This window comes from Hyperoodon ampullatus (assembly GCF_949752795.1).
Source record: "Hyperoodon ampullatus genome assembly, chromosome: 14".
In the NCBI taxonomy this organism is placed as follows: domain Eukaryota; kingdom Metazoa; phylum Chordata; class Mammalia; order Artiodactyla; family Ziphiidae; genus Hyperoodon; species Hyperoodon ampullatus.
The window spans coordinates 36,221,961-36,484,664 of record NC_136927.1 but is presented as its reverse complement, the minus strand read 5'-3'; the positions used below and the strand labels follow the sequence as shown (position 1 = coordinate 36,484,664).

General features: G+C 41.7%; 5 protein-coding genes across 6 annotated transcripts; 4 read left to right on the top strand and 1 right to left on the bottom strand.

Annotated features, from left to right (window-relative positions):
• Nucleotides 1-7,469: 7,469 nt before the first annotated feature.
• On the top strand, nucleotides 7,470-30,528 carry CLEC19A (C-type lectin domain containing 19A; the record flags this gene model as incomplete). Its single annotated transcript, XM_079719345.1, has 5 exons — nucleotides 7,470-7,557; nucleotides 19,499-19,664; nucleotides 25,467-25,560; nucleotides 28,749-28,881; nucleotides 30,368-30,528. 5 exons carry the CDS (start codon nucleotides 7,470-7,472, stop codon nucleotides 30,445-30,447), a joined length of 561 nt encoding a protein of 186 aa, XP_079575471.1. The 3' UTR covers nucleotides 30,448-30,528.
• Nucleotides 30,529-108,990: 78,462 nt separating this feature from the next.
• SMG1 (SMG1 nonsense mediated mRNA decay associated PI3K related kinase) lies at nucleotides 108,991-199,972 on the top strand (the record flags this gene model as incomplete). The annotated part of the gene is made up of 63 exons (XM_079719900.1): nucleotides 108,991-109,076; nucleotides 131,478-131,641; nucleotides 132,163-132,318; nucleotides 134,640-134,776; nucleotides 136,267-136,325; nucleotides 137,336-137,549; nucleotides 140,106-140,231; nucleotides 140,633-140,705; nucleotides 141,799-141,896; nucleotides 143,156-143,329; nucleotides 145,409-145,633; nucleotides 147,189-147,290; nucleotides 147,909-148,178; nucleotides 149,697-149,827; nucleotides 150,350-150,511; nucleotides 150,949-151,067; nucleotides 151,755-151,842; nucleotides 151,933-152,034; nucleotides 152,427-152,567; nucleotides 153,154-153,353; nucleotides 153,747-153,943; nucleotides 154,112-154,273; nucleotides 155,733-155,887; nucleotides 157,612-157,754; nucleotides 157,903-158,104; nucleotides 160,920-161,029; nucleotides 161,931-162,078; nucleotides 162,464-162,623; nucleotides 163,359-163,479; nucleotides 166,660-166,908; nucleotides 167,238-167,522; nucleotides 168,669-168,813; nucleotides 169,272-169,410; nucleotides 170,325-170,555; nucleotides 170,666-170,843; nucleotides 171,516-171,677; nucleotides 172,459-172,676; nucleotides 172,986-173,140; nucleotides 174,782-175,004; nucleotides 177,546-177,792; nucleotides 178,249-178,478; nucleotides 179,369-179,617; nucleotides 180,110-180,248; nucleotides 180,331-180,440; nucleotides 180,569-180,787; nucleotides 182,289-182,479; nucleotides 183,211-183,383; nucleotides 183,533-183,812; nucleotides 184,254-184,526; nucleotides 184,755-184,989; nucleotides 185,151-185,377; nucleotides 187,631-187,781; nucleotides 187,884-188,073; nucleotides 188,269-188,738; nucleotides 190,393-190,530; nucleotides 191,871-192,023; nucleotides 193,235-193,414; nucleotides 194,391-194,618; nucleotides 195,388-195,599; nucleotides 195,762-195,868; nucleotides 197,212-197,391; nucleotides 197,470-197,576; nucleotides 199,895-199,972. The coding sequence occupies 63 exons, from the start codon at nucleotides 108,991-108,993 to the stop codon at nucleotides 199,970-199,972; spliced, it is 10,977 nt and encodes a 3,658-aa protein (XP_079576026.1).
• Nucleotides 199,973-207,216: 7,244 nt separating this feature from the next.
• On the top strand, nucleotides 207,217-214,109 carry ARL6IP1 (ARL6 interacting reticulophagy regulator 1). The gene is made up of 6 exons (XM_079720256.1): nucleotides 207,217-207,322; nucleotides 209,523-209,656; nucleotides 210,090-210,209; nucleotides 212,603-212,720; nucleotides 213,315-213,399; nucleotides 213,841-214,109. Exons 1-6 carry the CDS (start codon nucleotides 207,287-207,289, stop codon nucleotides 213,957-213,959), a joined length of 612 nt encoding a protein of 203 aa, XP_079576382.1. The 5' UTR covers nucleotides 207,217-207,286; the 3' UTR covers nucleotides 213,960-214,109.
• A 4,581-nt stretch (nucleotides 214,110-218,690) lies between these two features.
• On the top strand, nucleotides 218,691-224,794 carry RPS15A (ribosomal protein S15a). Of its 2 annotated transcripts, none has more exons than XM_079720023.1 (5): nucleotides 218,691-218,710; nucleotides 220,032-220,169; nucleotides 220,647-220,726; nucleotides 223,402-223,487; nucleotides 224,649-224,794. In XM_079720023.1, the coding sequence occupies exons 2-5, from the start codon at nucleotides 220,037-220,039 to the stop codon at nucleotides 224,740-224,742; spliced, it is 393 nt and encodes a 130-aa protein (XP_079576149.1). In that variant the 5' UTR covers nucleotides 218,691-218,710; nucleotides 220,032-220,036; the 3' UTR covers nucleotides 224,743-224,794. The 2 variants fall into 2 exon arrangements, with proteins under 2 accessions (XP_079576149.1, XP_079576150.1); XM_079720024.1 differs by lacking the exon at nucleotides 218,691-218,710 and adding an exon at nucleotides 218,905-219,055.
• A 9,242-nt stretch (nucleotides 224,795-234,036) lies between these two features.
• LOC307063185 (ATP synthase subunit g, mitochondrial) lies at nucleotides 234,037-234,447 on the bottom strand. The gene has a single exon (XM_079719168.1). The coding sequence runs from the start codon at nucleotides 234,433-234,435 to the stop codon at nucleotides 234,124-234,126; it is 312 nt and encodes a 103-aa protein (XP_079575294.1). The 5' UTR covers nucleotides 234,436-234,447; the 3' UTR covers nucleotides 234,037-234,123.
• Nucleotides 234,448-262,704: the final 28,257 nt, after the last annotated feature.

The following is a 262,704-nucleotide window of genomic DNA, read 5'->3' as shown; positions in this document are numbered from 1 at the left end:
CCCCTGCCCCAAAATGCACTTTCAACCTCAGGCCAGAGAAAGGGCCTCCCCAAAGGTGCCAACCTCCATTGAGACAAAATTTTCCAAGAGTTTGGCCAGTGTTGGGAGGCCTGACCCCCATGCCCAAAATGCACACCCACTGGGTGACTTCTGAATGGGCTGCTGTCCCTAGGGGTTCTTCAAACCTGGTACCTTTCCCCAAAAGTGTAAGTACTCTGTCTTCTCTTTAGTGGATGTGATAAATAGATTAGACTATTTGGAGAAACCAAACGGCAACAAAAAATATTCCAGTGTAAGAAGGCTCTCCTGGATTAATTGAACTCGTCCTTGTGTTAGCTTTTTTTCTGGGGACTCCCTGTGGGTATGTATGTGGATGTTCTGGTGTGTGTGCCCTCAGGTGAGCACGTGTGTGTGCCTGTGTGTCCCCTTAGTGAGCAAGGCGCTGGGCCGGGACCTCAGTCCTGAGTACTCCCTTCTGTCTGCCTCGCCCGTCAGTGAAGTTTCACCCAGCGTCCTCCCGTCTGTGAAGACCCCACCTTCAGTAACAGTAGCATGTGTGTAAGTCAAGTAAACAAAATATGATAGAGCAGAAGTAACATTTTTTGACCGAATCATGGCGACTCTGACTCACAGAAGACCGGCAAAGGACAGTTACAGGGAATAAAATGGCCACCACGGCTGCTGCACCCCCCATCCAAGACGATACCCCTTCTTGTCACACCCTGAGGATCACTCTGTGTTTGTGTGTGAACCAATGTCATTTCTTCGTGCTAAGAAATTAGTGTAGTTAGAATAGATCTCTCTCTCTGTTGGATGCTTCTGTATCTTTTCCCACAGCATATTGTCTGGTATGATGGGGAGCTGTTTATTGACATTAAAGATTATCTATTTGTGCCATGCATTTGAGTTATCTTTTTCTTCGTGAACATGGGCATGGAGGGTAGGAGGGTATTTCAGTTCCTACCACTGTGTAACAAATCATCCCAACGACTCAAAGCACTGTTGTTTATTATGCTCACAGATTTTGTGGCTCCAGAATTCAGACCAGACACAGGGATGGCTTGTCTCTGTCCCATGATACCTACGGCCTCAGCTGGAAGACTCGAGGGCCCCAGTGGGTATAACCAGACAACCGGTCATGCTGGACATTGTTGTTAAGATTAGTGTGTGGTCTGGGAAGGAAGAACAGTCGAAACGTTAAGATATACTCATCTGACGACTGACAGGAGAACCCGTGCAAAAAGAAGACGAGGATTTATTTTAGGTCCCTCCCATTGCAAGCAACAGGAAATTAACACAAAATCGTTTAAACAACGAAGGAAGTCCTGGCTTCAGGCATAGCTGGATCCAGGGGCTCAAAGGAAGCAATCAGGGCTTTGTTGATCATGCTATCTCCTGGACAGGCTCTCCCCACTCAGTGAGCTTCATGGTTACCCGCAGCTTAATAGTTCCAACTCATACTTATCATAAAGACCCAGCTTAAACTACCACTTCCTGATTTTCCAAGACAGAAATGACAGCTTCTTCCTGTCCTCCCCACAAGAAGCTTATATTTCTGTTTAACTCTTGGGGCCTTATTGTGTGCTAAGCCCAATACCTGCACAGTCTTGTTTAGTTCTCACAACAACCTTTTGACGAAGAAGCTATTATTATCCCCATTTTCCAGGTGAGGAAAGTAACACTTTTTTCTATAAAACTATGTGCTTGTTCAGGGCAAGAGCCATGGCTACTTAGCTTTCTATTGGCCATGCCCAATAAAAGGGGCTTGACCTAGGTAACCCCCTGTGGGCTGAGATGGCTTCACCCCTTCTGGCCACATTGGGCATTGCAGGGTCCCCTCGTGGGTCCCTCTGGTGTCTCTCACTCTGGAGTGGAGATGGCATGAAGGTCAAGGGGGAAAGGCAGGGAGGTTGAGTTAGGTTATGTTTGTAAGGAGACAAAAGGAGAAACGTTCCCCTCTCTATAAAATGGCTTCCTTCCCGTGGTTGTACAGAAGAAGATAAAAATATGAGAGAACAAACAGAATGAGGAAAGACAGAAACAGGACAGGCATCAGGACCAGAGATGAGGTTATACGGTGATTGGGCCTGTGGGCTTCGGAGCCAGAGAAGCCATGGTTCAAACCCCAGGCCCAGCACACCCTACCTGTGCCCTCACACAAGCCACGGAGCTGCTCTGGGCCTCAGTTCCCTCATTATCTTACACTGGGCACTTCAGAAGCTGACGTTGAGGCAAGGACTTGGGTGCCAATGGTTTATCTGGGAGGTGAGCCCAGGAAGCATACATGGAAATATAGGTCAGGGGAAGGAGAAACGCAAAGGCTGCTTTAACTGGCATTGTGGGCAGCTGGGGCTCAGTCGTGCTGGGGGCCCACGTAGAATACGCTTGAGAATGATCGCTCTGGGGAAGCTGGACTATTTAACTACTGCCCCTCGTCTCTCAGGGCCTGAGGGTAAAGCCCTGGAGGCGCTCAATGATTGGCAATTTAGGACTGTCCTGTGTGGGCTGAGCTAGCTGGGGTAGCACCGAGAACTCCCCCCGGGCAGAGAATGAGGGGCATGTGCCTGAGCAAGTGAGCTGTCCCTCTGCATGGCCCAGCCCACCTCAGCATCGGGGGAGCTTAGGTGGCCGAGGGCTGGGAGTGGGGCATCCCCAGCGTCTGCTCCCCTGATTTACGATAACCACAGGGCTGACTAAGCACCATGCCAAGTGCTAAGCATCTCATTTAGTCCTCATGCAGCAACCCACGTGAGAGGTGTTATTATTCCTCTTTCATAAACGAGGAAGCCGAGGTTTCATGGGATTAAGTGGCAAGCGAGCATTAGAGCTAGAATGCCGGCCCAGGCCCAGCTGACTCTAGAGCCTGGTATGGGCTAAACTGTATCTGCCCCCAAACTCACATACTTCATGAAGCCTTAACCCCCAGTACCTCAGCGTGTGACTGTATTGGGAGGTAGGGTCCTTAAAGGTAATTAAGATTAAGTGAGGTCATCAGGGTGGCCCCTGATTCAATACGACTGGTGTCCTTATATTAAGGGGAAATTAGGACACAGAGACAGACACACAGAGGGAAGATGGCATCTACAAGCAAGGAGCGAGGCCTGGAGACCCAGGCCAAGGAGAGCTCCTTCCTTCCCAGCCTCAGAAGGAAGCAACTCTGCCAACTCCTGGACTTCAGACTTCCGGCCTCCAGAACTATGAGGCTATGAAGCTCTGTTATTTTAGCCACCCAGTTTGTGGTCCTTTGTTATGGCAGCCCTGACAAACTTATACAGAGCTGGTGTGGCTGACCGCTCTGCTGGGCTGTTTCATCTGAAAATAGGATGACAGTTTTTACCCCATAGGGTTGTATGTGATGTGAGGGTTAGCCGGGATAATGCCCGCAAAGGCTTAACACACAGCACTTGATGGCCATTCCTACTGGGCACACATCAGGCGATGTTTGCTGAGTGACTGGAGAGAACAGCACAAGCACAGATGTCAGAGCCATCCATGTCTCCAAGGATAGTTTGTCAGGAGATGAGGGAAATGTGTTGAAAGGTGAAGAAATGACTTGGTTTCTATAGAGACCTGGACCCCAGGTGCCCTATTGTGGGCCACCTACCCAGTTTAATTGGCATCCTCCTTCTCCTCGGCCAGGAGGTGAGAAAGGAGATGCATGGGCCACCTACACACCGTCTTTGGGGTGCAGGGACCTGAGTTCAAAGGAAGGAGAGTAGAAGCGGTGGTGTGAAGTTTTAAATCTGCATCTATTTTCCCAGGGCCCATCTTGAGCTGTCTCATCTCTGGGGACTCCAGAACCCTTCAGGACTCCAGTCTACCCCCTGGGACTTGACAGAAGCTATGACCTCTGCCCAGCTCTGCCCAGATGTGATGGTTCCCAGGGCACCAGGAACAGCTATTTTGGGTACTGATATTTTACTCCCAGAAAGCTGGGAATCACTGAAGGGAAAGAGGAAGAATTCCTTTCCTTTCTGGGTGGCCTGTCTTCCACCACCCGTGGGATACTTTTTCTTTTTTCATGTTCAAGAATACCATTTAAACTAATTCAGGAATGAGCACCACTAAGTAAAAATTTAAAACTTAATGTCTAGAAAAGAGACTGGAAGACATTGCCCTGAAGGTGGCAGGGGTTAACTTTTGGGAAGTTGTTTTGCTTCTCAATTTCATACCTTCCTATTCAGTATTTTTGAAGGTTCCATAGTGATGTAATGGTAGTTAACATATATTGAGCATTTATGTGTCAGGCATTGTTCTAAGCACTTGTATGAGGAAAAGTATTGATTTGTCCCCATTTTTCGGATGAGGAAACTGAAGCTAAGACGGATTAAATAATCAGTGTGTGGTCACACAGAAGCAGGTCTGGAATTTGAACACAGATAGAGATGTGCCTGGATTGAAAGGCATGAAATAAACTAGCCTCTACTGTCCCTTTTATAATGGTGGTGAGGGGAAGGGAACTTTGTTTTACTTACTGGTAAATAAATGACAATTTTAAAAAGCTAAGAAACTAAAGGAGATAGATAGATAGATAGGCAGACAGATGATAGGAAGAAAGAAATAGATCTTCACCCAACCCCCAGGCCACCATGAGCACAGTGTGTGTATGCGTGTGTGTATGCGTGGGCCCGGGGCGGGGGGGAAGAGTAATGTCTTTAAGAACCCAGAAAATATATACTGTGTTACAGAGAGACCTCTACAACCTCCAAATGGCAGCAAAGATCCTATTTGTTAAGTGAATAAACTGTCTATTTCCTAGCCAGTAAACTTGAGGTCTAGAGCAAGGGGTGGCAAGCTATGGCCCGTGGGCCAAATCTAGCCCACTGCTCGTTTTTGTAAATAAAGTTTTATTGGAACCTGGCCAGACCCATTCCCAAAGTCTTTCACAGAGTTGTGACAGAGACCATGTGGCCTGCAAAGCCACTACTCTCTGGCTCTTTACAGAAAAAAATTTAAAGTTGCTGCTATGTAGGATGAATAAGTCTAGAGATGTAAGGTACAGCATAATGATTATAGTTCATCACACTGTACCGAACACTGGAAATTTCCTAAGGAGTAGATTTCAGGTGCACTCACCACACACAAAAGGTAACCCTGTGAGGAGATAATATGTTAATTAGTTTGACTGTGGTATCATTTCACTATATATATGTATATCACATCATCATGTTGTACGCCTTAAATACAAACAATTTTTTTTAAAAAATAGAATTTTTTAGAAAGTTTGCCTACCCCCATCTAGAACAATGCTTCATAACATTAATGTACGTATGACTCCCTGGGGATCTAGTCAAAATGCAGATTCCGATTCAGCAGGCCTGGGGTGGAGCCTGAGGTTCTGCATTTTTAACGAGCTCCGAGGAGATGCCGATGCTGCGGGTCCGTGGACCACACTTGGGAGTGAGCATGTCACAAATACTTTACATGTTTCCATCCAGAGAGGGGGCGTGAACCAACTTACCAAAACCTCCAGCCATCACATATTGTATTATCAACACAGATCATTTAGGAGGTTTATTTGCCAAATCAAAGCCTCCTCCACTTTTCATGGGCTTCCCTGGTGGCGCAGTGGTTGAGAGTCCGCCTGCCGATGCAGGGGACACAGGTTCGTGACCCGGTCCGGGAGGATCCCACATGCCGTGGAGTGGCTGGGCCCGTGAGCCATGGCCGCTGAGCCTGCGCGTCCGGAGCCTGTGCTCCGCAACGGGAGAGGCCACAACAGTGAGAGGTCCACGTAATGCAAAAAAAAAAATGCCGCCTCCACTTTTCAAAAGTATTTCCAGCGGCCTGTGTCTGACGACCCTCCTTTTCCCCCTGGTTCATTCACACAGAGGGTGTTTGATTTCCATGACAGCAGGGGGCCTCTAAAGTACAGTCAGCACACCAGATGATGGGGAGTGGGGAGAAAGCCTTCCAACTTTCTTCCATTTTTATAGTTTGTATCAACTTTTTAAAAAAGTCAGTTTGGGGGAGGGCTGTTTTATAACAGACATGATGCACATCAATTATATAATAAACATATGTCATTTATAAATAAATGTGCATGCTCTGGGGTGCATCAGCACAAAGCTTTGAGACAACTGGTAGACATGAGTTATGCCATGGCTGAAACTGGGCCTGGGCTGTGCTCGTAGCCTGAGTCAGGCCTTGGCAGGCTTTCAGCCCCGTGTGGGCCGGCAAAACACGCTGTGTGGGCACGAGTTTTATTCCTCACATGCACAGCGGCAGGTGTTCCAGAGAGAAAGTGAGCGGCTGGGACATGCTGGAGCCCTTGTGAATGCCAGCCACATGAAGTGTCAGGGCACCTGGCTGAGCATTTCGGGAGAGAAAGGAGGGAGTGTGCAGGGAAAGCCAGGAAAAGACCTGCACTGGATCAATGACAATCATAGCAAAATTTGCTATCAGTTCTTCAACACCTACCACTAGCCAGCTTCTATGCTAAGTATTACAAATTATTACATTTAATCTTTGTGAGGTAGGTACTGTTATTATCCCCTATTTTATAAAGGAGGAAAGTGAGGCTCAGAGAGGCAGAGGATACACAAAGGTTTTTAGAGGTATCAATTCATAAATGCAGTGAGATTCCAATGAAACACCAGCGGGTCTATTTTAAGTTTGAACACGCTAGAACTGTACACTAATGACAACGTTTGCTTCTTTTTGGTGAACACTTCCTCTGTGTCGAGAACCTTCTACCGGCACATCCTTTAACCTCCAAGAGACCCTGCAGGATCGGACGCGCCTGCCCTTCCTCCTCGCTCTGGGGAATCCAATGCCCCCGAGCTGGGCCGACACGTTGGAGCCCCGCTGAGCCGAAGCGCTGAGGCCCCGCCTGCAGGGGGAGCCCTTTCTCAGCTCCGCGTAATTGTTTCCAGGTGCAAAGGAGGCCTAAGTCTTGTCAGATCTTCAGATTCTCAGCAGAGGCAGAAATCTCGACTTATAGTTAAAATCTCCTGATCTTACACCCTGACAACGAATTTTTAGAAATTTTAAAGCACAGCATGGACCCAACACATCACATCCACAGGTGAGCTCGCTTTGGTCCAGGAGACCTCTGCCCTAGATGCTGACTTGTATTTTTACCTTTTGGTACTACTTCCTCCTAGGGCTCCGAGATGGATGCTTTATCTGCTGTGCCAGGCAGGGACGCGCGCGCTGCTATTGTCCCATCTTACAGAGTCTCAAGGGAGGCAAGCACGTGCCCAAGGCCACTCGGTGGCTCGGAAGCAGGGCTGCGCTTCCTCTGAGTTCCCCGAAGGGGGCCGGCCAGGGGCGGCTTTCAGGCTGTCACTCTGAGCTGGCCGCGGCCGTGCAGGGAGGAAACAAGAGTCAGGGGAGGGACGGGGGAGGAGACTGGGGTCTACCCAGTCCTCCTGAGCTCTGGGCAGGAGAGCCGTCGGGACCCGAGCTCCCACGGCAGGGCCTCTCTCCTCTGCTCAGGCCGTGAGGTGGCTTTCTCGGGGCCCAGGATGCAGAGGTGGGGACTGTGGGCCGCGGCCGTCCTGACCCTCCTCTCCGCACAGGCCTTTCCGCAAACGGACATCAATATCAGCCCAGGTGAGCATGGGGCCAGGGCCGGGAAGAGAGGAGGACATCCCGCAAATGCTTGAGCTGTCAGTGAGGCCTTGCTGCCTGGGCTGCAGGCCTGCCTGACCCAAGGAATGCTGGGGGGCCAAGCTGAGCCTCCTGACAGCCCCGCCAGCTGCTCTCCCTCCAGCTCATGCGCATTGTGCTAGGGCCAGACGCAAAGAGACCTGGTGATAAATCCCAGCTTTGCATCTTCAAAGCTGTATGACCTGGCACAAGTTTCTTAACCTCTCTGAGCCTCAGTTTCCTTCAGAAAACGGTGGTCACAATGGCACCCTCTGGGGCTACTGTGCAAGGGAGATGAGATAATCTGGGGAAAGTGCCTGGCACCACAGGAAGATCTGGAGATGGTATTTTTGTTAGGGATTTGGCATCTAGGCTCCACAGTCCCACCTTGGCTGTGACAGCTGTTTCCAGGGAGCTGGGCACTCAGGAGGACATAGTTGTCCCTCTAGTGACCTCCCTGGCGGCCTGGCCCTGTGACACCCAGCTCTGCGGATATTCAGTGTCCCCAGGGATTGGGATCCATCAGCCTCGGGATGTGGCCTCCCAGTGTCCCACTTGGAGGACGCGGGGCTTCAAATGAGCTCAATTTCTTCACCCTTGCAAGAGGGAGGCTAGGGTGCTGACTCTGGGGTAGGAAGAGTCCTGAGTCCTACAGTCCCTTCAAGGTGGAAGATCTTGCCTGTCACCTCTACCAGGAGGGTTCTTTCCAAACATGGTTTAAAAACTATAATAATAATAATACCAATAACAACAATATAGCCCTCACTATATGCCAGGCACTGTTTTAAGCACTTTTTACATATGGATTTATTTAATCCTCACAATAACTCTGTGGCAGAGATACTATTTCTGTCCCCATTAAAATAAAACTAACACTGTAATAAAACATCTGTAAGATCCCCATAAAGCCATGTTATTGGGCAGTTACAGTGTTGAGGGGAATTTAAATAGTGGGGTGATAAGACTGCAAGATAAAATACCTGATGTCCAGGTAAATTTGAATTTCAGATAAACAATAAATCATTTTTTACTGTAAGTGTCTCAAATATTGCATGGGACATAGCTTATGCTAAAAATTATTCCTTGTTTATTTGAAATTCAAATTTAACTGGGAATTCTTTTTTTTTTTTTAATCTGGTAACCCTAGTGATGGGAGATAAAGGGTGGTCAGTTCATTTGGGCAAGCATCAGGGGCTCTGGTCTGCCATAAACTCTCTGAGTGTCTGTATTAGCCAGCTCGGGCTGCCATAACAAAATACCACAGACTGGGTGGCTTCAACAACCGGAAGAGTTCTGGAGGCTACAAGTCCAAGATAAAGATGCCACCTGATCTGTTACCTGGTGAGGGCCCTCTTCCCGGCTTGCAAGTAGCCACATGGTGGAGAGAGAGAGTGCTCTTGTCTCTCTTCCTCTTCTTATAAGGGCACTGATCCCATCATGGGGGCTCCATGACTCCATCTAACCCTAATCACCTCCCAAAGACCCCATGAAAACACCATCACATTGTGTGTTGGGGCTTCAACATGGGAATCTGGGCGGCACACAAACATTCAGTCCATAACAGTGTCTTTGCCTGCTTGCTCTTGTGCCTCAATATCCTCATCCATGCAATGGGTGAGTAGGAGAGAAGTTGGACAAAATATCCTTGAAAGATATTTGTGTGTTCCAAGATCTTGCCTTTCTGCCCAGCATAAGAGGAAAGTCCTGAGGCTGAGTTTGAGAGTGGGAGCGATAGGGGGTCCTCTCTCTCTCACTAGCTTGAGGACATGGGACCTTTCTCCGAGCTTCAAGTTTTCCTCCTGTGGAAAGTGAGGATGATAATGGTGTCCATCAAACGTTTTGGGGAATCTTCAATGAGATGATGCAAGTGAAGCACTTAGCACATAGAAAGCACTTGAAAAATGGCTTATTACCTTACTACTTCTGCCACTGTGGTTGTTGATGTTATGATAGAATTGACCAGGAGACACAGTTTTCTGCTGTGACAAAATGCCTTCAAAAAAGAACTTCCAGACATCTAGCCCCATGCCTCAGTCCCACTCTACAGATGAGGAGACTGAGATCCCTTCTAACCCAGCAACTTTGGACACCTCAGAGTTGGAGTTGGAAGGAAGGGTCCCAGAAATCCACTTGGCCCCATCCTTCCACAATACAGCTATGGAAACTGAGGCCTACAGAGGCCAAATAATCTGGCCAAGGTCATCATCCGTCCAGTCCAGCAGAAAGCCCAGTTCAAGCCTGAGTGGATAAATCTGCTAGAGGAAAGTGATTTCAGTGCAGTAGAGAACGTGTGAGTTAAGTGTGTGTGCGTGTGTCAAGTGGGTGTGTGTGTGCGTGTGAGTGTGCGTATTGATGTGTGACTAGGGAAGCCTTATCTGGGGTCTTGGTGAGCACTTGCAGACCATGAAGGTGGGCGCACAACCATAGCCCTCCTTACTGAAAGTGGGCCTGGTTCTTCCTCCTCTCCTGCATCCTGAGCCTTTAGGTACAAAACAGAACAGGGTCATTCCATCCTTCATCCCACTGCTCTGGACCTTTCATGAACATGCAAATATACACAAATAGTGCAACCCAGCCATACCCTTAGATCTGCTTTTAGACCTTTAGACACTTCTGAAAGACTGGGAAGGATTTCGCCAGACTAGATCCTTTTCCTAAAACCCTTCTCTGAACCTGGCTTTGATCACTTTGGTTACGTGGATTAACAAATATTAAGTGCTTAAAAGAGGGCCTGGCACCTGGTAAAAGCTACATAAATATTTGCTGTTATGATTCTTCAACCATAACCATAAAAAAGTTTCCTTTCCCTGGCTCCTGAGCCCAAGAACTTTCTACAGCAAAGGAAATTCTAGCAAAGCATTTTGATGCTCAGGGCCTGCTTCTGCAGGCCTTCAGGGGTGAGAAGGGAGAATCGGTCAAGTTCCATAGCCTCTTCCTCTCCCCTCCAAGAAACTGGTATTGTGCACTCAGCACCAGGATTATTCCAGGGCCCAGGCTGTTTCTGTTGTAATATCTCATGTTTACTAGAACACCTACTATAAGCGAGGCACTGGCTTCCCTGTGAAGTAGGCACTATCATCATGCCCATTTTACCGATGAGGAAACTGAGGCACAAAGAGGTGAGTTTCTAACTGGAGTCATCTAACTCCAGAGTCTAAGTTCTGAGGCTGGAGCACAGAGGCTTGGGCAACTGGGTGTCCCTACTTCCTAGAGTATACCCTTCCCCACCCTCCAGTCTGTGTCATAGAGTCAGATCCTAGAGTAACCCTGCCTGGACACTCTAACCCATTCCCTACCCCTCCTCTATAGTCACAGAGCCCTCTGCATATTTCTAGAATGTCCCTTAGTGTATGAGGACTCATTGCCATGTGTGCTATGCATTCCTCCCTCCAGACTGTGAGCAACTTGAGGGCACAGACCTCAAGCCAAATAAGCACCCAGGAAACATTGAATTATTACTTAATTATGTTGATCTTAGTTAGCTCAGGCTGCTATCACAAAATACCATAGACTGGGAGGCTTAAACCACAGGAATTTATTTCCCACAGTTCTAAAGCCTGGGAACTCCAAAATTAAGGTGTTGACCAATTCAGTTCCTGGTGAGAGCTCTTTTCCTGGCTTGCACATGGCCACAGAAAGGAGAGCTCTGGTCTCTCCTCTTCTCCTAATGGCACTAACCCCATCATGGGGGTCCACCCTTATGACATCATATAACCCTAATTTCCTGAAGGCCCCAGCTCCAAATACCATCACACTGGGGGTAGGGCTTCAACATATGAACTGGAGGGGGACACACAAACATTCAGTCCATAATGCTGTTAAATTGGGTGTTTAATATATTTGTCTTGCCAAATGAGAAAACCAAGACCAGAAAAAGATGTTTTCTGGAGGCACTGTAGTGCTTAGGAATTTTCAAGTCCATCAGACCTTAATCTCATCCTGACACTGCCACTTGCTAGCTGTGGGAGCGAGTGACTTAACATCTTTGAGCCTCGGTTTCTGCACCTATAAAATGGGGATGATACAGATACCCCTCCCAGTTTGGTCTCAACGGTTATATTAACCACGCAATGAATGGCCACTGTTATGAGCAATATAAAAAATCACCCAGTGCTGGCTCCTCTGTATCATGTGACCACAAAAGCAGCCTGGAAGGAGGGAGAACAAAGCTGAGGCATGAGAGGCCTGGGACCAGCAGTTCTGCACCCCAGAGCCAGGGCTCACTGGGAAGGGCCCACTGAGGGTGGGATCTGTGGACCAGGGAGACAGCAGGCAATGAAGGTGACTGAGCCCTCCCAGTGGCCACCTTCCCAGACACTGGGAGACACTTCCGACCCCCTGGGACATCTGGGGCCCAGTAGTGACGGGTGGGTGGTGGCGGGGAGGCCGCCAATGTGGCCCCCAGAGCCTCCCCCTCCACTCCCAGCTGGCTCTCAAGGCTGATCTGGGCAGGAGGAGGCAGGGTAGTGTATTTGTGGGCAGCTGGACTGGGGCCAGGGGAGCGAGCAGCCAGATCGTGTGGGAAGGTGACAATTTATTCTTTTAAAAAGAGAGAGATTAAAAAAACAAGTCCTGAACTCCGGTGGCATGTCCTCTTTCCTTAACAAGCTCAGAGCTTCCAAAGGCTTTGACTCCCACCCCAGCTGGGAGACCCTGGGGGCCTTTGGTGCTGCTAATTGAAGTAAAATACCATGTAGTTTGGCCTCTTGGTTTCCAGAGCAACAAGCTTCTTTGTGCATCCACCCCCCCCCGCCCCCCACCTCCACTTCCACCCCTCCCCTCCGTCACCTCCAGCCTCATCCCTCTCTCAGATTCCCAGCCAGGCTGAACCTTTTACAATTCTCCAAATGTTCCCTTCTCTCTCATACCTCTGGGCCTTTGCACATGCTGTGCCCTCCACTTGGAACACTCTTCCTCTGACTCTTCCTCATCCTTCAGGTCTCAGTAGGCAGTCTCACATCACCCCTTCCAGGAAGCCTCCTGGATCTCCAAATCTGGGTTATGTGCCACTTTTAGGTGCTCCTGTGGCAACACCTTTATTTTCCCCATCCGGAAGGGGACTCACTCTGGTGTCCTGTCATAATCACCAGTGGACACCCTGAAGGCAGGGTTGGGGTGGCCACCAGTTCAACTAGGGAGAGAAAAGAGGCAAAGAAATGACCAGTTTCTAAAATAATTTGAGCGCTGCTCCCTCAAGTTTTTGCCTGCATGACACAAACCCATATTAATTGCATATTAATGACATTTTATTTCTGTGCTTATTTTTCTTAATGTCAGCCTCCAGAGAGTGTAAGATCCATGAGGTCAGAGGTCACCTCTGTGTAGTGTGCCACAGTATCTCCAGCACATAGCCAACTACCTGAGACCAAGTAGGTGCTCACATAAGACTTGTTGAATGAATAAGGGGATGAATGAAGAGCCAGACCATCAAGATTGAGACAAAAGGAAATGGGCTTAAATGCAGCAGGAATCTCTAAATTAGGTCTGGAGCCACACAGCCTGGCTTCAAAACCCAGCTCTGCCACTTAAGAGCTGTGTGACCTCAGGCAAGTTACTCAACCTTTCTGTGCTTTGGTTTCTTCATCTATAAAGGGGGATGATCGTGGTACCTACCTTGTAGGATGTATGAAGACCAAATGAATTGATATGTACAAAGCACCTGACACAATGCCTGGCTCAGACGGAAGCTCAGTAGGGTTGGCCCTGGTTATAATGTCACCATCACTACCTGAGTGTCAAGCTATAAAGCTATAGAGATCTCTTCACCAGAGAGACACAGATTAGCAAAGGCTACTCTGGGTTCCAGGTTGATGAAAGTCCTTTAAGGGACTTCCCTGGTGGTCCAGTGATTAAGACTCCACGCTCCCAATGCAGGGGGCCTGGGTTCGATCTCTGGTTAGGGAACCTAGATCCTGTGTGCTGCAACTAAGAGCCTGCATGCTGCAACTAAGACCTAGCACAGACAAATAAATAAATATTTTTTTAAAAAAAGAAAGGAAAAAGAAAAAAGTCCTAAATCTATTCCTCGTTTCTAAAATCCCAGAGGTAGGGTGTTGCCAGGCAGGGTGGAGTTCATTATCATCCCAGTGCAAGCGAGTGGCTCCTTTTTGCCTCCCAGGTCCTCCCAATTAAAGGCCTTTGCCTGCCCAGGTGGAAAGGGGAGTAATTGAGCAGTGACCTGTCACAGCCCCATTTTCTGGTATGTTTCACCCCAGGCATCCATAACCACCGCTTGCTCAGTGGAGAAAATCAAAGGGACCAGGAGTGGGGAGAAGGGCAGGAAGGTGGGGGCTGAGATTCTCCATTGCTAATGAGCTCCCTGGTGAGGCTGATACTGCTCCAAACAGCAGTCATGGCGCTAAGTAATCTGGAAAACCAGGATCAGTCAACTGCCTTCAGTGCTGAGTTAGAAAAGTCCAGGCACGCCATCCTAGAGTCAAGGTACACCAGGTTGGAGGCATCAGGGCACATGGGCGGTGTCCACACCCTTCTCACCACTGTCCCCCAAAAGGGGCAGTTGACCCAAAGAAGCAGCATTTGATTTCCTAGCATGCATTTAGTCATTCAAAACTAGTTATTGCACACCTACTATGTGCCAGGCACTGGGGAGAGGGATGATCACAGCAGACCTTGTGCAGGGGGAGGCCAGACTGAACAAGAATTCACGGGGATGCGTGAAAGGAGGGATGAGGGGCTCTAGGAGCTCTTAGAGAGGCTCCTACCTCATCTTCTCTAAAGAAGCCACCATGTGGCTGAGACTCAAAGAAGAAACTCGAATTGGCCGAAGACAGGCCAAGGGAAGTATCTGCAAAGATGTGGACACACTTTGAGAAATGGCAAGAGCTGAAGCAAACCTGGAGCATGTTGTGAGCGACAGGGGATAAGCTGCAGGGGCAGGTGGGAGCCCTGCTCCTGAGGGTGATGGGCACTCCTGGAGGGCTTCGGTGAGATGAGATCAGGGTGTTGGAACGATCCCTCTGGATTTGGAAGGTGAGCTAAGGCAGGAAGAACAGCCAAGCGGCAATTGAGGAGGTCTCTGTGAGAGATGACAGGGGGAGGAAGAATGTGGAAGGGAAAGAGAAAGAGACAGAGACAGAAGTGGGGGAGGGAGAGGGAGGGAGGGAGGAAGACGGGAAGGAAAGAAAGGAAGGAAGGGAGGAGGGAAGAAAAGAAAGAAAGAAAGGAAGTGGAGAGGTGCTGGGAGATGGAATAAACGACTTAAAAATTGATTGGATGTGCGTAGAGGGAAAGAGAGGAGGTAAAGATGATTTGGGGCAAATATCCAACAATGCTAGACAATTCTGGTCAGTTCCAGCCAATTCTTGTCAGTTTTGTCTAATCAAAACTGTGTGTGTATGGGACTTCCCGGGTGGTCCAGTGGTTAAGACTCCACGTGTCCACTGCAGGGGGCACGGGTTCGATCCCTGGTCTGGAACTAAGATCCCGCATGCCGTGTGTGTGTGTGTGTGTGTGTGTGTGTGTGTGTGTGTGTGTGTACACTGTGCATTTTTCTGGGGAAAGAAAGGAACAGTAGCTTTAATCAAGACAGCTATACTATAATATTTGATATCAAATAAATCACAAAGGTAGAGCAAATGTAATGGGGTATCCTAGGTTGGATCTTGGGAACAGAAAAAGAAAAAACTGGTGAAATCTGAATAACGCCTGTAGTTTACTGAAGAGTATGTACCCATATTAATTTCTTAGTTATGACAGATGTACTGTGGGAATGTAGGATGTTAACATCAGGGGAAACTGGATGAAGGTTATTCAGGGACTCTGTATAATATCTTTGCAACGTTTCTGTAAATCTAAATTTATTCGAAAATAAAAAGTTTAATTTTTTTTAAGTGAAGGAAAAGAAAAAGAGATAGAGGACAAAGAGGGCGGAAACTTCCAGATCAGACCTTATGGTAAATTAGAGAACAGAAAACGTCTCCACTATAGACATCCAGAAATACAGATAAACTTTACAAACATCCTTTGAAAATTAAACTGGGCTTCCAAGAAAGTGAGGAGGGCAACCAGGGGCAGGAAACAAAGTTAGAGATGGAAACCAAAGCAGTGGGCACATGCACGGCAGAGCACTGGGTGTGGTGTCAGCCTCCCTAATACAGAAGCTCGGGCTTCACATCCACACCAGGGAGGGAGTGATGAGACTCGGAGCCTCTCACAGAGAGGAGACCCGTGAAGAGTCCCACCTTACAGGAAAGGATACGCCGAGTGGGGAGGGGGCAATCCTCCCTCTGTCAGAGAGATGATGAAATTTGTCAGCTTCCTCCCAAACTCAGGGAGGAAATGCAAGACTTCCCCTCTGCAGCTCCTTTGGTGAAGTCTGTACCATTAAATTTAGACACAGTGTTCTAGCAATGCCCCGGGGCTTTTAAGCCATGGGTTTATAATAGTTATATATTTTAACTCCAAAATTAGAAAAATAACACAAACTCTACTTCTAATCGGTTGTGTGGCTTAATTTTTGTTAAAGAAACTACAGATACGCTGAGAAATGTGGACATTTGCTGTGATGTTTTGTGTTGCTGCCCTGTGCAGTTATTTTACATTTTGGAGTTCTGCCTTCCATCTAGGGCGAGGATTCTATTGACATTTGGGGTCAGAAAACCCTTTGCTGTGGGGCTGTCCTGGTCATTGTAGGATGTTTAGCAGCATTTCTGGCTTCTACCCATTGGATGCTAATAGCACCACTACTTCTATTTTCGACAACCAAGAATGTATCTAGGCATTGTTTAATGTCCCCTGAGAATCAAAATCACCCCTGGTTGAGAATCAGTGCTCCAGGGTGATCGACTAAGGGGGGTCTGGGATGTGGCACTTTCAGATTTAGAACTGGAACAGTCCTGGGCAAACTGGGGTGGTTACATCCCCTACTTCCATCTCTAATATGAATAGTTAGGGTGCAAAATAATTATAGGACGGGTGAGAGTGGGGAAAGTGGTTTAGCACCAGCAAGTATCATACTCTTGGGCTAACTATTCCAGCCAACACCTGGACAGACGTGGCCACGTTTTCACCAATGAGTGTCCTCGGTTACAAGTGATGGGTGGAAAGCAGATGGAAATGATTTGCTGCTTCTCATCCATGCAAAGGGGGAACTGCTCCAAAAGCAGACCCCTGGGAATGATTCAGCCGAATCTCTCTGTGTGGAAGGAATGGGCAAAGTCCCCACAGGGAGCTCAGCAACGCCCAGCATCACAAGGGGTCCTTCAGCCCTCTCAGCATCGAGGCAACGTCCTCCTAGACCAATGCTCTCAACTGAGAAAGGAGGAGACCGAAGTCCAGGGAGAGGCAGGGAAGGGCCGAGGTCCTGAGCCCCCTAACTCCATAAGCAAGAGTTCTCTCCCTTTGCCATGTAAGGGAGGGTTAAGAGAGCAAATTCTGAATCAGCTGGCTCCAGTTTGGATACTGGCACACACTGAAAGACAGTTGGCCGGGACTGGTGGGGAGAGGTGAGACAAGGCAGGACTGACCAGCGCAGCTGCCTAGGATGGGGGAAGGGCTGGTTCTGATCAAACAGGAAAGCCCAATGGCTCTCATCAGGGACAGGTAGCCCAGATGGAAGCTGCCTGCTTAGCATAGCTCTATTTTTTTTTAAGCTTTATTTATTTTTTAAAAGTAAATTCTATCTATTTATTTATTTGGCTGCGTCAGGTCTTAGTTGCGGTATGCGGGATCTTTCATTGTGGCACGCGGGCTTAGTTGCCCCGCGGCACGTGGGATCTTAGTTCCCCGACCAGGGATCGAACCCTCATCCCCTGCATTGGAAGGCGGATTCTCAACCACTGGACCACCAGGGAAGTCCCAGCATAGCTCTATTGACTAAAGCAACTGTCCCGTTCCTTCCCCAGAAAAATTCATATAGATGCGTATGTGTGCACATACATGCATACAGACTTTTGATTTTGCATTTAATTTCGAGGGATTCACTGGACCCCTGAAGCCCATTAACCTCAGTGATAAAACGCTGAGCTAATCGTTAATAATCATACTATTATGGAGCATCCATACATGCCAAGCACTCGGTGACTTTATTTGACCCAACGAGTTGACCTAGCAACCTGATGAAGTAGGGGCTGACACATGATTAACCATCCTCAGCCTTATTGGTTTCCCATGATGAAGTATCATGTGGATTTTTTTTTTATGTTACAAGGAATACATTTTTTTTAAATTACTTTATTTATTTATTTATTTATTTATTTTTGGCTGTGTTAGGTCTTCGTTGCTGCGCCCGGGCTTTCTTTAGTTGCGGTGAGCGGGGGCTACTCTTCGTTGCGGTGCGCAGGCTTCTCATTGTCATGGCTTCTCTTGTTGTGGAGCACGGGCTCTAGGCATGCAGGCTTCAGTAGTTGTGGCACACGGGCTCAGTAGTTGTGGCTTGCGGACTCTAGAGCTCAGGCTCAGTAGTTGTGGCGCATGGGCTTAGTTGCTCCGCAGCATGTGGGATCTTCCTGGGCTCGGGCTCGAACCCGTGCCCCCTGCATTGGCAGGCGGATTCTTAACCACTGCGCCACCAGGGAAGCCCATCATGTGGATTTTAAAATCAAAGACTTTGGTGTCAGGAGGCCTGGGTTCAAATCCCTACTCTGCCTACTACCAGCAGGATGATCTCGGGCAAGTCACTTAACCTGTCTAAGTCTCAGTTTCCCTCTACGTGCTTGACGCATCATAAATGCTCAGTAAAGGTGGTCCACTACTTCCTTATTCATGAGCCCAGCCAGCTATTACAGTGGCTTTGAAGGCAAGATTTCACACCCCTGGGCATCACAAAAGGGACCCCAAAGATCTTCCAGTCGGACAGCTGAGAAGGGAAGGAATGTGCCAGCATCACATGGCATGTCAGGCACAGAGCTGGAGCTGGCACCCGGGCTTCTGGATCCCAGTCTAACAATGTCACCACTGCCCGGTGCCTGCACTCACAGATGAGCCACCCAACTGAGTTCCAGGCAGGTTCTCAGCATGCCTTTCTCCCCCAGTCAGTCATCTTCAGTCGTGGTTTCCAAAAAAAGTATATGCTAAGAGGCCTCCAGAGGGGCTGAGACTTTGGAGAACTTTAGTGTCTCAAACATGGGGTTTTTATTTGTCCCTTTTCAGAATTAAGAACACATCCTGAGCCCCAGTAGTTCCACGGGCTAAAGATATAAATAGTCTTGACTACAGTAGGGAAATATACACCTTGGCCAGAGAGCCCAGAAGTGCAGATTGAAATAAGATACCATTTTTTTGCTTATAAAATTTGCAAAGATTGCCATTAAAGTGGTAACACTCAGTGCAGGCAAGGCCGCTGTGTGGTGGGCACTCTCAGACATCACCGTGGGAGTATAAATTGCTTTCAGGAGGCGACTTAGCAAATTGTATCAAAGCCTAAAAAATCTATCCCCAGAAAATCATCAGAAATGCTGCAAAAACTTTATGCGCAAGGCTTTTCATCTCAGGATTATTTCTAATTGTTTTTTAAAAAGAGAAAACAATCTAATTATCCCAAAATTGGGGAATGATTAAATAAACTCTAGGGGTCCACTAGGGAATATTAAAGAGCTATTTGAAACAATGTTTACAAAAATTTATAATGACATGAGGGGAAATGCTTATACTCTTAATTTTTAGAAATCAGAATACTGACAGGGGTGTATGGTCAATATAATCACAATTGCATTTTTAAAAAAATCTTTGCATTCAACATGACAAGAAGAAAAACACTCTAATGTAGTAACGTTTTCCAAGGATTCTATAATGAGCACATATTACTTTTATTATTTTGTAAACTTTAGGTATGCGTTAATCATAAGGCGACACTTTTTACTTTCATTCTTAAAGAGATGTCATAAGCTGTAGCATCAACGTTTGCACGGCCAATCTTCTTCCCAATCCGTATTCTCTCTGCCCCCAGCCATGCCAGAGCTGCCCCAGGCTTCCCTGTGCCCACTGTTTTGGATGGAGTTCAAAGGCCACTGCTATAGATTTTTCCCTCTCAATAAGACCTGGGCTGAGGCTGACTTCTACTGCTCTGAGTTCTCCATCGGCAGGAAGTCCGCCAAACTGGCCTCCATCCACAGGTGAGTGGACTCCTCTGTCCTCTGTAGCCCAACCAAACACCCCCTTTGGAAAGGGGTGTGGAGAATGGTGTGTCCCACTGGCGTTTCCCTTTGGTAATTGCAGCTTTTATTCAGCCCAATTTCTCATTGAAACTGGCCTTGGCAGTAGAGGACAAAGCATTTAGCAAGGGTAGCAAACAGCAGGCTGGAAGGTCCATTTTTATAAGTGCCGATCTTGTGCTGTGCCCTGTTCTGTATCACAGGGGGTTTGACCCTATGATATAACTCACATAATATGTATGTAAAGAACATAACATAAGACATAATAACTGACATTTATTTGCTAAGAGTTTATAAGCATCAAGTTCCCGCAAACCATATTAGGTAAGTATCCTCATTTCACAGATACGGAACCTGAGGCTCCAAGAAGGTAACTTGCTATAAAGTGGTGGAGCTGGGATTTGAACCTGAGCAGTTGGGTTCCATAGCCCACCCACCAAGGCCTCCTTCAGTGTTCCTGCATGCCTCCTAAGCCCCAGCCATGCTCACCATCTTGAAGCTCTCCAAAGTGGTCCAGCCCACTCACACCTGCATACTTTGCACATTCTGTTCCCTCTGCTGGGAATTCCCGTCCCTATCTTCTCCTCCAGGGAGACACTTCCTTAACCTTCCAGACTCAGTTCTGCCATCTTTCCACCGAAATCACCCCTGACTCGATGGCACCTGACTGCACTCACCACCCACCTCTCCAGGAGCACTTTCTTCGTCACTTTAGTGACTTCTTTTCACATCTGTCTTCCCTGCTGATTTGTGGGTTCTTTGAAGCCAGGTGTGATGTGTTCCATTGCCACTAAACTACAAATTTACAATCTTACCTACTTTTTCAAGAATCTCAGAGACTTGAAGTTACAATGACGGTTGGTTCTTTATGCTTTAGAGTCCCTGAGTTTTGTTAAGAGTGGGGAAGGGGTCCTCAATCTTAGTTTCCAAAGAAGTCTTGAATCCTTGCATCAACTCATCCAGCAGATTTATTGAGCACCCACTGCATCCTTGGTGGTGCTGAAGAATATAGTGAGGTAGTCAGGGTCTGACCAGGAAAACAGGAACCACTACAAACATTTAACACAGAGAGAATTTCATACATACACAAGTGATGGACTCTGAGAACTTAAAGAAGCAGTAGTGTATCTAGAGATTCACACCAGCAGGAAGCCAACTCCAACCCTAACTGGAGGGCGGGCCAGTCCTCTGGGAGCTAGAGCCACAGAAGGCAGGCAGCCCCTGCCAGTACCTCCCCAGGCAGAGAGGGAAAGAAATACCCTGGCTTCTCTCTCCCTCCCATCCTTCCCATCAGTGCCTCCCATTACGTGGAGGGCAGCTGACATGGAAGCCTGGGAAAGGCGATCTTCGGGGGTCAAATCCCCTATGATACAGAGCACAGCACGTGACTGGCATTTATAAAGATGGATAAAATAATTTCTCAAAAATAACCAACCTACAGAGGAAAATGAAATATATGTAATAAACAGTAAATTTAAAAGTGATTCCAAATGAAGTTTTCCCTTTGGCCAGTCCACAGGAAGGACGGCTCAGCCTGTCTCACAGTGCATGTAATCTATCCCTTGGTTTAATAGGCATTAGAAAGGATTCCAGCCAAATTCAGGGGTTTCCCAAGAGCCCCTGACCCAGATCCTGTTCCTTTCTGCTTAAACTTACCTCCTTCTTCTCTTCTCAAGTCCTGACATCCCTCTTTTTCTCTCTTATACTAACGTTTCCCAAATGTTATACCAGCATTTCCTATCTTATACAGGTAGTTTTCCACTTTGGTATATAATACTTTCCCAAAAACATGTAGAAAAGTTGAATTTGCACAACGCATTCATCTGTTATAAGTTCAGTTCCCATAAAGCTAGACAATATTATAAAATCTCTAATTTCATCTTGTCTTTGAGACACAATCCAATTTTCTAATTCTGGCATTTTTTCATGCTTTGTAATTTTGTTCTTTTCCTTCATAATTAAGCACGCTATCAACTTATGTTCATGGAGCATCTGATTAAAGTTTAAGGTTTTCATACTTTCAGCTTACCTAATAATTTCCATCTTTGCTTCAAGTGACAGTTGAATTAAGTTCATTTGATCTCTGCTTACTACTTGCAGTAGCACCTTGGGCCTTTCTATCTCCCAGTTATTTTGACCAGATATGGGGAAAATGCAATAAAATATTGAAATAGTTTCCTGAGCAGGTGCCACCGAACAAAGATGGCACTAGTGCTAAAATGGCTGGGCAGCCACTCCCCCAGATGACCGCTCACCATGCATGTTCAGCAGTTGATGTAGGATACCGTGAATTGTGCATGAGAGGGGCACTTGGGGGTGCCAGTGCCTAGCTGGGTAGGACCAATGGCAAAGACCCATTGGACTGGAGTGCACTTTGTCCCCAGAAATCTACCATTCTGATATTAGACAGAACACACTATCTTGGAACATCGGCATTGAATAGAGCCTGGTGATGGTGTGAGATAAGATGTCAAATAGAAAAAAGGCATCGTGTGGGTCCGTGTTGGTCTCTCTCTTTGGGGAGGCCAGCCCATCAGAAATAGAAAACTAAACCAACCAGCCTGCCCTGGGGAGCATGGAAACTTTGTGCTACAGGTGGGCAAGAATTGGATAGAGGGTGCTCATGGAGGCTTTCCTGGAAGAACTAGGCCTGGATCAGGATCTTGAAGGCTTGGGAAGCTTAGGGAATGGGCGCAGCGGATGTTCAAAAGGAAGAAACCTGTGCAATGTTATGTGCATTGATTGAGGGCATTAGAGTCAGTCAGCCCTAGGCTGGTCCCCACTCCACCACTTCCTACCTGGGCGACCTCGCCCAAGTCCCACAAACTCTCTGAGCCAGAGTCCTCAGCTGGGAAATAGAAGTAGTCACACTGACTTTAAGGTTGAGGGGCTTTAGAGGAGATAAAAATGCATCTGAAGTTCTTACACAAGTGCTTGGGTAACTCAATGCTCCATGGTGGGAGCTGTTATTATTTTTATTAATTATAATTATGGGCGTCTCAAGAGGTCAGTGCTTACTTAGCGTGCGCACGTCAGATCATCTTTCCGAGGGCAAGTAAGCCTTGACTCACCCACCCTCTTTCCTTTCCATTGCCTCTAATAATATCTGTCTTAGTCCTTTTAGGCTGCTATAACAAAAATATCACAGACTGGGTGGCTGATAGACAATAGAAATCTATTTCTCACTGTTCTAGAGGCTGGAGTCCAAGATCAGGGCTCCATCATGGTCAGGTTCTGGTGAGGGCTCACTCCCTTATTTGCAGATGGTCATCTTCATGCTGTGTCCTCACATGGCAGAAGGGGCAAGGGATCTCTCTGGGGCCTCTTTTATAAGGACACTAATCCCATTCACAGGGCTCCACCTTCATGAACTAATCACCCCCAAGGGCCCCACCTCCTAACACCATCACATTAGGGGTTAGGATTTCAACATATGAATTGTGGGGCAAGGGACTAACATTCAGTTCATAACAATATTTGTTTAGCAATGCCCAGCATGTGACTGCCTAGAGCACTGTGTTGAGAAGGATTCTGAGAGCCAGAATTCTGAGTGCTTCTGGGATGGATTAAGAATGTCTTCCACAAACACAAAATTAAGGAGAGTAGATATGTGTGCTTTGACTTGCCACCAACGCCTCAAGCAAAAGGAAATCTAGTGGTGGGTGTTCTAGACAAGGTGGCAGCCTGTAGAGAGTGGTCATTTAGAACAGCAGTCTCCAACCTGTTTGGCACCAGGGACCAGTTTCGTGGAAGACAATTTTTCCACGGACCAGGGCGGGGGTTGCAGGGGTGATGGTTCGGGCGGTAATGCGGATCATGGGGAGCGACAGATGAAGCTTTGCTCACTGGCCTGCTGCTCACCTCCTGCTGTGCGGTCCGGTTCCTAACAGGCAGCAGACTGCTACTGGTCCAGGGCCCGGGGGTTGGAGACCCTTGATTTAGAAGACGCCAATGGGAGCAGATATACACCGTTGTAATGTAAAGGGTATCTCAACATAGTCTTGTTTTGAAGTGAGTTATTGGTTAGGTGTTTGTTAGGTCTGGGGCTGATTATTATTACTTTGTAATGACTTCTTCAACACACCAATGTTCACCTTTTAGTGTCATGTGGAAGCCAAAAATGTGGAATCCCTTGTCCAGTGGGATCTGTCCCTCTGGGTCTGTGAACTGCTTGAGTGAACTGTGCCTGTTATTTGTTCGTTTTCTGTCACATCCCTTGCCCACCCTTCTCATCTCTGCAAATGACATTTCCCAGGCTCATGGATATTGAGGCACTAGGTGAGCAGTTGCCTTGGCCCCCCTCCAGGGCCTCCAATGCAGCAGCTCCAAGTATCATGTCCACACACAGCTACAACCCCAGGAAGGAAGGCAGTGGTGGAAACTGGGGCCTTTTCCACACACCACTCTCCATTTATAGGGGAGGAGAATGTTTCCAAGACGTCCTCTACCAATTCCCCCATACATCTAATTGGCTGAACTTGGTCAGATGGCTAGTGTTAGCTGCAAAGGAGGCTGAGAAAGTGAAATCTGACCTTCCTAAATTTGGTTGTAGGCAACGGGCAAAAGGATTAGGAATGACTGTGAGGTAGGTAACCTGTAGCATCTGCCGCTGTGCCTGTTTGATGTGAGGATGAAATGAGTTCATGTATATAAAACATTCGGCATAGTACCTGGCATGAAATCAGTGCTCAAGAAACATTTTAATGACCTGAAGAAAAAAATCTCTGTGTTCCTATCTATCTATCTGTCTATCTATCCATTCATCCATCCCTATTTCTCTGTTGTTTTTGGCAGCAGACTGCCTCCAGGGTCCTCCATCAATTTCTTTTGTTGGGTGAATTACTTTATAAGCTCTTTGAAATAGGAAGTGAGAATCCCCCAAGAAGACACCAGTGCCTTCTGCTATGGTTTGAATGTTTGTGTACCCTCAAGATGCATATGTTGAAATCCTAATGCCCAATGTGATGGTATTAGGAGATGGGGCCTTGGGGAAATGCTTAAGTTCTGAGGGTGAAGCCCTGATGAATAAGGTTAGTGCCCTTATAAAAGAGGCCCCCCTTCTGCCATATGGGGGCACAGCAAGAAGTCTGCACCCAGAAGGGGCCCTCACCTGACCATGCTGGCACCCTGATTTTTCATTTCCCAGCCTCCAGAACTGTGAGAAATAAATTCCTGTAGTTCATAAGCCACCCAGTATGTGGTATTTTGTTGTAGCAGCCTGAATGGCCTAAGATACCTGCTGAAGAGGGTGGACTGATAATTGCAGGATTTGGTTTTGCTGAGTCGTCTATGCAGGTTCAGGCCTCGAGCTGAATTTTCCAGCAAAACAAAAGATCTTGAAGATGTTCTGTGAGAAAGGATTAGGAGAGAGGAGGCTATGTAAGGACTGGCGCCATAAGGAGGGCTTTTGAGAAAGAGCAAAAACATCCAGTGGAGATTTTCGTTATTTGATGTGTACAATGCAAAGTCAGCTCCTTTCTTTGTCTCTTCAATATAATCCACCTTGTTTGCTAGTGTTTTTACATTTCTAGGATGAGTAACAGTGTGTGCTGAGTCCTGCTTTGGACCAAATCCAGAGATGCCCCTGAGAGGACAGCCCATATGGGTGCCTTAGTTTAAAAAGGAAAAAGAGAAAGCAGGACTACATCACATCCTCTATTTACTTTGGTCTGGGAGGGCTAACAAAGACTTCTGTCCATTTTCAACTCAATCCTATGGCAAGAGGCAATGAGTAACATGCTACCGGGTTTCTTACCTTCGCAGCTGGGAGGAGAATGTCTTTGTGTATGACCTCGTGAACAGCTGTGTTCCTGGGATCCCAGCTGACATCTGGACAGGGCTTCACGATCACAGGCAGGTGAGGAAGTGCCGACCATCAAGCCCTTTTGGAAGTTCCAGCCAAGATTCCATTTTGATTTAACCAGCCTTTCACATGGAACCTGTGTGCCAGGTCACTGCTATGTGCCCAGCACACAGAGAGATCAGACACGATGATACCCAGTTAGAATATGATAATCATTGTGAAAGAGGGTATTATGGGAACATATTGGATGGCCAGGGATGGCCTCTGTTTAGGTTTGGGTTCTCCAAAAAGCAGCCACAAAAACGTGATTGGATGGGTAAGAGGCTTTTGAGGGAAAACATTGGCGAAGGAAAAAAGACGGGAGGGTTGAAGAGGCAGGGAAGACCTTCAGGCCATGATGTGGGTCTGAGCCCTGTGAAAGAAGAGGGGGAGGGAACAGCTGAGTGGGGAGAGCCTTAGATCACAGCTCACCCTGGAAAGTCTTACCTAAGCCAGTGGGGTGTCCCCAGGCAAAGGATGCCCATTCCAGGAGTCCCACATTGGGCAGGAGCAAGCCAGCACTAATACCCCTGACATGCTAAGTCACTAACTGGGAACAGCATGGAGGAAGCACAGTCTCACTGTGAATACAGTGCTGGGTCCAAGGGGCTTTCAGTCAGCCATGCTTCCTCAGCTGGTCCTCCTGAAGGAGCTCTGAGCAGTGCACATCTACAGCTGCCACAGCCTCCCTGGGTAAGAGATATTTAGGCTAACATCTAGTGGATAAATAGGAATCAGCCGGAGGAAGAGCATTCCAGGTAGAGGGCACAGCATGGGCAAAGGTCCTAAGGTGGGAGAGATCACGGCACACTCAAGGACATTAAAGACTAGTGTGTCTGGGATGCAGAGTGGCGCAGTGGTGAGTGGAATAATGGTGGAGAATAAGGCCAAAGAGGCTGGCTTGGGCCAGAGCACATACCTGGCAATATCACGGCACACTCCACCTGGAGATTTGGTCTCCACACTTTCCATGGAGAAGTTGTATCCTGAGCATCTCTCCTGCATGTATGCCTCCAGCCCTGCCTCAGATAGGGTTCCAGTTCCAGCTCCTGTTCTGTCACTTACTGGATGGTAGGTGACTGGGACTTTTTTTTTTTTTTTTTTTTTTTTTGCGTCTCTGAGCTTCAGTTTCCTCAGCTGTAAAATGAGATGACAATAATAGTGCCTGGTTGTAAAAAGTAAATGGGCCAAGGTATGTAAAGGACTTAGCCTGTGCTCGGCACACTGTGAGAGCTCATTAAGGGTGGTTGAAGTTGCTGTCAAAGTAGCAGAAGTGGGACTACCCTGGTGGTCCAGTGGCTAAGACTCCGTGCTCCCAATGCACGGGGCCTGGGTTTCGATCCCTGGTCAGAGAACTAGATCCCACATGTATGCTGCAACTAAAAGCCTGCATGCCATAGCTAAAAGATTCTGCATGGGGCTTCCCTGGTGGCACAGTGGTTGAGAGTCTGCCTGCCGATGCAGGGGACACAGGTTCGTGCCCCGGTCCGGGAAGATCCCACATGCCGCAGAGCGGCTGGGCCCGTGAGCCATGGCCGCTGAGCCTGCGCATCCGGAGCCTGTGCTCCGCAACGGGAGAGGCCACAACAGTGAGAGGCCCGCGTACAGCAAAAAAAAAAAAAAAAAAAAAAAGCTTCTGCATGCCACAACTAAAGATCCTGCATGCCGCAATGAAGATCCCGCGTGCCACAACTAAGACCTGGTGCAGCCAAATAAACAAATATTTAAAAAAAAAAAAAGTAGCAGAAGTATCAATAGTGGCCAGACTCAGTATAGATATTTTAAAAAATCAATAGAATTCATCTGGCAAAAACTTGTGTAGAAGTTGTAACATTAAAAAACCAAAATGTTCCATTATAATAGTAACTTTAAAATTGGCTTATGAATATACTTAGAGTTAAGGAACTTGTATAACAAGACCTAAGAATAATAATAACAAATGATACAGTAAAAGGACTTGTTTTTATAGTTTTCTTTTCAAGCCTACGCACCACATGCCAGGCACTAGCTAAGTCTCTTAATGCTTTTAATTCATTCATTTCTCTCAATAATTCTCTGAGGGAAATATTAGCTCTATTTTATAGTTGTGGAAACTGAGGCTCAGAGCCCTCAACAAATGGCAGCTAGTAATGTTACCAGCCAGAGCCAGAACCAAACTCAAGTTTGGCTGCTCATTGCTCAAAAGACAATGTTCGAGAGACAGGGTTGGTAGAACAAGAAAGATGCTTTATTCCAGAAGCCGGCAACCTGGGGAGATGATGGACTAGCATCCCCAAAACCATCTCCCAGTTGCTGGTTAGGAGACAAAGGCTTTAAAGGGGAGTTTCAGGGGTGCACAGGCAGGGGGGCTATGAGCAGAACAGCACAGCCAGCTCCGACAATCACCTTGAAACTGGTCATGCGGTGGTTGGATCAGCATCATTTTGATTGTTTTAAGCATAATCTTCAACTCCAGGGTCAGTTTGTTCTCACTTCCTTGAGGCCAGTTCTTGGCACTGAGCTAGCCATAGATTCAGTACTGCTCAAGATGGAGCAGCTTATGTCATGGCTGCAGTCTGGTCATCATGCAGTTAGCTTTTTCCCTCTGATGGCAGTCATAATATCTGCAAAACAACTCAGGAATGTGCATAGGACACTGTGATCTATATCTTTCAGGAAGGAACTAAAGATTCTGTGACTCTATTGTCCTAATCATTAACTGTTTGAGCCTGCTTTTTTGTGACTCAGGGAAGGTCTGGGAGACTATAACTTTTCTGAAAACAAGAGGCAGGGGACATGGAGCGGCTTTTGTACCTGGGAGGGCCCTGTAGGGTCCTGCTCAGTTTCAGTAATGGTGGTTAATAATAGTATATCAGGGCTTCCCTGGTGGCGCAGTGGTTGAGATGCAGGGGATATGGGTTCGTGCCCCAGTCCGGGAAGATCCCACATGCCGCAGAGCGGCTAGGCCTGTGAGCCATGGCCGCTGAGCCTGTGCGTCCGGAGCCTGTGCTCCACAACGGGAGAGGCCACAACAGTGAGAGGCCCACGTACCACAAAAAAATAATAATAATAATAATAATGATAATAGTATATCAGATAAAAGTGAGGGCTTCTGCACTGTTAGATATGGTGGTATTGGAATGTTACCCCAAGCTGGAGCTGGCTCAAATGCCTGATCTTTCTCTCCTTGGCTTGCTTCCTTTCCTCTGGGTGCAACCCCCCAGGAAGGGCAGTTTGAATGGACAGACGGCTCATCCTATGACTATAGCTACTGGGATGGGAGCCAGCCGGACGATGGCATCCATGCGGACCCAGAAGAGGAGGACTGCGTGCAAATATGGTACCGACCCACCAGCGGTGGGTGCCCTCGAGACCAGGGCTCTTGCAGGGGTGCTGGGGAGGTGCCAGGGATAGCCAGGAAACTGTGAATTATTCAACACCTTGGAGAGTGACCAGAGGTCACGGGGGGGGGGGTGTGTGAGGGGGTGTTAGGGGCGTGGCAGTTCCCTATGGTGGATGCATTTTAAACAATGTTTAATGGTGCGTTGTTGACATGCAAACTGTGATTTGGATGGAAAGACATTAGAGATAGAAGCATGAAAAAAAGAAAGAAACTTGTACAGAGACCAGAGGATGGTGCTTTTATGTCATCTCACCAACGCACCAGAGGTGGCTCGTGCTCCTGGACATTAGAACAAAGGGATGCCTGGAGGAGCGCCCAGGTGTAGTAGTGAAAAGAGTACCCAGATGGGTACAAGTACTGGCCCTGTTGCTTTCTAGTTCTGTGTCCTTGCAGGCAATTACTTATTCTCTCTGAGATTCCCTTTTCTCTTCTGTAAATGGATTTAAAAATCGTTGCGGGCTTCCCTGGTGGCACAGTGGTTGAGAGTCCGCCTGCCCATGCAGGGGACACGGGTTAGTGCCCCGGTCCAGGAGGATCCCACATGCCGCGGAGCGGCTAGGCCCATGAGCCATGGCCACTGAGCCTGCGCGTCCGGAGCCTGTGCTTCACAACAGGAGAGGCCACTACAGTGAGAGGCCCGTGTACCGCAAAAAAAATCGTTGCTACCCACAGGGCTGTTCTGAGCATTGAAGGAGATACAGTTGATACAGCACAGTGGTAAGAGCATGGACTCTGGAGTTGAATGTCCTTGTCTGAACCCCAGCTCAACCACTTATGAACTGTGTAGCCCAAAGTAAGTGCCTTAACCTCTTGGTGCCTCAGATTCTCCATCTGCAAAATGGGGCTAATGACACAACTCACAGGGTTTATGTGAAGGAAAAAGAAGATAAGAGACATAAAGTGACTGCAATGGTTTGCATGTGGTATCAGCAATCACCACCATCATCGTGAACAACAACATCACTGCTCACACCAATCTTAAGAAGTAAAAACTATTAATATTTCCATTTTGCAGATGAAGAAATCAAGACTCGGAGAAGTTAAGTGATTTATTCAAGTTTGTCCAGCAAGCAGATATGGAGCTGGGTTTCAAACCTATATCTACTCCAGATGCAAGTGCTGAACTGCTGCCATTCCTACTCTGCTCCGTTTTCTTTTTCTGATTAGGGGAGGGAGGCATGGGACAGCGACTTGCTATCCTGGGAGCCAGAGCTGGGCCACTCTGGGTGAGGCTTGTCCTGTTCCTCCACAGTGGCAAGTCAACACTAGCCTTATGAGAGAGTAAGGCTGGACAGCAGCCTCATTAAGCATCTGCAGAAAGGAATGCCAGTGTAGACACCAGGCCTATGGGAGAGGACTTTTACTCTGGTGGGATGGCAGGGTTACTTTTACTGTGGTGGATGGACCTTCACTCAGAGTCTCTGCTTTTTCCCATCACAGCTCTGAGGTCATGGAATGATAACACCTGCAGCCGAAAGTTCCCCTTTGTCTGCAAGATCGCAGCTCTGACCATTCACTGATCCAGTCTCGCCCTCTCGGAGCAAGCCCAACTCCAGCATCGACTTGTAGATGTACCTAATGTAAAGTCGACACTCAATAAATGTAAAACACACAGAGGAGACAAATCTCTCAGACAGAGATTTTATACAAGCAAATCTTAAGATACAGAGTGATCACTTGGTGACGAGTGACAGGAAAACCAACTCAGCTGGCTTGATAAATGAAGGATGGTGGATTTATTGGTCCAAGTAATAAAAGTCCAGGGGTTGTTCTAGATTCAGAGTTGAATCTCACTGGCCTGGCTCAGGGCACATGCCCATTCTTGAAGCAATCTCTTTGGCATATGCTGGTCGGCTAGACCCTGCTTAGATGCACATGGCTGGGCAGGAGGGGTGGGGTCAACATCACCTGAACCACATGGGCCCAAGGAGGAAGGTGGTTCCCCAAGGAAAAGGAAAATATCACCAAACTCATACATTGCTGGTGGGAATGTAAAATGGTGAAGCCATTCTGGAAAACAGTTTGGCACTTGCTCAAAAAGTTAAACACAGAAATACCATGTGGTCCCAGCAATTCCAATTCTGGGTATATACCCAAGAGAACTGAAAACAGGTATTCAAATATGAATGGTCATAGTAGCATTACTCATAATGGCCCCCAAAGTGGGAACATCTTTGGGGGCACCACTCAGATGACCCCATCCCATTGTCAGGATCCCAACCAGGGCCTTGATGGTAGCATAACACGCTGCCTTGGTTGAGAGCTCAACTCCCTTTGAAGTTCGGACACTCTTGAGTCCCAGGCTTGATCTGCCTCCTGCCACAAGAGATGAGAACTTCTTTGTCTGCAACCAAAGAGACTCTTTGGCTTTCACTCTTGGAGCAAGAACCTGTTACTTGTCCTCTGCTGTTTATTTTATTATTATTATTATTATATATATATATTTTTTGGGGGCGGTGGGGGGCTGCGGTGGGTCTTCGTTGCTGCCCACGGGCTTTCTTTAGCTGCAGTGAGCGGGGACTACCCTTCGTTGCGGTGTGCGGGCTTCTCATTGCAGTGGCTTCTCTTGTTGTGGAGCACGGGCTCTAGGCGCACAGGCTTCAGTAGTTGTGGCTCACGGGCTCAGTAGCTGTGGCTCGCGGGCTCTAGAGCACAGGCTCAGTAGTTGTGGCGCACGGACTTTAGTTGCTCCACGGCACGTGGGATCTTCCTGGACCAGGGACTGAACCCATGTCCCCTGCATTAGCAGGCGGATTCTTAACCACTGCACCACCAGGGAAGCCCCTCAGCTGTTTATTATCTTTCTGTAGAATATCAAAGTCTTAGCAATAGCCACAGTCTAGTTATGCTTATAGGTACTCTTCTCTGCTCGTCAACTACCTGCTACCTCGCTCCTACAAGCGCATCCCCTTCCCGTACACCTTCCCAGTTCACTCCATGGAAGTTTGAACAGTTGAACACCACCTCGTGCCAGGGGCTGTCTGTTCCACACACCACCACTGATCGCCAGCTTGGAGGTGAGCGATCCAGCTTCTAAGCCCCATCTTGTCACTTGCTTCCTTGACTGCTCCTGACTGGGTTCTCTGGAAGCAGTTGCTGAGACAGGGTTTGTAAAAGATGTTTATTAGGGATAAGTACCTGTGCAGGGAAGGCGGAGGAAGAAGCGGAATTGAGATGCAGCCTGACAAATTATCGGCCCACCTGGCAGGGAGATCTGGGGCAAATAGAGGCGATCAGAGTGGACCTCATAGGACTGAAATGGCCAGGCCTTTAGCCGCATACTCCACTCAGTCACTGATGTGGGCTCCCCTGGAAAGGGGTTGACTTTTCTTTCTTTCTTTTTTTTTTTTTTTTTGGCTGTGTTGTGTCTTCATTGCTGCATGGGCTTTCTCTAGTTGTGGCGAGCAGGGTCTATTTGTTGCCATGCACGGGCTTCTCATTGCAGCGGCTTCTCTTGTTTCAGAGCACGGGCTCTAGGCGCGCGGGCTTCAGTAGTTGCAGCTCACGGGCTCAGTAGTTGTGGTTCACGGGCTCTAGAATGCAGGCTCAGTAGTTGTGGCTCGCGGGCTTAGTTGCTTTGCAGCATGTGGGAATCTTCCCAGACCGGCGCTCGAACCCGTGTCCCCTGCATTGGCAGGCAGATTCTTAACCACTGCGCCACCAGGGAAGTCCCAAGGAGTTGACTTTGATTAAGGCAGCTCTCTGCAGCTGAGGCTGACCCTGTAGGAGCTGACAGCTGGAAGCCACTCTGCCTCCTTCCTTGAAGGTGGGGATCTGGATGGTACATCTCAGTGTTACCACATCTGGAATCAGAAAGACATGGGGTTCAGGCTTCCAGGGCTTACAGAGCCCACATGCTCTAAAGCCTGTGCACCACAACTAGAGAAGAGAAAAACCCACAGGCCACAACTAGAGAGCAGCCCACGGGCCACAACGAAAGATCCCACATGCCTCAATGAAGATCCTGGGTGCACAACTAAGACCCGACACAGCCAAAAATAAATTAAATAAATAATAAATAAATCTTAAAAAAAAAAAAGACATTGGTTCAAATCTCACCATTGCCACTTACCATGTGATCTCATGGAAGTGGTTTAACCTCTCTTGAGTTTCAGTTTTCTCCTTTGTAACATGGAGACACAGTCCCTTCCAGCTCTAACTGATTTATCAGGCAGCTTTGAGAAATGAAGAGCTCTGCATAGGTGACATTTCCAGAAAACTAAAATTCATTCCTCAAGCATCACAACTATCTCTACTTTTTCCACTTTGGATAGAAATCTTTCTAAACTATGTTATACATTTTCCTGCTTCCTTAAACAGAAGATACTCAAGGGGATTAGTCTTTTCTTGATGACTCAGGGTCATGTGGGCTGCATCAACTTCAGGTATTTTTGTCTCCTCTTATCATATCTGGGTGTCACTGTGCCAGTCTCTGACAGCCCACAGAATCCCCCGTCTTTTCTAGGTTGTTGCTGCTGAGATGCTGTGGGCTGGGAAGCCAGGCAACCAAGCCTGAGAATAATTTGAGGGAGAAGAGAGAGAGAGAGAACTCGCCTTAGACTGCAGGACAGTCTAGGACGCCTCCACGTTCTCTCCTTCACTGGGAGTCAGACTTGCATCCAAGTCTGATGACTTTACCAGCCTTCCCTGGCTCCCTTCCTGTTTTCTTTCACACAGGCATTTCCTCTAATAAAATCTCTGCATATACTTAATTTATCTTGGCACCTGCTTCTCAAAGGACCCAGATTAATACATACAGTGTATTCAGACGGCCCTCCCAAAAGTCTGCCCTGATTTACACTCCACCTACAGTGTAGGAGAGCCCCTCTTCACCTGCACTTTTGCCAACACATTGGTCCCACCTTCAAACTGAACCTCCAATGAGCAGGTGGACACTCCTTCCACTCCCTTGGCAACCCTCAGGGGCATTCTGTCGGCAAATGCATCATTGAGACTGATTTAATTGCTGGTGACAGAAAACCCAACCCAAACTGCCTTAAACACAAAAGGGCTTTTATTTATTCATAGACTTGAGAAGTCCAGAGGTATCTACCTTCAGGCTCAGCTTGATCCAGGAGTTTAAGTGATATCACCAAAGGCATTGTGTCCATGCTCTGCCTCCATGCTGTTGGCTTGATCCTGAAGTTCCAGTCTCTCCCCTTAGGGAAGCAAAAATGGCCAGGGTAATTCTAAATCTTACACCCTTCAAGAGAATGAGGGGCCTTTCTTTCCCAGAAGCCCTTGCAGTCACCTCCTCTTGCCTCACTGGCTGTACCAGGTTAGTTGGCCAACTTTTAACCAATCACTCTGGCCAGAAGACGAGCCTGATTGCTTTAGCCAATCAGGCTCTGTGCAATCAAGGCTGAGAGCTGGGGAGAGATGGCTTCCCAAAAGGAATTGGAGGTGCTATTTTATCAAAAGAGAGCTAATGTTGAAAGCCATGTTGAAAACAAAACAAAACATCTCTGTTACAAGAAGGCAAGGAGGAGCCAACTTTAAATTTCAAACTGTGGGGGAGGGTTGAAAACATGGAAGAGTAACTGCAGCCTCAGGAGAGTCTTCTTAGAGAAGGGCAGGACTGCATCTTGCCCCCATCAAGAGTCCTTGGGAGCTTCCCTGGTGGCGCAGTGGTTGAGAGTCCGCCTGTCAATGCAGGGGACATGGGTTCGTGCCCCAGTCTGGGAAGATCCCACATGCCACAGAGCGGCTAGGCCCATGAGCCATGGCTGCTGAGCCTGCATGTCTGGAGCCTGTGCTCCGCAACGGGAGAGGCCACAACAGTGAGAGGCCCATGTACCTCAAAAAAAATAATAATAATTATTATTATTATTTATTTATTTATTTTTTGGCTGTGTTGGGTCTTCATTGCTGCGCGCGGGCTTTCTCTAGCTGCGGTGAGCAGGGGCTACTCTTCGTTGCGGTGCATGGGCTTCTCATTGTGGTGGCTTCTCTTGTTGCGGAGCACAGGCTCTAGGCGTGTGGGCTTCAGCAGTTGTGGCACGTGGGCTCAGTAGTTGTGGCTTGCGGGCTCTAGAGCGCAGGCTCAGTAGTTGTGGCGCACGGGCTTAGTTGCTCCGCGGCATGTGAGATCTTCCCGGACTAGGGCTTGAACCCATGTCCCCTGCATTGGCAGGCAGATTCTTAACCACTGCTCCACCAGAGAAGTCCTGAAAAGGTTTTAAAATGTCACTAACTCCGCCCCCTGTCTCATGATTACCATCCAGTGCAGGGAGCAAACTATGAGCCACAGGCCAAATCTGGCCTAGCACCTGTTTTTGTAAATAAAGTTTTATTGGCACATGGCCATGCCCATTTGTTTACATGTTGTGTTCCCACTACTCAACTACATCAGAGTTGAGTAATTGTGGCAGAGACCACCCGCCCCACAAAGCCTAAAATAGCGTCTTATCTGGATTTTGACAGAGAAAGTTGGCTGACTCCTGCTCTAGTGTAACCGCCCAAAAACTTATTGCTCCCTGTAAATCTCAAGAGAAGCCTGCTCAGACTTCCAGTGTGGTGGAATTCACACAGGCAGCTAGTTTAATGCTTTGTGCCTCAGGATCCCCATCTGAAAAATGGGTGTAAGTGTCTTTCTATAAAAGCCTGCCCTGGAGCTTCAAGATTATACTCTTGCACGTAAAGCACCTAAGGAAGGAGCTGGCACTCAGCAGAGACCTGCTGGTTGGGAAAGCAGAGCCTGAGGCTGTGCTGATTTGAACGGGATTCAGCCCCAGTTTGTTTCTCTGGATTCTCATGGCCTCTCAGTTTGTGTAGAAGCCACCCTGGGGTCTGACCTTGGGGAAGTAAATTCCTGTTTCTTAACCAAGCTATTCCCAAATTGCCCTGGATTGGGTCTGAGGGGCTCACACACCATGTCTAGTCTCCTAGATGGGTGGCCAGATGCTGCCCCCGCTGCTGCACCCCTCCCAGGGGCCTCCTCCCTCTGAGTGAGACAGCCCTTAGCCCATTCACACGCAGACTTCCTTCAGTGATCCTCTCAGCCACCACATCTAAGGCCAGCTGAACTGACCTAGAAGGTTCTGAGGTCATAAGACTCCAGGCCTCACCTCAGACTTACAACGTGTACACATGGAAATCTTGGCAAATGGAGATGGATTAGGGTTTGGAGATAGAGTTTGGGGCCAACAATCGCTACCTTAAACAAAGAAGCAAAAATTTATGGAAAGTATACAGACTATCTCACAGGAAGGAATGAAAAATGGGAGAGCCAAGACTTGAAAAGGACAGGCACAGTCTCAGTGTGGTAGATAGAATTCTAAGAATGACCCCCAATGATCCTCATCCTTGTATAATCTCCTCCCCTTGAATGTGGGTGGAATCTGTGAATTTGCTAAGATAACACATTGATGATTATGTTATATAGCAAAATTGATTTTGCAGATGTAATTAAGGTTTCTAATAAGTTGACTGGGTTCCTAAAAAGGGAGCTTATCCAGGTGGGGCTGATCTAATCACATGAGCTCTTTAAAAGCAGAGTTTTCTCTGGCTCATAGCAGAAGAGGAAGTCAGAGAGACTCCCAGTGTAAGAAATATTTGATGCACTATTGCTGGTTTTGGAGAAGGAGGGGATGCTCAGAGGTGAGAGTGGCCCCGGCTCATGGCCAGCAGGAGGCTGGGATCAGTCCTATAACCACAGGGAACTGAATTACCCAACCCAGGCTTCACCAGGGCCTCCAGAAAAAAACTCAGCCCAGCCGGCATCTTGATTTCAACCTTGTGAGACTCTAAGCAGTGAATCCAGCCAAGCCTGCCTGACTTCTCTAAACTGCAGAAACGTGAGATAATAAATGGTTCTTGTTTTGGTTTTTGTTTTAGTTCATAGATAATGAGTTTCATGCTATCTTTGTTACAATTTAAATTTTATATTATTATTACATATTTATTACAGTATTTTAAAGCACAATTTGAAAAAACCGAGTAACAATTTTCTATGCTACATGACAAATTACCACAAATATAGGGGCTTAAGCCAAAACAAATTTGTTATCTCACAGCTTCTGTGGTTCAAAAGTCCACATGTGGCTCTGGGTCTCACCTGGCTGAAATCAAGGTGTCAGCTGGGCTGTGGTCTCATTTGAGGCTCGGGTCCTCTTCCCACATTTACTGGTTGTTGACAGAGCTCCTTGTAGCTGTAGGTGTGAGGCCCTCAGCTCCTGGAGTCTGCCCACTGCTCTCTGCCACATGGCCCTCTCCACACATGGCAGTTGGCTTCTTCAAGGTCAACTGGAGAACATCAGCGAGGCTTGAATTTCTTGACTTCCTCTGACTCTGACCTCTAGAACCAGATTCTAAGGGTTCCTGTGGTTAATTCAGACCCACTCCGGATAATCTCCCTTTTGATTAACTGAAAGTCAACAGATTTAGGTACCCCAATTACATTTACGAAATCCTTTCACCTTTGCCGTATAATGTAACTTAATCGGTGAGATCCCAAGTGTTCACAGGACCCACCCACACTCAAGGAGGAGGGGACTGTACCGGGAGTGTACACCAGGGGGCGCCCGTCTTGGGAGCCATCTTAGAATTCCGCCTGCCAAATTTATTGAGCATTTACCAGTCTCTCTACCAACTGCTTTATTGTACTCATTTAACCTACACATCAATCCCATGAAGGAGGAACTATTGCTTTCCCCATTGCACACGTGAGCAAGGCAAGGCACCAAGAGGTTAAGAGACTGGTCACGCAGTGAGTGAGTGGCGGAGCCAGGGTTCAGGCCCTGTTGTCTGCCTCTCCTATTTCTCTCTCTCTGTCTCTGTGTTTGTACCTCTCTATGCTCATGTGCATGTCTCTGTGTGTGCATGTCTGTCTGTCCCTCTCCTTTTTTCTTTGTGTGTGTCTCCTCCCCCTCTCTGTCTGTCTCTCTTTCTTACACTTACACACACACGCATACACACACACACTCACAACACCTCCCCTCAATCCTTTCCTTCCCCCACCTTTTGGTGAATGTTTGCTTTCAGAGAGTTGTTTGGAAGGGCTTGAAGGGATGAGGATGTTTAACAAAAGGAAGGGTTAGGGAGCTCGTAAGTCTGATCTTATTGATTGCTCACAATTACTGAGCACTTACTGTGTTCCAGGTGCTGTGCTAAGCTAAGCACGTTACATCCATCAGCTCACTCATCCTCACAACAACCCCAGTTGCTATGATATCCATTTGACTGACAAGGAAATGGGGGCTCAGAGAAGTTAAGCTACTTGCCCAAGGTCACACAGTAAGTGACCAGGTCAGGATGCCCACCTCACATTAGTCCAACCAGCTGCTGGCTTTCCCCTACTCCCTACCGCCTCTCCATCACGGTGAGCAGCTGAGGCGGTCCTGCTGCCTGAAACCTCAGCTCACGTGGAAGGGGAGCAAGAGACAAACAGAAGGCCCTGCCTCTCCCTCCCTCTCCCCGCCTCCCAACCCCACAGTTCTCTCGCCCTGCTTTGCATTCACGACAACATCAATCTTGTTCCAACCCCAGAGCTTGGGAGCCCCGCTGGGCAGGCAGTCTCTGAGTCACTGCACACTGGCAGACGACGCTAAACTAATTTCCCAGCATCTTTGGGAAGGATTTGGTTTCTGTCTCCCAAGCTAAGAGCCACGCAGACGGTGGCGGCAGGCTGGCAGGACCCAGGGGCTCCCTGCCTGGTCTGGGAGAGCCCAGTCTGAGATGTGATAAGATCCTGATTAGCAAAGTGGCTGGGCTTGGAAAGGATCCAGGCTGCAGCCTGAACTGGATTAAGGGATGGGACATTTGGTGCCAAACCACGGGAATGGTGCTAAAACATCCCTAGAAATCTAACCAGATAGAGAAAATTGTCATTATTTTTTACAGTGACTTACAGGACGCTTACTACATGGAGAGATGATTTAATCTTCATTACAACTCCACAAGGTAGGCATCATTTATTATTGCCTTTTTACACATGAGGAAAGTGAGGCACGGTGTTCCAGTCACTTGCTCAAAGCCACAAACCCAGTAGGTGATGGAGCCAGAGTTTTAATCCTGACCACCTGACTCAATAGGACACCAAATCATTAGCCTGACCAGGTGTCCACACATCTTGATCCAACCCTGATGATAGCACCCATAGAAGGAAAAACAGTAAGTCGGGGGAAAAAATCCATCCTGATATTTCCCAAAGTCTTTAAGAGACTTCCTATTTCAGACTGTGACTAGGGTTAAAGAGTTTCAGAATCATAGCACAGTTTCCTAAATAGAGATGACAGCTAAAATGTTTCTCTTTGGTGAGTCAAGAGGAACTGAGCAGCGGCCTGAAGAACAAATCCATTCTTGGCAGCTCTTTTCTTCCCCATTTGCTTTCATTCTCTCTGCATCACAAATTGGATACAGCTTTCAGGGGCAAGTTCTCTAGGATTAAATGATTAAAATGGAAAGGTTTCCCAAAAAAGAAATCCCTGTATTAAAGATCACTTTTTCCTAAGAAAAATAAATGAATAAATCACTCCAAAAAGCAAAACAAAACAAAAAACAGTAAGTTGGTCAACATCTTTCTCTCTCTGGAATTGGTTTTGAATTGGTCCCCAAGTGAGTAGTGATGCTGGGTTTCAAACCAGGCCTAGCCATCTTCCTGGTGTGCATCTTCCTGCTTCTCCTGCAGGGCTCAGGGTGCTACTTTCCATTAGTTAATTCCATCAACAGAGGCAGTGTGGGCTGAGGAGCCAGAGCAGAGCAGCCAAGTTCAAGTTCCAGCTTTGCTGCTGCCTATGGCCTTGAGCACTTAACTCCCTGAACTTCAGTTTCCTTGCCTGAAAAGAAGGCAGTGATGATGGCTACCTTGCTGACTGTTCAGAACTGGCCTAGAGAGGTGTATATACATGTTCCCTCATGTAGATAAAGGCATATGGTCAGCCCTCAATCAATGACAGTGACAGAAGTGACACAGCAGTAATTGTTGCAGTAATCCTATTGGTTAAGTACACAGACTTTAGAGCCCATTTGGGTTCAAAGCTATATAGTCCTCTATACAGTCATCTGTAAAGTGGGGATACTATTAATACCCACACTTTATTTTTTTTAAGATTTATTATTATTTAATTTATTATTTTTGGCTGTGTCGGGTCTTCGTTGAGGCATGCGGGGTCTTTTCGTTGTGGCGCACGGACTCTTCATTGTGGCGCTCGGGCTTCTCTCTAGTTGCGGCACACAGGCTCTCTCATTGAGGCTCGCAAGCTCAGTACTTGTGGTGTGCGGGCTTAATTGCCCCGCGTCATGTGGGTTCTTAGTTCCCTGACCAGGGATTGAACCCATGTCCCCTGCATTGTAAGGAGGATTCTTTACCACTGGACTACCAGGGAAGTCCAGCCCACACTTTAATTAGTTAAAATATATAAAGATTTAGGACACCACTGCAAACTAAATACTCATAACATTACTTAAAATCATGATAACAAAAAAAAATCATGATAGTAGAAAGACTACATGTCCATTTCAACCTTGACATTGGCTTTGGCAGATGGCTATTAAGATTCTGCCAAATGGACTCATTTTAACCAAAGTCTTATTACAGCAAAGCAATCAGTAATAGAGTGGATATTGTGTACAATTCAGTGGTATTTAGTATAAAATGGTAAATTTTATGTTATATGATTTTTACCACAATTTTTAAAAGTATTCTACCCATTCATTTGTTCATCCTAGCAATGTCACAAAGTCTGGACTATTTCGGACAGATGTTGAATGATCTTTGGGTTATAGTATTATTTTATTCAAAGGATATTGCTGGCCATACAGTGATATTTGAACAAGTGGAACTGTTCCCTCCGCTATGAGAGAAGTTTTCCCAGCCTGTGGTCTTGTGAATGTGCCTTACTGACAACTGACAGTGGGATCGTTAAGTAAACGCAGCCCAGGAGAGCTCGGCTCTGTTCGGATCCAGGGCCAGCCGCAAAAGGCGTAACTGTTCACAGCCCCCTCCAAGCAACATTGCAAGCGTGTTTCACGGCCATGGGAATAGCCCTTTAGAAGTCACCTGAATCCGTTTTCTTAATGATTTCTCTGTGGTTCACAATGCACCATAAATTTATGAAGTTAAACACGCCTCTGCCAGAACATCAGGCTGGAAGGGATATGACAGGCAACAGTTGAAACCCAGTTTATTTAAAACCCAGTTATCCAGGGCTTCCCTGGTGGCGTAGTGGTTGAGAGTCCGCCTGCCGATGCAGGGGACACGGGTTTGTGCCCCGGTCCAGGAAGATCCCACATGCCGCGGAGCGGCTGGTCCCGTGAGCCATGGCCGCTGAGCCTGTGCGTCCTGAGCTTGTGCTCCGCAATGGGAGAGGCCACGGCAGTGAGAGGCCCGCATACCGCAAAAAAAACCACAACAACCCCAGTTATCCAAAACAACTGAAACAACAACTTTGGAAGAATGCAACTTATCTCATGGGCCTTCTGTCCTGGTTAAGAGCTGACCCATGGCTTTTGGAACTGAGGACCCCAAACCTCAGGTGTCTGAAAGTTGGCCATTACAGGCAAAATGCCCTCTGTTCATCTTACTTGGCATCATTACATTTTGGCAAGGTTTCTTCTCAGAGAAACACTAGTGGTCCACGAGCCTGGAGCACTCATGTGGTAGCAGGTAGGGATCGAACATGCCCAGCAGCACCACCTGACATTCCCAAAGCCCCACTGGAGCACATATGGGTAGCAGGTGCTTTGAATGTGATGGTGGGTTTCAGTGTGAAAGCTGGACTCTGAGGTCCACACAGGAAAATCTTAGCACTGTTTAAATTTTTTTAAAAAGCTTATAGATAGCAAAGAACTGTGTCTGTGATTGCCTGAGATTTTGTTTAGTTTTTATTTTCAGAGCTAATCACAGGTTTTATTCCTTCCACTTGGAGAAGGCAAATCCCAGCTGAGTCCTATTGATCCTTTTCTTGCTTCTGGACCACATCCTCTTTGGATAATTGGCATCAGTGAGCTCAACAAATTCCAGCCTTTTTCCTGAGAGACTGGGGAACCTGTCTGAGTAATACATGGCAGTAAAAACACTTTCTTGATTCTGTAGGGGATGTAGCCAGGCTCCTGGTTCTCCAGGAGATATAAATCTTAGGCCTCATCAGGCCACCTCCCTTCAATCTCTAGTTCTCAGTATCTCTGGGAACATCAGGGGCCTCCCAGGAGCAAAGAAGCTGTAATTCTCACATGAAACCCAACATATCTGCAACTAGAAGTAACTTGAGATGTTAATATTTTAACTGTATCACTGATAGCTCTAACCTGTATATAACCAAGTCTTCTTGGATCAATCTTTTCTTTAATAATAGTGTCAGCTACAGTGCTTTCATCTGGAAGCATTAAAGCTTGAAGAAAACCCATTTCAACTGACTTAAAACAATGATAAACATATAATTTCATATAACAATATGAAATCATGGGACTTCCCTGGTGGCACAATGGTTAAGACTCCATGCCCCAATGCAGGAGGCCTGGGTTCGATCCCTGGTCAGGGAACTAGATCCCACATGCATGCCACAACTAAGAGTTCGCATGCCACAACTAAGGAGCCTGCCTGCCGCAACTAAGACCCGACACAACCAAATAAATAAATAAATAAATATAAACAATACGAAATCATAAACAAGGCAAGGATGCTTATTCTCACTACTTCTATTCAACATTGTACTGGCAGTTCTAGCCATTGCACCAACACAAGGAAAAGAAATAAAAGCATAAAAATTATAAACAAAGAAGTAAAACTGTCTCTATTTGCAGATGACATGATTATTTACATAGAAAAGCCTAAAGAATCTACACAACAACTGCTAGAACTAATAAGTGAGTTTAACAAGGTTGCAGAATCCAAGGTCAATATACAAAATAACGTAACAAGATGCCTCACGAGGGGAGGGGTCCCAGTGGCTCAACAATATCATCAAAGACCTAAGTTCCTTCTAGCTTTCCACATTGCCAAATATAACATTGATCTTCATGGTTGTGAGACAACTGACACAGCTCCAAACATCACATTCCCACAAAGCAATATCCAAAGGCCAGGGCGAGAAAAAAGAACATAGTTCCTTGTGTACATTTATGAGATGAGAAAATTTTCACAGAGCCCCACCCTCCAGACTTTCCTTCATTAGCCAGAATGATGTCACATGCCCATTTACGAACCAGCTGCTGGCAAAGGTAGCAGAATTACCATGACTGTCTCGAAATATTCAGTATTCACCCTCCCTATTCAGTGGGGCTGGGGAGAGGCACTGTATTTCTTAAAGCTCATGGCCACAGGATATCTGACAAAACCAGAATTTGACTGATGAATAAAAAAGTAAAAATAGTTACCAGGTAAGGAACCAACAGTATCTGCCATAATATCCCACACAATTTCCAGAAATGAAGCCACTGGGTGGCTCCAAGCTGGTCATTTATGAGATTTTATCTTCTGTGGGCACTGGTGTCTACTTCCTGGGGGTAGCATACAGACCCCTTCTGAGTTTCATCTCAACCAGAAAAACCCTTCAGCTATTTATATATTCCTGAATGATAAAAAAAAATTCTTCCATTCATAAGTATGTTTTTATGAATTGGGGCTCAGGGGTCTACCTGAACTTAGGTCTTTGATGATATTGTTGAGCCACTGGGACCCCTCCCCTCGTGAGGCATCTTGTTATGTTATTTTGTATATTGACCTTGGATTCTGCAACCTTGTTAAACTCACTTATTAGTTCTAGCAGTTGTTGTGTAGATTCTTTAGGCTTTTCTATGTAAATAATCATGTCATCTGCAAATAGAGACAGTTTTACTTCTTTGTTTATAATTTTTATGCTTTTATTTTATACCTGAGTCCCCAATCCCATCTTCTTTAACCTCTAAATTAGATTTCTTTTTTCTTTTTTTTAATCATCTGGTCCCAAATGCCTATGCTCAGCTTGACTTTTTTAGAGATTAACTCATCCAATAATCCCCTTGAAGTTTCTGCCCATGTCATCACAAATAAGAATAGTCTTGGAAGGTAGAAACAATGGAATGGGGAGGAGGGAGGCTTTCCTTCATTTCTTTAATCTGCCAAGCCCTCTTCTCCAGCTCCCACCCCACCCAACCATCACCCCACAACCTGCAACTCATCCACAGGCCTCCAGCAACCACACATCCTACGAGATCTTGGTCCTGTACTATTTGCCTCAACTTGCCTTTCACTCACAGAGGATAAATTCTGTACCTTCCTGACTTCCAACTCTGAGACTGCCAATTTTTCTTCTTTCCAGCTGCATGTCACTCTTTGATCCCAATTCTTTTTTTTTTTTTTGAAGTATAGTTGATTTAAAATGTTGTGTTAATTTCTGCTGTACAGCAAAGTGATTCAGTTATACATTCTTTTTTTTTTTTTTTTTTTTTTGCGGTACGCGGGCCTCTCACTGTTGTGGCCTCTCCCGTGGCGGAGCACAGGCTCTGGACGCGCAGGCTCAGCGGCCATGGCTCACGGGCCCAGGCGCTCCGCGGCATGTGGGATCCTCCTGGACCGGGGCACGAACCCGCGTCCCCTGCATCGGCAGGCGGACTCTCAACCACTGCGCCACCAGGGAAGCCCCTATTCTTTTTTTTAATATTCTTTTCCATTATGGTTTATCATAGGATATTGAATATAGTTCCCTGTGCTATACAGTAGGTCCTTGTTGTTTATCTGTTTCATACATAGTAATTTGTATCTGCTAATCCCAAACTCCTAGTTTATCCCTTTTCCGACCTTTCCCCTTTGGTAGCCATAAGTTTGTTTCTATGTCTATGAGTCTGTTTCTGTTTTGTAAATAAGTTCATTTGAGTCATATTTTAGATTCCACATATAAGTGATATCATATGGTATTTGTCCTTCTCTTTCTGACTTACTTCACTTAGTATGATAACCTCTGGGTCCATCCATGTTGCTACAAATGGCATTATTTCGTTGTCTTTTATGGCTGAGTAGTATTCCATTGTATATATGTACCACATCTTTATCCATTCATCTATCGATGGACATTTAGGTTTCCTCCATGTCTTGGCTATTATGAATAGTGCTGCTATGAGCATAAGGGTGCATGTATCTTTTCGAATTAGACTTTTGTCTAAAAATATGCCCAGGGGAGGGATTGCTGGATCATATGGCAATTCTACTTTTAGTTTTCTGAGGACACTCCATACTGTTTTCCATCGTGGCTGCACCAACTTACATTCCCATCAACAGTGTAGGAGGGTTCCCTTTTCTCCACACCTTCTCCAGCATTGGTTATTTGTAGACTTTTTAATGATGGCCATTCTGACCAGTGTGAGGTAGTACCTCGTTGTACTTTTGATTTTCATTTCTCTAATATTTAGTGATGTTGAGCATCTTTTCATGTGCCTATTGGCCATCTGTATTTCTTCTTTGGAGAAATATCTATGTAGGTCCTCTGCCTACTTTTCGATTGGGTTGTTTGTTTTTTGTTGTTGAGTTGTATGAGCTGTTTGTATATTTTGGGAATTAATCCCTTGTCGTGCACCCAGTTCTTGATGCACGTTTTCTGCTCAGTGCTCTGGGAACCTGGTTGTGGTACCTACCCCTCTGTAGGCAAAAAGGCTGCTCAGGTCTGCCAGACCTCTGAGACCGCACTTCTGATAAGATCTCCTCCCTGTCAGAGTGGGGGAACCAGCTGTATTCTATCCCATTCTTTCATATTCCATGCTTAAATATTTAGCTCAGAAGCTCTCACAGATGTGTGAAAGCAATGGCAGGAGACGGAGCAGTTTTAGGTGAGCAAAGGGCTGCAATGGTCAAAATATCTCTTCTCCCCATTTGGAAACTCACTGCCAGCCCCCTCACTCCTTCCTAACTGCTCGCCCGTCCCTGACTCTCCCGTTAGCCAGTCACACATAGCTTTTCCCACACCCCCAAACAGACCAGAGGCCAGGCCTCTGTTGCACCCACTTTTTAAAGAACACTTTCCATCTTCAATTTCATTAAAAAGGATAATATAAAAATATTACTCCACGTGTCCTGCCTCCTATCTCTCCAGCACAATTTGAATTTAATTTTGCTGGGAGAAAAGGAAGAACTCTCAATATCCCTCTTTTATCCTCTGATTTCATTATAAATTGTGAGAATTAAAGCAGTATAATTGTATCATTCAGGGATGTTTTCAGGAAATTGACATAAAAGGGAATTAAAGAAAAAAAAACTGTCCATTTTTTTTATCTAGTTAGTGCAAATTTGGAGAGAATAATATTCTTTAACCAGACTTGCCTGTTATCTCCGACAGATTCCTTCCAACACCATTTAGAGAGTAAATGACATCAACACGAAAAGTGGAAATGTATACTGTACAAATATTCTCACTATTCTAATCAAAAGGAAGATAGTTCAGCAAGAAGTTTAAAGCAGTTAAGGCAATTTGGTGCCTTTCAGGCTGGATTTGGTTCATAGACACAGTTTGTTTGTTTTGTATAGTGGGAACTTTTTTTTTTGGCTGCCCTGCACAGTTTGTGGGATCTTAGTTCGCCCCACTAGGGACCAAACCCGGGGCCACGGCAGTGAAATCGCCGAGTCCTAACCACTGGACCGCCAAGGAATTCCACTGGAAACTTTTTAAATAATTAGTTGCTATGGTTTGTTACCCTGATGGCTATTCCCAACTCCCTTCTCTCTGCCCATATCCACTACAGAGATTGAAAAAAGCCAGATACTTGTATTTATGTATCATTTCCTGATTTTGATTATTCTACTGTGGTTTTATATAAGAATAAACTTGCACTTGGGAAACACACTGTGAAATATGTAGAGGTAAAGAGTACTCTGTTTGCAACTTATTTTTAAATAATTCAAAAAAATAGAGAATAGTAAAGCAAATGTGGCAAAAAGTTAATTGGAGAATGTGGGTGAAGGATATATGGTTGTTCTTTATATTATTCTTGCAACTTTTCTGTGTTTGAAATTATTTCAAAATAAAGTTACCAAAAGTAAGAAAAAAAAATTTTAAGAAAAAGAAAAGGAAAAAAGTGAGATGCTCACTGTCCTAGCCCACCTTGAAGCTAAATGTGGTCATGTGACCAAAGTTTGGCCCATGAACTATAAGTCAAGACCTGCTGGGCTTTTGTTGACCCTCATGAGGAACACTTAAGGATGCTATCCCATCTTCTTCTGCATTCCACAACTGGAATGCAGATGTGATGTTTGAGCTCTGATAACCATATTATGATCATGAGACAACAAGACTAAGTGCAAAAAAAGCCAGTATTTGAAGGATGTGTGTATAAAGAGAAAGAGCCTGGTCCTTGATTACACTGAGGAATTACTGAGTCAGCTCTGTGACTCCCAGTCTCTGGTTTTTTGTGTCCTTGTGTTATAAGCTGTTCATAGTAACTTGCAGCCAAAAGCATTCCTAATGCAGTTGCTGTGCTCAACTCTTTTAATTTAAACTCCACAAATAAATCCTTACCCCTTTTCAAAGAATTAGAAAGGGCAGATATTCCCTCTCTCAGTTCCCTGAAATCCAGGGAGCTGGGACATGCAAACCAGGTGCTGCCAGCTGAAGATTACACCCAGTATTCTGAACGTGGGGGGCAGTTGGAAGATGCCAAAGGCAATGGGATTGATGGTCTAGAGGGGCGTTGCTCAATGTCCCATGGCAGTGGTGCCAATGTTAGCTTTCTCCCAGCCTGCTCCCCTGACGTGACCTGGCTGAGTTCCCAGCTGCTGGGCCTCTCGTGGATGTTGCCCATTTCCTGAGTCCAGTTCCCCACCTCGCACTTAATTTTCTGAGCCACCTAATATACCTTTCCCATAAACCCTTTTTCTGCTAAGCCATCTTGAGAAGATTCTGTTAGCAGTTGGTAACCCTGATGGTATAATTGCACACATCTAAAAATCAGAAAATTCACATTTCTGACTTGTCTTGAAAAATGAGAAGATTATGCAATAGTGGGGCTGAATAGCAGCAACAACCTCCCTTTAAGTGGTGTATTGTAGTTACCTAAGCGACACTTGGGCTTGTGTCTTCCAGTCCTAGCTGTCCGTATTAAATGTTTCCATTAAAACTTTTCTTCATTTATATCTTATCAGAAATACTCAGCACTTTAACATCCAGTTAACCCATTTTAACTCTGTCAAAAATTTTTTGAGATAAGTCAGATTCGGTAACTGCATGTAGTAGATACCAATAAAAATATACAAAGTGGATGAATAAATGAATATAAAGAATGATTGTAGCATCTGGAAGTGTTTCACCTGGAGAAAAGAACATGAAGTCTGTAAATAACCAAAGAGATATTAGATGAAAGAAGAATATGTGTGCTTTGGATTGACCCAAAAGTCAGAACTAGAGCTGTAGTGTGGAATTTATACAAAAGCAAGTTTCCCTTTAGACTAAGAAAAACTGCAAATAATTTGAGCTGCTCATCATGGAAGGGGCTGGCTGCTGAAGCACAGAATAAGACCCTGTGACTGAAGGTATTCACACCAAGACTAGATGGGTATTGGGCAGGGATGCAGGAATTTCTGCGCTCTGTGAATGTTGTGGAGGAATCACTTGGGAATCTTGTTACTGTATAGACTGATTCAGTTAGTTTGGGGTGGGGCCTGAGGTTCTGCACTTTTTTTTTTTTTTTTAATTTTTTGCTGCATTGGGTCTTTGTTGCTGTGCGTGGGCTTTCTCTAGTTGTGGCAAGCGGGGGCTGCTCTTCATTGCAGTGCACGGGCTTCTCATTGCAGTGGCTTCTCTTGTTGCAGAGCACAGGCTCTAGGCACGTGGGCTTCAGTAGTTGTGGCACATGGGCTCAGTAGTTGTGGCTCGTGGGCTCTAGAGCGCAGGCTCAGTAGTTGTGGCACACGGGCTTAGTTGCTCTGCGGCATGTGGGATCTTCCTGGACCAGGGCTCGAACCTGTGTCCCCTGCATTGGCAGGCTGATTGTAAACCACTGCGCCACCAGGGAATTCCCGAGGTTCTGCATTTTTAACAGGTTCTCAGGGGGAGGCTGATGATCCTGGTGCACAGACCACACTTCAAGTATCTAGAAATTAGATTAGCTCAGAGCCCCCTTAGGACTCTGACATTCTATGAATCTACTGTGGATGTCTCTAAGCTCTAAACCTATAGGATCCATATCTGCCCTATCTTTTGTTTTGTCCCAAATACCTAGCTCAGTGCCTGGTACATAGTAGGGTGCTCAAAATACAGTGTTATCGAAGAACACTATTCGGTAATAAAAAACTGAGCGACAGAGGCCAGTCTCCAAAGATCATCTATAGAAGATGATATCTGTATGACATTCTTGAGAAGATAAATCTGTAGTGACACAGAACATATCAGTGCTTGCCAGGAGTTAGGGCTGGGGGAGAATGTAATTACAAAAGAAAAGCACAACAGGGTTTCTGGGGGTGATGAAATGGTTCTGTGTTCTGTTTGTGATGGTGGTTATAGAAATCTATACATGTGTTAAAATTCATAGATCTGTACACCAAAAAGTCAATTTTAATGTATGATAATTTTTTAATAAAATAAGTATTTAAAAAATAATTATTATTATTGAAAACATATATTTTCTGAATCACATTAATTGAATACCTACCCTGGGCCAACCTGGAGCCAGGTACTGAGGAGTTAAAGACAAATGAGACAAACCCCTCACTCCCAACCTGTTTCCTCCATGTTGTTAAAACTGCTCTGTGAAAATAATTATCCAAGAGTCATAAGGGACAAATGGTGGTGCAGAAACCATCTAAGTATTCATCAGTTTGTAATCACCGTTGTTTACACTGGGAATTAAGATGAGCACTAATTACATTCTGTGTTTTTGATGGGCTTGGAAAAAGTTCCAGGAATGCTGCTCAAATTGCCTTATTTATTAACCTGTCCCCACTTAACAAGTCCACGTGTTTGCCTCCAGACTTAACCTTGGAGATTGTCAAATCCATCCAAGAGGAAAGCCAGTTTGCATAATCCAGTCTAGCTGCCAAATGACAGATGAAACAGATCCAGCCCAGAGCAGAGGGAATCTTGACTCAGAACTTGTAAAAATTCAAACAATACAGAAATCTAAAATATATGGATAGCTGCTGCTGACAGTTTGGTATATATTCCTCCAGTGGTTTCTTCCTATGCACATACTAACATATGTCTATAAATTATTATTATTTTTTTCTGTACACGGGCCTCTCACTGTTGTGGCCTCTTCTGCTGCGGAGCACAGGCTCCGGACACGCAGGCTCAGCGGCCATGGCTCACAGGCCTAGCCGCCCCGCGGCATGTGGGATCCTCCCAGACCAGGGCACGAACCTGTGTCCCCTGCATCGGCAGGTGGACTCCCAACCACTGCGCCACCAGGGAAGCCCCTATAAATTATTTGTTTTACAACAATGTGATCATACTGAATAAACCGCTCCACAACATTTTTTTTTCACTTAACAATATGGACTTTTTCCATCTCAGTAATAAAGACAGAACTTTTTTTTTTTTTGGCAAGGGCTGCACTAATAGACTATTGTTGAAAAACACCATAATTTATTAACTTAGTCTCCTATTGATAGATATTTGCATTACTTCCAGTTTTCAGTGTTACAAACTCAGTCAGGATGGGCTAGGTTAGGCTGCTATAATGAATATTTCAAGTCTTAGTATCTGAGAAAGGTTTATTTCCTGCTCATGACACATTTCCATTCTTGGTCAGCTGGGACTCTGCCCTATGTCATCCTCGCTCCAGGAACCAGGCTGATGGAGATGCCATTATCTGAAATTAGCAGGACAGTGTGTCATAAGGAAAGAGAGTGTGACGACGCACAAAGGCTTAAAGCTTCTGCCAGAAAGTGACACATGTGACCTGTTCACATTTTGTTTTGGCCCAAACAAGTCACCTGGTCTTGCCTGAGTTCAAATGACAAAGAATAATCCTCCCATGGAAAGGGGAGCCAAATTTTGGCAGAGAGTCAGTCTACCAAGGAACTTCCTCTCACATGCATCTTTATATTCTTGGGGGAATTTCTCAATAGGCTAAATTCCTACGAGTAGAATCACTGGTCAAAACAAAGGCACACACTGCTACGTGTTTACTTGAATTGAACAACTAAGTAGATGGATGGCAATGGTGAAAACCAAAGCTCTCATTGTTGGAGTGGGAGAGTATAGATCAGCAAGTAGAGAGGGCTGGAATGATCCATGTGGTGATGCATTAAAGTTGGAGACCTCAGTATGCACTCATATTTAGCTTAACATACATTCAGATGGTTCCATACAGAAACATTTATTGTTATGTGTATACATACAGATTAGTATACAGATACTTTTCTTTGCACTGTCTGCTGAGAAGGCTGAGAAGCAAGGACACCTCCATAGCAATAAGCACTTTGAGCTCTCAGATCTTGGTGTTTAATACCATTCTCCAATACAAGGAAATAGGGCTCCTTGGAGAGATGGCTGATTCTAGGACAGGGACAAGAAATATACAAGATGAGCCTAGAGCATCTTGTAATGAAGAAAGTAAGGAAGTACTCAAACGAAAAACCACAATGAAGGGGGATGTCAAAGGGACACGGGAGCCCAGTGGCCAAAGCTGGAATGATTTGAACACCAAAATAAATAAAGTAGTATTGGATTATAACCCAAAGTAAAAAAAAAAAACAAAAACTCATGAGTCCATACTGATATAAATAAATGATTAAATAAATAGCATAGACAAAAGATTCTCTTAGGCAAGAGAATTCTGAATAATTTACACAGATACTCTGCCCTCGAGGAGACAGAGTGTTAAGGCTGCACTTTTCAAGTGTGAGCTGCACATAGTGACTTCCAAAGAGCACAGTACGGAAAGGGGGTGGGAAAGCGAGCACCCTTACAGTGGAGAAACCTAACACATACTGCCCAGCCAGGTGATGAAGGCCAGCATCACAGTGAGAATCATGATGATATTACATACACACGGTGTGATGTGATGACAACGACACCACCTGCGTGGTCTTCCTCCCAAAACCCATGACCACAGTATAATTATAAGAAAGACATAAGACAAACTCAAATTCAGTGACCTTCTACAAAACACCTGTCCAGGGCTTCCCTGGTGGTGCAGTGGTTGAGAGTCCGCCTGCCGATGCAGGGGACAAGGGTTCGAGCCCTGGTCCAGGATGATCCCACATGCCACGGAGCAACTAAGCCCATGAGCCTGCGCTCCAGAGCCACAACTACTGAGCCTGCGCTCTAGAGCCCACATGCCACAACTACTGAGCCTGTGCGCCACAACTACTGAAGCCTGCGCACCTAGAGCCCGTGCTCGGCAACAAGAGAAGCCACTGCAATGAGAAGCCCGCGCACTGCAAGGAAGAGTAGCCCCTTCCCGTCGCAACTACAGAAAGCCCGCGTGCAGCAACGAAGACCCAACACAGCCAATAATTAATTAATTAATTAATTTTAAAAAAGAAAAACAAAGTCATCGAGTCCTTCCGTCTTCCGGCTCTGCCATCCCCATGTCCCCTCCTCTGGTTGACCTCAGTTTCAAGTCTCGTGGGCAGGCAGGACAATGCCCAGAGCAGGAGGAATAGGACCTTTTCTTCTTACACATCTCTTTTGAAGAAGAGCAAAGAACCTTTCCCAGGAGCCCCCAGCAGACTCTCCTCATGTCCCATTTGCCAGGTCAGGACCAAATGCCCATTGCTAAAGCCCAGGCCATCATTGTGGGCTTAGACCAATTAGGATTTACTCTGGAGTCACATGGGGAGGGCTGGACACAGGGTAAAAACCAGGACTCAGGCTGCAGGGGGGCAAATGTTATCTTCTGAACACAAGCGAGAATTGAAAGAATGCTTCCTTTCACGTGTAATTAGAAAACCACGTTAATAATTATGCTCCCATCACCACACATACACCCCCAAAGCTGGATTTTCTCTGTAAGCTGCTGTATAAGGTCCTACCCAAATGAAAAAGGTTACCAGTTCAAGACCCTTCTGGTCCAAAGAGACTGATTCTAAAACCTCATCTGGCTGTGTGACCTTGCACAAGTAACTGCCTTCCCTCTTAATTCCAATGTCTTTGATTATAAAATAAATTTGTTACCATGCCTAATTCCCCATTTTCTTGAACTCACAGCTTACTCATATATCTTTTAAGTGTACAAGTGTAATCATCTTTTAATTAATATTTTGCCATCAACATTATTGTGTTTATTAAAGAGGCAGTAAAGCCAATTGATTAAGCATGCAGACTGTATGAAAGTAAATCCCAAATTTATAGCAAATCCATTATTAGTGGCATCATGACATTAAACAGGTTAATTAACTGCTCTAAGCTTCTGTTTCCTTAGCTGTAAAATAATGACATTTACCGCCAAGAAGAATTATATGAGACCTCTGTCTGATGTTCTTCAAATGTGTCTGGCATATAATAAAGCCTCAATAAAGGTGAACCCTTATATTCATATGAAGAGCAATATTGGCATCCATTCTCATATGATTATCTTCTCTCCTGCCATCACGTGCAGGTAAATTAGAATGATCAGGTGAGGGCTGGAAGGGGCCTGTGGTGGGAAGAATAATGGCCACCCCAAAGACGTCCATGTCCTAATTCTCCAGAAATTGTGAATATGTTACCTTACATGGCAAAAGGGACTTTGCAGGTTTAAGTTATGGATCTTGAAATTGGGGAGATTACCCAGATGGGCCCAATCTAATCACATGAGTCCTTAAAAATGCAAGAGGGAGGTAGAAGAGTGGGTCAGAGAGATGCCCATGAGAAAGACTCAGCTAACCATTGCTGGCTTTGAAGATGGAGAAAGGGAAGCAAGGAATGTGACAGGAGCCGAGAGTAACCCTCAGCTGACTGCCAGCAAGAAAACTGGGACTCCAGCCCTATAACTGCAAGGAACCAAATTCTGCCAATTCACATGAGCAGAACACTGACTCTCCCCTAGAACCTCCAGGAAGGGATGCAGCCCTGCAGACACCTTGATTTTAGTCCAGGAAGACCCATTTCAGACTTCTGACCTACTGACCCATAAGATAGTAAATCTGTGTGGTTATTATTATCATCATTATTGCAGTAAAGAACACGCTACACAAAATATACCATCTTAATCATTTTTAGGTAAACAGTGAAACTGTGTTAACCCTATGCACTCTGTTTTCATAGAGTGATCTGAAACTTTATACCCGTGGAACAACAACTCTCCATCCCCCTCCCCTCAGCCCCTGTCAGTCACCATTCTGCTTTCTGTTTCTAAACATTGGACTCCTTTCAATGCTTCGTATAAGTGGAAGCATGCACTATTTGCCCTTCTGCAATGGGCTCATTTCACTAAGCATGATGTCCCCAGGGATCATCCATGTTGTAGCATATGACAGGATTTCCTCCCTTTTTAAGGCTGAATAATATTCCATTGTGTTGAGACCACATTTTGTTTATCCATTTATCAGTTTATGCACATTCAAGTTGCTTCCACCTCTTGGCTGTTGTGAATAATGCTGCAATTAATATGGGTGTGCAAATACCTCTTCAAGATCCTGTTTTAAATTATTTTAAATATATACCCAGAAATGGGATTGCTGGATCATATGGTAATTCTATATATAGTTTTTTAAGGAACCTACATACTGTTTTCCATAGCTACTGCACCATAAATTTGTGTTGCGTTTAATTTGTTAAGGCAGTGATAGGAAACTCATAGAGGACCTTTATTGGTTTTGCTTTTTTTTTTTTTTTAACTTTTTTGAAGTATAACATAAAAGTACACCTATTTTGACTCACAGACGTAGAAAACAAACTTATGGTTACCAAAGGGGAGAAGGAGGGGGAGGGATAAATTAGGAATTTGGGATTAACAGATACACGCTTCTATATATAAACTAGATAAACAACAAGGACCTACTGTATAGCACAGGGTACTACATTCAATATCTTGCAATAACCTATAATGAAAAAGAATACGAAAAAGAATAGATATATTATAAAAGTGCACACATTATAAGCGTACATCTTTATACACTTTCATAATTTGAGCACATCTGTATAACCAGCCCCCAGTCCAAGAAACAAATTTTTAAGCGCCCCCAGCCCACCCAAGATCCCCACATACGCCTAGAAAGGGACTTTGGAAACCATCTTTTCTCCTCCATTTTACAGAGGGAAGGACAGAGACCTAGGAAAGTGCAGGCAGTACCACCATATTTTTATTTTTTAAATATACCAAGTACTTTTCGAAAATACTTAGAGGGGATTGTCGGGACAGAAATTCATTCCTCTTCTAGGGATATTCATTTAACATTTCCATTTTTAAATGAATTTTAAAAGGATCCCCGAGAAGATTTTAATGTGCTGTGAACAGAAATTATTTCATAAATTTGTGGAATTGTTCATAAAAACAATTTTTTAAAATGGAAACCCACCCGCGACCTAAATGAATGGGAACACGGGTTTGTAGTTCTCAACCGTGGCCTAGCCTCTTGCGCCACCTGCTGGTTGACTGAGAGAACCTCATCGCCGCACCCTGTTCAGGAGGCCAGTTCATTTTTTCCACAAACACACAGTATTAAACATGCAGTGTGTGCTGGACACAGTCTTATGTCCATAATGCTCAAGATCTTGCAGAGGAGACAGACATTCATCCACATATAATTCATGTAAAATTACAAATGTAATAAATTCAGTAGTGACAACCTAGCTATTCATTAAATCCTCTGTGAAAATCTTGTTAGAATGACCTTTACAAAAACTCACTCCCAGAGATCTGAGTCCATAGGCCTCGGGTGGGACCCAGAGAACATCTGTATTTTCTACTAACATCCAACAAGATTTTTAACGCACAGATAAATATGGACACCTTAGATTACTTTTGGAAGGGTTAGGTGTAAAGGGAACTTTGAAAACTGAATTTGATTTTAAACGCGCCAAGAGTAAAAATCTGAGTTAAGCAAAGATGTCTGGTGGAAATCATCAGGGTAGGAGGGCAGTTATAATTAGAGAAAGTTGTAGAGTATTTTGAAGAGACCAAAGATAGAGTCAGAGAAGTAAAACAGAGCACAAAGTACAAATCAGAGAATGGAGTTTTATGTGCAGGGAGAGGAGGGAGAGAAAAAGCAAGAGAAAAATTAGATCTTCGAAAACACAGTCCCTCACTATTTGAAAATGACATCAGGTTACTCAACCCCTACTACCGTAAATCACCGTATCGTGTATATATCGTAAGGGCCCAAAGGATCAAAACAGTAACCATAACTTTGGCACCCGCTGGTACATAGGGGCGTTAACAGGAAGTGAGCGCCAGGATACATATTTTGGCAATTTCTCTACTCTATTATGCCAAAGGCTAGCAAGTTCCCCAAGACCACACTAGACTGTAAACTCCCGCAGGGCAGGGACCCACCAGCCACTTTCTATAGTACGCCACACAAGGGTGCTCATAGAAAAGAGCCACTGCGTGTCCAGGTTGTACTACCACCCTCCCTGCTGCAGGCGCAGGTGCGTGAGCAAGTCTGAGCCAATCCAGCAGCACTCTGACTTTCTGACATACTGATTGGTCCAAGGTGTTGTCATGTGGTTCAAAAATGGGCCAATCACTGTCCTTCCTTAGCCTTGTGGAAACTGAGGCTGGGATACTTTCGCTGAGCACCTACTTTGAGAGGCTTGCCCCTCAATGTTTCCTCACAGCTCCACACACAATCCATGAAACTATAAAAATAAATCCCTTTTGAATTTCCCCACTTGAGAACAATTACTTGCTAAGCACTTATTACACTCTGAGAAGTTATGCTATATGTCTCTCAACAACCGTACAAGATAAGTAATTCTTTTGTCTCCATTTTTCAAATGAAAAAAGCCAAGATTTACCAAAAATTAAGCAATTTGCCCAGGGTCAAATAGCCAGTAAATGCCCAAGTTTGGAATCAAGCTTAGCTTTCTTTGACTCCAGAGTTCAAGCTCTTAATGAATGGCTAACCTGATTCTCATCTGCATGACTATGCTTTAAACACAGCCCCAGTACAATATGATTTCTTTGAAGACACCATTTTTAATGGCTACATCATTTTCATCTTATGGATGTAGTATAATTTAAATAATTCCCAACTGTTGAATATTTAGAATATTCTCAATATATGCCATTATAAATAACATTTTTTTCTAAATCTAAATCAACAAACTCTGGCCTGATGAGCCAAATCCAGCCCTCGGCCTCTGTTTGTAAATAAAATTTTATTGGCACACAACCACACCCATTCATTTCCATATTGTCTACTGATGCTATCACAGCAGAGTTGAGTACTTGCAACAGAGACTATATGTCCCACAAAGCATCAAATATTCATGATCTGGGTCTTTACAGAAAAGATTTGTCAATCTCTGTTCTAAACATTTGTCTACATTGTTGATGGTAACCTTAGGATAAACACATAAAGAGTCAAGCCAAATCGTTTTCTAGAAAATTGGTTTTGAATAACATTGCCACCAGGAGTTTGCTTGAAGGGTCCATTTCTCCTACCTTCCACTTTTGCTGGCAATGGCCATTATGCAAATAGCTGTCAAGATTTTCCACTGTTCTAGGCACCAGAGAGACAGCAGTGACAAGCAGGCACAAGCTGCTGCCCTCAAGGAGCTTGTAACCTAGTAAAGGGGTGAGGAAATATAATAAACTGCTTGACAGGTATATATACCGTTTGTCAGATGGTGACAGGTGCTCTGATGAGCACTAGAGTGGTAAAGGGTGTTGACTCTGAGCACGATGGAGTGGGTGCTGGTTTACACAGCGTGGTCACCACCTGTCACTGATAAGGTGACATTTGAGCAGAGACCTTAAAGGAAGAGTATCCCAGCTGGAGGAAAAAGCAAATATAATGAAGATGGTATTTTCAGAATTCAGCAGGAAAATGGTTATTTTTATCTCCATAGTAGAGCTGTGCTATGGTGTAGATAACTTCATAGAGCCTGTAAGTCAGAAGTTTTTTCTATTTGACTCTGAAGTCCCTTGTACTTATTCAATGGCAGCAGCTGATTTGCTTCGAGGTTAGGTTGTGCTAAAGCTAACACTAAAATTAGTTTTCATTGCCTAAGTAAACAGCAGCTGGCAGTACATTTGGGGGTGGAGAGCATCCCGAGTGAGCTGGAAGAAGAGAAGACTCATCAGAAGGCTCACATTTTCTAAGGAAGGAGAAGTACGTATCAGTGGCTGAGGGGGAGTGCATGTTCCAAACCCCCAGGCAAGGCGTCTGCTTAAATGATAACAAGGAACCTCACTGTCATCTGAGGTGCTTCCCTTTCCCTCATCCCCCTCATTCATTCAATCACTGAATTCTGTTATATTTCCCTCAGAAAGAGCACTTGATTCTGGCGCCTTGTCTCCCTCACCATTGTCACTCCTGGATAGAGAGGGCTAGTCGTCCTGCATGACTAATCTCACCTTCTTCCTCCCTAAACACATGGCCAACCAAAATAAAGACTGCACTTCCCAGCCTCCTTTGCTGCTGGTTTGCTCATGTGACTCTGACCACACTATAGAACTTCTAGAATTATAAGTTCTGACCTATGAAGTGTAGAGCAGAGGTGATGCATGCAGTTTCTGGGTTGTGCTTCTAAAGGCTAGGAGCTTGTCCTCCACTGTCACCTTTCCGTCTTCTCTCTGGCTGGAATGTAGGCATGCTGGCAGGATCTTAGATCATAAGGTGGAAGCAGGTGTTGAGAATGCAAAACAAGAAGATGGAAGAAGCGTCAGTCCCCAACCCTTTCATGCCGCAATTCCAGCCCTAGATCTCCAACATGGACTGTTACGTGTGAGAGAAAAAAAACATCGTATTCTAAGGTTTCTTTGTTACAGCAGCCTACCTGTCTCTTAATCATTTACTCTCTCTCCATTTACACTATTACAATAGCTCCCAAATGGATCTGCTGCCTCTAATCCCTCACCTCTCTCTCCATGTTCAGGAGATATTACCAGCAGCAACAGCATCCTAAATGCAAACTGATCATGTCACATCCCTGTGATAATTACGTTTGTTGGTTCCCAGGTAAAACTGTTAGACTTGGCTTTGATAGGCCTCAGAACCCTAGCCCCAAGCTGCTTTTCCATCCACAATTCCTGCTACATCTGCCCCAGATGTGCTATGCTTCTACCAGACTCAGCTTCTCCCCTAGAATGTGACTGTGGTGGCCAGCCTCCAAGACGGCCCCAGTGAGTGTCATCTCCTGGTGCTCATATTGAGCAGGGCTGTGGAACCAGTAGGATGGTGGGGAAATGGCAGCATGTGACTTCCTAGTGTAGGTGCCCTCCTCCTTGCTCTGTCTTGAGTCTTGCTGGAGGAAAGCCAGCCCTCTTGTTGTGAGGACACTCAAAGAGCCCTGTGGAAATGTCCCTGTGGTGAGAAACCGAGGCCTCCAACCCAGAGCCAGATGAGTGAGCCTCTCTGGGAGGCTGATTCCCCTCAGCCACATGACAACTTCTGATAAGTCTGCTGAAGCACGAAGCTGTTTACCAACGTCTGTGTTTGGGACATATTTGTTCACTTGCATCCTAGGCCCCTAGAATTCAGCAGTGGGGTGGGAATCTCCAATCATGTCAAATTATTCAGGGTTCCAGTTGATGCAACTGTCATCAGCAAGGACTTTCTTAAATGAAAATACCCTAAGCTCGAGTTGACCTGGAGTTTCTGCCATGCCTGCCGTTCTGATTGTAAAATGCAAACCTAATCAGTCAAATAATCAGAATTATTCCCATGTAACTTGAGATCATCTGCTACAAAGAACTATTCTATGGTTCCATAGTTTGGCATCTTCTGATGAGAAAAGAAGATTCTTGAATGGCAGTGAGTGCTTGGTGCTTTCCCTTGAAAGTGGACCTCTCACCTGGAATTTCCATTACTGCTCCAGAGCTATGCACTTGAGGCAGTGCACCCAGTGGTTGAGGGCACAGCTCCTGGAGCTGAAGTCCTAGTAGAGGTTAACAGGCCAAATATGGCCTGTTACCTGTTTTTGTAAATAAAATTTTATTGGGACATAGCCATGTCCATTCATTTACATATTACCTATGACCGTATTCCTACAAAAGACAGAGTTGGGTAATCAGACAGATGTTTGACCCAGAAAGCTTAAATTATTTACCATCTGGCCCTTTACAAAAAAGATGTGATTGATCCCTGAATTAGAGCATTTACTAATTAAATAGCTTTCTTGTCCCTCATCAGATGCTTTGGAAAATATAGCTTTTTCTGTCACAAGATTTTGATGAACAATGCACAATTGATCAAACGCAGTCCCTTTACTCTCCTATAAGAGTATGCTCAGCTATAATTTTATAACCCAGTAACAAAGTCAACCCCAAACATGATTTTTCGTTTTTGCCTTTTAGAAAACTAGCCTTTCTTTTATCTAACTTAGCAATCTTATTTCTTGCATTTTTTTTCCCCTGACTGATATGTAAATTTTGTCCCTCAAATACTCTTCAAATCAGCTTTTTTGGCTTCTGGCTGGTAGTGACTTAAATAAACATTGACACCTGCTAATGAACAATTGTGTATTTATGACTGCCAACAGCAAGGTTCTCAGGTTTTAGTAAATCTAAAAATGGCCCAGAGAGTTGATTTAAAAAACATAGATTCCAAAGATCTGTCTCCAGAGAGCATGCATCAGCAGATCTAGGTGGGTCCTGGGAATCTCCATTTTTAAATAAAGACATCCTCCTCCCATGGAGGATTCTGAAATTGGTGGTCTCCAGAGCCCACTCCGAGAAACCTTGTCCTACAAGATGAGACCCAGGCTCCCTGGAGTGATTGACAAAGCCCCTGATTACCTGGCCCCGCCCCTTTCCTGACTAGCTCCTCCCATCGCTCAGCCATATTGATGTAGGACTCCAGGGGCTTCTCACCTCTGCGCATGCGCAAAGAATTTTTTTCCTTCTTTCTCTCTTCTCCAACCCGTATCGCCCCTCCGCGCCCCATCCTAGAAAGTTCTTATGACACCTAAGTGTTATCGCCTCTTCTAGGATGCCTTCCTGACTTCTCCCAAGCTTGATCACAGCCTTTTTTTGTGTCCACAGTACATTCCATTCTACCTCTTATGTAGACCGTGGACTGTATTACACAGGTGCTTATTATATTACAGATGTTTGTTTACTGACTGATCCATCTGCCCAAATACACTGTGGACAGCTTAGGGAGGGGCATGGCTTTCGGATCTATGTATCCTCAGCTCCCAGTCCAGCAATCAGGAGGTGCTCAGTGAATGCTTGTGAAAGGAAGGGGATTGGGGCGGGAGCGAGTGGGGAGAGGTAACAACAAGGTCCTCAACAGCCATTTTAGCTTTATCATTTCAACAGTAATGTGCCCACTGCCAGGAATATGTGCACAGATATGCAAAAATACAAAGATATCCAGTGCTGCTCTGTTGTAATTAAAGAGAAGCAGCTGCAACAATCTATGTGTTCATCATTAGGGGACTGGTTAAAAAAGTATGGTACATCCATGACATGTAAGATGATACAGCCTTTAGAAAATATAAACTGGATCAGTATGTGCTCACATGAGACTCTCTCCAACGTACACTGTTAAGAGGAGGGCTTGAAGAAGAAGCAAAGTGCCAAACAGTGAGTGTGTATAATGTGATCCCATTTATGGGGGGAAGGGAAGATGGGGACACACTTGACACGCCTGTATATGCAGAGGAAAATTCTGGCAGTTTCTGAAATAACATGTGATACTAGTTGGGATGTGAGAAAGTTGGTCGGGGAAACTGGCCTTTTACATTATGATCTTCGAAACTATTTGAAATTATAACCATAATCATAATTAACTTTATAATTACAATTTTTTGAAGTCAGTTGACCTCGACAGCCCTTCCTACAGCCCTTCCTACCCCCCAAGTGGCACATGCTGAGACGGACTTTCCGGTTTAAGTGTGACAATTTAAGTGTGGCTGAAATTGGCCCCTTGCTCTTGCACACTACGCTGGAGAACGGAGGGCAATTGCCGAACCTTCCACACATGGCCACGAGAGGGCGCGCCGAAGTAGCCAAACTCGCTAAGGAACCGGGCGGGCCCCTGGGAACCATCACGAACAAAAAGCCATGTTATTTTCAAAAGGCTGATAGGGGTCCCCACCTGGTGTTCACAGTCGGTCTCCTCCTAAGCAAACGAACATAATTGCAATTTAATTTCTTCTAAATTGCATCAACAATTAAAGAGAAATTACTCCCCTCGTCCTTTCTTTTTTTTTTTTTTTTTTTTTGCAATAGGCTCCTGGTAATTTCAGCAATTTAATGAAGTCCTTTGTGGACAGACAATTGGATTTCAATGACTTTCTCCCTAGAGCTGGCCTGGTAGGTAGAATCTGCCTTCTCGTTGACTTACTGTGAATCTGCCAACATCTTAATGCATCATTTTGCTTTTGCTGTCTGATGATAAATAACCTCCTTCCTCAGAACTGGGCTTATAAAGATGTCTCTCTGTGGCCATCATGATTCACTTTTTCAGGTTCAAAAGGTAGAAAATAGAAAGCTCTTCTCCAGTTGGGCCCCTCCCTCCCTCCCTCACAGTGGCTTCCACTGTTACTGCCTCCCTGGTCATTTATTCTTTTGAGCTCAGATCTACAAGCCTTCTAGTAACGCCCATTAGCTACTGGGGAGAATAGAATGAAAAACACCTGGCCCACCCTTTATTCCTCAGTTCTAGGCATTGGGGGAAAGGAGTGGACAAAAATAATAATAATAAATAACCCTACCTGTTCACAATCACCAAAAACTGTTAACAAATGAATGGATAAACAAAATGCAGCCTATCCATACAATGGAATATTATTCAGCCATAAAAAGAAATGAAGTACTGATACATGCTACGTTGTGGATAAATCTTGAAAACATCATACTAAGTGAAAGAGGCCAGACACGTATTGTATGACTTCATTTATATGAAATGTCTACAACAGGCAAATCCTTAGAGACAGAAAGTAGATTAGTGGTTGCCAGGGGCTGGCTAGAGGGATGGATAGGGAGGGACTGCTTAATGGGTACAGGGTCTCCTTTAAGATGATTACAATGTTTTGGAACTGGAGAGAGGTGATGGTTGCACAACATTGTGAATGTACTTAATGCCACTGAATTGTATACACTTTATAAAGGTTAACTTTATATTATGTGAATTTCATGTCATTTGAAAAGAAAAAAACCCAGCCCTTAAAGCGTTTGCATCCTAATGGGAGTTGATTGAAAATAAACCAACAGGTAAATAGATAATATGTCACATGATCTTGGAGTCATGTGGGAGAGACACACAACAAATCCTTTCATTCTAGTGTGAGCAATGCCCTGGCAGACACACGCTAAGGGAAGGAAGAAATTGCAAGTGACTGTTCTGCAGAAGTTTCCAGCGGCCTCAGCTGACACCCTGGGGTTGAGTCCCAGCCCTGGCCAACTGGCTGTATGACCTTGGGCAGGTCATGTGTCTTTATTAATTTATTCACTCACATGAGATACATTGAATCTACAGAGATGCTGGAAGCTCCCAAGTCATTCTGTCCTTTCTGGATGCATCCATCTTCTCTGTCCATTTCCAAAGTCTTAAGTCCTGTTTTAACCAGTCACAATCTGATACCTCTGTTGAGTGATGTTACGCGGGGAGTCAGAGGGCACTGGGGTTGGTGAGAAGCAGTAGAGCTCATTTATCTGCAGGATGCAGAGAGAGAAAACAGAAAGGGAACTCATTTGGATGGATCCTGAGAATTCTCACCTTCCTGGTCTCTGCTTCTTTACGGAACTTGGAGGCATTGGTTTGAGTGACTTGACTGAATCTCAAGCCACAGCTGATGCTCAGAGGCCAATGAAGAACCCTGGGCAGGACCCGCTGGAGAGCAACCTGCTAGTCGGTAGTGACACAGAAGATGTGCAAGTCCAATCCTGCTGCAACCTTCACCCTGGTTTATTCTAGGGCACGGGGTGACAATAAACAGTGGCTGCTCCTGCTTGCTGAAACTCTGTGGCTGTTGTGGCATAGGGGTAGGTTATATGTGTGTATAAATATATGTTATATATAAGCTGAATTAGGGCTCACCCTCATGACCTCATTTTACCATAATTACCTCTTTTTTAAAAAAATATTTATTTATTTATTTATTTATTTATTTTGGCTGCTTTGGGTCTTCGTTGCTGTGCGCGAGCTTTCTCTAGTTGTGAAGATTGGTGGCTTCTCTTGTTGTGGAGCATAGGCTTTAGGCACACGGGCTTGAGTAGTTGTGGCGCACGGGTTTAGTTGCTCCGCAGCACGTGGGATCTTCGTGGACCAGGGCTCGAACCCGTGTCCCCTGCACTGGCAGGCAGATTCTCAACTGCTGTGCCACCAGGGAAGTCCCATAATTACCTCTTTAAAGGTCCTATCTCCAAATAATGTCACACTCTGAGTGAGATACTAAGAGTTAGGACTTCAGCATATGAATTTTGGAGAGACACAATTCTGCCCATAACCCTCCCTACCATCCATAAGCATCTGGTAGAATTAAGTCCTAAAAAACCAACTCAGAAAGATTTCTGACTCTCCCTCTCTCACCTCCTCCTGGTCCAAGCACCTTAGTTAGGCAGACTGGCCACTGAACACTGATGTCCCTGGAGAGGGATCATCTCCTCTTGGCCACTCCTTGAGTAATGTTCAACGTGAAAGGGGTAGGGGTGATTTGTTTTAAAAATCAGAATCTCATCTTAACCATTTCTGGGCTAATTGCAACCCAGGTTATCTTCTCCTGGAATATATTAGTGAGGCTTCTCCAGAGAAACAGCAGGAAATACATACATGCAAACGTAGATAGATAGATAGATAGAGATATATAGATACAGATGATATATGATATATACAAGAGAGATCGCTGTAAGGAAATGGATCACATTGCTATGGGGGCTGAGGTCCAAGATCTGCAGTCATGAAGCTGGAGACCCAGGAGAGCCGCTGGTGGTGGTGGTGTTTCTAGTCTGAGTCTGAAGGCCTGAGAACCAGGAGGGCCAGCAATGTGAGTTCCAGTCCGGGTCCAAGTCCAAAGACAGAAGACTGATGTCCCAGATGGAAGACAGTCAGGCAGTCTCATCCAGAGACACCAGCACAGACACACCAGAATAATGTTTGGCCAATTGTCTGGGTACTCCAGTGGCCCAGTCAAGCTGACATATAAAATTAATCATTACAAGATAGAAATCTGGCTAAAGGGGGCCTAGGAGATTCAAACTTAATTCTGCTTCAGCCACCTGGACTCTCTTGTTGGATTAATATGGTCCTAGATCATAAGGTTAATGAATGCTTCATTGAGTATCCTGCTCACTGAGTCCCCCCCTAGTAGCCCCCTAAAGCGAGGGCCATGATGGTTCTCTATAAGTTTTATAAAACCATCCTTGTCCTTGCACCAGTTTTTCAGACAGAGGTCTGGGTGTGAGCAGGGGGTGACTGGAAAAGGTGAGGTTATAGCTCCTGGAAGGCGCACAGTGATTTGTGGCAGTGGAGGAAGAACGTCAGCCCAGGCACCAGGGAGGGAACACCTGGGTCTCCAGAAATTATGGAGAAGGAAAGGATGTTAGCAATCTCTTGTCTTTCAGAGCCACCTCTAGAGCTTTCCTTACAAAGGAAAGTGCCCTGATCTCAAACTGCTGCAAATGCCTTAAATCTAACTGTCAGCTGGTCTGCCATCCCCCACTAGCTGGCTCTAACCGTGATTTGATCACTGGTCTCCTTAACCTTATAGAGAAGTCTATTGGGAACAGCAGGTGTTGGCCCCAGCTCCTGTACCTCCCAGGGTCAACCTCTTGTCTATCTCCATTCCCATAGTCATTGCTCAGTAATTTGGGTGAATGCCCCAGTTGGTGGCATGAATGGACAAGACAGGTTGCCCTCAGGCAGTTCCTTAATTACTCAAACTGAACTGGCAACTTTAGGCCTACCAGTTTGTCACCTGCCCCCTCTGACTGATGTACGTCCCACTTGGGAGGCCCCAACAATTGTAAACAACACTCTCTTTCCAGGAGCACCATGGGCAACCCTGGAACTGTACTTCTTGTGTGTAAGTCAGGCATTGACTTGTCTCCCTCCTGAAAGCACCATGACTTGCACCATAGGGGTGGTCATAAAAGATCTTCAAGTATTTAAGAAAATACTGGCACAACTGCAGGGGATCTCTCCAAAATGAGGCTATTTCCAGAATGATACCTGGCTCATTGTTTTTCACACTTATTATTTTTCCCCAAGAAGGAAGTCATCCAATTGGAATTGATGGTATGAACCCAGTCCCTGACTTTAGTTAAACTGATCGGTGATACCTCCTCATCCCTGGAAGACGTTCAGGTCAGCCTCATCTCACTGGCCAGGGTTGTTATGGATGATGTGATTGCCGTAGGCTTCTTCTCTGCAGGTCACAGTGGAATCTGTGCAACCTCTAGTACCTCCTGCTGTATCTGAACCAATTCCTTGGGCCAAGAGGAAAGGTCAGCACAACAATTTAAGGAGAAAGCCACCTGGCTTTCTAAGGGTGACCCAGATGGTTTATGGGATTTGTTCAGTCGACTGAGTCCAGGACCATGGGTGGAAGAATTGCCAAGAACAATACTATTGGTTGGAGTCCTATTGAGAGTAGCCTTAATAAGTGTTGTATGAGACAAAGTGAATGGATTTGGTTCTAGCCTTTGTCAGTTAGATGAACTGACGTAGCCAGTGGAGTGGCATACTCACGGGAGAATTTGCCAAAAGCCAAGACAGTATAGAAATGAAGGATGGATGTTGCTGGGAGACAGTTCTCCATGAGTCTCGTGTTTCTGCATGTTTTATGAACAAAACTTTTCAGGACTGTCTTTTTAAGAATGTTTGTATAACAAACAGCCTTGGAAGATTGAGATAGTATCTCTCTCTGGAGCAAAGGGCAAATTAGTTTACTGTCCAGTATAAGAAGGTAATGTCTCAAAAAAGAAGAAGAAAGAGAAGGAGGAGGAGAAGGAGAAAAAAGGAGAAGAAAAAGAAAGTAATGTCTCCCTCTGGGCAAAGTTCAGGCAGGCTTGTTGCCCATTATAAAAGGTAAGCAGTCTCTAAGCTCGAGCTTCCTTACCTGCAATACATCCTATTGTGTGTGCCGGTATCGCCTCTCCCTTTTGCATCACCCTTGGGGAACTGGCACAAATGCTGTACACCAACCACTGCTATTGCAGTGAGTGGTAAGGTCCTTTGTCTCTGAGCTGGGAGTCCTGTTTGCTCTGCCAGCATCCATGAAGCTGTGGCAGGCCACCTTGTTCACTTGCAAGTAGAATAAGGTCTCAGGCCCTTCAAAGTCCTTTACAAATCCATCTAGCAGATTTTTTATTGAGAACCTACTATTTTCTAAGTACTATTGTAAATATTGGGTCTACAGAAATGACCAAAGTGTCTATCTTCCTGAAGCTTCTATTCCAATGGGATGGAATGTGGGAGAGTAAACTGGGCATCCTTTATGCAGAGCAGTTTGGCAGAACATATTTAAAAACTTAAAAATGTGCCCACCTCTTGAGCAATTGTAAGAATTCATCCTAAGGAAAGCATCAGACAAGTACACACAGAGATATGTACCCAGGGATATTTATCATAGCACTGCTTGCGGCAGAGTTTTCTAAACTTGTCTCATTCAAGCACTGTGCTCGTGGTCTGTGTTATATCCACGTACCATACCATCCTACTCTTTTTTTTTTTTTTTTTTTTTTGTGGTACGCGGGCCTCTCACTGTTGTGGCCTCTCCCGTTGCGGAGCACAGGCTCTGGACGCGCAGGCCCAGCCGCCATGGCTCACGGGCCCAGCCGCTCCGCGGCATGTGGGATCTTCCCGGACTGGGGCACGAACCCGTGTCCCCTGCATCGACAGGCGGACTCTCAACCACTGTGCCACCAGGGAAGCCTCAAAGGTGGAATTTCTGAGAGAACCAACTATTTTACTGGAGAGGGCAGGGCCAGGCCATCAAGGCAGAGAAGCTTCTGGTATCAAACCAAACCAGCTTGCCTCGTAGTTCTCCCGAAGGTGAGCTGTTGGGTAGATCCTACTCTTTTCTTATTCTTCTAACTGACCCAGGACATTTAGTTAAATTAATTTTATTTTAAAATTAAACATTATATGACTACCAAAAGGCTAGTTACACACTTTCTAATAAATATATAATATATAAGCAAATATATATAATATGTATATAAATAAATTTAAGTGTTTAAGAATTCATCAATGTACTATCCAAAATCACATTGCATTATTCCAGTTACTTGTATCACATAATGGGAAATTACTGCTTTTTAACATCAAAAAATTGGAAACAACAGCAACAGTTAAGCAAATTTTAGTATATTTGTATAACTCAAAGGAATGTTAGCAGGCATTGCAAGTGATGGTATAATGTATATTTATTGTCGTGGAAAAATCCTTATGATAAGATATAAATTGAAAGCAAAGCAGATCCAAAATAATGTTATCCCATTTGCATATATAGATATATATTATACATATTTCATGTATTTATTTTTATACATGTGTAGAAAATATTCTAGAAGCATTTATTATCTTTGAGTGATTGGAACCATGGGTAAATTTTAATTTCTTTTGGTTTAGCTAAAAAGAACCTTAGTTTTGGGGTTTTTTTTTTTAAGACTAGAGAGAAGTAATTCACTAGGTTTATATGCTCTGGGGGAACATATGATGTCTGTATTGATCTAAACACCAATTTTTCTATAGTATTAGTTTCAATAGATTGCCAAGTAATTGAATAGAGTTGGAAGATACACTCTTGAAAGTTAATAAACATGAAATATGAAATTAACAAACCTGGTGGATCCACTTACTCTTCAACCTCAAATGTATAATAAATGACTGAAAACACTGCAGGAAGGAAGGGTGTATATCTTCATAGTTTATATTAGAAGTAGCACATAAATTCACAGAATATTCAAGCTTGAAAAAGAACTCATAAAGTTATTCTACTGCCACCTGGACATTGGAAAAATGCAGAAATTGAGACTCACTCATATTGATTGATACATCCAAAGTCACACATTTGCATTAGTGGCAGAGAGAACCCAGGTGTCTTGGGCCCCAGCTTAGTGGGAAGGAGTGAGTTGTTGTGAAATGAATGTATTATGTCCAAATCTCAATCCTGTGATAGCCTTATATCCTGGCTGAGGCAACTTGGATGAGTTAATTTAACTTTTTGGAGCCAGGATTTCCTCATTTTTGAAATGGGAATATTGCTTATCACAGAGAATTTTTGTGAGATTTCGACAGCATGGCCGACACTGCAGGCTGCCTACCCAATGTCCATTACCTCTCCTTCCTGAAAGGACCCCAATTTTGTTTGGGGCAGCAGTGGGCCTTTGTAAGCATGCTCATCTCCATGATGGAAGTGACACAGTTTCTGTCAATGACTAATAAGCTGAGGGTTTCTGGGAAAGCTTTTGCCTTATGAAATCAGGCTCTGTCCATTCCTGCTTCCTGCTTGTTCCTGCAGACGATGCAGTTGTAGGGCTGGAAGTGAGCAGCCATGTCCCAGTCAGAGAAACTTATGCACGCAGGCAGACTCCAACATGCTGAAGATGGCGAAGAGGAATGAGAAAAGGCCTGGGATGGCACTGTCATTGAACAGCCTCACCAGCCATGGGCTGCCTACTTCTAGACTTCCTATGGGAGAAAAAAAAAAAAAAATCCCCATTTAGCTAAGCTATAGAGGTATATTGGCAGGTTGGTCCCAATTATTTCCTGTTCTGTGGTGAAATTAACCATCTACACTCTTGGCCTCATGAAGGGCAGGGTATCCTTCCCCATGTCTTAACTTTGGGCTTGGTCAGGTGACTTGAATAGGCTATTGAGATATTGACCAATGAAATGCATGCTTGTGTAGCTGGGCTTGCCCTCTTAAGCCTCTGACATCTCCATAGAAGAATGTGCCTCAAGAAACCTGCTGGTTTCAGAAGAGACGTGGGAAGCAGGATTTAACCAAACTCATGAACTGGTGCTAAGCCCAACTTAGAACAGTCAACTCCAGCCAATCCACAGATGTATGAGCAAGAAAAAAAAAATGTTTACTATCATAGGCCACAGAGATTCTGGGATTGTTATCCAGCAATAACTGATGAATACATCCCAGTCAAGTATTCTCTTACTCATACCCAAAAGCATTCTTAACAAATATAAACAAGGCAATACATGAAGAATGCCTGGTACCTATTGGATGTTTAATAAAGATCAGTTGTTTTCCTTTTACTTTCCACACAGTATCATTTCTGGAAAAGGAAGAAATTTCTTTGAGTGTTAGTTGGCCTTTAGTTTTGGTCTGTGGCTGTTTCAGTGGGTTTTCACCTCAGATTCAACTATTTCTATTGTGTTTATTTTTCCAATATAACATTATTCCAGACTTCAAAAAATAAATTAAAACAAACCCTCAGCAACATGGGCCATGGACTTAAAATTCAAAGAACCAAGATTTCTGGGATGGGATTAATAACTACAGCCAGAAGATTTATAGAAAGCATCAAAATGCTGACTTTTTTTCAGTCATGAGAAGCAATAACTTAAATCAGCCTGTGAACTTTCTCATTTATTTTATTTTATTTGTAACTTTTATGTGTGTACTGAGACCATAATACAAGGTGACTGCTATGTAATGGTCTCTTGCTGCTTGTGAATGCCCAGGCCAAGCCACAGAGATTATTCTCATAGCAGGAGACATTGATCTCTTGACACTGTCCAGTTACAGTGACTGTGCCTATTATACTAGGTGACTGAGGGGGCTGAAGTACACTTGACTTCAGGGTCCTGTTCCTGGGCAGCTGCCCTTTCAGGAGCTCCAGAGATAGAGCTATTGTGTTTGTGTAAGCTGAACTGCTAAGTCAAAAGCAGGCTAGAGGGCTTCCCTGGTGGCGCAGTGGTTGAGAGTCTGCCTGCCAATGCAGGGGACACGGGTTCGTGCCCCGGTCCAGGAAGATCCCACATGCCGCAGAGCGGCTGGGCCCCTGAGCCATGGCCGCTGAGCCTGTGCGTCCGGAGCCTGTGCTCCGCAAGGGGAGAGGCCACAGCAGTGAGAGGCCGCAGCAGTGAGAGGCCCGCGTACCGGAAAAAAGAAAAAAAATTAAACAAGCAGGCTAGAGCCTCAACTTGCTACTTAGTATGGTCCAAGGACCAGCAGCATCTGCATGACCTGGGAACAGGTTAGAAATGCAGAATCACAGGAGCAGACCCAGCCCTACTGACTCAGAATCTGCATTTTAACAAGATCTCCAAGTGAGTCTTTTTTTTTTTTAATTTTAAAAATCGAGATATAATTCACGTAAGTTCACACTTTTAAAATGTACAATTCTGTGGTTTTTAGTATATTCAAAAAGATGTGCATCCATCCCCACTATCTAATTCCAGAATGTTTTCATTGCCCCCAAACAAACATCATTCCCATTAGCAGTCATTCCCCACTGCCCCCTCCCCAAGTCCCTGTCAACTACTCTATGGATTTGCCTACTCTGGACATGTCACAAACATGGAGTCAAACATTCTGTGGCTTTTTTTGTCTGGCTTCTAACCCTTGGAAGGGTTAGATGAAGGGTTAGAAGGGTTAGATGAATCTTTTCAAGGTTCTTCCATGTTGTAGCATAGATCAATACTTAATTTTTTTTAATGGATAAATGATATTCCATTGTATGTATCACATTTTTTCATCCATTCATCAGTTGATGGACATTGGGGTTGTTTCCACATCTTGGCTATTATGAATAACGTTGTGTATAAGTTTTTATGTAGACATATGTTTCCACTTCTTCGGAGCATATATCTAGGAGTGGATTTTCTGGATCACATGGTGACTGTATATTTAAACTTTTGTACAATTGCCAGACTGTTCCCAAACTAGCTGCACCATTTTACAATCCCACAGCAGTGTTTGAGGGTTTCTCCACATCCTTACCAACACTTGTTATTGTCTTTTTTTTAAATTGTGGGTAAATATATATATAACATAAAATTTACCATTTTAACTCCTTTTCAGTGTACAGTTCAGTGGTATTAAGTACATTTATATTGTTATGCAACCATCACCACCATCCATCTCCGGATGTTTTCATCTTGCAAAACTGAAATTCCATGCCCATTAATCAATAACTCCCCATTTCCCTCTGCCCAACCCCTGGCAACCACCAATCTACATTTTGTCTCTATGATTTTGACTACTCTAGGTACCTCATATTAGTGGAATCATATAGTATTTGTTTTTGTGTGTGTGTGTCTGACATTTCATTTAGCATACTGAATTCAAGTTTCAACCATGTTGTAGTATGTGTCAGAATCTCCTTCCTTTTTAAGGCTGAATAATATTCCATTGTGTGCATATACCACATTGTGTTTATCCATTCATCCATGGACAGCCACTTGGGCTGTGTCCACATTGTAGCTATTGTGATAGCTGAACATGGGTGTACAAATGTCTCTTAGAGACCTTGCTTTCCCACTCTTTGAAAGAATTGAAATTCAGAATTTCAAAAGTGGAATTTCTGGCTCTTTTGGTAATTTTATGTTTAATTTTTTTAAGGAACCACCATACTGTTTTCCATAATCGCTGCACCATTTTGCATTCCCACCATCAATGCACAAACGTAACAATTTCTCTACATCCCCACCAGCCCTTGTTTTTTGTTTGTTTTCCAGTAATAGCAATTGTAATGAGGTGGTATCTCACTGAGGTTTGATTTGCATTTCCCTAATGATTAGTGATGTTGAGCAACTTTTCATGTGCTTATTGGCGATGTGTATGTCTTCTTTAGAGAAATGTCTATTCAAGTGCTTTGTCCATTTTTGAATTGGTTTGTTTTGTTATTATTGAGTTGTAGGAGTTCTCTACATATTCTGGATATGAATCCCTTATCGAGTATATATTTGCAAATATTTTCTCCCATTCTGTGAATTATCTTTTCACTCTGTTAATAGTGCCTTTTGATACACAAAAATTTTAAATTTTCATTAAGTCCAATTTGTCTGTTTTCTTTTTTTGCCTGTGCTTTCTTGGTGTCAGATCCAAGGAATCAATCTGATGTCATGAAGCTTTTGTCCTATGTTTTCTTCTAAGAGTTTTATAATTTTAGTTCTTATATTAAGATCTTTAATGCATCTTGTGTTAATCTTTTTATGATATTAAATAAGGATTCAACCTCATTCTTCTGCAAGTGAAATTCTGTTTTCAGAGTCAGTATAGTATAAAGTGTTCTGTCCTTACCCTTACCCCCACTCTCCACACTCAGTACCTTCCTCTGCACTCCAACACTCTTTTTATATCTCCTTCATACTGTTGCAGGAAAATGGGGTGCAAGAGGATGGTCATGCCCCAGGTCTGGGGTGAGTCCCTGAGGTGGGCCCCCAAGTGAGGTTCCTTGGCTTCGTACAGGAAAGAATTCAAGAGTGAGCCATGGTAAAGTGAAAGCAGGTTTATTTAGAGAAATACACATTCATAGGCAGAATGCAGTCAATCTCAGAAGGCAAGAGCAGCCCTGGGGTGCTGGGGTGATTAGTTTTTATGGGCTGGGTAATTTCATAGTGGGAGGATTATTCCAACTATTTTGGGGAAAGGGTGGGCATTTTCAGAAACTGAGCCACAGCCCACTTTTTGGCCTTTTATGGTCAGCCTCGGAACTGTCATGGCACCTGTGTATTACATGTTAACGTAGTACAATGAGAGTATAATGAACCTCAAGGTCTACTGCAAGTCAAATCTTCTACCATCTTGGGCCTAGTAGGTTCTAACCAATTTTTGTTGTATCTTCAATGACTGTATCTTTCTTTTTTTTTTTTTTTTTTTTGCGGTATGTGGGCCTCTCACTGTTGTGGCCTCTCCCGTTGCGGAGCACAGGCTCCGGACGCGCAGGCTCAACGGCCATGGCTCACGGGCCCAGCCGCTCCGCGGCATGTGGGATCTTCACAGACCGGGGCACGAACCCGTGTCCCCTGCATCGGCAGGCGGACTCTCAACCACTGCGCCACCAGGGAAGCCCGTATCTTTCTTTTAATGGTTGTGCCTCGCCCCCTTTCCTCCTGTCTCAATACCACTTATAAACTTGAATTGTAATTGCCTGTTTAGTTATCTGTCTCCCCAACTAAATTTCAAGCTCAGTGAAGGCGGGAACCATGCACTTCTTGTCCCGCCCTCCCCTCCCACCCCACCCTCCAGTGTCCACTGCACTCCCAGCCCTTGACCCAGTCACTAGCATAGAGTAGACAATCAGAAAATATGTACTAGTGTGACATAATAATAAGAAATATATTGGATCTCGTCCTGGATTACTAAAATCCTTGGAATCTCCTGAGTGATAGGAGTCTTTTGCTATTCGTTAACAAGCCCATTTCCTCACATCTGAGTGTATGCTAATGAGATGATTTAGGATGGGGTCTTTAGATAGCCTCAGGGTGGGGCTCGTTACCCAAAAGACCAAACACAGTCATCCCATGGTATCCACGAGGGATTGGTTTGAGGACCCCTTCAGATACCAAAATCCACAGATGCTCAAGCCCCTTATATAAAATGGTGTAGTATTTGCATATAGCCTATGCACATCCTCCCATATGCTTTAAATCATCTCTCGATTACTTATAATACCTAATACAATGCAAATGCTATATAAATAGTTGTAAATGCAATGTAAATGATATGTAAATAGTTGCCAGAACACAGCAAATTCAAGTTTTGCTTCTTGGAAACTTCTAGATTTTTTTTAAAAATATTTTTGATCCTCAGTTGGTTGAATCCAGGCATTCTGAACCCAAGGATGAGGGCTGACTATCTGTGATTAGAGGGTGAGAACTTTCAGCCCCACCTACTGACCTCCAGGGAGGGCAGGAGGAGCTGGAGATGAGCTGTATAAAGACTTTTACAATACGATTGAGATTCCATGAGTTTCTGGGTTGGTAAACACACCGAGCTGCTGAGGGGGTGATTCGCCCAGAAAGGGCATGGAAGCTCTGTGCTGCCCTCCCCTCAAACCTTGCCTATGCTTCTCTTCCATGTGTCTGTTCCTGAGTTTTATCTTTTACAATAAATTGGTAAATATAATGAAGTGTATTCCTGAGTTTGAAGCAGGAGGGAAGGGGGCAGGGCACAACCTTTAAAAGAATGACATATGTATAGGACATGACAAGAACTGGTAAGAACTAACTAGATTCAAGATGGCAGAAGATTTGACTTCCAGTGGACCTTGAGCCTCTTTATACACTCATTGTAATACATTAGCATAAGCTAAGTGACACACCCACCAGTGCCATGACAGTTCTGAGGCTGACCATCAAAGATCAAAAAGTGGGCAGTGGCCCAATTCCTGGAAATCTCTACCCCTTCCACAAAATAGTTGGAATAATCTTCCCCCTCATTAGCCTATGAAATTACCCACTGCTCTGAAAGCTGACAACTCCTGGTGCTTCTCTCACCTCCTGAGATGGCCCATGTTCTGTCTGTGGAGTGTGTTTCTCTTTAAATAAATCCACTTCTTACCTATCATTTTGTCGCTCACTGAATTCTTTCTGCGATGAGGCATCAAGAACCTGAGCTTCATTAAGTCCTGAGACCAGGGTGTGATCTCAGTTAAAAGACCATGGGTTCAAGTCCCAGTCTGGGTTTTGGCTGGGTTTGAGTCCTGGTGTGTGGGTTCAAGTCCAATCTGAGTTACAAGGTTTCAAGTTCTGTGAGCCAACCTAGCAAATTATTGAACTTGAGGAGGGAGTTGTGAGAACCCCCAAATTTGTAGCCGTTGGTCAGAAGTATGGGTGGCCCAGGCCTTGTGGCTGCCATCTGAAGTGTGGGCAGTCTTGTGGGACTGAGCCCTTTAAGTTGTGGGATCTGATGCAGGTAGTGTTCAAAGGGAACTGAATTGTTGGAAACCCAGTTCATGTCAGAGAATCAAAAAACATGTTGGAAATAACACCAGGCAGCCAGGCATATGACAGGTGTTCGGTAAATAGTAGCTATTTTTATAATCATCATTACCAGTCCCCTACTCCAACCTTTGCAGACTCCTTCAGAAGTATCTGAGCGTTTTCCATTTGTCTTTCCTTCTGCAATTTTAAGTCAATTTATACATCTATATTTCTGATTAATGAACCAGAGATAATGATTGAAACTGGAGCCAGATCTTAAAATGGCTCTTTGAACTTTTCTGAAATTGCCTACTTCAACACCTTTGGAAGGAAAATGCACCAAAATGATAAAATCAAAGCAAAGAAATTCATATCCATTTATTGATTTAAAAAAAAGTAGAGGATAAAAATGCATCTTGAGATTAAAGCAGTCTTCTGAATATGGAAGAGGAGAGTGGGGTGGGGGAGAACATTTGCAGCTAATTTACTTGAATATTTTCTTCCCATCGTTGGCTGCTAAAGGTTAAAGTTGTTTTTTAAAGGCAGGACACAGTGGCTGGGAGAAAATTCAGCATGAGGTTTGCTGGAGACAGCTATAGAGAGTGTAGGGACATCAACTTGAAGACACTTATGTGAGACCAGAGGAGCAGAGATTTCATTCAACTCAAGGCTGGATTAAGCCTTTCCTATACTGCAGCATGCAATGCTGTGTGTCCTCCTGAGGTGATGCACTCTGATGGGCATACCAACTCTGAAGTGTTCTTGCCCCAAAACAATTAGCCTGAATCCAATCAAGCCTCTAGAACTAACTTGCAGTTTGTCAGAAAGACAGGGGAGGAAGTTACCATCAGGAAGAAGCAAGAAAATTCAGAAGGTGGGACATATTTGAAGACAACTGGCCTGAGGCTTTTAAAAGTCAATGTCACTGGGACTTCCCTGGTGGTCCAGTGGGTAAGACTCGGAGCTCCCAATGCAGGGGGCCTGGGTTCAATCCCTGATCGGGGAACTGGATCCCACATGCATGCCGCAACTAAGAGTTTGCATCTGCAACTAAAGATCCCACATGCTGCAACTAAGAAGTCCACATGCTACAACGAAGATCCTGCATGCCTCAACTAAGACCCGGCACAGCCTAAATAAATAAACAAACAAACAAATAAATGAATAAATATAAAAAATGTTAATGTCATTCAGTTCAGAAAGTTCATTGTTAGTGTAAAGAAGCCCTACTGGTCTTTTATGTTCTATCCTGCAGCTTTACTGAATTTGCCTATTAATTTGAATAGTTTTTTGGTGAAGTGTTTAGGGTTTTCTTCATATAGGATCAAGAACAGTACAGTTAAAAATGGTTAAGGGACTTCCCTGGTGGTCCAGTGGTTAAGACTCGGCGCTTCTACTGCAGGGGGCATGTGTTCGACCCCTGGTCAGGGAACTAAGGTCCTGCATGCTGCAAGGCGTGGCCAAAAAAAAAAAAAAAAAAAAAGGTTAAGATGGAAAATTTTATGCTATGTATATTCTACACAAATTTTTTTTTTTTTTGTATCTATATAAGGTGGTGGATGGTCACTAAATTTACTGTGGTAATCATTTCATGATGTATGTAACTCAAATCATTATTACACAAATTTTTTAAAATGGATGTCAATTAAAAAAAAGATGGGAAGAGATGAATGGACAGTTCTGAATAAAAAGGGACTAAAAAGACAATACAGGCCAAACATGAATTTTAATGGCATCCTGGTTTGAGAAAACAAAACAGTCATAAAAGGCATTCTGAAGACACCTGGGCAAATTTGAATGTGGACTGAATATTAGACGACAGTATAGAATTACAGTTAATTTCCTTGGCTATGATAATGGCATCGACATTGTATAGGCGAATGTCTTTATTCTTACAAATGTATGCTGAAATATTTAGAGATCAACTGTCCACGGTGTCTGCAACTTACTTGCAAATGGTTCAGAAAAATATGTAAAATAAAGGAAAATAAATAAATAATAGAGAATAAAAACGACAAAATGTTAATGATTGTTGAATCCAGGTGGAAGGTATACTGGTGATCATTCATTGCACCTTTAGGGGTGTTTGAAAGTTTCCATAATAAGATGATAGGATCAAATGATTGTGATTCCTCTCTGTCCTTTTTCTTATGTAATTCAAAATAAAAACAAAACTAACAGCAAAGTGTGGAGGTGGGGATGGGGGTCAGCGGGAAGCACCAGGGATTTTTAGGGCAGTGAAACTCTTCTGTGTGATACTGAAATGATGGATACATGATGTTATACATTTGTCAAAACCGATAGAACTGTACACCTCAAAGAGTGAACCGTAAAATGAGTTATGAACTTTAGTTAATAATAACGTACCGATATGGGGTCATCAGCTGTATCAAATGTATTACACCAATGCCAGGTTTTTTTTTGAAAAAATTAAAATTTTTATTGAATTAAATTTTATTAAAAAGATAGAATTATGGGGTCAATAAGTTCTGGTCTTAAAATTTGCTTGCTGGTTAATACTTAACAACGAATAAAAATACAAAAAGAGCTTTCTATCTTCTCCAGCTAATTTAGTTGTGTAAGGCCCAGAGTCAGTTTTAATATCTTCAGCAAAAATGCTTCCAACAAAAATGCTTGAAACTCATTTCTCTTAAAAATATGGAAAGTTTCATGAATTTGTGTGTCATCCTTGCACAGGGGCCATGCTAATCTTCTCTGTATCGTTCCAATTTTAGTATATGTGCTGCTGAAGCGAGCACCCAATGCCAGTTTTTAATAACTGGGGAAACTTAAGGAAGAGAGAATATATGGAAACTCTCTGTGCTTTCTGCTCAATTTTTCTATAAACTTGCTGTTTCTGTAAAACTGCTATAAAAAATAAAGTCTGTTAACTAAAAAAGCAACAACAGCCATGGTACAGTTAAGCTTGAAAAGTAAAGTAATGAAAAAGAAAAATGAAGGTTAAATAATAATCTGAGAAGTTAGTAGTCAGAAAAGTATTGCATAATTATAAAATATGGGCCACAAATTCAGTGCAGACCTTCATGGAAGCTAGGCAAAGAGGGAGACAAAATTTAAAAATATACATCTCCTCAGTAGAGGTTAAGATTGTATTTGGAAGGAAGAGAGGAACTATGAAAGAAATCTTTCCTGCAGATCCTAATTTTTTAAAAGTTAATAATGAGGGCTTCCCTGGTAGTGCAGTGGTTAAGAATCCGCCTGCCAATGCAGGGGACATAGGTTCAAGCCCTGGTTCGGGAAGATCCCACATGCCGCAAAGCAACTAAGCCCGTGTGCCACAACTACTGAGCCTGCGCTTTAGAGCCCACGAACCACAACTACTGAAGCACGTGAGCCTAGAGCCCGTGCTCCACAATAAGAGAAGCCACCTTAATGAGAAGCCCACACACCGCAAAGAAGAGTAGCCCCCGCTCGCCGCAACGAGAGAAAGCCTGAGCGCAGCAACAGAGACCCAACGCAGCCAAAAATAAATAAATAAAATAAATACAACATTAAAGAAATAAAAAATGTTTTTAAAAAATTCTTCTAAAAGAAAATAAATAAATATAAAATAAAATAGGAAATAAAAAACCTAGACAGCAAGAGGAACGTAAGGAAGTCCAACAAAATCTTCATTTCCTCTATTTTCTCAGAATGATGACCTCATTGCTTTTATTCAACTATCACATATCAAAATGTTTCCAAATAATTTGGGGGGAGTTCCCCTCTTTCACTACCAGCCCTAAGGTCTGTTGGGTAATCCAGCCCCGATAGGGTTCTTTTCTTGCGCAAACATTTATTTGCTCAACAAGTATTGACATTTTGATATCTGCCAAGTGCCGGGCGTTGTATTTGGTTCTGAGATGGCAAATGTTAAAAACTAAAATTTCTGCCCTCAAGGAATTTACACAGTGGGTTGGGAGATGGGGAACTGACCAGCAAATCTCACCCTAGTGTAAGGAGCCCAGAAAAATTGATCGGGTAACAGGAGGGGATCATGGCAGTCAGGACGAGGCTTCCCCACCGAGGCAGTGACTCACTGAGGCTTGAAGAAGAGGAGCTACCTGCCAAGTTAAGCGAGGGGAGGGAGGGAGGGCAGAGAGTGCCGTTGCCTGGCGTGTTCATGGTTAGAGTATAGGCTGGACCAGATTTAAAGCTGGGAAGGTGGGCAGGGACCAGGTCTGGGAGGCTCCAGAAAAACTCTTCTCTTAGGTTTATTATTTATTTATTTTGGCCGTGTGATGTGGTGAATGGGATCTTAGTTCCCCAACCGGGGATGGAACCCTGTGCCCCCTGCATTGGGAGCGCAGAATCTTAACCCCTGGATAGCCAGGGAATTCCCTTCTCTTAGGTTTAGACTCTAATCTGAGGGTGGCTGGAAGGTCACTCTGCAGGAGCATCTCCTGGTCAGAAATGGATTGTTCAGGGGAGTGTCCCCTGGCTGTTTTGGAGGAGACCAGACTGAAGGCAGCTAGACCAGTTCTGGGCTTTTGCTGCAACGAGGGCCTGTCCCAGGAATGGAGCCAGAAGAAGGGGTGGATTCACCAGGCATTCTGGAGTAGAACCAACGGAACTTACTGACAGATTATTGGTTGGGGAGAATGAGAAGGAGGTACGCTGACTCCCACGTTCCAGGCTGGGCACTGGGGGGACCCTGGGCGATGAAACCAGGTGAAGAGCTGTAGAAGGAAGGGGGGGAGGTGGCCAGTAGATGTGGGACACATTGAGTCCCAGGGGTCTGTGGATGTCCAGGCAGAGATGGCATGTCAGCTGCTGTGTGAGCAGGTCTGGAGTTCTAAAGAGAGAGTGGGGCTGGGATAAGACCAGGGAGTGTGCTGTGGGCTTGAGTGTCCAGGCAGGGGACTGTGATAGGACAACACAGGCCCTTCCTCAGCGATGTGTGTTCACACCATCAACAGTGTGCCCTCTGTGTGCCAGGCCCTGTCCAGGAGATGGAGGTTGTGGAAATAGACAAAGACCATCCAAAGGAGAACATAATGAAGCTATGTATTCAGAGCTTGCTAGAGCAAGAGAGTCAGCCCTCATCATTTGCCTTTTGGCAGAGACTCAGAGGCAGGCAGAGGAGTGGGAAAGCTTTATAGTTAAAGAAAGGGGGATGAGAGAAGGAGCCAGGTGTGTCCGACTGGAGGCTGTTGGCCCAGGGAAGTTGGAGGTAGGCTAACTAGAAGCAGGGCATCCTGTGTGACTGGTTAAGCATGAACGTTTGGCTTTCTCTGGTTGGTCCCTCTAGTTAGAAGAGGGGACAAAAATTAGGGAAGCTGTCAGTTATGAATCAAGTCCTGGTCATTTGGGGCTGATTGTACAGGGGTTATTATTTGGCTTCTGGGCTGGCTGCTAAAGACAGTGGTCCTCCAAGTGTGACTTAGAGAGAGCAGGCTGGCTTCCTAGGCTGGTTACTTGTGATAATGGGTTGGTTCCCTGGGCTGGTTGCTGCAGATTGTGAGTCAGAGTTCTATTTTTATATGTGGTCTGGGCATTGTCTGTTTGTATATTCAATCTCTCAAGGTACAGCAGTGAACATACCTACAGTCCCGGCCCTCATGGCCCTTGCATTCAAGGAGGTAAGACAGGTATTATGCAAGCAAACAAATGCATTATCAAGACCTTTTTCATCCAGGTCTCAGTCCTTTTACTGTCCATCCAGCTCATTTTTTTTCAGACGCTTAGCACTGTCTGAAAGCGTCTTGATACTAGAACTCCTGACAGATTTTCAAACAGAAACATGTACATGAATGTTCATCACTGCACTATTCACACTAGCCCTAAAATGGAAACAACCCAAATGTCTATCGGTGGATGAATGAATAAACAAAACATGGGATAGCCATACAATGAAATATTATTCAGCCACAAAAAAAAATGAAGTACTGATACGTGCTACAGTACAACACAGATGAACCTTGAAAACACTATGCTAAGTGAAAGAAGCCAGGTACACGAGGCCACATACTATATGATGTCACTTGAATGAAATATCCAGAATAGGCAGATTCATGGAGAGAAATGGTTGCTAGGGAATGGGGTGAGAGGGAGAATTGGAAATGAGTGCTTAGTGGGTACCAGGTTTCTTTTGGGGATGATGGAAAAGTTCTGGAATTAGATACTGGTTATGGCTGTACAACATTGTGAATGGTACTTGATGCCACACAACTGTACACTTTAAAATGGTTAAAATGGTAAATGTTAAGTTATGTGTATTTTAAGTGTATGATCAATTCTGATTATTTAATTAGATTATAAATACGTACAGCCAAGTCTTTTATTTGGTCAACTTTGATCAAACAGAAAAAAATTCATTTTGGGGGGAAATTGACAATATCAGCTTCTAGATAATTAATAAACTTCCAATGTAAAATATAAAGTGATATCATAGAAAAGACAGTTTTCATTCTGTATGGACAGTTCACTTTCTAAACAAACTAAATTATTATTAATGCTAAATGGGTAATTATTTCCAAGGCTTTTATATGATAACAAAGCCAATAATTAATAGTGTCGAGTAAAAAGGTGATTTTGTATTTGATAAATATTGCAGTTTTTACACTTAAAAGATATCTAATGTAGAACAATAACTCCATTTGAATTGCTGCAAAGTGATTTTAATAACATAGTAATGTAACCTCTTTAGGAGAAGAGCAATGAACTTTTTTTTTTTTTTTTTTTCCGGTACGAGGGCCTCTCACTGCTGTGGCCTCTCCCGTTGCGGAGCACAGGCTCCGGACGCGCAGGCTCAGCGGCCATGGCTCACGGGCCCAGCCGCTCCGCGGCATGTGGGATCTTCCCGGACCGGGCACGAACCCGCGTCCCCTGCATCGGTAGGCGGACTCTCAACCACTGCGCCACCATGGAAGCCCTGAACTTTTTTTTTATAGTTAAGGACCCCTGGCTCTTTTTCTGTTATTCATTGAAAAACACTATCAATCTCAAAGAGGGTGATTTTCAGTCTCCCTCTTCTGTTGGGTACAATGTATTGTGCACTTTCTCAGCACTAGGCTGTAGGCTAAACACAGTCACCTAGTAGACATCATCACAGTCCCCTGCAGGGTAAGATTTCTTTTCTGCATTTTACAGAGAGGTGATGGAATGTGCCCAAATTCTCTCTGATAGCTAATAATAGATACAGGGTTCAAACCTAGCTTTCTTTGATTCTAAATATTATTCTCTTAATCAACAAACTTGTAACAAGTGACAGGTAGTAAATATCTGAGGCTTTGTGACCACACAGTCTGCTGTTGTGGCACAAACGTAGCCACATACAGCACATAAGCAAATAAGCATGGCCATGAGCCATGTTCCAATATGGCACTGAAATTTGAATTTTATTTAATTTTTCATGTGTCATGAAATATTCTTCTTTCACTTTTTCCCTGCCAGTTTCAAAATGTAAAAACCATTCTTAGCTTACAGGCCATACAAATACAGGCAGCAAGCCAGATTTGGCCCAAGAGCTGTAGTTCACTGACACCTGCTCTTAATCCCTGCAAGGTCCCCAAATCCAATGTCTGCAGTGAACAGGGAGATAATAAAGTGAGTGAAAAAGGCTGGGCAAGACATTAGGGGTTAGAGGGGACTGTGGCCCAGTATTGCTATTGCTTCCGAGTTTTCAAAGGAAAGAAGCTGGAAATTTAGGTTTGTATCTGCAATGTCCCTGTTTCAATATTAGCAGTAATTTCAAATTTCTGAAAGAAAATACTGTCTTCAATCAGATATGGCCCACAGGACTTGGTGGTCCAGTGGGTAAGATCTCTGGTGGTTCAGTGGGTAAGACTCCACACTCCCGATGCAGGCAGCCCGGTTCAGTCCCTGGTCAGGGCACTAGATCCCACATTCAAGTCGCAACTAAGGGTCCACATGTTGCAACTAAGAAAAAAAAAGATCCTGCAGGCCACAACTAAAGGTTCCGTGTGCCACAACTAAGACCCAGTGCAGCCAAAACAAACAAACAAACAAACAAATCAATAAAGATATGGCCCACAGGTCCCCTTAATTGCAACCTCTTCACTGTGATTGAATGGATTCTCCACACTGGCTACTCTTGGGAATCACTTTGGAGTAAAAAAAAAACCACCACCAAGATGTCTGGGCCTCACCCCCAGAAACTGGATTTAAATGGCCTGCAGTGGGGCAACTGGATATTTTTAAAGCACCCCAGCTGATTCTGAAATGTAGCCACTAATGCCTCCTCAGCCAATTACACGTTCTCCTCCCCAGAGCACTGTACATACATCCTGGAGGAAGGCAGATTTACAGCTGCTCTTGGTGAAAAGTCACCCCATTTAACCTACTCCTGTGGTTGCCCCAAAGCTGCTGCATATAAACACCACTGCCATAAAGGACTGGAGTTCTTTTCCCTTGCATGTTAATCCTTCTACTTGTTAGATACAAAAACCAACTCTTCTTGTCAGGACTGAGGGGTCAAGTGATAGTGACCCCCGGCCAGTGAAGCAGGAAGGCACAGGGCACCAGGCGTGGGGCTGACTTGGGAAATAGTCTGATGGCAATTTTTTCTGCACAGTGCCCTTCTCCGTTTAGAAGCCCAGGGGCCTTGAACCCTGGCTACAGTCACAGGAGCCCCACTCACAGATGTAGGCCACTGCCTGTCTCAGAGGCCTTTGATAGCTTCCTTTGTTTTTCACCTTGGCCCAGGTGGCCTGGTCCACTGTATCAGTCAGGGTTCAACACAGAAACACAATGGGTCATGGGATAGGAGATTCATCCTAGGGATTAGACCTTACAGAGCTATAGGAGGAGCAGGGAGGGGACAGTCCAGGAGGGAAAATGCAGGATCAAAGGAGGCACTAGCCAGTCCCTCTGGGAAGCCAAGCACATTCAGTCACCAAAGTAGTACAGCCAAGGGAAGGCCCTCTGGCAAGTTATGCCTCTGTCAGTGCCACCACCAAGCACCTGCTGGTACAGAGCAGGAGGCAGAGCAGAGGAGAGCAAGCTCAGATGGAACCTCTGGGCATCTCTGCATCTTATCAGCCACTGCATCTGACCATAGTGACTTTCAGTGATGGTGATTGCTGCATTTGCACTTGCCTCTTTTGCCAAGTCTTTTTTTTTCCAGTACACAGGCCTCTAACTGTTGTGGCCTCTCCCGTTGTGGAGCACAGGCTCCGGATGCGCAGGCTCAGCGGCCATGGCTCACGGGCCCAGCCGCTCCGCAGTATGTGGCATCCTCCCGGACCGGGGCACGAACCTGTGTCCCCTGCATCAGCAGGCGGACTCCCAACCACTGCGCCACCAGGGAAGCCCCTCTGCCACGTCTTAAAGGGAAGAGGAGTCTAGGAAACATTTCCAGCTGAGTCAAGTTGACACAATACAAACCACACATCCCCGCCCACCTCTCTTGCCTCTTCTTGCCATCATCCTCGGCGATGGTTCATTTTTTTTTTTTTTTTTCAGTACGCAGGCCTCTCACTGTTGTGGCCTCTCCCGTTGCGGAGTACAGGCTCCGGATGCGCAGGCTCAGCGGCCATGGCTCACGGGCCCAGCCGCTCCGGGGCATGTGGGATCTTCCCGGACCGGGGCATGAATCCGTGTCCCCTGCATCGGCAGGCCGACTCTCAACCACTGAGCCACCAGGGAAACCCTGATGGTTCATTTTAAGTGTTGACTGGGCCACAAGATGCCCAGATACCTAGTTAGACATTATTTTGGCTATATCTGTAAGGGTGTTTCTGGGAGAGATTAGCATTTGAATGGGTAGACTGAATAAAGCATATTGCCCTCCCCAATATGGGTGGGCCTCATCTAATCAGTTGAGGGCGTGAATAGAACAAAAGATGGAAGAAGGGAGAATTCCTTTTTTTTTTTAAATAATCCTTTATTTTTTTTAAATATTTATTTATTTGGCTGCACCAGGTCTTAGTTGTAGCATGTGTGATCTTCGATCTTCATTGCAGCATGCAGGATCTTTAGTTGTGGCATGTGGGATCTTTTACTTACAGCCTGAGAACTCTTAGTTGAGGCATGTGGGATCTAGTTCCTTTTTTTTTTTTTTTTTTGCGGTACGCGGGCCTCTCACTGTTGTGGCCTCTCCCGTTGCGGAGCACAGGCTCTGGATGCGCAGGCTCAGCGGCCATGGCTCACGGGCCCAGCCGCTCTGCGGCATATGGGATCCTCCCAGACCGGGGCACGAACCCGTATCCCCTGCATCAGCAGGCGGACTCTCAACCACTGCGCCACCAGGGAGGCCCGGATCTAGTTCCTTGACCAGGGATCGAACCTGGGCCGCCTGCATTGGGAGCATGGAGTCTTACCCACTGGACCACCAAGGAAGCCCTGGAAGAAGGGAGAATTCTTGATCCCTACCCGGCTGCTTAATCTGAGGCATCAATCTTCTCCTGCCCTTCACCTGGGACTTACACCATTGACTCTACTGGTTCTCAGGCCTTCCGGATGGACTCTACTGGTTCTCAGGCCTTCAGCCCAGCTTTCATGGGCTTCCAGCAGATTGTGGGACTTCTCAGCCTCCATAATTGCATGAGCCAATTCCTTATAATAAATCTCTCTTTCTATCTCTCTCTCTTCATATATATATATTATTTGTTCTCTTTCTCTGGAGGACCCTAATACATCCTCTTTTCTATATCACTCTTCTTTAAGTTCCCAGAAGTCTCCAAGTTCTTTCCCACCTCAAGGACCTTTTACTTCCAGCTGAAATACTATTCCTCTCACCACCTCTGGGCCTAGCTCCTTTTTCCTCATCCTTTAGAGTCAAGCTAAAGTCATTTTCCCTGGACTTCCAATATAACTTATCTTCCCGTTATTTTTCTCTTATATACAACTTGAGGATGTATATATACAACAAAGAGACAAGTCTCAACACACAGCTTGGGGTGTATATTTACTTGTAACATCTCTTTCTTGTGCCAGCTCTGAAGCTCTGAGGACAGGGATCGCGTCTATTTTGTTCTTCACTGTAAAACCAGTGCCTGGTGTGTGGTAGCTCCCCAAACATATCTACTAAATGAAAGAACAGAGTCATTTTCAAGGCCAATGTTTGATATAGTATTTTGGAGAAAAAAAAAAGGTCCCTTGCCTAATACATGGCTTCATTTTGCTATACAATTTATGGTCAACACAGAGCAACAAAAAATACAATACTTAAAGTTTCTGCCAGGAGGCAAAAGTTAGCCATACCACCCACTAACTCTGGGGGACCCCACAGACGTGGAAAAACCACTGGAAGCAACTGCTAAAACTTTGTTTCTGATGTGATTAAATAACTAGCTCTCAGAAGGAATTTTTTTTTTACATCTTTATTGGAGTATAATTGCTTACAATGGTGTGTTAGTTTCTGCTTTATAACAAAGTGAATCAGTTATACATATACATATGTTCCCATATCTCTTGCTCACCGTACGAGGTCCAGAAAGTTTCTGTGGCATAATGGCCCACATACATTCAGAGCTCTACGTGCTTCTTTAATGTCTACATCATTTTCTCTGTGAAAATTTATCTTCAGTTTGCTTAAAATTTTTTTTCCAAAAGTTCCAGACAATCATAATCCCAGTGATAGCAGAGCTTTCTACTATAATACATGAGCTAACGAACACAAAGAGGTTTGTGGAATCCCTGAGACATAGTGCATGCTTAATAAATGATACTTTCGTTCCCACATCCCTAGGGATATTTTCTTCTACGGATTAAACAAACTTGCAATAAGTAGTAAATAAATCCTAGAGATCTAATGCATAGTATAGTTAATGTAGACAACAACATTGTATTATGATCACCAAACTGGCTAAGAGACTAGATCTTAATTGTTCCAACCACTAAAAGGAAATGATTACTATGTGATGTGCTAATTACTGCTACAATAGCAATCATATCTCAATACATAAATGTATCAAATCAACATGTACACCTTAAATGTACATAATGTTATATATCATATATATCTTAATTTTTTTTTAAGTGCTGCTTAACTCAGACTACTGATTATGAAAATGTCCCTGAAAGAAAATAGATAGGTAAGTAAAGGAATTTTCTTTGGGAAAGATAAAAGTGAATATTTAAAAAGAGCTGCTGGGCCTTACCTCTGCTCTATCTTGAAGCTTAGCTATAAATCTATAGCATGCTTCTTTCTTTCTTCCTTTTTTAATTTAAAAAGCTGGAGAAAACATTAAATTTGGAAAATAACTCTTTGGAGTAAGGAGCTCAGTGTTTTCGGGGACAGTCCTGGACGTTGAACATTCTTCCATCTGGTCCCCATAGGAGAATTCTCTCTTCTTCCGCCACATCTCAGCATCCCTGTGGTTATAACTGAGCTCTTCCACTCTTTGCATAAGAACCAGGCTAGCTAAACCATCTCCGTGGAATGGGATCATGGGCTTTTCCTGAGGCAAAGGTAGATGTTCTACCACTGTCTGGACTTGGTGGGCGATCTGCAGCTTGCACAGGTGCAGCATTCATCCTCCACATCAGCATCACCTCTCTGAGGATGACGCCACCACCCTCTATTCTAGAGGGTTACAACTGGCCTGAACTATGGCAAAGGGGGTCATCCACATGGAGTGGACAGATTGGAGAGCTGGCAAGTCTTGTGCCATGAAGCAGGGGCCATAGGCTGGCTGTAATAGGTGGACAGTCCTCTCCAGGTGGCAAGAGAAGGACAGTCAATGCAGCTTCCAAGCACTGGTAATTTATGCTTCCTTAAGTGCTTAGTTAAGTGAAGATTAATGCCTCCCCTTAGTGGCACAGCTCTGTGTTCCTTCTCTTCCTTAGCCCACAGACAGTGGCTCTCAAAGTGTAATCCCCAGACCAACAGCATCGATAGCACTCTGTTAGAAAAGCAGATTCTCCGTCAGGCCCCACCCAGACCAACTGAAACCCTTCAGGGTGGGGTCCAGCGACCTGAATGTCTTTTTTTTTTTTTTTTTACATCTTTATTGGAGTATAATTGCTTTACAATGGTGTGTTAGTCTCTGCTTTATAACAAAGTGAATCAGTTATACATATACATATGTTCCCATATCTCTTCCCTCTTGCATCTCCCTCCCTCCCACCCTCCCTATCCCACCCCTCCAGGCGGTCACAAAGCACCGAGCTGATCTCCCTGTGCTATGCGGCTGCTTCCCACTATCTATCTACCTTACGTTTGGTAGTGTATTTATGTCCATGCCGCTCTCTTGCTTTGTCACAGCTTACCCTTCCCGCTCCCCATATCCTCAAGTCCATTCTCTAGTAGGTCTGTGTCTTTATTCCTGTCTTACCCCTAGGTTCTTCATGACATTTTTTTTTCTTAAATTCCATATATATATGTGTTAGCATACGTGAATGTCTTAACAAACCCTCCAGGTGACCCTGATGTGCACTAAAGTTTGAGAACTACGGCTCTAGTCTAGGGCAGTGCTTCCCCAGCTGTGCTTCGTACTACACTCTCTTGGGAAGCTTTGAAAATCCTAATGCCCAGGCTTCACCCACACTAATTCAGTCAGAATCTGGCAATGAGACTTGGGCATCAGGAGTTCTTAAATATCCCCCAGGATAATTCAAAATGGGCAAGCGAGTTTGAAAACCACTGCTCTATCTAGGGACTCAGTGCTCAATAGTGGGGTCTCCGGACCTGCAGCATCCATTGGCATCACCTGGGGGCTTGTTAGAAATGTCAGATCTTAGGCCCCAGCCCAGACATGCTGAATCAGTTCTGCACTTTAACAAGATCCCAAGTGACTCATAAGCACATTAAAATGTGACAAGCACTGGCCTGGTGTACAAAAAACGCAATCTGAAGTGCGTGTCTCAAACTTTCTGACTTATAGATCAATGATTTACTGAACTGGGTCCAGAGGTTGCTGATTTTGTTTTTCTGGTTCTCTGGTGACACTCCCCCTCCCCCTTCAATGGGGGAGGGGGAGAGCACCTGGGGGAAAGGAAATAAATTCAAAGAGCACCTCAAGGGGGCCCTACAGAGTGAGTAAGGGAGGAAGAAACACTTTAGTTACCATTTGGGTGTATTCTGGCCATATTCTGTTCACCATATTATTAATCACCACTTTGTCCAATAGCAACTCCCAGGAGGCCTCCCCATAAACCAGCTGTTTCTTTCTCTCTCTCTCCACCCCACCCTCCACTTTCTTATTTCATTATTTCTCAACATCTTACCAGACCACTACTGAATGATTTAGAAAGTGAAACCAAGGCTGATTCAGAATTGGAATAAATATTAACCATGACTTATTATTTCCTTAAAGAAGTGGAAGGAGGTCCAGATTAAAATAGGCCGACGCTGTGACCAAAGGCAGTAGAAATTTTATTGGCTTGCAATTTTTTTAACCTATAAGATCTTTTTTATTAACCCTATCCACATATTCAGTTTTGTTCCTCATCTCTGTATATGTGTGTTTGTGTGTAGTCATGACAAATATGAATTTTCAGGATGCCTGTGTATCCTGGGCAGCAGGGTATAGAAAGAGCCTTTGGCTGGGAGTAAGTGTCCTTCACAGCAAGTCACTTTGCTGTGCTGGGCCTCAGTTTTCTTACTTCTACAGTAAGGGAGTTTACAGTTGTGGTTGCAGATTCAGATACCTCCAGGGGCCTAGGTAGAAACTTAATGGGGCAAGGGCAGCCCCTCTCTCTCCTTATTAACCTGGGAAAATGTGGGTCCAAGGCTGCCAGATTTCAAAGGAAGCAAGAAAAAAAAATCTGGACTTTTTTGTTTGCAATTTCTCAGTTTTTGAACATTGGTAACAAATAGAACTTTTCCCCCAGAATTTGGAAGCCACACCAAACACTTCTGAGGCCATAGTCCACCGGGGCTAGCTAAGTAATGTCCTCCAGACTCAGTGATATATCAGCACTCTTTAAGAATTCCAATTCTACCCCTTTAATGAATTTGTTGTTTTTTGTGTAGTCATATTTTTGTCTCTAGTTTATTCTTTCAATAAATATTTGATTACCCATTATAAGTCAGAAACCATAGTTGATTGGAAAAAAAAAAAAGGATGAGATGGGGCTCCTACTTTTAGGTGAGCAAATGGGAAAGCTAAGTGAGATACTCCAATAAATAATAAGGCTCAGTGAATAATTAGGCTTTTTGAAAAGTGTAAGGAAAGGCAGATCTGGTTCTTTAGTCAGACACACAATCTTTTTGAGGCTTGGTATTTTCATCTGTAAAATGGGGGAGAATAATACCTCCCCAGCAAGGCTGCGTGAAGATTAGAATTCTGTCTGTAACATACTTGGCATATAGGTGATGCTCAATAAATAATGCTATCTAGCGCTACTACTTTTATTGTTACATTATAAACTCCTAGGTGTTAGGCATTGGGTCTGATGAAAATCATGTGATGGCAGTTCTTAACTTGGAAGCAGCTGGTTGTGTTCCCAAATGTATACCTTCAAGTTTGTTTTCCTGTAGAGATGGCATCAGTTGGTTACTTCCCCAAGCAAACCCCAAAAAGCCTATTTAAACTATAGGATGGGGACTTCCCTGGTGGTCCAGAGGTTAAGATTCTGCGTTCCCAACGCAGGGGGCCCAGGTCCAATCCCTGGTCAGGCAACCAGATCCCGTATGCCACAAGATCCTGCGCACCTCAACGGAGATCCCGCAAGCAGCAATGAAGATCCCACATGCTGCAACTAAGACCCAGCACAGCCAAATAAATAAATATCTAAAAATTAAAAAAATAATAAACTATAGGATGGCCTAAGTATTGCACAACTGCAATTTTGTTAAAAATCAGAAAACCCCATTGATGTGATGCAAATACAACAGAAGAAGCCCTTTCGGGTTCTTTTTAACAATGTTAAAGGCTTTTGGCTTATTGTGAGTTGTGCTTCTAGTTAAACATGCTAAACCAGGTTTAACTAGAAGACCAAGAGCAAAGAGTTGCATACTTGGTGATTCCGAAGTGGGCTTGTAGGGAGGGCCTTTAAGATGGATGATTCTAGGTTTTTTAATTTGTTTGATTGCACTTAAAAACATATAACTTTCCTTTTGTTTGAGCCAATTATCTCTAACATTATATTCACACTTACCCTTAAAGCACCATCTTTAGGCTGATGACTCTCAAATTTGCATCTCCAGCTCTTGGCTTGGCATCTCTAGTTGGAGATCTCATACGTATCTTAGATTTGACTTGGTCAAAACAGATCGCTTGACCCAAATTTGCCTCCTCCCAAGCCTTTCCTATATCAATAAATGACAATGCCATATGTCAAATCCTGGAAAACATTCTAATTTTTTCTTATTCCTATCACACCCCATATCCAATCCCTCAGGTAGCCCTGTTCACTTTGACTCCGATATTCCATGGCATTATATGAAAAATAGGATCACTCCTCACCTTGTGCACTGTATAGGTCAATTCAAGCCACCATTTTCTCTACTCCAACAGCCTGCTAACCCATCTCTCTGCCTCTCCAACTTCTGACCTAACACAGCAGCCAGGGTGATCTTCTGAAACCATAAATAACATCTCTTTTTGGCTCAAAACCCTCCAAAGGCTTTTCATTGCAAGTGGAATAAAAATCCAGACCTGTTACCATGCCCCAGAAGTCTTATGTGATCTAGCCTCTACCTGTTTTCCCCCAGACTGGCCTTACTGGCAACTGAGGGCACTTGCACATCTGCATCTCCTGCCAGTAAGTTCTTTCCTGACAGCCTTCCTTCTCATCGTCTCTTCCTTAGAAAGGCCTTCCCTGACCATCTCTTTCACAGACTTCTAGCCGTCCCCCAATATCTACTCTTCCCCTTTTCCAAAGAAATGGAACCTCCTATTTTTAGCTGAGTCCATAATTGGCCAGTCTCCCTTAAACTGGTTATGGCTACATGACCAAGTTCTGTCCAATGCAATAGAAACAGAAATATCATATGGCAGTATCCAAGAACCAACCTTAAAAGATCATTGGTACATGCCTTTAGCTTCTTCTCCCCATTTATTCATTCCGCTGGCTGGAACGTGAACTGATGGCTGGAGCTGGAGCAGCCACCTCAGACCATGAGGTAACTTTGGAAATGGAAGCCAAGCACGGCAGAGCAACAGAATGGAAGGAGCCGGATCACTGAGGACTTTATGGAGCAGAACTACCATAACAGCCCTGGATTACTTGCTTTTGGACTTCTACTTGAGAGAGAAACAAACTTTTATTTTGTTGAAGTCACAGTTATTTTGGATCCTGTTAACAACTTAATTCCAACTGATAGACTACTCTGTCTAAGGCAGCCCTCTTTCATATTTATCTGCATTTTTTCTTCAAAGCCCTTAGTGCCTAAAATGACCCTCTATATTTATTTATACTTTTATTTATATTTTTAATATCTTGCCTCCTCTGGAATATAAACTCCTTGAAGCCAGGGATTACCTGATGTTCAGTGCTGTATCCCTATCTCCTGCAAGAGTGCCTAGGACATAATAGGTGCTTAACAAATATTTGTGGAATGAATTGATGAGTGAACACCTACTATGTGCCAGGGAGAGAGGTACAAAGATGATTAACATATGTTTCCTGAGTCCCTTATCTGAGAAGCTCACTGTCTGTTGGAAGTGGCGGTCATCCTCCTTGGGTTCATCTAACCATGGTTCTCGGCCAGGGGCGGTTTTGCTCCCCAAGGGGCATTTGTTGATGTCTGGACCTATATTTGATTGTTACAAGTTAGGGGATGCCACTGGCGTCCGGTGAGTAGAGGCCAGGGAAGCTGCTAAACGTCCTGCAAAGGACAGCCCCCCACAGCAGGTAATTATCTGGCCCCAAATGCCAACAATGCTAAGGTTGAGAAACCCTGAGCTAGTCAAGGTCAGTGCCGATTAGATTTGCCAGGGGGAAAATTGTTTGGGCTGCACAGAGTAGAAGCCATGAAATGTGTGGGATGGCTGAGTTGTTGAGGTCAGCTGAGTTGTCAAATTCTGCAAAGCTCTCTGCTGAGAGGCCAGTTCCAACCATTAACCATTACTTGTCACTGGGCCCACGTTTGGAGGACACTGTGCATTCAGAACAGTAAAGTTATGTCCAGAACTCTAGAAACCAAGCCAGAGAATCTCTTTGAATGGTATCGTCATGAGTAGAAAGAACTCTAACATGAATACTCACTTTGCCCACTTTCCCCAGCGTGGCTGACAGAGCTCTGAGTCTCCCACTTTCTGCTGTAATAAATCTCTTCTTTATTTCTGTTGGGTGAAAGGAGTGTGTCCACATTCACGGGCCTCCCACAAAATGTAATTTTCTCTTGCAGGTAAACCAAGTAAACAAATAAAAGTTGAGGGTAGTCTAAGGGACAGGAGATTATGGAGGTGATAGTTCTGGGCCACTTCATATTTTAACTCCCCCCCCCCCTTTTTTTTTTAGCTTTCTAATTTGTTAGACACTGATACGCTTCGTGACTTTGGCTAGGGCACTTAATCTCCCTGAGCCTCAGTTTCCTCATAAGCAAACTCAAGGGGGTGGATCAGGCCATGGCTTATTTGTCTTCCACTCTAAATAACCATAATGATTCATCTATCACCGGTTAACCATCAATTAAATGGTGGCAACAAATGTCCGGGTTCGAAGAAATAAATTTGAAAATAAAGGAAAGACTACAGTGATTCCTAGCATCAGTGTTCCTCCCTTCCACCCTCTCCTGAGCCATTTCAAAAACAAAGCATCAGTGCTAATCTTTGGAACAGTATTTCCTAAAATATGTTTCTTAGAACGTAGCTCCTCAAGATGTGAAAATGGGACTCTACATCAGAAAAATTGGGGAGCATACTAGATCCTCTTTTTGGAGAGTAACAATAAATCATTTTATCGTTTTATAAACCCAATGCTTCTCACTTATTTGACTAGAGAATTCATTCTTCAATGAATATTTATTAGCATCCTACAGAATTACAGAACTAGTGTTCTGTGAAACTCACTTTTGGAGACCCTGACTTGGTATATAATGCCAATACCTTTTGTTCAGTACCTATTTGGAGAGGGAATGATGGACCTGCTAAAAAGAATCCCAAAAAAGTCAGACAACATGTTTTACAACTTCCCCGGTCTTCAGTAGACACATGGGCATTACCCGTATACCTGGTGTCAGGCAACAATAGCATGCTAAAGACACACTATTAATAAAATCCACTTATTGGTCTCATTTTTTTGTTATATAGCCTATGATGCAAAGAGAGAAAACTTTAAGCATATGCTTCTTTGCTGAATTTACTCTGCCAATCCTATTCACTAAGACTCTATTACAGGGTTGACAAATAGGTTTTTTCTCTCATGACAATTTTGATCAATGGGTAGTGGCTGCCTAGAGCTCTGTATTAAAAACAATAATAAGACCTTGAATGGGCTTGGAGGGAAAATATGCTGTGATTGATTCTTTTTGTAATGTGTTTACTTTTGGCTGCATTGGGTTTTCATTGCTGCGCAAGGGCTTTCTCTAGTTGCGGCACATGGGCTTCTCATTGCGGTGGCTTCTCTTGTGGCAGAGCAAGGGCTCTAGGTGCAAGGGCTTCAGTAGTTGCAGCACGCAGGCCCTAGAGCATATGAGCTTCAGTAATTGTGGCACGAGGGCTCAGTAGTTGTGGTGCACGGGCTTAGTTGCTCCGCAGCATGTGGAATCTTCCTGGACCAGGGATTGAACCTGTGTCCCCTGCAGTGGCTGGTGGATTCTTAACTACTGCACCACCAGGGAAGTCCATGTGATTGATTCTTAATGTCTCTTGTGGGTATAGTGCTGTGATTGATTGTTGATGTCTGTTGTGTGTATAGACTAGTAGAAGACATAGGATGCTTGTGTGTTTCCTCACCAAAAATCTTACAAACTACCCACATTGGCTTGATAGGGGAGTTAAGACAATACACTTAGGTGTCAAAAGGAGTGGTTAAGATAATTCTATAGGGTCAGGTCTTAAGGTAAAGATAAATTGAATGCAAGATCTCATTTGGGCCTTGAAAGTTAAAAAGGTTGGGTCTTGTGAGGAGACCCTGGGAGGTAATTCTCAGCAGAGATTGCAGATGACCTGCCAAGTCCCCAGGGATAGCTTGTATCTCTAGAGCTGCCCAGATACAGTGTCAGCATCCCTTAGACAGTGCTTAATAAAGGTTCATTCTTATCCTTTATCTAGCACAGCTCTGTCCAATAGAAATATAATTTGAGCCACATATATAATTTGAAACTTTTAAAAAGTAAAGAGAAAATAACCACATTTAAAAAGTAGAGAGAGGGCTTCCCTGGTGGCGCAGTGGTTGGGAGTCCACCTGCCGATGCAGGGGACACGGGTTCGTGCCCCGGTCCGGGAAGATCCCACATGCCACGGAGCGGCTGGGCCCGTGAGCCATGGCCGCTGAGCCTGCGCTTCCAGAGTCTGTGCTCCTCAACGGGAGGGGCCACGACAGTGAGAGGCCCCTGTACTGAAAAAAAAAAAAAAAAAAAGTAGAGAGAATTCCCTGGCAGTCCAGTGGATAGGAATCCATGCTTTCACTGCCCAGGGCCTGGGTTCAGTCTCTGGTCGGGGAACTAAGATCCCACAAGCTACGCAGTGTGGCCAAAAAAACCAAAAAACAACAATAAAGAAAAAGTAAACAGAAAGAGGTGAAATTAATTTTAACAATATCGTTTATTTAACCCAATATATCCAAAATGTTATCACTTCATACAATCAATGTAAAAATTATTAATGAGATAGTTTACACTCTATTTTTGGTAATAAGTCTTTGAAAGCTGGTGTATATTTTACTTACATCATATCTCAATGGGAACCAGCCACATTTCAAGCGCTCAGTAGCCCCAAGTGGCTAGTGGCTACCATGTTGGACAATGTCAGGATAAACTACCACTCTTATTCATATGTTCTGTCTTCCAGAAAGTTTAAATACAGTTAATTTGGTTCCAGCAGTTTTCCCAAATTCTATTCTGATGCTGGTGTTAGCAATATTTTTTAATCTAAAAAGTATTTCTATAAATAGCAAATAAAAATCCATTATTCATTACTTTAAAAATAATTTAAATTATTATTTTTTTAAAGTTAGAGATTGTTATTTTTGCTTCATGTTAACATTAGGAAGGCAGAGTTATTAGGTAGAGAACAGTAATAGTTCCTATGGCTTGTTCTTTCTCTACTTTTTTTTTTTTACCATTTTAAAATTGATGTAAAATATACATAACATAAAATTTACCATTTATGTGTATAGTTCAGTGGCATTAAGTACATTCACACTGTTGTTCTACCATCACCACCATCCGTCTCCAGAAACTCGTCATCCTCCCAAACTGAAACTCTACACCTATATTTTTTTTCCTACACTTATTAAACAGTAACTCCCCATTCTCCCCTCCTCCTAGGCCCTGGCAACCACCATTCTACTTTCTGTCCCTATGAATTTGATTACTCTGAGTTCCTCCTATAAGTAGAATCATACAGTATTTGTTTTTTGTGTATAGTTTCTTTCACTTAGTATAACGTCTGCAAAGTTCATCTATATTGTAGCCTATGTCAGAATTTCCTTTCTTTTTAAGGGTGAATAATATGCCGTTGTATGGATTTACCACATTTTATTTATCCATTCATCCATCAGCGGACACTTGGATTGCTTCTATCTTTGGCTATGTGAGTAATGCTACTATGAACATGGGTGTGCAAATACCTGTTTGAGTTCCTGCTTTCAATTCTTTTGGGCATATACCCAGAAGTGGAATGGCTGAATCATATGGTAATTCTATTTTTTAATTTTTTGAGGACCCTCCATACTGTTTTTCACAGTGTCTGCACTATTTTACATGCCCACCAGCAACGTACAAGGGTTCTATTTTCTCCACCTCCTCACCAACACTTGTTAGTTTCTGTTTGTTTGTTTATAACAGCTGTCCTAATTGGTGTAAAGTGGTATCTTATTGTGATTTTGTTTTGAACTTTCTTAATGATTAGTGATGTTGAGCATCTTTTCATGTGCTTATTGGCCATTTGTGTATCTTCTTTGGAGAAGTGTCTCTTCAAGTCCTTTGCCCATTTTTTCAATTGACTTGTTTGTTTTGCTGTTGCCAGTGTTGAGTTGTAGGAGGTCTTTATGTGTTCTGGATATTAACTCCTTTTCAGGTATATGATTTGCAGATATTTTCTCCCTTTCACTCTGTTGATAGTGTCCTTAGAGGCACATCATTTTGGTACTTTATGGACTGATCAGAAAAAATATTCCTCCATTACATGCCCCTCAAGTGGTTTTCAGGTTTTCTTTGACATCAGATAGCCCAGGGTTCAAAACCAGGTTCTGCTACTTACCAGCTGGGTGGCCTGGGGCAAGTTACTCACTAAACTTTCTGTGTAGTTTCCTCCTATGTAAAAATCAGGATTTGATAATATTTACCTCCTAGCGTTTGAGGAATGGTGGCAGTTAGAAATAAATATAATTAACATTCACAGTAAGTAGTCACTATTATTTTAACAAAATGGTGAAAAAGGTGGTTTCCGAGTTTAAATTGGGGAGCTCAAGGTCAGGCTTTGTCTTTTATTAGCTCTCTTCCATCCCTGGTATTTGCTAGGAATAAACACTTCCCAAACACTAGCCAGTGATTTGGAGATTAGGCTATTATTTTCCTACAATCCTATTATTTTCATATTTTTGTTTCCCTTACCCCAGGTGATGTCATACTCGGCCATCTGCTTCCCCTGCATCCAAAAGCCACCTCAAGTCATGCTTTTACTGAGAAGCTTCTTCCGGGGCCCAGCAGGAGGGTCCCCTGAGAGGTGGTATGCCTGGGGGATGTTCCAAACACCCAGGCCAAAGAGAGTGACCTTCAAATCATTGTAGCACAGAAGACCTTCCAGAATAAGCCTGCGTTTGCCTCCTTGGCATGGGATGAAGGGATCGTTTCAGTTTCAGTAACGCATATAGCAGTGCACTAAAGAGGTCAAAGAGTTCTATTTCAGCAAGAAGCTCTGCAGGGAAATATTTATCCCTCCCTTATTTGGTAGGCTCTTTAACTCTTTAACTACAGTGCATTAAATCTGCAACACCTGTTTGCTTTTTTAAAAATGGCTACTCCTACAAATTGATGCATTAAGTTGATTGTTGGGTAAAGTAAATTATCGGGGCAACATGGGGACAGGCATGTGAATTTAAGCTTCAGCTCTACTGTATGCTACCTGTGTGACCTTGGGCAAGTTGTGTCCACTATAAGCCTCTGCATCATCTGTAAAAGGGGAATAAGAAGAGCAATCAATCTTATGTGATCATATTGAGGGTTCCATGAATGGTGAGCTAGTTATTGTAGAGCCTTTGTACCATGACTGGGGAGGAACAAGAGACCAATAAATGTCAACTATTGTTATTACCAACTGTATCATCATCATCCTATCAGACTTGGGTGACTTCCAGGCAGTGACAACAAATACTAAAGGCACCACTCTTCTTTGCCCTGGGTTAAAGTCCATCTGTACACCTCCTCTTCCCGCCCCCAACAAATGAATATCCTTTCTCTTCAACCCAATCCTGGTGGGCCCTGACTTCAGGCAAAATGTTTCAGAAGGCTGAAGGTGGATAAGAGACCAGGAAACGACACTAGAAGTCACAGATTAAAAAATGAGGAAAAACCAAAGTCTACACTGGTAGGAGCTTCTACTAAAGGCCTGCGAGAAAGGAAGATAAATATCTATCTTTGGCCGGACAATACTTAACAATTAGCATTTGAAAAAACAGTTTTGCTCCCCTACAATCCAGTTCTTCAGAAAGACATATACTAGGTACAAGAAGGAGATATACACAGGACATCTTTTTATTTATTTTAAAATTTTATTTATTTATATTTATTTTTGGCTGCACTGGGTCTCGGTTGCTGCGCACGGGCTTTCTCTAGTTGCGGCGAGCGAGGTCTACTCTTTGTTGCGGTGCGCAGGCTTCTCATTGCAGTGGCTTCTCTTGTTGCGGAGCACGGGCCCTAGGCTCGCGGGCTCTAGAACACAGGCTTGGTAGTTGTGGTGTGTGGGCTTAGTTGCTCTACGGCATGTGGGATCTTCCCTGACCAGGGCTTGAACCCGTGTCCCCTGCATTGGCAGGCTGATTCTTAACCACTGCACTACCAGGGAAGTCCAACACAGGACATCTTTTTAAAATGTTAAAAGATGACTGTACAAACAATAGATGGCAATGACTTGCTGGGGAAGTTTTATTTACATAATCTGCATTTTATTTACATATGTGCCTGATATTGCTTATATCTTAAAAAGCAAAGGAGCTGGCTCCTTTAGAATCATCATATAAATTCCTGGGCACCTCAGAGCCAAACATGGGGGAATCTCACCCTCATGTTTCCTGCGCTTTATAAGTCACAAACAGCTCTGGATGGGCATCACTGTCCTCCTATTTTATTGTCTGCAGTGTGCACGAGTCACTGGGCAGCACATCTTGTGCCCTGATTCACAGAAGCTTGGCCTTGCCTCAAGCTGAGGCAGCCTGAGTGGAGATTTCAAATGTGTCAAGAGGTTTCCCAGCCAAATTCCTTCGGCACCAACTTGAAAACTGGCTATAAAAATAGCCCTTACTGAGGGAGCCTGACCTGTGACAAAGCTTTCCTAGCTGGGAGCAGGAATATGAGGGCTGCTGTTTTTCTTTTCAAAAAGTCTGCTTTAATGTCTCTATGATGTGGATTTACTTTTTAAAAATCGCTCTTGTACTCCAGTCTCCTGTTTGAGAATGACGTCCCTTGATTTTTGGAGACGAATTGGGGTTAATCTTGCACCAGATCTGGGGATTATAGATCCCCAGATTTGTTTACTCAGGTTATACATTTGAGTGTCTGTCTAGGAAATTTGGAAGGTCTATCTAGGAAAATCCTGGTGCCTGTGTTCAAATCCTGATGCCAGGGTCTTTCAGAAGTTAAAGGCTCAGGTTGACTTATAGTTTTGGAGTTTCTGAGTGTATTAAAAAATTAAGAAATAGCGAACAGGGCACAACATTTATGGTATATTTTAAGAGTTTTCTTTTTACAACTGACCACTTTTAACACAAGAGGGAAGAAACTACAATGCAAAAGGATTACCTATTCAACAGGTGAATAATGTAATACAATTATGAAGGGTAAATGCACAGCCCCTCCAGGTGTGTGGGCTGGTAAGGGGACACAACTTTTAAAATCCAGGCTACTTCCTTGTCAGTGTGTTTTTGGGACTTTGTGTATAACCTCATTAGGCAATAATGTCAAAGGTCTAAATCTGAAACCTTGACGAATGTGAAGTCAGGCGCGGGACCAAATGTCCCTTCTGTTCCTGCCTATGACAGTCCCCTGCCTGCTACCAGCTGGGTGATTTTGGACAGGCTGCTCAGTTACTCTTGGCATCAGAGATACCTACCGCATAGCGTGGTTTTGGAGAATTCCATGAAGTAAATTAGTAAAATAGGCATTAGTAAATGCTCAATAAATATTAGCTAGAGTTGGTCACCATTATTAGAGCTAAGACTCTACGCCTTGGCCAAAGTTTATTTAATTGTTCTATGTCGGTCACTGCCACATAAGAGTATTGTTTCTCTGTTTGTTCATTCAACACACATTTATCAAATGCTTTAGCTTTTTTAAAATTGTGTTTTTCTTTTTAATTAATTAATTTATTTTTGTCTGCATTGGGTCTTCGTTGCTGCGCGAGGGCTTTCTCTAGTTGCGGCGAGCGGGGGCTACTCTTCCTTGCAGTGCGCAAGCTTCTCATTGCGGTGGCTTTTCTTGTTGCAGAGCACGGGCTCTAGGTGCGCGGGCTTCAGTAGTTGCAGCTCGCAGGCTCAGTAGTTGTGGCATGCAGGCTCAGTAGTTGTGGCTCTGGAGCGCAGGCTCGGAAGTTGTGGTGCAAGGGCTTTGTTGCTCCGTGGCATGTGGGATCTTCCTGGACCAGGGCTCGAACCTGTGTCCCCTGCATTGGCAGGCGGATTCTTAACCACTGTGCCACCAGGGAAGTCCCTTAAAATTGTGTTTTCAAATACTACTTCTATATTTTAATTAGAAAACGAGCAATAAGCAGGGGGAAAAAATCACCCGTGATCCCACTTATCACAGGATATCAATATTAGGTAAATTTAATACTTTTTTTTCTAATCTTTTTTCTATAAAACCTTCCCCTCCCTTTATTAACTGAGATGAGGTCATAGCACATGTTCACATTTGGATCTCGTATTCTTTTCAATTTATTTTTTACTTTTTAATTTAATTTGTATTTTACATTAGAGTATAGTTGATTTACAATATTGTGGTAGTTTCAGGTGTACAGCAAAGTGGTTCAGTAACACATATATATGTATCCATTATTTTTCAGATTCTTTTCCCATATAGGTTATTACAGAATATTGAATAGAGTTCCCTGTGCTATACAGTAGGCCCTTGTTGATTGTCTATTTTATATATAATACTGTGTATCTGTTAATCCCAAACTCCTAACTTATCCCTCCCCCCCACCTTTCCCCTTTGGTAACCATGAGTCTGTTTTCGAAACTGTGAGTCTGTTTCTGTTTTCTAAATAAGTTCATTAGTATCATTGTTTTTAGATTCCACATATAAATGATATCATATGATATTTGTCTTTCTCTGTCTGACTTACTTCACTTAGTATGATAATCTTTAGGTCCATCCATGTTGCTGCAAATGGCATTATTTCATTCTTTTTTATGGCTGAGTAGTATTCCATTGTATATATGTACCACATTTTTTTTTGGTTCTGCCACTATTTTATTTTATTTTACTTTACTTTATTTTACATATAAATGTATCTATTCTTTTTCAAATTGTTTTCCTATTTAGGTTTTACATAATATTGAGTAGAGTTCCCTGTGCTATACAGTAGGTCCTTGTTGGTTATCCATTTTAAATATAGCAGTGTGTACATGTCAATCCCAAACTTCCTAACTATTCCTTCCCCCTACCCTTCCCCCCAGTAACCAGAAGTTCCTTCTCTAAGTCTGTGAGTCTGTCTCTGTTTTGTAAATAACTTCACTTGTATCATTTCTTTTTAGATTCCGCATATAAGTGATATCATACAATATTTCTCTTTCTCTGTCTGACTTACCTCACTTAGTATGACAATCTCTAAGTCCATCCATGTTGCTGCAATCAGCATTATTTTATTCTTTTTAATGGCTTAGTAACATTCCATTGTATATATATATACCACATCTTCTTTATCCATTCCTCTGTTTTTAATTTTTTCTTTTTAAAATTAATTAATTTATTTATATTTTATTTTTGGCTGCGTTGGGTCTTTGTTGCTGTGCGTGAGCTTTCTCTAGTTGCGGTGAGTGGGGGGCTACTCTTTGTTGTGGTGTGCAGGCTTCTCAATGAGGTGGCTTCTCTTGTTGTGCAGCACAGGCTCTAGGCACGTGGGCCCAGTAGTTGTGGTGCACAGGCTTAGTTGCTCCACAGCATGTGGGATCTTCCCAGGCCAGGGCTCGGACCCGTGTCCCCTGCATTGGCAGGTGGATTCTTAACCACTGCGCTACCAGGGAAGTCCCTTCCATTCCTCTGTTGATGGACATTTAGGTTGCTTCCATGTCTTGGCTATTATAAATAGTGCTGCTATGAACATTGGGGTGCATGTATATTTTTGAATTATGGTTTTCTTCAGATATATGCCGAGGAATGGGACATGGGACAGCTGGATCATATGGTAGTTCTATTTTTAGTTTTTTAAGGAAACTCCAAACTGTATTCCATAATGGTTGTACCAATTTACATTCCCACCAACAGTGTAGGAAGGTTCCCTTTTCTCCACACCCTCTCCAGCATTTATTGTTTGTAGACTTTTTTTTTGGCCATGCTGCGTGGCATGTGGGACCCCAGTTCCCTGACCAGGGATTGAACCCATGCCCATGCCCTTTGCAGTGGAAGCACAGATTCTTAACCAGTGAACTGCCAGGGAAGTCCCTGTTTATAGACTTTAAAAATATATATATATTTATTTAATTTATTTGGTTGCACCGGGTCTTAGTTGCAGCAGGCGGGCTCGTTAGTTGCAGCTTGCTGGCTCCTTGGTTGCGGCATGCGAACTCTTGGTTGCGGCATGCATGTGGCATCTAGTTTCCTGACCAGGTATCAAACCTGGGCCCCCTGCACTGGGATCACGGAATCTTAACCACTGAGCCACCAGGGAAGTCGCCCTGTTTGTAGATTTTTTGATGATGGCCATTCTGACTGGTGTGAGGTGATACCTCATTGCAGTTTTGATTTGCATTTCTCTATTTCATGCTCTTTTTTAAACATGTAAGCATAATATCTTCCCGATTCCATTAAAATCTTCATAATTATAATTTTTAATAACCTGAAGAAAATTACTAGTATGAATGGACTGTCTCCTAATGTTTCCTACTGTTGGACACTGAAATAATGCCTCCTCTTTTTTTGTGTGTGCTATTTATAAGTAAAACTGAGACCAATACTTCTGTATCAATCTTGGTCCATATCTTAGTTAATTTCCATTTCATTCCTTCCACTAACAACTATTTTTTGAGTGTTTACTCTGAGTCAGTTGCTGTGCTGTGTGCTGGGGATGGAGGCGGTAAAGGTGAGAGAGGTATGGACTTGAATCTAACAGAGCTCATACTCTAAGGGTGAGACAGATAATAAATATTCAAAGAGACCCAATACTTGTAGATGGTGATGGGTGTTACCACGGAAAGAAATAGAGTGTGTGATAGAGCACACCTGGAAAGGGCCAGCATTTTTGAGCAGGGAGGTCAGGGAAAACCTCTCAGAAGACTTGAGATGGTATACCCTGAGAAAACCATCATTCAAAAAGAGTCATGTACTACAATGTTCATTGAAGCTCTATTTACAATAGACAGGACATGGAAGCAACCTAATCGTCCATAGACAGATGAATGGATAATGAAGATGTGGCACATATATACAATGGAATATTACTCAGTCATAAAAAGAAACAAAATTGAGTTATTTGTAGTCAGGTGGATGGACCTAGAGACTGTCATACAGAGTGAAGTAAGTCAGAAAGAGAAAAACAAATATCGTGTGCTAACACATACATATATATGAAATCTGAAAAAAAAAAACAAGTTTCTGAAGAACCTAGGGGCAGGACAGGAATAAAGATGCAGATGTAGAGAATGGACTTAAGGACACAGGGAGGGGAAGGGTAAGCTGGGACGAAGTGAGAGAGTGGCAGGGACATATATATACTACCAAATGTAAAATAGATAGCTAGTGGGAAGCAGCCGCATAGCACAGGGAGATCAGCTCGGTGCTCTGTGACCACCTAGAGGGGTGGGATAGGGAGGGTGGGAGGGAGACACAAGAGGGAGGGGATATATGTATACATATAGCTGATTCACTTTGTTATACAGCAGAAACTAACACGCCATTGTAAAGTAATTATACTCCAGTAAAGATGTTAAAAAAAAAAAAAAAAAAGACTTGAGATGGGCCAGGAAAAGAGGACCAGGACTAGGGTGAGACAAAAGAGGTGACTAGAGGCCCTAATTTAAGGAGGCACTCACTCGCAGGCTGGTGCAAGTGCAGGGTTGGCACTTGGACAACCTCAAGAGTGAGTGCCTCCTTAAATTTGGCTCCGGAGGCACTCCACTCTTTACCCCAATACCAACCTTGATGGGAGTAAAGGTAGGAAAGGCATTCCAGGCAGAGGGAACAGCAAGTACAAAAAAGTGCAGGGGCTGGAGAGGCTAAGTGTGTATCAGGAACTGAAATTCTGTCTCTATTATTGGAGTGGAATGAAAAAGTGCTAATGGAACCAGTGAAGCAAAACTACTAAAAGAAGTGAGAAAAAATTTTGGAAAGTTTTCAGAGTTGATCATGTTTGATGTGTATATATTTTTAAGTATCCAAGTTAGTCATCATGGGAAAAACCGGGCTTTTAATTCTTTCTTCTCAGTGGTTTAGAATTGTCTTTATAGTCCACATGTATTGGGAGGTGAGGATGTGGTGGGGTCCCCAATAATTTTTCAGTGCTTAGGTGCTCAAAAGTGGTGCTACTCAATCTTGGCTGCATATTACAATCCCCTGGGGAAGTCAAAAGTATTGATGCCTGAGTCTACACTGAGAGATCCTGATTTAATTGGGGTACAGCCTACATGAGGGCATTTTACTATGAGGACAAACTTTAGAACCATTGTTAGGATCCTGTTTTGGGTATGAGCAGCCCTGGGATGTTTGCAATGCAGGAGAACCCAGCTTTTACAGGCTCTTAGTAATGATGAGTCTGGATTTTATCCTAAGAATGGGAAGCCATTGATGCATTTTAAGTAGGATGTTCGCATGATCTGATTTTTATTTTAAGAAAATCACTTTGTCTGTAATGTGGCACATTTCCTTAGGATAGTTTCCCAGGAGAAGAATTAGTGGGGGAAAGGGCGTTAATTTTAAGTCTTTGGATACACACTCTTAAATTGCTTTCCAGGAAGTTGCTGCCAAATGACACTCACCCACCTCCTATGTCCTCACACCTCCCCTGTGTCAACACTGTTTTTGAGGGTTAATCATTTCCATGAAAGAAGTAGAAAAAATAATGATAAATAAGAAGGAATTGTTTGAGCAACTGGGCACAACCCCTGCCAGCTACTTTTCTTTTTTTATTCTTGTTCTTCATTGGTCAAATATTATCCAAATAGCCACGTGCTTCAGAGAAGTGGTGAATCTGATTTTTAGGTAATTTTTTTTGATTGCTTACCATGTGGAAGGCACTGTGAAAAACACTTTACATGCAAGATCGCTATTAATCCTCTCAACATCCTCAAGAGGTCAGTGCTAATATTATCATCTTCATTTTACAGATGAGAACCTGGGGCACTGCGAGAGTCAGGAGCTTTGCTGATGCTCCCTCAGCTCTTAAGTGGAGTTGGAATTTGAACCCAGAGCCCTTCCTTGAAGTACTCTGCTGTTGTTCTGTAATTTGAAAAGGTTAAAGGACTCCTGACATTTTTCTCAGGGGTCTAAGGTTCTGATTATTCTGTTGGGAATCATTTTGGAATCTGAACAATTGACATAATTTGGTCACTGCACCTTTGTGGCAATCAACTGTTGAAGCAAGTCAAAATGATTAATTGGCTACATCAGCCATTTGCTCATGGGTCTGAGGGTCCCAAAGAGGAAGAGAGCATCAACTTACCTGGAGCACAAAAAGAAAAGGATCTGAGGAAGACAGGTCCAAGAATCGTCAAAACTTAGAATTAAGAAAAGGCTTTGGGGGAAGGGGCCTTTTTAGTCAGATTGCAAGACAGGCTTGCAGGATGGTGGAGAGAGGGGAGATTGAGCAAACATAACAATTCCAGACATTTCTAATAATAGATCTATCTCTCTGACCCCTACTCCCAGAGTTGCTTGAGGACAGGGATTGGGTCTGGATCTCTGTCCCTGTCCCCAACTGCTTGGTTAGTAGATGCTCAATAAATTTTGCTGAATGTTGAATGAAAGAATAAATCATGACTAGGCTGCACATTAAAAACATACGTGAGGACAATATGTTCACTGTTGCTTATGTAATTAGACATTAACTACAAACAAACCATAATACCTTGTGGCAGGATTAACAATTTTCCAGAGAGAACCATACTGAGTGAGGGGACCCCAATCTTGGGACTCGATTCAAGAGGGACTTTTTCTCTTCATCAGAGAGTAGGGAAGAAAGGATACCTCTTGTAGGGCCCCGTTTACAACTGGTGGGAACCTTCCTCACAGCAAGTGCAGGGGAACCCAGGGCAAATTTCAGGGTAGAGTGTGTACCTTCCAGATGTATCTCTCTTCACGCAGGTATTTTATTAAAAAAATTTTTTTTTTTACACAAGTGGGTGACCATGCTTGGGTCTGACTTAGTGGGAATTTCTGTGTTGAGTCAAATAGCCCCAGTTCAGAGGAGTTTCTTTTTTCCTGAATGGGTGGAGGGGAGAGGGGAGAAAAGTGCTTTTGAAAATCTAACTTTCCATCCTCTAAAACTGGCAGGATCATACCTTTATGAGGGGTTGGTGGGCACAAGTAAGGAGCCCAGGGTTGAAGCGGGATGAGTGTGTAACACCTCATAATCTCAAGTACTTTTGGTAACCATTTTTAATCACACAAGCAACATATAAAGACTTTCTTCTTGCTACATAAAATAGGTTAAGACCCTCTGTGCAGACAAGGGTAAGATCCTTTTGACTATCCTTCCCAAAGGTAACTCCTGTTACCTGTTCGATGTGCATCTTGCTGACCTTTTCTCAATGTATATGGATGGCATTCACATCATATATCAGATGCTTTAGTGAAGTCTTTCTGGGGGACTGTCGCTGTGGGGGAGAGAGTGCTCAGGTTTGCCCCCCAGCCCCCCGACTCTTTTTGGAGGGGAAGGTGGGCAAGTGTAATGGTGAGAGGATTTCAGAGCATATTTCACATTGCAGGGAATCGGGTCTGGTGCTCTAGAGTACTCCGCTTTCTCTATTTAATTTAGTTTTTTGCAATGTGAAGAAATGGTCAAGGTGTCAGGACTCCATGGGCATTTCAGGTGGAGGCTGGGTAAATAGATATCCACCCTCTCTCTTTTTTTTTTTTAATTTCCACTTTTTACCGTAGAAGGTGAGGAACGTGGAAGCACGTGAACCCTAAAGGCACGCCTCCGTGTGTGTGTGTGTGTGTGTGTGTGTGTATACGCGCGCGCGCGCACCCCCCCACCCCCCGCAAGGGCACCTCAGGTTCTTAATTGGATGCTTGTTTACACCTTACTGCCCGGCCCTCAGGGGGTCAGGTGCTTCCCCGGGCTTATGTGGGAGGGTGTGCGTGTGGGAGTGGTGGCGGAGATTCCCCTCTCCCGTGATCCCCTGCGGCGGGACCGGACCTCGGCGTGGTCCGCTTTGAGTGCAGACTACCGCAGGGCGCGGGAGGATCGTCCGCTCTTTGAGCCCGGCCCCGCCCCCAGGCCCCGCCCTTCTGATTCGGCCCCGCCCTCTCCCCTGGCCCGGCGGGCGCCGGCCCCGCCCCTCGCTCCCAGCATGCCGTGCGGCAGCGGCGGCGCGGCGGGCGGAGCCGAGAGGTGGGGTAACCGTGGCTGTGTGAGCGTGAGGATCCGCCGCCACCGCCTCCTCCTCGCTGTTCTCCTCCTCCTGCGCCCCGGCGTCGCGGGCCGCGTACGGCCCTGTAAGAGACGTCGCCTCCCCTTCCTCCGCCTCCCTCTCACCGCGCCGCTCCCGCCTCCCAGTCCTGCGCTGCGGGCTCAGGCGGAACCCGGAACGGCCGTCCGCCTCCCCCGCCCTCCGCCGCCTCCTTCTCCTGCTCGGCTTCCTCCTCAACCCCGGGCCGGAGCGGAGTGTCGGCGGCGGCCGGTTCGGGCGGCGACTCGCGCTTCTTCGGGCGGCGGCGCTTGGCCATGTCGTGTCGGGGAAGGTAATGAGCCGCAGAGCCCCGGGGTCTCGGCTGAGCAGCGGCGGCGGCGGCACCAAGTACCCGCGGAGCTGGAATGACTGGCAACCCAGGTGGGTGAGCCGGCGCCCAGCCCGCCGACCCGACCCCGGGCCCCGCCTCAGGCGGGCCGAGGCCTAGGACCGCCGGGGTGGGAGGCGCGGCCTAGGCTCTCCACCCTCCTCCCCCCACCCCACCCCCCGCCCCGGGGAACCAGGCGCGGCTTCCTGGGTCCCCTCCCGCCCCGGCCGGGGGAGGAAGGCCGCTGGGAGGCGAGGCCTAAATGCCTCCCCTCGCCCTGCATTTCAGCTCGGGGGCTGGAGCCGAGAGCCAGGGCGCCGGGAGAAGGCACTGGCCTAGGAGTTGGGTGAAGGAAGGGGGACCTGGCGGTGGGGGCACTTTTTACTTGCCACCTTGCCCTCAAGTTGGGATATGAGTTGGGGGATCCTGAGAGTACGGGACCCTCTCTGTTACCCATTAACTTCCCTGATCTTTAACCCTTTGAGTCCCCACGTGAAAGATTTCCTTAACTGGGATCCCTTCTGTGATCCCCCACGTGTTAATATTAAAAAAACAAAACAAAACCCAGCACTCTAAGGCCTTACTCTGACAACAGCGTAGTTGTGGAGCATGAGACTATATTGTGACTGTGTTAATGGGGCCGACCGACCCTGGTACTAGGAAATGAAGTTTTCCCCAAGTGCAGGGGCAGTTACTCTGGCGGGGAGCAGTTCATACCCGGACACTTGTACGGACAGTTGCTTAGAGGAGTAGAGAATTTGATTTGATTTCAGACAGGTTTGGGGCCTAGTTGGAAATGAGTATATGAGGAGGATCGAGTTTTTTGGCCACCCCGGGCCGATTGCAGGATCTCAGTTGCCCAACCAGGGATGGAACCTGGGCCTTGGTAGTGGAAGCACGGAATCCTAACCACTAGGCCACCAGGAAACTCCCTGCGGAGCATCGACTTTTTAAAAAAAAATAATTTTTGCGTCTTTCTGATTAATCATGGGGCAGTTGTACCTAATTTAGGACTAATTCATTCTTATCTCTCTTACTGAATAAGTGCTTGTAATACTCAGACTATCTTGGAACTTAGCCCAGTGCCTAGAAGAACTTCCTAAACGTATATAATATTTTAGGGTTAGTTGATTCATGGAGCTCTCATACTTTGAAGCACATTTGCCTTATGATTGTCCAGGAACTGGCCAAATAAATGTTAGACAAACACACGTTGTTGGGATGACTTTTGCTTCTTGATGGTTTCATGTAATTCCAGCAGTGTTTGGAAATAATTTGGTAAGATGTTCGAAGGTAACACTTTAATACTTGATAGAAAAATCAAAATACTCTTTTGGCTAATGAGTGGTACACATCTCGTTCTGTTTAATATGCCTTCCCAAATCCTGTGTCTGTTGAGATCGGGTGTATGTAACTAGGTGATTTTAAAAGTTAATGCCTGAGCCTAGAATTGAGATAAGTAGTTAAAAAAAATGTTTTGGAAGCATAGTTTTACTTGTCCTTTACCACTTAGGGTTTATGCCTGCTTTACTTAAAATCAGTTAACTAGTTTTGGTATTTTTATCTGTAATTGACATTCTTTTGTATGTTCATTGAAATGTGTGAAATTTGATTTTTTTTTGCATCTAATGAATTAAATGTTAAATGAGCTTGAATTTGACATTTGAGCTCTTTGACAGTAGATTTTCCATTATTTTTCAGTACTGTGGTCAGCATATGTAAAAGAATGTACACAGTATCCCTTTAGAGGACTAAATAAAGTGCCCTTCACAAATAGTCCTGGAGCTTCTGGAAAAGAATAAGTTGTAGCTTGTGTTTCTAAATAAATGGAGTAGCACAGTTGCAGCTATGGGTTGAGATCACCTGGCTTAATTTGACAGGTATGAAGCAGAATGGCTTATATAGTTGTGGAATATGTACGTGGGTTATTAGTATTGTCTGTTTTTCTTCAAGTACTTTATTTCTTGTCTGTGTTGGGGGGAGGATGTATGCATTCTTGGAAGCGGTGCTGTTTAACAGAGTCTCAGAACTTATTGCCTGGGTAGACAGATACTGTGAGATGTGCTTGGTTACACGGAGTAACAGTTGATTAGGATGTTGGAAATACTTGACTTTTTTGTAGAGGAGGGAATAGAAAAGTATGGACAATATGCCATAGCAAAACTTGATTTCTTTGCACGGTTGCCTAGTTGTTTTGTTAAATAGCCAATAAAAAACTTCAGGTGTTTGCCAAGTCATAAATTTTCATGAGTTAAATTTGAGGTTGTTATTCTGTACCCTCTTCACTTTAGAAAGGTGACAGACTCCAGTTAGCTGACAGAATGGAGCTCGATTTTTCTCCTTGCTTAAATGGGGGTTTATTTTTCTAAACATCTTCAAATGCAGGCAGATTCCGTATGGTTCATCAGAGTCATTTTGGTTTAAAACAAAAATTATTTGCTTTTCTGTACCAGTCCTTGTCTGATTTTTTTGGTTCTATTTTACTAGATTTAGGCTTTTTGAAAAGTAGGATTTAAAAAAGCAATTTTTGGTTGGTTTCTTTTAGTGTTAGTTTGTCAGTTAGTCTGGAAACCGACTGTTGAGTCAATGATGGCCACACCTGATACTTCACACATATTGACAGGAAGTGTTCCAGGTGGCTGAATAGACTAGTGTCATGTGGCAACAGAGCAAGCCCACCTTTGCTAAAAGCATACCTCTAGCAGAAAGCATTTTTATAGCACTGGATTATAGTCTTCGTTTTCATTCACTGTACTCTCCATTAACTTTTTTAAAAATTATTTTATTTATGTATTTTTGACTGCGTTGGGTCTTCGTTTCTGTGCGCGGGCTTTCTCTAGTTGCGGCGAGCGGGGGCTACTCTTCGTTGCGGTGCGCGGCTTCTCATTGCAGTGGCTTCTCTTGTTGCACAGCACAGGCTCTAGGCGCGCGGGCTCAGCAGTTGTGGCTCGCGGGCTCCAGAGTGCAGGCTCAGTAGTTGTGGCGCACGGGCTTAGTTGCTCTGCGGTATGTGGGATCTTCCCGGACCAGGGCTCAAACCCATGTCCCCTGCATTGGCAGGCGGGATTCTTAACCACTGCGCCACCAGCGCAGGCCCTCCATTAACATTTAAGAATGATTAGACAAATGAGTGGTTTTATTATTGGCAGTAACCAGTCTCTCCTTTTCTTGACTTTATTTTGGGGGGTAATCTTCTGGGTGCACCAATCAAGATAGAGATCAGAATGATTTGTTTTAAAATTAAGTGTATATGGGACTTCCCTGGTGGTCTAGTGGTTAAGACTCCTGGGCTTCCACTGCAGGGAGCGTGGGTTTGATCCCTTTTTGGTGAACTAAGATCCTGCATGCCAGGCGGTGAAGCAAAAAAAAAAAAAAAAGTGTGTAATTTGTTATATTGTTCATTTTAATTCTCCAAAATGACAAGACTGATTTGACATTGGAGTCAAGTATAGATTAGTTCAACAAGCAAGAGGGAGCGTTGTCAAATGAAAACACATAATTTTATTTCCACACTTGGGCATCTTAAGACTTTATTCGTTTAACAGATATATCTTGGATATCTTACTGTGCCCAATGTTAAGATCTTTCTACAGTTCTAAAAGGATGAAACTGTATATTAAAGACAGCTTCTATTTTTGGTAAAACGTAGACAGATTGAAGTTCTCACAAGTACAAATACCTTCATTCTCCATTGTCACAGACCAAAAGATGGGGAAGAGGGCTGTGAAGATAGAAAAGCCAAAAACTAGTATGTCTGACATTGTGAGAAGCTGGATGTTTGAAACTAGAGTTGTCTCTTCAGCCTTTTATGAGTCTGTACTGTCTGATGTCCATGGGTACATAATATAGTGAAATACATAAAGGGTGAAATTAAGTGGAGTTACATATTTTATAACTATAAATAGAGCTTTAGTTAAACAGAATTTAATCGTTGCCAGTTCTGTACCACAGATTTTCATGTACATTAAGGAGTTCCAGATAATTGTGTATGGGTGTTTAATTTGGGGGGAAAGTTTATTTTTTCCATTATAGAATAAAATATATTCTTTGTGAAACATTTGACAATTTTATCTTTAAATTGAACCCTTTTCTCCCTTCTGTTGTGGTTCCTTTTTAAGTTGGGAGTATAACTGGAGGGTTTTTTAAATAATAGGAGATTGTGAAATATTCTAATTCAATGAAAATATTCTAATTCAGGAAATAGTGATGCTGTAGGGATTTTTATGACTAATAGAGCTACTGTCTTTAAGGAGATTATCGGGTAGTATGGGGGATAAGAAAGGGCTTTGTAAAAGGTAAAGCAGTATATGGATATTAATTGTGATATAATTCTTGGTAAAATTCTTTTTATATGTGATTTACAGTTTAAAACTTGGAGAGTCAGAGGAGGGAAAGCTGTACAGTTGAGTAGGGGGCAGTGGGACCATTAAATTGATCTGTTCTATTTTGACACTAAATTTGGGGGGGATCAAAAAATAGAAGAAAGCAGGGAAATGGCAAAATGCAAGTTGTCCTTGGTAAAATGTTACCAGTTTGGTTAGAAGGATGGGGTATTTGTGAGGTGTGATACAAATAAGAGATGAAGCTTAAGAGCTGGAGTGGGGCTGTATTGTAGGTCTTGAATCATACTGGACGTGTGTTTGGTATGACTTTAGGGAACTACTGAAGTTTTACCAGCATGGAAGTGGCATAATTGAGGAAGATTAAAATTAGTTTGTGTGTGTGTGTGTGTGTGTGTGTGTAACCACAGTAGGAGGCAGTTGGAACAGTCTAGACAAGAGACTGTTGAGGACCTGAATATTCTGTTTATAATTCATGGTTTAAATTCAGACAAAAGTATTCAGCTCAATATATGGAATTTCCATAAGCAAGAGCCCCTTATTTGTTATCTGGTGTTGATTGAGGGTGATCACTAAAGTGATACTTTTTATCTGCTCACACTTCAATTCAGGTTAGGACACTTACATTATATAGGATGATCATATACACAAAATGGAGTGTGGTTGATGTTTTTTTTTTTTTGTGAACACTGAGTTCTCACAACTTTTAAATTTAGGCTTTCCTGCTTTCAGTGCTTGGCACTTGCTTACTTGCTTTTCTTTCCCAATCCTAATCACCTAAAATAAATCCCTGAGGCAGCTTTCAGTGGACCTCCCTTTATAGATTCACACAAGCTGTCATTTGTTTGGTGTCTCTTCATATTGTTTTTTGGTTACCTGTCTTTGGCTATCTTAAAGTTTTCTCAGAATCCATTTTATTTTGGGGAGTAGAAAATAAAACACATCCCCTCTTGTTTAGAGGTCTAACAGTGAAGATTGCAGACATTTTGTGGTTTAATTCCTGTATGAAATATTCCAGCTTATTACTTTTTTTTTTAACGTAGAATGTAACCTATTAAATTTTTAGGGAGACATTTGTGTTCTTCTTTTTCTTTTTTTTAAATTGAGGTATAATTGACGTACAACATATTAGTTTCAGGTGTATGTATATGTTTTTATTATGTTCTGCTCCATCTTGTATTAGTTGACTGTACTTTTTCTTAGTTGAATTCTTTTTTGAACTTGTTACTTTTTTGAGATAAAATTTATTCATGTATAGGTCTTAAGTTGAGTGATTTTTGACAAATGTATACACCTGTGTAACCATGACCCTGATCAAGGTACAGATACACAATGACTTTGCAGTTGGATAATTTCCCTTCCCACTGCACCACCCCCAAAAAAACCCCAAAACCCTGGCAGAGTGTACATGTGGATCTTACCTTAAAAGTTATTATAGACAGGAAATTTTTGAATATTATCTTATGATTTATTACCAACTTATGGTTTCTGAAGATTGATAACCTCGTCATCTTCAACATAGTTCTGTTATTCCTCTTTTGCTATAAACAGACTTGGGATATCTGAAGATCCTTGTGAAAACAGTTTCAGATGGTGGATCCACTGTTAACCTTTTCAGGCATTTGAGTCCTGGAACACAGAGGAGCTCTTCTAAGTTTGTTGGCTAAATTTATTCCTGTGAGCTACAGGTTCACGGACTTTTCTCTTCCCTCTTGAACCTACCGTTGGTAGCTCTGTTTTTCGTCCTCTCCCCAACCTAAATATTGCGCTTCCCTTAAGATCCTTACCCTACCTCTGCCCTCTGTGATCGTTTCCAAATCTTGGTACAGGTCTACAATGAAAGGTAACTGTGCTTATCACTTCAACCTTTTTTTGTTCTCCCAGCCAGTTTGTCCCTGAAGGCTGAGCCTGTCATTTTCTCCACTGTTCTGTGTACTTGCCCTAAAGCACTCCCCAAACTCATTTCTGTCTTAAGGGCCTTTGTAAGTCCTGTTCTTGCTGTGTAGCTACTGCATAGCTTGTTCTTCTCAGAGTGCTTGACCTGGGTGTTTTCATGCTATCTCAGCCTAAATGCACCCTCTCAGTGGGAAGCACCAGCCTTCTGTAATAACACTCACTATCTGAGTTTTTTTGTGTGTGTCTTCCCCAGTAAGACATAACCTTTATGTGTGCATGCATCTTGTATAATGGTTTTGCTTCTGTATCCCTTCTTCCCTACCAGTGCATCAATAAATAGTAAACACTCTAAATTTGAGTGTCCTTTCTCAAGTAAATACATGAAAATGGAATTCTGCAAGTTTGTTTTTGTGTTTAGAGTTAACTGCAGGGCTTAGAACACTGTAACTGTAGGAGGCATTTTGAGAGGAACTGTTCCTTGTACAGCAGCTCGGTTAGCCGGAGGCAGCAGCTTAAGTAAGGTGATTGTACAGGTTCAAAGGGACAATGTTCTAGTGGACTGAGGTGGCCAGATCAGACTATGGCCATTTAAGATTCATAGGTTTTATCCATCTTGAAGAAATACTTTGCTCACATAAAGTTAATTTACACATTGACAGTTTATCCCATATCTGTTGTATCTATTTGTACATTATTTAAACAGTCTAATCACCAAAAAGTTAAGCACCGGGTGGGTTGAGCCTCTTTTGACATTCCATTAGAAGGCCTGAGGAAACAAACCTCTTGCCAGTTGTATGCCTGCTGATTCGGGAATGACTGAAATCCAGATTTTCCAGAATCAACAGGTTTCTTTCATAGTGAATTACTTCTTTCATATTAATCTTCATACCCTTTGAAAAAAGGAGATTGTATTCCTGTTAGAAATCATTCCTTAGGAAGTTAATGTTGCTATTCATAGTATGTCTAGGATCTCATGTTTATTATTTAAAAACCTGTTACAGACTTTTTGTGTTAATTACCTAAAAATCTTTTTCAAAAGAGGAGTTTCTGGGGAATTCCCTGGCGGTCCAGTGGTTTGGCGCTTTCACTGCCAGGGCCCGGGTTCGATCCCTGGTGGGGGAACTAAGATCCTACAAACCACACAGCCCCCCTGCCTCCCTCCCCCGCCAAAAAAAGAGGAGTTTCTGGCTTCCCTTGTGGAGCAGTGGGTTAAGAATCCACCTGCCAATGCAGGGGACACGGGTTCGAGCCCAGTCCCGGAAGATCCCACATACCGCGGAGCAGCTAAGCCCATGTGCCACAACTAGTGAGCCTGCGCTCTAGAGCTCGTGAGCCGCAACTACTGAAGCTGTGGTGCCTAGAGCCAGTGCACCGCAACAAGAGAAACCACCGCAGTGAGAGTCCCGTGTGCTGCAACTAGACAAAAACCCGTGCACAGCAACAAAGCCCCAATGCAGCCAAAAATAAATAAAATAAAATAACTTAATTAAAAAAAAAAAGAGGAGTTTCTGGTATCAGAATTGTAGATTGCTGTTTGGTATAGAACTTACTAAATTCTGCTATTTCTTTGTTTATAAGGAAAGGCACCACTTTTTTCCTTTACCCTTTTTATCATCAATAAAGCACCTCAGCAGTGCTCTTATAGGTCCACAAGAAAATTATTACAAGCTCTGCAGTGGCCTAAGGTAATTATATGTATATGTCTGCAGATTTTTTTAAAAAATTGTTGGACTTAGTATTTACTAGATTTTTATTTTTGGGTGGCATCTAATATATTAATACCTTTTCTGCTGATTAGGCAAAAGCCTTCACTAATAAGCATGTCTTGGACTATATAGTGACATGTATTAGTTTTTCCTCTGTATATGACAGCATTGGTAACAATCTTGTTTTTTTACTGAAGTTCTTTGAATTAAAATTTTCCCTCTTATTTAAATTTAATTGAAAAATTATCTTTACTATTTCCTCTTTAGCATTTTAATATTCTGATTTAAAAAGATGTGTGTATATGGTGTGTGTGTGTCAGTGTGTGTGTTTGAAATTTTAACTTTCATCTTGGAATATTTAGTTCTTTGAAGCAACCCATGACTCTTGCTATCCTGCCTCTTAAGGGTCTCCCTAGTTTATATTCCTAGTAATATGAACCCTGGAATCCTTGTCTGAAATATATCACTTTATTTCCAGTCTCTTTGCTTTGATTCTGACACTGGAAATTCAGACTCATTGCCCTAATGACAGAGTGTATGTTGACTTCCTGCAGTTTGCCAGAAATTAGGCAGAAAAATCTATTAATTTGAGGAAAAATGTCAGACTTTTTGTCTGTTCTCTATAGAATGGGACTCTCTTCTGATTTGATGATTAAAAAGATCCAAAGGGCTTCCCTGGTGGCGCAGTGGTTGAGAGTCCGCCTGCCGATGCAGGGGACACGGGTTCGTGCCCCGATCCCGGAAGATCCCACATGCCGCGGAGCGGCTGGGCCCGCGAGCCATGGCCGCGGAGCCTGTGTGTCCGGAGCCTGTGCTCTGCAACGGGAGAGGCCACAACAGTGAGAGGCCCGCGTACAGCAAAAAAAAAAAAAAAAAAAAAAAAAAAAAATCCAAAGATGATCACCAGTAGTATTATACAGATGAATATTCATTAGCATATTTAATTGGAAAGAAAACATCCTGGATTTTCTTTCATAAAAAGATTGATGGCTTTTCTTCCTGTCCTTATATTCTTTTGATAAATGTGAAGAAAAATGAAAATGGTTTTCCAGAAGTAAGACAATGAAACTTGAGATTTAGAGTCTATTCATTAGTCTGGTTTAGAGGAATCTACCTTGAGGTACAGTTTGTATTGTTTTTGAAGGACTTGAGTTAGAATTCTGTTATAAATGATTAATTGTCATTATTTGAAATATTGATGCAATTTTCATATGTGGTATCTTGTTCCTTTTTTGAAAATACTGAAACTAAAGATGAACTTATGCGTAATAAAAGTGTATTGGGGAGGTGGTAATCAATTAACTGACTCTAAGACAGAGTTTTGTAAAAGCAGCCTTTTATTTAATGAAAGTGGCCTATCTTGTATAGTTACTATAATGCCAGTATTCCCTGGGTTTTTGTAATCTTGTTGAAGGTGTGAAAGTTACACGGCAGTGCTCTTCTCCCCGCTCTTTTAGTCCATTTAAAAATCCACTTGTTGTCTTAGTCTTATTACACTGGAAACGTTAGAAGTAGAACCAGAGTGTTGTAGATTCTTCTCTAAGGTATATTTATTTTTAAGACTGTGTGCATTTTTAGTTTTGATCCTTTACAAATATTTGTCTTAGGAGAGGCTAGTGTCATGAAAATAGCAATGGACTAAGAATGGGAAGACAGAGGTCTTTTGTACTGACATTACCAGCTGTTCCTCTGAGGAGGTAATTCTTGCTTTCCCTAAGATGCAGGGTTGTGAGGGTTAAAGATAAAGTTTGGGAAATTACTTTCAAAACTGTAAAATGCTATACAAATGATATTTATGTTGCCACATCTGAATCAAATTTGGAATTTTAAAGAACCTCCCTCTTTTATCTCTTCCTCAAAAAGTTAGAATTTACTACACACATGCACCCACGCTCCAGTTCAAATTTCATTTTTCTCTTCTAGAACTCTAAGTACTAGAGTGTGCGTGTGTGTGTATGTGTGTGTGGTAACTTCTAAAAGTTTCATGAAGGGCATTTATGTCAAGTGTCTTAGAGGATATATGACTGGAAGCTCATATAATTGTTAAATTTCTATTAGGTACGGCATTTGCCATCCTTAGTATAGTAGTGGCTTTTCTTTTTACATTTTCTACTTATAGGCTTCTAGAATGAAAATTTCCAGTAGGCTATCATCCTGTTTCAAGTTGGCCAATGAGGAATTTGACTGTAGGTCTGCATCATTCTTCATTATTTTTTCTGTATATCTTATAATTCACACTTTAAGAACTTGAAACCAGTTGAAATTGTGAGACAGCAAAAATAATCTAATCTTTCTGACTGCATTTATTGTAGGGTAGGTGCAAATGGAATTAAATAGAGACAGGGTAGGTTAAAAGGTAGCTTGTACCTTGCTTAACTTTCATTATATAGTTGGAATTTAAGAACTGATTCTTCTAAGAACATCAGTTGAACGCTGCATTGCGTTTTCTCCCCTACTCTAGTGCGTATGTATGTTTGTTTTAAAGGGAGTAGGGAAATCATGGAATCATGGAAAGGACAGACTCTGGCAATGTAGTAGTTAGAAATACATAAAAAAAGAAGAACCACATATATCTTCTAAACAGATAGGAATTAATGAAATTTTGTATCGTTATGTAGTATATATACAGTATTAAGCTTTCATGAGATTTTGGTACTATTTTACATTATAGCACTATAAATTTACTCAGAATGGGTAAATGCTGTCTCCTAAGGAACTTCATATCTAGAAACATTGATTTTTCTCTTTCGTTGTAAAGTTCTTATTTTATACCACTTAAATCAATCTCATACAAGTGTGTTTAGTGTAAAATGTACAAAAGAAAGAGATAGGGTTTGTACAGGCCTTTCTATAGGCCTTTCGAATTTAAAGTGGCTTAAGTGATGATTTTGAACTGTTTCATAGCTTTCTCAAACTTATAGCTAAATACTTTAAATACCTCAGTGTATTTCTGGCCACTGCTGAGCACAGTTGGAGCGCTGTTTCTTGGCTCTTGATTGCTGCTTACTAGTGTGTTTCAATAACTACCCCGAACTGTCTTCATTTAATAAATAATTCTGCAGTTAGAAGAGTAATCTGGTTTTTGTGAAAAGTATCTTCCTTTCCCAACTATTTGATTTAGGAGCCCATGTCTTTTGAGATTTATCTATGAGACATTTTTATTTGTTTATGTTTAAGTAGGGGAGGATATGGCTGTTCAAGATCACCTCTGAAAAAGAGGTTCCAGTGCTTAAGTAGGAGGGTTTACCATACATACTTTACCATGATACCACTGATTACAGGTAGTATGTTTCTTTACCAGTTTGGTGTTTAATAGTGTATTTCCTACCCCAGGATACCTAAGGAGATAGGTCCTAAAGGAGTTACTGGACATGTTGAAAGGAGTCAGAGTCCATTTAAAAATCCACTTGCTGTCTTCGTATAATTATGTTGGTAAAGTTAGAAATAGAACCAAAGTGTTTTAGATTTCTCTCTAAGGTGTATTTATTTGTTTAAGAGGGTTGGGGTTGGGGGTCATGTGTCTGATTTGAGAATGACCTAAAGATATTTCTGGTAATGTCTTCCTCTGTTGAGAAGCATGTGTGGAATATGAAATTCAGTGTCTTTTCCATACCTGCCATTATATTTAAGATGTGTTACATGGTAAGGGGTGCATGTTAGAATATTGCTCTTTCGATGCCCACATCCTTGACTCTGCCCAGGATTTGTAGGGTATACCATACCATTGTGGCAGTAGAGCCTAACTTGGTAATAGTTTTCTTTAAAAATACCTGTGTCTAAATTGCCTAGTATTTACTTTTTCTTGATGTGTTACAAGTGATTTTTGGCAACCACATCATTTTTCTTGACCTGTAAAAAAAAAAAAAAGTGGTAATGATGTTATCTGTTACACAGTACATTTTTGTACCACAGTGCTTTTTTGGATTATTTTTAAAGGGAAAATTTAAAATATGTAACTGTTAGAGAATCTCACAAGCATGTTAGTCCCTTGGGTATATGCTTGAGTCTATTAGTTAGAGGAACTTTATCAGAATAACTCTACAGTCGTTATTTGCCTGTTTTCAGGACTTTTGATTTTTATTTACTTCTTTGTTTGTTTTGGCCCCACCCCACCCCAGTTTTCAGGGCTTTTTATTTTTAAAAATATTTATTTATTTGGTTGTGGCAGGATCTTCGTTGCAGCGTGTGGGATCTTTTAGATGCGGCATGCAAACTCTTAGTTGAGGAATGTGGAATCTAGTTCCCTGACCAGGGATCGAACCCTGACCCCCTGCATTGGGAGTGCAGAGCTTTAGTCACTGGACCATCAGGGAAGTCCCCAGGACTTTTGGTCGCACACATTTCCTATATTATAAAACACTCTGCCCTATCCTTGATCAGAGTCCCCCTCTGGTCTCAAGACTTCGTTTTAGGATTTCTTTAGTGTTTAACTCTTAGTAATTCTTTTTTTTTTTTTTTTTTTTTTTTGCGGTACGCAGGCCTCTCACCGCTGTGGCCTCTCCCGCTGCGGAGCACAGGCTCCGGACGCGCAGGCCCAGCGGCCATGGCCCACGGGCCCAGCCGCTCCGCGGCACATGGGATCCTCCCAGACCGGGGCACGAACCCGTATCCCCTGCATCGGCAGGCGGACTCCCAACCACTGCGCCACCAGGGAGGCCCAACTCTTAGTAATTCTTAATCTTCTCTGTCCTAAGTGGCTATGTTTGGCATATAACTGGAGAGTCTGGATGGAGGTGAGGAGGTGGGACATGTTTCTTGGTAGACTTTCAGTCTTTTTGTCCTTCCTCTGCTAGGGAGGTCATGCAGTAAGAGATTTCCTTTCAATCTTGGCAATTTCCCAGGCTGAATGGGATGTTTCTAAAGTACTTCCAGGACTTGCTGACAAAAGAGGAAGATAAGCAATGCAAATGGTAGCTAAAGCAGGGTTTTATTTAAGGCTGTAAACTAGCTTGGGTTAAAAATAAAGGTCAGGGCTTCCCTGGTGGCGCAGTGGTTGAGAGTCCACCTGCCGATGCAGGGGACACGGGTTCGTGCCCCGGTCTGGGAAGATCCCACATGCCGCGGAGCGGCTGGGCCCGTGAGCCATGGCCGCTGAGCCTGCGTGTCCGGAGCCTGTGCTCCGCAACGGGAGAGGCCGCAGCAGTGAGAGGCCCGCATACTGCAAAAAAAAAATAATAATAATAAAAAAAAGGTCAGAAGAAAGTGAGTCCAGTTAATGTGGTGCCTTAGATTCGGAAGCCTTCAGGTGAACGATTATTTAGCATTAACAAAATTGTTTTTTTTGTTAAATGCTGAAAATTGAATTCACATCTGTATTGGAGATTAAAAGCATACCACCTTTAATAACTGTCAATATTCTTAATGCCTAGTAAGAAATGAATTTATGCCAGATGAGGTACAGAACCTCATAATACTTAAATACGTGAAATAAATTAGAAGTGGACTGCCTGTCTCTCTCTCAGGCAATGATTTTTCTGATTTTGCCAGCGACAGTGCTTTGACTCTTTAAATTTTTTTTTGAAAGCTATCAAAATGGGTAGGCAATAAAATATTAGGAATTTACAAGGTGTTTCTTTTTTAAAAAAATAAAGTGCTATAAGGACTTACCTCAGGCATTTCTCAAGCATTGCTAAAGAGTAAAATTACTATCTTGCTAGAAATTTGGAACTTTTTTACTATTAGTCTAGGTAACAGTTGTCTTTTACTGGTATAAGTGCACTGTTTTGTTTCTTTCTGTACCTCGGCTAGGTTAATCCTTCCCTAGCTTAAAGTTCCAGCTCTCATGCCTGATTAATTCAGACACTGACAGTCTTTGGTTTCATTGGAGATCATCCAGTGCTACATTTTTGCTTTTCCATTGAGAATGGCTACAAAAGATGGCAGGCAATATAAGACATGAAATATTGAATTATTAAAAATAAATCAATGTTCTTTTACTTACTTTTATACCTTTACTGTAAAGAAACATACTCTTTCCTTTATGTCAGATTTATTTTTAGTTTATATGCTGTAGAGTTCTTTGAGTTTTGAGGAATGCAGATAGTATTGTAACCATGAGCACCACAATCAAGCTGTAAATAGTTCCATCATATCTTCGCTTCCCCCACCCCACGTTTCCTTGCTCCCTTTTGTAGTCAACTTCTCCCAGCCCTAGATAACCACTGGTCTTTTTTCCCCTATAATTTTGTCTTTTCAAGAATGTCATAGGGCTTCCCTGGTGGCGCAGTGGTTGAGAGTCCGCCTGCCGATGCAGGGGACACGGGTTCGTGCCCCGGTCCGGGAAGATCCCACATGCCGTGGAGCGGCTGGGCCCGTGAGCCATGGCTGCTGAGCCTGCGCGTCCAGAGCCTGTGCTCTTCAACGGGAGAGGCCACAACAGTGAGAGGCCCGCGTACCGCAAAAAAAAAAGAAAAAAAAAAAAAAAAAAGAATGTCATAAATAAGGTTTTAAAAAATTGTTGTAAAATACACATAAAATTTACCATTTTACAATTCGGTGATATTACGTACATTCATAACGTGTGCAACCGTGACCACAATCTAGTTCCAGAACTTTTTATCACCCCAAGTGGAAAACCAATATCAATTAAGCGGTCACTCCCCATTTCCCCCTCTTCCCAGCACCTGGCAACCACAAATCTATTTTCTCTGTGGATTTGCCTATTCTGGATATTTCATATAAATGGAGTCATGTAATATGTAACCTTTTGTGTCAGACCTCTTTGACTTAGTATAACATTTTCAAGGGTCCTCCATGTTATAGTAGTTACGGCTGAATAATCATCCGTTGTATACCACATTTTGTTTATCCATTCATCCTTTGATGGGCATTTGAGTTTCTGTCTTTTGGCTATTGTGAATAGTATTGTGGTGAACATACACCTATAAGTTTTTGTTTGAACATTTGTTTTCGGTTCTTTTGGGCATATACCTGGGAGTGGATTTGATGGATCATGTGGTAATTCTATGTTTAACTTTTTGAGGAACTGCCAAACTGTTTTCTGAAGTCCTTTGTACCATTTTACATTCTTATCAGTGATGTACAAGGGTTCCAATTTCTCCACCTCTCACAACATTTTCCATTAAAATTTTTTTTTTGGCTATTCTAGTGGGTGTGGTTTCTGTTTGTGGTTTTGACTTGCATTTTCCTATTCACTAATGAAGTTGAGCAACTTTTCATGTGTTAATTGGCCATTTGTATGTCTTCAGAGAGATGTATCAGTTCAGGTCTTTTGCCCATTTTTAAATCGGATTGTTTGTCTTTTTGTTGAGTTATAGGAGTTCTTTGTATATTTTGGATACTACACTCTTCTCTTATGAGATATATGATTTGCAAGTATTTTCTCTGGTTTTATGAGTGGTCTTTTCACTTGATAGTGTCCTTTGCACAAAAATAAATAAGACTTTTAAAATGCGTATTAAGTAGAATTTAAAAATTTAGAATCATTTAAATATATTACTGAAGCCATCCCTTTCTATTACTGGCTTCTTTTTTGTGTTCAGAGAAGTTATTCTTAAGATCATATGCATAGACCATATTTTAGTTATGTGAAGTTTTACCTTAGAAGACAAAATTTTTACTTAAATAATCACAATGGATTTTGATCCAAGGTCATCTTCTAGTCAGTTCCCCACCCCCCTCCATGCAGCAACCACTATACTGTTTTCCTTTTGCTATGAAAGGTGTGTGGTATTAGAAAATACAGTACCGCTGCCTTCAATACTAGCATCTTTTCAAACTAGTGGGCAAATTGAAGCTAGTATATAACTACTAAAGTGCAAGCTAGTGTGGTTCTCTCTTTGAGTGCTGTAAGAGTTTGAAGAAGGAGCTGAATGATGGGATTTTTATTTTTATTTTTTTCTGAAAGAACAGAGCATTTTATACTCCTAATTGGAACTTATACTAACAGTTCTTTTTTTTTCTAGATTGTAAATCCTTAGAGGGTTGGAACTGTCTTACTTAGTTCGCCTTTTGGAGTCATTACTCCTAGTTACTGCTCTTGTTGTAGAAGATAACCAAGAAAATATTGTTGATTAGGGAGTATGGGTTCTAGGTTGAATGTTGAAGAAAAATTAGTGTTGGGTTAGGTTAGGGGACTGCATTCCAGTGTCAAGAGAAAGGCCTCAGTTGTGAGAATAGGCAGTCATTTAGTCAACAACTAATTTGTGTGCCATCAAGGCAATGAGGGGTACAATGATAAGCAACACTGACAGGCTCTTGCCCTTTTGGAATTTACAGTTTCCTGGCAGAACACAGTTAAACAAGCTTCTCAAATGGTGTAAGAGCTAAGGGAACTATTAGGTTCTCTGGAAGCACTTATATAGCAGGGACTCCTAGTCACCCTCAGGGGAATCAGAAACTTTGTGAAGGAAAGCTGAAGCTTGAAGGACATTGAAAAATTAGCTAGGGTCCACGAGTGCTGAGGACAAGGCTGTTCCAGGCAGACGAGCTGAGCAAGGTGACTGAAAGGTTGGGATGGATGGGGCATAGAATGTAAAAGGATTACAAGAGTGTGGAGAGTTAGCTGAAAAGGGAAGTAAGGTACATAAGATGATAAAGGGCAGTGGGAGGACAGCAGATTTGTGTTTTATAAGAATTATTTTTGTTGCATGTGGAGGAGAAGTAGGAGAGAGGTGAGAATTGGAGGTGGGAAACATACTGTGTCTGACTGGCCAAATAGTGCCATTTATTGGAAAATACCTGATGATGGTGCCATTTATTAAAATGGTGGTTCCAGGAAGAAAGGAGCCAGTTGTGTTTGAGGCATTAGAACATTAAGATTGTTTTTTTAAACAGTTGGCTATATAGGTCTGGACCTCAGAGTGGACATCTATGATGGAGGCCTGGATTTGGGAGTCGATGTCATATAGGTGATAAGTACTGCCATTGGCATTTATTGCGGGAGAGAGTACAAAGTGAGATGCATAGAGGGCCTGTGGTCAAGCTTTGAGAAACTCCAAGATTTAGTGATTTGGTAGAGGAGGCTGAGCAAGCCTTCAAAGTTTCCTGAAAAAGCAGAACCAGAGAGGCAGCAAGAAATACAGACTATAACATACTATAAGCCAAAGGAAGGGAAGAATCTGGTTGCTTTGAATTCTCAGGATCTGAGCCCAAGTTATTGTAAGGATTTTAAAAAGAAGTTTTCATTCAGCCCACCTCATTCCTCTGTAAGGCACCTTTGTGTAGGCCACAGCCTGCTCAATCCTGCTCAGCAGCCCTGTGAAAACCTGCTATGAGAGGATGAGTAAGAAGCAGCCTGGGATATATCTTGCTTTTATCAACCTGAAGGTCTTAGTTGGTTTTGCCAAAAGTGATAGGGCAGAAGTTGGATTGGTGTAGCTGCAGGAGCTAGTGGAGGTAAAGAAATGATACGGCAAGTAGAGACAATTCTTAGTTTGCAAAGAGCAAAGGCAGATTGTTTGGTTGGAGGGACGTGGAATTGATGGAGTTTTTCTGTTTTTTGGGTTTTTTTTTGCAGTACGCGGGCCTCTCACTGTTGTGGCCTCTCCCGTTGCAGAGCACAAGCTCTGGACGTGCAGCCTCAGCAGCCATGGCTCACGGGCCCAGCCACTCCGTGGCATGTGGGATCTTCCCAGACCGGGGCACGAACCTGCGTCCCCTGCATCAGCAGGCGGACTCTCAACCACTGCACCACCAGGGAAGCCCTGGGTGTTTTTTTATTTTTTAATTTTTAAAAATATATATATATTTTTTCGATACGTGGGCCTCTCACTGTTGTGGCCTCTCCCGCTGCGGAGCACAGGCTCCGGACGCACAGGCCCAGCGGCCATGGCTCACGGGCCTAGCCGCTCCGCGGCATGTGGGATCTTCCCGGACCAGGGCTCGAACCCGTGTCCCCTGCATTGGCAGGCAGATTCTTAACCACTGTGCCACGGGGGAAGCCCAAGGACACTCTTATTAGGCATTATATTCCAAGTTTAGAGATTACCTTCCAGAAGCCAAGGGTTAAGGCCAGATCTCTCTTGGGCAAGGTAAAATTCTTTACAGTTTTACAACAATCGTTAAATATATTTTTATATTTTGAGGCTGCAGAAGCTAATTAGTTGATGTTTGATTGATGATTAGAAGTTGATAATAAAGAACCCATAAATTGTATGGGTTTGGTATTGTAGATACTTAATGCTTAAGTAGCTAAGGAAGTTTCACTAAGAAATATTAACTGTTAATATTTATAGTAAAATTGAGGTAAACTTATAATTTTGGCATGATGGTTCAATTCTGTTATATTAAATTTGAACTTACTGTTTTCTCCTGTGGAAACAGTTTCATATAATGAAGTCCCTGAGCCTCCCAAGTGAATTTTTTAGCCATAGACTCATATTTTAGAGCAATGTCTCTAATGTGAAAGTACACAAGCCTCAGAGTTATGCATAGTTTCACCTTTTCTCTTATACTTTTTTGAAAGTATGTCTGAATCCAGGTGAGTAAGAGATATCACAGAGATAACCTTGAATTTATCTTTAAAAAGTAAATCAGTGGTATTAACTGTTAGTATGAAAAACTCACAGCATATCCTACAACTGCTTTGTGACAGTGATGCTATCCATCTTTGAGTACCATTGCTTTAGAGAATAAATGCATTCCCACCTCATTGGCTTTAGTGCAAATAGCATTTCCTAGTTGATATCCATTACAAATTAAATCTCACCATGAGAACGAAGTCCCTTAATAAGCCTAGTTAAAAACAACTTGAAGCAATATGATGCTTATTCTGGTGGCACCACTAGGTGTGGTGTTTGCATCAAGTCATTTCGGGGTGCTTTATGGAAATGTTTTCTACTAGGGAATTCCCTGACTTCACATTTCCAGGCTGACTTTTCCCCCTCAAGAACTGGACCATAAGACCACATTTAGCCAGGAGATACTTAACTATCCCCTAACACGTGGTAGGTTGTTGATATGAGGTCGGAGGGCTTGGGTCATTGAAAATGAATAACCTCTCAGATTTATTACATTTTCTGTATATTGAGAATAGGTGACTAAAATGAGCGGTAACTATATTTGCATGTGATTTGTATGTTATAGTTAACATTTAAATTCTTTTGTACTAAAAATTTTTTTGTTGCCACCTTAAGCCTCTATTCTCTAAGGCACAGAGTGGCATGTGCCATCTCAGTTTTTGCTTCAACATATGAACCCTAGAGGGCCATAGTGCAATTAAAAGCACCTAACCCATAAATGATATTTGCTTCATGTTTGAACAACAAATGTTTTAACCCACTGTCTTCACTAATATTGTAACTACTGTCTTACAGATTGACTTGATGCAAAAACATCACAAAGGCTCCATATTATACAGTATGCGATTTTTGAGGTATGAGCTTTAGAAACTTACCTCTCATGTGGCATGTACATCAGGCTTTAACTTCAGTTTAATCATTTTGGGGAATTTATGCATTTCTTTTTTTTCCCTCTCTCTTTCCATAATATTTTTAGAGTATTAAAGGGGCTGTGGAGGTATTTTTGGATTCTTGCTAGGATACTTAGTCTTAACAGATACATTTTCTTTTTATCACTAAATTGAGACACTAATACTGGCAGATGATAGCTTTTTCAGCCCTTATAACTAGCTTAACATTTATGCCTGCCTCTTTGAGTTCAAATCTGCATTTTCTATTTTGTGCCTTTGATTGCCTCATTTTAAGTGCTCATTTTCATTCTTAACAATTTTCTGTTTATTGGACTGGGATGATCTTGTTGGTGCTAACTGCCTGATACTGACTTCTTGAGAACTAAGCTGTCTAGGTATTATAAAAATAGAGATTTCATATAAATGCTGAACTATTTTGTGCTTTTGGGTTCAGAATACCTATAACTTGAATTCTGGTTAGAAATATTTTGATCAGTTTGTATTAGAAGAACTTAGCAACCAGGGAGTTTTTAGACAGTTCTGAGACAGTGGTTCTACCCTAGTGAATTTTTTGCTATATTTCTGAAAACCCAAATTCTGAAAAAAAAAAAAATCTTGGTGTTTATAACTAATGAGATTTAAAAACGTGTATTTCTAACAAATTGGGAGGTTGTTCCTCTTTTTTTTCAGTTTAGTTTGAAATCAGTGCTTCCTAGTTAGCAATGGATTTGTTGGTAGCAGTAGATTGCTTAATTTCTTCAGTGAAGAAGTTAAAATCAGCTATTGTATATTGAGTATAAAAACTTGTTTTGATCATATTCATATGTTTATGAAGTATTTATATTTATTTGTTTAGACTGAAAACCTTGAATATGTTTACTATTATGGTAATAATAACGTCAAGTGTACCTTGTAAGCTAAGTATTTCTTAAGAACTTATCTTTCTTAAGCCTCACAATAACATTACATAATAGATAGATATTATCCCCATTTTATGCAAAAGACAACTGAGGCTTGGAAATTAAGTTCCTTGTGCAGAGTCACACATACCTTTTCAGTGCTAGAGCTGGGATTTGAGCCCAGATCTTTTTTTAACCCATATTCTCTGTTGCCTTGTGTTTACTGGTATGTCACCAGAAAAAGATACAAATATTTAACTCTCAATGGTAAGAGTAGTATATGTGATACATAAGCATAATGAAAATTAGAAATTCAGATTATTTAAATATTGATAGACTTAAGTTATCTTGATGTTTTAGAATTATTTTATTCATTCATTTACTAACAGCTTCCTTTTCTAGGTTGTGTTAGGTGCTATACATATAGACAGGTTCAAAATCTGCCAGAAAAGCTCATAAGTTCTCTTTTATTTTTCAGTTCCCTTTTAGAAATCAATGGTATGTTATGGTTTATTATAAGTGCTCATTTAGTGTGCTATTTTAGATACATGGGGGTAGATCATTATGTTAGTTTTAAAAAGTTCTCATGCTCCATTCAGTGGTAAAGGTATTTAAATGCTTATACTTAGTATACTTAGAAAATATCCTAATACATTTTTTTTTGAAATTCCATAGATTTTATTTTTCATATGTTGGAAGTTCTGAGCTTTGTGAACAAGTGAACTCTGAATGTTTGAAGAAGATACTTCACTATGGAGCCTTAGTTATATGCATAGTATGCTAGGGTTATGGATTTTTATCAAGTTTCAGATTGAGAGCCTTTAGGAATAATTTAGATTGGTGCCACGTAGGTATCCAAGTTTAATTGAACCTATTTGTCTACATTCTATATTAACAGTGGTTGCAGTAGGTCAGATCAGGGTGTCTGAGCCTATGCACCTTTTCATATTTAGTGTTCTTGGGTGGGGGCAACGAAAGGATGATAAACTCGAAATGAAATACACAGACACTTTTTTTTACACATAGGGGAGGGCCATGGGGGTTGAAGAATAGCTCAGTTTCTGCTCTTGCCAGTGTCCTTAACTTTTCCAGATAATTATGGGTGCAGAAGGTGTTTTAGTAAGTATCATAAAAGTGATTTTTTTTCCAGAAGGTTGTTCCTCTCAGAAGAAATATCAATAGCAGAGGAACTTTTTTCTTGGTATTTTTCATATGCTGCCATAGGGTAGTTAGTGTTTTCCTATTTTTTGATAACTTATGGTTGATGGAAGAACAAGGCTCATGAGAAATTATAAAGTTTAGCTCCCTATTTTACTGATGGGGACATTGAGGCATAGAGATGATCCTTAGATAAGGGTACAGATTTTATCCTGGGGCTGAGCAACTTGTTAATATCCAGGTATCTCGGATTATTCTAGGCGGTACTTGAATTTTAAATAGATTATGGACTGCAACCTTCAGCTTTATTGGATTCCTGACACCTTGCTTTTATTTTCCTCACTTTTTATAATTTTAATAGATATACTTTATATGAGGAATCTTCAATGAAGTCCTCAGTATTGCCATACATTAAAAAAAATCTTTGCAGCTAATGTGTTCTTTCCTAATATCCTGTTGAGCTTGCTTTCAAATTTCATTCTATAATTTATTTTCCCACCAAATAGTCAAGTTACAAATTTAGGTGAGAGAGAGAGAGAGAGAGAGAGAGAGCGAGCCACATTGCCATGAGGCAGGACTTTAAAAATAATTTGGTAACACATTGCCCCTGCCTGATATGTTGCCAGTGTTTTTTATTTTTATGACTGGGAAGATTGTAATTTTTCCACTGGTTAAAACCCTCTTCTGGGAGGAGGAGATTTAGGAAGAACTATTCCTTTTATCAAGTCATGTGAAAAGAATCCTGGGACCAGGGTGACCAACTGTCTCAGTTTGCCTAGGACTGAGGGAGTTCTTAGGACATGGAACTTTCAGTGCCAAAACCTGTTAAGTTTTGCGTTGGCCACCCTAGTCCTGGTAGTTATTCATATTTCTGTATGGGTCTTTAGATAGCAGGAGGGGCTGAAAAGCTGGTATTTCATCCATTGATAATCCCTTCCCAGTTGAAAGACTTCTTATTACACATTGGAGTGCTTATGTATAATAGTAATGAGAAGAGAGAGGCATGTATGAAAGAAAGATTTATGATTTGGGTTATCAAAATGTTTGTTTAAAGTTGTAACCTTATACTCTTCTCTCTTTGCAGAACTGATAGTGCATCAGCCGACCCAGATAATTTAAAATATTCTTCATCCAGAGATAGGGGTGGGTCTTCCTCTTATGGACTGCAATCTTCAAATTCAGCTGTGGTGTCTCGGCAAAGGCACGATGATACCAGAATCCACGCTGACATACAGAATGACGAAAAGGGTATATATATTTCCTTGCTGCTAGAGGCGTGTTTTTTGTGCGTTTGTTTTTTTTAACCTAGCTGCCTCTCCCTTTCTTCCTCTTCCCTCTCTCGCTCCCTCACCTCTCTCTTCTAATATGTTTAAAATATAAATATTAACACTCAGTGCTGTTCTTGAAACTTCTTAAGTTTACCCCCTTAATTAAAAAAAAATTTAAATGTACTTTTCACACACGCAATACATAAATGTAGTTTCCTTGCCCCAAAATACAATATTATCACTAAGGCTTTCCTGACTACTGTCTCTCCTCTAGACTTCTAAAAAGTTTTAAAGTGCAAAATCTGAGTTAATTTAGTTTCCATTTCTCTTCTTATCTTCCACTGAAGATAACAAAATGAAATCAATGCATGCATCACAGGGAAAGAATAGAAGCCAAGGCTGGTTGAACTGCAGATTGGGTCAGAAGAACCTGAACTATCAGGAATTGATTGAGTGAAACAAAGAGCCCTATTGAAATAATGTAAATGTTGCTGTTTTTAGGTGGCTACAGTGTCAATGGAGGATCTGGGGAAAATACTTATGGTCGGAAGTCGTTGGGGCAAGAGCTGAGGGTTAACAATGTGACCAGCCCTGAGTTCACCAGTATTCAGCATGGCAGTCGTGCGTTAGCCATCAAAGACATGAGGAAATCACAGGGTAAGTCTGGGTAAACTGGGGAGAATCACACAAGCCTCTGCTGAGATATCTCCTAAATGCCTCTTTCTGTACCAGTGCCTTGCACCTGTGTGAGTTGATTAGCTTACTGAGTTGAGAAACATGTGCAGGTGATAATTGTTTGCATTCCTTTTCCTGTGAACTGTTCCCTACCATGAATTCCCACAAGAAGGTTTTTAATACTTTTTTTTTTTTTTTTTTTTTTTTTTTTTGTGGTACACGGGCCTTTCACTGTTGTGGCCTCTCCCGTTGCGGAGCACAGGCTCCGGACACGCAGGCTCAGCGGCCGTGGCTCACGGGCCCAGCCGCTCTGCAGCATGTGGGATCTTCCCGGATCGGGGCATGAACCCGTATCCCCTGCATCGGCAGGCGGACTCTCAACCACTGCGCCACCAGGGAAGCCCCCTTTAATACTTTTTAAAGGAGAATTCTCTTAAAATAAGATTAGAAGACTGGGTAAGATTTTAAAGAAAGGATTTCCCTGATTATAGTGGATACTGAATGTATAGTGGGCTCTTACTGCAGCAAGTCCTTGAACTCTAGGGTGAGGGTAGGGGTGTACATGGACTGGGCCCTTTTCTAAAGTTAAATACACAGTTACTGCTTCTTGCTTTATAACACAAGCCTTACTCTATAGGTAAAGTGTCTCGAAAATTCATAGGATTAGAGGTAATGATCATTTTTTTTTCTAAAAGAGAAATTTATTGTATTGGTAAAGCTGATTAAGAAATCAAGATTTCTGATTTATACACTTTGTTGGATATAATTACTCTTTGGACATTTAGTTTATGACCATTTTTTCCCCGTGAGGGCTTTGTGTGTGTGTTGTGTGTATCTTGGTGAACATCTTTGTGTTTATAGCTTTTTTTTGCAGGCAGTTTTAAAAAAATTTCGATAAATTTTCTAAAGTGGAATGACTAGTCAAAGCCTATACTGTCTCATAAAAGTGTTTGAAGGGACCTCCTTCGTGGTCAAGTGGTTGGGACTCTGCACTTTCATTGCAGGGGGCACGGGTTCAATCCCTGGCCAGGGAACTAAGATCCTGCATGCTGAGTGGTGCGGCCAAAAAAAACAAAAAACAAAAAAACCCACCAGTGTTTGAAGTCTTAGATTTAGGTATGATAGAGTTAGAAAGTGACTCTAAAGCTTATTTAGTTTAGATCCCCCTTGCAAGCTCAGAGTTATGCAGTTTGCTAGGGGCAGAATTGTAAATAGAGCCTAGATTTCCTGACTAGTAACCTAAATACATTTTTAGCAGTCATCCTTACTGAAAATACTCTATAAGCTAGGGATTTTTAAAAATCTTATTCCTTCTCTCAGACGTTGTAATTTCTTTTATTATCAATTTTCCTTTCGTTCATTAGAAATGAAACTGTCAGACCCTTTAATGTGGTTTGTGTTAATGAACATGGGTTAATTATGATAAATTGCACAGCTGAAAATTTAAAAAGAAAAATGTAGTACTTAAAGCCATCTTTATTAGTAGTGTTCAGCATTTTGAGCACTCCTGCTTGTTCTTGTAGTTGAAAAAGGGAAGAAAAGGGGGCTTCCCTGGTGGCGCAGTGGTTGAGAGTCCGCCTGCCGATGCAGGGGACACGGGTTCGTGTCCCGGTCCGGGAAGATCCCACATGCCGCGGAGCGGCTGGGCCCGTGAGCCATGGCCGCTGAGCCTGCGCGTCCGGAGCCTGTGCTCCGCAGCGGGAGAGGCCACAACAGTGAGAGGCCCGCGTACCGCAAAAAAAAAAAAAAAAAAAAGAAAAAGGGAAGAAAAGTTTTGATTTGCCACTTTCCTTGTGGCAGCATACTTGCACATGGTAGGTGGTAATTAGACATTTGTTGGACTGAATATGTGATTGCAGTTCACCAAAACTTTGTCCTAGGAAAATGATGATGATGTGAACAAGAGGCTCCCCTCCAGTGGGAGACCTAGGTGAGAAATAGAAGCATGTAACCTGTTTCTGCCTGATAGAGACTTTATCCCTAACCTGTTGAAGTTTCTTACCTATGCTCTTTACCTAGATGTTGAAAACAGTTTGGGACAGATTCAAAGAGAATAATTTCTAAGCCTTTCTTTTTTCTCTGTCAGTTGGTCCTCTGGAATGAGGTGTTTGTGTATCCTTTTTGAGGGTCTGCTGTGTGCCTGCAGTCTGCTGGGGCTGGGTTTATAGTGATGAACAGAAGTGTTACAGGACCTACATCCATTGAGCTTTTATTGTCTGGTGGACTGTGATTTTTAATATACTTTAAAATATTTGGGCTATAAAGTTTCTGTGCTGACTCATACTCAATGTTTATATTCACAGAGCGTTCGATGTCTTATTCTGATGAGTCTCGACTGTCGAATCTTCTTCGGAGGATCACCCGGGAAGACGACAGAGACCGAAGACTGGCTACTGTAAGGCAGTTGAAAGAATTTATTCAGCAACCAGAAAATAAGCTGGTCAGTATAGTATGTTTGGAAATGTTGATAAGTTTCATTTTTCCATAGTTCAGTAGATAATGTTACCTAGAGTGGTTAAAGAAGGGAAAAGATTTGCTTCCAAGGAAAAATAATAGGGATTCCTTATTCCAGATTGATTTGGCCTGTATTATGATGGTCTAGAACTTAATGCCCCTAATGTGTAATTTATTTATACAAATGTTAGATCCACATTGGTTCCTTCTGCAATAAAGTGCTTTTGACCTTTTACACATTTATTCTGTTGTCCTCGGAATTTTCTTCTGTGTTCCAGGACAGAATATCTCTTTGTTTTTCATACATGAAGTTGGGGTAGGAGGTACATATTTTGTTCGTGGGTAAGTTTGGTCTGCTGGCTAGGGCTAAATAAATGGAAAAACACTTTAAAGAGTAAAGTACAGGAGGGAGTTCCCTGGTTGCCTAGTGGTTAGGATTCCAGGCTTTCACTGCCGTGGCCCGGGTTCAATCCCTGGTCAGGGAGCTGAGATTCCACAAGCCGTGTGGCCCGGTCAACAAAAAAAATAAAGTACAAGAGCAGTTACAAATTTCTTTACCCTCCAAGTAAGTCTCCTAATGTTAAATTAAGAACTTGCTATAGGGCTTCCCTGGTGGCGCAGTGGTTAAGAATCTGCCTGCCAATGCAGGGGACATGGGTTTGAGCCCTGATCCGGGAATATCCCACATGCCATGGAGCAACTAAGCCCGTGCGCCACAGCTACTGAGTCTGCGCTCTAGAGCCTCCGAGCCACAACTACTGAGCCCGCGTGCCAGAACTGCTGAATCCCGAGTGCCTAGAGCCCGTACTTTGCAACAAGAGAAACCACCACAATGAGAAGCCCGCGCACAGCAAAGAAGAGTAGCCCCCGCTTGCCGCAACTAGGGAAAGCCTGCACGCAGCAACAGTCCCAACACAGCCATAAATAAATAAATAATTAAAAAAAGAACTTGATATTGAACAGGAGAAAATTAATGAAATGGTATAGTGAGTCAAATAACATTTGGTTCAAAGCAAGCTTCCTCCAACCCGCCTCCCCATTTTATTATGAAAAATTTCAAATACACATCAACTTGAGAGAATTTTACAGTGAATATCATAGTGTCTAAGTTCTGTCATTAACACTTTATCGTATGACTTTATCATATATCTCTCTACCTCTTCCTCTATCCATCAATCCATCTTTTGTTTTAAAAATGCATTTCAGAGTAAATGACACAAGCTTTTTGAGTTTTTTATCCCCCCCATTGATGATCATGGCTGTATATTTCCTATGGGTAAATTTCTTTCAGAGTCTGAAAGGAAACTTATGACACTCTTAACTTATGATATAATTGGGACCTGGGAATAATAAGAAAAGTAAGGTGTGGTCCAGTTATAATTTGGAGGGAAACACAAGTTAAAAAAAAAAAAAGTACACAGTGTTATTCTTAAAAGTATAGGAATCTTAAGTTTTTATTAATGTGTTTTTTTTAAGGTACTAGTTAAACAATTGGATAATATCTTGGTTGCTGTACATGATGTGCTTAATGAAAGGTAAGTAACTAATTTAAAAGACTAAAATATATTTTTAGAAACTACTAAAAAGTGTACAAGAAGATAAGCCCATTGGCTTCATTTATGAACATCTACTTAATGTTTCATTGGGTTCTCTTGTCATCGTTATTTGTGTGAAAGTATTTAAACATTAATTACCACTGAATACAAACGAATCCACTTGAAAGGGAGAGCCATTCTTTTTTTTTCTTTTTTTTTAATTTGTCACCATGACTGAATAATTGAGCATTGACTTGTAGAATGACATAAACTCTTAATGCAAGTGTGAATGAATGTGATTAACTTTTGTGAACTAGAGCATTTGGAAACTGCTTAGAGAGTAGAGGTGAAAGGGAGCTTCCTTCTTTGGGCAACAGTGGATTCAGGCCATCTATCCTCTGAGGCTACTGGGGTTCTCCAAAAGTGTGCAGTCATTTCTTCATATGGTGATTCCCAAAGAATTGCAGTGTTGGAAAGCATCCAAAACTCATCTCAGCAGGTCACGAACCTTACTGCTTTTTGATGGTTTTATTTTATATAGTTTCTCATTAATATAATACTTAAATCAGTGTTGTCCTTTAAGTTTACTGTATTTAACTATTACCGTTTCCTATTTTATAGTCCTTACATATTGAATATTACCAAGTATATAATTACATAGTGTGTTTTATCTGATCACTTGTTGCTGCCCTTTTCTGCGAATCAATTAATGTAGTTTGAGATGGAATTTGAAGTCTGAATTTTAGTATTTCTAAGCCTTTCCTTACTGTTTGTAAATAATTGATTCTATAAAAGAAAATCTAAAGTCTTAACAAAGGTACTTTTGGCATTGCAGGAGACAGAGAATAGAGAGAATATTTAAAGTGGATAAAATTTCAACCTTTTGTGTAGTTTGAATAAAAATTATAAAATCATTTAAAACATTCTATTGTAAGATGTGTCATTCTTGTCATCTTTGAAAGCTTAAGCTTTTTGTGTATTTTGTTTTGTTTGCATTAAAATATACACAGTAGCAAATTGCTTCAGGAATTGAGACAGGAGGGAGCTTGCTGTCTTGGCCTTCTTTGTGCTTCTCTGAGCTATGAGGCTGAGAAGATCTTCAAATGGATTTTTAGCAAATTTAGCTCATCTGCAAAAGATGAAGTTAAACTCCTCTACTTATGTGCCACCTACAAAGCACTAGAGACTGTAGGAGAAAAGAAAGCCTTTTCATCCGTAATGCAGGTAAGAATGGAGGGTTGGGGGGAATGATGATGTGCTTGGGAAGAAAGTTGTCCATAACACACATCCTTGAAGGGGAGCTTGAAGAAAGGAAACTTAGAATAAGGGTTATCTACTGATTGATATATGATGTAAATAAAACTCCTCTTTCTGAATTTGAGTAAATGATACACATTAAAGGTAGATTTAAAGTAAGTTATTTAAAAAATCTAGTCTTTTTGCTTTTTAGAAGCTTTCTTTTGAATTTGCGTAGTACTAGAATCATTTACAGATTTGAAAATAGGAGCTCCATGAGGAAAGCCACGTAGAAGGGGGCTTCACATTTTTTGAGGGAGATAAAAACTAAACACCACAACTTATTTTGGGCCTAAAGTTTTGATAATATGTCAAAAATTCTTATTCCTAGTGATATAAAATAAATGTGTGTCTGAACTATTATTATTATTATTTTTTTGGCTGTGTTGGGTCTTCGTTGCTGCACGTGGGCTTTCTCTAGCTGCGGCGAGCGGGGGCTACTCTTCGTTGCTGTGCGCGGGCTTCTCATTGCAGTGGCTTCTCTTGTTGCGGAGCACCGGCTCTAGGTGCGCGGGCTTCGGTAGTTGTGGTGCGCGGGGGGTACGTGGGCTCTAGAGCGCAGGCTCAGTAGTTGTGGCGCATGGGCTTAGTTGTTCTGCGGCACGTGGGATCTTCCCGGATCAGGGATCAAACCTATGTTCCCTGCATTGGCAGGTGCATTCTTAACCACTGCACCACTAGGGAAGTCCCTGTATCTGAATTATTAAAAGATCATTCCCAATTTAATTTTGAGCAAAGTTATAAGTAATTAAGTTTTTGTTGAGCTAATGTTTTTAAAAATTTAGGGTGTGGTGTCTTTAGAATATTTGATATCTTTATTTACTTTGCTTTTTTATTAAACAATTCATGATATGTTTTATTTTGGTTATTTTTAAAAAACATGAGAAATCTATTCTGTCTTTAAAATTCTTATTTTTATTTGATTATAGAGGTTGTGAAAAAATTTTGGAAAAGATTCAGAAAATAATTTGTAACCAGCATAACACCAAATTTGGCTTATTCTGCATACAGGTTTCATAATATGAACATTTCCCCAAGTATTTATTTTGAAAAATTTTAAATCCACAGGAAAACAGATGGGCCAGTACATTAAACACCCATATATCTTTTACCTAGCTCTGTCACTTATTAACATTTTGCTGCAGTTGTTTTGTTTCTACACACACACAGACACAGACACACACAGAGACAATTTTTTGTTGAACTATTTGAAAATAAATTCCACACATCATGATGGTTTATCCTGTGATACTTCAGCATGCCTCTCCTAAGATTAAGGCTAATCTCATATTAACAACATTATAATCATACCTAAGAAAATTTTGTCACATAAGACAATCCATGTTCAAATTTTGCAGCTGCCACTAAGATGTCTATAACTTTTGTCTTAACCCAGGATCCCATCAAGTTTCATGTATTGATGAATCTTTAATCTCTTGAAGATGGTGGTGTGCCTCTTTAACCTCTTAAGCAGAACAATTCTCTGCACCTTTTTTGTCCCCCTTATTTTGTAGAATGTTCTACGTTTTGGGCTTGTCTGATTATTCCTTCCTGGTTAGATTCAGTTCAGATATTTTGGTCATGAATACTTCATGGGTTCATACTTAGTGTTGTATCACACTAGCAGGCATATAACTTCAGGTTCACATAACTCTTAGATGAAGAGTTTCATCACTTCGTTAAGGTGATGACCAACCAGATCTTTCCATTGTGAAGGCTTATTTTTCTCCCTTTGTAATTAGTGAGTGATGTGGGCATGATACTGTGAGACCTCCTGAATATCCTGTTTTTTTCATAATATTTCACTTGATTTTAGCATTCATTCATATTCTGTGCATTGTATAGATTATAGCATTGGCTGTTGCAAAATGGTGGTTTTCTAATTCTGGCATTTCTTCTATACTTACAACATCATTCTTTTGTAGAGAAGAACTTTCCTTTTGGGGAAAAAATTGGTTTGAACAAAAAAAAATTTTAGCTGCAAAATATTCTATAGGTAGTATGCCATATATTTATTTAAAAAAAATATATAGTGGTAACATGAGCCTGTGTGTCATTCTTGTGTTGGGGCCATGCTAACCTTCTTTAAATCATTCCAATTTGAAGCAAGTACTAATATCTTAAAGTATAAGTCATACAACATCTGCTCTGTGTTTTGAATTGGAAAATAATTCTGGTACTTTAAAGACAAGTTTCCCAAGCACATCTTAGTTTTTGTACTTGAAATTTTAATCACACCCATGGTTTTGAAGAGAGCACTTAGGAACAATGTAAACATGTTACTTAGGAATAATGCTAACATGTTAAACGAGGGGAAAACAGTGGATTGAAATGTTTTCAACTTTTTTGGGAACTAAAACTATAGAATTTATTTTCTTTGATATAGTCAGTTTTGGCTATAGTCACTATTAAATAATGAACCTAATTTGCTTGTTTTCTCCCTGTTTTATTAAATGTTCACGGTTTGTAACTTTTATTTTTTAGCTTGTAATGACCAGCCTGCAGTCCATTCTTGAAAATGTGGATACACCAGAATTACTTTGCAAATGTGTTAAGTGCATTCTTTTGGTAGCTCGATGTTACCCTCATATTTTCAGCACTAATTTTAGGGTGAGTTCCCCGCCCCCTCTTTTCAGATGATGGGGTAAGGGATTGGCTGCATGTATGAGGACCTGGGGAATTAGATAGAAAACAAAGTTTCTGCTCCTTCGAGTATAATTGGTTTTAAGGTCCAGGAGTGAATGATGCAATAATGTAGTTTTATAAAAAATACCATCTGTACTTGCTAACACTAATACCTTAAGATACTTAAAGAAAGAAATATTTCATCAGTGTCATAAAGAAAGTTCTGTTATTCTCCTGCCCTGCCCCTCCCAACCCCCCTTTAATGTATAATGTCAAGAAGGTAGGACGTAAGATGTTCTAGGTTCTCTTACTCTGAAATGGTCCACAGGGTGGAATAGCGATAAGACCTTAAAATGATTAGTCCCCTTCTCTCTGTCTCCATCCAGGATACAGTTGACATATTAGTCGGATGGCATATAGATCATACTCAGAAACCTTCGCTTACACAGCAGGTGTCTGGTGAGTCGTTCAGCATATACCAGTCATTTAAATATTGTGGGAAGGAGTGTTCGTTTCTCAAAGACCGGCTGTTAACACTACTTTTTTGATAATGCAAGAAAAATAATTGCTTCAGAGGATATTTTGGTGAAGATTACTTGTTAGCTAAATTTATCTTTTAAAAGGAAAAATGTGTGCTTTTGTAGTAGGTAGGGAGAGTAAATACAGATTGTAGTGTTGCACCTGTGAGTAAGGACTTTATCTCAAGTCATTTGCTGCATGTGCTGGTAGGAGATACCACAGTGACAGTACCCTGAAGGGTAGAAAGGAAGATCCTGGATATCCGTGATTTATTGTTTTTCTATTGATTAAACAAATAAACAAATGGGTTAATTTGGAGGATTGTCATAAATGATAAAGAAAAAAATTTTTTTTCCGAGTTAAATGAATGACTAATATGACTCACTTGGACATTTCAGCTTGTTCCAGGTGCTGTAGTTTCTCATAGCTTATTTGGTGAAATAAACTTCTGAAATTAAGATATACAGGTGAGAGTAGTTCTCTCAGTTCCACTGGCAAGTGGTCCCATTTCCCTTGGGGGGATGAGTGTACACTTTTGGTGGCCAGGTGTGGCCCTGGAGAAGAAAGCCAAGGTGGCCATAGATTGGCACGTTTTAGTCTAAGTCCTTTGTGTAGTGACAGTATGGATACTGTATCTACTTATTAAAAAAAAAAGGACATGAGATTATATTTTAATTTCTGGAGTATTTTCATTTCTGTAGCATTAAAAGAGGTAGTGGTTAATCATTAGTATATTAAACAGTTTACAGGGAATTCCCTGGTGGTCCAGTGCGTAGGACTCTGCGCGTCCACTGCGGGGGCCCGGGTTCAGTTCCTGGTTGGGGAAATAATATCCCGCAAGCTGCGCAGCAGGCAGCACAGCCAAAAACAAACAAAAAACAGTTTACAGTCCTAATTTTATGATATAAGGCATGTTTCAAGAGTGGGCAACTTGAAAACCAGATACCTTTTAAAAGAATTCTCTTAAATTTTTTTTTAACTTGGACTTAAAATTTTTTTTCTACTCTTCCAAAATTTCTTGTATGATTCCTAGGGTGGTTGCAGAGTTTGGAGCCATTCTGGGTAGCTGATCTTGCATTTTCTACCACTCTTCTTGGTCAGTTTCTAGAGGACATGGAGGCATATGCTGAGGTGAGTATATAAAAAATGAAGTTATTTCCTAAAATTTCAGGTAAGAGAAAAGCAAAAACAAAAATCTAAAGCAGTGCTAGATTTATTTTAGAACAATTCAGATCACCTGACATTTAAGCAAAAATTATGAGACCATTGCAATATTTTAATTATTTTTAGATGTTTTTAAGTTGCCAGCAGAATTACCAGAAAGATAGAAATATTGCAGGCCTAATTTCCCAAAGCTTGAAATAATCTTGGTGGCTGGTAGTTTCCTGAAGACATTTTCTTCAGTTGTTTCTTATTTTTTGTTATGAAAAAGGTGAATTGATGCTGTATAAAAGCCCCTAAAGACTTTTTTCTCTTACTTGTATTGGCAATCTTGGATCATGCTTTAGAGGACAAGGCTTGGCTTCAGCCACCTTTGAGTATGGTACCTTTAATACTGCTGTTGAAGTGTCTATTATTGGTTCTTGGATTTCCTGGCCACTGTCCTGACTTAAACCTGCCATCTTAGTGTTTCTTCCCTACTCAGTTGGTAATTACCAAGATTCTTGTTTGGTGGTCAAGGCTTCCATAAAGATTTAGCTTCATCTTTTCTTTATCCTTTTGCTACTTCTAGCAAACAGTTACTACTTCACTACTTTTAACTGTACCAATCTATCTGCTCCCTTTCAGAGTAAAGTGAGGGAATATTTTGCTTCCACATGTTTCTTTACCCCTATGCCTAGGATGTCTTGGTTCCTAGCACACCTTTAAAGCTGATCTGCTTCTGATAAGCCACCCATTCTAGTTCGTAGAGACTTCCCTTTGCTATTCCTAAGATTTAATTCTCTTTGATTATTTTGGTGCTTAATTATGTGTAGGTATATGTTGGTTCTAGTACCCCGTTTTTTGCTAATCTTTTCCTTTGAGTATGTCTAATTTCCTCAGCTAACTTATAAATCTGTAGGCTAGGTCTTCTAAGGTCTTATAATTTTTTAAACCAACCTCCTCTAAACGCCCCCAACCCCCCTTGCTCTTCATGTGAATAATACTGGCTTAGTATACTGTTGACTTGAGTGGCTCAAAGAATCTATTGAGGTTAATATTTGCTTATTTAAATAATTAGAGAAGCAAAATCTACTTTTATACTTAGATTCATGTTTCCTTTTCTCATAAGCCAAAATTCCTCTTTATTTGTAAAAATATAAAGTTAATTGGTTTTAAAATTGGGAGTTGTTTTTTGTTTTTTAAACAATGTCTTACTTAAATAAGAATGGTGTTGAATTCACATCTAGGACCTCAGCCATGTGGCCTCTGGGGAGTCAGTGGATGAAGATGTTCCACCTCCATCTGTGTCCTTACCAAAGTTGGCAGCACTTCTCCGGGTATTCAGTACTGTGGTGAGGAGCATTGGGGAACGTTTCAGCCCAATTCGGGGTCCTCCAATTACTGAAGCATACGTAACAGATGTAAGTTTTAGTAGTCTTTAGTATCATTCAACAAAAATTGCCTTTCCTTTTAAATGCTTCTGTTTACCTAGTGAGCTATGTTATTAATCCCTCATTTGTTTAACTTGTGTAGGTTCTGGCCACTTTCTTAAATAGCCAGAAAAGTAGGGAATTCTATATCTCACTCCCCTCACCCCCCAACCTGATGAAAAAAATTTTTAAACGCCTATGAACTTTTCTTTTAGGAGATTCTCTGTAGGTTCATTTATTCTTGTTTTTAATATGAATTTTAAAATCTTATTCTTTAGTTTGTTTGTTTGTTTGTTTTTTTTGCGGTGCGCGGGCCTCTCACTGCTGTGGCCTCTCCCGTTGCGGAGCACAGGCTCCGGACGCACAGGCTCAGCGGCCATGGCTCACAGGCCTAGCCGCTCTGCGGCATGTGGGATCTTCCCAGACCGGGGCACGAACCTGTGTCCCCTGCATCGGCAGGCGGACTCTCAACCACTGCGCCACCAGGGAAGCCCCCTAGTTTTTTAATAATACTGAGTTTTGCTTTAAAATTATTGTGTCTCCTTTTAGTTTTTCAACATACTAAGAATAACTCTTAACAGAGAAGGCCTCGAAAAGTAATTTTCTCTAAGCATGACAGGATGAAACAACTTGATAGCCTGACATCAAAGGATATAAAGATATAAGAACTTAAACTATGTAATAGCCTGAGACCAATTATAAGAAGTAGCTAGATTGCCACATTTCAGCAGCCCCAGACTTCAGCTGCACTGTATTACAGTCCAGTGAGTGGTTCAGTGTAATGGATGTGAGAAATGAACCCCCATCATTATATTCTGCTTGAATAAGAAGGGAGAAGAAACCTGTGTGATAAAGTCATAAAAGATTTAACCTAAATGATTAAAATTTTACTGCTAGTATAAAATTCTAGCTTTTATGAGCATTTACTTTGTTGAACACTTTGCTAGATAAAATAGGACATTAATTATATATGTAATTCTTGGTAAGTTAATTGTGTATTTGAGCAGAAATGTCCTGAAGATAATTAAAACCAGCATGTTAATATTTTAAAACTGATCCAAGTGGTTTAATATTTTTATTTTTACTGTCTGAAAGTTGGGTAGTTGATGACTTTGTCAGTGTTGAAATAAAAGCAGTTAACTCAGATATAAAACAAAAGGACAGGAATGTATCATTTTCCGGGATAGTTCTATATTAAATGTACTCTTTTATGAAGGTCTTTTAGGTCTTTGCCAAAAATGGTCTTTTAGGCCTTTTAAATCTATATGCAGGTTTACAAGAAAACCCTATATGTAGTAGTTGTTGAATATTACAGAAAAATTTGAGAAATATTTTGAGAAAATTCTTTGAGAATTTTCAAAGAATATTTGAGAAATATTTGAGAAAATATTTGAGAATATTTGAGAAAAATCTTTTCTGTATCTGTTTTTCTGTACTTGTTTTTTCCTAAGTTATTTTTATTAGAAATGTAGTACATTGACTACTATAGTTTACTGGGGGTTTTGGGGGCTGGAAATGATAAGATTTTCATAATCTTCAAATAGATATTATATGTTATGAATGAGAATATTTATATTTATCTTTACATAGAGACCATCAGTACATGAAGTTTCATAAGCTAAAGCTATCTTGGATATTTAGTTTTAAAAGATTGATTAAAAGTCCAAGTGCTAGATTACAGAAAGTTATTCTCACAGCAGGTTATTCCCATGTTGTTAACACTTGTTACTGTTCTAAGTTCTGGTGTATTTCCTGATTATTATGAAGATTCTGAACTTCAACCATTTAGTGACTTTGGTGGGGGGATAGGAATTGGGTATAAGGGAAATAGAGTATGGCAAATTCCATTCCTGTCACAATAGTACTTTAGAATACTTAGGCAATATCCTTCTTGTGTATTGTACCAGAGATACCCTTATTATTATTCAGCCACTGAGAACTAGAATATTGAGAGACTACTGACAAGGCAGGCAGTTAATTTTCAATTGAAACTGCATTAAATAGAAAATATTTCTTGCTCTGTGGAAGAATATGAGTTTTTTTTAAAGCTGCTTGTTCTCCCCATTGCAGGTTCTGTACAGAGTAATGAGATGTGTGACGGCGGCAAACCAGGTGTTTTTTTCTGAGGCTGTGTTGACAGCTGCTAATGAGTGTGTTGGTGTTTTGCTCGGCAGCTTGGATCCTAGCATGACTATACATTGTGACATGGTTATTACATATGGATTAGATCAACTGGAGAATTGCCGGACTTGTGGTACAGATTATATCATCTCAGTCTTGAATTTACTCACATTGGTATGTGAATTCTTTTTTGTTTAATATGTTTATTCAGGCCCTTAAATTTAAATTGATGCGGAAGAAATTAAGCCCTTGTTTGTTTGTGGTTTTTTGCATTAAGTAGTCTTATCTATATAATCTAGTTTGTTTTTGCTCTAGTATCTGTGTACTTTTAGTATTTGAGAGCTCATCTCAGTGTAGCTTTACTTTTTTTTTGGATGAAATATCATCCTTCACATGCGACTGTCTAGCACTCCTGATAAATACTATGTAGAGAAGGTACTTGGTAGCTATTTTGAAAGGCCCTGTTATGTTTTGTTTCTGAAACATGAAAACTTCTTTGATAGTTTTTATTCTTTTCTTAATCATAAATATCCCCCCTCTCTCCACCTTTTATTATGGACCTTTTGAAGTGTATTTAAAAAAAGTAGAGTAGTATAATGAATCTCTGCATACTTAGTACTCAGTTTCTATAATTAGAAGCACATGGCCCATCTGGTTTCACCTAGGCCTCCTACTCTCTGCCTCCTCCTTGCCATCTCTGCATCCCCAACTGGATTATTTCAAAGCAAATTCTAGATGACATTCTGCTAAACATTTCTGCCATAGTTACACTTCCCTTTGCCAATGTGAAAAAAACCCATGTTTAAGTGTAAATACATGTATCCTATTTTGGTATCTAAACATTTTAATGTCACAATGTTAAGGCCTAAACATATAGCTTAGATATATTACTTTTTTCTTTAATAGATTATTTTTCAGAGCAGTTTTTAGGTTTACAGAAAAATTAAGCAGAATGTACAGAGTTCCCATATAACCTCTTCCCCCAATAGTTTCCTCTATTACTATTATTAATATCTTGTTTTAGTGTGGTACTTTTATTACAACTGATGAGCCAAATTGAGACATCATTATTAATTAAAGTCCATAGTTTACTTCAGGGTTCGCTCTCTGTATTGTACATTCTGTGGGTTTTGACAAATGTATAATGCCATGTATTCACCATTAGAGTATCATGCAGAAAGGTTTCAGTGCCCTAAAAATCCCTTGTGTTCCACCTATTCTCTCCCCTCTTCTGGCTGGCAACCACTGATCTTTTTACTGTTTCTATAGTTTTTGTTTGTTTGTTTGTTTTAATTTATTTATTTTTGGCTGCACTGGGTCTTCGTTGCTGTGCGCGGGCTTCTCATTGTGGTGGCTTGTCTTGTGGAGCATGGACTCTAGGCACGCGGGCTTCAGTAGTTGTGGCACGTGGGCTCAATAGTTGTGACTCGCGGGCTCTAGAGTGCAGGCTCAGTAGTTGTGGCGCATGGGCTTAGTTGCTCGGCGGCATGTGGGATCTTCCCGGACGAGGGCTCGAACCCATGTCCCCTGCACTGGCAGGTGAATTCTTAACCACTGCGCCACCAGGGAAGCCTCTATAGTTTTGCCTTTTCCAGAGTGTCATATAGTTAGAATCATACAGTATGCAGCCTTTTCATATTGGTTTTTTTTTTCCCTTAGAAATATGCATTTAAGATTCCTCCATGTTCTTTTGTGAATTGATAGCTCATTTCTTATTTTATTCTTTTAGATTGTTGAACAGATAAATACAAAACTGCCATCATCATTTGTAGAAAAACTATTTATACCATCATCTAAACTACTATTTTTGCGATATCATAAAGAAAAAGAGGTAAGTGATTCATTGATCAGACTTTTGATAAACTTAGGTCATTGAAGAGTTTGAATCATGTTCCTTAGTAGGCTACATAAATGAAATCAAAATGATAAATATTTGATTTAGAATATAGAAATTATAATGATTAACTTAATATTTGATTTTCATACTGTATACCTTGATGAGTGATATGCAGATAGTTTTTTCAGATTTTATTAAATTTGTTTTATTAAAATGTCATGTGTATGTTGTAAATAAAACTTCATCGTTAGCTTCTTAACCGACTACCAGTCAAAGCCAATATAGACTTTCTAAGTAGATGTAGGAAAACCTATCTTAATAAAATGCTGTTTGTATGTGTTTTGATACTGGCTTGAAAAAAAAAAAGGACTTTTAAGAAATTTCACATCGTCACTTTTAATTTAGAGGACGCTTTTTTTTAATAAAGCTTTATAGATTTTAAAATGCGTACTGATACTATGTAGGTTTCCTAAATTGCTTTTTTAAAAATTAAGGTCTTTGGTGTTTTGGACAGTAAATTTATCAGTCTTAAACTGATGTGCATCATCACCATTATGCAGATAGTAATATACTTTCCATTTAATTATCACTTTCCTGAATTCGTTTTTTAAGGTTGTTGCTGTAGCCCATGCTGTTTATCAAGCAGTGCTCGGCCTGAAGAATATTCCTGTTCTGGAGACTGCCTATAAATTAATTTTGGGAGAAATGACTTGTGCCCTAAACAACCTGTTACATAGTCTACAACTTCCTGATGCCTGTTCCGAAATAAAACATGAGGCTTTTAAGAATCATGTATTCAATGTAGACAATGCAAAATTTGTAGTTATATTTGACCTCAGTGCTCTGACTACAATTGGAAATGCTAAAAACTCACTGATTGGGGTGAGTATTTACTTGTAATGACTTTGTTTTATCCCATTTCAGCCTCTTATTGCATGTTTACATATTTCATGTACCTATCAAGGCAGTGTGTCTACAGAACCACATAGATCAAACGGCCATATTTTGGACATGCCTGGATAATCAAAATTGACAGGAATATTTCTTGCCATTATGTTTAGCTCTTGCTTTCCTTGATAAGTTTTTTATATTTGTTTTATTTTTTACAAAATGTATTTTAATGCTTTCTCCTATTTACTCTAGCATGCTTTTAGAAAAATTGTCAACATTTTCTACAGGGCAAGTTTGTATAGTTCTTTTAATATGCAACCCCTTCTTCCCCTGGTACTCTTTTCCTTCTTCCCACTAGAGTTAGTGCTTCCATATGTCCTTATTTTTTGACTAACTACTTTTCTCTAGGAACATTCATATATTCTTTTGGAAAAAGAATAAAGATTTTATTCCTGTAAGAAATTTGAAGTGACCATGCTTTTCATTTATAATTATTGCTGTGGTTAGTATATTTCTGCCTCCTATTGGACCTTGCAGGATTGAAAAACATTATTCGTAATGAAAAGTAATGGGATATAATTAAGGGGGTAATGTAGTCTAAGAGAGAAGGGAGAGAAGAGTCAAGATTTGATGTTTATATTTGCATGCTTTCCATATTGTTAGATCAGATTGCCCTGTGTCCCTCCATAGCTGCTCTTTCCCTCACTGCTAGGCTGCGGTAGACTCTTCCATTCTTTGCATTCTAAAATTTGGTTGTTGAGAAATTTACATTGTGCTCAGATTTGAGGTTTACATCCTGCACTCTGGAAACGAGAGGGAGTCGGGACAGGGCAGTCAAGTGGAAAGGAGTATCTTAGCAATGGAAAGAAAGGGAAGGATGGAAAAGGCTTAGAGTGGCAGGGTGTGCCTTTTTTCTCACTGGACAGGGCAACTTGCCATTTGAAGTACATGGAAAACTGAGGAAATACGATCTACTACACTGAAGGGTGCAAGGGCTTTGTTTAGATGAAGGATCAGCAAATTACAGTCCATGGACCAAATCTAGCCCACTACATGTTTTTTTTTTTCTTTTTTAAAAAAAAATTGAGATATAATTCACATACATTATAATACTCATTTAAAGTATGCAATTCAGTGATTTTTAGCATACTCACAGAATTGTGCAACCATCACCAAACATCACCTCTTTTTGTAAAGAATTTTTATTGAAACATAGCCACTTTCATTCCGGTTTTTTTGTCTGTAACTTTTCTCTCTGCAGTGGCAGAGTTGAGGAGTTGGACGTTGTACCAGAGGTGTCATGTGGCCTGCAAAGGCTGAGATATTTACTCTCATCTTCACAAGAAATATTTGCTGATCCCAGGTTTAGTGTACTAGCTTGTTTCCAAATTTAAATCTGTCAATTTTAATTTTTAAAAATGTGTAGACATATTTTGAGGGATAAACTTTTTGTATGCTCATGTATGTCTTGGAGGAGCCATACATTTACTTTCTTTTGTATGTCATCAGATGTGGGCACTGTCTCCAACTGTCTTTGCACTCCTTAGTAAGAATCTGATGATTGTGCATGGCGACCTGGCTGTTCACTTCCCTGCCATTCAGTACGCAGTGCTCTACACGTTGTATTCTCATTGTACCAGGTAATGTATTTACATATACTTCTTAAGAAAAAAAAAATTTTTTTTTTTGAAAAGCGAAGATGGGCCCTTTAGAGTATACATTTATTTTGTAAGTTTATTTTATTTTATAAATTTGTTTATTTTCGGCTGTGTTGGGTCTTCATTGCTGTGTGCAGGCTTTCTCTAGTGGCAAGCGGGGACTACTCTGCGTTGTGAGTGAGCTTCTCATTGCGGTGGCTTCTCTTGTTGCAGAGCATGGGCTTCAGGAGTTGTGGCACTCGGGCTCAGTAGTTGTGGCTTGCGGGCTCTAGAGTGCAGGCTCAGCAGTTGTGGCGCAAGGGCTTAGTTGCTCTGTGGCATGTGGGATCTTCCCTGACCAGGGATCGAACCCGTGTCCCCTGCATTGGCAGGCGGATTCTTAACCACTGCGCCACCAAGGAAGTCCCTAGAGTACGTTTTTAAAAATATGTATTGATTTAACTTTGGAATTGCCTTTTTTAAAAAAATGAGAGATAAAAAGATGATCCAAATTTTGTCTTCCAGGCATGACCACTTTATATCTAGTAGTCTTAGTTCCTCGTCCCCATCCTTGTTTGATGGAGCGGTGATTAGTACTGTAACTACAGCTACAAAAAAACATTTCTCAATTATATTAAATCTCCTGGGAATATTGCTTAAGAAAGATAATCTTAACCAGGACACAAGGTAACTAATACTTACAATATTGTTTCTAACTTTTGTTAATTTGGCTTCATAATTTGAGAAAAAGAAATGAAGACTGTCCTTTGAATGGGTAGAGCAACTTCTTCATTATGAAACACTTTAAATTTTTGTTTTTATTATTTAATCTAGAATTTCTTGTTCTTTCCTGAATTACATGAAACCTCCCGCTCCTGCAATATTTTATAGATTAATGTATTGATAGAGATTTAAAAATATTTTTTGCTACAATTTATGCTAGTTTGGGGAGATTTCCTTAAAAGACAGTTTTGCCAAAGGAATTTCTATAGTTTTAATATTTGTTTCTTATTGCTTGAGGTATTTAAAAGACCAAAAGAAAACTAATGTAAAAAGAGTAAGTTTTTCAAGGTGTTTTTCTATTTTTTTTTAATGTGAAATCAACTGTATATTTTGTGTTTCAGGAAACTATTAATGACCTGGGCTTTGGAAGTGGCTGTTTTAATGAGGAAGTCTGAAACATATGCACCTTTATTCTCTCTTTCATCTTTCCATAAATTTTGCAAAGGCCTTTTAGCCAACAGTAAGAATCTGAGATTATTTAACTTTGTTAATCAGTGCTTAAAAGAGATCTTTGTTAATGGCAGAAAGATAGTCACTTGAGTGCTTTTCATTACTGGAAATGTATCATCCCCATTTTAATGACAAATGCATAATCTGTGTTAATTTTTTTGCCATTCTTTTTTTTTTTTTTTTTAGCGGTACGCGGGCCTCTCACTGTTGTGGCCTCTCCCGTTGCGGAGCACAGGCTCCGGACGCACAGGCCCAGCGGCCATGGCTCACAGGCCCAGCCGCTCCGCGGTATGTGGGATCTTCCCGGACCGGGGCACGAACCTGCGTCCCCTGCATTGGCAGGCAGATTCTTAACCACTGCGCCACCAGGGAAGCCCCTGCCATTCTTAATATGTGAAAAACAAGGTGTTTTTAAGTGATTGTCACATTTTTAAGCTTATGTGATTGTTTATACATTCCATGTACTTTTAAAGTTTCCTTCAGAGAAAGGTTTGGGTGAAGACTAGTCACCCTGAGTGGGTTTTGTTGAGAGTATCATTTTCCCAAATGTTACTGCCAGTGATGGTTCCAGGCAGGAGCAGCCCCTCATCCATAGTAGGCACTCAGTGTTTATTGAAATGAATGGGTTCAGAAAATTATGACATAGTGGCATATAATTTCTTCTGGCAAGCTGAAAGTGTCTTTAAATTTTTAATAGCTCTTGTCGAAGATGTGAATATCTGTCTACAAGCATGCAGCAGTCTACATGCTTTGTCCTCTTCCTTACCAGACGATCTTTTACAGAGGTATGGATTAAAGATCCAATATTTTGACCCTGGCCCTTTTGATCCTTGGAAATATTCCACACTTGTATTATCTATTTCATTTTTTTGTAGGTGTGTTGATGTTTGCCGTGTTCAGCTAGTCCATAGCGGAACTCGTATTCGACAAGCATTTGGAAAGCTATTGAAGTCAATTCCTTTAGATGTTGTCTTGAGGTATGTTGGTGCAAAGACATCCCACAATGTTTAGTTCAGGAAAAGACAAATTGCCTATTAGTGAATTAATATCACATCTTGTATGGCACTTCTCAGTGACTGAAGAGATGATAATTGCTACAGAATAATACTTATAATTTCAAAATATGTTTCTCAGTAGTTATTATTCGTAAAACTAAATTGTTCTTTTATAGTTTTAAATTAGGTCAATTTGGGTGCTTTAAGAACCTTAAATTTCAAAGTTGTAACATTTCTGTATGTATTTTTTAAGTCTTAATTTTATCAGTTTTTACTTTCAAATTTAGTTAGCAGGGAAATGATTCATTTACAGTATGAACTAACTTTTTAACGAAAACATTTTGCATAGCAATGACTTTATTTTCTGTCTACAGCAATAACAACCACACAGAAATTCAAGAAATTTCTTTAGCATTAAGAAGTCACATGAGTAAAGCGCCAAGTAACACATTCCACCCACAAGATTTCTCCGATGTTATTAGTTTTATTTTGTATGGGAACTCTCATAGAACAGGGTAAGATTATTTCTTTGACTCTTTCATCTGGGAAAAGTAATTTAAATATACATGAATGTCTTAACCCTGTGCCCACTTTTGAGGAGAAAATATGTCAGGGGTGGCAGAGTAGAAAGTAATATTCTTCTCAAATGGGTTGTTTTAAGTTTTCAGTAGTAGGAGGAGTTGCTTTGAAGATGGCATCTGAAGAAATAAAAATGGGCTTTGCAACTGACAGTGATGGTGAAATGTAGTTGACAATTATCTGACCTAGTCATCAGTGCTGTGGGGAGGGGCCTGGGGGCGAGGCATTCTGGAGATTTTTAGTTGCAATGAATGTTTTATCCTGATAGCCAAATTATCGTGAGCCTTTTACCCTAATATCTGTCCATACCATACCCTATTCTATTTCGACTGTAAAAGACCTCTTTAAAATGAGAGGTGGGGACATAATGCTTCCCAATTTTACATGTTTGCTTTTTTCAAGTAGGGAAGATTGTAGTCCCCCACTCTCCCATTTCCCTTGCAGTTTGTTTTTTGTTTTTGTCTTTTTTTTTTTTTTAACGAAGTTGTCATTGTCTGTTAAATATGAAACTGCTTTTCCCAGGAAGGACAATTGGTTAGAAAGATTGTTCTATAGCTGCCAGAGACTGGATAAACGTGACCAATCAACAATTCCCCGCAATCTACTAAAGACAGATGCTGTCCTTTGGCAGTGGGCTATTTGGGAAGCAGCACAGTTCACTGTCCTTTCTAAGTTGAGAACCCCGCTGGGCAGAGCTCAGGATACCTTCCAGACGATTGAAGGTAATTGACTCTGCATTGTTGCAAACTTTGTGATGTAAATACTTTCAAGCTTACATTAAGAAATAATGGATTTCTTATCTTGTTAAAGCAAAAATTTGAGAGTATATGATTTCTTTCTTTAGTACTTTATCAGTTAATCTTTTAGATATGTTTGTTAGAATAAGCTTTTATTAAATAATCATGTTGTATGTGTTTTTGTTCACAAATTTAGGGGATTTGTGTGGAGAAGATGTTTTTTTCCTCTAAAAATGAAAAGATCTTGTTGGGACTTTTGTTTTTAAATGATGGATATACAGAGGATACTTGATAAATGTGAATTTGTGAAATTATTCTAAGAACTTCTAGAATCTTGGAAGATTCCTTTTAAATTTGGAATGCTGTTTTTGGTTTTAGGTATCATTAGAAGTCTTGCAGCTCACACATTAAACCCCGATCAAGATGTTAGTCAGTGGACAACTGCAGACAATGATGAAGGCCACAGTAGCAACCAGCTTAGACTTGTGCTTCTTCTGCAGTATCTGGAAAACCTGGAGAAGTTAATGTATAATGCATATGAGGGATGTGCCAATGCATTAACATCACCTCCCAAGGTTGGTTTCCGTGGGCTAAATGTTGCTTGGTCAGTTTCGTGGTCAAACCTGGCAGTGTGTGCGTGCAGAGCTGAAATCGCAGCAGACCTATGTATATGCTTTATGTGTATTTGAGACATCTCTGCCTGTAATTTGAACCAATCCTGAGCTCTTCTTTCTCGTCTAAAGGTCATTAGGACTTTTTTCTATACCAATCGCCAAACTTGTCAAGACTGGCTGACTCGGATCCGACTCTCCATCATGAGGGTTGGATTGTTGGCAGGACAGCCTGCTGTGACAGTGAGACATGGCTTCGACTTGCTTACAGAAATGAAGACAAATTCATCTCAGGTAAAGTGGTGTGTGTGTGTGTGTGTGTGTGTGGAGTTAATTAAATCTGTTAATTAGAATTTGGGCTTAATTCCTTTGCTGTGATCTAATCTATGGATAAAAGAAGTTAAAGGTTCTGTTCATTTTTTTTAAATATAAATTTATTTATTTATTTGTTATTTTTGGCTCTGTTGGGTCTTCGTTTCTGTGCGAGGGCTTTCTCTAGTTGCGGCGAGCGGGGGCCGCTCTTCATCGCGGTGTGTGGGCCTCTAACTGTCGCGGCCTCTCTTGCTGCGGAGCACATGCTCCAGACGGGCAGGCTCAGTAGTTGTGGCTCATGGGTCCAGTTGCTCCACGGCATGTGGGATCTTCCCAGACCAGGGCTCGAACCCGTGTCCCCTGCATTGGCAGGCAGATTCTCAACCACTGCACCACCGGGGAAGCCCCCATTTTTTTTTAATGAACTTTAAAAAAATATATTTATTCATTCATTTAATTTTTGGCTGCATTGGGTCTTCGCTGCTGCATGCGGGTCCTCTCTAGTTGCTGAGAGCGGGGGCCACTCTTCGCTTTGGTGGCCTCTCCTGTTGTAGAGCATGGGCTCTAGGCACGTGGGCTTCAGTAGTTGTGGCTTGTGGGTTCCAGAGCGCAGGCTCAGCAGCTGTGGCACATGGGCTTAGCTGCTCCACAGCATGCAGGATCCTCCCGGACCAGGGCTTGAACCCGTGTCCCCTGCATTGGCAGGCGGATTCCCAACCACTGCGCCACCAGGGAAGCCCGGTTCTATTCATTTTTAAAGCTTTTGATCCAGTATTTTTATACAAGCAGTAACTTCCAGGGTCACCTATTCATATTTTTTACTTAGAATGAAAATATACATTACTTATGCTTAATGGTTAGAACTTTAAAGGTAATTCTAAGAAATTTGTGTATAAAAGAAAGAATTTTTATAATAATTTATAATGATTATATAATGTATAGGAAAGTGTAATAATTTTATAATAGATGTAAAAGTATAATACTAATAATGTTATAATGTGGGGAAATGTGCTGGCTTGTAAGTAGGGTCACTAAATAAGTGGAATCCAAAAATTGTACTTGTTTACCAGTTAAGGTAATGTCAGTAGGCAATATTCAAAGAGATAAAATTAAGCATTCTTTAATTCATGGTTATTTAATTTTTGTTTTATATTTACTTCACGTGTTACTCCCAAAGATGCCACAGTTTAAATGTTTAAGTTTCTTTTGTAAAGACTAACATGCATGTGCTATTAAGGTCCATCACCAACCCCCCCTTTGTATCTACATTATATGTAACATTTTAGGTAATTCCAATAATGCAGTTTCATTGTTGTAAAAATAATTGTTAAGTAAATTTGACTTCAGGTTTTAGATTGTGATCGGTAGTTGTAAATTTAGTAGAGATTTGAATTTTGAAGGTATTGAGTCCGTGATTGATTTTTCTGAATGCCACACTCAGGGGAATGAATTGGAAGTAACTATCATGATGGTGGTAGAAGCACTGTGTGAACTTCATTGTCCTGAAGCTATACAGGGAATTGCTGCCTGGTCATCTTCGGTCATTGGAAAAAATCTTCTCTGGATTAATTCAGTGGCCCAACAGGCTGAAGGGAGGTAAGTTGGAAGGAAGGAAATGGGTGATAGGATTTCTCTATGTTAAATTTTTTTGTATTACTGACTAACATTGTAATTAAATGTTAATTACACTTAATGTTGATTCTTAATTGATAACCTTTCATGTCAGAGTCTGATACAAATTGCCCTTTATGGCCAGAGTTCTTGCTCATTAGCTCTGTGCACTGAATGTTCAAACTCATTGCTCTAGGTAAACTCATTCAGTGCCTCTATGTATGCTTATGTAAGTTTTACCAAATCTGGAAAATGTAGGGAAAATAAAAGAATGGCTCATAATTCCATCTCTTAGTGGCAACTGTTAGTTTTGGTGTACATATATGCCTTCTTTTTAGTTCTTTTTTCTCTTATATGTAGTTTTTTATCCTCTTCACAGAAATAGCAGTGTTTCTGCTGGTCTCATGATTTTGCTTTTTCTACTCAGCAATATTTAAAAAAATATTTTGCCGTGTTAAATATTCTACGATGTGATTTTTAACAACACTTTTTTTTTCTTTTTTTTGGGAATGCACCATAATTTAATGTCTTAGTGTTGGACAGCAAGGTTATTTGTGATGTTTTTACTAATCTTAATGCACCATGGCACTTAATTCTTTGCTCATGTTTGTGATTGTTTTCTTTGAATGCATTCCTACAAGTTGATTTACTAGAAGAAAGGCTATAGACCATAAGGCATATGATGTAGACTATTGCTAATTTACCCTACATAAAAGATGGTTCCAATTTGTATCTCTAACAATAGAGTAACACCTCTTCCCTGCACGTTTGTGAATACAGAGGTCTACTGAGAAACAAGAACCCTGCCACCATATTAGTGAATATGTTTAATTTACATTTCTTTATTAATAATAGAACTTTCCCCATATGTTATTGACCATTTGTGATTTTTAAAAACATAGATTATGTCTTTGTGGCCTCTTGGTTTTTTCGTTATTGATCTGTGAGATTTTATTATACACCAAGATTATTGATGCTATCTAACTTCTTGATTGGTAATTTGTTTTTAATGTTCATGTTTTTTAAAAAATAAATTTATTTATTTATTTATTTTTATTTTTGGCTGTGTTGGGTCTTCGTTGCTGTGTGTGGGCTTTTTCTAGTTGTGGTGAGCAGGGGTTACTCTTCACTGCAGTGCGCGGGCTTCTCATTGCAGTGGCTTCTCTTGTTGCGTAGCACGGGCTCTAGGTGTGCGGGCTTCAGTAGCTGTGGCACGCGGGCTCAGTAGTTGTGGCTCACGGGCTCTAGAGCACGGGCTTAGTTGCTCCGCGGCATGTGGGATCTTCCCTGACCAGGGCTCCAACCTGTGTCCCCTGCATTGGCAGGCAGATTCTTAACCACTGTGCCACCAGGGAAGTCCCTGTTTTTTTTGGATGCCCAGAAGTTTCAAATTATGATGTCATTAGATCTGTTAACTTTATGTATTTTTTTTCTTGTGTTTATTTTTCTATTTAGTCTTTGCACACATTGAGATTAAATACTGATATATTCTGTTAGTTATTTTATACTGTCTCAAACATTTAACGATTTTTGAACTTATTTTCATTTTTTGTGAGGAAGAGGTCTAATTTTGTGCCTGCTCAACCCCACACAGAATAATCAACTCATTGTCTCAGCTCAATTGATTGAGTAACTCATTCTTTCCAGTTTTTTTAGAAATGAAATATGTGGATAATTAAAAAATAAGACTGTTTGAACTTGTATTGAAGGTTTGAAAAGGCCTCTGTGGAGTACCAGGAGCACCTGTGTGCCATGACAGGTGTTGATTGCTGCATCTCCAGCTTCGACAAATCTGTTCTCACGTTGGCTAATGCTGGGCGTAACAGTGCCAGCCCCAAACATTCTTTGAATGGTGAGCATTCAGGGTTTAAATAAAAAGTTGTAGTCAAATAGTTTGTGCTCATGATCTTACTGTATATTTTTAGATTTCTCTGCTCTTTGAAATATTTATAACTGCTTTGGGTCTCTCTCTCTCTATTTTATGAAATACTTTCACTCAGGTGAATCCAGAAAAACTGTGCTGTCCAAACCAACTGACTCTTCTCCTGAGGTTATAAATTATTTGGGAAATAAAGCATGTGAGTGCTACATTTCAATTGCTGATTGGGCTGCTGTACAGGAATGGCAGAATGCTATCCATGACTTGAAAAAGAGTACCAGCAGTACTTCTCTCAACCTAAAAGCTGATTTCAACTACATAAAGTAAGGATTTCTTACCCCATTAAACAAATTTTCAGTAACTTTAAAGTCTTCTTTTATGGCAGAAAAATATTAAAATTGTTCGTATTTACTATGGCAAGATGGTTATATTTCTAATAATACTGCCATTGTAAAAATGACTACAATGAAAAACCAACATTAGAGGTGAGGAGGGTATTCATGCAATGGGAAGACAGATTTCTATGTTGAAACAGTCATTTGGTATTGATTCTCAGAGCCTGTTCTAAAATCATAATGAATATAAAGAGAAATTTGTCACTGCTTTAGAAAGGATAACGTTTGATGGCTTTGTTTCTAAATTAGGTGTGAATATATCAAAACATTTACTATAAAGAGGCCAGAGTTTATGACATTTGTAAATTAAACTCCCTTTTTTGTTTTTTGTTTTTCCCTTATTCCTCTGTGCATTTATTAATCTCTTAATTCGAAATTTGAGTACAGGCTCTGTCCCAGACACTTGGTTGGGATGATAAGGGTCATTAGCTGTCCTCACCATCAAGGAGCTCAGCTTGTAGTGAGTAAATGAATTAATGGGTAGTTTCTGCATTGAGCACGTACTGAGTGCCAGCCACTGGGGTGTAGCACTGTGTACGACAGGCACAAATTCTAACCCTTGAGGAGCTGACCTTCTAGTGGGGAGGAGACACACAGACTAGGTTGGGGAATGCCATCAGGATGTCATTTGAGCACAGACTTGAAACAGACCTGATGCAAGGATGATAGGCTTGGAGTGTTCTGGAAATGCCTGGGAAGCCACTGTGGTTGGAGCAGAGTGAATAATAGGAGATAAGGGTAGAGAAGTAGGTGGGAACTCTGAAAAAGACTTTGACTCCCAATAAGGTAGAAAATCTTAGGTGGGATTTGAGTACGAGAGGCATATCATGATCTGACTTACTGGCTCCCTCTGCTGGGTTGTCAGGAGATTGCAGGTAAAGGGCCAGCGTGGACGCATGTAGACCAAGGTAGAGGGAGGAAAACAGATGCTATTAATTGAAGTAGGAACACACAGAGAACAATGAAGTATGTTTAAGGTATGTGAAACATGCAGACAATATTGTTTTAGTAAGCAGTTAAGAATTGGATTTGGAACTAAGGTGAAAACCCTAAGCTTGAGAGAGACTTGGGGAATCATTAGTATATTGGTGATAATTACAGACTCTCTTTCTTTTTCACTCTTTATACTCCAGAGCCTTCATAAACCACCAAACCACAGATAATGCTCTGGAGAAGAGTGAGTGAAAAAGAAAGAGGGCCATGGTCAGAGTCCTTTTGAGCATCTTTGTTAAGGGATGGGAGAAGAAGCCGCTGAAGAAAACACAAGGACACGGAGGAAGGCAATGTTGAAGATGCAGAACCAGACAGGAATAGTCATCCTTGTCGGGAACTTCTTAGACTTTGAGCAAGAAGAGCTTTGTAGAGAGAGGAGGAGAAGCAGCCAGGTTGAATACTGTGGAGTGGTGGAGAAACTTGAAAAGTTTTAGTTAGGTTAATTGGGTAATGAAGTCAAGGAAAGAACACTGTGGCTGGAACAGAGTACTGTGTGTTTATTATAAATATTGGAGAGATTAAATGTTCTTTTAAGCCTAGGGGAAGGAGCCATAAGAAGACAGGTTGAAGAAGCAGGGTAAAGAACAGTGATTGAAGGATTAACTGGACTCCACCTTTCCTGTGCCTCAAAGAAAGCAGTTAAAGTTGGATACATACAGTTTGGGGAGTGCATGTGGATTGGGGGGTAAAGGTAGAGAAAATGAAAGTCTGTGTTTGTTTTTTTTCTGAGGTGTCAGTCATTAGCTGAAAGTGCAAGGGCATTGTAGAGCATAGTGGGGACACAGCAGACCTGCCGTTTCTGTGGTGGCAGAAATGATAAGTGTGCTGGTCACCACACCGAGACAGTTCATCAGTGCCAAGTGATTATGGCTCACCTGAGAAGCTGGTGGTTGCATTGATCCAAGCTTGGGGTTTATTAAGGTAGAAGCAGGTACAGTCAAGTGATGTACATTTCCAGTGCTATATTCAGTGCTGGAAATGTAAGGGAGGTGACATAGTGAGAGGGACAGGAAAAGATGAGAGATTAATGGAAAAGAGGGAAATTGAGAAACTGTAAGTCATCTTGTTGGTTGGAGAACAGCTGTAATAGCAATGGGAACAGAGTGAAAGATCTGGAAGTAGCAGTGGGTTGCTAGGAGGGTAAGGCCCTCATCCTGGCATTGAAGCTACAGACTATTGGAAGGAGTTCCAGAGGTGTACCATTTTCAGGTAAGGTGAGGAGAAGGGAAGGAAAAATTCTTTGAAAGAAGAGAAACAGGTTCCAGGAAACAGTGGAAAAGGGAGAGGAGGAGGGAGGCCAGCAATGAAAGAAGGCAGGAGTAGGATATCAGATTGAGATAATAGAATAGGAGACCTACTAGGGCTTACGCTTTAGGTGAGCAGTGAGGCCATGCAGGGAATTTAGTGGTAGCTTGGGGAGAACTAGATGTTGAAGTTGCCCTGCAGAGCTCTACTGTTAGTGTTTTGGCCGGGCCCCCAAGGATAACAGACTGCAAAAAGAGGAAGGAAACATGGAGGGTTGAGTATGCTAAACTGAATGTCTGTAGCTATGACTTTCCAGTTTGCCACTCTAATTAAGGTGGTAGTCACATCTTCAAAGTAAAAATAAAATGGTGGCCTACGTGGAAGGAACTTTCATCAAAGGAATTCTGTATAACTGCTTTCTTTTTCTAGAATTTGTTCTGTATTTTTGAATGGTTCCACAGGCTGGATAGAATGTAAAACAAGCTAACCAATATTTTAATTACAGATCACTAAGCAGTTTTGAATCTGGAGAGTTTGTTGAATGTACTGAGCAATTAGAATTGTTACCAGGAGAAAATATCAATCTACTTGCTGGAGGATCAAAAGAAAAAATAGGTATTTGAGATAATTTTTTTTTTTTTTTTTTTTTTGCGGTACATGGGCCTCTCACTGTTGTGGCTTCTCCCCTTGCGGAGCACAGGCTCCGGACGCACAGGCTCAGCAGCCATGGCTCACGGGCCCAGCCGCTCCATGGCATGTGGGATCTTCCCGGACCGGGGCACGAACCCGTGTCCCCTGTATCGGCAGGCAGACTCTCAACCACTGCGCCACCAGGGAAGCCCTGAGATAATTTTAAAATTAAGTATTTTAATGAACAAGTTGTTTAAAATGTTTGGCTTAGTATATTTTAGTGGAAAATCTGGAAGTTTTTCTGTACATTTTTTGGGGCAGAGTGTGAAGCACAAAATTAGGGCTGTTGCCTTTACCTTTGATTTAGCAAATGAAAAATAGTTTAATTCAACTTAAGCAAACTAAGAAAGGCTACTGTAACACTTAGAGATTTATCTAGCCATTTTCTTTGAAAAAGCGCAAGTCGTGTTTAAATATTTTTTTTGCTTGACATCTTGATGTGGTTCATTAAGTTCTTTGTCACAACTGGAGCATTTTGTAAAATGTAATACTGAAGTTAGTATTATGAATATTTTGTGTGTTAACATTGACTTGCGAAATTCAGTGTTTGCCCCTTTAAGTAGTAGGTTGATTTACTGATTTTTGAGTCTTTGAACTCATTTTGAGAGGTCTGAGGTATTATTTTATGTGAAGTATTTTTATATGGCTACCAGAAATGCTTAATCATAGTGTCTGAACTTAGTATGAAACTGCCTGAACTTAAATATGAACTTAAACATGAAAGGAGGTATACATTGGTGATTATTTTTTAATACTGTCAAGGTATCTTGTTACTCTTGTACATTAAAAGCGAATTAACTTAGTGGAACTTATTCAATTTCTGTAGATATGAAAAAACTGCTTCCTAACATGTTAAGTCCAGATCCAAGGGAACTTCAGAAGTCCATTGAAGTTCAGTTGTTGAGAAGTTCTGTTTGTTTGGCAACTGCTTTAAACCACATAGAACAAGATCAGAAGTGGCAGTCTATAACTGAGTAAGTGTAATCCTAAGGAGGTAAATATGCATTATGTGTACCATATGGTAAATGTGTGTAGATTGGTGGGGGTGAGACAGTTACCAGATCACTGCAGCGCTAGGCATGATAGCTTCATTTTAGTTGTAGAAGTCGTATGATATGTGAATGTCACTTGCTAATATACAGAGGTTGAAACTAAGTAAAATTAAAAGTTTTATATCCCCAAAAGCTAATATTGATATCTTGACTTGCTTGTGTCATTTTACTTAAGAGCAGGCAGTTCCTTTTTCTTCCCCCACTTTGGATGCCAGTATAGTAGCATCTTATCACACTGCCTTATCCCTTTAGTGGTTACAAGTTGGAAAATCTTATTTATTAATTAGCAGTAAATATTTTCTTTCAGAAACGTGGTGAAGTACTTGAAGCAAACCTGCCGCATAGCTATTGGGCCACTGAGACTTTCTACTTTAACGGTTTCACAGTCTCTGCCAGTTCTAAGTACCTTACAGCTGTATTGCTCTTCTGCTTTGGAGAACACAGTTTCTAGCAGACTTTCAACAGAGGTGTGTATATGTGTATTTTTAACCAGGATATCTTTCTGAACATTAATAGACATTAGTGTGGAACAAAGGCTGTTTTTCACATTTTTAAAATAGCATTTGTAGCATTTTTTGAACAAGCTAGTAAGTAAATCCAGAAATCTAGAATTCCATTTTCAGGCAAATTTTTATTGGAGAAGTATGTGAGGAAGATGGAACCTAAGATGTACGATCTCAAGGATGGCTAGTTGCTTAGGTTTTTTTCTCCCTCCCTCCCTCCCTCCCTTTTTTTGGAAGAGGAGTTGTTTACGTAAATGTATACCAGATTATATAAATTTCAGATTTGACTGAAAAGAGACTGTGCCTCCTCCTTCCAAATAGGGTAAAGTTTAACCAAAGATGGGCCCTTCCCAAGGGAAATAATCTTTGAGAATCTGTTTTTGAAGCAGTAGTTTTATGTTTTTCTGTAACTTAGCTTCTACTTTATAGTAAATGAGCTGTTTATTTTTTTTATAAAAATGTGACTGCTTTATTGATAAGTACAGTGATAAATTGGACTTAATATTCTGAAAAAAGTTTTTTCTTTTGGCAAAACAAAGGTTTTTCTCCTTAGCGTGTTGTTTTCTCTTGTGATTAGAAGATACAGTGAAGAAAGGGGAGCGTTTAATAGATAAATCTGGAGTAGATCTGAAGTAGCTGACCTGTGGGGTCATGTAAGGAGCCTGTTTACATTAAGTAGTTTTGGTTTTTCTCTGGCAGGACTGTCTTATCCCACTCTTCAGTGAAGCTTTGCGTTCATGTAAACAGCATGATGTCAGGCCGTGGATGCAGGCATTAAGATATACCATGTACCAGAGTCATTTGTTGGAGAAAATAAAAGGTAATTAGCTTTTTTTAAAAAATGGCTTTGTTGAGATATAATTACACATTTTGAGTGTATAGTTCATGATTTTGACATTTCTTCACCTGTGTAGCCACCAATACAATCAAGATACAGCATACTTATCTCACCCCCAAAGGTTTCCTCATGCTTCTTGCCAGTCATTTCTCCCATCTGTCCTGTCTTGGGCAACTGCTGATTTGCTTCCAATCACTATAGATTAGACTCGTCTTTACTAACGTTTTTTTAATAAATGGTACAGTATGCTCTGTGTCTAGCTTCTCTTGCTCAGCATTTTATTTTTTAAGGTTCCCTGTGTTCCATGTGTCAGTAGTGCCATCCTTCCTATAGTTGAGTAGTATCCATTTGTATGAATATACATTGTATGAATATACATTGTATGAATATACCACAATTTGTTTATCTGTTGATCCTTTGATGGATATTTGAGTTGTTTTCAAGTTTGGGCTATTATGTCTAAAGCTGCTGTGAAATTCATGTACAGGTCTTTGGGTGGATATATATTTGCCTTTCTCTTAAGTAAATGCCTAGGATTGGAATTGTTGGGTCATATGGTTTGACTTTTGAAATAGTTCGGCAGTTTCTTATAAAGTGATTGTACATTTTACACTCCTTCTGACATCTACATACTTGCTATAGTGGTTCTTTAATTTTAGTCACTGGAGTGAATGTATAATAGTATCTCATTGTGGTTTTATTTGTATTTTCCTGACGATTAATGATATTGAGCATCTTTTCATTTGAATAGTGGCCATTGTATATCTTATTTTATAAGTGTTCAACTCTTACCCATTTTTAATGAAGTCATACGACTTAAATATTCTGGATTCAAATTCTTTGTCAGATACAATGTACCGTGAATGTTTTAAATGCTTCAATTGAATAGTTAGAGAATTAGTATTTGTATCAATATTCATAGGTCTCATTTTTAAGAAAGAAATGTCATGTTAAAGGGATGTTAGCAATTTCCTTTTCACTCTAATGCAGAAAAGTTGCCAGAATTCTGTAGAATTAGTCAAAAATGTGGTCACTAGGGTTACCGAGTAAATTTGAGTATTAAATTTTAAGTAAGCCAATGCTGGGATATGGACTTGTAGTGCAGGGTGATTACTGGCAACTGTGACTCACTTGGACCCTCAGTGCCAGATAGACCTGGGTTTGGATCTTTAGCCCAACACTTGCAAATCGAGGGACCTTAGGGCAAGTCATTAAACTTCTGAGTCACTTTGCTTTTCAGTTATGGGGGTTGCCCCACTCATGAGATTCTTGTAAGGATTATAGGAAATGAGACAAGGTATATAAAAGCCCTAGCACAGAACATGGCATATAATAGGAGTACAAATATCATCTCCTTTCCCATCCTTCCCATATTGAATAAGTTTTAAAACTGAGAAGAAAAAGTCAGTAACTCAGTAGTTACATTTGGAGACAGAACTTCACTCCTCCTTACTTTTCTTTCTTTATTCAGCAACTGTTTATCAAAATATGTGCTTTGTGCCAGGTACTGTGCTGTAAGTTGGGATGTAATGGTGAACAAGACAAGCCTTTTTTCTGCATTCCTAGGACCAAAGGGATTCTGGAGTCTAGCAGGGAAAATTGTCATCAAGCAGGGAGCAGTAATATGGTGTGCTAAATGGAAGTGCACATGCATGGTGCTTAAAATAGCACAACAAGGACACCGATTTAATCCTAGGAATCAGAAAAGGACTTGGGGAGGAAGTAACATTTAAGCTGAGACCAAGGTGGGGGGGTAGAGATGAGAAAGAAGGCAGACTGATTTAGTTAGAGAAAATATCATGTGTGAAGTCCAGCAGCAGTAGTAAAAGATTCTTAGATGACTCAATTCTCAATTCTCGCCTAAGGGAGAATGGGAAGAGATGAAGCTGGATGAGATTGAGATTAGAATGCAGTGTAAGCATCAGTGCCTCATAAGCCAAATTTCGGAGTTGGGGCTTTATCGGAAGGACAGTGGGTAGGCCTGAAAGGGAAGTTAAGTGTTCAGATTTACCTTTGTGTAAGATCAGTTCAGTTGCAGATTGGAGAATGAATTAGAAGAGGGTAAGGCTGGGGGCAGAGGGACCAGTTAGGCTGAAGTCCCTGCTAAAGGTAACCAAGGTAGTAGCAGTAGGGACAGAAAAAAGCAGATGTGATATGAGGATTGAAAGTAAAGGCTAAGATGACTGCCAGGCACCTGCTCAGGTAGCCAAATTGATCATGTGCCTTTACCTGAGAAAGAGAAGACAGAGAAGGAAGTAGGTTTGGAGGGAGGTGGAAAATGGATTCCATGTAACACAGGTTAAAGTGCCTTTGAAATGCCAGAGTATAGGTGACTGGTAGGCAGGTGGGACTCAGATGTCAGGTCTGGGCTAGAGATAAAGATTCAAGAGTCATCAGCGTTTGTATGGTAATGGAAGCCACAGGAGCAGATGATATTGTCCAGGGAGAGTATGCAGAGTAGAGTAGAGAGCCTAGGACTGACCCCGAGGAACACCAATTATAGTGGATGGGTAGTGGACGAGGAGACTGAGAAAGATTCTTCAGAAAGGTAGGAGTAAACCAGGAGAGAATGGCATGGTAGAAGGGCAGAGGGTACTTACTCAAGAAGGGGGGATGGTCTAGCCTTACCCTCATTCCCCACCCTTTGGCTTAGGCTCTTTACTAAAATGATTCAGAAGCTAAAAAGTTAAATTTCTTTTTTTTTTTTTTGCGGTATGCGGGCCTCTCACTGCTGTGGCCTCTCCCGTTGCGGAGCACAGGCTCCGGACGCGCAGGCTCAGCGGCCATGGCTCACGGGCCCAGCCGCTCCGCGGCATGCGGGATCCTCCCGGACCCGGGCACAAACCCGTGTCCCCTGCATCGGCAGGCAGACTCTCAACCACTGTGCCACCAGGGAAGCCCAAAAGTTAAATTTCTTATACTGAACGATTTTTACTTTTGTCTACTCCGTTGTATACATTTATTTTAACAAACATTTATTGTTTATTGTATGCCAAGCACTATGCTAGCTGTTAGGGATTTAAAGATGATGAAAAACGAATTATCTTTATTTAGGGAGGTAGTGGGGAAGGGAATAGTTGGGGAAGACATTTTTTGGTCATGTTTCTGTGCAATCTGGGATTAGACCAGGCAAGGACTAATAAAACATTTTCTTCTCTCCAGAACAAACAATTCCAATTAGAAGCCATCTCATGGAATTAGGTCTAACAGCAGCAAAATTTGCTAGAAAACGGGGGAATGTGTCACTTGCAACAAGACTGCTGGCACAGTGTAGTGAGGTTCAGCTGGGAAAGACCACCACTGCGCAGGATTTGGTCCAGCATTTTAAAAAACTATCAACTCAAGGTCAAATGGATGAAAAATGGGGGCCTGAACTTGACATTGAAAAAACCAAATTGCTATATACAGCAGGTTAGTAAAATGAATTATGATTAATACAAGACTATAATAAAAATCATGTGTGTGAATGTTACAGTGTATGGTGTAAGGCAATAATAGAAAAGTTGATTTTTCTCAACTGTTGCAGAAAATTTGGGTCCTGAAGAGTAAGTTATGTGTAATTGACTTACCTCTGCAATTTGGTGCTTTTAAAAGAGGTAATTTTGTTATTGTTTATTAAAGTAGGAAATGTTTCCAGAGCTCATTGATTATCACTGAATTTACAATATTACTTTATCCTGAAAGAATGTCATTTGTTTGCTTCTAAGGCTTCTAAGGGCTGGTGTTTTGATTTTTTATAGGCCAGTCAACACACGCAATGGAGATGTTGAGTTCCTGCGCCATATCTTTCTGCAAGTCTGCCAAGGCTGAACATGCTGTTGCCAAGTCAATTCTGACATTGGCTAAATGGATCCAGGCAGAATGGAAGGAAATTTCAGGGCAGCTGAAACAGGTTTACAGAGCTCAGCAGCAGCAGAACTTTACAGGTCTTTCTACTTTATCTAAAAACATACTCACTCTAATTGAACTACCGTCTGTTAATACAATGGAAGAAGAGTATCCTCGGATCGAGAGCGAATCTACAGGTAGGATTTGTTTGATTAGCTTTAAAATATTAATTTTAGAAGTTATTTCCCCCTACTTTAAAGTTTGCAGTGTTAGGCTGGCTATAATTGGCCACAGAAACTGTTTCTGTGGAAATTTAGTATATTATATTGCCCAGAAGTGACTAAAGCACATTTATTTAGCATCTGATGCCACTGTGGAAGTCACTGAACTCCGCCTCCCAGGCTGTACTCCCCACCTCCCCAGTTCATGGTGCTATTATGGACCTTGATGTTTTTCCTGGCAGTAAGGTCCTGCCTGTGATATCTAAAATTCTACCTCATGCTAGGAGGAACAACAAAGATACAGAATAGTGGCCTCTGGTCCCGTTGACTGGTGGAGCACAGAAACTACAGAAAGGTTCAAGTTTCACATCCTGACACTAGTGCTAGTAACAGAAGGGTACTCGACAAATAGGATAGTTAATTCATTCAGTGTTTGAGTGCCTGTTACGGCAGGCACGATTGTCCAGGTTTTACAGATGGGGAGATAACTAACCTTTTTGCTGAAACATGAGAATTTTGTTCATGTCGTTCATTTTGTTGTTGTGAAGCCTAGAATTGTAGTTACTTACATTGGTCTTACTAAGTAATTCTAATCTATGTACTATAGGGGTCTTTATTCACAAGGGATATGTCTTGTGATCATTATAAATCTTCATATTGGCAAGTGGCACTATAGGAGGAGATTTCTTCACTTCTAAACTGGAAATAAAGATATTTACCTCATGAATCTTTGTTTGAATGAAATTGTATACTCATCACCTATCTATTATTTTTGCCAGAATGTTTAAGCTGGATCTAATTGTGAGGAAATGGCCAGTCAAATCCAAAATATAAGACATTCTAGAACACATCTGACACCTGAACTGTTCGTAAAGTTCAGTATCATGAAAGACATAGATGTGTTTTACAGGGTGATAATTTAAGCTTACTTGGGAAGCTGAGTGATTCATTTCAACATATTAGCCCTTTAGAAAAGCATAATACAAATGTGTGCTTTATCAAATTATGTACTATATAATATTATAGAACTTATTTGCAGATAGTAAAATCCTAAAATGTTAATGGGAATGCCATTAGAAATTTATGAATGTGACATTGTTATTTTTTTCTCCACTATGGCAGTACATATTGGAGTTGGAGAACCCGACTTCATTTTGGGACAGTTGTATCACCTATCTTCAGTACAGGCTCCTGAAGTAGCCAAATCTTGGGCAGCATTGGCTAGTTGGGCTTACAGGTGGGGCAGAAAGGTGGTTGACAATGCTAGGTATGTATGTTAAAATGTGTAATTTATTTAATGCATTGCAAAATAGAGATTTTTTTTATAAATTTATTTTATTTATTTACTTTTGGCTGCATTGGGTCTTCGTTGCTGCGCGTGGGCTTTCTCTAGTTGCGGTGAGCGGGCTTCTCATTGCAGTGGCTTCTCTTGTTGTGGAGCACGGGCTTTAGGCGTGGGCTTCAGTAATTGTGGCACATGGGCTTAGTAGTTGTGGCTCGTGGGCTCTAGAGTGCAGGCTCAGTAGTTGTGGCACACGGGCTTAGTTGCTCTGCGGCATGTGGGGTCTTCCTGGACCAGGGATCGAACCCATGTCCGCTGCATTGGCAGGCGGATTCTTAACCAGTGTGCCACCAGGGAAGCCCACAAACTAGAGATTTAAAATCTCTGCTGACATGGAGAAGTTTAGGTTGCTGAAATACTGATGATTTGTTTTATTTTTATAGTCAGGGAGAAGGTGTTCGTCTGCTGCCTAGAGAAAAATCTGAAGTTCAGAATCTGCTCCCAGACACTATCACCGAAGAAGAAAAAGAGAGAATATATGGTATTCTTGGTCAGGCTGTTTGTCGGCCAGCGGGCATTCAGGCAAGGAAAACATGATACAGTGTTTGGGGGAAATAGAGTCAAGTTCACTGTTCTAAATCACATATACTCGATTAAATGTTTTGTTTCAAATGAAACTTTGATAAGAGGAAAGTGAGTTAAAGTATTTTTCTAATAAGAAGAATGTGATTTCTTGAGAAATCAAGTCATTTCCTTAGGGTCCTGTTTAAAAAGGCGAAGTTTGTTTTCTGTAGATTTCTTTTTTAATTGCTCTTCTGATCAGAAATTCTTAATACTGGCTTGGAAGCTTTTAAAATATGCCAGTGTCTAAGCCCTTCTCCACATATTCTGGATGGAACGTTTGTGTATGTGTTGGAGATGGGAGGGTTTATTGACGTTTTACTAGGTGATTCTAAATATACAGCCATAGCTGAAAACCAGCAGACTAGATGGTCTGTAGCATTTACTCCCTCCCCTCTCAAAGTTCTATGAATTCTAGAATGTTACAACTATTGAGTATTTAGTTGTAGACTTTAGAAGTTTGCATTTTATTTGCTGAGATAAAACTGTGTTGACTTAGTTCTTGCTCTAGACTTCAGCATATATCAGTGTCTGTCAAAGCTGGTGTTAAGTACATGTGCAGTACTGTAGAGAGAGTAAGGTAATTCTCTGCAGGCAGAGTATTATATTGTAACACTCTGAAGCATTTAAATTCCCCAAATCAAAATCTTTGATCTTTGCTAAATGCTTATATCCTTCATCATTAGCTACATTAGTGAATATATCATAAAGAGAAGCATAGTAACATTGATTTAATATGTATAACACTAAATGTGGAGTATTTTGGTCTTTCATAAATGATAAAATGCTTGCATATGTTAGGAAAATCACGTACCTTTCTCCCTTTTTTAATTTGTGCCCCAAAATAGCAATTTTTTTTGCCCTGTTTTCTTCAGGATGAAGATATGACACTTCAGATAACAGAAAGTGAAGATAATGAGGAAGATGACATGGTTGATGTTATCTGGCGTCAGTTAATATCAAGCTGCCCATGGCTTTCAGAACTTGATGAAAGTGCAACAGAAGGAGTTATTAAAGTGTGGAGGAAAGTTGTAGATAGAATCTTCAGCCTGTACAAACTATCTTGCAGTGCATATTTTACTTTCCTTAAACTCAATGCTGGTCAGGTAGGTAGCACAGTGTTCTATTAGGAAAGTTAATTTGAAATTTCTTTTCTAGTAGATGGAAACAGCATTCGGAATTGTCTTATTTTTTCCTTTTGTTTTTTCATCCTTAGATTCCTTTAGATGAAGATGACCCTCGGCTACATTTAAGTCACAGAGCAGAGCAGAGCACGGATGACGTGATTGTGATGGCCACGTTGCGATTGCTCAGATTGCTTGTGAAGCATGCTGGAGAGCTTAGGCAGTATCTGGAACATGGCTTGGAAACAACGCCTACTGCGCCATGGAGAGGTGATAGTCTAAATAAATAAAATGTTTCAGGAAAAATTATTTCTGGGTAGAATATAATAAGACTGTTGAAAAATAATAGTTCCTTGGACTTCCCTGGAGGTCCAGTGGTTAAGCCTCTGCGCTTCCACTGCAGAGGGGCATGGGTTCAATCTCTGGTCAGGGAACTAAGATCACACATACTGAGTGGTGTGGCAAAAAAAAAAAAGTTCCTCTATGTTTACTATTTGAGTGTGTTATGAAATAGCTATATTAGTTCATAGGACACTCTGGACTGCTTGTTATACCACTTCCCTCCCACCTTTCAGAGAAATGGAAGGCTGAGAGGCGGAAGCTTTTTATATACAAAAGGAATTTTGGAGAGAGTGGTAAGAATAAGTTTCAAAAACTTTCATATACCCTTTGAAAAAATTGTCTGTTTCTGCCTTCTTTTACAGGCACTCACGAAAATATATTTCTCTATAACATTTTTGAATTGCTTAGGATTTTGATTATAGCTCTGTACCCTAACTAAACTTGCAAATCAAGAACTATTGTGTATGGTTCTTTGCTATCACAGGGAGAAATTTGAGGTTCTTAGAACTAATGCTGACATATATCAAGTTTTATCCTTTTGCCTCCACCATGTTGACTGTTTTTAATAACTTTAAAGTATTTTTCTTTCTTATCCTGAAGGAATTATTCCACAACTTTTCTCACGCTTAAACCACCCTGAAGTGTATGTGCGCCAAAGTATTTGTAACCTTCTCTGCCGTGTGGCTCAAGATTCCCCACATCTCATATTGTATCCTGCAATAGTGGGCACCATATCACTTAGTAGTGAATCACAGGCTTCAGGTAAGGAATTTTAAAATACTGCTACTTTAAGTATAAATGAGTTTGCAAACAACGTTTGTTAGGTAAAATTTTTTGAGCAAAGTTCCAGAGTTGATAGTTTGTAATTTTTCCATAGTAATAATAGTAACAGTAATAACACCATTTATTGAGTGAGTAACTACCATGTCTGGCAGTAGGATGTGTGCTTTACACGATATCTTCAGTCTCACAGTAACCCACCAAGGCTTCGAGGAATCTCAGGTTCACCGAGCTGAATTAGCTGGCAGACAAGGATTGAAAATAAGTTCTGGACTCTGGCTGGGGGAACACTTTATTTGTTGAGACTCATTTATTATATTTTCCCCCATTTATCGGTTTTTTTTTTTTTTTTTCGGTATGCGGGCCTCTCACTGCTGTGGCCTCTCCCGTTGCGGAGCACAGGCTCCAGACGCGCAGGCTCAGCGGCCATGGCTCACGGGCCCAGCCGCTCCCTGGCATGTGGGATCTTCCCAGACCGGGGCACGAACCCGTGTCCCCTGCGTTGGCAGGCAGACTCTCAACCACTGCGCCACCAGGGAAGCCCCCCCATTTATCTTTTATTAGCTTATAATATTAATAAATATAGAAGCTGAACTTGTAAAAAGGCAAAATATCCATGATCTTTGTTCAGCTTAGTGCACAGAAGGCAAAATTAGTTAAATGAGTGCTCTGGGATCAAATACATTATTGATGTTTTCCCTAACTCAACATATGCACATGGAGAAGTATCCAAATTATACCTTATTCTCCCATTTCACTTTAGGAAATAAATTTTCCTCTGCAATTCCAACTTTACTTGGCAATATTCAAGGAGAAGAATTGCTGGTTTCTGAATGTGAGGGAGGAAGTCCTCCTGCTTCTCAAGATAGCAATAAGGATGAGCCTAAAAGTGGATTGAATGAAGACCAAGCCATGATGCAGGATTGCTACAGCAAAATTGTAGATAAACTGTCATCTGCAAACCCAACTATGGTGTTACAGGTACAAAAAACCCAACTCATATGTTTTAAAATAAATTTTTATTGTAACCACCCACCCAAAAAAACCCCCCAAAAAACTCACCTAAAAACTAAACCCATAAAACTGTTACAGAAATATTATTCAAAGAGTAAAGCTTTTAAAATAACCAAAATTGGTTTTATAAATCTTTACTGATAGAATCACTGATCAAGTTTCTCTAATTGGTTAATGAACAAGATGCACACATTTCACTTGCAATATCCAGTGTTTGCAGAACTGTGCTGTGTGTAGATTTGTAGATGAGCATATTTGAATGTGCCGTGTGTGCAGGTTCAGATGCTCGTGGCTGAGCTGCGCAGGGTCACTGTTCTCTGGGATGAGCTCTGGTTGGGAGTTCTGTTACAGCAACACATGTATGTCCTGAGACGAATTCAGCAGCTGGAAGATGAGGTGAAGAGAGTCCAGAACAACAATACCTTACGCAAGTATGTTTTCATATACTTACACTCCAAAAACATAGCTGCCTCTTTTTTTTTAATGTAAAATACGTATAAAGTTTGCCATTTTAACTAATTTTAAGTGTACGATTCAGTTGCAGTAAGTACATTCACAGTGTTATGTCCAGTTCCAGAACTTATCCATCATCCCAAACAGCTCCGTACCCATTTAATAGTACTTCCCTTCTCCCCTATCCCCAGCCCCTGGTTACCACTATTTTGCTTTCTGTCTTTATGAATTTGACTATTCTGAGTACCTCGTGTGACTGGTATCATACAGTATTTGTCCTTTTGTGTCTGGTTTATTTCACTTATAATGTTTTGAAGGTTCATTCCATGTTGTAGCATGTATCAGAATTTCCTTCCTTTTTATTGCTAAATAGCATTCCGTCGTATGGATATACCATGTTTTATTTATGCACTCATCTGTCAATGGACACTTGAGTTGCTCTTGTCTTTTGGCTATTGTAAACAATGCTTCTATTAGCATTGCTTTACAAGTATCTATTTGAGTCCCTGCTTTTAATTGTGTGTGAGCCAATGGATTTGCTGGGTCAGATAGTAATTCTATGTTTAACTTGTAGAGGAACTGGTAAACTGGGTTCCAGTTTCTCCATATCCTTGCCAACATTTGTTATTTTCTGTCTTTTTGATAGTAACATCCTAATGTGTGTGAAATGGTATCTTGTGGCTTTGATTTGCATTCCTCTAATGACTAATACTGTTGAGCATATTTTCATGTGCTTATTGACCATTTGTGTATCTCCTTTGGAGAAGTGTCTATTTGAATCCTTTGCCCATTCTTGAACTGGGTTGTTTTATTGTTGTTGAGTTTTAGGGGCTCTCTAAATATTCTGGATATTAATCCCTTATCATATACATGATTTGCAAATATTTTACCCCTGTTTTATACATTGTCTTTTTCACTCTCTTGAGTGAAAAAAAATATCTTTTAAAAAAAAATTTATTCCTGGCTCTGTTGGGTCTTTGCTGCATGCGGGCTTTCTCTAGTTGCAGAGAGCAGGGGCTACTCTTTGTTGCGGTGTGTGGGCTTCTCATCACAGTGGCTTGTCTTGTTGCGGAGCGTGGGCTTCAATAGTTGTAGCACATGGGCTCAGTAGTTGTGGCACATGGGGTTAGTTGCTCTGTGGCATGTGGGATCTTCCTGGACCAGGGATCGAACCTGTGTGCCCTGCATTGGCAGGTGGATTCTTAACCACTGCGCCACCAGGGAAGTCCAAAAAAAGTCTTTTGATGCACATAATTTTTTAGTTTTGATGTAGCCCAGTTTATCAATTTTTTCTTTTGTTTTCTTCTAAGAGTTTTAAATAAAGCCTTAGCTTTTATGTTAAGGTCTTTGATCCATCTTGACTTATTTTTTGACATATAGTAAAAGGTAAGAGTTCAGCTTCATTCTTTTGTAAGCAGATATCCAGCTTTCCCAGCACCACTTGTTGAAAAGAGAAGGCGCCTCTTTTATATGCTGGATTTTTTGCAATGCTGTTTTTAGTCAGTTACTTTGCTAATATTTTATTACCTTATTTTGACTATTCGTTGATACTGTTTACTTACACTTGACAATTAAATTGTTCCTTGTTTGTATTGAACACTTTACGTCTTTCTGGTCAGAGAAGAGAAAATTGCAATCATGCGGGAGAAGCACACGGCTTTGATGAAGCCCATTGTGTTTGCTTTGGAGCATGTGAGGAGCATCACGGCGGCCCCTGCAGAAACGCCTCATGAAAAGTGGTTTCAGGATAACTACGGTGATGCAATAGAAAATGCCCTAGAAAAACTGAAGACACCATCAAACCCTGCAAAGCCTGGAAGCAGCTGGATTCCATTTAAAGAGGTACAGAAAAATCTCAAGAATGCTAGTGAAATAGGAAATTCCCTGAGATGAAAAATTTAAGTAAGGGGACTCTTTTTACTTTGAACACAAGAGAACTTTCTAAGCCCATGGAAGGCAGCCAGTGGTCAGTTGTATGTAAAGAATATAGAGAAAGGTGTTTTCTTCATTTTTAAAAATTTGAGGGTGAGTGGGCCTAGGGTGGCAAACTTTAATCTACTGAGGGTTTATACCAGGGAAGAATGTACTGTAAGAAATTAGGGAAGGAGCTGTGGCCTTGAGCTAAATACTGACTGCCTGCTATATTCTTCTCATAAAAGATTAAGAAATTTAATCTTGGACCTATGTAGTTTTTCTTGGTGGAGTGGTGTTCAGTATTTCTAACAGACAATATTCACATGTAACAACATCAGTTTTTATAAGGAATTCTTTGACAGCAATTCTGCATAGCCTGTTTGAGGGATGATTAGTGTATTTAAATACTTGAGAATCCTTATCTTTTATGTTTTGGTCCCCTTAATTCTGTATGTTCTTTGGTTTTCATCTGTTTCAGCAATAGCACCACTAGTTGGGGGAGCCTGTTTATTTATTTATTTTAAATTTACTTATTTTATTTTTGACTGTGTTGGGTCTTCGTTGCGGTGCGCGGGCTACTCATTGCAGTGGCTTCTCTTGTTGCAGAGCACGGGCTCTAGGCACGTGGGCTTCAGTAGTTGTGGCACGTGGGCTCAGTAGTTGTGGCTCACGGGCTTTAGAGCGCAGGCTCAGTAGTTGTGGCACATGGGCTTAGTTGCTCCGCGGCACGTGGGATCTCCCCTGACCAGGGCTCGAACCCATGTCCCCTGCATTGGCAGGAGGATTCTTAAGCACTGCGCCACCAGGGAAGCCCAGGGGAGCCTATTTAAGCTACCTTGTAGCTTTTTTTCTTATCCCTTCTTTCCCTATCCTTTTCCTATATTGCTCTTAACTGATTTCCTTAACTTTAGTAATGAAAAAACTATTAAAAGATACAGTGTAGAGACAAAAAACACACCTGACTTTAACTAGTAAATGCAAAGTAGAGGAAACTAGAGGAAATGCTCTAACTTCAGGGGAAATGCCTTAGAAGCACAAGATACGAGCACTAACATGAAGGATGAAGTTTATTATGTGTGGCCTAGGCAAAACTTGTTTTCTCGTGTTTCAGCAGTAGTTTCTTGCTTCTTTGTGTTCTTCTCAGTAAGTCAACCAAGAAATCCAGAGGAGGAGACAGGGAGAATACTTTTTTTTTAAATTGAAGTATAGTTGATTTATAATGTGGCGTTACTTTCTGATGTACAGCATAGTGACTCTTTTATATATATAGATTTACATTCTTTTTCATATCCTTTTCCATTATGGTTTATCCCAGGATATTGAATATAGTTCCCGGTGCTATACGGTAGGGCCTTGTTGTTCATCCATCCTATGTATACTAGTTTGTATCTGCTGATCCCAGTCCTTCCCCCACCCCCACCCCCTTCCCAGGGGGAATACTTTTTAAAAAACCCGTGTGTGTGTGTGAAATAAGTCACAGAGAAAAATTTTAGAAGTCCTATGTCCCTCCATAATTATATCTCCCTTTCCACAACCACTGCTCTGAATTTTGAATTAATCATTACTTACTTTAAAAAAAACAGTTTTTATTGATACATTTCTAAATGGTATATTGTTTAGCTTCTCCTGTTTTTGAACTTCATATAAATGAGATTATATTGTATGTACATGCATGTGTTTACCACTTCCATAATTGATGGATCAGCATTAGGTTTTTTTTTTTTTTTTTTTAATGTCATCCATATTTTATATACAGCTGAACATTGATAGATTATGGGACAGTACCACAGTTTATCCTTTGTCCTGTCAGTGGATACTTGAGGTGTTTCCAGTTGTCTTTTTCCTTTTATGAACAAATGTTGCTAAAGATTGATTTAAAAGTTTTCACATGAAAGCAGAGCCCAGTGTTCATTAAATCAGGTGTAGATTATTGAGTTAGCTACAAGTAGAGATACAGCTATACATGATCCACTCCTGCGAGTTATTAGAAGAGATTGTGTGTTTTTTTGCATACTTAAAGTAGACAGAGCTCTAAATTGTTACCACATTTTCAGATGGCTTCCTTAAGGGTGTGTCTACCTGACAGCCAATAGCTGGCTATATCTTTTGCTCTGTTGCAAGGACTGAAGTGACTTGTTTGGGTATTGATTGGACATAGCTTAACAGTGGGGAATTTGCTACAAGCCTTGAATTTTGTGATCACAGTAGTGATTTCTTTCCATCTGCTATGATTTCATTGCATATTTGTACAGAGGAGGTGGGAGAGGTCTGAACAAAGTAGAAATCACCTAGAGCATATCAGCACACCAGTGTTTCCCCTCCCAGGATGGCCCAAATATGTAACATCAAATTAAATGTAAGAACTGTACAGGAGGTGTTTGTATTTTAAATTTATCTTTAAGCCAGATTGAATGTAGAAGAAAATAAGCGTTGTAATGGTATTGTAAACTTTTCCTATCTTAAATATAGATAATGCTGAGTTTGCAACAGAGAGCACAGAAACGTGCAAGTTACATCTTGCGTCTTGAAGAAATCAGCCCATGGCTGGCTGCCATGACTAACACTGAAATTGCTCTTCCTGGAGAAGTCTCAGCCAGAGACACTGTCACAATCCACAGTGTGGGTGGAACCATCACAATCTTACCTACCAAAACCAAGCCAAAGAAACTTCTCTTTCTCGGATCAGATGGGAAGAGCTATCCTTATCTTTTTAAAGGTGAGATTTAAAAGAAGAACATTTGTCTGATTATTAACACTGTGTGTGTGTGTGTGTGTGTGTGTGTGTGTGCGCGCGCGCGCGCGTGCGTGTGTGTGTTAGGATGGTTTTAGGTGAGTATCTATATGTCGTCAATAGCCTGGAGTATCCTGTATTTTGTTAGAAGTGGTTGGAGGCTGTGTAGTATGATTTTCCATTGCTTCCTCTCTTCTTGCTTATGAACTTATACAAGCAGGGCAACTGAGGTACAGCTAATAATGCTAGTATCTAATACCTTGTGACTGAATAGAATGTTCTCTAATGCTCTCATTGTGCTTCTTTGGCTGTCAGTTCTTGACTGCTTTTGCTAATTGAGAGGAACACAAAAAAGTGGTATGTTTCCAGTCCCATTCCCATCCCATTGCGCTTCACCCCATCTGGTCACCTACTCTAGCTACTTTAATTTTGTTTCCATAGGATTGGAGGATTTACATCTGGATGAGAGAATAATGCAATTTCTGTCTATTGTAAATACTATGTTTGCTACAATCAATCGCCAGGAAACACCCCGTTTCCATGCTCGACACTATTCTGTAACACCACTAGGAACTCGATCAGGCCTAATCCAGTGGGTGGATGGAGCCACACCCTTATTTGGTCTTTACAAACGATGGCAACAACGGGAAGCTGCCTTACAAGCACAAAAGGTTGATTAAAATTAAAATATGTGCCTTTATTTGAATGTTAATAAACAAGTATATATATTAGTCTGTTCTCTGTGACATATTTTCTATTCTTACTGCCCTTGAGGTTTTTTCCAAGTTTATAAGAGTTAAAGAAGGAATAGACACAACTTTAAATTTGGAGTTAATCACTGTGGCATCCTATTTTGTACCAGTGAAATTTATTATGATTTAGAACAGTTCTTTAGAATTCATTTTAGCTGAGTATCTGAGTGCTTAGTGTATATGACAGGAGTAGTACTAAGTACTACAGATAAGAAGATAAATTTTTAAACAGTCACAACTTCAGGTTCCAGTATCTAGACAAATAAAATGAATCTAAGTAGGGTAGGTATGGGAAGGAGCAAGAGTTTGAAAGGCTTCAAATTTTTTTAGGTAGGCCTAGGAGACTACAGAACAGGTACTGAGGAGGTGAATTGGAGGTGGAATTAGAGAAGGGCTATTTAAATTTTTGTCTAAGGTGTTTCTGAATATCTGTTGTTAATTTTACATTGATTAAGTCATATTGGTGAAGAATGAAATATGTGCAGTAAATGAGTGATAAATTTTAAACAGAATTATATGTTACAAAGAAGAATGTAACTTGGATGTTGAGCTTGAATTGAACCTCAAGAAAATATAACAGTAGACAGAGTTTTCAATAAAGTAGTAATACCAAATTAAGAAAATGATATGTCGATTTGTAAGAAAGATGCATAGTCCAGACGACTTGGCTATTTGATGGATGAGATTTAGCTAGCTAAGTAGAGAGTTCCGCTGAAAAACCAGTTTTTAAAATACCACTTTATATTCAAGGTAATCTTTATCCTTATTTAAACAAAGTTGATCTTTCCTTAAAAAAATTTTTTTTAAAGGCCCAAGATTCCTACCAAACTCCTCAGAATCCTGGAATTGTACCCCGTCCTAGTGAACTTTATTATAGTAAAATTAGTCCTGCTTTGAAAGCAGTTGGACTTAGTCTGGATGTGTCCCGACGGGATTGGCCTCTTCATGTGATGAAGGCAGTATTAGAAGAGTTAATGGAGGCCACGCCCCCAAATCTCCTTGCTAAAGAGCTTTGGTCATCTTGCACCACCCCTGATGAATGGTGGAGAGTCACACAGGTATGTGTTTTGTTTTAGACTATAATCAGTAGTATTGTTTCTTTGCCTGCTTCCTGTCTTGTCTTGTTCACCCTCCTCCTGCCTCCCTCCAGACTTGGTAGTTTGAGACCTGCATTTGAATCTTATATTACATTTATTTTTATGAGGCATAGCCATGACTGTATGAAGGCAGAATGGAGGGGATTATGGATGAAATGAAAAGGAGAATAAAAACTTTAGAAAGGGAAAAACTAGAGAGGCTGAAGAATAGTTGTTCTGTTTTTTTAAATCCTGCATTCTGATAGTGATTAAGTAGGACCAACCCGTGTCGTATGCTGCTGCTCAGTGCAGGGTTTCTGTGACCACGTGCAGCGTCCCTGCAGAGCGCTAGCTATTTATTTAGAAATAAGGGAGTAGGATTATGGAGGTTTGTAAATTTTAGAGAATCAAGTCCATGTTGGAAGGAAATTTGCTAATGATGCTTAACTTGCTCCCCCATCCCCTCTTCTTTAGTCTTATGCCAGATCTACTGCAGTCATGTCTATGGTCGGATATATAATTGGCCTTGGAGATAGACATCTGGATAATGTTCTCATAGATATGACGACTGGAGAGGTTGTTCACATAGATTACAATGTTTGCTTTGAAAAAGGTAAAATTAAAGTGGACTTTTTATATGAGGGTCAAATTTATTTTGGTGAAAGGACAAAAATATAATGATTTATCTTTTCAAGGTAAAAGCCTTAGAGTTCCTGAGAAAGTACCTTTTCGAATGACACAGAACATTGAAACAGCACTGGGTGTAACTGGAGTAGAAGGTGTTTTTAGGCTTTCATGTGAGCAGGTATGTGTTTTTTTTTCTCTTACACCTCTTAGTGTACCTGTTTAAATCAACAAATCCTTTGGAATGAAAAACTACATTTTAATGAGGAAACTTATGGCAAAACTTAATTAAAAGTCTTCTGAAAACAGGTTCTACACATTATGCGGCGTGGCAGAGAGACTCTGCTGACGCTGCTAGAGGCCTTTGTGTATGACCCCCTGGTGGACTGGACAGCTGGGGGTGAGGCCGGGTTTGCTGGTGCCGTCTATGGTGGAGGGGGCCAGCAGGCCGAGAGCAAGCAGAGCAAGAGAGAGATGGAACGAGAGATCACTCGCAGCCTTTTTTCTTCGAGAGTAGCTGAAATTAAGGTGAGGCCAATGATAATAAGTCATCGTCGTCTTTTGGTTAATAGTTAACGTGTCCAGGACTTCCCTGGTGGCACAGTGGTTAAGGCTCCGCCCTCCCAATGCAGGGGGCCCAGGTTCGACCCCTGGTCTGGGAACTAGATCCCACATGCATGCCGCAACTAAGGAGCCCGCCTGCCACAACTAAGACCTGATGCAACCAAATTAAAAAAAAAAAAAAAAAATAGTTAACACGTCCAGGGAATTCCGTGGCAGTGCAGTGGTTAGGACTCGGCGCTTTCACTGCCGTGGCCTAGGTTCCAGCCCTGGTCGGGGAACTAAGATCCCTCAAGTTGAGTGGCACGTCCAAAAAAAAAAAAGTTAACATGTCCATAAAAAACTTGAGTGGGGCTTCCCTGGTGGCGCAGTGGTTGAGAGTCCGCCTGCCGATGCAGGGGACACGGGTTCGTGCCCCGGTCCGGGAAGATCCCACATGCCGCGGAGCGGCTGGGCCCGTGAGCCATGGCCGCTGAGCCTGCGCGTCCGGAGCCTGTGCTCCGCAACGGGAGAGGCCACAACAGCGAGAGGCCCGCATACTGAAAGAAAAAAACAAAAAAACTTGAGTGAAACTTTTTTTAAAAAATTAATTAATTAATTAATTAATTTTTGGCTGCATTGGGTCTTCGTTGCTGTGCACGGGCTTTCTCTAGTTGCGGCGAGCAGGGCTACTCTTCGTTGCGGTGCACGGGCTTCTCATTGCAGTGGCTTCTGTTGTTGCAGAGAACGGGCTCTAGGCACGTGGGCTTCAGTAGTTGTGGCACATGGGCTCAGTAGTTGTGGCTCGTGGGCTCTAGAGCGCAGGCTCAGTAGTTGTGGCGCATGGACTTAGTTGCTCCGTGGCATGTGGGATCTTCCTGGACCAGGGCTTGAACCTGTGTCCCCTGCATTGGCAGGTGGATTCTTAACCACTGTGCCCCCAGGGAAGTCCAAGAGTGAAACTTTTTCTAAAAATTGGTTTTATACGACTGTAGTGTATAAAACTGAAATGGCAGCGAAGTAAGGCACAGTTTGCTGTGATCTTTCACTAAGAAATGCTCCCATGCAAAGACACAATCACTCTCACACATGGGAGGTGGGTTAATGATTTGAAAAAATTATACCTTCCTTAATAGACTGAAAAGTGTTTACCAATGAGGATTTTAAGTGTACTTCACTTGGATAGCCTCCCTCCTTCTTGATTTTAATATCGTGGTAGCCAGTGATGCTAATCTTGTTTTGTGTGGCGTGTTGGTAACTGCATGTTATTGTGGAATTGAGTCTTCATTTATGGCTGTTTGAATTGACCCACATTAGTTATCTTATTAAAAATATGGTTGATGCCATCACACACACACACCCCAGCTTTGTTGAGATTTAATAGAGTAACATGTGCAGAATGTCCTTCTAACATGATCCTTCTGACAGACATCATCATATCTCATAGTCAGCCCTATATAAGAATCTTCCTAATAATGTCTTTTTACAGGTGAACTGGTTTAAGAATAGGGACGAGATGCTGGTTGTACTTCCCAAGCTGGACAGCAGTTTAGATGAATACCTGAGCTTGCAAGAGCAACTAACAGATGTGGAAAAACTGCAGGGCAAACTGTTGGAAGAAATAGAGTTTCTAGAAGGAGCTGAAGGAGTGGATCATCCTTCTCATACTCTGCAACACAGGTTTAAAACAAGTGTTGAACTCTTATTTCTAAAGATATGCCATTAAGGATAATTTTCGTATTTTTGTGTAAACATTGTCAACTTGAATTAGAATTATTGCAGCAACTCAGATAAATAAAGCTCTCCCAGGAACTGCAGTTTCAAAGTGTTAATAAAGCAGAATTCACTTAAATTTTCTGCTTTATTATATTTAATTTAAATGTTTGAGTAACTATGGGAGATGGTGGACATGGTGGTTAGAACACTGAACTTGGATTCAGAAAACCTGGGGTTTGGTTTTCTCTCTGCAGTTTGTATCTGAATCCTTATTCATTTGTACCGTGGATCTTGTCTACTTGGCTGAGTTTTTTTGAGCATTAAACTAAAGTGATCTAAGTGAATGAACCTTGCACAGAGCGGCTGCCCAGCTCAGTGAAGGGTGGTTAAATGTACAAGTGCCAAACACTGCCGGAGACGCTGAGATTATGGAGACCTGTCAAGTCTCAGTCTTCCATACTTCAAATAACTCGTAACCCTGGCAAATGTGGTAGAATTTTATTTAAAATGTTCTGAGTGTAGTTAGGGAACTCTGTAGGGTCAGGAAAAACCAGAGAAGGAAAGGACATTTGAGCAGTGCCCTCAAGATTGAAAAGGAGCTTACCAGGCAGTCCAAGTGTAAGCAGAATGTACTTTCAGGGTGATGAAAGTCCACAGAAGGAAGAAGAGCAATCACAATGTTTTCCTTCCATTAGGTATTCTGAACACACTCAACTACAGACTCAGCAAAGAGCTGTTCAGGAAGCAATCCAGGTGAAGCTGAATGAATTTGAACAGTGGATCACACATTATCAGGCTGCATTCAATAATTTAGAAGCAACACAACTGGCAAGTTTGCTTCAGGAGATAAGCACACAAATGGACCTTGGTATGGATTGACTTATTTTAGATGTACCTGTGAGCATGTGGGTTTTGTTGTTGTTGTATTCATGTGTGGAGTTCTGGTTTGTACTCCCTTTCAGTGACTGCTGATTTGAAATGGTTTCATTGTGATCAATAATTATCTGTTACCCAAAGGTCCTCCAAGCTATGTGCCAGCAACAGCCTTTCTGCAGAATGCTGGCCAGGCCCACTTGATCAGCCAGTGTGAGCAGCTGGAGGGGGAAGTCGGTACCCTCCTGCAGCAGAGGCGCTCAGTGCTGCGAGGCTGTCTGGAGCAGCTGCACCACTATGCAACCGTAGCTCTGCAGTATCCAAAGGCTATATTTCAGAAACATCGAATTGAGCAATGGAAAACCTGGATGGAAGAGCTCATCTGTAACACCACAGTAGAGCGCTGTCAGGAACTCTACAGGAAGTAAGTTTGATCACTCTCCATTTTCTTTACTTCTCATTGGGACTGGAAGCAAAGTTGTGTTCATGTTTTTAATTGCATAGTATTTTATTTTTCTGAAAGAAATGATTGATAGATGGAATTTGAATGGAGTCACTTTTCTCTGGGTTTGAGCTCATGTTTTCCTTTAAAAGACAGTGTGTTTTTCCTAATTGATTAAAGTGTATCCCAGTGTAAGCATGGTTGGATCAGGGTAAAGAGAGCTGAATTCAAATATTGATTCTATCGCCCACTAACAAGTTATCTTAGGAAGTTACTTTCGCTTTCGAGACCTTTTCTGTAAAATGGAAATAATGATTTCTACTCTTCAAGGTTGGAAGATCAAATTCAGTATTCCATATTGTCTTTTTTCATATTTTGTAAGGCGTGAACTTTCTTTACAAGCACCTCTTTCTCTGTTTACAGATATGAAGTGCAGTATGCGCCCCAGCCACCCCCAACAGTGTGTCAGTTCATCACTGCCACTGAGATGACCCTGCAGCGGTACGCAACAGACATAAACAGCCGTCTTATTAGACAGGTGGAACGCTTGAAACAGGAAGCTGTCACCGTACCTGTTTGTGAAGATCAGTTGAAAGAAATTGAACGTTGTATCAAAGTTTTCCTTCACGAGAATGGAGAGGAAGGATCTTTGAGTCTAGCAAGTGTTATTATTTCTGCCCTTTGTACCCTCACAAGGTGAGTTAGCTGACCACATAGTGAGACCATTTCATTGTCTTGCGAACATTGATGCTTATGGAGAGTTCATGTGTCTTTTGTTTGATCCCAAACTTAAGATATCCTTTTTCTTTCATTAGTCTTGCTCGGTGTAAGACTGCTTTATTTCCTTTCAGATTTTGAGGTATCCCATTTATGTGTGCTTAGCTAAGTCAGTTTCACTGTACAAATATTTATCTCATTTTTTAGGCGTAACCTAATGATGGAAGGTGCAGCTTCGAGTGCTGGAGAGCAGCTGGTTGATCTGACTTCTCGGGATGGAGCCTGGTTCTTGGAGGAGCTCTGCAGTATGAGTGGAAATGTCACATGCCTTGTTCAGTTACTGAAGCAGTGTCACCTAGTGCCACAAGACTTAGACATTCCTAACCCCATGGAAGCATCGGAGGCAGTTCACTTAGCTAATGGTGTATACACCTCACTTCAGGTGAGTGCTTCTAAATTAGCTTAAATTTTAGAAGTTAGTTTTAGGTATTGAACGTTGTATTTCTCATCTCTGGGTCCGAAAAGTGATTTGACTTCCTCCCTTTTAATGTTGCTTTCTCTAAACTCAGAAAGCATTAAAATATGTTTCTCACATATTTATAGGAATTAAATTCAAATTTCCGGCAAATCATATTTCCAGAAGCACTGAGATGTTTAATGAAAGGAGAATACACATTAGAAAGTATGCTTCATGAACTGGACAGTCTTATTGAGCAGACAACTGATGGTGTTCCTCTGCAGACTCTAGTTGAATCTCTTCAAGCCTATTTAAGAAATGCAGCTATGGGACTTGAGGAAGAAACACATGCTCATTACATCGATGTTGCCAGGCAAGTGAATGCTAAGCTGTGTTCTCTTTTCTTGTGAAAGAGATGGGTAGCCAGATAAAAGTTTTTTGAGTTCTTATTTTACTGTAAGCTTACTTTTAATTTTCAGAGCAGATACATATATATAAGCATTTATAAGTAATGTCTTTTTAAAAAAACCTTTTATTTTGGGGGAATTCCCTGGTGATCCAGTGGTTAGGACTCTGCGCTTTCAGTGCTGAGGGCATGGGTTCAATCCCTGGTTGGGAGCTAAGACCTTGTGAGCCTTGAGGCAGGGCCAAAACAAACAAACAAAAAACCCTTTTATTTGGAAATAATTACAGACTCATAGGAAGTTGTGTTAAAAAAAAAAAAAGTGTGCAGGGAGGTCTTGTGTACCCTTCATTCCTCCTGCAGTGTAGCATCTTGCATACCTATGGTACAGTAGCAACACCATGACATTGACATCGGTACAGTCCACAGAGCTTACTCAGATTTCACCAGTTACACATGCACTCATTTGTGTGTGTGTGTGTAGGGCTGTAGTTTCACCATACATATGCACACACACAAAGTAGAGTGTGGTACTTTTTAAGCCAGCCCTTGGAACTCCATGGAAGCATCTGAGCCAGTTTAGTTAGCTAGTGGAATATACACCTCATTTCAGATGAACGCTTTTAAGTTAGCTTAAGTTTTATAAGTTTGTTTTAGGTATTGAACATTGTATTTCTCGACTCTTAAATCTAGGGTAACAGTTTGACTTTGGAACCTGTAGAGGTTGGGCAGTTTCTCCAGGCTTGCACTGTACCCAAAGCTAAGCCCTACCCTTTGTGCTTTGTGACTCAAGGCCTCTTTCTTTGGCATTCTGATGTCCAGTTCCCTTCAGAAGGTATAATTGAGAGAGTAGAAATGAATTGACCCACCATGCTTCCTCCCATGGGAAAATTCCAAGATACAAGAAAGTAGAATAGTGTATAATGAACCTCCATTTTACCAACTTCAGTAATTATCTGTACCTGGTTAATCTCTCTCTGTTTTTCTTGCACCTGTTTAATCTTGTTTAAATTGTACTGCTCCAGTTATTTTGAAGCAAATACCTTTTCATTCTTAAACTGAGGGAAGTATATATCTAAAATGTAAACTTATTTTTCTTAATTTATGGTGCCTTATTTCACCAAAAAAGGTAACAACTCCTTAATGTTTTCTTTTATGTTGCATTCAAAATTTTCCTATTGTTTCTTTGTAGTTGTTTTACCATAAAATTTAAAAAATAATTGCAATCAATATAGCATAAACATAAATGTCAGCTAAATAGTGATTTAGATTATTTGCACAAGAGCTTTATCATAAAATTTCTAACATTATTTTAAAACTTAGATGCTAAATCTATACACTTTTCTTCCTCACAAAATTTTAGCCTTTATTTTCCCTTAATATCTAATCTAGATTCCCTTTACTGTCAAATGGAGGAATGTTTACTTCCATGTATGCATTGGGTTACAGACTTCATGTTTGATTCTGTTACAGCCTGTGTGTATCTTGTGTTAGAGAAACTTTTTGGTAATCTCAAGGAAAACTTTATACCATCATGCAGCTCTTTTTCCATTAGAAATTTCTCGGGTAGCCTAAATTTTAAATTCTCTTAATAATTCCTAATAGTTTTATAGCTATTTATGTGTGTGTGATAAAGTTAAAAATCTAGTTAACATTAGTTTTACTGATAGTATGCATAGGTACTGGGAATTGTATTTTTGCTTTTTTATATAAAATGTTTAGAATAGTGCTTGGATATATAAACACTACGCACGTTCTTAATTTAATGATAATGTGAAAGGCAAATTTCTGAAGACCTACCTTCAAACTATGCATTATTCGAAACTCAGCATGCCAAAAATGATAGGTATTTCCATTTACTGTCTGTAGCTGGCTCTGCCATGTGACAGTAGTGTGAACATACTTGACAACTTTTGCTAGGTCCACCAGCTTTAGAACTGTGTGATTCTCGACATTAAAAAAAAAATACTGGCATTTTATATTATTTTACATTCTGTGTATAAAGTGAGACTGTAATATTTTATATAGTTCTTTTTAAAATGTCATAGCTCAAATTTGCATAAAATTTACTCACATTAATGATGGGTAACAACACTCCTTCCTTCATACAGAGACTTTTCCCCTAGACTCCACACACTAGCTGTAAGACTTGTTGATCTTACGTTTTCCCCCAAGTTTAATACTCTTCAGCGAGGGTTTTAACTCCCTTTTCTTTTCCTCTAGAATGCTTCATGCTCAATATGGTGAATTAATCCAACCAAGAAATGGTTCAGTTGATGAAACACCAAAAATGTCAGCTGGCCAGATGCTTTTGGTAGCATTTGATGGCATGTTTGCCCAAGTTGAGACTGCTTTTGGCTTATTAGTTGAAAAGGTAAATATTGACCTGGTTTTATGGATAATGCAAGTGTAGGAAAGTAGTTGTTTAGTGTGTGAAGAGTGAAGAAGTGAACTTGCTTTTCTTTCATTTACATAGCTAAATAAGATGGAAATTCCTATAGCTTGGCGAAAGATTGACATTATAAGGGAAGCCAGGAGCACCCAAGTCAATTTTTTTGATGATGATAATCACCGACAGGTGCTTGAAGAGATTTTCTTTCTAAAACGACTACAGACAATTAAGGAGTTCTTCAGGCTCTGTGGTACCTTTTCTAAAACTTTGTCAGGTAATATTTCACTCTTAGACAAGCTGGGTTTAGTTGTGTAGTACTTTGGAGGGGGACAGGATAGAGTAGGCTTAATTTAATTGTAAATTAAATTAAAATACTAAGTTCATGCAATCTTCAAGTTTTTAAATAAGCAGCATTATTACCTTATTTTAGTGTTGCATGAAATACTGAAAGAAAAATTTCCTTTTTTAGGATCAAGTTCACTTGAAGATCAGAATACTGTAAATGGGCCTGTACAGATTGTCAATGTGAAAACCCTTTTTAGAAACTCTTGTTTCAGTGAAGACCAGATGGCCAAACCGATCAAAGCATTCACAGCTGACTTTGTGCGGCAGCTCCTGATTGGACTCCCGAACCAAGCCTTGGGCCTCACGCTGTGCAGCTTCATCAGTGCTCTAGGGGTAGACATTATTGCTCAAGTGGAGGCAAAGGATTTTGGTGCTGAAAGCAAAGTTTCAGTTGATGATCTGTGTAAAAAAGCAGTGGAGCACAACATCCAGATCGGGAAGTTCTCTCAGCTGGTCATGAACAGGGCGACTGTGCTGGCGAGCTCCTACGACACTGCCTGGAAGAAGCACGACTTGGTGCGCAGGCTGGAGACCAGCATCTCCTCCTGTAAGACAAGCCTACAGCGCGTTCAGTTGCATATCGCCATGTTCCAAGTTAGTACTTCTCTTTATAAAGGGGTTTTTCCTCAATGTAGAAATTTGAAAAACTGGGGGAATTAATACAGAATAGTATAAAGAAGAGAAAATTGTAAACTTCCTGAATTGTGCCAGCCCAGAGCAAACATCGAAATGCTTTAGCATTCCAGTGCTGTCTTTCCAATTATTCCTTGTTTCTCTTTTACGTAGTTGAGATCATTTTGTGTTCATGGTTTGTGTCCTTTGAATTAGTTTCCATCAGAGTTGTATGGTTAGTGTTATCATTAAGTATTACTTGTAAATGTAATTTCTCACAGTTGAATTTATTCGTTAGGTGGATATGCCTTCTGTACTGTCTTAACATAATTATTTCTAAAGTGACTTCTGTTTCCCTGATTCTCTAAGCTCTGTGCATACATTGGTCATCACTTGGGAACTGTTTTTTAGAAGCCTATTTTTGTCCTTGTTTGTTTAGAGGCAGTATGACAGGCTTTGGGGGAGTGAGATGGATTTGGATTCAGGTATATGAACTTAAGTTTAACTTCCCTTAAGGTCTGATTTCCTTACTTGTAGAATGGGGACAGTATCTCTCTAAAATGTTGATGACTGTGCAGGTTAAAAATGATGATTTGTGTAAGACACTAAGCACAGTATAAATTATAGCTATTTTTCTTCTTTCTTTATTTCAAATATAGGCTTCAGTATTGTCAGTAGCTTCAGACAGGTTGTCACTCATGGAGTAATATTGGGGGACTACATTATCCTGGGATCTGTTTTGGCACAAACACTGGTTACTTTGTATCATTTATATTGAAGCTACTTCCCAAGAGTGGAATTGGTGGGGCATGGAACCAGTGTATTTCCTTCTCTTTGCAGTTTTATCATTAGCTGTTTTCTTACCTCATAAGAAAAGTAATTTATTCAAATTCTGAAGTTGCATTTATTATATATTAACAGTCCTTCCAGCACATTGGGATTTTTTGGTATTTATTTTACTTCTAAAAAATACAGTGTTGAAAAGTTTTATTATTTAATACATTTTAGAGTTTATTCCCTTAAAAAATTGACAACTATATGGAAAACATTATCAAAATCCTTCCAGTTTTGTTCATCTGAACACATTTTAAGCTGTAAGCACAATGTAACTTTTAAATTTTAACCCAAATGTCCCTTGGGCCTTCTGGGGCCACCTTACAGCATACAGGATGGCTTAATCCTCTGTCAGTAGTTACCTATGCCTTTCTGTCGCTTGTAGGTTCTCTGGAGAATTCTTTCTTCTGTGACTGCTGCCATTGCTTCTTTCAGTTACTTGCTTAATTCCGTGCTGGGGAACTCTTCTCCTACCTTGCCTGTTCCAACCTCTTAACTGGAGATTATATTTTAGGGGGATTGTGTAGCAGATTTTTACTTAGACTAGGAAACATCTTCAGAATTACTATTTAAATGTTGCATATCAGTGATCCAAGAAATTTATCAGCCATTCTCTACCTCAGGAAAATTTCCACCTGGTTGATTCTTTTATTGTGTTTCTGTTATTCTTCCCTGCTCACCCCACCTTGCTGCAGCTGGGTTTTTTCCCTCTTCCCCCAGTCCTAAATCATACCTCCCCTCCCTTGTTTATCTAAAGGCCTTTTTCCTGCTTATTTTATTACATTTCTTTTTCTTTGAACAGTGGCAGCATGAAGATCTCCTTATCAACAGACCACAAGCCATGTCGGTCACTCCTCCCCCTCGTTCTGCCATCTTAACCAGCATGAAAAAGAAACTCCATACTCTGAGCCAGATTGAAACTTCAATTGCAACAGTTCAGGTGTGTTTTGTCAGATCCTCCGCCTGGTACATCTTACTTTTAGAAATGACCTCCACTGTGGTGAAGTGTTAGTGCTCTGTTGTTCAGTCTGTCCTTGGCTTCTAAGCCACAGGAACATAATACCTTTCCACTTTTATTTTTAATTTATATATTTTTTTCTTACCCTCCAAAGTAACTGAATCTTAGTGGTGTATTTTGAACCAAGAATAGAGACATACTAAATATTTCAAGTTTTTAATGAATTTGATATTACCATGCTTTTATACATAAGGGGACCTTGGTAATGGGAAAAACTCGAATACCAAATTTGTTTTCTGAAATGTATATAAAGCAGTTATATTTGGCTTATTATTAATATCCAAGAAGCTTAGGCATTTCTTACTTCTATTGTGCAGTTAGTTAATGGAATTTTGTGATGTCAAAGGCAGCAGAACATTTTTCCAAACCATTTTTATTGACTATTCTTTGGTCATTTCAGCAAAATATTTAATCTCACTTTCCTTTTTTAAATAAGAAAAACTGGTTTGATGATGGCTTTATATATCTCTGTATAGTGAGTATTCCTATATCTCATACACTCAGTAGTAACTGTCATATTTCTGTTCTTTTTATAGATTAATATTAGTATAAAATCAAGTATAATCACTTTTATAATTTTTAATTTTTTTATAAAATTTTTCTGGAGCTTACTTCTTTGAAGATTGAAATACCTTTTCTCTACAGCATGTTAGTCCTAGTTTTCAATTTAGGAGAATGAACTCATGCCCTTTCTGATTTTAGAAGTGTATATGTGTGAGAGAAAGAAATAGGGGATGGAGGGGAGAGCGAGAGAGAGACTATGAATGTGAATTCCTCCGCTCAAAACGTTGAATAAATAATGAAGCAACTTTGTTGTATAAAATCTTCCTCGTCATGATAACCTGGCTGTATTTTTACCATTATTCGTAAATTTTTGCATTTGTGGGAATCTGACTTTCATCTTTCACAATCAAAAGTATAAATGGATTTTCTTGTAGATAGCACATATAGCGCAGTGGGAATTTGGTGTAGCAGGTGTTTTGTTTTAAGGACTATTTTATTTAAAAATGAAAATGAAACTTCTTTCTGCAAATTTTAAGACAATAAACTGAAAGCCAATCCTTACCTATCCAAAACATGTTTAGCCTTAAATATTCAACGTGAAATCAAGATTAATTCCAAAAGGTGACACTCTGTTAAAGATGTTTTCTAATTAACTTATGCCCCATCCTACTTCTTTTGAATCTCTTGTATTTATATAAAATGCTCAACAGACAGGAAGTGAAGAGTTGTTTTCACTGAGATTCTGCTGGCTTTTATAGGAGAAACTGGCAGCACTTGAAGCAAGTATTGAACAGCGACTCAAGTGGGCAGGTGGTGCCAACCCTGCACTGACACCTGTACTACAAGATTTTGAAGCAACAATAGCTGAAAGAAGAAATCTTGTCCTTAAAGAGAGCCAAAGAGCAAGTCAGGTATAGGCACTCATGTGCGCCATTTTGTTTCCTGTTACAGGATTATATAACTGATTGGAAGTTACATGTGGTATAATTAGGAGTAGCTTGAGAGCCACCGTCTAGTTTACAGCACTGGGAAGAAGAACTGATAGGCCTTGGGGGAGAAAGAGAGGGCATCCTTAGACTGAGCTCACAGCCAGTTATTTCCCTAGACCCTTATTACCTCCCCGTTAAATATAAGGTGGATCCAGCCTCTTGGAAAATAAAGAGTTTAATTCCATATTTATCTAAGACTTTCTTTATATGCAACTATAAAGGTTTGAATGTTATTTTTTCCACATGGCAATAAAATGTCTTAGGACCTTGTGTACTGCCAGAGGTTAAGTATGTATAAAAATGAGAACTATTGGGACTTCCCTGGTGGTGCAGTGGTTAAGAATCCGCCTGCCAATGCAGGGGACACGGGTTCGAGCCCTGGTCCGGGAAGATCCCATGTGCTGCGGAGCAACTAAGTCCATGCGCCACAACTGCTGAGCCTGTGCTCTAGAGCCCGTGAGCCACAACTACTGAGCCTGCATGCCTAGAACCAGCCCATGCTCCACAACAAAAGAAGCCACTGCAATGAGAAGCCTGTGCACCGGAACGAAGAGTAGCCCCCGCTCACCGCAGCTAGAGAAAGCCCATACTCAGCAACGAAGACCCAACGCAGCCAAAAATAAATAAATAAATTTATTTTTTAAAAAAAGAGAGAACTATTTAGGAACACAGTCACAATACTATTGTTGTACCTTAAAAGATGTGCTTAATATTGTCAAATATCCAGTTAGTGTTTTCTAATCTTTATGGTAAAGTTAGGCAGGAGTAGAAGCAGAAGGGGAACATTTCAGATTGGAATTCAGACACAGCACGAACGAATTGCAGCTGAATATGATAACAGTTTTATTATGGAGTAAAATTTCAGTTAAAAAACAATCGTGCAGGAGATAATATTTACCTAATTCTACTTAGGTGCTTTTGACCATCTCAGTCTTAACAGCATCAACCAAAAAATGTTCATTTATTTAGCTTTTATAAGGAGTAGGTCTGTTTCCCACAAGAGTCATACATTCATACATTTTCAGGACCTGGTCCTGAATTCTGGAAATCAAAAGGTAGTATTTTTTTGTTTTCATTAATTGCAAATTTCTTCCTCATTGTGATGGTTCCACTCTTCTTTTTCATCTTCACAGGTCACTTTCCTCTGCAGCAATATCATTCATTTTGAAAGTTTACGAACTAGAACTGCAGAAGCCTTAAACCTGGATGCCTCATTATTTGAACTAATCAAACGGTGTCAGCAAATGTGTTCATTTGCATCACAGTTTAACAGTTCGGTCTCTGAGTTAGAACTTCGTTTATTACAGAGAGTGGTAAGTCTTGAATCTTGGTGGGAGTGAAGAGATTGGGTGATTAAAATAAGACCAACTATATTCCCTCAAAATCAATTTAATACATTCACTCACTAGTTTACATTTATTGAGCATGTACTGTATATGAGATGTTATGAGGGATACCGTGATGATTAAATCTTGCTTTTAGCCCCCAAGGAACTTATTTACACAAATAATACAGTGAATGAAAAAGTGAAAAGAACTCTCAGAGTTACAACTGGAAGTACTGTGGAGGTTCGGAGGGGAGGAGAAAGACAGTGTGTAGCAAATGACTCAGATGCACTGAAAGTAGGGTAGCAGACAGGGCTAGTGGAAGATGAATGCTGGATTATCAAGTTGATAAATTCGGCATTTCTACTTTGTGGGAAGGCTTTAGACTATGTATTACGAGACTCTGGTTTCTTTTTTTTTGCAGTACGCGGGCCGCTCACTGTTGTGGCCTCTGGTTTCATTTTAAAGAGTGATTTAGGGCTTCTCTGGTGGTGCAGTGGTTGAGAGTCTGCCTGCCGATGCAGGGGACACGGGTTCGTGCCCTGGTCCGGGAAGATCCCACATGCCGCGGAGTGGCCCGTGAGCCATGGCCGCTGGGCCTGCGCGTCCGGAGCCTGTGCTCCACAATGGGAGAGGCCACAACAGTGAGAAAGAGTGATTTACAGTGGGTTTAGGTTCATGGATATGGATCATCTTTGTTATTCCAGATACATTTTCTTAGGTTTTAAACTTTAAACATTTATGCCCTGTATGATTATGCAGAAAAGGTAAAAATCTTAGTCTGTATTTTATAGATTGTTTAAATTATTGTCAAGTAGTGTTTTGTAGGTAATTAATTCATGACTCAGCAACTGAGGTTCTTTGTGTCGTGGCTTGAGTTACGAATGTCTTTTGAGATGATGATGAAGAGCCTTATATTATTCTGGCTGATACTTAAAATCAAACAAATGCTTATTCTATTTAGGACACGAGTCTTGAACATCCTATTGGCAGCTCTGAATGGCTTTTGTCAGCACACAAACAACTGACCCAGGATATGTCTACTCAGAGAGCAATTCAGACAGAGAAAGAGCAACAGATAGAAACGGTCTGTGAAACAATTCAGAATTTGGTTGATAATATAAAGACTGTGCTCACTGGTCATAACCGGCAGCTTGGAGATGTCAAACATCTCCTGAAAGCAATGGCCAAGGTAAGACTAATACCATTGACACATAATTACTCCCTCCTTTTATAAAATTACAAACAGTTTTATTTATGAGAAAAAACCCTAATTTCTCTCAGGTCATATTTCCAGTTTGTTCGTCACTGAGTTAATTTGTATTTTCATCGACTATTTTTTTTTTAAGCAGGTAGTAAGTATAAGTAGTATTCTGATTTTGTTCACAGAGAAACCGGGGCTTAGAGAAATTGATTTATCCAAAGTCATATAATTTATAGTAGAGCTGAAACTTGAACCTAGTCTCACAGAGTATTTAGATCTCTAACCTCTCTTCCGCCTCCCTACCCAAAATTGTATAGCTTGCTCCCAAAATAAATGAAATATCCTCCCTCTAGTATCGTACAGAAACTAGATAGTACGGAAACTGAATCCCCAGAAAAGGCTGCGTTACTTCATCATCACAAAACAGTAAATCATTTACTTTTTGGATTTTTTTCCCCCCCACATCACGTGGCTTGTGGGATCTCCACCAGGGATCGAACCCGTGCCCCCTGCAGTGGAAGTGTGTAGTCCTAACTGCTGGACCGCCAAGGCATTCCCTGGATTTGTTTTTAATTGGAGTTTTTATTTGTGCTGGAAACAAGATTCCTGTAGAAAAGGAGTTAAATTGTAATAAGCATATTATAAACACATTGGTATTTGAAAAACACTTATTACCTGTTATCCAAAAGGTGATGGTTTTAAGAGTAATTATTGAAGCAAATACCATTTTTCTTGATCATTAACATACTGATTCTAGGATGAAGAAGCTGCTCTGGCAGATGGTGAAGATGTTCCCTATGAGAACAGTGTTAGGCAGTTCTTGGGTGAATATAAATCATGGCAAGACAACATTCAGACAGTGCTGTTTACATTAGTCCAAGCTATGGGTCAGGTTCGAAGTCAAGAACATGTTGAAATGCTCCAGGAAATAACTCCCACCTTGAAAGAACTGAAAACACAAAGTCAGAGGTAAGAATGCCTTCTGGCCTGAATTTAAAATATAAGCAAAACATCTGGTAGAGTAAGTTTTGTTTATTTAATTCATTTAATTTATTTTCAGTTTTGTTCATATTTATAAGTAGCTATTTGCTAAAGCATTTCATAAATGAGCCATTTTATTTTATATTTCAGTGTCTATAATAATTTAGTGAGTTTTGCATCACCCTTAGTCACCGATGCAACAAATGAATGTTCGAGTCCAATGTCATCTGCTACTTATCAGCCATCCTTTGCTGCAGGTAAGACTCCCCTACTTCAGAAGAACCTGAATCTTGACCTGTTAATAATCTACACATAGATGCTAAGATGTTTAATGAGTGTCTAATATGTTTCTAGTCATCACCTTTTTAAAGGGTTTCCCTAATGAACCTATTTACAAAGCAAATTGAGTCACAAATGTAGAAAGGGGGAGAGCGGGAGGAAGGATAAATTGGGAGATTGGGATTGACATACACATAATGCTATATACAAAGTAGATAACTAATGGGGACCTACTGTATAGCACAGGGAACTCTACTCAGTACTCCGTAATGACCTATATGGGAATAGAATCTAAAAAAGAGTGGATATATGTATATGTGTAACTGATCCACTTTGCTGTACAACAGAAACTAACACAACGTTATAAATAACTATACTCCAATTTTTAAAAATTAATTATTTAAAATAAATAAATAGGGCTTCCCTGGTGGCGCAGTGGTTGAGAGTCCGCCTGCCAATGCAGGGGACACGGGTTCGTGCCCCGGTCTGGGAGGATCCCACATGCCGCGGAGCGGCTGGGCCCGTGAGCCATGGCTGCTGAGCCTGCGCGTCCGGAGCCTGTGCTCCGCAATGGGAGAGGCCACAACAGTGAGAGGCCCGCGTACCGCAAAAAAAAAAAAAAAAATAAAATAAAATAAAATAAAATAAAATAAATAAATAAAGCGTTTCCCTAAACTCTTGTCATATCTCAAACTGAACAAATTCTGGCTTAATTTTTAAAGTACTTATTGTTAGAGAGTAAAAATACTGTGTGTTCAGATACTCTAAATAATTTATTTTATGATTATAAAATATATTCTGTTAGGAAAATACAGAAAAATAATTAATAGGAAAATCTATCGTTCCATTCCAATTAGAGGTAAAACCACTATGTATTTGTTGAATTCTCTATATGCATGCACACACATATACAAGTTGGATCATTCTGTGAATGCAACTTTTGTTGCCTTTTCCCACTTAATATTAAATAGATAATTTCCCTATCATTAAGTAATCTTTTAAAAAATTACTTAACAGCAAGATTTAATGTGCCATTCTATGACTTTACCGTATTAACTGTTGGACAGTTAAGATATTTGTGGTTTTTTTAATGCCACACAAACTCGTGAGCATCATTGTACAAATTGATATCTGAATATCTAGCTGTTTAGGCTATATTTTTAGGAGGAGAGTTTTTACCTTAAGGGATAAGGACTTGAAGGTTGTGAAATCACATCTGGTATCAGGGCTGTCCATTTGTGGTTGACGATTGAGAGAGCACTGCCCTGCTCCTTCATTTTCTGTGTACATGTAAATTGAGCTACCAACTCTCTCTCTATAGCAGTCCGGAGCAACACTGGCCAGAAGACTCAGCCTGATGTCATGTCACAGAATGCTAGAAAGCTGGTTCAGAAAAATCTAGCTACATCAGCAGATACTCCACCAAGCACTGTTCCAGGAACTGGCAAGAGTGTTGCTTGTAGTCCTAAAAAGGCTGTCAGAGACCCTAAAACTGGAAAAGGTAATTAGTCAGAATAAGGATACCTTAAATATTCATACGAAGTGGTGGTTTGACTTACACGTTTCCATTGCTTCACAGCTGTGCAGGAGAGAAACTCATATGCAGTGAGCGTGTGGAAGAGAGTGAAAGCCAAGTTAGAGGGCCGAGATGTTGATCCGAATAGGAGGATGTCAGTTGCTGAACAGGTGACCATTTTTTAAACTTGAGCTACACATTTTAATGCTGCTGAAACAGTAGAGGTTTAAAGATCCCCTCACCGCTATCCTTTGGTGATATATCAAGAAATAAGGAACTTAAATCGATTTTATAGACTTCAGAGGATTTTGAGTGACACAGTTCTAGGATTGTCAGATATTCAGCATTTGACTCTGACTCTACCCTATTAGCACTTTCCTTTCTTCCCAGTTCTTTTAACAAAAATTTGGGGTGTGGCTTGACCCTCTCTCCTCCAACAGAAGACAGTTAATTTGCATTTTAGAGAGGGCTGTGTGAAGGTTTTGAATGAAATGAGGATGACATTTTGGGTGTCATAGTATGTATAAATAAGTAGTATCTATAAAGTGTTCTTGGGTGTCAGTTTGTCTGAAATTATTACTCTGAATTTTTATCATTAATGTTTCTAAAGTTGTATATATAAATTCAAGAATGAATTCTTTTCCCCATAGCTGTTTATTTTGAAAAGTTTCAGACCTATAGAAATATAGGAATGCTCATAAACCCTTTACCTAGAATTGGTAGACCAATTGTTGATGCTTTCTTAACGTTTGCCTTACCTTTCTGTGTATGTGTGTTCATACACACAGTTTTTCAGAACCACATTTGAGAGTTAGTTGCAGACATTGTAACACTTCATGCCTAAATACTTTGTCTCCTAACCAAAACCTTTTAATAATATATAGCTACGATATAATTATGTAATTATCAACTCAGGAAACTTAACATTGATGTTAACATTGACTTCTATCCAACATTGAGTCCATATTCAGATTTCTCCAGTTATCTTCAAATGTCCTTTATTACTTAGCCTGCCTCTCCTTAACCACCAACCCAACCCCACCCCAACCCATACAAGATTTAGTCAAGGCTTATCTTGAATTTCATATACTTGTTCTACTTTTAGTCTCCTTTAATGTCTAGAACAGTTCCTGAGCCTTTTCTTTCTTTTCTTTTATGACACTTATATTTTTGATGTGTCCAGACTACTTGGTTTGCAGATTGTGTCTTAGTTTGTATTTGTCTGATATTTTCTTCATAATTAGATTCAGAATCAACATTTTTCGCAAGAATACTTCGCCAATGATGTGTTCTTAGAATCTTACATCAAGGGGCATGTGTGTGTTTGTGCTATCTTTGTTGTTAAGTTAGATAACTTGGTCAAGGGTAGTGTTCTCCTGAATTCTCCATTACACATATGCCTTTTCTTCTGTGGGGTAAACATTTGAGACTTGTGAATGTCCTAGTTTTTTTAATGGTTTGGCATCCACAATTCAAATTTAACATCATCAAGGAAAGTTTTTTTTTTTTTTTTTTTTTAACACTGTTACATCTCTGTATAGGATCTAAGCTTAAGCTCTTCTTGGTTAAGACTCATTCTTTAGAGAGAGTTTGTCAAGTTTGTCAAGAACCATGGATGGTGTTCTGGGTCCAGGGGTATCCTTACTTCAGAAAGTTTTTGGTAGGTTAATGGGCTGTGTGCTTTCATGACTGTGCATCTTAGGTCTCTGTCCATCTTTTTAAAGGATGGCTTTTTAAAGGATGGCTTGACTATTGTGCTTTTTATTCTGATAGTTATTAAATTTTATATGTAAAAGTTAAGGGGCTCACAGGAGTGGGGTAAGTATAGAGTTCTTTGCATACAACTTTTGGTGTAGGTTAAAATTCAGCAGCCTTATATTGAGCATTTATGATATAATTGGACCCTGATGGGTGCTCTGGATAGCGATAACGATTATATCTTTTACCATAAAAGAAAATTTAGCTGAGTCAGAATCAACAGATATGGGGACTTCCCTGGCAGTCCAGTGGTTAAGGCTCTGTGCTTCCACTGCAGGGGGCGTGGGTTGGATCCCTGGTTGGGGAACTAAGATCCCACATGCCGCACAGTGTGCCCCTCCCCACCCTGAAAAAAAAAGAAGAATCAGTAGATATTTGCTGAGTACCAAACTGTTTCAGAATCTGCTGGGCACTTTTTAATGCATCTAAGCATTTGCCCAGTGAATTCACATGTTTAATCCCAAGGCCACCTGTGGGGTCAGTGGCACTCTCTCTTCATCTAAGGATTCATAAGGCTCAAAGGGGATTGTGACTTTCCCAAGACACACATTTGTAAGTTATGGAATTATGAAGGAAGCTCAGATTACTTAACTTCTTTTCCCACCATGAAAACTACACATCTTTGGGTTATTAATTTGGGAACTTACTCCTAAACAGTTCATATAACATATGTGAGCCATGTTCTTTCAAGTTTTAAATGGCTTTAATTCTATCCTGCCTATTTTTACAGGTTGACTATGTCATTAAGGAAGCAACTAATCTAGATAACTTGGCTCAGCTGTATGAAGGTTGGACAGCCTGGGTATGAATGGCAAGACAGTAGATGAGTCTGGTTAAGCGAGGTCAGACATCCACCAGAATCAACTCAGCCTCAGGCATCCAAAGCCACACCACAGTCGGTGGTGATGCAACTGGGGGCTTATTCTGAGGAAACCTAGGAAATCTCGGTGCGCTAGGAAGTGAATCCTGCAGGACAGCTGCACTCAGGGATACGCCCAACACCATGGCCTGCAACCCCAGGGTCAAGGGTGAAAGAAAGAAAGCTCACCGCCTGAACACGGAGATTGTCTTTCTGCCACAGAACAGCTGCAAACGTGTCAGGAGGTTAGCTGCAGAAAGAAATCGGGATGCCGCGGAGCACAGAGTGATTTGGAACTCCATTCCACCTGACCCTGTGTGTACAATCCAGGAAAAATCAAACCCCGCTCAGAAACAGAGAAAACTGGGGCCGCGACACAGCCAAGGAAGATTTGATGCATTCAGATTCTTGCGTAACACTTGTTGCTTGGCAACAGTACTGGTTGGGTTGACCAGTAAGTACAAAAAGGCTATGCGATATGAATTTCAGAAATGGACTGAAGAAGGAGAGCTATGTAACAGATAACACTACATTGGAAGAACTTCTGAAATGAAGGGAAAAAACCCACCCCATCCTCCTCCTCCCCAGTCCCCACCATCTGCCCATCACCCTTTACTTGATCTAGTAGATTAGCCATCTTTCACATTCACTTTTATTTCAATCCTTATATTTCATATTCTTCCATCTCAATGCTGTTAACAACTTATATTTGGAGTGATAAACAGAAATTTTTCCAAAACCACCAGTAACGTGGAAAATGCAAGGATTGTTTAAAGGTCTGGTGATCACATACAAAATGTAATTCTGATTATTTAAGTCATTTCTGTGATTCTATCATGTACAGTTTCCAGAATTGTCACTGTGCATTCAAAAGTAATGAATCTAACAGACATTTGATTTAATGTACACTCCCCTTCGCTTATAGTGTACATTTTTGGGAGGTCATTCAAATTTTCCCTCTTCTGTGATTGCTGTAGTTTCTTTCATAGAAAGTAGCTAATCCAATGTAATCTTTTACCTTTTTAAAAACCAGGATAGAGTACCTATTAGAGTTTTACATTGTTGATGACAGATTAACAATAAAGTGATGTTCTGGTGGAGGTAGAGTGAAACGTTTTTTAATTCAATTTTCTCATTTGATACTTTTAATTTACAATTTACAAGGTGTAAATTAAAAGTGCTTTAGTTTACCTGGCATTTTAGGACATATACATGAAACATCAGCAAAAGTGAGAACCACCAACATCTTTTATTAAGTTCAGTTATTAGTGTGTGAAGTACTTTACTTTTTCCACAATTTTAAGTTTCCTTTTCAGTAGTGAATTCATGATCAAGGTTTCCTTAAATTTAGCATTGCATTTCAGTACTGACTGTGTAAGCTCAATTGTTGATCCAAAATAAAAATCCAGACTAGAATAGGATTCCTAAAGTCACGTATCAACACAAAGTAGAACATGATTAAAATCTTGATTGAGTACATTTTTCCTGCATTTTAGAGATTAGCACTGTGATCACTTTCTAGTTGCCAGTCTTCACAGACAAACTTGAAAGGTATTAAGGAAAAATTCCACATAGCTCCGGCCTTTCCTGTATCCTCACTGCCACGTTAATATATAATCTTTAAATACTCATGGGAGAATGCATTTCAGTATCAGTGCTCTTCTAATACTTAGACAGGTATTACAAGAAAGGTGGTATCTTTGAATACCCCCATGTGTCTAATAGCAAGTTAAGGAACCTAGTGCATCAAATTTTATTTTCTTCATTCATCTTGAACCTTATTTTCACAATCAAAACAACCTATCTGGAATAATAATGCCATATTGTGTTTTGCACACTGCTTTATTTCCTAGAGGCTACTGCACTCATCACTTGATTACCTCTACTCTCTCTCAAGATTAAACAGTCTTTCAACAACATTCTTTGTCACAAGGAAAAATTTTTATCACAGTGATAAAACGAGTTCACACTATTTTGTCCCTATAGGTAGTATTCAGAAATTGCTACTTCTTTGGTAAAGAAGATAAATGAAATAGGTTAATTTTATTGCCTGTGAATTTCATGCTTCAGAGGTACCTGGCACCTTATCCTAGTGAAAACAAAACAGCTTTACATAAAAAACATGTGTCTCTGCTAAATTGTCCATCACTTTTACTTTAAAATGGTCCCTCAGAGAATAGTGTGGCATATACATGTTTGGTTGTAGGGCAGATAGGAATAACTGGTGACTTCAGAGCTTGCTCTTCACTGCACTCTGGACAACAAGACCCCCAGTCTGTACAGTTTGGCTTCTTCTGGGAAGTCATTGGCAAGTAGCCTTATCATTTTGACCTGTTGTAAGAGAACTCAACAGTCAGATTTAATCAGAGGTAAAAGGCCTTGGTGATACAGCAGTTTGAGAAGACAGGGATATATTTTGGTGATTATCTTGTAAAATAATGTAAAGTTCAGAGTGCTGTGGTTATGAAGTCATGCATTTTTGATGATACAAAAATACCTGTGGAAAACCAGGGGTCTGCTCCTCTCTCCCTCCCTCCCTCTCACCCTCTCCCTCCCCTTCCCCTTCCTCTTCCTCTTGCTCTCTCTCCCTCCCGCCCCACCCCCTTCCCCTGTCTCTCTTGTGCTCTCTCTCTCTCTTTTTCCCTCTCTAAGATTCAGGGGGTACAGAGTAACTTATGGCCCTTGGAAATTGAAGTTTATCTTAAGTGTTTTGCTGTCTTTAATTTTCTAGAATTGCCTGAGTTTTAGTTGATTTATCTGTAAAGCTGTGGAGGCTTAGTAGTTTATGGTGCTGTCTGTATTTCTCTTTTACTCTGTTTCTTTGGTGTGTCTTGCAGTATTTCATTATTTCTGGTCATGAATTCTTCACATAGTTTGCTAGATGGTTATTAAGATTATTTTGTGTCTGACACTTGTGAGTTTTTTGAGATATGTGAGGTTTCTGTGTGAGAACTGAGAATCAAGCTCTTGATCTGCTTCCCTAAATTGCTTTCTTAGAGCCCAAACCCCAGGTTCAGGGTGAGGGTTTATAATACAAAGAAAAACTTCCATCACTTCTGCCCTTAACACTTGCCTCTATTACCTGAACTTAGTATATAGTGTTCTTTATATTGTCCAGTGTTTGACGTTATCTGCATTGTTTTTGTTTTTAACTGTGGTTGTTCTGATGTGTGAAATTTAAGGAAAGAGCCATTAAAAAATTCCAAGCAGGGCAATGCAAGTGCAGCCAAATATTAGAGTTGATGTGCAATCTTAGGTCCTTTTAAATTTGGGGTGATATAGGCAGTACTTTGAATTGAAAAGTCTTCCTGGCCTATTTTCCTCCACATATTTGTGATTACTCTGGGGGCTTACTTGTTTGGGCAGTACTAAAATCAAAGAAGCTGGTTCTTCTTTTTCTCCCAATTCTTTTCATATTAAAGAAAGCATCTACAATTAGCCTTGTTAGCTTCTGTTCGTATACATCAAAAATCAGTGAACACTTTTCTGTTAGCACATTTAAGTACCTTTGTTTTACATAAAACCAGATAAATATGAAAACCAATGACCTTCCATTCTGTATCTTGAGATTGTAAAATGCCAGTAATTTAGAGCTAGGACTTTCCCCCTCTCCTTAAATCTAGGAGGTAGACTATGTTAATGTAAGGGTCACTTAAAGAAGTGACAGATTTCTTCATTATTTGGGTTGTATTAGAACTACTACTCCTATGGGGAAGAACTAGCATTATAAATTTTCCAAACACTGGGGAAGGAAATTCACTGTATTATGAACCCGGAAGGGTTTATTGCACTTTTCCTGCTTTTTTTTATGCCTGGGTAAGAGTATCACTATCTCTTATTTACAAAAGGGCAAATGGACTCCAATTGAGAGAAGCTTTATAGGTTCAAGAGTTAGTTGTACAACATGAACCATTCAGTCTCTTGCTTTCCATGGGAATTTGGGCTTACTAGGGAAGCTGTTGTGCTAATGCAAAAGTGTCATACAATAAGCTTGGCTTTTGAAGATGATAAACTTAAGGAATTGAATGTTGTTCTGAAATGCAGACTTGCAGAATGTTTTTATGTCTTTCGAAGCAGGCTTTTTTTTTTTTTTTTGACCCAAGTTTCAGCTCCTATTTGAAGTTCCTTTGTCAGTTATTTTTTGGTTTAAATTTTCCTTATATTTCCACCTGTGATGTCAATGGCAACATCACACTTCACTTGTTAATTTACTTTACCCTTATTATGTAGAGCAAATTGAGTTGAACTGAATCTTCCTTGTTCTAGTAACATTGTATAAATAGAGTGGCTTCTCTGTACAAAAGGTTGTAATGCCTCCTGATGGTTATAATTTTGTGATTGTATTTAAGGTTAAAAGTTGAATAAATCACACCAGCTTCCTGAAAGTGTTCATAATGCAACTTTTGGAAAACAAAAATACATGGCCTACTTTGTGCATATTTGCATTAACGTGGCAAAGATTGTATGAAATACCTGTTTTTCAAAAAATAAAGTCTTAAAAGACGTAGGATTTAAGCTCTGAATTTGTTGAAGTAGTTTCCAGAAAACTTAATTTTGGAATATGGGGAGCTTTTTTTTTAAGCTAATTATTAATACCTACAAAAGTTTAAAAACTTGATTCTAAAAAATGTATTTTACACTCAGTGTTCTAATAGTATTTTTGAATAGCAGTAGAAATTTTACTTCAATGGGAAAGTTCTTAGTATTAAGGCACAATTTATTAAGCTTAATTTTGTATTTCTTTAAAAACTCCTGTAGAATCTTATTGACACGTATATTCCCTGGTGTATGAAAGCTCTGAAGGAAAACAATGTCCAGCTTGTTTTAATATCTGGAAATCAGATTGCATTTGTTGCTGCTAGATTATGTTAGGATTTATGTTAACTGTTTAGTCACCTGATATATTTCAAAAGTTCACATCCTGCCTTTGTAATACCAAAAAAAAAAACAAAAACAAAGCTCCAAAGGAAGCTACACTAAGTGTGGGTGTTTTTTTTTTTTTTTTAATAGGGCAATTGGAAGCTTAGTTAAGGAACTTATAGAAGTGCTCCTAGGCTGTTAAATTGCAAATCATTCTGGGCAAATGTTCCTTGAGTAACAAATACTCTATGAAGAACCCACGCTATTTGAAAGCCGTTTCTTCAGTTTTTTTTTCACCTATCTCAATTTCACAAGCTGGGTTGAAAAGTCTTTCTTCTGAAGTTGTACATAGGGAACTTGGGTGAAAACCAGGCACATTCTGCAGCAAAACCTGATTTCCCAAAGTACACGGGAAGGTTTTTAAAGTCTAATAACCCCACACCCTGTCCTTTGGAAGAGGGCGTTGCTGTGCCTGTGGCGAGATCTCGCACTCAGCGCTCCGTATATGCACTCACTGTGTGGCTGCCGACTGACTGGGACCTTTTGATTTCCTTTGGAATAGGTAGCGGAGGGCCTGCTCCTCAGAGGTCACAACTTTCAAATCTCCCAAAACCGGCTGTCCAACTGCTTGCATTTTACCTACATAACCTGTTTTGCCCCAACGTTCCCTGAAGTGGCAGTTTATTGAAGAGTCCCCTTTCCTTGCAAAGGCTTTTTTTTTTTTTACCCCCCTGAATTGTTTATACCTGAACAGATGCTTTATTTCTTTTCAAAGTTCCATGGCAAATTTCACACCTTTTTAATGAAATTCACAGTGCTCCGGTCCCCCTGGTTTTCTTAGGGGGCAGCATGTGGTCTGTAGCCGTGTTGGCTCACATTTCTTTATGTCTTCCCTGAAATCTTATGAACTTGGTAGTAATTTAAGGAATGCTTTTAAAATAAACTCGAGGGCTTCCCTGGTGGCGCAGTGGTTGAGTCCGCCTGCCGATGCAGGGGACACGGGTTCATGCCCCGGTCCGGGAAGATGCCCCATGCCGCGGAGCAGCTGGGCCCATGAGCCATGGCCGCTGAGCCTGCGCGTCCGGAGCCTGTGCTCCGCAACGGGAGAGGCCACAACAGTGAGAGGCCCGCGTACCGCTAAATAAATAAATAAATAATAAATAAACAAACAAACTCGATGGCATAATATAGATGACTATAAAAGGGTAAAAGGCTGGAAGTTAAAAGCTACGGTAAGTTTTCCTGAAAGAGACATCTAACCAGGTTAACATTTGGCATTATTTTGTTTGTATTGAGTAATGAAAATGTTAACGCATTTTGAAATCCTGGAGAGAAACATGTAGAACTGTCTCACATAGTTCATCTAATTCTTAAATTGCAATAAATTCCACTCTTATGAGAGGGTTTACATCTTTCCTTAGCATGGCCTTAGTAAGAAAGGATCTGTCAAAACCAGTCCCTTTTTGGAGGGGGAGCTCGTAGTTTAAGTGAAGTGCCCCACAAAGAATTTCCCCAAAGAACCCATGAAAATAAGCCAATTTTATAAGTCGGTGCATTTTTCACAAGTTCTTAAACTATGCCCAGATTTCCACACCCTCTCCGCCGCCCCCGCCCCTCCATCAAACTGAGGCCTTACTCCTAATGGGTAGGGAAGGAAAAATTGCACAAAATCCACATAAATGGCCCCTTTCACTTGTAATCAAAACCTCCTGAGATGGGCACGAGTCCGCGAGTCACATATCTGGGTCTAAGCTGCTCAGCGGCCTGGCTAGGGCTGGCAGAGCAGGTATTAGAAGAAAGGCGGGCTGACTAGGGGCACAGCCAGGGTCACGGCCACCGTCTGGGTCGGGAAGAAGATCCCAGCCAGCCAGCCTCCTTAATCACAATGCGGTTAGCGTCACATGCCCATCTCTGCCCTCCGCCTGATATTGGGTGTCATATTTCCTGGAGGACTAAATTCCAGAGAGGCACCTTAGCTGCTTTGAGGTTTCCCGGAAGAGTCCGAGAGCCACCATGGCAGCTCGCCCTGGGGATACTAAGGCTATACCAGGCCCCGGCCAGGGGCAGTTGAACCTATTCCGAAAGGCCTGGGCGGGGCGTAGCACATCTCCTGGGTGCTGATTGGTTACTCCGTGTCCCCGCCCCCTCGGCCCCGGCGTGGTCTCACTCTGCTTTGATCTGGGTTTCAAGACAAGCGCTGAGCAGCGGTTGGTCCGGCCCGCTTAAGCGTGATCTCGATTTGCCCAATGAGGAGCGAGCTTCGCGGGTTGTGTCGGGAAAGGCAGCTGGCCTATATAAGCGTCCTGCTGGGCGTGCCTTCTCGCTGGGGTTGTCGTGAGTGCCTCTGAGGAAGGCAGGCTCTTGGGGGTGTCTTACGCTCGCTGAGGGGGCACCTCGGGAACAATGGCGGAAGGAGATAATCGCAGCACCAACCTGCTGGTGAGTCCCAGCTCTCCGTAGCGAGAGAACCGAGCGGGGCCTCCGGACTTCGGTGCGCTGCGGCCTCGTTCCTATTACCCGCCGCGGGCCCGGCCCTCCTCTCCGTTCCCAGGTGCAGGCGACGACGCCTGCCCTTTGGGCTTCTTGGGTAACCTCTGCTTGGCGGTCACTAGTCGTGTCGACTCCTAACATCCCCTGGGGAAGGTGCACGACGGGGCGAGGAGGGCGCGTGATCATTCACCGCGAATAGGGTTTTAGGAGGAAGCGGGAGAAGGGGGGCTGTGACCAGCCTGGGGTGCAGTCCTTGGCAGAGGGCCGCGAGGGGCTCGTCGAGCGCTTTTGCGGCCCAGACCCCAGCCGTATCTGGGATTCCCCGTCTTTGATCTTAACCAGGATGTCCGTTCGCCCTTTTCCCCTAATACTTGGGCAGGGGTGGAGGGTCAAAGGGCTGCTGCCGAGAATTTCTTTTAGAGCTGGCACAGCTTTAAAACGGCAGGGAGGCTACGAGCTCGCCGCTGGGAACTGGAGGTAGGATCCAGCTGGAGGGACAGTGGGAGGTTCTGGCGTTTGTCTGGGCGAGGGTGGGGGGTGTCCCAGGACGATTTTAGAGTAAGCAGGGGTCGGAGGGAACTGCAGTAAGATTGTATCACAGGCAGACAGTTTTAACCTCAGCTCGAATCCCCCCCTCAGGATCTAGGTAAAAACGAGAGAAGTCCGTCCATCTTCTCAGTTGCCTTTCCCCAGGAAAAAGCATGCTACTCACCACCAGAACAACAGTGAATAGAGAAACCAAATAATTTAATTTTGACTTTTGATTTTCCAAGAGCTCAGGTGCTAACGAATTAAGTGACTTTGCAGGGCAGTTTTGATTGTGTGTGATTTTCATTTTGCATTGGTTTTTAGATATGCATGACCTCTGCCCCCTTACATGCACACACACACACACCCCTTTTCTATGGTTAGCCTAGTGAGCCCCAGCCAGGTTCCTTTTTAGAGTTGATCGTTGCCCAAGTTCACACAGCTATTGAAACAACAACAATCCTGGCCTGGAGCTCGGCTGCTCTTTCCACAGAGCAGTGTGACTTAATTTAAGGAGAACAAGGCCTTTGGCCTTGGATTTGCTGGATTCAGATCTGTAAACCTCTGTGTATCTCAGTTTCCACATTTGTAAAATGAGGATAGTAATGACACCTTCCTTTCAGCTTGTTGGGAGGAGTAATTAAAGTATAAGCATATAATATATTTAGCAGAGCTTCTGCCACGTGGTAATCTCTTATTTAACTATGTTAAGCATGGTATATAAAGTCGGAAACACTGAGGTCACCTAAGTGTCAGTGTGACACAGATAACATCTTTGTCAAGATTAAGCTGCCCTGTCTCCTGTCATTTGCATATTTCCCTGTGATAACAGTTATAAGGACACATGGGTTTCCTGTTCCAAGTTTTTTTTCTCTACCAAAATCAGCTTAAGGGCTTTTTGCCACATTAGCTCATCTGAGAAGTCTACTTGCAGCTGATGGTCAAATTTGCAGAGAAATTTGAAGTCTAACCAAAATGTCCTGATAAATGTAAGAAGCATTTTATTGAGATATATTGGGCTTAATATGCCTTTTATAATTTTGTAAAAGCACAGTAGTTTTCCTTAATTGTGCAGATGATGCCAACATCTAAATGATTTCATTGCACAAAGAGCTATTTTGGAAATTGAATGCTGTTCAGGAAGAGGCTTTCCTAATGGATTCAGAAGTAGGGGGCTAAATCAATGAAATGACAAAACAACAGACCAGTTGTAACTACCTGAAATGAGAAACTTTAAGTGATCCAATTTTATACTCAGGGCGCTGCCACTTAGTAGTGCATGGCTTTGGGAAAGTCCATTCTGAGCTCGCTTTCTTTAATTGTAAAATGGCTCTGATTATCCCTATCTTAAGGGGTCTATAAGGATTATGTTACATAATGCATATAAAAGAGTAGCCCAGTGCTTGGACTTGGAAAGTGAGCATTAAATGATAATTTTTTTCCCCATTGATTTCTGTCTTTGGTTTCAAAATTGCGTTTTTCTAAGAAACTAATTTGTTTAAGGTAGTGATTTGTAAGAGTCGTTTTACATACCTGGTGCCTTAGAAGAATTTAACTCTCTAGGAGCCACAGAAATGTTGAGATTAGTAGAATGATCGCTTTAAATGTTACTCATATGTAGGCTGCAGAGACTGCAAATCTGGAAGAGCAGCTGCAAGGATGGGGAGAAGTGATGCTGATGGCAGATAAAGTCCTCCGATGGGAAAGAGCCTGGTTTCCACCTGCCATCATGGGTGTGGTTTCTTTGGTGTTTCTGTAAGTGAGCTATTAAATTTCTGTAGATTGTGCTTGTTACTCATAAAGGGCTCAGGTTCCATTTATGGAAGTGCCTGAATCTGTAAAGAATGCCTTTGCTTAGAGCCGTTTGCCTAGTTTTCAGAATTTGTAGTACTTTGTAAACTCAGTAACCAAGGCATTTGAATAAAAATGTGGCTCACACTTTTTGGCCTTAGGACCCTTTACACTCCTAAAAAATGTTGAGGATTCCAAAGAGCCTTTGCTTCTTCATGTTTACGTTAACCGTTACAGCTGTGATGTCATGAAGCTTCCGGAAAACTACTTGTGAGAAAATTAGAATAAAAAAGGCGAATAACATCTTTGAGAACCAGAGGACTAGGAGAATAAACATCTTCAGCTAGGACTAATGAGGACCATGTTTTTCTAACCTTTTTTTTTTTTTTTTAAACAGGACTATCTACTATCTAGATCCATCCGTTCTGTCAGGTGTTTCCTGTTTTGTTATGTTTTTGTGCTTGGCTGACTACCTTGTTCCCATTCTAGCGCCTAGAATTTTTGGCTCCAATAAATGGTAGGTGAAATAATGATGTGGCAGTCAAATTTCTGAGAAGTTACTGTGCCTGGTGGCTATGACTAGTGTGTTGTAATTAAGCACAGAGAATTGTCTTAACCATCAGATGGCTAGGGGTTAGATTTATCGTTTGATGTAAGGAATTTCTTAGCTGATTCAGATATAAATCACAAACTTCCAGTACTTATATCTCCATAGTTCTTTTATACTCTAGCATTTAATTTGACTTTTTTTTCTTCCTAGACCTTTTTATTGAAGTGAGGCTTTTTTAGGTAATGTTTTATCAAGGATTGCAGACCTCATAATGGGCTTTCCATAAAAGTAGTATGTCTACTTTTACATTTTTTCCATTGATATTTAAGATATTATAATATTAATTTCACCAGTTACTTTTGAATGAATATGAAAACAGTAACGTAGATTTTTTTTGCCTGTTCATTTAGCAACTATTTATTGAATGTCTACTTTTCTATTAGGCAGACTCTTCTGGGTGCTGTGAAATATTTTGACTTTTAAGATTCATCTTGGGACTTCCCTGGTGGTCCAGTGGTTAAGACTTCGCCTTCCAATGCAGGGGGTGCGTGATCAATCCCTGGTCGGGAGGGGCCAAAACTTAAAACAGAAGCAATATTGTGACAAATTCAATAAAGACTTAAAAAAAAAAGAAAAAGATTGATCTTGTGTTTCACGTTGAGACCTTGAGGTAGTGCAGTGGAGGTTAGCAAAAGTGCTTTAGAATACGTTCAAGCTGTATATATAAGTGGGTTGTTGATTGCATTTATACCACTCTTTGAATGGGTTACTTATGAGTTCCCAAGATAAGTGGCTGTGGATCCTGTTAAAGTATTTTTTAACTTCCTTCTGGAATGTTGCATTTCTCTTTTGATCCAAATAGTGAGCAAAACTAGATATAGGAATGGATTTTTTTCTCCTAGCTGCTATTCTCCCTTGGTTGTTTATTTTAATTTCATTGGTAGTCTACTTGTGCCTGTAGTTTGTCGTTCTCCTGATAATAGCAAATTATAAAATAAATAAAAATAAGAATTTTAAATGTAGGGTTTGCTTAAGTTATGGGATAATTAAGCATTTTTGTATTGAAATAAAGATGTCTCTGCCATAGCACAATGGTTAGTGTTAGGAAATGTGCTTTGAATTGTTTTTCATTGTGCTGCTGTTTGGGGGGCAAGTTTGTAACTATGCAGTGTAACAATGTAACAGAATCAACCTCAGACCCTGACTTTATTAGCCAGATAACATTCTAATCTGCTAATTCATAACTCCTGGAGAAAAATTTTCAGAAGTAAGCTCTTGAAGTTTTGTGGTAATCAGTATGTGGCTCAGTCTTATCTACAGAGCGATTTTGTTTTTTGACCTTTATGAGGAAGGAAGAACACTGTTGCCTAGCCACAGTCCAGCCTTGACTATGGGCAGCATACGAGGTCTGATTATTTATAAGAAGTTCCAGGGCTCAGTAGAAGCCCTTCTACTGTATCTGTCACTGCAGATTTATAGGGACAAGGACTAGAGGAGAGAAAGCAACCCATCTCCAGCATAGGGCTTACTTTTTATAGCAGCCATTACGTCTGTATAGCAAAGACAGTACAAAGGCAAAATTTCTGTAAAAACTCAGAACCCAAAATACATTATAAACTACAAAGGGCTTTTTGGAGGATCTTTTTGTATTCTTACTGCTGTTTTGTTTGTGATTATATTTTCCCTCAATGGGACTAAATTTATAAGGAATTTGGATTTGAGCTCCTTGTGGCTGCCTAGGCCTCAAATGTATGAAGCCCAATGGATGGTATTGTGCTTTGAATGCTAGTAGTTATTATCTTACTGACGAGTGCTTAAATATAACTGTTTGGTTGAAACTTCACATCTTCCTCAAAATAGTGGGACTCTGATGGGTCACCACCCAGGATTCATTGGGATCTGCAAAATAATATAGGAATAGGGAAATTAATTCATACTGATTTCTGCATGGCTCATAGTAGTCATGAGGTTTTTGTTACTATCATTGACCAAATTTGGCTTTAGAACCATAGATACCATTACTTTGTACACACACATGTGTCTTTATGTTAAAACTTATTCCTGTGCTATGAAAGGAGTCTTTTTTGCTATGCTGAGCAGCTTGTAGGATATAGTTCTCCGACCAGGTTTTGAACCCAGGCCCTCTGCAGTGAGAGCACAGAGTCCTAACCACTGGACCACCAGGGAATTCCCAAAAGGAGTCTTAATGGTTTAAGAACTTTTTCTATAAGATAATGGTGAATCATTGTTGTTTTTATTTAGATTTTCTTTAGAAGATAGTTTCTGAAATTTGAGAGGACGGTGTATTTCTGTTTACTGTTAAGATTTGCCTATAGTAAAAGGGAAGATTCTTTTCCTAGGACCACTGAGCAACAGCAGAGATTCCATGAAATTTGCAGCAATCTAGTAAAAACTCGACGCAGAGCTGTGGGCTGGTGGAAACGCCTCTTTACGCTAAAGGAAGAAAAGCCTAAAATGGTACTTTATTGGTTTTGACTTATTTAAGTAAAGCAACATTTTAAGATTGAGTCAATTTTTGCTTCATTGTAGTGTAAAGCCTTTTTGCTTTACTCTAGTTGTAGTTTGATGTTTATCATTATCTGTTGGTTTAACTCCTCTGAGTACATTCATAAATATTTATCTGTATTAGACTAAAAGTTAAAATTACATTTTGCATTCAATTTTTATTCTTGTAGAGGTGAATTTTTTGTTTCTCTTTTATTTACTGAAATAAATGTAAAAGACATATACTTAGGAAGCACTTGTTCTCTTTTCTCTTAGCTTCACTTGAGGTTACTATGTGAAGTTATTAATTGCAAAAGTAGTTAACTTACAAACTACTTAATTTACGTACAGAATTATAGTTATTCTAGGAGAGAATGTATGTAAATTCTATAAAGTAGACCAAGGGAGTTTTCTATGGGTTTTATATAATATATAGATACTAAATATTTTTAAAGAAAAGTGGGAATAAAAACTGAGTTATTTTCCAGTCTTTGAAACAACCTACTAAAGTTTCGCTTCTTAGTCTGTTTCTAGGAGTTGATAAATTCTTGTTATTTTCATTATTAGTACTTCATGACCATGATCATTTCTCTTGCTGCGGTTGCTTGGGTGGGACAGCAAGTCCACAACCTCCTTCTCACCTACCTGATAGGTAAGTCTTTGAGGAAAAACTGCAGGCACATCCTGGCCAGTAAAGTCTAACTGGAATTTAGTAAACAATATGTTCCTGCTCCCTGAGTTCCAGGCAGCGATTAAGGAACTGTGTGAGTATGGAAAGATGACTAAATCCCAGGTCCTTGTTTTCAGTGAGTTTGTGGTCTTATCGGAAGTTAAGACAAAGAACTAATAACCAAGGTAGAAAGTAATGTGCAAGAGGTAAAAATAAGCAGTGTGTCTTATCTGAGGTTGGGAGGTATGAAGCAGAAGTTTCTGGGGATAAATACCAATGGAAATAATGGATTTCATGTTACTTCCTCCCATTAGAGTGTGTAATAGTCTGAAGAAGTACCTTCTATAAAATGTTAGAATCTTTGGGAAGTTAATTGCTGCCTTTGTAATTTTATTTTGTTTTGTTTTTGTTTTTAATTTTAAGTGACTTTCTTACTCTTGCTTCCTGGACTAAATCAACATGGAATCATTTCGAAGTACATTGGAATGGCCAAAAGAGAGATAAACAAGCTTCTCAAACAAAAAGAAAAGAAAAATGAATAATACATCTGCTTTATTCAGTGTGATTAATGGTGTGTACGTTGTCCTTGGGGACAGTGTCTGTTATGCTGTCTGGATACTAAAATGTTACAGATGTAGCTCTTTGCTGTCCCTCATTCTGCCCTTACTGAGTAGAAATTCTGACTTGCCAAGTAAGGCTTTATGCCCAGTGTCTTCATGGGTGTGTTCTCATCAGCTGGCCTTATATGGACAACTCATTCATCATTTCCACTTGTCTTGGTTTTTCTCACCCAGGGTTAATTGAACTCTTACTTTTAAAATAATATAGTGGTGAACTTCATCCTTTAGTACAGTTAACAGTGGCCTGGGATAACTGTTCAAGTTGATCTTTGCTTTAGCTGGATACAAGATAGTGGTCTGTGACTACAGGAAGCTGGTTCTACTGTCTACTTTCACAGTCTGCTTAAACAACTGTCTGGCTTTGTGAACATAGAAACCAAGTTTACCACTTCTGATGAAGAGACCAGTTAAGATTCATTCCTCATTCTGTTTCGATACTGTGGGAGAAGAATCCTCATGGAATAAAATGAAAGTAATTCCATGGCCTAGTATGTGTTGGCTTCTCCCTTGTGCAGAATTTAGCAATTTGTTGGAAGCATTGATCCTTCCTCCCAGATGGGTAATCTGACAGGCTTAGAACTCTTGTTCCCGTGCACTTAAACTTGATGTTAGTACATCCTTAAGGGCTTTTTAGTAGCAGGCTTACGCAAGATGGTATTTAGGATTTTTAGAATACTTTTAATTTCAGATTTTCAGCTAAATGAAACTAAAGTACATAATAGGTTAAGAGTCATGTCTATGACCTTCACTCCAAGATCAGCTAATAAAGAACAAAACTCATCCTGTGTTTAGTCAAGACACATTTCAGTAGAAAATCCTACTAGTTTTTCAAGACCAGAATAAGCCTTTAAAGGTAAGCCTCAAGATTCTCATTTTATGGTAACACTGGCTGCTTTTGGTCCCCATAGATGGAGTAGTTGAAATCTGTAGGAATGAACCTCTGAGGGCTGGAAATGTGACATATTTGGGAACAATTCTTAAACTGATTAACTAGCTGTAATATAGTTTTGTGAATTTATTGCACTGATGCTGTAAAACCTGGACCTTGTGGTGTATCTGTTCCTAAATAAGTGTTGTTTTCTCCCCTTCAGTATTGCTGTAAACAGTGGCACCCATGTAGCATATGTTTGACTTTTCTTTTTTAATGTTTCGTATACAAACTACCGTAATTTACCTGTGTTTCCTCATTGTAAATAAGCTTGTTTTCCTAGATTTTTGTGTGTATGTGTGTTCTACCAGTTAACTACTTTTGCAGTTTTAATCCGGTATTATTTCTTCTACTTTGTTTTGTGTAAAAGGGGAAAAATAAAAAAGCTGGAATCCCTCGTGTCCTTTCTTTCTAGCTTAGCCAGTACAACGTTTACATGATCGGATTTATGTACCCAATTAATGAACTACCCTGTGTGATCATTACATGGCTATAAGGTGCTCTTTAAGAACAAAATGAAATAAAAGGTTTAAATTTATTCATTCAATAAACATCCAGGCACCACCCTAGATGGAAAAGGAGATACAATGAATAATTGATGGCCAAAGGTGATGTGTGAGAGGGCCTGGTTGGAAGAACAGGCAGGGAGCCATGCAGGAGAGAGTGCCTGCCAAGGCACCTGTGTGCCCTAGGTCCTAGCTCGGAATTCAGTACCTGAGCTGCTCAGTAAATAATCGGTGGGTGACTTTTGTCTGCACTTAGAATTTTTAAAAACATAGAGCCCCAGTTGGATATCTTATCATTAGGCCTTACTATCTATACATAGCGGATCCTGGGAAAAGATTCAACGTCAAACTAAACCTCTTGCTCCCCCTCTCCCCAAAGTGTGTGGATCCTTCCTTGGACCCTCCTGGGGGCTTGATGATGTCCAGAACAGGGAAGTCTCAACCCAGTCACCCAGTCACCATAGGTCTCCTGGTCACTGGATGTTCTGAAATGCTGGTCTTCCACATGCAGCTATGATTACTCCCCAGGCCAGCTTGGCTACTCCTGTGCCAGCTCTGGCCACAGCACAGGTCCCTTTTCAACTCTTGCCTTTGCACCACCTCTGGCAGAGGTCCTATCATTCCAGAATTCACAGGATGACAAGAGGCAATGTATACATGGCCCTCCCGCTCCATTTCCACCCTAATACCCTTTTCCCAGTTCCAACCCAACCATTCTGAGATTTCTGTCCATCTTTATAATGCCCTCCTAGCTCTTAATATCTATAGGCCGGCCACACACCCTTCCTGACGTTTCAGGATCCCAAAACCCCACAAGTAATTTAGTAGCTTAGACAAGTTATAAGTGACCACTTTTTTGTTTTGATTTTTTAACCTACAGCAAAATTTGGAGACTGAGTTAAGATTGAATTTCGTTTGCTCCCTCATTTGTGAAGTGGAGATAATAGTACAGATCTCACAGGGACATTATGTAATTGCATGTGTTTTGAGGATTCAGTTAATCTACAGGAGGCACTTAGTGGCAGTTAGGAATTAGTAGTTGTTAGCACCCTTCACGACACTGATCAAATGGCACTTCCTCTGTGAAAGCTTTAGCAACTTTCCAGGCCACCCCTCTGTTCTCACAGCACTTAATATTGGCGTCCTATATGGCACACTGCCCAGTATTGTGCTGTTATTTAGAGGTCTGTCCTGCTAGGATCTGTACCTCTTAAGGGCAAGAACTGATATTTTTGTCCTCTCACCTGGTACAACACCTGGCAGGCACATGGTAGGCACTCATTAGATATTTCCTGAATGAAGGGATGAATGAATGAATGAATGAAATGTATAAAGAGATAGTGGGTGGTACTAATTTTCTATTTATGGTAAGGCTCTTGAAGGAAAGTGGATTTATTCACTTCCCACTGTTGCTAAGGCCCTCGATTAAGGTGAGCACCACATTTTTTGTCAACAGAATGTGGTAAGTGTACAGGGAACCAGTTCTTAAAGGAAATGTTCATTAGAAAAGCAAATGTCCTTTTGTAAATGTAACAACCAGAGATTTCTATATCCCTGAGATGTTCAAACTGGGAGCTTGGCTCTCCTCAATATTCACCTGGGATTTGAGAAGCATTGGGGGTGGGGGAGGTGGGCTGTGATGCTAATCACAAATCGCTGACTGAGCACGCACGCTCCCGGGTTTTATGTGTCTCTTTTATCTGGATTATTTCATTTACCCTCATAGCAACTTCAGCTGATTGGTGTATCATCCCCATTTTGCAAATGGGGAAACTGATTTGCCCATTCATTTATTCATCGAATACATATCAACCGCCTACTATGTACCAGATGACTTTTCTAGAAGCTGTGGGTACAGCGGTGAACAAAACCAACCAAATCCCTGCTTACTTAATGGAGACAGATGATAAGTACACTTCCAATATTTCAGGTGGTAAGTGCTGTGGAGAAAAATTAAGCGGGGCAATGGGGTTGGGGAGAATGGGGAGAAGGTTGTATGAGTGTGTGATTGAATAGAGACCTGAGGAAAGGGCGTGGGGAGCAAGTCTCGGGATAAACTGGGGGGGAGGAATACTCAAGTTAAAGGGAAAAGCAAATGCAAAGGCCTTGAGGCAGAGTATGCTTGGTGTATCTGAAGAAAAGCAAGCCAGGGGCGAAAGTTGGGGGGATGATGTTCCTAGGCAAGGAGGCAGGTGTGCACGTCAGGGAGGACCTTGTAAGTTTTGGTAAGGAATTTGGATTTTACTGAGGGTGCTAGGAACCCTTGGAGAGTGCAAGGTCTGACTTAAGTTTTAAAACGATCATTCTGGCGGCCAAGTGGGAAACACAAGGAAGGTTAGGAAGGGAGGGTAAGGGTGACAGCAGAGACGAAAGAAGTCTATGGCGGAAGTTTCAGATGTTGGGTATCTAGCCTGAGGTTACTCAGCTCCGGAGAGGGCGGAGCCAGAATTCACTCCCTTCCAGGCCGCCAGACCCCCGGGCTTCAAGCCGTACCTACTGAGCATTTATTTACTACGTGCCAGACATTTTGCGAGCCCTTTGTCACCATTATCTCATCTGACCCTTGCAATAACCTTTAAGAGGCTGAGCGTTAATTTTGAAACATTTGTGGCTTTCTTCCAAACTGTGTATCTCAGAACTCGAAAGCAAAGTCTGGAACTCCTGTAAATTTCTAATATTTAGGGAGAGTCAAAAAGGAAGCACCGATTAAAAAATATATTTTTGACTGTATGAAAAAGTAATCTACACATGTTTCAAAAAACAAAACTAAATTGTATTGGGAGAAAAGAAAGTCTACCATCCCAGTTCCTAACGCCCTTCCCAGAGGCATTTACCGATTTCTTGTGGGTCCTTCTAGAGATACTGTAAATACGCAAGTATCAAAATTTATTTTAAATGGTGAACAGTTACTGCAATAAAAATTTGCAAATATCTAGGCCCTTGTCAGTTTTTGACTTTTACGGATTAGATGCTAGAAGGGAGTCGAACCTATGCTAACGCCGCACCTCCACCAGCTAGCTCCCCAAGGCCTCGCCTGGGTGTTCGACTCCATCGACTCTCTACTGCCCACCCGTGAGGAGGCTCCGCCCCTCACCGGCCTCCTTCCACTAGGCAATTCATTTTTTATTTTTTATTTTTTGTTTTTGGCGGTCCTTTGAAAGTCTCGCGATAGCCCGACCGCTTCCCATAATTCCCTGCACTCGCCCCTCCCAACTTCTTTCCGCCATCTTTCCGTGCCGGTGAGTGTCTCTCTGTGAACGGCGTAGTATCATCCGTCGGCTATCGGTGCCATCCTATGGTCTAGGACTGGGCTTCGGTGCCCTGCGAGGATGCCGGAGACCTCCTGGGCCGGGGATACTATCTTTGCGGGGGTCTGGGCAGGCGGAGGGGGGAGTCCTGCCCGGTCGCCACATGCTCTGCACTCTGGGGAGCCCGGCCTCTGGGGCGCAGGCCGCAGCCCCGCCGGGACCCGGAGCTTTCGACCGTCAGGGGGCAGTCCCGACTCTTTCGGCGGCGCCAGGACCTCCCATTAGTGGTCGAGGCAGCTCCTTGGCTCCGAGAAGCATCGGGGAGCCGTAGCCTTGGTGAGCCGTGCAGCTTCCCATTACTTCGGCCGCGCCGGGAGCTTAGGAGACAGAGGACCCTCAGGAGGGAAAACTGGATCCTGCCTGGGGTGGCGGTTTGCTGGGAACGAACTTGGGTCGTCTGGGCTCCAGGTTTTCCCCTCAGACACTTTGTTGAGCTTGAGGAAGCAGGTTGGAAACTACTGTCGTCATTTGAGACATGCCTCTATCCTTAGCTTTCAAAACTATTAAAGTTCGTGCCCACTGTGATAGAGTCCATTCTGGTGCATGTGAAATGTTTCTGCTTACCAGTGTGCTACGATTGCTGTTGGGCATAATTTTAGATGGCACAAGGACGGACGTTTCATTTGAATAGTTACGGGTGTTAGGTGAGAGTTGAGTAGTATCTTTTGGGTGTTAGGACAAGGCTGACACCGAGTCAGTTGGTTTAAAGGACAGTGTTAATAAATAGTACACATGCTGCTGGATTCCAGAAGTTTGGAAAATACTGCTGGTGATCATCAGTTCCCGTTCTGAATAACTGACCTACCATGGCTGGTATTTTCATTTGATTAATGAAATAATCAAATGAATTATTTGATTCGACATAGTCGACATATTCCTCTGGGTATCCTGGGGAACTAGGCTGCTTAGAAATGGGGAAACTTCCTCATGATAGAGGCAGAAAGGAAAGGATGTGTTCGCAGTGGAATGATTGGGTGCCTTTTTTTTTTTTTTTTTTTTTTGCATTACGTGGGCTTCTCACTGCTGTGGCCTCTCCCGTTGCGGAGCACAGGCTCTGGACGCGCAGGCCCAGCAGCCATGGCTCACGGGCCCAGCCGCTCCGCGGCATGTGGGATCTTCCCAGACCGGGGCACGAACCCGTGTCCCCTGCATCGGCAGGCGGACTCTCAACCACTGCGCCACCAGGGAAGCCCGATTGGGTGCCTTTTAATGGCAATGCCAATAAAACCCCTGTTTTGTCTTCCCTGAACAGCCATAATGGTGCGCATGAATGTCCTGGCTGATGCTCTCAAGAGTATCAACAATGCCGAAAAGAGAGGCAAACGCCAGGTTCTTATTAGGCCGTGCTCCAAAGTCATCGTCAGGTTTCTCACTGTGATGATGAAGCATGGTAAGTGTCTTGCTGTTTATTATGTTTTGAGGTAAACATGTTACAGAATGGGTCCTGTAGAAGTTAACTGTTGGAGAGATGTGGGAAGATGGGGGAACAAGGTGGCAGTCATACATGGGAACTAATGCAATTGATTGGGGCTGTGGACAGGGTAGTTCTGGACAAATGATGCTGTTCAAGAAATACTGAGTAGGGTAGAACTGTTGAAAGGAGGAGAAAGTTTGGCAGCTAAAATGGCTTTTCTTTGTGTAACATTGCAGCTGCAACATGTCACTGAAAGGGCTCTGAACCTAAGAGCTCCTTGGGATGGAAAGGAGGATTGTTTTGTCTTGGGCACGAGGTAGCCTTTGGGAGTGGGAAGCCGTGAAAAGGCAAGGAGGAAATAATCCCCTTTTTAAAAGTTCAGGGTGGATTGTTTTGGGTGTTGCCCCCTAAATTTTAAAAATTATTTTTAATACAGTCACTTGTGTTCTTTAGGTTACATTGGCGAATTTGAAATCATCGATGATCACAGGGCTGGGAAAATTGTTGTGAACCTCACAGGCAGGCTAAATAAGGTAAGAATTGATTATCTTCCACGTTTAAGAACCTTCAGAATGGTCTAACAAGGTGTTCCATGTTATAATTGCCCTTGTAGAAACAGATAATTTGCTTGCTTAAGGTTAAAAAGATGAGGGATTGATTAAAATCGTTAATTTTTATATATGACCTTTTACTGCGTTTGTTCTCCAGGTAGAATTGTGAGTTAACCTAGTGTTTGTGGAGTAGAAGGTATCTGAAGGGAGATGTGGCAGGGTTGGGCGAAAATGAACAACCGATGATGCTGGTGTTTGAATCTTGGGTGGCTCAAGGCCACTAGTCCTGACAGTGTAAATAACTTTTGGTCCTTTGTCTCACTTGGTGATTGTTGGGTATTTTGAACAGAGAGTATGGGATTCTCTAACTATTAATATTTCTGTTCTTGCTGACATAGGCTGAATGTACGTCTTTGAGGTCTCTTCTCCCTGTAGGCATAATCTACTGAATCTATTTGATTCTTTTGACTTTGTGGTTTAACTGATTCCATGTATTTGGGGGGCAGGTATCTGTCTATAAGCAAGTTGGGGGTCTCTAAGCTGCTACCCTGCTTTCTGTGTTCAGGTTTGTAGCTTTCGTATTTTCAAGGGGGTCCAACAGAGTGGGGCACATGGGCCAAGAAAGTGAGTGGTTAGTGACGGGCCAGATGTGTTGATAAGGTTATTTCCTGGACCAACAATTCCTATTTTACAGAGTTGGTTCCTTACATAGTGAATTTGCTTCTTGTGTGGATACTTAGTGTCAGATGAAAACTACTGGATTTGAAGCCTTTGAAGAATTTTTGAGGGGAATTTTGGGCCTATGTCTTGTTTTGTTCTATTGTAGCCATTAGACTCCATTCCTACGGAAGGATTTGGATTCACTTCTTTTTCACTCTGACCCTCACAGTGTTCTTGAAGTACAAGAGGGCGTGTCTTTTTTCCCCTGTTTTTAGGAGTTAGGAAGCTGAGAGCTGAGTCCTGCTCGAGGTCTCAGTAAACTGTGGAAGAGCTGGTTCCAGTATATAGTTTAAAGCTGTCCTGCAGCAGCTTTTGTTGATGTTAAAAAAGCAAAACCAAAAAAACTTAGTTGGAGAAGTGCCCTGTACCACATTCCTCTTGAACTACGCATAATAGCTTGAGAAATAAGTTTGAACAGAGTATTTCCCAAATGGAACTCATTTGTGGCATCCTTGTTCTGTGGTGTACTAGTTTAGAAAATCCTGGCTAACAGGTAGTTGAAATCCAGGCCCTGCCACACTAAAGTGTTGGAATTAGTTTTTGGTTTCTCAGTTGCAGCTTTCTTACTTTATAAGACATTTTTGCCTCAGTTTCCTTCATGCAGGAGATAGATGTACCTTATTGGGGAAATGTAATGCAGCTGGGAAGTAAGGTAGTGTTTAAAGATTATAGATTAAGAAAATTCTTGCCTTGATTGTATCCTCTTAAGATTCATCTGCTTTGGGAGCAGCTGTGCTGGAGTTCTGCTAGCTGAATGGAAGGGATTTTTGCGGCTGGAATAAAGCAAGCCTGGGTGTGGTAGTGTAGAGGCCTCAGAAAGGTCTTTTACTGTAGCTTACTTGGGTTTTCCCTATTCCTATCCCTGTATTGCTTCCATCCAGTGTGGGATTGCCCTTGACAGTCAAGTGATATTTGTAGCTGATAAGGTGATGTTATAAAAAGGAGAACCTGAGTGGGCTTCCTGCCATGGGGCAGTTGGGCATGACAGGTCCATTTTCAGTTTCTGTGGGTTCAGATCTGTCTAGGGAAGTGTACCAGCTCCAAAGACTTCACTAAGTTCTAATCTCATAGCCTCTTTTAGCTTACAGTTAAGCATCTTGGAATCTTGAATGGTGCTTATGTGGATGTGCACACACAACTTTCTGTCTGCTCTCTTAGCCCTCTGAAGGTACTAATCCTGAGTGTTCTCACATGATCATTTCTTGTGTGTAAACAGGAGGCTTCCTGCTTTGATTTGTTTTTTTTTAAAGTGTTCTAGTGATTTGTAGAGTTGGTGGTATGAGCAGAGGGCGGGGTCACGTTTAGCTCTAATTAACTAAAGAGCATTTTAGTCCCCTCATTTTCCACCCAGTTGGATCTAGTCATAGACCTTGTGTGAACCCACGGATAGATTCATGTAGCCTGTTAGTGGATATTTGAAATTTTATTGTGTTTTATGGTTTAGGTATGATGGATTGTAGTGCCGTGCCTCTTAGCTCTCACTTTGGAGGATAGTTGTTGCTGTGTCATCTCTCCCCACCCAACACTGCCGTAGCATGCAGGTGGGATAACTCTTTACCTCTTTCTGCCTTCTATACATTTTGCTAGATTAGTAGGGCTTGACTATAATTTATTTGTCTAAGACTTGAGTTCTGTAAAATCTGGTCATGTGTGCTGAGACAGCTCTGCGGGCCGTAGGAATGCACGCTGGTGGTGTCTTGGTGTTCTGCCTCTTCTGTTGACTTTTTCAATAGTTTGCTTTTTCTTCCTAAGTAGGTATAGTCTTAATTAAGTGTGTTTTTCAAATGGCATTTATATCAAAGATTGTACAAAATAGTTACCCATTAAATGTTGAGTTGGTTGGTTTATATGACTATTCAATTATAAATGCATTTTAATGTTACTCTTTTTCTGTTATTGGTGAAGTGTGAACAGCGTTTTCTGTTATGTTTTTACAGTGTGGAGTGATCAGCCCCAGGTTTGATGTGCAACTCAAAGATCTAGAAAAATGGCAGAATAACCTGCTCCCGTCCCGTCAGTTTGGGTGAGTCAATTTTCCGTATTTAAAAGTTAATGCTGTGGATCTCTGTGATGCAATTTGACTTGAGCTTTTTTTTTTTAACTTAATAGCAGTAGCCGTTGTCTCCGTTTCTATCCTTGACTCAAGGATTAGCTCCTGTGTTGCTATACTTCATGTGTTAGGCTCTAGTCTCTGAGAGGCGTGGGAGAGCTGAGGCTGGCTGAGAGACAGCAGAATTGTGTGCCCTTTAATGTTTGCTCTTTTGGCTCAGTGCATATAGTTCATGTATGTTCACTGTGAATCCCCTCCTATGGCCAGAATGACTTCTCAACCATTGGCCTCTGGGGAAACTCGATTTGAAAATCTTCCTCCTCGGTAAGAGACTGAGTTCAAATCCTGGTTTTTCTGCTTTAAATCTGTGAGGCCTTGGGCAAGTCATAGCCTTGATTTCTTCATCTTAAAAATGGTAGTAGTTCTCTTGTAAGTTACAGTATCACCGGATTTAGTTCTGGTAAAGTACTTCAAGATCTGACACAGTAAGTGCTTATCTGTTTGTGGTTAAGAACTTAAACCCACGGTCATGTTTGGTGATGCTGAATTTACTCCCACTTCGTGGTTGCCGTATAACAGGTATAGTGTTATGAGCGAGTCATTTCTGATTGTAGTTATGATACTAATTTTAATGCCTCCCAATTGGCATACTTTCTGTGTCTTACGTTGATCCCCATAGTAACCCATGAGGTAGCCAGGCCAGGTGGGATGCCCTTTGTCCAAATAACTGTACAGTAGCTTGCCTGTGATCGTACACACAGTAAGTGGCAGAAACAATTCAGTCAGTCCTTTAATGCTTTAGACTGCATGTCTCCTTGAGAGCAGAAAGTGACATTTTGAAGTTAAAGGAGTTCCAGTCTTTACTCTTAGGTAACATTGCTTCTCGTTGTTAGCTGAGGCCAGGGCTGTATGTGTATAGCTGATATCTCTGGGTTTGGGTCTTTGGTTCTAGGAACCGTGCCTGTGTACTGCCAGCCTGTGGAGGCAGCATTAGTCTGTGTGTCCATTATGGGAAGGCATCTTAAGCATTGATAAATGTTGGAGTTTTTCTGTACCAGAAAGTAGCTCTGTGTTGAACATTCTTAGGAAAAACTTACCAGCTTTTTTTTTTTTTTTTTTTTAAACTTTCCATAGTTTCATTGTACTGACAACCTCAGCTGGCATCATGGACCATGAAGAAGCAAGACGAAAACACACAGGAGGGAAAATCCTTGGATTCTTTTTCTAGGGATGTAATACATACATGCAAATAAAATGCCTCAGAGGACTCTGGTGCTTCCCTCAGTCGTTTTGAACTTTGTACAGCAGAGTAGCAAGAGCGTCTGCGGGAGTGTACAGCCTTTGTGTTAATTGGTGAATGCTGTTTCCTTGACGTAGAAGAAAGTTTTGACTTGGGATAACTTTCGCCATCACCCTTGTGGCTCACCAGAGGAGGGCATGTCTGGCCCTGGATGATTGACTCTGGGTTGGGGTCCAGGTGGTGAAGCTGTCCCTTTCTGGAGTCTTACATTAACCCTGGAAGGAGTGGTGCCTTTCCTATTTTTAGCTTGACAGAATACACATTTCAAGCCCTAAAAATATGATATGGTTGTAGTTGATTATGTAATTGCTCATAAGGAAGCAGATAACTAGATCCCCACAGCTCACTAAGACTCATCTCAAAGTAAATTTGGATGGCATATCAGGGGACATTTTAGCAATATGTGGTTATAAAATGTCATTTTTCCAAAACATGGACCATCTTTTAAAAACTAGTTTTACTGTAAGCCTGTCATCAAGTATATTCTGGAATTGGGGAGAATTAGTTTACTGGATCACTTGACTTGGGAAATGCTTGTAAAGAGCTCAGACACCAAAGAGAGGGCAGGGGTGGCTTCTGTGAAACAGGCCACAGCTCCACTCTCCCTTCTAAGAGTAGTGCTGTCCAGTACAGTTGTAACAAGAGCCACATGTGTAGTTAAGCGTTCTAGTAGCCACGTGAAGACAAGTAAAGAGAAACAGCTGGGATTGATTTTTTTTTTAATAACATTTTGTGTTCAAAAGTTAAAATTTCAGCATATAATTGATGTGAAAAATGAATGGGATTTTACTCTTCATGATGTCTTTGAAATGACGAACACTGTACATTTATTTACACCTAAAGCACATCTTAATTGGGACTAGCCTCTTTTCATAGCCACATGTGGCTGGTGTTCTGTATTGGACAGCACAGTCTAGACTCTTGATTCTTGGTGGGTCTGGCCAAGGAGAAAGGACGCTTGGAAGAGATCCTGGGTATGTTATGTTATTGAGCACCTAGCCAGCTGTATTTTCCTGCATAGGAGTAGGGTGAATGGGGCAGCTCAGCCTTACAAAAAAGGACAGCAACTACTTTTCCTCAGTTGTCTGCTGGTCAAGTGGGCCAAAGTTAAAAAGGCTGTCAGGTTGTAGGCTTTATTACAAGATGTCCAATAGACCTAATAGGATGTTAGGTGCCTAAACCTGTTTGATGTATAGGTTTGATTTTTTTTTTCTTTTCAGAAAAGGATAAGTTTCACAGTTCTCCATTGGGATTGTTTTGATAACTTTCCTATAGGGCTGTTTTTGACTTTCTTGTGGGTCAGGCAGTTCTTGGTAAAAATCCTCGCTGACCTGGCATAAGGTGAATTCTGACGAGTGACAACAACTTTGAGCTTCCTGTTGGGTAAACAGGGACAACTTAACCTCATGGGGTTGCTAACAGGGACTGGTGCATGGCTTGTATTCAGTAACATAGTAACTTCCTGAAAGGAGGGCCTACTGTATGATGTGGGGAACAGGAGTACCTAGACAGGCCCTAGAGATGTGGCTGGTAACCACATGTGGTAGGCCTCACTTGCTAAAATGTGAGAAGAAAAGTTGAGAGGCATGTCTGGGTTTGGGGCCTCTCGTGTTTGGAAGGCCATGAGTAAGTAACATGGATTTGGGGGGCTCAGTACACCAGGATTGAGGTCTACTTTTCCACCTAATAACCTTGATTCCCTCATCTGTATATTGGGGATAATGGAAAAAACCTACCTCAGTTGAGGGAAAGATGAGGTTATATAAAATAGCACTTGACAGTCATTTTACAGCTGTATTTGTCAGACACTGAAGTGAAGTGAGTCTAGAAGACCAAAGAGCTGATGGTTGATTGGTTCTCTTAATGCCAAGGTTGTAAGCTCTAGGTGGATGGAGGCCATGTTTTCTTTACTGTTGTCTGGTTTCTAGCCTGATACCTGGCACATAGGGGATGCCTCAGTAAGTACACGTTGACTGAATATCCTACTGGGCATTGACTTCAAATGCTAAAGTGAGGACAAGAAAATGGCCCTATTTGCCATTAGTAGGGATCCTGTGTCCTTTAAAATGAACATGGGTGGGAAAAATCTGGACAAGGAAAATTGGGTGACCTGTTGATGAATTTAACAGCACATGAGTGAGGAAGCAGGTGGCCTTAGTCCTTGTTTCTGAGACCCAGTAAGAGTTGTAACATGACCGGGGGCTGGTTGGCTGGGTCTAGACCCCTAGGTTTGAGGCTCTGGAGATAGTTTAGGTTCCTGCTGGCATAATGACTTGGCTCAGAGTTGTACTTTGCTGTGGTGTGAACTCAGCTTTTCCTCCTAATGTGCTACTGTTGCCAGCAGGGAGAGATCTGGGGTTTGGAGTGGGACAGCCCACCAGATGCACTTTGAGTCAGTGTTAAAGGGGGCCCCAGCACGTACCCAGACCCTGGAAGTCAAAACCGCTGCCAAGAACATCCTCCATGTTTCCGCAGCACGTCTGTGTCCACGCCAGTGTGTGCCGTGTCCTCATTTAGAAGCTGTTTTGCCTTGCCTCCGGGTAACTTGGGTAGATAGAATTCTGAGTACTCAGTTCTCTGGGCAAGCCAGAGTTATTACAGTCTTCCTTGGTCAGGTCAGCATCTGAGATTACTTTTTCCTTCTCCCCAGGCTAGGAAGTTTGCTTTCCACTACTGACCCCGAAGAAAGCAAGCTCTGGGAGACCCGACTTCTGATTCTTACTTGGCTTTCCAGTCTAATTCACTGCTTCCCAAAACAGCTGACAATACCAGTTGTTTCATCTTTAATATGGAGATAATCTAATCCTAAACTCTAAATCATCCCCACCTCTGAGCCCTTGCTTATGGCTCACCCCACCTGGAATTCCTTCTCCTCTTCCCCAGAGGTGTTCCCAAGATCCAGCTTAAATGTCACTTCCATCGTAAGTCTTCCTCCAAAAGGAACATGTGTTGTTATACTCTATCTTTTCTCTCCTAAAGATATAAATGCCTTAATAAGGCTAATAGTAGTTTTTAGTATTTGTTAAATGTTTACTGCTATATGCCAGGCGTGGAATAAGAGCTTTACATGTATCATCTCATTTCATCTTAATTCTGCATGATGGCTACTATTGCTGGCTCCAGTTTTTCAGATGAAAAAAATGAAGCACAGAGCTGTGACACCATTTATTGAAGATGCTAGGGAGTGGCAAAGTCAGGATTTAAATGCTTTACCAGTCTAACTTTTCAGGCCCTTATGTTCTGGCATACATTCTCCTTACCTTCAGTGTGTAACTAAATTTATTATATGTTTACTACATCCAGGCACTTAGGGTACCCAGGGTGTGCCAACATCTAGTCCATGTTCCACAGCAGGAACCCTGTTATCTCTGTCCCCAGCATCTAGCCTATCAAAGATGTCAGCATGTTTAAAAAAGTCATCTCTGACCCTCTGGGCCATGGAGAGTGGTGTTTTTTTTTTTTTTTTTTTTTTTTTGCGGTACGCGGGCCTCTCACTGTTGTGGCCTCTCCGGTTGCGGAGCACAGGCTCCGGACGCTCAGGCTCAACGGCCATGGCTCACGGGCCCAGCCGCTCCGCGGCATGCGGGATCCTCCCGGACCGGGGCACGAACCTGCGTCCCCTGCGTTGGCAGGCAGACTCCCAACCACTGCGCCACCAGGGAAGCCCTGGAGAGTGTTTTTAAAGGTGTAATCCCATCCAGTGCCTGTGTTATAGTGTCGAGTCCACAGAATTCCATGGTCCCAAAAATCAGTCTCAGGGAAGCATGGGGGTAGAGTGGGATATGGGCAGGATTCAGTTCAAGGTCACTGTCCTGGCACCCAGGTTCCCAGTTTTATGTTTTAAGTAATCTAATGGGCAATGAAAGTGCTGCAGACCACACAGAAAATAAGGTAAGGGAGGCAGTAAAGAAAGATACGGGTAATAGAATGGATCACATGCTGTGTGATCTTGGGCCAGTTGCCTTTCCTTTATGTGCATCAGTTTCTTCATCTTACTGTAGGGATAATGGTACTACTCTCTGTGGTGGTCATGAAGATTAAATATAATGCTTGTAAAGTGCTGGAATGGTAATTAGGGCTGTTGGCAAAATATTCAGGTTCTCCACCTGCCAGGCACATGTACTTTCCATGTGATTAATTCTGGTCAATGAATGAGCTGTGAGCAGGAGTGATGTGTGTTACTTCCGGGCTGGAGCATCTAGTGGCTGGTGGGAGAACTCCCGTGCACCCTGTTTCTTTCTGCCATGGTGATGGGCATTGGGCTCTATTAGCCCAGGCCTGGGAGTGTGGATGACAGTGCAGAGATCCAGCTATTCAGCAGTGACAGTGTAGGAAGAGCAAGAAATCACCCGTTGATGATTCTGCTTTGTTACCAGCCTCCTGCTACAAGTGCTTAGAGCAATCTCTGAAATTTAGTAAGGGCTTATTAAGTTACAAAAAGGAAATGGGTGGGCTATAGCCTAATAGGGTTTATCATTCTTTGAGTGGATGTCAGGAGACTATAGGACCCTCTGTTCTCAACGTGGCTTTTTCCGTTACCCACCGCAACCCCCTTCATGCGTGCATGTGGCTCTTACATACCCCCAACCCGCAGCCCTCTGACACAGACAGTCCGTCCTTAGGTGGGGCACCTGCCTCAAACCAGGTAGAAGATACATGAGGGTTTTTTGAACCTAGAAGATGTGAGGTTTGTGTCTTTAAAATGGTGGAAATGATAAGATAAAAACCTTGAGTGATGCTGATTATCATGACTTCGGCCATGAGGAAGAAGACGCTTGGAGCAACAACAGAGGAATGTCCCTGAGCAGACAGATGCATCAGGTCCTTACGGTGTTTGACTGGCTTCCGGTTGTTCCTGAGATGCAGCTGCACCCTACCCTTCCCATGTTCGTATTCTGTGAGCAAGGAATAACATTCTCCACTATTTTTTTTTCAAAAGTACTAGTTTGAACTAAATTTAAATTTAGTGTATTTAAAATAAATTAATAAAGCTAAAATTAAATTTACTGATTTGAACTAAATTCTAGTTACTTGTAAAGTAACACAGCCCTACTTCCAGCTCTTTCACCAATCTGCTCTGGAGCTTCTTGGGGATCAATCTTGTCATCTGTCAGATGGGGGCTGGGATATTAGTCCTACCTGCTTTTTTAAAAAATTGAAGTATAGTTGATTTACAATGTTGTGTTAGTTTCTGGTATACAGTACTACCTGCTTTATTAGTCATCATTTTTTTGTTGCAAAAAACAGAAACCACTCTAGCTAGTTCAGTTTATTACAGGATATAAGGTAACTCAGTCTCTGGAAGGGCCAGAGAATTAGTTTGGAGGCTTTCAGCCAGGGCTGGTTATCTCCGTTACACCTTTGGCCCATTCTGTTCAAAGACTCAGCTCCTGAGTTCTTTGCCCCTGCTGTTTCTGGAAGCTTGAAGTTTCTATCACCCTTACTAGTATCAGTTCCACACTGACTTCATGTTGTCCTCTGATGCAGGGTTTCTCAACCTTGGCACAATTGACATTTTGGACAGGATAATTCTGTGTGTGTGTGTGTGTGTGTGTGTGTGTGGCTGTCCTGTACATTATAGGATGTTAGCAGCATTGTTGGCCTCCCCACATTACATGCCAGTTGAGACAACCAAAAATCACCCCAGGTTGAGAAACACCATTCTATTGGATCAAAGCTTCACACTCGACTGCAAGCAGACTGTGCCAGGGCAAGAGTTCAAAAAGAGGCCTGTGTGTCATATGTCTATGTATTTAAAAGTAATAAATCAGGCTAACAAGATGTTTAGTAAAATATGTTTGTTCTCATCTCCTATCTTGACAGCTTCATAACAACAATGAAACCCCAAACAAATTTGGTTTTATATGATGAAGTTGGCAGAATGTCTAAACTGAATTATTGCATATATTCTGAGCAAGTTGATGGGACAGCAATATTTGAATGAGAAAGACATTCATAATTTATAAACTTATATATTCCATAAAATTTATTTCTCTTGCCTTCATTTTTCATAAAATCACTAAATAGGTTGTTATAATAAAGGTTTTTGCATAGTTTATGTCCTACAGGCAGTAATGATCCAAAAGACAAAAAAAGTGTAATTAGTTTCAAAATATAAAAATTTGAATATGTTTTCATAGAAGATATAAATGAAAGTTAATGTAAAAATTTAAACATTTTAAAGCTCAAAAGCCTCAGTGAAGTTGCTTTTCTAAAGTATTCAAAAGTATTAAAATTACAGGGCAAAATACAGATTATATAAGTATTGAATATCAAAGTTTTAAAGTTGTTTAAAGCTAGAAAATTTTAATTTAATATTTTGAAAGCAATTTTATTAATAGTTTTATTATGTAGTATTTCTCTTACATGACTTATTGCAGTTCTAGTATTCAGTGTCAATCTAGTTGCTAATTTAAAGAATTGGTATTACTTTATATTTCTATCTTTGGATAGAAGAATGGAAATTTCTATCCAAATAGAAATTCTCTATCTCACATACACAAATTAGAGAGTGATATTAACTACTTAAATTGCAAAATGTTCCTTGGAAACGACAAGCAGGAACATGAAGAGAAACAGAAAAATGGACGCTCAGCACTGCTGGCAAGTGATGCTTGTTATGCTAGAATCTATTGCACACGTGCTGCTTGAGAAGGAGAAGTTATTAAGTTAATTAATTTGTCATTTCACTTAAGTATTTTCAATGCTAAAATTCTTCACATACTCTGACACGGTGCCTGTCTGCAACACTGGCAGAGCCCACTCCCCACAAACCTTTCTGATATTTAGATACAGTTGCCCTTTGTTTAGAGATTTTAGGGTAAGAGGTGAGGAGAACATTCTTGGGGGCCTGAACGGTGTTATGAAATGGGATGTTTAGGATTACAGTTCATGCTGAGCCAGTGCTAAGTGTATGATCCTGAATGACAAAAGCACCCTGTGTTCCTTAATACATTTATTTTTTTATGTATTTCTGAGATACAGGGCCAATCTTGCTAGGATGTAAGTGCACTACTGGCTGCAAGGGAGACAGGGAAAACAAGTCCCGAGCCTCCACCTTGGGGATATTTAGACTCACAATGTAGGAATTTCCCCAAACGTAGAAGGAGTGCTTAAAAGGTGCTGGGAAACCAAAATGGGTGGAATAGGGAAGTCCAGGGCTCCATTCTTTGCCCAAAACAACTAATGAGCTGGTGAAGACTGTCAGTCAGCATTTGAAGAACTCTGAAATCTAGTCAAAACCTAACAACAACCAAGGGAAAACCTGATGAAGAGAGAAACTGCTTCTTTATGGTGAGAGGGTGCAGTGGCATTTCAGATTGCCCACCCACCATCCCCCACGCTCCACGGCCGTGAGGATGGTGACCCAGACTTCTCGTGCTGGTTGCGAGTGCCAGAAGGGAAACTATTCTCGAACAGCTGTGGTGGTGGGGTCAGCCTGCCTGGTGGCTCCCTCAGGACAGGTGGAAAGGCTTCCTGTTTCCTCAGGGCATTCCTGGGGCTGGGGTGACAGGTGGCTTTTGCTAAAAGCATTTAAAGGCACAGACAGGTACTGGCCTCAGCACCCTGCAGCAATACTTGGGACAGGTAAAGATCAAGAAGCCTGAGAAAGAGACATATATGGGAATAGGGCTTTTCAAAGCTTCCATGCATGCCTGGGACTCGAGAAAACCATGTGCAGGCTTAGAGTGAGACACACAGTCAGAGAAGGCCTGAGAAGACTCTGGGCTTTCATCTCTTGCTGGCCTTCAGGCTCTGTGCAAGCAGGAAGTGAAGCTAAGGCAGAGTTGCAAGTAGCCTCTACTAAGTGTTCAAGGTGTGCCCTGACACAGATCCAGTTGGCAAAGACTAAGAGGGTATTTTTTCTTTCCTGTAAAAGAATTCTTTATTTCTTTTGTTGGCTCCAGACATTTAAGGTAACTCTGCCAAAATAGCAGTTGTCCGATAAGCTAAAGGAACACAGAATTCAGTGGCAAAGACTACAGACCTTACAAAAATACAAAAGTCACTAAATAAGCAAACAACAGCAACCTATAATAGGCAGAGGAAGGAAAATCTGACTTCCGGAGTTGCCACATATTCAAAATGTCCAGTATTCAACAACCAAAAATCACAAGCTATGCAAGTAACAAGAAATTATGGCCGTTCACAGGAAAAAATTAATTAATAGAAACTGTCCATGAGGCAGCCATATTTCCTCACTAAAAATAAAGCCCTGGGCTTCCCTGGTGGCGCAGTGGTTGAGAGTCCGCCTGCCGATGCAGGGGACACGGGTTCGTGCCCCGGTCTGGGAAGATCCCACATGCCGCAGAGCAGCTGGGCCCGTGAGCCATGGCCGCTGAGCCTGCGCGTCCGGAGCCTGTGCTCTGCAACAGGAGAGGCCACAACAGTGAGAGGCCCGCGTACCACAAAAAAATAAAAAAATAAAAAAAAATAAAGCCCTGTTTTAGGGCTGTGAGGATGGGATGTGTTTAGAATAAATGTATACATGTGTGGTGACACTGAGGAACCACTGTGTGGTGTGTTCTCTTTTTTTTTTTTTTTTTTAACCAATCACTTGTATTTATTTCAGGACATAATATACTATTTTGACCCATGGACGATACTAAACTATAATCCTGTTAAATATCTATAGGATATTTTATTTTTGTAAAGATAGGTCCTTAAAAAAAGATTAATAACATATCAAAATTAAATTGAAAACACAGGTCAATTGCTTTCATTCTCTGTCCTAGTGTTAAAGATGTTACAAAGACACAGAATATCACCTGGCTGGTCTCTTTTGAGGAAGCTATATTCAAATTGACAAAAAGTACCCCTACATTTACAGACACAGCTGTTGTCAAAGGGGTCTTTCTCTGATTTTAGCAAAGAAAAACAGTCCAAATTGTATTCTTTATACTAGGTGATTTAACTAGTATATACCATGTTTGGCACATGGTATTATTCTTCTCCTACTGGAACAAGTTCTTGTTTTCTCAAAGCCTTTCCCCAACTTTTCTAAAATTAAGCTTAAATATCATTTATTTCAAGCCTTCAAAGTAAAATGCTATCCTCATATATACATGTACCAGGTTGGTATATTCGTATCTATCCTTTCCAATTGTAGGCTAAGCAAAGACATGCATTTAGAGCTGTATTGTGTTAAAGCAAAAGACAACCCAACTTAATATCAAGAGAAATTGTGACCTTCCATGTAGTGCTTGACAGAGAAAACACTGATTTTGACACATTGTCTTATTTTATTCAAATAGCCGTCTGCTCACACATGGTCCAAGAACACCCAAATAACAAAGCAAAGACTGGTCTTCAAACATTATAGCCAATGATGCCACGCTTGCCTATGATCTCGCCAACATAAAACCACATCCACACCTCAGTGGCCACCAAACCATTCAGTAGAGCTTCCTTAACTGTAAGCTGTTTGAAGCTACCAGTTTGAGCACTATTGATAATTTTTTTCAAGCTCTGAATAGCTGTAGGGATCTCAGCAGGGGTTGGAGGAACCAGCTCAACCTTGGCATAGTGCCAAAATGTGGCCAGTCGAGGCTTCGAGTAAGTCACAGCAGCGCTGACCAGCGCCGGGGCCTTCTCCGCGAGGTTACGGACAAACTGGGCCATGGTTCTAGGATGGAAAGCCCGTCACGCCGACTGGCCGGCTGAGTGTCACCCTCCCGGCCATGATGTGTTCTCTTGCTGTTTGGATGGGGTTGTGTGTCTGTATCCTCTTAGAAAAGTATACAGTGTGCCAAGGGAGAAAGGGGGAGAGCTCCCAGGAGCACGTGGTTCCAGCCAAAGAGATGGTGGTGTGGGCGGGTGCGTAGGTGCCCAGGGAGAGGCGGTCCACACCCAGCTGAGTTTCCGGCGTGATTGCTCCCAAACCAGAGAGAAGATGTAAAGTCCCTGCTTCCCGAGGCGTCTGAAGGACAGGGGCTTTGTAGAGTGTAACCCAGATGCTGTGTGAATGGGAATATAGGGGAGGGCGGGGCCTTGACAATGAACTTGACAGTAGAATGGACTGTGGGGATATAGCTTAGCCTTCTTCCCTTTGAGCTTCAGTTATCCCATTTGTGAAAACAGATGATGATGATGATGATAATGATGACGGCCATACTTGGACTGTGCATTCTGTGTTCCAGACGCTTAATATAAGAACTCATTTAGTTTTCATGTTAATATTACAAGGTGGTGCATTTTACAGATGAGGAAGCTGAGTGTAGGGAAGTTAGGCCACTTGGTTGTACAGCTAGTATTTGGAGAAAGCAGATTCAGATCTGGCCTCTGTCTTAAGCACTGCCCTGGCTTCATGGGCTTATCATGAGGATTAAATGGGTGAACACATTAAGAACTTAGTCTGGTGCCTGGCACAGGATAAGTGTTCAGAAAATCATAACAGCTGTTGTTATCAGTATCAGAATCCAAACATACAAGTGGGGGCTTTCTCCAACTCACTCATGTCAGATGTGCTTATGTGCGTAAACAGCCACGTTTAAAAGGGGAGTGGGGAACATCGTTTTGCAACTACCTATTAAACTGGTGGATCTTTACTTAGAACAAATTACGAGCACCTTTGTGCTGCCTGGAAGGTAAAATTTGCTCAAGCCTTCCCTTGTTTTACCCCAGCTTGGGCCCACTCGGCTGGGTGAGCTGACTCCACCATCTGTCCCTCAGCCCCTGTGCTGCTTCCCTACCAGGCACTGACCTCGCATTTGTCTAACTTCCTGGTCATGAGCCAGTCTCTCCCGTTAGACCTCAAAGGATCTGAGAGGTTCACAGGAGAACACACAGGATGTGGCTGGTCCTCTGGGTGATTCTGAGGGGCCCCAGTGTAGGCCCTGAGAAAATGTGGGCAGCCCCATCCCCAGTCCATTCTGGTGGTCTGTTTGATAGAGCAAAATCCAGATGTCAGAATTTGATTTTCTTTGTTTCTTTCCTGTGAAATAGAATGTGGATCTGGTGTATGGGGAAGAATCTAGTGATTCATATTTTCTGCTTATTTGGCTCCTGGCTGAATGGGAATTTGCATTACTTAATGTCTGACATTTTTCTGGGGAATCAAAATAAGTTTCCTATTCAATTAATAAGCAAGTTTCACAGCCAAAGAATCCTCTTATTTTTACAAGTGGGATATTCCTTGGTGGAGGGTGTCTGAGTAGTTGATCCCTCTCATGTCTTCCATTTCCACTGTCCTCGTCTGTGCAAGAAGTTAAACTACCTCATTCATGGATTAGGAGCTTCTAAGAGGCAGTTTGGGAGACTTTGACCTTGGAAGCTGGGAGTGAATTCTTAATATTCACCAGTTGTGGTGTAAGAGTTTGTGTCTCCTCTTTGTTCTTCAATCCATCAGCTTCGGACATGCTCACACAGGCCACCTCCCTTGGGCCTGGGGTCACTGGAGACAAAATATGAAGGGAACAGAATAGTGTGTAGGGTCCAGTGTGCTCTGCCCTCGGCTTATCTGGGAAAAAAACCAAAAAACTCTGCTGCCCTTGAGGTGGAGCTTAAACCAGGCTTGTAGCTGGGCCATGTCTGGGAAGCCCACAAATTAGTTTCAATTAAGTTTCTTTCCAGTTGGTCCCATTTGTCCCATCAGACTGTAGGCTTCTTGAGGGCAACTCAGCCACGATTCCTCTTTCCCTTCCTTTCTCCTCCTGTGCCATCATGTGTACAGCACAATGATTTTTAAAAAAAAATTTGTTGAAGTATAGTTGATTTACAATGTTATGTTTAATTTCTGCTGTACAGCAAAGTGACTCAGTTATAATACATATATTCTTTTTCATATTTTTTCCATTATGGTTTATCACAGGATATTGAATACAGTTCCCTGTGCAGTAGGGACCTTGTTGTTTATCCATCCTGTATATACTAGTTTGCATCTGCTAGTCCCAAACTCCCAATCCATCCCTCCCCCGACCCCCTTCCCCTTGGCAGCCACCAATCTGTTCTCTATATGTGTGAGTCTGTTTTTGTTTCGTAGATAAGTTCATTTGTGTTGTATTTTAGATTCCACATATAAGTGATATCATATGATATTTGTCTTTCTCTTTCTGACTTCGCTTAGTATGATAATTTCTAGGTCCATCCATATTGCTGCAAATTGCATTATTTCATTTTTTTAATGGCTGAGTCCTATTCCACTGTATATGTGTGTATTTATATATGCATTTCAATTCCCTGTTGATTGGTAATGTTGAGCACTTTTTCATGTACCTGTTGGCCATTTGTGTATCTTTGGAAAAATGTCTGTTTAGATCCTTTGCCCATTTTTTAATCAGATTTTTTTAACATCTTTATTGGAGTATAATTGCTTTACAGTGGTGTGTTAGTTTCTGCTGTGTAACAAAGTGAATCAGCTATACACATACATATATTCCCATATCCCCTCCCTCTTGCGTCTCCCTCCCACCCTCCCTATCCCACCCCTCTAGGTGGTCACAAAGCACTGAGCTGATCTCCCTGTGCTATGCAGCTGCTTCCCACTAGCTAGCTATTTTACATTTGGTAGTTTATATATGTCCATGCCACTCTCTCACTTCGTCCCAGCTTACCCTTCCCCCTCCCTGTGTCCTCAAGTCTATTTTCTACAGCTGCATCTTTATTCCTGTCCTGCCCCTAGGTTCTTCAGAACCATTTTTTTTTCTTTTAGATTCCATATATATGTGTTAGCATACAGTATCTGTTTTTCTCTTTGACTTACTTCACTCCGTATGACAGACTCTAGGTCCGTCCACCTCACTACAAATAACTCAATTTCGTTTCTTTTTATGGCTGAGTAATATTCCATTGTATATATGTGCCACATCTTTATCCATTCATCTGTAGATGGACACTTAGGTTGCTTCCATGTCCTGGCTGTTGTAAATAGTGCTGCAGTGAACATTGTGGTACATGACTCTTTTTGGAATTATGGTTTTCTCAGGGTATATGCCCAGTAGTGGGATTGCTGGGTCATATGGTAGTTCTGTTTGTAGTTTTTTAAGGAACCTCCATACTGTTCTCCATAGTGGCTGTATCAATTTACATTCCTACCAACAGTGCAAGAGGGTTCCCTTTTCTCCACACCCTTTCCAGCATTTATTGTTTGTAGATTTTTTGATGATGACCATTCTCACTGGTGTGAGGTGATACCTCATGGTAGTTTTGATTTGCATTTCTCTAATGATTAGTGATGTTGAGCATCCTTTCATGTGTTTGTTGGCCATCTGTATATCTTCTTTGGAGAAATGTCTATTTAGGTCTTCTGCCCATTTTTGGATTGGGTTGTTTGTTTTTTTGCTATTGAGCTGCATGAGCTGCTTGTGTGTTTTGGAGATTAATCCTTTGTCAGTTGCTTCATTTGCAAATATTTTCTCCCATTCTGAGGGTTGTCTTTTTGTCTTGTTTATGGTTTCCTTTGCTGTGCAAAAGCTTTGAAGTTTCATTAGGTCCCATTCGTTTATTTTTGTTTTTATTTCCCTTTCTCTAGGGGGTGGGTCAAAAAGGATCTTGCTGTGATTTATGTCAAAGAGTGTTCTTCCTATGTTTTCCTCTAAGAGTTTTATAGTGTCTGACCTTACATTTAGGTCTTTAATCCATTTTGAGTTTATTTTTGTGTATAGTGTTAGGGAGTATTCTTCTTCTACCAGATTTTTTTTTATTCCTCTTGAGTTGTATGAATTCCTTACATATTTTAGGAATATATCATATAGGTGGTTTTCAAAGATTTTCTCCCATTCTGTAGATTGCCTTTTCATTTTGTTGATTATTTCTTTTGCTGTGGAGAAGCGTTTTAGTTTGATGTAGTTCCACTTGTTTCTTTTTGCTTTTGTTGCCTGAGCTTTGATGTCATATCCAAAAAAAATCATTGCCAAGACCAATGTCAAGGAGTTTTTCATGTATGTTTTCTTCTAGGAGTTTTACCATTTCAGGTCATACATTTAAGTCTTTAATCCATTTCAAGTTAATTTTTGTGAGTGGTGTAAAATAGGGACCTAATTGTATTCTTCTGCATGTGGCTATCCAGTTTTCCCAAAACCATTTATTGAGGAGACTATTTTTTCCCATCTTGTGTTCTTGGTGCTGTTGTCAAAGATTAGTTGACCATATATGTGGACTCTCTGTTCTGTTCCATTGGTCTATATGTTTGTTTTTATGCCAGTACCATACTGTTTTGATTACTGTAGCGTTGTAATAGAGTTTGAAATTAAGACGTGTGATACCTCCAGCTTTGATCTTCTGTCTCAAGATTGCTTTGGCTATTTTTTATTCCTCTTGAGTTGTATGAATTCCTCATATATTTTAGGAATGTATCATATAGGTGGTTTTTGCTTTGGCTATTTGTGTTTCCACAAAAATTTTATGATTCTTATTTACTATTTCTGTGAAAAATGTCTTTGGAATTTTGATACAGATTATGTTGAATCTGTAGATTACTTTGGGTAGTTTGGACATTTTAACAATGTTAATTCTTCCAGTCCATGAACATGGAATAACTTTTCATTTATTTGTATCTTCTTCAGTTTCTTTCATCAATGTCTTCTAGTTTTTGGCAAACCAGTCTTTCACGAGAATTCCCTGGTGGTTCAGTGGTTAACACTTGGTTCTTTCACCCAGGTTCAGTCCCTCGTCAGGGAACTAAGATCACACAAGCTACTTGGTGTGGCCAAAAAAACCCCCAAAAAACAACAAACAAACAAAACACACAAAAAACAACCCCCCCCCAAAAAAACAAACAAAAAACCCCATCTCTTACCTCCTTGGTTAAATTTATTCCTAAGCATTTTATTGTTTTTGATGTTCTTGTCAATGGGATTACTTCCTTAATTTCTCTTTCAAATAGTTTGTTGTTAATGTATAGAATGTAGCTAATTTTCGTGTGTTGATTTTGTATCCTGCAACTTAACTGTATTTGTTTATTACTTCTAACAAGTTTTTGTGACATCTTTAGGGTTTTCTATACATAATATTATGTTATCTGCAAACAGAGACAATTTAACTTCTTTCTTCTGATTTGGATGACTATTTCTTTTTCTTATCTAATGGCTCTGACTGCAACTTCCAATACTGTGTTGAATAGGAGTGGTGAGAGTAGGCATCCTTGTCTTGTTCCTCATCTTAAGGGAAAAGCTGTTAGGTTTCCACCACTGAGTATAATGTTAGCTGTGGGCTTGTCATATATGGCCTTTATTATGTTGACATATATTCCTTCTAAACCCAATCTGCTGAGAGTTTTTAATCATGAAAGGATGTTGAATGTTGTCAGATGCTTTTTCTGCATCTATTGAGATGATCAAATAATATTTATCCTTCATTCTGTTAATGTGGTGTGTCTCATTGATTGGCTTGCTTATGTTGAACCATCCTTATAAGCCAGGGATAAATCCCACTTGATCATGGCATGTGATCCTTATAATGTGTTGTTGAATTTGGTTTGCTTGTATTTCACTGAGGATTTTTTTTTTTTTTTTTCTGTCAAGAGTGGTCTAGCACAGACTTTGCCCTGGTTATGTCTTTTTTTTTTTTTTTGGTTATTTATTTATTTATTTATTTATTTATTATTAGTTTCTGCTTTATAACAAAGTGAATCAGTCACACATATACATCTGTTCCCACATCCCTTCCGTCTTGCGTCTCCCTTCCTCCCACCCTCCCATCCCACCCCTCCAGGAGGTCACAAAGCACCGAGCTGATCTCCCTGTGCTATGCGGCTGCTTCCCACTAGCTATCTACCTTACGTTTGGTAGTGTATATATGTCCATGCCTCTCTTTTGCTTTGTCACAGCTTACCCTTCCCCCTCCCCATATCCTCAAGTCCATTCTCAAGTAGGTCTGTGTCTTTGTTCCTGTTTTACCCCTAGGTTCTTCATGACATTTTTTTTTCTTAAATTCCATATATATGTGTTAGCATACAGTATTTGTCTTTCTCTTTCTGACTTACTTCACTCTGGATGACAGACTCTAGGTCTATCCACCTCATTACAAATAGCTCAGTTTCATTTCTTTTTATGGCTGAGTAATATTCCATTGTATATATGTGCCACATCTTCTTTATCCATTCATCCGATGATGGACACTTAGGTTGTTTCCATCTCCGGGCTATTGTGAATAGAGCTGCAATGAACATTTTAGTACATGTCTCTTTTTGAATTATGGTTTTCTCAGGGTATATGCCCAGCAGTGGGATTGCTGGGTCATACGGTAGTTCTATTTTTAGTTTTTTAAGGAACCTCCATACTGTTCTCCATAGTGGCTGTACCAATTCACATTCCCACCAGCAGTGTAAGAGTGTTCCCTTTTCTCCACACCCTCTCCAGCATTTATTGTTTCTAGATTTCTTGATGATGGCCATTCTGACTGGTGTGAGATGATATCTCGTTGTAGTTTTTTTTTTTTTTTTTTTTTTTTTTAGCAGTATGCGGGCCTCTCACTGCTGTGGCCTCTCCCGCCGCAGAGCACAGGCTCCGGACGCGCAGGCTCAGCGGCCATGGCTCACGGGCCCAGCCGCTACGTGGCATGTGGGATCCTCCCAGACCGGGGCACGAACCCGTGTCCCCTGCATCGGCAGGCGGACTGTCAACCACTGCGCCACCAGGGAAGCCCTCTCATTGTAGTTTTTTTTTTTTTTTTTTTTTTTTTGCGTTATGTGGGCCTCTCACTGTTGTGGCCTCTCCCGTTGTGGAGCACAGGCTCCGGACGCACAGGCCCAGCGGCCATGGCTCACGGGCCCAGCCGCTCCGCGGCATGTGGGATCTTCCCAGACCGGGGCACGAACCCGTGTCCCCTGCATCGGCAGGCGGACTCTCAACCACTGCGCCACCAGGGAAGCCCCTCTCATTGTAGTTTTGATTTGCATTTCTCTAATGATGTTGAGCATTCTTTCATGTGTTTGTTGGCAGTCTGTATATCTTCTTTGGAGCAATGCCTATTTAAGTCTTCTGCCCATTTTTGGATTGGGTTGTTTGTTTTTTTGCTATTGAGCTGCATGAGCTGCTTATAAATTTTGGAGATTAATCCTTTGTCAGTTGCTTCATTTGCAAATATTTTCTCCCATTCTGAGGGTTGTCTTTTGGTCTTGTTTATGGTTTCCTTTGCTGTGCAAAAGCTTTGAAGTTTCATTAGGTCCCATTTGTTTATCTTTGTTTTTATTTCCATTTCTCTAGGGGGTGGGTCCAAAAGGATCTTGCTGTGATTTATGTCATAGAGTGTTCTGCCTATGTTTTCCTTTAAGAGTTTGATAGTTTCTGGCCTTACATTTAGGTCTTTAATCCATTTTGAGCTTATTTTTGTGTATGGTGTTAGGGAATGATCTAATCTCATACTTTTACATGTCCCTGTCCAGTCTTCCCAGCACCACTTATTGAAGAGGCTGTCCTTTCTCCACTGTACATTCCTGCCTCCTTTATCAAAGATAAGTTGACCATATGTGCGTGGGTTTTTCTCTGGGCTTTCTATCCTGTTCCATTGATCTATCTTTCTGTTTTTGTGCCAGTACCACACTGTCTTGATTACTGTAGCTTTGTAGTATAGTCTGAAGTCAGGGAGCCTGATTCCTCCAGCTCCATTTTTCATTCTCAAGATTGCTTTGGCTATTGGGGGTCTTTTGTTTTTCCAAACAAATTTTGAAATTTTTTGTTCTAGTTCTGTGAAAAATGCCAGTGGTAGTTTGATAGGGATTGCATTGAATCTGTAGATTGCTTTCGGTAGTAGAGTCATTTTCACAATATTGATTCTTCCAATCCAGGAGCATGGTATATCTCTCCATCTATTTGTATTGTCTTTAATTTCTTTCATCAGTGTCTTATAATTTTCTGCATACAGGTCTTTTGTCTCCTTAGGTAGGTTTATTCCTAGATATTTTATTCTTTTTGTTGCAATGGTAAATGGGAGTGTTTTCTTGATTTCACTTTCAGATTTTTCATCATTAGTGTACAGGAATGCCAGAGATTTCTGTGCATTAATTTTGTATCCTGCTACTTTACCAAATTCATTGATTAACTCTAGTAGTTTTTCGGTAGCATCTTTAGGATTCTCTATGTATAGTATCATGTCATCTGCAAACAGTGACAGCTTTACTTCTTCTTTTCCAATTTGGATTCCTTTTATTTCCTTTTCTTCTCTGATTGCTGTGGCTAAAACTTCCAAAACTAAGTTGAATAAGAGTGGTGAGAGTGGGCAGCCTTGTCTTGTTCCTGATCTTAGTGGAAATGGTTTCAGTTTTTCACCATTGAGGACGATGCTGGCTGTGGGTTTGTCATATATGGCCTTTATTATGTTGAGGAAAGTTCCCTCTATGCCTACTTTCTGCAGGGTTTTTATCATAAATGGGTGTTGAATTTTGTCGAAAGCTTTCTCTGCATCTATTGAGATGATCATATGGTTTTTCTCCTTCAATTTGTTAATATGGTGTATCACATTGATTGATTTACATATATTGAAGAATCCTTGCATTCCTGGAATAAACCCCACTTGATCATGGTGTATGATCCTTTTAATGTGCTGTTGGATTCTGTTTGCTAGTATTTTGTTGAGGATTTTTGCATCTATGTTCATCAGTGATATTGGCCTGTAGTTTTCTTTCTTTGTGACATCCTTGCCTGGTTTTGGTATCAAGGTGATGGTGGCCTCATAGAATGAATTTGGGAGTGCTCCTCCCTCTGCTATATTTTGGAAGAGTTTGAGAAAGATAGGTGTTAGCTCTTCTCTAAATGTTTGATAGAATTCGCCTGTGAAGCCATCTGGTCCTGGGCTTTTGTTTGTTGGAAGATTTTTAATCACAGTTTCAATTTCAGTGCTTGTGATTGGTCTATTCACATTTTCTATTTCTTCCTGATTCAGTCTTGGCAGGTTGTGCATTTCTAAGAATTTGTCCATTTCTTCCAGGTTGTCCATTTTATTGGCATAGAGTTTCTTGTAGTAATCTCTCATGATCTTTTGTATTTCTGCAGTGTCAGTTGTTACTTCTCCTTTTTCATTTCTAATTCTATTGATTTGAATCTTCTCCCTTTTTTTCTTGATGAGTCTGGCTAATGGTTTATCAACTTTGTTTATCTTCTCAAAGAACCAGCTTTTAGTTTTATTGATCTTTGCTAATGTTTCCTTCATTTCTGTTTCATTTATTTCTGATCTGATCTTTATGATTTCTCTACTTCTGCTAACTTTGGGGTTTTTTTGTTCTTCTTTCTCTAATTGCTTTAGGTGCAGGGTCAGGTTGTTTACTCGAGATGTTTCCTGTTTCTTAAGGTGGGATTGTATTGCTATAAACTTCCCCCTTAGAACTGCTTTTGCTGTGTCCCGTAGGTTTTGGGTCGTCGTGTCTCCATTGTCATTTGTTTCTAGGTATTTTGTTATTTCCTCTTTGATTTCTTCAGTGATCACTTCGTTATTGAGTAGTGTATTGTTTAGCCTCCATGTGTTTGTATTTTTTACAGATCTTTTCCTGTAATTGATGTCTAGTCTCATAGCATTGTGGTCGGAAAAGATACTTGATACAATTTCAATTTTCTTAAATTTACCAAGGCTTGATTTGTGACCCAAGATATGATCTATCCTGGAGAATGTTCCATGAGCACTTGAGAAAAATGTGTATTCTGTTGTTTTTGGATGGAATGTCCTATAAATATCAATTAAGTCCATCTTGTTTAATGTATCATTTAAAGCTTGTGTTTCCTTATTTATTTTCATTTTGGATGATCTGTCCATTGGTGAAAGTGGGGTGTTAAAGTCCCCTACTATGAGTGTGTTACTGTCGATTTCCCCTTTTATGGCTGTTAGTATTTGCCTTAGGTATTGAGGTGCTCCTATGTTGGGTGCATAAATATTTACAATTGTTATATCTTCTTCTTGGATCGATCCCTTTATCATTATGTAGTGTCCTTCTTTGTCTCTTCTAATAGTCTTTATTTTAAAGTCTATTGTGTCTGATATGAGAATTGCTACTCCAGCTTTCTTTTGATTTCCATTTGCATGGAATATCTTTTCCATCCCCTTACTTTCAATCTGTATGTGTCTCTAGGTCTGAAGTGGGTCTCTTGTAGACAGCATATATATGGGTCTTGTTTTTGTATCCATTCAGCCAATCTGTGTCTTTTGGTGGGAGCATTTAGTCCATTTACATTTAAGGTAATTATGGATATGTATGTTCCTATTCCCATTTCCTTAATTGTTTTGGGTTCGTTATTGTAGGTCTTTTCCTTCTGTTGTGTTTCTTGCCTAGAGAAGTTCCTTTAGCATTTGTTGTAAAGCTGGTTTGGTGGTGCTGAACTCTCTCAGCTTTTGCTTGTCTGTAAACGTTTTAATTTCTCCATCAAATCTGAATGAGATCCTTGCTGGGTAGAGTAGTCTTGGTTGCAGGTTTTTCTCCTTCATCACTTTAATTATGTCCTGCCACTCTCTTCTGGCTTGTAGAGTTTCTGCTGAGAGATCAGCTGTTAACCTGATGGGGATTCCCTTGTGTGTTATTTGTTGTTTTTCCGTTGCTGCTTTTAATATGATTTCTTTGTGTTTAATTTTTGACAGTTTGATTAATATGTGTCTTGGCGTATTTCTCCTTGGATTTATTCTGTATGGGACTCTCTGTGCCTCCTGGACTTGATTAACTATTTCCTTTCCTATATTAGGGAAGTTTTCAACTATAATCTCTTCAAATATTTTCTCAGTCCCTTTCTTTTTCTCTTCTTCTTCTGGAACCCCTATAATTCGAATGTTGGTGTGTTTAATGTTGTCCCAGAGGTCTCTGAGACTGTCCTCTGTTCTTTTCATTCTTTTTTCTTTATTTTGCTCTGCATCAGTTATTTCCACTATTTTATCTTCCACCTCACTTATCCGTTCTTCTGCCTCAGTTATTCTGCTATTGATCCCATCTAGAGTATTTTTCATTTCATTTATTGTGTTTTTAATCGATGCTTGATTCATCTTTAGTTCTTCTAGGTCCTTGTTAACTGTTTCTTGCATTTTGTCTCTTCTATTTCCAAGATTTTGGATCTTGGAAATAGAATCTTGGATCATCTTTACTATCATTATTGTGAATTCTTTTTCAGGTAGACTGCCTATTTCCTCTTCATTTGTTAGGTCTGGTGGGTTTTTATCTTGCTCCTTCACCTGCTGTGTGTTTTTCTGTCTTCTCATTTTGCTTATCTTACTGTGTTTGGGGTCTCCTTTTTGCAGGCTGCAGGTTCGTAGTTCCCGTTGTTTTTGGTGTCTGTCCCCAGTGGCTAAGGTTGGTTCAGTGGGTTGTGTAGGCTTCCTGGTGGAGGGGACTAGTGCCTGTGTTCTGGTGGATGAGGCTGGATCTTGTCTTTCTGGTGGGCAGGTCCACGTCTGGTGGTGTGTTTGGGGTGTCTGTGGACTTTTTATGATTTTAGGCAGCCTCTCTGCTAATGGGTGGCGTTGTGTTCCTGTCTTGCTAGTTGTTTGGCATAGGGTGTCCAGCACTGTAGCCTGCTGGTCGTTGAGTGAAGCTGGGTGCTGGTGTTGAGATGGAGATCTCTGGAAGATTTTCGCCATTTGATATTATGTGGAGTAGGGAGGTCTCTTGTGGACCAGTGTCCTGAAGTTGGCTCTCCCACCTCAGAGGCACAGCACTGACTCCTGGCTCCTCAATTTGGGAGGATTCGTTGTCTATTCATGTATTCCACAGATGCAGGGTACATCAAGTTGATTGTGGAGCTTTAATCCGCTGCTTCTGAGGCTGCTGGGAGAGATTTCCTTTTCTCTTCTTTGTTCTCACAGCTCCCGGGTCTCAGCTTTGGATTTGGCCCCACCTCTCCGTGTAGGTCGCCAGAGGGCGTCTGTTCTTCGCTCAGACAGGACAGGGTCAGGGTTAAAGGAGCAGCCTCTTCGGGGACTCTGGCTCACTCAGGCCGGGGGGCAGGGAGGGGCACGGAGTGCGGGTGGAGCCTGCAGCGGCAGAGGCCGGCGTGACGTTGCACCAGCCCGAGGTGCGCCGTGCGTTCTCCCAGGGAAGCCGTCCCTGGATCCCGGAACCCCGGCAGTGACGGGCTGCACAGGCTCCCCGGAAGGGGGGCGTGGACAGTGACCTGCGCTTGCACACAGGCCTCGTGGCTGCGGCAGCAGCCCCAGCGTCCCACGCCCGTCTCTGGGGTCCGCGCTTTCAGCCGCGGCTCGCGCCCGTCTCTGGAGCTCCTCCAAGCAGCGCTCTTAATCCCCTCTCCTCGCGCACCAGGAAACAAAGAGCGAAGAAAAAGTCTCTTGCCTCTTTGGCAGGTCCAGACTCTTTCCCGGACTCCCTCCCAGCTAGCTGTGGCGCATTAGCCCCTTCAGGCTGTGTTCACGCCGCCAACTCCAGTCCTCTCTCTGCGCTCCGACTGAAGCCCGAGCCTCAGCTCCCAGCGCCGCCCACCCCGGCGGGCGAGCAGACAAGCCTCTTGGGCTGGTGAGTGCCGGTTGGCACCGATCCTCTGTGCGGGAATCTCTCTGCTTTGCCCTACCCAGGTACGTGGGGAGTTTCTTGCCTTTTGGGAGGTCTGAGGTCTTCTGCCAGCGTACAGTAGGTGTTCTGTAGGAGTTGTTCCACGTGTAGCTGTATTTCTGGTGTATCTGTGGGGAGGAAGGTGATCTCCGCGTCTTACTCTTCCACCGTCTTCCCCGGAAGTCTCTTCACTGAGGATTTTTGAATCTATGCTCATCAGGGATATTGCTGTGTAATTTTCTTTTCTAGTAGTGTCATTGTCTGGCTTTCTTATCAGGGTAATGCTGGCCTTGTGAAATGAGTTTGGAAGTGTTCTCTCCTCTTCAATTTTTTGGAAGAGTTTGAGGAGGATTGATGTTAATTATTCTTTAAATGGTAGAATTCACTTTTTTTAAATTGAAGTATAGTTGATTTATAATGTGTTAATTACTGCTGTACAGCCAAGTGATTCAGTTATATGTGTATATATACACACACATTCCTTTTTTATTTTTTATTTATTTTTATATATATTTTTTCACACATTCCTTTTTTTAAAATATTCTTTTCTATTATGGTTTACCATAGGATTTTTGAATATAGTTCCCTGTGCTGTACAGTAGGACTTTGTTGCTTATCCATTCTATATATAAAAGCTTACATCTGCTAACCCCAACCTCCCACTCCCTCCCTCCCCCAACTCCCTCCCCCTTGGCAACCACTAGTCTGTTCTCTATGTCCATGAGTCTGTTTCTTTTTCATAGATAGATTCATTTTGTAATATTTTAGATTCCACATATAAATGATATCATATGGTATTTGTCTTTCTCTTACTAAGTATGTTACTTACTATGATAATCTCTAGTTGCATCCATGTTGCTGAAAATGACATTATTTTGTTCTTTTTTATGGTTGAGTAGTATGCCATTGTATATATGTACCACATCTTTATCCATTCATCTGTTGATGGACATTTAGATTTTTCCATGTCTTGCCTATTGTGAATAGTGCTGCTGTGAACATAGAGGTGCATGTATCTTTTTGAATTATAGTTTTCTCTGGATATGTGCCCAGGAGTGGGACTGTTGGATCATATGATAAGAATTCCCTGTTGAGGCCTGTTCCTGGTCTTTTCTTTCTTGGGATATTTTTGATTACTGATTAACCTCCTTAATAGTTACACATATGATCAGATTTTCTATTTCTTCATGATTCAGTCTTGGTAGGTTGTATGTTTTTTGGAATTTATCCATTTCTTCCAGGTTATGTAATTTTTTGGCACATAAATGTTCATAAGACTACTTTGATCCTTTATATTTCTGTGGTATCAGTTGTAATGTCTTTTCTTTCATTTCTGATTTTATTATTTGAGTCTTTTCTCCCCCACTCCTCTCTTAGGTAAAAGTTTGTTAAACTTGTTTATCTTTTCAAAAAACCAACTCTTAGTTTCATTGGTTTTTTCTGTTGTTTTTATAATCTCTATATCATTTACCTCTGCTCTGATCTTTTTATTTCCTTCTTTCTGCTAACTGTGGGCTTAGTTTGTTCTTCCTTTCCTAGTTTCTTGAGGTGTAAAGTTAGACTGTTTATTTAAGGTTATTCTTTTTTCTTAATGTAGGCATTTAATTAGAATTGCTTTTGCTGCATCCCATACATTTTGATATGTTGTGTTTTCATTTTCATTTGTTTGGAGGTTTCTGTCATTTTCCTTTTGGTTTATTTGGCCCATTGATTGTTTAGGAGTGTTGTTTAATTTCCAATTTCCAATTCCAATATTCGTGAATTTTCCAGCTTTCCCATTTTACTGATTTCCAGTTTCATTCCATGTGTGGTTGGAAAATATACTTGATTTGATTTCAGCAACTTAAATTTGTTAAGACTTGTTTTGTGATCTAACATTTGATCTATCCTGGAGAATGTTTTATGTGCACTAGAGAATAATGTGTATTCTGCTACTGTTGGATGGAATGTATTATAGATGTCTGCTAGGTCCATTTGGTGTGTAAAGTGTAGTTCAAGTCCAATATTTCCTTTTCATTTTCTGTCTGTATGATCTATCCATTGTTGAAAGGGGAGTATTGAAGTCCCCTACTCTTATTGCATTACTGTCTATTTCTACCTTCAGATATGTTAATATTTGCTTAATATATTTAGGTGCTTTGGGACTTCCCTCGTGGTACAGTGGTTAAGAATCTGCCTGCCAGTGCAGGGGACATGGGTTCAACCCTGGTCCAGGAAGATCCCACATGCCGCGGAGCAACTAAGCCTGTATGCCACGACTACTGAGCCTGTGTGCTAGGGCCCACGCGCCGCAACTATTGAGCTCGCGTGCTGCAGCTGCTGAAGCCTGCACTCCCAGAGTCTGTGCTCCCAAACGAGAAGCCATTGCAATGAGAAGCCTGCATGCAGCATGAAGACCCAACACAGCCAGAAAGGAAAAAAAAAGAAAAAGAAATATATTTAGGTGCTTCAGTGTTGGTGCATATATATTTACAATGTTACATCCTCTTGATGAATTGACCCCTTTATCATTATACAATGACCTTCATTGTCTCTTGTTACAGTTTTTACTTAAAATCTATTTTGTCTGATATAAGTATAGCTACCCCTGCTCTCTTTTAGCTTCTATGCATATAGAATATCTTTCTCCATCTCTTTACTTTCAGCTTTGTGTGTCCTTAAGGCTGAAGTAGATCTCTTGTAGGCCGCATACATTGATCTTGTTTTTTTTTTTAAATTATCCATTTAGCCACTCTATTCCTTTTGATTGGATAACCTAATCCATTTACATTTAAAGTAATTATTGATAGGTAAGGACTTACTTTTGCCATCTTGTTAATTGTTTTCTAGTTGTTTTGTAGTTCTGTTGTTTCTTTCTTCCTCTCCTGCTGTCTTCCTTTGTGAATTGATGATTTTAGCATAGTGGTATGCTTTGATTCCTTTCTCTTTTTCTTTTGTGTATCTACTATAGGTTATTTTTTTTGTGATTACCATAAGGCTTACATAACGATCTTATACTTACAGCTGTCTATTTAAAGCTGATAATAACTTTTAAAGCTGATAATAACTTTTTTTTTGGCCGTGTCACAAGGCATGTGGGATTTTAGTTTCCTGACCAGGGATCGAACCTGCGCCCACTGCAGTGGGGGCACGGAGTCTTAACCACTGGACTGCCAGGGAAGTCCCTAAAGCTGATAATAACTTTGATGGAAAACAAAAACTCTACCCTTTTACTCTTTCCCTTTTATGTTTTTGATGTCGCAGTTTACCTCTTTTTGTATTGTGTGTCCATTAACAAATTGTTGTAGCTGTAGTTATTTTTAACTGGGCACCAAGGAATCCAGGCCACCCAGAAATTCAGGCCAGCCACTCTTGGTGTTTCATGGGGAAATTGGTGCAGATGAAACAGAGAGCCTGATTAGTTTTCATAGGTGAAGTCCCTCGGGAGTATCCTATTTGTTAGACAACCAGCATTCCATAATGGAAGGATGCCCATTATCTGCCACCTCAAGGGCCTTGTTGGTCATGTTGAGCTTGCAGAATTGACCGAGTTATTGTTGGGTCTCTGGAATTGGGATTGCTTGGCAGGCTCCAGACTGATGGAAACTGCCTCCACAGTTTGCTGGCCCATTGTCAAGCTGGGAACCACCTAGCTTTGATGGGGAGGGGACTGATGTCAGAGTTAGCCAACAGGGTCTCCTGTGGTGGCTGTGTATTTTAACAATTTATCTGAACCAGGGTGAAAGATCTAGGCCTGTGCTTTCCAACAGACATATAATGTCAGCCATGTGTAGTTTAAAATTATCTGATAAACCCATTTAGAAAAGTAAAAGGATCAAGAGAAATGGAAACATTTTGTCTCCATAAAATCTTGCACATGGATGTTCATAGCAGCTTTACTTATTGCCAAAATGTGGCAACAATTCAAGTGTTCACTAACTGATGAATGGATAAACAAAATGTGGCATATCCATACAATGGAATATTATTTGACAATAAAATTAAATGAAGTACTGACACATGCTATAAAATGGATAAACCTTGAAAACATGCTGAGTGAAGGGAGCCAGACACAAAAGACCTTACACTGTATGATTCCACTTCTCTGAAATGTCCAGAATAGGCAAATCCATACAGAGAGAAAGTAGACTAGTGGCTGCCAAGGGCTGAGAGAAGAAGGAAATGGGGTGTGGGGGGTGACTGCTAATGGGTCCAAGGTTTGTTTTTGGAGTGGTGAAAATGTTCTACAGTTGATGGTGGTGATGGTTGCAGAGCTTTGTGAATATACTAAAAACCAGTGAGTTGCAGACTTTGAATGAGTTGTGTGGCATGTGAGTTACTTGTCAACAAAGCTGCTTTTAAAAAGTAAAAAGAGGGCCTCCCTGGTGGCGCAGTGGTTGAGAGTCCGCCTGCCGATGCAGGGGATACGGGTTCGTGCCCCGGTCTGGGAGGATCCCATATGCCGCGGAGCGGCTGGGCCCGTGAGCCATGGCTGCTGAGCCTGCGCGTCCGGAGCCTGTGCTCCGCAACGGGAGAGGCCACAACAGTGAGAGGCCCGCGTACCACAAAAAAAAAAAAAAAAAAAAAAAAAAAAAAGTAAAAAGAAATAGGTAAAGTTAATTTTACTAATATATTTTATTTAACTCAAAATATACAAAATAGTATCATTTAAAACTGCAGTCAATGTAAAACATTATTATTTTTTCATGAGAGTATTTATTGAAATAAAACAGATAGGAATTAAGTATAGAGCTTGATAAGTATATATTACACAATGTTATTATGTAGGCATTACTACCACCCCTGAAGCTGGTATTATTGATAATGGAGTTGATGTCCACTAGCAGTTATTAACTCTCCCAAAAGGTAAACATTATTCTCATTCAATGTAAGACATTATTAATGAGATATTTTAATTCTTTTTTTGTTAACAAATCCTTGAAATCTGGTGTTTGTTTTACAGTCACAGCACATCACTTTGGATTAGGCACATATCAAGTGCTCAATAGCACATTTGGTTAGTGGTTCCATATCAGAAGGTGCAAATCTAGGCAATTATAGGTTTCTACCAGCAAAGGTCTCTCTTTGTATTCCTTTTCCTTCTCCTTTATAAACTCAAACAGGCCTGGGTTCAGATCACTTTTTGCCACTTACTGGGAGTATAACTTTGAGCCTGTTATTTAGTCTTTATAGATGAGTTTTCTTTTCTGTGAAATGGACACAATTAAAGAGGGATTGCAGTCAGGATTGAGATATTCAGTGGAAAGCTAGAATGGTGCTTGGCATACGGTGCTTAGTCAGTGTTAGTTATTATTCTTTCTTTTATTTATTTATTTATTTTTGCCATGCTTCATGGCTTGCAGGATCGAACCCAGACCACGACAGTGAAAGCACAGAGTCCTAACCATTAGGCCACCAGGGAATTCCCTTATTATTATTTCTTAATCCCAGGGAGCAGGACAGCCTGTGTACTTAGTTGGGAAGGACTTGGAACCAGAAAACCTGGGCTCAAACCCTGGTCCTGTCATGTACAAGCTGGCTTGTAGAGGAGCCTGTTACATCTGCGTACCCTCCACATCCACAGCCACTTCAGAGGGGTTCTTTGCTCTGAGTTACCCACTTTGCCCTTAGGACCCAGGATACAGCTGTTTGGACAGGAGTGGAACCCCGCTACGGACAGGCAGCATCTAGGCTGGTCAGAGGATTGTGATGTGGCCCAGTGTGAGAAATCCAACTCATAGGGATAATGGGGGCCAACTGAACAATTCAGATGCTTTCTTCTGCAGAATCTGAATCTGAGACATGGAGAAAGGATTAGTGTCAGCATCAGGGGCAGAAGCAGAGAGACACGCAGAAGGAAAGTTCTAAGTAGAAGGCTTTGAGTCAACCTAAGTGATGGGTGAGTAGGAGCCATGAATGAACAGGAACTGTGAGTCAGCAGAAATGAGACAGAGAGGAGAGTGGGGACAGCAGAGGGACAGGCCAAGACCCAGAGATGCTGAGTCACCATGACGGTGGAGTGCAGAGTGCCGAGCTGGGGTGCCCCTGAGTTACAGAGCTGCTGACAGCTGACTAGAGCTACTGCTCTAACCCAAAGCTGTTCCAGCCTCTGGGAGGCTTATTGGGTGGCTAAGACTTTGGTTTTCTCAATCTTGTAATGAAACCTGAGAATGTTGCTCTTCCTTGCAACATACAAAGACCCAACCAACAGCACCAGATATCAAAGCTGAGACTCAGTTTCCTCACCTGTGAAATGGGGACAGCTGTTGCTTTCAAGTTCAGCATCCCTTCCTTGGGGTGATGACTTTTATCTGGCACTTTGCAGTTCTGGGCCTGCCAATCCTGGACGCCAGCTCCGAGGTGGCCACATAATCAGGCTGCCCGGACAGACTCCACTGCAGGGATTTGCCTCTTGTGTAGAGACACTTCCGCGTCAGGGGTTGGAACCCTTGAGAGAGTTCCTGGGTCCCTCTGGCTGGGATCTTCTGAGCAGTCCTGGTTCCTGTTTTCTAAGGCCTGTTTATTAAGCTCTTTTGTTCTGGGACTTTCCAAATTGCCTTTACAGATCCCCTTTTCTTATTAAAAGTAATAATGCTAACTGGCCACACACGTCGCAGGGCTGTTTTGGAGTGGAATAAGCGACTTCTAGACAGAAGCTCCTTCCTGCACCTCATTGTTCCCTCCCCCTGCCCTCTCCTGCTCTACCTAACCTAACATCCCTGGGCTCAGTGTACATGAATGAGCACAGTGTTTTCCTCTTTTGAAAGAAGATTCTAAACCTAAACCATCCCCCATTTTACCGTGGCCTTTACCAGGTCCTTGCCAAATGTGTTTTCATGCTTGTTTCTCTTTCTGCATAATGTGAGACCTGAGTCAAACACGGCTCCTCTCTGCAGTACCAAAGACTCCCTGTAGGTGGCAGCACATGACCACAAATGTCCTGAAACATCCCAAGACCAGCCTGGAGAGGGGGTGAGTGAGAGGCTGGGGTAGAGCATGTACTAGCCATGGGGGAGAGGAGGTTGCAGGAGAGGGGAGGAAGGAAAGTGACACCCACTGGCTTTGAGGCAACAGAGAGTTGGTTTGAGGTTTGGAAGACGGGTGCACCCAATCCGTCCATCTGTCCATCCAACAAATGTTTTTGACCACCTGTGCTAGGCTCTGGAGATGCTGCAGTGAACAAGACAGACACAGGCAGTCCTTGTCCTCATTGAGCTTGCACCTATCTTAGAGCCATCTTTTTTTTTTTTTTTTTCAACAGCCATTATGTAGCATACCCTTCTGGGCTTGTTTCCTCATCTGCAAAATGGGATAATAAACTGGTAAGGTTTAAGTGCTGGTACCCAGTCTGTGCTTCTTCCCTTTCCCTCTGCTCCACCCCCCTTCACAGGAACTGAAAACATTGCTGAGCCCTGTGGTCATCCAAGTGTGGACTCAATGTCCTCTCTGTGTCAGGGGGAAGCACTGTCTAGTCCACCCCTTCTGCAAAGTCTGGTTAAGCCTTGAGCTTGGGTGGTGTGATGAATTGGGGGATTGGGATTGACATATATACACTAATATGTATAAAATAGATAACTAATAAGAACCTGCTGTATAAAAAAATAAATAAAATAAAATTCAAATATTAAAAAAGAAAAAAAGTATGGGCATACTTGGAGATATTGTGGGTTCTGTTCCAGACCACAGGAATAAAGCAAATGTTGCAATAAAGCAAGTAAAAAAAAAAAAAAAAAAAGCCTTGAACTTGAAGGAATCCCCTAGACTGGTGAGGAAACCTCATGAATCTCAGAAGTTTGAATTTGATGATTTGTATCTATTCCAGGTTTCAGTGAAAAAATGTTTCTAAGGACAGACTCACAGACATAGAGAACAGCCTTGTGGCTGCCAAGGGGGAGGGGAGGTGGTGGAGGGATGGAGTGGGAGTTTGGGGTTAGCAGATGTTAACTATTATATAGAGAGTGGATAAACAGCAAGGTCCTACTGTACAGCACAGGGAACCATAATGGAAAAGAATATAAAGAATATATATGTAAAACTGAATCACTTTGCTGTACAGCAGAAGTTAACACAACATTGTAAATTAGCTATATTTCAATTTAAAAAAATGTTTCTGGGAATTCCCTGGCGGTCCAATGGTTAGGACTTGGCGCTTTCACTGCTGGGGCCCAGGTTTGATCCCTGGTCTGGGAACTAAGATCCCGCAAGCCTCATGGTGCGGCCAAAAAAAAAAAAAGTTTCTAAGGAAAAAAGTTGGAGATGTTTCTCTACTAATATATATCACATATGCTGATATATATGTACATATGCCGGTATATATACACACACTGATACATATCATACATGCAGAGGTACATAATATGCTGATATTCACATACATATATACATACACATGTATTTACATGTATATACACACTAATATATATCACACACACACACACACATGAGAATAACTGGTACTACCTTTTATTTAGTGTCAAGCTTGCTTTTATCTTTTTGTTGATTGAAAAGCACTTGGGCCTGTCTGTAGTTCCCCTATTACTAGCATTTCTAATATTAACTACCCTGTTTCTATTGTTACAGTGTCCTGCCCCTTCACTTCTTAATGTAAACTAGGTGTTATCTGAGATGTTATCTGTTTGTGATTGTGATAAAATTTCGCCAAATGTCTCTTCTTCTGCTTCTACCTCTATCCCATTTCTGAGGGATCCCAAGGCCTCTCTAGGATTTCTGCTGACCCCTGGCTTTCCTGCCCCGAAGGCTCTGTTTCTGGGATGCCTCTGACCTGTAGCGCGTCACATCCTCTGTTTAAAAAAATAATTTTTTTTAACAAGACTAACAATCACAAAAATTCATTGAGACGATTCACACTAGGCCTCTGTGAGTTTAGCTGAGTCTAAGGAGGCTTCTGGGAGGCGTCCTAGGAGGGATCACATTTCAGATGCCCAGCGCCCTCAGTCCTCCTGTTGCTCATGCTTTGCCCACACCCTCTCTCTTCCTCCCTTGGGTGGTTGGCCCCAGGTGTACCATGCCCTTCTCCATCCACTATCCCAGCCTCATCTCTGGAGGACTGGGGATTCTCTGAAGCTGGGGTGCCAGCTGGCAGCAAGCCCCCTGGGAACTCACATGGGGCGATTAAATGCACGGGCTCTGAAGTCAGATGTTTGGCTTGAGAAAGTGGGAAAATGGGGGAGAAAGAACAGCATGGGGGAGAAAAACAAGAGTTGGCTTTACTGCTTTAAGTTTGTGATGCCAGGTTAAACATCCACAGGCCGGGGTCTGGCATCCAGGGGAGAGGCCAGGGTGGGGTCCAGATTCAGGAGTCCGTCATCCTGATTAGCAGTTATCTGCAGACTTGGGAATGGGTCCGTCTCTTAGGAGGCGAGTGCCCTCTGACCTCCAGGCCCTGGCACTGGCTTGCCTGCGTGCCCCTTCTCCCTCTGCTTGGCCAGCTCCTGGCCTCCTGTGGATGGCTTCCTGTCTCCACCTGGGCTGGATTAGGTGCCTTTGTGGAGGTCTAAGGCCTCAGGCAAAGGTACTTTCTTCTTTAGAGGCCTCTGAGGCAGGCTGGCTTGTGGACAAAGCATCCCAGTGAAAATATCGTTTTCTTCACTCCTTCTCAGTTAATTGACTGATATCTTGTGTTAAGGGACCCTGCCTGTAGGCACCGGAGCCTGTTAGGAACCCTCTTTCAACAAGGCAGAGTGAAACAGGTATCTTTCTGTTTCTCCCCACCTGAAATCTAGGAGATCCAGGAATTTTGTGGTCTGACTTGGGGCACTGAGGAGGTCTTTCATGGCCTAATGGAATATCAAATAGGAGACCCAGCTGTGAATGCAGACTAGTGGTTTGAAAAGACAGGGTCAGAGAGGTGAGGCGACTAGCCTGAGGCCACACAGCTAATTGGATCAGAGCTGAGATTTGAACCTGGGTGTGTCTGGCCTGGTTCTGGGTTCTTTTCAGTACTGAATCATCCAGGCCCACACACCTATTCTAGAAGAAGGTGTGTGTGGAGGGGATGGGCCTAGGGAGAGGAGCTTGTTCGGTGGGGCTGCATCTGGTGCTGGATCCCACGGGGTTTTGGGATCAGGAAGTGACAGGGGACACCCCTAATTTGGGATGCAGGCCTTGGACTTTAGGGTTGGGAAGTGGCAGGGGACACCCCTAATTTGGGATGCAGGTCTAAGACTGGAGGAGGGAGGAGCTGACAATGAGAGGGGCCCAGGTCAGGGCACCCACTGGCTAAGGAGCAAAGGGGTAAGTGGCAGAAGGGAAGTGGCGCCCAGCTGGGACCACAGGAAGTTCCAGATTTTGGTTAGAAGTTGGAAAGTACCAGAAAATTCCTATTTCAGCGGGAAACCAGAAGGTGATAAGGTTTTTCTTTTAAAAATAGAGATGAGCAACTTCCCTGGTGGCGCAGTGGTTAAGAATCTGCCTGCCAATGCAAGGGACAGGGGTTCAATCCCTGGTCCGGGAAGATCCCACATGCCGCGGAGCAACTAAACCCGTGCGCCACTACTGAGCCTACGTGCCACAACTACTGAAGCCTGTGTGCCTAGAGCCCGTGTTCTGCAACAAGAGAAGCCACCGCAATGAGAAGCCTGCACACTGCAACGAATAGTAGCCCCCACTTGCTGCAACTAAAAGCCCATGCACAGCAACAAAGACCCAATGCAGTCGAAAATAAATAAATAAATAAAATAAATTTATTAAAAAAATAAAATAAAAACATGGAGATCAAAACATCAACAAGATACAATCTTTCAACTTAAAAAAAAAAGTAAAAATAGAGATGAATGCAGAATTTGCAAAGGAAGCAGCGATCTGCAGAGTGTGGCTGGAAGTCACCATGTAAGTGTGATATTCTCCAGAAAAAGGTTTTGAGATTCAGTTGAAGCAGGTCAGAGCCCAAAGCTATTCAAAATGGGGCCCTCCCATGGGAGCCACTAGTGTATAAGAGGAAGAGATTAGATGCTGGACGAAACATAAAGAAAAGAAAACCAAAACGCCAACACGACAACAAGAAGATCCATTACAACCATCATCATCGCCATCAGCTGCAGCAGCAGCAACTAGAGTGATCTTTTAAACCACCAATGACTTTCCATCTCCTTCAGAGTCAAAGCCGTATCTTCCCAGTGGCCTGAAAGGCCCCCTGTCCGCTGGCTCCCCAGCTCCTCTCTGCCCTCACCAGCTATTACTGTCCCTTCCCTGCTCCTTCCCCAGCTGCCCTGGCCCCCGGTGCTGCTCCAACACGCCAGGCCCCTCCTGCCCGAGGACACTTACACATGCTGTGCCCTCTCCTCTGCCTGGATCGCTCCCCACCCCACGTCTTCGTGCCTTCCTCCCTTGCTTCCTCAGGTTTTCCCAGAAGTCACCTTCTCAACAAGACAGTCCCTGAAGACACTGTTTAAATTTGCAGCGTTCCTTCTCCTCCCTGCCTCCTGGGAATCCCTGTCCACTTCTTCATCGAAAATTTTCCCCACAGGACGTCATCTCACCATCTTCATACTATGTTGTTTTTTCTTTTTTTTTTCTTTCTTGCTGCGCTGCATGGCTTGCAGGATCTTAGTTGGCCGACCAGGGATTGAACCCAGGCCCCGGCAGTGAAAGCACCGAGTCCTAACCACCGGACTGCCAGGGAATTCCCCCATACTATGTATTTTTGTTTCTTGCATATCTCTTTCCACATGAATTAGGCTCCCTCAGGGTGAGGGATTCTGGAACGGTGTGTGGCATGGAGCAGGCCCTCAGCGTTTGTTCTTGAATGAGGGAATCGTGGCTGAGGGTTCATGCCTTGGAGCTGTGGGCTGAAGCAGTGTCTCTAGTATGGCTGATGTTCTGAGGGCATCTGGCTTTGCAGGTCCGCAGGACCCAGGGCAGGACACTCCACTCCTTGGGCAGAGTCTGGGACCCATACCTGGGGTGGGAGCTGGGACCCTTAGTCTCAACCCTATCCCATCCCTGTCCACAGTCACCTGTGACTCACTGCTAAGGGGGCAAGCAGACCTGCTTCTTTCATCACTAATGAAAACATCCTGGTCCCTATAAACAAGGAGCTCACAATTCATTCATTGGGAAGAAAGAGAATGTGTGCAAAGGAGGAGGTGCCTTCATAGAGGGTGGAGTGTCAGGGCATTAAAGTTGAGTTACTCAGAGTAATTGATTCATGATGCTCCAGGTCAAGGAATTACATCCAATCAGGAGCTGTCTCTACAATTTCCCACTAATTGTCACTGGGTGCCATGGTAGGATAATGAGTTTTGGGACACAAGGGACTTGGATGTGGTGAGCCAAGAGGATCATTTTAGTCTTTTTTTTTTTTTTTTTGGCCGCACCACATGACATCTTAGTTCCTGACCAGAGATTGCACCCGGGGCCATGGCAGTGAAAGTGCTGAGTCCTTGAAAGTGCTGAGTCCTAACCACAGGACCACCAGGGAATTCCCCCAAGAGGATAATTTTGGTCTTTGATCTGAGATATGCTGAACCTCAGGATCTTCTTAATGGAAGGCTCCTTCTTTAGCCAGAGTTTTCTTGATCCAAAAGGTGCTGGACCAGGGAAAATGTGGAGAGATGCAGACCTGGGATTAGCCCACCAGGCATGGGCCCCACAGAGCTAGAAGCTGCCTCATGGAAGGGACATATTCTTGAACTCTTTACTCCTCACATAGAATCCATCACCAAATCCATCAATTTTGCCTCCAAAGTTCTGTCCACTTGTTGGCTCTGTCCACTTCTCTCCACCTCCACCGCCACTGTCACCTCTCGCCTTGTGACCACAGTGGCTGCCTTGCTGGCCTCACTGCTTCCTCTCTTACTCCCCTCCTTCATCACCCACCCAAGAGGTGGCCCCCATTGCCTTAAGCATCAAGACCAAAATCCTTAATGTGGCCTAAGAGATCCCACACTGTCTGGCCCCTGCCCACTTCCCAGACTCATCTTTCACCACTTCCTCCAGCCCAACTCATGACTAGCTTCCTAAATATGCTATGTGCCCATGCCCTAATTTTTTACACTAGGGCTTTGACCTTGTTTCCTTGGCACGAAATGATCTTGCCCTTTTGAAGGCCAACTCCTAGTTGTCCTTTAAACATCAGCTTGGGTATCATTTTGTCCAGGAAGCCCTGTCTGACACCACCATCCCTTCGCTCCAAGGGATAGGTTAGTGTATCAGATTGCATCTTCCAAAGATGGTGGCAATAATGTCTCTCATCCGACGTGCTCTTCTTACAGTGTGACCTTGACACTCCTCCTATTGAGGGCTGGGACTTATGTCCTGTCCCCTTGAATTTGGGCATACCTTTGTGACTGCTTCCATCCAGAGAGTGCAGCAGAAGTGATGCTATGTGACTTCTGAGGCTAGAGCATAAAATCACCACACACTTCTATCTTTTCTTGGAGCCCAATCCCACCCTGTGAGGAAGCCCAAATTAGCCCATATGGAGAGACTTCATGGAGATGCCCTCCCTGTAGGTGTTCTGGACAGTAGCCCAGTGGAGGTTCTGGCAGCCAACCAGCATCAATCACCACATGTGAGTGAGGCTGCCTCCAGATGATTCCAGATGGCCACCTAGTCACCCTCCAACCCTTTAGATTTCTCAGCTGGAACTCCAGACATCATGGAACATCCTCACTGTTACCCTATCTGAATTCCTGACCCAAAGAGATCATGAGCATAATAAAATGGCTATTTTATGCTACCGACTGTTGGGATGATTTGTTATGCAGCAGGTGCTAACCAGGACATTTAGGAGCACCTCCTCCCATCCTCCATAGCCCTTCGCCTATAGCAGGATGAAACCCCTGTCTTCTAACTGCTTGGTCTTTCTTCTCTGGACTATCTGCTGTGAAGTCTCCTATTCAGGTTCATTTCTCCCACATGTAGTACAATACATAGAAGACACTGGAATATTTTAAAATATACTAATTTTTAGAATCAATTAAAATTGCTTGGGTAAAATATAAGTACGTTCTCCTCCTTAAAAAAGAATACAAAACTAAAGTCCCTTTAGCACCCATCCTTAATTCCCACCTCTCACTGATAGGAACATAGTATGTATCCTTAAGGACCTTAAAATACTTTCACATACATCTGTATGCATCTTTAGTATTGTTTAAAAAACCCAAAAATATACCATGCTATATTGTATATTTTGCAGCTTGATATTTTTTCACCTAACAATGTGTTTCTGATCAACCCTTGCTAATACATGTGGATCAAGTTAATTTCTCTTAGCTTCTGTATAATGTTTCATCATTTCGTTTGTCAAGCTATTCCTGTGTTGATGGACATTTGTGTTGTGTCTACTTCCTTGCTACTGCAAAGGGCACTCCAGTGAACTTACCATATGGGCCTTCTCATGCCTACATTCAGAGATTCCTGAGGCCAGCGGTTCTCAACTTGGCTGCAGATAAAATCACCTGCAAGTTTACAATCACACCAATGCCCCACCCCCAAAGATTCTTAATTCATTTCTCAAGATTTTAAGATTTTCTGAAATCTTAAAAAGATTTCAATTGACTGATCTAGAGGTAAGCAACAGTGGTTTTAGAAGCTTCAGGTGGTTTGAGTGTGCATCCAGGGTTGAGACCCACTGTTCTGGGGTGTACACTGTGGGTGGAGGTGGTGGAATCACTGTTAAATGGGATGCACAGCCCCGTTTTTACTAGGCACTGCCCAGTTGCTTTTCAAGGTGGCTGACCTCATTTGCATCCTCACTGGCAGGGCAGTGTGCAAGTGAATAATGACTGTTTGGCATGAATGAGTGAATACAAGTCACTGCAGCACTGTGAACCGGAGTCCTCATCCACTGTTCAACGGCCTCTGGGTGGCTCATCCCTTGGCTCCAGCCCACAGCCTGCTGGGCTGCCGCAGGTTTGAAATGCTTTGCGTCCTTAGGTGGCAGTGTGGGATCGCTGCAGAGGTGCTGGACTGGGAATGGGAAAACCTGGATTCTAGTTGAGACCCAGACTCTACCTCCCTGCGTGTCTACCTGGTCACTTTCCCACTCTGGGCCTTGGTGTCCCCATCCTTGAAGGGAGGAGAACTGCAGTACTGGGCAGGGTTCCTTCTAACGCTCACCCAGGTGGTCAGAGCACAGGCTCCAGAGCCAGGTTCTTATCTTTTTTGTGCCTGGGCTCCAGCTTAGAGTAATGCTTTTAATATAGAATCCATAGGATTACAAAGGCAACCATATATATATATATATATATATATATATATATATACTCTCTATATATACTATATATACATATATAGTATATATAGAGAGTATATATATATTCAACTTTATTGAGGCTTAATTGACAAAATGTAAAATTTTACACGTACAATGTGATGATTCGATACACAGTATACATATACATTGTGAAAGGATTCCTACCATCAAGTTAATTAACCATCACCTTACATGTTTACCTTTTTTTTTTTGGTGAGAACATTTAAGTTCTACTTCTTAGCACATTTCAATTTTATAATATCATGTTATCAACCATAGTTACCAT

Bases quoted from the DNA above. Each gene is read 5' to 3' on its own strand.
- ARL6IP1 (XM_079720256.1), top strand. From the start codon at position 207,287: ATGGCGGAAGGAGATAATCGCAGCACCAACCTGCTG. The intron at 209,657-210,089 runs GTAAGTGAGCTA...TTTTTTAAACAG, and splicing joins GTGGTTTCTTTGGTGTTTCT to GACTATCTACTATCTAGATC. The intron at 210,210-212,602 runs GTAGGTGAAATA...TTCTTTTCCTAG, and splicing joins ATTTTTGGCTCCAATAAATG to GACCACTGAGCAACAGCAGA.
- RPS15A (XM_079720023.1), top strand. From the start codon at position 220,037: ATGGTGCGCATGAATGTCCTGGCTGATGCTCTCAAGAGTATCAACAAT. The intron at 220,727-223,401 runs GTAAGAATTGAT...ATGTTTTTACAG, and splicing joins TCACAGGCAGGCTAAATAAG to TGTGGAGTGATCAGCCCCAG. The intron at 223,488-224,648 runs GTGAGTCAATTT...AACTTTCCATAG, and splicing joins CTCCCGTCCCGTCAGTTTGG to TTTCATTGTACTGACAACCT.
- LOC307063185 (XM_079719168.1), bottom strand. From the start codon at position 234,435: ATGGCCCAGTTTGTCCGTAACCTCGCGGAGAAGGCCCCGGCGCTGGTC.